This window comes from Schistocerca gregaria, chromosome 3, assembly GCF_023897955.1.
Source record: "Schistocerca gregaria isolate iqSchGreg1 chromosome 3, iqSchGreg1.2, whole genome shotgun sequence".
NCBI classification, from domain to species: Eukaryota; Metazoa; Arthropoda; class Insecta; order Orthoptera; family Acrididae; genus Schistocerca; species Schistocerca gregaria.
The window spans coordinates 341,165,068-341,442,020 of NC_064922.1; the positions used below are offsets into that span (position 1 = coordinate 341,165,068).

A 276,953-nucleotide genomic window follows, 5' to 3' on the forward strand; every position below is an offset into this window, starting at 1 on the left:
GCATGTCGAAATGCTAGTGTAAAAAACACAGTGTTTGCAGTATGTGGCCTTGCTCCATCTTGCATGAACCACTGCGTGTTGAAGGGCAAGGCAATAGGAAGAAGCTGTGGAATGAAGCTATTGCGAAGCATGCTCAAATAACGCTCGCTGTTCACAGTTTCCTCAAAGAAAAATGGTCCAATAACTCCGTGACTGGAAATTGCTGCCCACGCTGTAATCCTCGGAGCATAATGTTGTCGTTCGTGAAGCACTTGTGGGTTTTCAGTGGCCCAAAAGCGTACATTTTGTTTGTCAACCACATCATCTAAATGAAAATGCGCCTCGTCTGAAAACCAAACGTTGTTGAGAGTTTCTTCCCTATCCTCCGCCCACTAAGCAAACAGTAGTCTCTGCTGCTTGTGTTCTTCAGTGAGCTTCTGTGCAGAGGTCATCCTGTATGGGTACATATGGAGGTCACTTTTAAGAATGCGTTGAACGGAACGTCTGGATATTCCCAGTTGCACTGCTGCCTTTCTACACTATTTCCCGGGACTTCTCTGTACAGCAACTCGTACCACTTCAATATTCTCCGGCGAACAAACAGTCTTAGGCCGAGGTCGCTTCGCTTTCAATTCTGTTCCTTCGTGTACAAATTTATCGTACAACCTGTGGATGGTCTTCTTGCAAGGGACCCATCGTGTGTTAAACTGTTGTCGACAACGCCTCTGAGTCACAACAAGGCTTTTCGTTTCATGAAAAAGTAACACAATTGCTGATCGTTGCTGTGTCGTCAGCCTTCCATTGTCAGCCATTGCTGCTTACTAGTCTCCTAGCAGCAGCCACCATGTAGTTGGCGCCCAACATCAACCGCCAGAAATATTAGAAACGACGTTTCCCGGGCAACAGAGATTCATATCTCAGACCAAACAGTGCGTAGACGATTGCATCAGGGTGGTCTTCATTCCAGAAGACCAATGAGAAGTTTTGCACTGAACCAACGGAACCGACGCAATCGAAGTATCTGGGCTCGCACATCAGTATTGGACCATTGCAAAATAGAGTAACGTCCTGTTTGCTGACGAGAAAAGGATTGGTTTGCGACCAGATACTAGAAGCGTTAGGGTTTTGAGAAGCGGTATACCACATCTACAGCAATTTAACTGGCCTCCGATGCCTCCAAGAGATCCTACAAACGATTGTAAGGCCGTACAGATGTGAAGTCGGTGGCAGTTTCATCCTAGTTGATGACAATGCAAGACCGCACCGTAACCTAGCAGTGTCTCGGTATCTTCAAAGATGCATCATCAAACGAATGCATTGGCCAGCACAGTCCCCAGACATGAGTGCAATTGATTAGGCATGGGACCTGTCAACAATGGCCGTTACACAGCGGCCGAATCCATATGAAGGTCTTCAGGACTTTACAGGAACTGCCTTTGAGGAGTGAGACCTCATACCCGATGATAAAATTGTGAACTCTTCTAGAGCATGCCTCGAAGAGTGGAAGAGCTCATTAGTGTGCAGGGAGGACGTTCTCAGTACCCAGGACTGATAATGACCATCGTGAGATAAAGTTTTTCACTGTTTTTTTTGGTAAGATGTACAGTTAGGAGAGAGCCTGTTTTGTTTTGTAATGAGTTTTTGTTACTAACCAAAATCGTTCTTGTTTCCAGAAAGAATTACGTTTATTTTGTGGATAAGGTATTGTACAAACTTCAGTGGGTGTACTATAAGAAGTCATTGTAGTAAACTCTACGATAATCCAATATATTTTTGAGGTGTGTAGTTACGTTTCACACCGCCATGTTCACGCTATAGTTCGGATCCCTCTAGCGGTGGAAGGTTGCTTTGCGGGCGCGAAGCGGGAAAATCGAGTGAGTAATACACATGACATCTAACACCTTAACCGATATTGAGAACAGAATAAAAAATTCGGAGACATTACTTTTTAGCATGCCCTCGTTCATACATACCCGACAGACAACTGTAGAGCTGCATGGTAAAGGATAGTTGACATTGCTCCGCATGTTAAGATTTCTTCCTATCGGGTCCCGGAGAAATCTCTACGCGCGCTGTAATTAATCTTGTGTTCGCTGTCTCTACAGAAGCGTTACAAAATGGTTCAAATGGCTCTGAGCACTATGCGACTTCTGAGGTCATCAGTCGCCTAGAACTTAGAACTAATTAAACCTAACTAACCTAAGGACATCACACACATCCATGCCCGAGGCAGGATTCGAACCTGCGACCGTAGCGGTCTCGCGGTTCCAGACTGTAGCGCCTAGAACCGCTCGACCACTCCGGCCGGCTACGTTTTTGGGTTTTTTGAAGAACATAGTTTTACATTTCTGAACATTTGAAGCGAATCGCCAGTGTTTGCACCAATTTGAAATTTTAGTCAGTTTTGATTGGATACTTGTGAAACTTTTTTCAGACAATACCTAATTGCAGATAGCTACATCACCATAAGTCTAAGGTTACTATTAGTGTCTGCCAGGTCAATGGGCCAAACAGATGGTAGGTGCAAGATCCATGGTGTAGGGTGGATGAGAAAGAACAGTCGAATGAAGTTTTGTGAGCTTCTCACGGGTGCGTAGACTTGTGTGAGGCCTTGCGTTGCTATGGAGAGTGATGAACACGTTGAAGTTGTTTCTTCAATTTCACAGCAGTGTGCGGCCAGCCGGCACGAGGGGGATAGGACACGTTTTTTGAGACCTTATTGTGATGATGATAGATTCCTTGCCCAATGACTCACCGTGCTTTAGTGTACCGTGAGTGTCAGGAATCCGGTAAAACATCAAATCTCCGACATCTCTGCGGATGCAAAAAGATCCTGCAAGAACTGAATCAACGACGACTGAAGATAATCGTTCAGCGTGATAGAACTGCAACCCTTTCGCAAACTGCTGCACATTTCGATGCTGGACCATCAGCAAGTGTCAACATGCGAACCATTCAACGAAACATCATCGATATGGGCTTCCGGAACCGAAGGCCCACTCGTGTACCCCTGATGGCTGCACGGCACAAAACAGTACGACTCGCCTGGGCCTGTCAACATCGACATTGGACTGTTGATGACTGGAAACATGTTACCTGGTCGGACGAGTCTCATTTCAAATTGGATCGAGCAGATGAACGTGTACGGGTATGGAGACAACCTCAGGAAGCCATAGACCTTGGATGTCAGCAGGGGACTGTTCAAGCTGGTGGAGGCTCTGTAATGGTATGGCGCATGTGCAGTTAGAGTGGTAAGGGACCCCTGATGCCTCTACATACGACTCCGACAGGTGACACGTATGTATGCATCCTGTCTGATCATCTGCATCCATTCATGTCCATTGTACATTCCAACGGACTTGGTCAATTCCATAGGACAATGCGACATACCACACGTTCAAAATTGCTACAGGGTGGCTTCTTGAACACTCTTCTGAGTTTAAACACTTCCATTGGCCCCAAACTCCCCAGACGTGAAAATTACTGAGCCTATCTGGGATGCCTTGCAACGTGCTGTTCAGAAGAGTTCTCCACCCCATCATACTCTTACGTATTTTTGGACAGCCCTGCAGGATTCATGGTGTCAATTCCCTCCAGGACTACTTCAGTCGAATCCATGCCACGTCGTGTTGCAGCACTTCTGCGTGTTCGATGGGGCCCTACACGATGTTAGGCAGATGTACCAGGTTCCTTGGCCCTTCAGTGTATTATTAAACACAAGCCTTAATTTGAGGAATACATTTCTGAGAATGTGCGTCTAGAGAACAGCATTGCATGGAAGTGAATCACGGACAATGGGTAAACCGGAAGAGGGAGAATAGATGCGTTTGAAATGTGATATTACAAAAGGATGTTGAAAATTAGACGGACTGATAAAGATAAAAAACGAGGACGTTTACCGCAGGATTGACGAGAAGCGGAAAATGAAAACATTGAGAACAAGGAAATGTGTTCAGACATCTAGGAATAACTGCCACAATACTAGAGGCATTTGGTGGAGAGTAAAAACTGTAAGGGAAGAGGTTTAGCTAGTTCTACGTTCTAGGGGACTGATGACCTGAGATGTTAAGTTCTATAGTGCTCAGAGCCATTTGAACCGTTTTTTGTAAGGCAAGACAGAGATTAGAAGAATGAACGAGTAAAAGTATAGTCGCGTGGTATTGTTGGCTGGGAGAACGGTAAGGGACTACTGCTCTCTGCTCAGAGCCATTTGAACCTTTTTTTTTTTTTTGTAAGGCAAGACAGAGATTAGAAGAATAAACGAGTAAAAGTATAGTCGCTGGGAGAACGGTAAGGGACTACTGCTCTCGAATAGCATTTAGGGAAGTGACGAGCTTAAGGTCACCATTCGACGGATAGATCACCATCAACACTGTCACCTGCTCTTATTTCGTAAGAAACTATAGAGAGGTTTGGAAATTACTCCAAGACATGGGCGCTTAAGTCCGCTGATCAGAAATTTCCACAATCATCCCTCCCCTCTTTTGCTGTAAAAGCAAAGGGGAAGCAGCCAACAGCAAATGGCATACGGGGCGGTTACCGATCCAAGTACTATGCACGCCCGACGTAGCTTAATTGCGGTAATCTCACGAGATCCTGGGTATGCAACGAGGCAAGGCTGCTGGTTGTCCAATAAGTAACTGACAACATTCAATGAAAGTATTACTGTGATGCGAGGGTAATCCCAATAGTAAAGTCTCCTATTTTTTATAAGTACATAGACCTGTTTATTTCTACAATGGTTTACATCAGTTTACAGCTTGAATATTTAGCTATTTTTCGACATAATCACCATTTCTGTCGATGCATTTTTGTAGACGCTGTGGCAGTTTTTGTATGCCCATCGGAGCTGAATCGCTTTCCAGCCAAATGTACTTTTAACCTAGGGAACAGGTGATAGTCACTGGGCGCCAAGTCAGGACTATAGGGCCGGTGGGTGATTATGTTCCACTGAAACTGTTGCAGGAGAGCAACGGTTTGCCGAGCGATGCGTGGGCAAGCGTTGTCATGGAGAATGTGTACGTCCTTGCTCAACATTCCTCTTCGCCGGTTCTGAATTGCCCGTTTGCGTTTTTTCAGAGTCTCACAGTACCTGTCAGCGTTAATTGTGGTCCCAGTGATTCAGCTCCGACGACAAGTTGAAAAAAGAGGTTCATAACTTTCTGAACAGCATGGCGGCGAGCTGGTATGACATGGGCGTACAAAAACTACCACAGTGTCTACAAAAATGCATCGACAGAAATGGTGATTATGTTGAAAAATAGCTAAATGTTCAAGCTGTAAACCATTGTAAAAATAAACAGGTCTATGTACTTATACAAAAATAGTAGATCTTACTTTTGGGATTACCCTCGTATAATGAAGAGGTCGGCACTGTTCGTGGCTGTCAAACTATTGCCATCCTTCCCCACCACCACCACTACCAAAAAAAGGAATAGATTTTATTGTTTCCCAGGCACCCCTGACGTAGGTGCCTCGTATCCTCCGTAGCGCGTGCCAGGTGAGAGGGGATGGCGCTCGGCGCCGCCTGCAAACCAGTCTGTTACGTAAAGCGAGGCCGGCGGACTGCGGCGGTTCGTCGCCAGTGCGTGCGATGGCGGCCTAGCATCCGGAGACGCCGGTAGCTCGTTCCCGTACCTCAGCACACAGAAGGCGTACACACGAAAATGACACACAGCGAGAGCGAACCGCTGCTCCGCGACTCCTCGGGGGGTTCTGCGGCATCGGCGGGAAGCGCAAGCAAGAAGGCGAAGCCCGTCTCCTACAGCGCCGTTGCCGACACGTGCTACGTGAGTACACAACGCCATGCGGCCACATCTTTACTAAGATTCGTCTCGTCGTACTCTGCTTCTGTGACCGCAGCTGTCCGAAATCGGACGCTGCAAACATTCTAGCGCTTCCTCTAGCTCTCTGGAGTGTTGCAATCACTAAAGAAGGGGAATTTTCGGTTACGTAACGTATGGAAGTATACCAGCGTTTTCATCCCCACGCAATATCGGTAAATTAAGTGTGAAGAAGAAAAGTAGAGGGTAGTTGAGGAGAAATGATACTGGTAAAACACATACTGTGTGCCTCGCAACATACTCTACTTTCAAGAACGTAGAGATGTACCGGTATGAAATGAGCGTTTTTTTTTTTTTTTTGTGAAAATGAAACTCTAATTTTGAATTGGAAAGTAAAAACATTTTATTCAAAGTACTGACCATTGCTTTCTATACATTTTGACCACCTTTCTAGCACTTTGTGGACACCACGCCAATAGAAATGTTCGTCTTTTGAAGCAAACCAATCAGACACCCAATTTTCGACTTCTTCTTAGGAATCGAAGTGTTCCCCAGCCATTGCGTGTCCCATTGATGAAAACAAATGGTAGTCGGAAGGGGCGAAGTCTGGTGAATGCAACGGGTGAGTTAGCCGCTCCCAACCAAGTGTTTTGATTGTATCCTGAACCAATTTTGCTTTCAGAATGAGATTTTCACTCTGCAGCGGATTGTGCGCTGATATGAAACTTCCTGGCAGATTAAACTGTGTGCCCGACCGAGACTCGAACTCGGGAGTTCGAGTCTCGGTCCGGCACACAGTTTAATCTGCCAGGAAGTTTCATATCAGTTTTACTTTGTTCAAAAATGGTTAAAAATGGTTCAAATGGCTCTGAGCACAATGGGACTTTACAAAAAAAATATGGCTCTGAGTACTATGGGACTTAACATCTGTGGTCATCAGTCCCCTAGAACTTAGAACTACTTAACCCTAACTAACCTAAGGACATCACACACATTCATGCCCGAGGCAGCATTCGAACCTGCGACCGCAGCAGTCGTGCGGTTCCGGACTGAGCGCCTTAACCGCGAGACCACCGCGGCCAGCTGGGACTTACAGTCTGTGGTCATCAGTCACCTAGAACTTAGAACTACTTAAACCTAGCTAACCTAAGGGCACCACACACTTCCAAGCCTGAGGCAGTATTCGAACCTGCGACCGTAGCGGTCACGCGGTTCCAGACTGATGCGCCTAGAACCGCACGGCCACACCGGCCGGATTTTGCTTTGTGTGTAGGTGCACTGTCGTGTAAAAAAATTACTTTGCCCATTCTGGTCTTTTTTCGACCAATTCATAGTTAAAATTGATCATTTGTTGTCTGCAGCGATTAGTACTCAGTTTCACCGGGTTTTAGAAGCTCATAACACACCACACCTTTCTGATCCCACCAAACACAGAGCATTGTCTTCTTGACTAATTGATCTGGTTTTTCAGTCGATGTTGATGGTTGTCCCGGATTAACCCATGATTTTTCCCGTTTAGGATTCTTAAAATAAATCCATTTTTCATCGCCAGTAACAATTCGATGCAAAATTGATTTTCTTTCATGTCCTTGAAGCAAAATTTGACAAATGGTTTTTCGGTTTTCCATCTGTCTTTCATTCAATTCATGTGGCACCCATTTTCCACAAATTTGGATTTTTCCCATAGCTTTCAAACGGTCAGAAATTATTTGTTGTGCAACATTTAGCATTGCTGCCGTTTGCTTCTGACTCAGAGTATCATCTTCATCCAATATTGCTTGCAATTCGGCGTCTTCGAACTTTTTTGGTGGTCTTCCACGTTCTTCATTTCTTACATCAAAATCATTACTTCTGAACCGTTGAAACCACCTTTTGCATGTTGCTCCTGATAGAGCATTGTCACCATATGCCTCGACAAGCACTCGATGCGACTCTGCAGCACTTTTTTTTCAAATGAAAACAAAAAATTAATGCTTTCTGCAAATCATCACTTCCTGGTACAAAATTCGACATTGTTAACACGATGAAAGCATATGATGTTGTTTGTTCCATGACTTGATGTATACTAAATATCTTTGACAGATGTCATACCAAGCAAACAAAAAAATTAAGGCTCGTTCACAACAAATGTTCCCTGTCGACACATTTGTATCTTAACGCTCATTTCATACCGGTACACCGCAGTATATTCCCGAATATAAGCCGCATATTTTCCTCGTCATTCGGCCACGAAAAATTCCGGCGCGACTGATTTTCGCGTACAGGTATTTTTACGCAACGTAGAACGGGGATCTTTGTTCAAATTCCTGGCCCTAGGTGTTATTTTTCCTTGGTGTGGGGACGGAAACGGGGTCCCCTCAGCTTCATGATGGCAACTGAGGAGCTACTTGAATCATACATAGACGTTCCAAGGTCTGGAAGTCGACAGCGGCCTGAAGAGCAGTGTGCTGACTCCATAACCCTCCATACATCGTCCGCATGACGCCACAAAGTGGAGAATGACACGGATGCCGGTCGAATCCGCTTGGTCTTCGAAGACCGATCGCATAGTTAAAAATCACTGCCGCGGTGGAACTGGTACAGTAACTGTAATAAATCTTTAGAACAGAAAAAACAGCTGTCTTCGTTGTACAAGATAGGTTTATTTAACCTACACGTGTGACGCGTTTCGCTTATTCTTGGCATCATCAGACAATTGATAAAAATTTTTGCTAATCGTGACCGAGGCGTCATACGTAATTAAGAGTCCCATATAACTGGGAGATAACAGCCAGATAGCCACTGTCAATGATTCATTACATCATCCATAAAAGAATCGCCCCATGAACACAAGTATGGCTTGTTTACATCACTGTGAGCGCGCGCTGTCACGGTGGCTACTAGACTGCCGAAACGCGTCACATGTGAAGATTAAATAAATTTATCTTGTGCAACCAAGACTGTTTCTTCTGTTCTAAGGATCGCGGATTTACATTAGTTTGTTCCTGGGTAGTCGACTCTAGATAATTCAAATTTCACGGAACCGCAGAAAAAATTCGAGTAATTGAGAGTTCAATGTAATGAAAATTTGACTGATCAAGTTGGAATCAAGAAATAGTCGAAATAACGGTACTCGTAGAAAAAAAATTAGAAAAGTAATCAATGATCTTTTTTAACGACATTGCTGCTTGTTAGACATCATCAGACATCACATTTTCTCCGGAATCAGGAAGATGACCCTGCGAAAAACAAATATTTGTGCATTTTATGTTGATGACATAAACTCAATCACTTGAAAATGGCATAAAAGGCCGACCAGGGTCGTAATTAAATAAACAAAAATACTGTCAAATGGCAGTGGATTCATTTAAAAAGAAACTAACCAAATTGTTTTTATTTTTCTCCTTTCGTCGGTTACGTGTGAAAAAGAGCAAGCTATAGAGATATATTTGCGCTAGTAAGCGCCTAATCGATATCAAAAGAAATATCAACGATAAAATAATATAGCAAACACTATAAAACAACCTCGAAACTAAACGCACTGTAGCAGTCGCACCTTGGGGAGGCGCGATGTTGACTGCTATCGTGCTCACAGCTATGCTACGTTACGCGACAACACAGGCATAATTTTTCCCTAACTCAAGAGAAAAATTTGGTCTCCTTGAATGAGAGATAAGGTTCGAGAAAAATCAACAACTTCGGAATTCAACGAAGCTGCAATTCAAATTTCAAACTCGCATTATTAATTATATGAAAAACGCATTGGGAAGAGAAGACTCGAAAGATTTGGTTCAAGAAGCGCTGCGATTCCACTTCTATGAGTGGTAGCTAGGACAACGAACTTTGGGAGGAGAGTGACAGAAATACTAACACAGATAAGACACGGACCAGTAGTGAAGTCAAGTGGCATCAGTGAAGACCGTGAGGAGAAGCCTGCTAGGTGTAACAAAATAAAAATGCGGTAAGGGTGCCCAGTGTGAACAACTTTTTTTTTTTATAAACGACTAATGTGACAAATTTTTCTCTATTTTTCTACCACACCCCTCGTCCCCCCACTCCTCCCTACAAATTAAGGCCGCCTTTTATATCTGGGTGCGGCATACCTGTATGTTCATGCCAAGAGTCCGCCAAGGCCACTGCGAATGTTGATATGACAGATGTAAAAAGCTATCTGAGGTTGCGTAATCCATGCCTGCGAATCTCTCACACGTAGTTTAATTAGCATCATGTCTTCTTTGATAGCGATCGTTTTCTCGCCTAGTTGTCTTATTGACACTGCAGGCGTATCTAGCTGATGGCCGTAAATATCAGCTCGTCATGAGTCTCTACCAGCAGAGTCTGCCTCCACGTGGGTGGGTGTGTTTGTTATTACTTCACCTTGATTTAGTTTATTTCCAGGTGCACAATCAGCATTTAGATAACTGCCTGATGAAATGTTAAGCCACTAGATTCCCATCTGGGAGGCGTAATATTAAGATCCCACTCAGGTCTCATTTATGAGTGCTGTGTGTGTGTGTGTGTGTGTGTGTGTGTGTGTGTGTGTGTGTGTGTGTGTGTGTGTTCGTTTGTCTGTGTATTTAGTAATCACATAAAGGCGAATTCCGGTGTTTACATCAACAAGTCATGGCAGATTCGCCCTCCATCACTGTCCAAGCAAAGTGCATGCTGCGTCTCTAATTACCTTCATATCTACTGGGCCTTAAACGCTAATCCTTCAAACATTCTCCCACTCGTTTGATGTAGTTTCATTAGAACACTGACTTCTTTGGTAACGTTTTTTCTATTGTCCGTGTTCTCTGTCGAAAACACAAACTGATGATATGGGGAGCTTCTAAGAGTAATGATTCAGCAGGTTGGTACAATAATTAGAAAATATGGACCTGTACTCGGTAGAAATGTGGCTCGAATCTTCATTCGGCAATATTGGTTCAGCTTTCCGACTGAGCCGTACGAGAAGCAGCTGCAATGTTAGGTAGTAGTAAGTCCATGACTACAACGAAATTACGTTTTTTAAATTACATTTTTAAAACGCGCTTTGTAAAATGTAACCTTTCAAAGCCGGAACGGAAATGTCTTACTCATTTAAATATTTATCGTTGTTGTGCTGTAGTCCGGCTACCACGACGCAATAGAGCGGAATATTTATGAGTGCAGCTACAGTGGTAAACAGACAACGTAAAAATTTTAGTTTTTGTGTTTCCCTTAATGCGAAGTATGCTTATTGCAGTTTCTTTCCCCGAATGTGACAATACCGTCTTGAGAGACCTCGGTATTAACATGACGTTAAAATCCTTCCTGCCCCGTGTTTGTATACACAAGAGACTACCCCTACACAGTTTTCAAAGCTATCACGTTGACAGCGTCTTTTTTCCTTTTTTCTTCGTGAAATCTGCGCCAAGTTCTCATATTGAAACAAGTGGAAATGTAACACTGTAAGACTCCAGAATGAGATTTTCACTCTGCAGCGGAGTGTGCGCTGATACGAAATAAGTTTATTATTTCCTTATTATTATTAAGACTCAATAACGGAAGCGAATTTTTTTAGCCTGGAATTTTCATTTTTATAGGCAGCTTGCAAAGTTTTAACTTATAGTAATGATTTGGACAAACCAAAGAGAATACTATCTGTGTAGCTGTTGTTTTCATGTATAGTCAGTTACACAAGGCCATTTCGCCACATTTTCACCAAAGAATCGTCAGTAGTGCTCCACTGCAATATTTTGCACTGCAAATTTAGGTTCTTGCATTCAGAGCACTTCGTCGACATGTATTACTGTATTCCTTCTATGTTTCACTTACGAGTGCTTCTCAAGCTCCCTTAGTGTTTATCGCTCACGTAACTGACACTGTTTATTATACGAAGACAGCTTTTCCATCTGTCGTGCGGTGGTTGTCTCTCTCGCTCTCTCGTTCATCTCTTCGTGCCACAAGACGTTTAATGACCTCATTTGTATCTCGCCGGAGATCTATAGTGTTTCCAGTCGCTGGGTGGCGGTTATCTGAAGTTCTCTTAGTAGGTTGGACAGTCACCTGTTAGAGCTTTTTGCTGTTTTCTGGATATATAACATTAGTTTTCGTAAAGTTATTTCGGAAACATCAGTCAGTGCACATCGATTCCAACCACAGCAGAGCTCTCGTCTTTCCCCAGACTCAACGTCAACAATAACAACGAATCTAATCTACAAATTACAATCTCTATCTTTCGTTTGCTACAGTTCGGGAAAGTCTATTAATGATCATGCCCATCCCATTGCAGATGTCAACGTTTCCATTGCTTTGCTTACCTTTATGTCCTTCAGTTTTTGAGCGAACCACATATTGTTTATTATTTCCTTATTATTATTTTTACATGGCTATAATGAGCGGCTTAACACTGTGGAAACGCCATCCATTTGCTAATTTCTTTAACAGTAACTTGTCTCCAATAAAAGCTGCAATTTTTCACTCGATGATGAATTAATTATTCTCTTTAAGTGGCATGTTTATATTCACAGAATGTAACATATGGTAGTAAATTTTAGTCAGTTCTCTACATGGATCCAAGTGAAACACTCTGAGACCTAAAAAAAATTGCATTTTACCTTCGGTCGAGACCTGTCGCTATCTAAGATTAACACTCCTTCTCTGACTAGATCCTAAACGTACATTACTAAGTAACCGGTACAAATCATGTTGTGAGGGAGTGCCGCCCTGAGAATTTAAATGAGAAGTAGATATGATAAGGTGACGGGAATATTCTGATCATCATATTCGTCGGTAAAGTCCTGACTGAATCCCAGATCAGCTCGCAGTGTGGTAAGATATGTGGGGAGGGTAGCAACGCTGATGGTAATTCATTCGTCGGATGTGTTTGGGAAGCTAATTTGGCCACGTTGGCTCTGTTGGGATGCATATGCTGTTACGTCACCTACTAATAACTTCTTTCTTCTCTCACATCGTTATCAGCAATACAAACTCAGAACTAAAATGCATGTCTTTAACATAATCGCCTAGAGATGAAACTATTATATCTGCGACATAACGCGCACTTTGCGGTCGCGCTATAGCTGATTTTCACAAGGGAAGAAAAGTTTCTTGGTTTGCTGGCTAAAATTATCCCTTGGGGTTTTTCTAGTAAAAAACACTACGCTACTTTACTTTTCTGTTGCTAAGGAAGTGAAAAAAATTGCCATTTGCTTTTGAATTTTATCAGAATAGAGTTTACATGCTTATATAACACCTGGCTGTCACGTGGTCGTTCGACCAGGTATTGTATAACCAACTGACTGTTCCGTGCTGAGAAACTCCGAAGCAACATTTTCGTTTTACTGTTGGCAACTGTGGATTTTCGGAGGTCACTTAAACATGACCTTCATCTCGATCAGAACTTGTTTCAGCAACTAGTTCTGGCAGCGATTTTCTGTTTTCGCCGTTTTCCTCTACTCGATAGTTTTTTTTTAAATTAATTACCTTTGCTAAGTCATGAGCACTATTGATCTGATTACAAGTCAAATGATCTTAGCATATGCCGTTTTTTCGCCTGCTTCGCTGCTAATTAATCACGTCGTTGGTTGATTACCTGGAATACTCATGCTATGTCTCCAAGTGGAGTCTTTAAATACGGTTGTGTTGCCTACGACCCTGCCTACGATGCATGGCACCCTCTCGCTTGGCGGCCTGGAATACCACAGGGCAGCCGGGACGCAAGACGTTAAGGAGCAATTACTGTGACTTAACGAGGTCAATGAACTCTCTACATGCATTGGCGTTACTGAATATAACCTCTCCCAGCAAGGTCGTTAACCAACTGAGTTATTTCAAATAAAAGCCTTGCGATTTATCTTTTGCAGGATAAGCTAGAATTATTAAACGGCCAACAGAGCACAAAACAAACGAAAAGGTACCAAAAAGAAAATAGAAGTTGTAGGTGGAATATAGTACAAACGGATAATTATTGCAACATGAAAGACAGTCATAAAGCTTTATTATCACTTTGAAAAAATAAAGTTACATGATAAATGTTTTGTTTATTTGTTGGCAAATATCAAGACTGCGTACACTTACCCGCAAATAAACAGAAACTTAATCATGTGACTTTATTTTTTCAATATGACAATTAAAATTTTATGACTGTTTTCTATGCCAGGACGCTTTGTAGTTTAAATTCTCACGATAACTATGACTTTTCTAAGTAGTTTTCGTGCATAGTACCACTCTTCTCTAATGTTGATTCCTTACTGTATTTACAAATGCCAAATAAGTCACTTATTCCGACTGCTCTTAAGAAAGTTTCTTGTAATCAACTTTTTAAAGAGATTGAATCCAACATTGTACGTAAAATGATGATTAAGAAGGTGAATTTAATATCCCGTCGAGCCTGTGTGGAATAAGGATCCGGATGAAGATCAATCGTGTGCTTTACAAAGGGTCACCTCGGTATTTGCCTTACGTGGTTTAGAGTAATCACTCAACCTCCAATTCTGGAAGACTGGGCGGGGGTTTGAACCGCCGTCTTCCAGTATACGAATCCAGTGCCTTATTCACTGCCCCCACCTTGCCGCGAAAGCAGCAAGCGAGAAACCGACTCGCAGAACATGTTTCGCCGAGGTAACATTCACCCGAGACTTTTTGTTTTGTGACCTTGACATCTGTTCCTACAGCACTGCGGCGAAAATTTCAGGTATCCTAGCAGAATCTTCCTTTAATAAGAACATATTACTCAAAAGTGAATCATCATGAAGAAATACACTGATGGAAAAAAAACACAACACTAAAAAATAATTAATGTAGAAGTTTTGGGAATACATTCGTCTAGGTAATATATTTAAGTGATTAACATTACAACATCGCAGATTGATGTAAGCGGGAGATAAACCACTGAAAATGTGAAATTCTGACACATTAACAACCGGCGTAGCCGCCAAAATGTTGGATGCAAGCGTGCATGCATTATGTTGTACTGGTGCTGGGTGTCAGTCAGTTCGTGGGATGGAGTTCCATGTCTGTTGCACTTGGTCGGTCAATACAAGGACGGCTTTTGCTGTTTGCAGATGACGCTAGAGTTGCAGTCCGACGATGTGCAACATGAGACAGATCTGGTGATCGAGCAGGCCAAGGCAACATGTCGACACCCAGTAGAGCATATTGCGTTACAACAACGGTGTCTCGGTGAGCACTGTCCTGCTGGAAAACACCCCCTGGAATGCTGTTTATGAATGGCAGCACAACAAGTCGAATCACCAGACTGACTTACAAATCGGCAGTCAGATTGTTTGGTATAACCCAGGCCATAACTCGAAGTCTAGGTCCAGTGTCTCTAGCATGCAGACTGGGTGGTTGTAGGCCCTCAAATCGCCTCCTCCCAACCAACTCACGGCCATCACAGGCACCGAGACAGAACCAGCTTTCATCAGAAAACACAACAGATCTCCGCCCTGCCGTCCAATGAGCACTCGCGTAACACCACTGAAGTCGCAAATGGCGGTGGTCTGGAGTCAGTGGAATGATACTTAAGGATGTCGGGCCTGGAGCTAGCCTTGAAGTAACCGATTTGCAACAGGTCGTTATGTCAGTGTGGTGCCAAATGCTGCTCAAATTGCTGCTGCAGACGCAGTACGATGCACTAGAGCCATACGCCGAACATGATGGTCTTCTCTCTCGGTAGTGTCATGTGGTCGTTCAGAGCCCGGTTTCCTTGCGACAGGACATTATCGAGACCACCGCTGTCAGGAGTCATATACAGCAGTTACATTCCCGAGAGGTCTCCCTGCAGTATCATAGAAGGAACATCCAACATCTCGTAGCCCTATTACACGACCTCGTTCAAACTCAGTATAGTGCTGACAATGGCATGTTTGTCGCCTTGTAGGCATCCTTGATTAACATCAACTCACTATATCCAACCTCGAATGTAACAACGCTCAAGACCGTTACAGCGTGTATTTAAAGCAAACATGATCTGCATACTCATATTGGCACTGCTAGCGTCACTCTTATGCAACTGGTGGGAAATTTGAATAGACACCAACTTTCAGATGTAGAAACACGCACAACCTCTTCTTCGTGTTGCGATATTTTTTCCATTAGTGTAAATGGACAGCGCGATATTAGATTGTAATGAGACATAAGAGTCGAACAACTGAGCTACCTTGTATTTACGAAAGCAGCACTTTTTTCAAACCCTTGCGAAGGGAAGTAAGAAACTGAGTATGTCACTGGCGAACGGGAGGTCTGAACAGAGTTGGATTTATCGTCCTACTGCAAAGGGTAAATACTCTTAAACCAATAACTGTCTCAGCGACGTTTTAGAGAACGATATTATATCCCCCTCTCAGAATAATCCGAAGCAGCTATATAAACAGTTATTTAGACTAAATTTCTAGTTGCCATGATGAATGGCAGCTTGTTCTAAATGTAGAAAAATGTAAGATAATGCAGATGAGTAGGAAAAATAATCCAGTAATGTACGAATATTGCATTTGTAGTGTACTGCTTGGCACAGTCATGTCGATTAAATAATTAGGCACAACGTTACAAAGCGATATGAAACTGAAATAGCACGTAAGGACGATAGTAAGGAGGGCAAATGATCCCCGCAGGTTACAGGGATAGTTTCAGGAAAGTGTGGTTCGTCTGTAAACGAGACAGCGTGTGGAACACTATTGTGACCCATTCTTGAGTACTGCTCGAATGTTCGGGATCCCTGCAAGGTCGGATTAAAGGAAGACAGCGCAGCAATTCAGAGGCGGGTTGCTAGATTTGTTACTGGTAGGTTCGATCGAGAAGCGTTTTACGGAGGTGCTTCGGGAACTCAATGGGGGAGGCGACGTTCTTCTCGAGAAACTGAGAAAATGTAGAGAACCGACATTTCAAGCTGATTGCCGAACGATTCTACTGCCGTCAAAGTACGTACATTTCGCGTACTATGTGACAGAGATAAGATAAGAGAAATTAGGGCTCGCACGGAGGCATATAGACCGCCGTTTTCCGCTCGCTCTATTTCCGAGTGGAACAGAAACGGAAATGAGTACTGGTGGTACAAGGTACCCTCCGCCACGCAACATGAGGTGGCTTGCGAAATATGTATGGAGATGTGGATGTGAATTGATCAGAGACTTGGCCGCGCGGGATTAGCTGGGCGGTCTCAGGCGCTGCAGTTATGGACTGTGCGGCTGGTCCCGACGGAGGTTCGAGTCCTCCCTTGGATAATTTAAGTTAAGTAGTGTGTAAGCTTAGGGACTGATGACCTTAGTAGTTAAGTACCATAAGATTTCACACACATACATGCAACAAAGTCTTGAAAAGCATCTTGCTGTGAGTGTTCAAATATTGCCTTGGCGCAACAATATGCGTTTTTTATGAAGGTAACGACACGTAGTGCTCTGTATGAAAATCGCTGACTGCGCTGTGTGCAGTCTGTGGCTGGTTTGACTCATTGTTGGAGTATTCGCTAGTGTACGGTTAGGCAGTTGGATGGGAACAGCACGTAGTGTTGGGCAGTTGGATGTGAGGTAAATACATTGTTTGTTCTCTACCAAAATCTTTCATTTGCTAACTATGCTTATCAGTAGTTAGTGCCTTCAGTAGTTAGAATCTTTTATTTAGCTGGCAGTATTGGCGCTCGCTGTATTGCAGTAGTTCGAGTAACGAAGATTTTTGTGAGCTAAGTGATTCATAAAGGGTATCAGTTATTGTTAGTCAGCTCCATTCGTTTCTAGGGATTATTGAAAGTCAGACTGCGTTGCGCAAAAATATTGTGTGTCTGTTTAGAAGATCAGAATAAGTAAAGAGAAAGCTGTCTGAGTACGTTCAGTTTTACTCAGCTGCTTCTGGAGAAATTAGTGTCAAAATGAAAGATTTTGTAGAACTTTTTACGACTCATATTATTCGTTAAGAGGAATGTAAAATGATACAAGATGCCCTTAGCATACTGCACAACCCGTAGTTCTAAAATTCGTAGTTGTCCTTGCAGGCATATGTTACGAAAGTCAGATTTTATCATAATCCACGAAATATGTCACTTTGCGCTACATTAGAACAGAATATCTTGTACAAATATTTCCGTAATGTTTCCTGCAGGTCCAGACTTTTGTAACTGTGGCGTACATCGGTGTTGCTTATTCCGAGTAGTTCACAAAGGTTTCTCTCATTGTGATAGTATGGTCGCGGGTAAATATTGTTCTTAAGCTATCTACCAAACTCTTGTTTGGATACGATGACTCTGGAATCACAGCTAGAAGGTGATACGACGCAAGCGAGCTTCATCTAAGTCTCTCTCAATGAAATTGTTACTGCCAATCAGTGCGCTCAGAATATTACGATTTGGTTAACTCTTTGCACCAATGAAGATAATATTCGGTTTTGCAGCATGGTGTCGGGTTCCGTCTGATGCTCACTTACTATTTTTAAAACACTAAGAAACATGTAAGATGAGGGTTTAACTTTGTGTTTATGCGAGATCATTAGACACATCACAAATTCAGATTTGGACGAGGGTATGAAAGGACATGAAATATTTTGATATTCGCATTAAGGAAAGCGCAAAAAAAACCAAGGGCCAGTTAGGGATTCGAACCCCGTACCTACTGGATGCGAGTCGAATGCACGACTCATGATCCACTCTCACAGCTTGACTTCTGCCAGTACCCCTCTTCTATTTTCCAGACTTGACAAAACTACTATTGTGTATTTTTCTGGACAAGTAATCCTTGAAAAATGGATATTGCGGAGAAAATGGCTTAGCCACTGACTAAAGGATTGTTTCCAGGGTGAATCTTTTACACTGCAGCGAAGTGTGGCTACTTTGAAACTTCCTGGCAGATCAAAATTGTGTGCCTGACAGGGGAACGCGATTGAAACACCTTTCGCGAGCAAGCATGTTACCGACTGGACGGGCCCTGAAACGTACCTGGAGAGCTACTCGTACAGAGCGTTGTCCTCACTAGGCTTCCATGTTATGTAACAGCCCGGACAAAATATTTGTCACCCACTTAAAAGTGTACACTGGTATATTTTGGAGCGCTGTAGCACTGGTAGCAGGCGCTCTGTGACCTCCACGGTTGACGTACGTCGTGGCAGTGACATGTCGTACTCATTATGTGATGAGAAGTATCCGGACACCCCTATGTAATGCGGGCTTGACCGCTAGACGCCACGAGAGGCGGGCCCATCAACCTTAAAGAAGACGGAGAGTATTGTGTTATGAGCAGAGAAGCGGTAACGGCACCATGGCTCGGGCAGCTGAGCTGAGTGACTTAGGATATGGACTATTCACTGGACGTCACCTAACAACATTGCCCTAGTCACTGTTGGTGATACGACTGTGAAGAGGGAACGCGAACAATCACAGCTAAACTAACACCCAAACCTCCAGATGTCAGACACTCAGATCCGTACCAACTGTATCAACCAAAACTCCGGTTTAGTTCGTACTATGATCTGTCGTCCAGCATAACGGACGTAAACGTTAATTGAAAGTGAAACCTAAACTACGCGTAACTGTAACTAACTGTTACGTACACCTTTTGCGGGAAATTTTAATCAATTATAACTTATTTAGTGAACACAGTAGTGATCCCTTTTAAGTTGTTAATTTTTATTGATTAGATTACCGGTTTCGATCTTCTAAGAGCTCATCATCTGATTTACATTCCTTGATGACAGTAGGGATCGCTCGTTTGGAGCACATGCGTCCACGCTGACGTGGAGAAGACATCAGTATTTCTGTGGTGAAAGAAGTGACGCCGACAGACTGCAGTTCTGTGTTCAGTCCAGTCTATGTGATGATCCAGAATCAACCCCCAGTTCTTTACAGTAGAAGGAAAAGTTATTTGTGTGCCGTTTAGGTTTGAGGGTAGAAGACACAGTCTAAACTGCGTGTCAGTAAGTCTTCTGTGAGTGACTGAGACTGCTTGGGTTTTAGAGGGGTTACGTTTCAGACCTATGTTCTGCATCCACTCAGATAAGGCAAGTAAATCGGCATTTACTTACTGGATGGCTGTCCACAAGTCTGTGTTGATTTACACTTAGATGTAACTGAGGGTCGTCAGCGTGTAAGTCATATTTACATTCAAAGGGAATAGATGACACATCGGTAATGTATAACGAGAAAAGTAATGGGCTCAATACTGATGCTCGTAGGACGCCTGATACTAAATACCCCAATGTGACTTTCTAGTGCCGGCCGCAGTGGTCTCGCGGTTCTAGGCGCGCAGTCTGGAACTGTGCGAGTGCTACGGTCGCAGGTTCGAATCCTCCCTCGGGCATGGATGTGTGTGATGTCCTTAGGTTAGTTAGGTTTAAGTAGTTCTAAGTGCTAGGGGACTGATAACAACAGCAGTTGAGTCTCATAGTGCTCAGAGCCATTTGAACCATGTTTTGACTTTCTAGTTCCAATCAATACACACTGTTAGTAGAAGTAAGCTATGAGTTGAACCACTGTACAGGAAACGATTTGACTATTTCAGTTTAGCTACACTACTGCCCATTAAAATTGCTACACCAAGAAGAAATGCAAATGATAAACGAGTATCCGTTGGACAAATATATTATAGTAGAACTGGCATGTCATTACATTTTCATGCAATTTTGGTGCATAAATCCTGAGAAATCAGTACCCAGAACAACCACCTCTGGCCGTAATAACGGCCTTGATACGCCTGGGCATTGAGTCGAACAGAGCTTGTATTGCGTGTACTGGTACAGCTGCCCATGCAGTTTCAACACGATACCACAATTCGTCAAGAGTAGTGACTGGCGTATTGTGACGAGCCAGCTGCTCGGCCACCATTGACCAGACGTTTTCAATTGGTGAGAGATCTGGAGAATGTGCTGGCCAGGGCAGCAGTCGAACATTTTCTGTATCCAGAAAGGCCCGTACAAGACCTGCAACAAGCGGTCGTGCATTATCGTGCTGAAATCTAGGGTTTTGCAGGGATCGAATGAAGGATAGAGACACTGGTCGTAACGCATCTTAAATGTAACGTCCACGATTCAAAGAGCCGTCAGTACCAACAAGATGTGACCGAGACGTGTAACCAATGGCACCCGATACCATCACGCCGGGTAATACACGACGAATACACGCTTCCAATGTGCGTTGACCGCGATGTCGCCAAACACGGATGCGACCATCATGATGCTGTAAACAGAACCTGTAGTCATCCGAAAAAATGACGTTTTGCCATTCGTGCACCCAGGTTCGTCGTTGAGTACACCATCGCAGGCGCTCCTGTCTGTGATGCAGCGTCAAGGGTAACCGCAGCCATGGTCTCCGAGCTGATAGTCCATGCTGCTGCAAACGTCGTCGAACTGTTCGTGCAGATGGTTGTTGTCTTGCAAACGTCCCCATCTGTTGACTCAGGGATCGGGACGTGGCTGCACCATCCGTTACAGCCATGCGCATAAGATTACTGTCATCTCGACTGCTAGTGATACGAGGCCGTCGGGATCCAGCACGGCGTTCCGTATTTCCCTCCTGTATCCACCGATTCCATATTCTGCTAACAGCCGTTGGATCTCGACCAACGCGAGCAGCAATCTCGCGATTCGATAAACCGCAATCGCCATAGGCTACAATCCAACCTTTATCAAAATCGGAAACGTGATGGTACGCATTTCTCCTCGTTACACGAGGCATCACAACAACGTTTCACCAGGCAACGCCGGTCAACTGTTGTTTGTGTATGAGAAATCGGTTGGAAACTTTCCTCATGTCAGCACGTTGTAGGTGTCGTCACCTTCGCCAACCTTGTGTGAATGCTCTGAAAAGCTATTCATTTGCATATCACAGCATCTTCCTGTCGGCTAAATTTCGCGTCTGTACCATGTCATCTTCGTGGTGTAGCAATTTTAATGGTCAGTAGTGTAGTACCGTGGAATGTCAAAGCCAACAGTTGAAATATAAATAGCACATAATTGTCACCTGTTTGCCCATAGCTTGTTTCAATTGGTCACTCCCTTCTATAAGAGCGGTTGTCGTGCTGTGATTTTGCCGGAAATCAGACTGTTATTCATTTAAAAGATATCTGATGTTTAATGATTAGTAGACTGTTGGACTATGCTATCCCTTTAATGTTGTTTTTCCGCTCTTCCACTCCTCTCTCTCCTTCGTGCCCCCCCCCCCCCCCCCCCCCTTGCCCGAACGGCCGCGCCTCCCTGCTCGTTCGCAGCGGTGCAGCGTCCTCAGCTTGCCCCGGGCTTCCCCTGCACACGGCGCCGGCGCCTCTACGGCTTCTGTGTCTGCCGCCTCGCCTTATTCACGCCGCCGGCCGTGAGTTACGACCTAGCGGCGCGTAAACACTCCTAATACCGCTGCGACAAGTAAGGCAACTCCAGATCCGCTTGTCTCGCTTCACGAAAGAATTCCACTCCACGTTCTTCAGTGTCTCTCACACTTCTCGGAGAAACTGTCAGATTTGTTAAATCGGCGTCGATCTCTTCGCAACTTCTACATCGCGTGAACAATATTAAATAAATGCAGTGCGTACAGCGTACTGTGACGATAAACTGTGATGAGCCAAAACATTATGACCGGTTCCTAGAGCGAGAATGAATGAAACCTGGTGACCTTGCCCGGATAAGTACGGTACATAAACGGAGGACAGACAAATGGGAATCCATTCTATCGACGATACGGGCAAGGAATGGGGATTTATTTAGCGTATGGGTAGTATTGACATGGCAGTGATCGCACATATCTATACACGTATATACAAGGTGTTTGGGGAGGAAAGGTCAATATTGTAAACAGTGATAGTATAAGTATTTCTGAATAAAAAATGTTATACGAACATAGATCCGCAAATGCTTCATTAGGGAGGTGCACAACATGAACGTATACGCAATACAACTGGATCGTAACGTCATTTTCTTGCAAACAGAGAACGGGTACATGCCATATTTACCACGTATTATGGTCATGTGACGTACGTAGCACAATCACTTTTTGTTTGCGCACTTGTGCCGTGTAGGCAGCATTGTGTAGTGTACCGGCGACAGATAGGTTAGCTGTTCGTACAAGCGCTGCTAACAATGCCACACGTCTACAGTAACGAGGAATACGCAGATATGGTGTATGTCTATGGCTTCGGCGCTACGGTAGTGCTACCGCTGCAAGAGACGAATACCACAGGCGCTTTCCCACTCGACGATTACCTGATCGCAGGGTGTTTACTAAAGTGTTTATCACTTTGCTTGCAACAGGCTCTCTTCCAAGTTGACATTTCTCGTCCGATCATGTACTTCAACAAATTTTGGAAGAACGGAAAGGAATTATCGTAGGTGTTGAGCGAAGTCCCAGTACGAGCGTACGAAGAATGTCCCTGCGTATGAATGTCCCACAGACACGTGTGTGGGAAACATTACATACGGAAAACCTTATCCATTTCAGATACAGCGGGTCCAAAATCTCCACGTTGGCGACAGTGCCCAACGACATCAGTTCTGTCACTGGGTAACTCAGAATAGTAATTTGCTTCCTTACACACTATTCACTGACGAAGCCCAGTTTTCACTTCATGGAATGAACAACACTCGAAATAATCATCGATGTTCACGGGAAAATACACAATCTTCAGTGGATAGCCATTTCCAAGTTCGTTTTGCCATAAATGTTTGGTGCTGCATGATCGATAACCTTTTGATAGGTCCATTTATTATCAATCAGCGATTGACTAGAGAGAGGTACCTGAATTTTTTGGAAAATTCATTTGTGAAACTATTGGAAGACGTTCCTTTAGCCAAGCGAACTGCAACGTACTGCAATGTACCTTCAACATGACGGCAGCCCTCCACATGTTACCTTGGCGGTGGAAGTGGTATTAACTGGCCTCCAAGATCACGTGAACTTACACCTTTAGATTTCTGTTTATGGGGTTGGATGAAATCAGAGGTGCACAGAGTGAAGGTAAATACACGAGATGAACTGCTTCGTTGCATTATGGACGCTGCTGAATTGATTAAGAACCAACCACAGACAACTGAACAAGCAACACAGCATGTTATAGCTAGAGCGCAGAAGTGCATTGACGTTCATGGTGGAATATTCGAACCTGTTCTGTGAACTCTACAACAACTGTACGAAAGTGTTAAAGCTGTTTGTAAAAGACGTGGTACGTCTTTTTCAATGAATACATGTAACATGCATGTTGCAATGCATTATGTACTAAATGCAAAGTAAATAAACATTATGTAAAAATGTGTAACATAACTGTACTTCTCTGTAACATTGTTTTCATGAATATCACGTTACGGCCCAGTTGTATCGGTTATGCGTTCGCGATATGCACATCAGTTTTGCAGAATTAAAGTTCCTATCAGTTCCCATACCTCCCTAACGAAGCATTTGCGGACCTATGTTCATGTAACATTTTTGTTCAGAATTAATTATGCTACCACTGTATAAAATATTGACCTCTCCTGCCCAAACACCCTGTATATTTACAGATGACAACCTTATCAATATGTACGCTTGACAGCTGGATATCTAGTCCTTCAATCCAGCACACAGCATCTGAAGTTGCTGGCAGGAAGTCCTCTTCATCGGCGTGACAGGCTCGAATCTTGCAGTCACAAAATGCCGAAACAAAACATATTCAGCTGGCTAAATTTACAGTTCTTATTTTATTTAAGCAACCGGTTTCAGCAATACATTACGCCATCTTCAAGTCCCCTGACCGACGTGTAGGAAGAATCCAAGCTCTGATCACTTGCCAGTAAGTGATGACCGAAGGGATTGCTGTGTCAAAAATCTACGAACAGCAGTCACAGGATGCTGGCCCCTATTTTGACTGGATCAGAGTTGGGAGGCTTCCTACACATCGGTCAGGAGATCTGAAGATGGCGTAATGTAGCGCTGAAATTGGTTGCTCAGCAAAGTAAGAACTGTAAATTTAGAAGGCTGAAGGTGTTTTGTTTCGACATTTTATAATGAACAGCCGAGGTCATCTGTATAAAGGTGGACTTACAGAGATGCGATGAATAGTTTAGTGTGGAGCTCCACTGTTACTGTCTGGACTAGGCAGCTTTATCTACTTGTGGAGAGCATCTCTGCACAGGCCATCGCCCGTTCAGAGGCTGTTCAGAGCAGTCCAGGTCTTACGTGGCAGGTAGGATCCACTTGGAAGCCTAGTAAAGATGTTATGCAAGGACACATCTGTTACCGTTTCTCACAGACCTTTCAAGTCAACAAGGGGCTTAAAAAATCCTTGGAATCCACGTCAGTAGCATCACGCAAGATTTGGTTGCACCATTTTAGTCTTTTAAGATTCAAAAGTGGCAGATCACTCTGCACAGGTAGACTAGGATGCTTGGAGATCTTGTGGAATTCCCTCATAAGGGCAGTAGATTTGCGTAGATCAGGAAGTTATCAGTGGAAGTCAATGAGCAGGAGTATATCTGCTTGCGCTGGATATTGCTCATTGTGGCATTCAGTTTGATGTCAACATAACTTGTATGATGACTGCCCACCCAAATAGGTGCACAATCTGAAGATCGCAGAGTGGGAAATCCACTGACATAAACGACTATGGCAAAGGACAGAGCGTTGTCACGGTCCGTGCGGCTCCCCCCGTCGGAGGTTCGAGTCCTCCCTCTGGCATGTGTGTGTGTGTTGTCCAAGCGTAAGTTAGTTTAAGTTAGATTCAATAGTGTGTAGGCTTAGGGATCGATGACCTCAGCAGTTTGGTCCCATAAGACCTTACGACAGATTTCACAATTTCTGCTTGCTTGTCATCAACTGGCTCGTGGACAACACCGACCACTGATGTCCTCTGTCGCTTCCGATGACGGGAAATGGTGTCTTGGCGCTAACATAAGAAAAAGAAAGGAATGGTTGAATACACAGTAAGCAGCAACTTCGCGTACAAAGACCTGCGCGCACCCACAAAAGATAATGTTACGCATCTGGTGGAAGAGCAATGATGTGATGTTGTACAAAAGGTGTATCTTCTAAATTCATACAAGCTGGACTGTTTCATAGAGGGCATATACACATTTTAAGACTTGATGGTCCATGTGACATCCTCTCGTTCTACAAGTCTTATTTATTGTCCACAAGCTAGGCCGTAGATATTGTAAGCTATGAGTCTCGGACAAAGTTACAATCGACCTTCCTAACTTGTAAGCAATATTTCTACACTAGTGTGAAAAGAGACATCAGTTGATTCAGTCGTCAGAATTAGTGTTCAAAAAATGGTTCAAATGGCTCTGAGCACTATGGGACTTAACTGCTGTCGTCATCAGTCCCCTAGAACTTAGAACTACTTAAACCTAACTAACCTAAGGACACACGTCCATGCCCGAGGCAGGATTCGAACCTGCGACCGTAGCGGTCGTGCGGCACAAGACTGTAGCGCCTAGACCGCTCGGCCACTTCGGCCGGCAGAATTAGTGTTATCTACTCCTTCTGTCTTATTCGATCTCAAGTCTTCCAAACCTCGGTTCAGTTCTGTCTAATACTGGATCCTATACGTCTTCCATATAGACTGCCAGATATACTTCTTTCGCGTCATCAGTGAAGTTCCCCTCATGGAGGTTGAATTTGCTGATACTGGGAAGTTAGAAGGAGAGATCTGTTTTACTTGATAAAAACTAACTAAAGCCAAGATCGCATAAATATTTGTTTATTTGCAAACAATTAGTTTCGACAGACTTCGCTATGATCTTCAGGTCATCGAAAATTTATGTTATAAAATGTGTTCATTTTGAGTTGGAACACACATGACAACTTGGCATGAGGTCCATCTCAAAATAAACACGTTTTATAACATAGGTTTCCGAAGACCTGAAGATGACAGCAAAATCAGTCAAAACCGTTTGCTTGTAAATAAAGAAATATTTATGTGATTTCCTCCTATCCGCTCTCTGCGTTGAACACTGGATTTGCCTTAGCGTACGACCGTTGGTCTACGCTCGGGAGGGGCCATCTGCATGCAGCCGTGGCGCAGGCAGCGAGCGTGTGTGGCACGCGTAAAGCCGTCGGCACACGGACCGTGCTGTCGAACGTGAACGTTGAGCGTGCCGAGTTCAACGTGCTGCCGTATGCTAGGGAACGATGCGACTTGTGCATACGGAACGTGGGCCACAACGTGGTATACGCGATCGCGACGCACTTCAGCGGCAGTTGTGGGATGTTACTGTTCGTAAATCACACTGTTTACTCAACGGGTGCTCGTGAAATTCCCATGTTAGCCCTATTAAAGTGCACGTTTCTTCGATTTTCCATTTCCTAGTTGCGCTGTTCTATATGTAGTATACACAAAAACTTCAGTATCGATGTACATGTTTTAAGACAAGAAAGAAAGTACCATGTACAATCCACAAGGACATAGGCTTATAAAAGTTACATTACAAACAGTGTGACACAAATTTGCAATAGTTCTCCACATAAGATGAACGTTATTTTATCTTTCCCACACTTTGGTAAAACCCCAAGGTCATTCTTACTTGTTCACTGTTCCTACCCAGTAGCAGAATCTTTAAAAGACGTGAATTACGAAATCAAAGGAAAAAGGAACAAAATATATTTATATAAGTAGCGAAAGCTGTCCTGTAGATTAAGCCAATCGAACAAAATCACTCCTCATAAAAAGATGAACTTATGTTTACGTAGTATCAAATATGTAGTATATACTTTATTAATAAAGCCGGCCGCGGTGGCCGTGTGGTTCTGGCACTGCAGTCCGGACGCGCGGGACTGCTACGGTCGCAGGTTCGAATCCTGCCTCGGGCATGGATGTGTGTGATGTCCTTAGGTTAGTTAGGTTTAAGTAGTTCTAAGTTCTAGGGGACTTATGACCTAAGATGTTGAGTCCCATAGTGCTCAGAGCCATTTTTTTAAAATAATAAAGCATGAAAAAAATATTTTGAGACTTCGCGAGGCACGAACCATAGTTTTACAACCCAGCTGATCGTGGATCATTGACTACGCTATATTATTTATTTATTTATTGTTTAAGCGATAACAGTTAATAAACGACCAAATCTAACCCGTTACCACATGCTAAATGCTTTAATCGTAGCTATGTTACTATCTGAAATTTAATTATAACAAATTGTACCGAAAACAATGGATTTTTGGTGGATCCATGGTGTTTCGCTACCTTCAAATGACATACTCTCATAATACGCAAGCTACAATAATTCTTTTGCCACGGATATGACTTCTCATTATTTTATTGCAACGAATCATACTGTTAACAACGGGCTTTCTAGTGATTCTCAATTTACTGGTGCTCAGAAAAGGCATGTACGTACAGGCTTGAACTGAATGCCAATATAGCGCCTCACAGCTCTATGTTGGAGGGAGATGGCGTACGTGTGACGTAGGTGGCGTTGTGCCATCTGATTGGTCAACGCTCAGTCGCACGCTCAGAATATCTGATATGCTAGATATTGCTCTGCACGTTCGGAAAGACTCCCGACCGTGCTGTTCCACATTATGACGTCATAAACTCGGCACGCTCAACGCTCACTCTTCGGATACATGGTCCGTGTGCCGACGGCTTAAGGTGTGGTGAGGTGAGGTGAGTGTCGCCGCAGTGGAATCGCCCGCGAGGCCAGCGCTTGTTGCTGCTGCTGCTGCTGCCGCCTGTTTGCGATGCAAATCCCGCCGGCCCAGCCTGATCCGCTTCGGTGGAGGCCAGAGCCGAGGCTCTCGCTGCCAACTTGATCCTCCGAGCACGCTGCCGCCTGCACTTCGTAAGCACCGGTACAGCCACATGTGGTGCTCGCGTATCACTGGTTATAGCTCCAGTTGCAGGAAACTCATTTGTCAGCATAGCATGACAACACTACAGGGAGACTCAGCTGCCCCCTTTCTACAGGCATAATGCAACCCGCAGCACCTTCAAAAACCAAGCGCGGAATTTTCATTTTCTCTTGCTCGCTATGCGTATACTATAAGTCCTACAGAAAAAAACGAAAAGGAGATTTTTGTAGGAAGTTTAATATACACTACTGACCATTAAAATTGCTACACCAAGAAGAAATGCAAATGATAAACGGGTATTCATTGGACAAATATATTATACTAGAACGGACATGTGATCACATTTTCACGCAATTTGGGTGCATGGATCCTGAGAAATCAGTACCCAGAACAACCACCTCTGGCCGTAATAACGGCCTTGATACGCTTGGGCATTGAGTCGAACACAGCTCGGATGGCGTGTACAGGTACAGCTGCCCATGCAGCTTCAACAAGATACCACAGTTCATCAAGAGTAGTGACTGGCGCATTGTCACGAGCCAGCTGCTCGGCCACCATTGACCAGACGTTTTCAATCGGTGAGAGATCTGGAGAATATGCTGGCCAGGGCAGCAGTCGAACTTTTTCTGTATCCAGAAAGGCCCGTACAAGACCTGCAACATGCGGTCGTGCATTATCCTGCTGAAATGTAGGGTTTCGCAGGGATCGAATGAAGGGTAGAGCCACGGGTCTTAACACATCAGAAATGTAACGTCCACTGTTCAACGTGCCGTCAATGCGAACAAGAGGTGACAGAGACGTGTAACCAATGGCACCCCATACCATCACGCCGGGTGATACGCCACTATGGCGATGACGAATACACGCTACCAATGTGCGTTCACCGCAATGTCGCCAAACACAGATCCGACCATCATGATGCTTTAAACAGAACCCGGATTCATCCGAAAAAATGACGTTTTGCCATTCGTGCATCCAGGTTCGTTGTTGAGTACCCCATCGCAGGCGCTCCTGTCTGTGATGCAGCGTCAAGGGAAACCGAGCTGATAGTACATGCTGCTGCAAACGTCGTCAAACTGTTCGTGCAGATGGTTGTCTTGGAAACGTCCCCATCTCTTGAGCCAGGGATCTAGACGAGGCTGCACGATCCGTTACAGCCATGCGGATAAGATTACTGTCATCTCAACTGCTAGTGATACGAGGCCGTTGGGATCCAGCACGGCGTTCCGTATTTCCCTCCTGTATCCACCGATTCAATATTCTGCTAACAGTCGTTGGATATCGTCCAACGCGAGCAGCAATGTCGCGATATGGTAAACCGCTATCGCGATAGGCTACAATCCGACCTTTATCAAAGTCGGAAACGTGATTGTAAGCATTTCTCCTCCTTACACAAGGCATCACAACAATGTTTCACCAGGCAACGCCGTTCAACTGCTGTTTGTCTATGAGAAATGGGTTGGAAACTTCCCTCATGTTAGCACGTTGTAGGTGTCGCCACCGGCGCCAACCTTGTGTGAATGCTGTGAAAAGTAATCACAGTATCTTCTTTCTGTCGGTTAAATTTGGCGTCTGTAGCACGTCATCTTCGTGGCGTAGCATTTTTAATGGCCAGCAGTGTAGTTAAATTTTATACTCGGATACATTTTCGCTGGACACCACGGTTTGAAGGTCACGTTTGTACGTTTTTCTTGAATAATTCGAAAACTACAGCCTCTAGCGAAAACATATCCCAGTACAAAATTTTAGTACTCAAAATTTCCTACAAAAATGTCCAGTTCATTTTTTACTGTAAGACTCTTAGTTGGCGCGTGGCGAGCGAGAGTACATGAAAATCTTGCCCACGGTATTTGAAAGCTTTGCAGATTGCATAAATCCATAGCTAGGGAAAGCTGAATCACCCCATTTAACTCCTAGAAATCGGCTCTGTTTCAAGGAGGAAGGATCCGAGTTTTACGTGGGGTCGACAAAGACGTTATTTACGCTCTAAACAGAATCTCACATAAGGGTAACCGTGGGGAAGTAAAATATTACCGCCTCTTAAAGTCATCAGACGATAAAAACCGTCGGCCGGAGTGGCCGAGCGGTTCTAGGCGCTACAGCCTGGAACCGCGCGACCGCTACGGTCGCAGGTTCGAGTCCTGCCTCGGACTTGGACGAGTGTGATGTCCTTAGACTAATTAGGTTTAAGTAGTTCTAAGTCCTAGGGGCTGATGACCTCAGAAGTTAACTCCCATAATGCTCAGGGCCATTTGAACCATTTGATAAAAACCAACTGCACAATGACTTAGACAAGACATCTGTATGGTGCAAAAAGTGATAATTGACTCTAGACAACGAAAATCATGAAGTATCCACATAAGTACATTTGGATTGCACAATAAATCACACAAATCTAAAGGCTGTAAATTCAACTAAATACTTACAGGTATTACAATTACGATTAACTTCAATTGGAGCGATCACATAGATAATGTTGTGGGTAAAGCAAACCAAAGACTGCGATTAATTGGTAGAACACTTAGAAAATGCAACAGATAGACTAAAGGGACTGCGTCCACCACGATTATCCGGCCTCTTCCGGAGTCCTGCTGTGCGGTTTGGGATCCACATCAGATGGGAATGACGGAAAACATCGAAATAGTTCAGAGAAGACAGCTCGTTTTCTGTTATGGCGAAGTAGGGGAGAGAGTGTAATAGACATGAGGCGGCATTAAGGTGGCAGTCATTAAAATAACGCATTTTCGTTGCGTCAAAATCTTCTCGTGAAATTTCACTCACCAACTGTCTCCTCCGAATGGGAAAATATTCTCTTGGTTCCTGCCTACATAGCAAGAAATGATCATCATGATAAAATAAGAGAAGTCAGAGCTCGTTCAGAAATGTTTAAGTGATCGTTTTCCCCGCGCTGTTAGAGAGTTGAACCGGAGAGAAACAGCTTGAAGATGGTTCGGCAAACTCTCTGCTACGCACTTAAATGTGAATTGCAGAGTAATCATGTAGATGTAGATCATGGTGTTTGCCTTGAACAACTTAGATCACCCCCTTAAGGGAACGCACTGATCGCATTGCTGTGCTTTAGATAGGGCAGAACTTTTACTTGTCGTTTGACCCTCCGTTGTTTAATAAGTAATGGCAGTGAAGTGCTGCGTAGATGGGCTGGACCAAAAAAAAGGAAACACCAAAACTCAACACATTATCATGCCCAATACGGCGTAGAAAAGACGTTGGTATTCCAGTTGTCTTGTAAAACATAAAGGTCCTGTAAGGTATTCAGGGAAATCTCATACCTTCTTCCTACAAAATATTGGCAATTATATGTAAAGATGTTGGACAGCGATCACGTGTACTTTTCTCCAAAAGTAGCCATAAAGTCTCACTAATATTGAGTTCTGGTGAGTTTGGTGGCCAGGGGAAGTACGACAATTCATCTTCGTGGTCGAAAATACCAGCACTGCCCGAAGCCAGCTTTGTGAAAAGGGGTTATGTCGTCTTTGAGCACAGCATCATTGTTGGGGAAGAAATATTGTATCATGGGATGAACTTGATCAGCCAAAAGGTCATATAATCCTTGGAAGTAATGTCACCTTGAAGAATAACAATGGGGCCCATGGAAAACCACGATATGGCTGCCCAGTCATCATCGAACCTCCGCCATGTTTGACTCTTGGGTCGTAAACTCGGCCAGAAGTCGGAAACAGTGTGAAATAATACTCATCCCACCAAATGGCTTTTCTCCATTGTTTCACAGTGCTGGTTTAATGGCTTTGGCGCCTTGTTTTCCTGTTACGGCCGTTTGCATCGATGAGAAGTAGTTTTGGCATTCCAGCTTGCCTTGCAGTTCCCTGCTTCTGTAGCTCCCATCTATTATTTTGCTGCTGACGGGATTCGTGTGTGCCACATTCAGTTCTGTAGTGACTTTTTCATCTATCATCCTGTTATATTTTCGTCACAATCGTCTCCAAATATCCATCTGTCACGATCACTCAACATACCCTTTCGTCCACATTGGTGAAAACTGTTTTTCGTCTTGAAATACGAAACATTTCAGCTACACGCATAACACTGTTCTAACCGTGACTGACACTTACAGCGTACTGGGGGCATTGCATAGGTGCTTTTCGTGGTCAGATATAACAGCACAGTGTGCATACTTGGCTAGCATCTGCATTTATATTCGAGCAGGCATGTCTCGAATTGTTTCCATATTTTTGTCCGATCCCTGTACTTGGTTCTACAAATCATTAGCATTTCAGCGGAATAGCACGGATTACGTAGAAATAACACCATCTACATTCTGCTTATAAGGCAACGTTATGCAGAGCGTTTTTCATTCATAAAACATACTTGAATGATGGCTGATTGCGAGGAGATCCTTTTACTCCTCGTATAATAAAGAGAAACGGTATTAGCAGGTGTGGGAATTCGATAAAGGAAGACTCGTGTCCTATGGAGACTGGGATTCATTGTTCTGTAATATTGCTACTCGCAACGATTGGGATCGCACGACTGTCTAGAAAATATGGAGTGAATTCAGAACGGCCAGACTCAACGCCTTGCAGGATCTCAAGAGTCCTGCACGCCCCTACTAGCAGTATGATTGTCCTCTCAGGTGCTAGTCACTTGGAACTGTTGAGATCCCATGTGAGTAGCACCTGAGAGGACAATCATACTGCTAGCTCTGGTCATGGTTTCACCGTCTTTCAATCACTTGCCCGCTACGTCTCCACGAGGCCATTCAATCTCGTGGCAGGCAGTGGCCATGATCTTTTGGCTCATCACTGTGTTACCCATACAGAACAGAATACTACATATTAGGTTGGTGCATTATGTTCTTGGCGGCTTTGTTTTACATGTTGATTTCCCATTGTTACATTTTTATTTGTCGACTACAATTATTTATTTGTAATTCACTATTGCTATCTCAGTTTACGTATTGTCAGTTTGTCATTGGGAGACAAAGTGGAAAAATCGGAACATTGCCGACATATTCTTCTGTTTGAGTTAAACAGAGGGATGACAGCAGCAGCCAGAAACATCTGCGCCATGCATGAGGATAATGCTATCGGACAGAGCGCGGTAAGAAAATGATTTCCTTGTTTAATGAGGATCGTTTTGGCATTAGTGATTCTCCACGTTCAGGAAGACCTTCGGGGCATCTGGTGGAACGGCGACGGTGTGGTGTACTACGAATTGCCTCACCGAAGTGAAACCATCACTGTTGACATTTGTTGTCAGCAACTGAGACGTCTTGCAGACGCAGTCCATGAACAACGACTAGGAAGACAGCGTGATGTGATACTACTACACGGTAACGCCTACTCACATTCAGCTAGACTGACAAAAACACGGGTTGGGAATTCATTCCGTACCCACCTTATTAACCTGATCTTGCATCCTCAGATTTTCCCCTTTTCCGTTCTCTATTGAACAACCTTTTCGGATGAAAATATGCTCCGAACTTGTCTCTAGGAATTTTTCTCCTCGAAACCACGAGTTTTCTACAGTCGCGGTATCGAAAAGTTACCTTGTTGTATTGGGAGAAGAGCCAACACCGTGTTACGAGAGGAGGCCGAAATGCACGCGTTTAGCTCACGCAGGCTGGCGTGAGGAGGGAAGGACTAAACTGACGTGACGTCTGGAACATGACAAGGAATTAGAATTCAGGAAGCGGACGTAATTAGTTTGATACTTAACTTTAATCCATTAATGATGGACGTCGCTCTAGACGGTACATGATTCACAATATTATCTGTTCAGAATACATTCGTAGTAACTGAGTATGGCTCCTTGCTAGGTCGTAGCAAATGACCTAGCTGAAGGCTATGCTAAACTGTCGTCTCTGCAAATGAGAGCGTATGTAGTCAGTGAACCATGCTAGCAAAATCGGCTGTACAACTGGGGCGAGTGCTAGGGAGTCTCTCTAGACTAGACCTGCCGTGTGGCGGCGCTCGGTCTGCAATTACTGACAGTGGCGACACGCGGGTCCGATGTATACTAACGGACCGCGGCCGATTTAAAGGCTACCACCTAGCAAGTGTGGTGTCTGGCGGTGACACCACATACCCCACCGTTGGTACACTATTATAAATACTGAAGGACGACTTATGATTGCTGGCTAAAATCTCTGTTATGTGTATCTATTATATTTATTAAACTTGGGGGAAAACGCTACGAACGTATGCACGAACCAAATACTTTCCTTGCACTAATATTGATGTATTTTTGTCAAGAAATGTTTACTACAAAACACAACTGCCTTAGCGATAACCAGTTTGCTCAAGACTTGGAGTATTTACATATCCATTCTTGATAGTTAACAGATCAGTATTGTTTACAAGGCATGACCTCCCATTTTAAAATGTTTCGAAACTTTTCTGTTCAAAGAAAAGGTGGACTTCAGAACGAAATAGGTTTTAGTTTTCGCTAACAACTAGCCCCACAGATCTGATTCATAGAATTTTTGTGAGGTATAACCAGCCGTGAGATACAGACGATTTAAAAAACTCTTGCATTCATCTGACTGTATTTGGGTGTTTTTGTGCTCTCTTATCTCAATTTTGTTCTTCGATTGCTGTAGTGGTTCACTACACCCCAATAAGCGTGTGAGAAAAGAAAGAATTTAACCAACGATTATCAGTTATGTTGCTCAGTTATTTGTTATTTTTTCGTGAGTGTTTCAAATAACCGTCTTTTATCTTTCCCTTATCAAGAATTTCACTCGAAAGTCACGAAAATACTTCAAACATCTAAAGCCACACACTGACTGGAGGGCCCAATATGGTAGCAAATTTGACGTGACGCGACTTCAGCCATTTCTGAACTGCAGACGAAGACGAGCGGAGAGAAAAGGGATGACCATACTTTCCCCATATATACAAGTATCTTTAACTGTGAGGTCGCGTAAGAGCGATCAACTGGTGAATATTTTAATTATTCTGCCAATGGAATTTTGTTGTGCTTCTTCTCCGTTATTGGAAAGAAACTGCGTCCTGCTACTGACATCAACTTCTTGATAGTTGACTTTTTTCTCACTTTTTTGTCATCCAGTATGGCGACACTGTCAATGTTTATAACAGAAATCAATGAGACTATCATGTAAGTGATAACAAGAAGCACGCGATACGCCACAGCCGACTCCCCTGTGTATTCGTTCACGTGCTAACGTTGCGCTCCCCAGGATATGCGATCCAGCTGTCCCTCCCCGAAGGATATCGGATATCGGTGTTGGGTGGTTCTGTTATGTTCTTCCGCGTAGAAAACACGACACGACAACCGTTAGAAGGCAACGCTTCTTCACATTTCTGCAGTTGAAATTGAAGACTTGTTAGTAATTATGAATTCGAGATCAGTTCTTTTTGCACAGGTTCAGCCTCTGCCTCGTAAGTAACTACACTTAGTCGTCTCCTCTTTTTTTCAGGCATTCCTTCCATACCTACGCCAATATTTTACCTCTTCGTTCTAACATCTCTATTTAGATCGCCTACATGATCGTTACCATATGAGTGTATGCAGTCGTGACCATAGTAAGAAGTAATGTTCTTGGACATTTCCGCATAAGTGAATCCATCTGTTCCTCCATTTTCTGTTTTAACCACCTCCACCGTCATCATCATCATAATCGTCAGACATTTGACACATACTGTTGGATATAGGCCTCCTGTTAGACTTTTCCATGCACTGTAATCTTCAGTCCGGTATAATCATGCACGTTGCTGTTACTTGTTTCCTTGTATCAGTCGCCCATTTTCCATCATGTAGTGCATTTGCGAACTTCCTTGGTTCACGAACCACCCACTCTCCCTTGTCCCGCCCATCTCCATTTCCACGTCTTCATCTACAGTCTGTTGTCTCATCAATTTAGTGGTTTCCTTGACACATTAAGTAATTCTTACCAGCAGACACTGCTAATATACATTGAGTGTAAACTTTACTTTTCAGACACATCGTAAATTTAATTCTGAAAAACGTATTAAATTACCATAAGCTCTCCGACCAATTTCCCTCGCCTGTTCATTTCTTTAATTGCCTCTCCAGTCGCTTTCAATTTCTCTAAGTGAAAAAACCGACCAACTGCTTGTAGGATTTCATTACTAATTTGTAGATTTTTTTTTATAAGTGAAGTGTAACAGATTTTCAAATCGCCTTTCTTCTATGACCGGTTGAAATTTAGCTGTATTAAAGGCAAAAAGTACAATGTTGTCAGCAAAATCATACTTCCGATACGTTACTTTACGTTAACAAGTATGTAGCCTGATGATGTAGAAACTTTCTAGGAGACTACCGTGAATAGTTTTGATGATATTAAATCTCCTTGCCTGACTTCTTTTAGTTTCTCAACGTTTTGACGAGGTCGAATGGAATCTGAAATTCTGGCGTTCATAGCCTTCAGTTTACATAGACTGAATCAGTGCCGTGTTCCTCGAGGGCTGTCAATTGAAATTTGGTTGAAAAAGAGTCAAAAATTTCAAGTAAATCTGTTACTCTCAGAAGAATAGTGTTATCCACACTCACTGCTCCGTTCTATAATAGGAAATTATCATCATATGACAAAATTGCAGGAAATTATCTATTGTCATATCACAGCTACTCTCCCCCCACCCCGGTTGTCACAAACGCAGTCCGTTCCTATTCGTGTTTTAAAGTAGGGTTATTAAGTTTTTCGTTTCGTATCTTTTATAATGATTAGGCGCTCACTTGAGCAAAATATAAGGGGTGATCAAAAAGTTTCCGTTCGTAGGCTGTAGAGACCAGAATCGGTATGTCAATCAAGCAAAGTCGCCGTGAGCAATGAGGCAGTCATCTTATAATGAGAGGTAAATAATAACAAAAAGGGAATAAGTATTACTTTATGATTACAATAATCATTTTCATACTTTCGACCCAAGGCTTCAGCTTCTGTGCTTCGAATGCCAAACTGAATGATATTGATGTTCGTAAAGGTTTCTGGCTACAACGGCTACAAAAAAATGGTTCAAATGGCTCTGAGCACTATGAGACTTAACTTCTGAGGTCATCAGTCCCCTAGAACTTAGAACTACTTAAACCTAACTAACCTAAGGACATCACACAGATCCATGCCCGAGGCGGGATGCGAACCTCCGACCGAAGCGGTCGCGCGGTACCAGACTGTAGCCCCTAGAACCGCTCGGCCACCCCTATCGGCAAGACACTGTCGATACCGGACAATTGCCCTTTCTAGTCCTTTGCCGTGTCTGACAGAATCACTATGGCTTTGAACTTTAACTCCTTTTGCCACTTTCTCGTTCGTTTCATTTACTGCTGGATTAATACACTCCTGGAAATGGAAAAAAGAACACATTGACACCGGTGTGTCAGACCCACCATACTTGCTCCGGACACTGCGAGAGGGCTGTACAAGCAATGATCACACGCACGGCACAGCAGACACACAGGGAACCGCGGTGCTGGCCGTCGAATGGCGCTAGCTGCGCAGCATTTGTGCACCGCCGCCGTCAGTGTCAGCCAGTTTGCCGTGGCATACGGAGCTCCATCGCAGTCTTTAACACTGGTAGCATGCCGCGACAGCGTGGACGTGAACCGTATGTGCAGTTGACGGACTTTGAGCGAGGGCGTATAGTGGGCATGCGGGAGGCCGGGTGGACGTACCGCCGAATTGCTCAACACGTGGGGCGTGAGGTCTCCACAGTATATCGATGTTGTCGCCAGTGGTCGGCGGAAGGTGCACGTGCCCGTCGACCTGGGACCGGACCGCAGCGACGCACGGATGCACGCCAAGACCGTAGGATCCTACGCAGTGCTGTAGGGGACCGCACCGCCACTTCCCAGCAAATTAGGGACACTGTTGCTCCTGGGGTATCGGCGAGGACCATTCGCAACCGTCTCCATGAAGCTGGGCTACGTTCCCGCACACCGTTAGGCCGTCTTCCGCTCACGCCCCAATATCGTGCAGCCCGCCTCCAGTGGTGTCGCGACAGGCGTGAATGGAGGGACGAATGGAGACGTGTCGTCTTCAGCGATGAGAGTCGCTTCTGCCTTGGTGCCAATTATGGTCGTATGCGTGTTTGGCGCTGTGCAGGTGAGCGCCACAATCAGGACTGCATACGACCGAGGCACACAGGGCCAACACCCGGCATCATGCTGTGGGGAGCGATCTCCTACACTGGCCGTACACCTCTGGTGATCGTCGAGGGGACACTGAATAGTGCACGGTACATCGAAATCGTCATCGAACCCATCGTTCTACCATTCCTAGACCGGCAAGGGAACTTGCTGTTCCAACAGGACAATGCACGTCCGCATGTATCCCGTGCCACCCAACGTGCTCTAGAAGGTGGAATTCAACTACCTTGGCCAGCAAGATCTCCGGATCTGTCCCCCATTGAGCATGTTTGGGACTGGATGAAGCGTCGTCTCACGCGGTCTGCACGTCCAGCACGAACGCTGGTCCAACTGAGGCGCCAGGTGGAAATGGCATGGCAAGCCGTTCCACAGGAGTACATCCAGCATCTCTACGATCGTCTCCATGGGAGAATAGCAGCCTGCAATGCTGCGAAAGGTGGATATACACTGTACTAGTGCCGACATTGTGCATGCTCTGTTGCCTGTGTCTATGTGCCTGTGGTTCTGTCAGTGTGATCATGTGATGTATCTGACCCCAGGAATGTGTCAATAAAGTTTCCCCTTCCTGGGACAATGAATTCACGGTGTTCTTATTTCAATTTCCAGGAGTGTATACAGACTGAATAATATCGGTGGTAGGCTACAACCGCTTGTCACTCTTCAACTACTGCTACCCTTTCATATCCTTCACTTTTGTGACTGCACTCTGGCTTCTGCATAAGCTGCATATAACTCCTCGTTCCTCGTATTTTATCCCTGATTCTTCTCAATTTCAGTGACTGTATTTCACTCAACGTTGTCAAAAGCTTTTTCTATGTCTAGAAATGCTGTAAACATAGGATTGCCTTCCTCTAACCTATCTTCTAAGATAAGTCGTAGGGTCAGTATTGCCTCCCGTCTTCCTAAATTTATCCGAAACCCATACGGATCTTTCCTGAGGTCTGTTGTTAGCAGATTTTCCATTCTTATGCAAATAATTCGCGTCAGTATTTGTCCACCACGACTTATTAAGCCGATAGTTCGGTAACATTCACACCTGTTAGCACCTGATTTCTTTGGAATTGGAATTACATTTTTCCTGAAGTCAGAGAGGATTCTTTCCTGTCTCGTATATCTAGCATAGTAGGTGGAATAGTTTTGTCATAGTTGGCTGGTGGTCTACACGAGGGCCTTGTTTCAATGCATCGGCAAGGGATGTTAAAACAAAGGAAGAATGTGAAGCACTCTTGTCATGTGACAGTCGTGAAGAGCAGACGCAAATCTGGATGCATGTTCGTATTCGTAGAAGAGAAGAAAAATTCTTCTGTCATATTTGCCTTCATCATTCAAAGAATCTGAAGTATTCGACACGGAACTTGACGAATATTCACTCACAGTACAACAAGTGAGTTCGCTTCTAACATGTGCCGAATCAGCGTCGACTAGAGATTAAAACAGGAAAAGACAGTTTAACTACAATGTCCAAGTATTCAACCCCCTGTCAACATACGCATAGCAAAATCTTTCAAAGTAGTAATCCGTTGCATATCCAGGTCCACGGGCAACGTCGTGTTTGCTCGATCATTTCCGGTGATGCCAATAAATGCCTGATGATCCGAAGTGCTTAACAACAATAAGAGATATATAATCACATCACCTATATGACATTGTAGGAACTCCACGAGATGAGCCAGCCGCGGTGGCCGAGCGGTTCTAGGCGCTTCAGTCTGGAATCGCGCGACAGCTACGGTCGCAGGTTCGAATCCTGCCTCGGGCATGGATGTGTGTGATGTCCTTAGGTTAGTTAGGTTTAAGTTCTAGGGGACTGATGACCTCAGATGTTAAGTCCCATAGTGCTAGAGCCATTTGAACCACTTTTGCGTAACTTTATATTTTCGAAGTGGTAACTGAAATTTTGACTGCCTCTTGTAGCGCAACATGTCCTCATTAAAAGCATAATTCTTGAACCTGTAACTGTCGTTCCCAGCTGGGCACACGCGGCAAAGGCTAGAACGTTTTATTTCACTTTTGACTTGTAGCTGCTCTAAATTCCGACCATTGCTTTTTAGCAATGTAATTTTGCGATTTATCAAAATTTCATTCTGATGAAGACACCCATAGTAGGTGTCGAAACCTAGGTCACTGCACCTACCAGTTATGTGCAAACTGTTGTCTGTATAATCCTATGCTGAAACTGTACTCTTACATCAGGACTGCAAAAGAGAAACCAGGAAGACAGAACAATACGTTAGCGTTCTGGGGAATTCATTAACAGTACGGTAGAACAAAAATATACTTCGGTCAACACGTCGTGCTAATTTGCAGCGCACAAGTGGAATTTAGCCTGGCGGCAGCCACACCTGTAGCAGAAGCAGCTTGCAGGCCATCTCCCCTCGTCGTGACGTAGCCACAGCACCGGCAGTCGTCCACCTCTTTGAGCCACGCGTGGAGGATCTGCGAACAGTTGGTCACCGCTTCCGTCGGCTGCCCGTGGCGAGTCACGTCACTCATAGCACCGGCGCGGCCAGCAGGCCTTGAACACACGCATCTTGTACTTCTTATGTAAGCCGCCGCTTACCTGTTCCGCTGCTTGCTGACCCAGCCGTCCCTGTGGCCTCTCGCCGCGGTTATGGCACAAATCACAGGTCCTGCGTCCCATATGTCTTCACATATCAACTCCAAGCTATGTGATGTTAATCTCCTGTATAAAATAATATCCTCAAGAGCGAAAGATGCCACAGACGATGCCACGCGGAGTAGCCGCTCGGTTTGAGGCATCATGTCAAAAAACGGAGTGCGCGGCCCCTCCCGCCGGAGGTTCGAGTCCTCCCTCGGGCATGGGTGTGTGTGTTGTTCTCAGCATAAGTTAGTTCAAGTTACGTTAAGTAGAGTGTAAGTCTAGAGACCGATGACCTAAGCCACAGACATCTACATCTACATATACATATACAGGGTGTTACAAAAAGGTACGGCCAAACTTTCAGGAAACATTCTTCACACACAAATAAAGAAAAGATGTTATGTGGACATGTGTCCGGAAACGCTTAATTTCCATGTTAGAGCTCATTTAATTTCGTCAGTATGTACTGTACTTCCTCGATTCACCGCCAGTTGGCCCAATTGAAGGAAGGTAATGTTGACTTCGGTGCTTGTGTTGACATGCAACTCATTGCTCTACAGTACTAGCATCGAGCACATCAGTACGTAGCATCAACAGATTAGTGTTCATCACGAACGTTGTTTTGCAGTCAGTGCAATGTTTACAAATGCGGAGTTGGCAGATGCACATTTGATGTATGGATTAGCACGGGGCAATAGCCGTGGCGCGGTACATTTGTATCGAGACAGATTTCCAAAACGAAGGTGTCCCCACAGGAAGACATTCGAAGCAATTGATCGGCATCTTAGGGAGCACGGAACATTCCAGCCTATGACTCGCGACTTGGGAAGACCTAGAACGACGAGGACACCTGCAATGGACGAGGCAATTCTTCGTGCAGTTGACCACGTCACTGTATGAAGAGTGCTACGGAAGAATCAGTTGTTTCCGTACTATGTACAGCGTGTGCAGGCACTATCAGCAGCTGATTGGCCTCCACAGGTACACTTCTGCGATTGGTTCATCCTACAATGTGTCAATCCTCATTTCAGTGCAAATGTTCTCTTTACAGATGAGGCTTCATTCCAACGTGATCAAATTGTAAATTTTCACAATCAACGTGTGTGGGCTGACGAGAATCCGCACGCCATTGTGCAATCACGTCATCAACACAGATTTTCAGTGAATGTTTGGGCAGGCATTGTTGGCGATGTCTTGATTGGGCACCATGTTCTTCCACCTACGCTCAATAGAGCACGTTATCATGATTTCATACGGGATACTCCACCTGTGCTGCTAGAACATGTGCCTTTACAAGTACGACACAACATGTGGTTCATGCACGATGGAGCTCCTGCACATTTCAGTCGAAGTGTTCGTACGCTTCGTAACAACAGATTCGGTGACCGATGGATTGGTAGAGGCGGACCAATTCCATGGCCTCCACGCTCTCTTGACCTCAACCCTCTTGACTTTCATTTATGGGGGCATTTGAAATCTCTTGTCTACGCAACCCCGGTACCAAATGTAGAGACTCTTCGTACTCGTATTGTGGCCGGCTGTGATACAATACGCCATTCTCCAGGGCTGCAGCAGCGCATCAGGGATTCCATGCGACGGAGGGTGGATGCATGTATCCTCGCTAACGGAGGACATTTTGAACATTTTCTGTAACAAAGTGTTTGAAGTCACGCTGTGATTTGAAGAGAAGTAATAAAATGAGCTCTAACATGGAAAGTAAGCGTTCCCGGACACATGTCCACAAGACATATTTTCTTTCTTTGTGTGTGAGGAACCTGCTACGGTCGCAGGTTCGAAATGGTTCAAATGGCTCTGAGCACTATGGGACTTAACATCTGAGGTCATCAGTCCCCTAGAACTTAGAACTACTGAAACTTAACTAAGCTAAGGACATTACACACATCCATTCCCGAGGCAGGATTCGAACCTGCGACCGTAGCAGTCGTGCGGTTCCGTGCTGAAGCGCCACCGCGGCCGGCGTCAAATGTTCAAATGTGTGTGAAATCTCATGGGACTTAACTGGTAAGGTCATCAGTCCCTAAGCTTACACACTACTTAACCTAAATTATCCTAAGGACAAACACACACACACCCATGCCCGAGGGAGGACTCCAACCTCCGCCAGGACCAGCCGGCCGGCGTCAACAGTGTGTTCAGAAAATATTGCAGCTTTGCACCCATTTACGCGCATGTACTATGTGTAGCGTCAGCTTCCAGTCCCAGCACCCATCGTCGATCGTCTGCGGGTCTTCTTGCATTTCGCTTCAATTCCTGACTCTCTGACTTCCAAATACACATTTGCATCGTCCGCGTACAGCTCATCGTCCCTTCCGGCACTATCCATTGAGTTATCCGTACATATGTATAAGTCACGTTCCATCCCATACACTCTTCGTCTTACGCTTTAGCTTCACACATGATAATTTCTCTTCGTTGACAGCGGCGTGCAGTCTTCCTTCGCCAATCCATTTTCGTGGCACTCGATACGGAATAGCCGACTAGAATCCTGATGCTTGCCAATTTTAATCGCCTATATTCGGAAAGCAGGGGAAGTCTTATAGTGTACACTGTGTGATCATCAAACTGTACGCCAGCACTCTGAGGAAAACGAACCTTTAGCCATAATCTTGAGGAGCGAGGATAGCTGACGCAGTTGACTGTGATCAGTCCGTCGGATAATGACACTAAGACCGGCGACCCCATCGCTTCTGTTTGAGAAGAAGGAGTTATGTGCTAGTATCCAGTTTCACCATCATCTTGCAATCGATACGCATCTACAAAAACAAACAACGTTACACTCACACACACTAATCAGGGTGACTACATTAAACCACTCCGCAAAGAAGCACATTACTGACACTCCGCTAAGAAAAGTTCTCTCTGAGCACGAAGGCAAAAAACTCCACCTTTCTACTGAGGCGGCTACATCTAGTCTTCGAGTTACCCCAGTCTATAATAACGTAAGGATTCTCTCTTACCTGTCCGTGCATACTCGAAAAAAAGCACCATATCGTTTCTGTTTTAGTTTGTATCATCGTCACTGTTATGATTTGTGGGCAAGCAAAGAAGCCGACTCCACACTCCATACACTAAAAACACCAGGCGCTATCTTATTTGTTGTTTGGAATGGCGCTAATTCGTCTATAATTTCCTCTAGATGCCTGAATACTTTTATCAAATTAAGCAGCGGTACAGTATGTTGTTTCCGTTACATTCAAGGATATATCGTGGAAAGAATTACCTTCTACATGCCTCTTTGGGAAGTGTTGTTAGTTCGGTTGTATCTAGAAAAACTCCACTTGATCGATGCGTAGGAGACTTTTCACTCTAAAAGTCTATTCTCGGAATTATCTTAGCATGCTCTTCGAAAAATATGAAATGTGTTAGTTTAAAAGTTGAGACTTCTTGCTGGGCGAGATTGAACTGCAATTTAAAATCTGTCTGTCCTTTTTTTTTTTTTTACAGCTAAAGTTTAAAAAGTGCAGTCTTTCACAGTGAAGATAATGGGTAAACCACAAAAAGTGATAAACTGTAAAATAAAGACAAACTGTAAAATAAAACAGAAATTCACGAAAACATCAGAATGTGGTAAACAAGTAAGAGAATTAAAGAAAGGTCACTAGTGATGTTGTAACTTCAGTGAAAAATGTTTCGATGAAAGAAGAAAAACTAGACTTTCTCACGGCGGATTCCACCCAAAAACAAATTTATTTGTAAGAAAATACGGAAGCAAAGACCACAACTCTAGATGAATACTGTCTAACTTGATTGTGAAAGTAATCTTTAACTTCATTGTAAGCAGAAACAATATGTCACCTCTTCCTCTTGACGTCTTCATATACTCTGATCCGAGTTAGCGCTCCTTCTGTAATGATCTAACTACCAGCGTGAACTAAATAAAATTTTGTTTCCTTATTGTTGTCAAAATTCGTGTCCTCTGTGTCCAACGTATTTTACGGATTACGCGCTCTATGAAAAATGCTTTCATAAGCTGTGGAGGCATATTCCTTACACCAAAATACGAGTAGGAAAAATGCCATATTAATGAATCCGAAAAGCCTTCCACTTTTAGTTGTTAACGAAGAAAGTTTTTTACACAGTTGTCAAGACTGAAACACCATAAACATTCAATAGTCACATGTACTGACACAGTTAATCAGTGTTCGTAGATTGTCATCATGAGGTTCCATCTTTTCGTGTGCATTGCACTCTTTTTTTTATTATTATTTGGCCTTTGAGTGTGTACTCAATTTAGCCATCGGCAACACATAGTGACAATGTGCACATAATTGAAAAAACAAATACAGAAATGCATATTTACAAGAAGAAAAAGCTTAACTGTTACAGTTTTTTACATAATGTTTTGAAAATTGAATTGAATTGAATTGGAAAATAACTAAAAGTGTCTTGGCTTACAATTCACACCAATTCTGAAATATCATCATCAGCAAGACATATTTATAATTTACGTACACCATTGAAACCTACAGATTGTAACCAATACTCTTGATGAAGTTAACTGTCACTTTATATAGACGAACTTCTTTAATACGCAAAAGAGAAGAAGCTGAATGAGGAAGATGGTAACCCATACTCAGCAATGTCTTCAGAAAGACCAACTGTTCACGGTCAAATTTGGGGCACATAAATAAGATGTGGTTGACATCAGCTTCCGACTCAGGATCACACTCACATGCTGGTGAACTGTAAACGTTGATCCGATATAGATGTTGTGAGAAAGAGGCATGATTGAAGCGGAGTCTTATAATGGTAGAAATCGTGGATAGGTCCAGATGTGTCCTCATGAACCACGGCTGTGAAGGAATCCGAGGTTGGAGCACTGCGTAATAACCGCCTTTTATCTGTTGAGAAACGTTCCACATTTCCTGCCATTGTTGTCTTGCGTGATCCTTGACTTCATGTAAGTAGTCTGTATAAGGAAGGTGCAGATCCAGGACGGTGCCTAAGGTTGCCGCTTGTTTGGTTAATGCATCAACTTCATCATTATAGAGGATACCAGAGTGGGAAGGTACCCACAACGAATATATTCAGATGTCACATCCAAGATATAACTGTTGGTTGTTTTGTTCCATCAACTGTACTGAGTGTTTTTAAGAACGCTTTGCGAGTCAGATACTATCAATATCTTGGGGAAGGAAGTGCTAGAGACAAACTTAAGTGCTTCCAAAACTGCCACTGTCTCCGCCGTAAAAATAGAAGAACTCGTAGGCAGTTTGAAGGTTTTGCGGATCTGGACCTGAGGGCAGAAAAAAGCGCATCATGTACACTCTTCTTTCGGAATTTTGGAGCCATCGGTATATACACAGAGAAAACCCGGCCATTGTGCTTGAACGAGCCAACGTTGACATTAGTACTGTCCAGCCAGGTCGTACTTAAATAATGGACTGCGATCTGGGCGCAGAGCGTTTGAAGATCATATTCAAAAACAGGTAGATGCGCTAAACGCCGTATAGAATGTATGACAGGTGACCAAGTGTCAAAGCTGGCACAAACGGCTGGCACTTTATTCCTTCTGTGGGATGCAATCCACAGTTGATAAATGCAGTCTCTACTTTGATAGACAGAACTGTCCATAATGGCCATGCCTTGAATGCAGAATTTGTCCGATAACATTTGGCGCCTATATTCTCTGTGGTTGTACATTTTATTGTTGATTCTATAATGTATTTTAATACTGACATAGTGGGAGGATAGCTTTTATTGTTTGACTTCAAAGTAAAAACGTTCCCGTACAGGCTGTTGTAAATTAGTTTGTAATAGCTGAAGATGATCACATTCTGGGGGCCAGTAGTAACTAAAGAATTATTTTATCATCAGCTCTTTGTGATTTTGCAATATGAATTTTTTTTTAAATACTTACGAGCTGTGGGACACAACCAGCACAAAAAACATTACCATAATGCACAGGTGTTCCAACTGCATAATCACGTCGTCTAATTAGCACACGGGCATTCAACACATGGCGCATGACAGCACATATCTTACATGTCACGTGTTTAAATGATTGCTGCATATTACGTGACGCTGCTATTGCGCTTATAAAGACAGAACGTCTGTAGAGTTCGGCTATGTTTGCTGCAGTACCACTGGAGAATATTAGAAGGCCGAGATTGTAATTACGATTACATAAAACAGCACAAAGACGACAACATGGCGTCATTGAGAAAATCTCACAATATGCGATACTTAAATGATCTGATCTAGTCAGATTAGAATTCCCGACACATTTCCAGGCGAGAAATAAATTGCATCTGAATGCATTGAACGAAAATCTCGGAAGAGTTTAGTGAATGACTGCGGACGACTCAGGTGATTACGTAAGCGGCGAACGCGGACACCACCCGTTATATAAAAGGTCAGAGGAGAGGGGAAGGAGGAAGCAACGGCGCTTGTGGTAAGGCAATAGCGTGCCTTCTGCAGACTCCACTTCTCCCCCTCCACAGGGCCTGCCACCTTACCGGGGCCGAAGTTCTCATCCGACCAACACATCCAATTCAAAGGATGGGGATTCTATTTATAGGCCACGTAATGCAGCGAAACACCGACGCACTAAGGACTGATGGGTTCGTGCACCGTAGCATACTATAGGAAGATGTAGAAGTCTGTTGTCGCCAAACAAATTTTGCTACCCCTTCTAGAAGGTTCTGTCTCATTTCATTTCTCCTCCTGCTTCCTTATTCTGCTCAAATCCTTACTTACTTTTTTCTCTTACTCTACTAGCAGTCTTCGTCTTTTTCATTTTTGAAGTTGTATTCCACAACGAAACCGTCTTCATCCATCGAATATCACCAAGTCGCATCACAGGCAGAAACCATAAAATCCTTCGTCTCTACGTTCCCTTTACAATTTTCTCCACACTCATTCTTTTCTTCATTTCGTCGTTTTTGGTTTCCTGTAGTTAACATCAAAATACTTTTACTCACAACATTCACTTCTACCGTCGCCACACTTACTTTGTCTCATTTCGTTGTTTCCAATGCCATTGATACATAAAGTAATACACTTAGCATTAAAGATCCTCGTCTTTTCCTTTTTCATATTTGCAATAACCGCAAAAGGGAGTTAAGTTACAGAATGGGTTGTTTGGCTTCATTTGTTTCTTCTTCCTACATCTGCTTCTCTAGAATGTCCACTATTTTTTTCATTATTGATCATTTCAATCTGCTCAGAGGGGCCGGAGGGGGGGGGGGGGAGGGGGGGAGGAGAGTGGGAGGGGGGAGAGGTTTGGTGACAACCACCATATTGTTGCTATTTAGCCAAATGATGTTACAATATGTACATACAGATTGTTACAGATAAAATATTAAAATAATAGAATTAAAATATAATAAAAAGGTTCTTTTGATGATTTACTGTAAAATATGACGATCGTACATCTAGTTCCAAGAGGATGATTTATCAGGCAAGTCCTTCATGGTCAGAACACAGTAGAACCTGTGTAGGTAGGGTAAAATTAGTTACTGGATACTGCGCCCATCTTCTGAACAAACAAGGAGAGTTGTGGGATACGGAATTGCACGAAATTTCGCACTGATGGTCTTCAACGAAAAGCAAAAGAGATTTTCCCGGCTTTTAACTCAAAACTATAATTTTTGAGAAAATCAAAGAAAATATTTTATGTGTTCTAGCCTGCCTCGATATTGGCAAGAATTACTTCATTATGTGAAATGCACATTTTCAAAAAGCAATCATCACTGTAATATTATAAATACCGTTATTTGTTAGACACAGAGAAACAGTTTATTCATTCATTTGCAGCACTTGAGGCAAAAAAGCCTTGCGATCCTGGTATTCTCGCAGTTATATTCATCCAAATTCTTGGGAAATGCAAAAGATATAAGCTAAAATTAGGATTATAAACAAATAGAGGTGTATAATAATGCAGAATCACGAAGTGAAATTAACCTTAAAGTGCGATAAAATAAAAATACGAACATTATATTCAATACTTTAGGACCGGTTCGCCAAGTGAATACACTCATATAACTCAAGCGACACAAAATATTTTTATTTTGAACAAAAAATCAAAATATTGGAAGATTCCGTTTTTAATGACTAATACCTATCCCAAATTTGAACTACATCTCTGGTCAACAATTGGCTGCCTCTCCCTGTAAAATTTATTTTGTAATCAGATTGAAGAAAAAGTAGAACGTGCATCCTCGAAGTACGCGAATAACTACAGAGTAGCTCATAATACAGGAGTATATCATATGGTAGACTATCTAGAAAGAGTTCTACATTCATTTTTACTCGTGTTTCTCAACTGGATTGATGTTTCCGACGACTCTGCTATAAAAATATGACCTACATTATAAACGCATGTTTCGTGTTCCCTCAATACGTGCGAAAACAGACGTCTTAGGAAACGACTTCTCTCGGTCTCTAGCAGGGATGTTTCGCAGTGTAGTAAATCATTTCACGATGTTATTGCGTTAATCCGCCAACTCACCTCCATGAAGCAGAGGAACGACGTACAAAGAGAATGGCAGTCAAGACATACATCCTCACTGGACGGAGAACATGATTTTCAGACAGCAGTATTGCGCATCCACCTGTAAACACAGAAATCGAAGCAGTAGGGTGTTTCCGTAAGAGCGTACAACAATGTCAAAGGACATAGAGAATGCTCCACTGAACAATTTGAGATAGGGAACATGGGGACAGGGAAGCCAGCTTAAGAAGATATTGGAGCATCCCCAACTCTCTTGTGGTTCCCTTTTTAGATACTCCGCGTCGACGTCTGCTCTTAGATACGTATCGTCGGTAGGTTTTCCGGCTTTACTTCCCGAAGTGACAGCGACGACTCCCCGATGAGGTGCGGGCCTTGTGTTTTGCTATTACTGCGAGTCTTGTAAATATCGCTTTTATTTAGTAATTTGCCCGGCTAAAACTCTCCCCTTTTATGATTAAGACAGCCTGCGCCACCTTTCTGAGGGAGTGAGGACTTCAGTCACAAAAGTTCATATTAAGCAGTCCGTAAAACACGTAAACATTTACTTCAGTTAGCGGGTTAGTTAATGCCTACGCTTTCCGCTAGATGGTGCTGACTTACTGCAGAATAGCTTTGGTTCCGTAATACCTTCATTGATAAGTACTAGGTAAATGAAATAAGTATAACACTTTTGTATTTCACTTTCACTCTATATTCAAGGATTAAGATGGTGATGGATTATGGTCTAATTAAAAGGTTCCTAGCCTGGAGGAGTCTAAATAGTCCGCAAATGCCGAAATGCACGCGCTCTACGTCCAGATTCGCAACTAACGGCACACAACACTTCAAAAGTCCACACGTCAGTATCTGAATACCGGTACATCTGAATTCACTCGTATCAGCAGATAATTTGTTTCTGCCGTCAGCATGTCCGTAAAGTTCCAATCTAGCATTAAAGTCCAAAAATCCCTTAATACTCCGGTGCTACCAACAGTCAGAGATCATACACTACAACACTTTTAATCTCTGTAATATTCTAACTGTTTATCGTGAATCTTAACACGATAAAGTCCAATCTAATTATTGTCTCGCTGACTGACACGGGTTCCCCGCCCTTTAACGAAACAATCAAAGAAAAAAGACGGCAATAATGACGATCAGGCCTTTTAATAGGTTTTTCATTACAAGTGTTTAACGTCACTGCCTTCTCCATGACGGAGCTTGTGTGGCTTTGCTGTGCTTAGACGTTAAACTACTTGGTGATATACTATAATTTTGATCTACAATTACCGAACTCTGACTCTACACTATTTTCCCCTCTCAAAATTCTATTCTTAATTTTAAAATATTTGTTTTGTAGCTTTTATCACTGTAAACTGAACCGAAGTGTTACAATATGGAAGTCAACTTGTCTATCGCTTTATCTGTTGTTGTTGTTGTGGTCTTCAGTCCAGAGACTGGTTTGATGCAGCTCTCCATGCTACTCTATCCTCTGTAAGCTTCTTCATCTCCCAGTACCTACTGTAACCTACATCCTTCTGAATCTGCTTGGTCTCCCTCTAAGATTTTTACCCTCCACGCTGCCCTCCAATACTAAATTGGTGATCCCTTGATGCCTCAGAACAAGTCCTACCAACCGATCCCTTCTTCTAGTCAAGTTGTGCCACCAACTTCTCTTCTCCCCAATCCTATTCAATACTTCCACATTAGTTATGTGATCTACCCATCTAATCTTCAGCATTCTTCTGCAGCACCACATTTCGAAAGATTCTATTCTCTTCTTGTCCAAAATATTTATCGTCCATGTTTCACTTCCATACATGGCTACACTCCATACAAATACTTTCAGAAACGACTTCCTGACGCTTAAATCTATATTCGATGTTAACAAATTTCTCTTTTTCAGAAATGCTTTCCTTGCCATTGCCAGTCTACATTTTATATCCTCTCTACTTCGACCATCATCAGTTATTTTGCTCCCCAAATAGCAAAACTCCTTTACTACTTTAAGTGTCTAATTTCCTAATCTAGTTCCCTCAGCATCACCCGACATAATTTGACTACATTCCATTACCCTCGTTTTGCTTTTGTTGATGTTCATCTCATATCTTCCTTGCAAGACACTATACATTCCGTTCAACTGCTCTTTCAAGTCCTTTGCTGTCTCTGACAGAATTACAATATCATCGGCGAACCTCAAAGTTTTTATTTCTTCTCCATGGATTTTAATTCCTACTCCGAATTTTTCTTTTGTTTCCTTCACTGCTTGCTCAACATAGAGACTGAATACCATCGGGGAGAGGCTACAATCCTGTCTCACAAGGCTACAACCCTTTATCTAGTATCACTGTTTTCCAGCTTATTTAAAACTAACATGCATACAGGTTTCCTGCAAGGAAAGAAGGAGGACGATCCCAATTACCAGGAAGTCATGATGCAGGTTTCGTCCATAAGGTGGCTCTGTTGTATCGTCTTTACATTGTCTCACGGCAGAACGTGCTACGAATCAACGATAGACCCATTCATTGCTCAGTGCTATTCAGATACGTACAGTACAAGACGATGGAGCAGTGCTGGTCCAGTATTTCCCGGTTCCCGGATTGTAAGGGCAGGTCCTATTCCGTGGTCTGCGAGGTCACCTGACCTGAATCCCCTTGATAATTTCCTATGGGTATATCTAAAGTCAATAATGTTTGACACCCCAGTGGATACGGAGATGGAATCAGTTGCCAGAATTTTAGCTGCCTGTGTCGTGATTCGAAACACACCAGGGATATTTGTCAGGCAGCGTCAAAACCGTGTTCGCCGATGTCATGCTTGCATTGAGGCTGATGGCCGCCAGTTGTTATTGTTGTTGTTTTTTGGGGGGAAGAGACCAGACACTGAGGTCATCGGTGTCATCGGATTAGGGAAGGAAGTCGGCCGTGCCCTTTCAAAGGAGCCATCCCGGCATTTGCCTGGAGAAATTTAGGGAAATCGCGTAAAACCTAAATCAGGATGGCCGGACGCGGGACTGAACCGTCGTCCTCCCGAATGCGAGTCCAGTGTGCTAACCACTGCTGCACCTCGCCCGGTGATGGTCGTCAGTATCAGCACATTTCGTAAGATACAGTACAGAAGGTACCTTCTTTGTATCAGTGATGGTATTTGCAGTTAACTATAACTTATATAAATAAAAAAGTGCACAGTAATTTGATTTATTTATATTATCTCCTTAACCTGGCTTCTCCGACCCCAGCTTCCCTGCCGCAAATTGTTGTGTGGAGCATCCTCTAAGTCGTGTTAAATTTTTGCGCGCTCTTACTGAAACACCCCATATAAGGTCTCTATAAATATTGGAAACTCGCAATGAATACGCCGCGCGGGGTAGCCGAGCGGTCTGAGGCGTCTTGCACGATCCGCGCGGCTTCCCCCGTCGGTGGTTCGAATCCTCCCTCGGGCATAGGTGTGTGTGTCGTTCTTAGCGAAAGTTAGTTTATGTTAGAGCAAGTAGTGTGTAAGTCTAAGGAACGATGACCTCAGCAGTTTGGTCCTATAAGACCTTAACGCAAATTTCCAATTTTTCCTCAATGAATACGTTCGCTTGACAGATGAAGTCCTTGAAAGTTCTCTCTCCTTACTGCTCGCAGGCAAGGTTGTTTAAGGGGGTAGGACGTACAACGGGCCGACTTCGAGAAGGAGAGGCACCACAGGACATTTTAATTTCCACTGTCTGTACTTTTATAAATTAATTCATAAAAATTTGTCAGCATGACCAGAAAAGATTCAGAATTCACACGCATAGCAGTGGAAGTTCAAAAACACGAATAATAATATTTTTTAAATGTGAAATTTCATGATTTTTTTCACTTACTGTTGGGTGCATTTGTTGCTATAGGGACACTTTTCTTCTTAAGTAAGAGACACTCTTCGATGAATTTTGCTTACAAACCATACTTACATGTGTATGACCTTTAGAATATATTTACACTATGGAAAAATGAATGGGCTATTACGTTTTAAACTTCGTGTCTAGAGAAAACTCGAATTTTATAGTTAATTATCTCAATTTTTACCACAGTTTTTAACAGAATTGGGAAATTCTAGAGTATCATACACCTGGAAGTATGGTTTGTATGCTGTGCAAAATTTATCGAAGAATCTCTGTTACTTATGAAGAAAAGTGTACCTACAGCAACAAATGCAGCCAATACCAAGTGAAAAAATGATGAAATTTCGCATGTAAAAAAATTATTTTGTTGTGTTTTTCAACTTCCTCTGCTATGAGTGTGAATCCTGAATCCTTCCTGTACATGCTAACAAAGTTGTATGAATTTATTTGTAAAAGTATAGACAGTGTAAATTAAAATGTCCTGTGGTGCTTCTCCTGCTCCAGCTCGGCCCGTTTCACGACCTAGCCCCCTTAAGGAGTTCGGTTATGAACTAGTAATCTGTGTTACTTTAGCTTCACAACTGTCGCTTTGGAAAGACTATAAGTATCCAAGCCTATAAGTAAAGTTTCTGTCTCCTTAAAATATACTGGTTTATTATTTCTATGACTTTTTGGTACCCATAATACTAAGGCGGAGACAACTCAAAATCAAATCACTTCTCACTGAGAAAAATATAGAATTTAATAAGCTACAACGCGAAGAAAAAAAGAAATCTCGTCTACGAGGAGAATTAAAAAGTAAGATAGACATGTCGTCCGCATTGTCAGAAGAGAGCATATGTTCTGGGTTTCGTGCAGACGAGGTCCTGCTGCGGTACGAAGAACACGTGCCTCGCACTGTGGGAATAAACTGGCGCGGCCGCAAAGACGTGGGCGATCCTGTTCGGGAAAGGAGGCCACCGAAATCGACCACAGACTACAACGTCCGGGCAGTCGGGGAACTGAATCGAAGTAGTCGCATATTTTCCAACGATGCGGACGTTCTCATAGAGAAACTCGAATGGCTCCGAGGCCAAGCAGCAGATTTTCCTATTGTCGAGGAACTGAACTATCGTAGGGCGTGTCGACCGTTATTTACGGAGATTTGGTGACTGAGTTGAAAAACTGTGTCATGTATCTGTCACTTTGAAGTAGAGTACAGCATTCAGTAAAAGTTAGCTGGCCTACCGTAGTTATGTGTCACTTGCTTTTTTAAGGTCCTTCGTATGTTACAGTCACAATCAGCTACACCACTCAAGCATTGAAAGAGATCCTCATGATCATACACTAATGGCCATTAAAACTGCTACACCATGAAGATGACGTACTACAGACGCGAAATTTAACCGACAGGAAGAAGATGCTGTGATATGCCAATGATAAGCTTTTCAGAACATTCACACAAGGCTGGCGCCAGTGGCGACACCTACAACATGCTGACATGAGGAAAGTTTCCAACCGATTTCTCATACACAAACAGCAGTTGACCGGCGTTGCCTGGTGAAACGTTGTTGGGATGCCTCGTATAAGGAGGAGAAATGCGAACTATCACGTTTCCGACTTTGATAAAGGTCGGACTGTAGTCTATCGTGATTGCGGTTTATCGTATCGCGACATTGCTGCACGCGTTGGTCGAGATCCAGTGACTGTTAGCAGAATATGGGATCGGAGGGTTCAGGAAAGTAATACGGAACGCCGTGCTGGATCCCAACGGCCTCATATCACTAACAGCCGAGATGACAAGCATGGCTGTAATGGATCGTGCAGCCACGTCTCGATCCCTGAGTCAACAGATGGGGACGTTTTCAAGACAACAACCATCTGCACGAACAGTTCGGCGACGTTTGTAGCAGCATGGACTATCAGCTCGGAGACCATGGCTGCGATTACCCTTGACGCTGCATCACAGACAGGAGCGCCTGCGATGATATACTCAACGACGAACTTAGGTGCACGAATGGCAAAACGTCATTTTTCGGATGAATTCAGCTTCTGTTTACAGCATCATGATGGTCGCATCCATGTTTGGCGACATCGCGGTGAACGCACATTGGAAGCGTGTATTCGTCATCACCATACTGGCGTATCACCCGGCCTGATGGTTCGCATTGACGGCTCTTTAATCGACGGTACATTTCACATGTGTTACGACCCGTGGTTCTACCCTTCATTCGATCCCTGCGAAACCCTACATGTCAGCCGGATAATGCACGACCGCATGTTGCAGGTCTTGTACGGGCCTTTCTGGATACAGAAAAAGTTCGACTGCTGCCCTGGCCAGGACATTCTCCAGATCTCTCACCAATTGAAAAGTCTGGTCAATGGTGGCCGAGGAACTGGCAACTGGCAACAATACGCTAGTCACTACTCTTGATGAACTGTGATATCGTGTTGAAGTTGCATGGGCAGCTGTACCTGTACACGCCATCCAAGCTCTGTTTGACTCAAGGCCGTTATTACGGCCAGAGGTGGTTGTTCTGGGTACTGATTTCTCAGAATCTGTGCACCCAAATTGCGTAAAACTGTAATCATATGTGAGTTCTAGTATAATATACTGTATTTGTCCAATGAATACCCGTTCATTATCTGCATTTTTCTTGGTGTAGAAATTTTAATCGCCAGTAGTGTATATAGACTGAGATGACAAAAGTCATGAGATAGCAATATGCACTTACATAGATGGCAGCAGTATTGCATACACAAGGTAAATAAGGGGGCAGTGTATTGTTGGAGCTGTCATTTGTACTCACTACTCAGGTGATAACAGGCTTTGATCGGGCCTTGGCAGTTGAAGCTAGACGTTTGGGACATTCCATTTCGGAAATCACTAGAGAATTCAATGTTCCGAAATCTACAGTCTGAAGAGTACGCCAAAAATACGGAATTTCAGGCATTACCTCTCACCATGGACAAAGCTGTGGTAGACGACTTTAATAACCGAGAGCAGCGGCGTTTGCATAGAGATGTCAGTGCTAACAGACAACAACATTGCGTGAAATAAAAACATAAATCGATGTGGGACGAACGTCGAACGTAGCCGTTAGGACAGTGTGGCGAATTTTGGCGTTAATGGGCTATGGCAGCAGACGACCGACGCGAGTGTCTTTGCTAACAGCATGACGTCGCCTGCAGCGCCACTCTTGGGCTTTTGGCCCTATGGGTTGGACCCTGGACGACTGGGAAACCATGACCTGATCAGAAGACTCGCGATATCAGCTGCTAAGAGCTGGTGAGTACGCTTCGAGAGTGGCGCAGACCCCACGAAGCCGCTGATCCGAGTTGTCAAGAAGCCACTGTGCAAGCTGATGGTGGGCCGTTAATGGTGTTGGCCGTGGTTACATGGAATGGATTGGGTGCTCTGATCTAACTGAATCGTTCATTGGAAATGGTTATGTTCGTCTACCTGGAGACAGTCTGTAGCCATTCATGGACTTCATGTTCCAAAGCAACGATGGAATTTTTATGGATGACAATGCGGCATCTCTCCAGGCCATAATTGTTCGCGATTGGTTTGTCATTCTGGACAATTAGAATGAATGATTTGGCTCCCGCAGATCTCCCTACACGAGTAATAGAAAAATCAGTTTGTCCTCAAAATCCTGCACCGGCATCGCTTTCGTATGTGTATACGACTATAGAGACAACATGGCTTAATATTTCTGCAGGGGACTTCAAACGGCTTGTTGGACCCATGTCACGTGGAGTTGCTGCACAAGGAGGTTCGGCACGATATTAGGACGTATCCTATGAATTTCTTCACCTCATTGTACGTGTTAACGCTATATATAATTTGTATCTTACCACCAGAGTTGTTTGGTAAGTCACTGTGAATTATGTGTGTAAGCGCGTACCGTCGGCATTGAATGTTATTACACATAGACCCTTCGCTCTGTGGATTAGGATGGCGAAGAAAACTGTCCGTGTTCTTATTGAAGAACCACCCATAATTCACATGAAGTAGCCTAAGAGACCGCAGGAAGCCTAAATCAGGATGGCCGGACTCAGAGCTGGCTTCGGTTTGCCTCTAACGCGAATCCATTGTCTTGGCCCAATGTCCTTCAGTTGAGAATTGTGTGCTCATGTACAGCAGTACTTGCAGGCCTCTTCAGAGCTGCGCAAGGAAGTATTCTCTCAAGACGATCAGGATGCTAAAAGAAATAGCCAGACAGCTGGAGACTGACTGACGAGGCTCGTAAACATTTTGTTATGTAGTAAAGTAAGGCATTGTCGTGACTTGCCATTGTGTATTTGTGTACTGCGAATTTAAACCGGAGACCTAGAAACAACGGAGAGACTTCGTAGCCCAAAGTGGTTCACAACCCACAACAGGCCACAGTAGTCAACTCACCCCACTGTCGCCCCACACTGAACCCAGGGTTATTGTGCGGTTCGGCCCCCAGTGGACCTCCCTGCGAACGTCTTATACAAGATGAGTGTAAACACAAATGTTTGCGTGGTAGAGTAATTATTGTGTACGCATACGTGGAGACAGTGTTTTCGCAGCAATCGCCGACATAGTATAACCTCGACACTTAACGCCAGGCGGATTCGTGTCGGGGACCGGCGCTCCTTCGCGCTCGAGAATAGCTTGCCATTACTGAGGGATGTTTCATTGATTATATTCAAGTATCCAAAATAGTCTTGAAACATAGGTTATCTAATCTATGGGTGGCACGTGATCTAGTGAATGGTCCGCAGTTGTGCAGCTATTTTAAATATATTGATTAGACATCTATAAACAGGATTCAAACAATTTGTCACGCTCGATGATTGATTGATTGTACACGTTGACAAATAAATGATGCTTCTGAGACGTTTGCTTTTTATGAACATTGAAATTGATTAAAATAAAAAGTTTCCACGTTGCGTAACGTATCTTTACACGTCTCATTTTCATTCCGTGATCTAAGATATTCTATAAGACATTTCGGAAACTTGCATTTGTTAGTATGGAGTAATGAGAACTATACTGAAGGACCTTTCATATCTAGTTGGCCTGCCATCTTATTACTGTGAACTCCAACATGCTATATATCCATTTACAGAATACTATTTTCACTTCTTCGCGAAAGAGTTTACACTAGGCATAATTTTCACGATGATTTATATTTTTGAATGGTCACATGCAAATGTAACTTGAATCTCGCATTATTACTACTTTCCGAAACACGCTTGTCTAAACACGAAGTTTGTGGAATACAATCGGCTGAACCTCAGCATCAGAATTGCCGTAATGTCTTCGCAGGATATGGCATAAATAATGGGTTGGCTACATATCAACACTCCTGCAGTTCCACCTCTTCCCACTATAGAGTGAACATTATAAACCTGAATCAAATCGTGATGACTGGGTGTTGTGTGCTGTCCTTTGGTTAGTTAGGTTTAAGTAGTTCTAAGTTCTAGGGGACTGATGACCATAGATGTTAAGTTCCATAGTGCTCAGAGCCATTTGAGCCATTTTTGAGCCTGAATCAAATCTTCTGATGAGTAGCCTCCTAGATTGTAATTATGCCTGCGCAGATGACTCTTAACATATCGAAACACACATAGTCTTTTGCGAGGTTTTCCATGAAATTTCATTTAACAGTGATATCAGTAAGTTGGGTAATGGGATTATCATTTTTTTCCGTAGGCGGACAGTGACCATATCCTGTAAATTCCATTCTTTGAACAAAAAATTTTACTATAATGCAAATTGAAGGAGGAGGGGGCAGAAAAGAAAGGAAAGGCAAGGAATTATTGATATCAGCTGCATCTGGACTTTGTGCGACATCAGCGGCGACGAGTGAAAATATAAACAACACTGGAATTGGAAGCCAGGATCTCCCACTTACTAGGCAGTTGCGTTAAGCACTTCGCCACCCGAACACAGTGGTTAACGTAACTGCCCACTGAGCAGAAGATCCTGGATTCGAATCCTGGTGTGGCACAAATTTTCGCTAGTCGCCGCTGATACTGCACAAAGTCCTGATGCGGATGATATCAATAGCCCCTTCCTTTCCTTTCTCCCTCCCTCCTCCTTCAATCTGCATAATGTATTTCACAGTTGTCCGGAAGAACAGACACTACGCATTCGTATAATTTTAGTATTTTCAGGTGTCTTGGATGTCTTACACAGGGTGTCAGAAGGAGTCCTTAGGGTATTACAGGGTGTGCTGTGCAGAGAAATAATTAACTGGTAAGAAAAAATCGATACGTTACACCGTTTGTGAGATAAGTAGTATTGAAGTTAGCCAATCAGGATGTTGCGCGCAAATTCAGGCGGACCACCAGAAATTGTGTCGCCAAACGTGTCCTTCGTTTGGTGTCCTAAAACCGAACAAGAGAACGATTTGGGATGGTAGTAAGGATCGAACCTGAGCCAAAGGCGAGCAGTCTCATCTGCTATCATTCACGCTATTACAACTGACACCAGTTGTATCTAGCGGGCCGCTTGAGTTTGTGCGCCCGTTGCTTGTTTGGCTAACTTCAAAGGCCGGCCACTGTGGCCGAGCGGTTCTAGGCGCTATGGTCGCAGGTTCGAATCCTGCCTCGGGCATGGATGTGTGTGATGTCCTTAGGTTAGTTAGGTTTAAGTAGCTCTAAGTTCTAGGGGACTGATGACCTCAGAAGTTAAGTCCCATAGTGCTCAGAGAAATTTGAAACACTTTTAACTTCAAAGCTAATTAACCCGGGAACGGTGCAACGTATCGAATTGCTTTCGTAACAATTCCTTTCCAGTACAGTCTTCCTGAAACACTGTCACAATCTTTTAAGACAATTATTGACCACCCTGTATGATTTGATAGGTTATTCTCAGATGGTTACTCTCAGTCAGGCAGCAGTAGCCGACCAAGACAGACCCTCCAACACGCAAGTAACCGCATTTGTCATTTACGAGTTCCTAACCCGGAGCTAATTTTATTATATCATCTGTGTGCTTTAATAGTTCAGTATCTTGAGTTTCTGCGTGTAAATTTCATATCTAATAGCCACAGTTGTCGCGTTTTTCGTTGGCGGCGGAATGTAAGCAGATTTTGTGACATATTACAAGTTCCAAATTAGGGTCAAATTATTTAGTTTTACCTGAGTGCTTCGGTAGTTAGGTTTTTGAATACCTGCGTATTATTAGACACCGTTCGTGCGTTTTCGTCAGGTTCTACAGTAGAGCTGTGCAGCACGTGCCGATATCCGTTTATCTGCATAGTTTAGTTTTCCACGGTCTTTAGTATGGACAGGGACTGCGATTGTTGTGTGCGGATGCGAGCCGAGTTGGTGACACTTCGCTCTCAGCTTGAGGCTGTAATGGCTTCGGTAACACAATTTGAGGCTGCAGTGAATGGGCATCACTGTTGTGGGCCAGCCGTGGGGATCCATCGGACGTCCAGCACGTCCGAGTCCTCCGATCGGTCCTCACCGGTGGCCAACCCAGTTACTGCTCGCACTGAGGCTGACCCTTCACCTGTGGTATAGTGGGAGGTCGCCCTGGGGCGAAGCAGGCGGCGAAAGACTTCCCAGGCGGACGCACGGAAGGCCTCCCCGGTTTGTCTGACAAACAGGTTCCAGGTGCTGTCTGTGGCTGACACTGTCGCTCAGCTAGATGCTGTCGCCTGTCCTGTTTCAGAGGAAACCACTCAGCCTGCAAGATCCGGGCAATCGCAGAGGTTGGGATTATTGGAAGCTCCAACGTTAGGCGCGTTATGGGGCCCCTTAGGGACTTGGCTGACAAGAAGGGTAAGAAATCCAATGTGCACTCCGTGTGCATACCGGGTGGAGTCATTGCAGATGTAGAAAGGGTCCTCCCGGATGCCATGAAGAGCACAGGGTGCAGCCAACTGCAGGTGGTGGCTCACTTCGATACCAGTGATGTGTGTCACTTTGGATCAGAAGAGATTCTCTCTGGTTTCGAGCGTCCTGGTCACACAGTCAGACTACGAAAAATTATAAAAATTCTGAAAAGTCGGTTAATCCATGAGATGGAATAGCTATATAAGTAAATCATTGCAAAATATGTTGAAGATGAAACAGATTCCGAGAACTGTAGGTTCTCCAAAATAGTGGGATTGAGCAAACGAAGGCAAACGACGCACTAACTGATGGAAATTACGGAATATCGACGAAACTAACGAAGTAGAAGAAGAAATAACCTAAGATACACAAACACGCTCACATTCAGACTAGGGAACACGAATTATAATTGAAACTAAGCACAATTTGCATAGCACGCTACCACATTTCTAAGTTGTGGTTGAACAAAGTAACTACCACTAAAATAGAACACCTACAAGAAACCCTACCACTTCCCATTCTGAATTAAATATTCTGCATGACTATGAAGGTCTGAAGCTAGAAAAGAAATGGATTAAAACTTCGACTACGCTGAAACACAGACTCGGTTACGATACTCACTGCTGCAAACGAGCTGTCACGAGCAGTCTCTCTCTCTCTCTTGAAAATCCCAGAACCGAGTGTCCGGCGCTCTCACCTAATCAGGGTCCCGACATACAGGTAGCGGAAGTTGTCAGAGAACACCCTTACTGCACCTTGCCAACTTAAGCACAATAACACTTCGACTAGAAGGGAACGAAACCTCTTTGCCACTCTAGCTTACAACAAAGTTGGCTAAACTGCCACAGTAGCACACAAGACGTTTACCCGCCATCAGACACTATGAAAACTCAATATACATACGCAGTCACTCACTTTGTCGTTCTAAGATGGTTGGAATGGGAAGGAAGAATAATGGTGCAATATAAATACAGTGTAATTAATTGTGGGGAAGGCATAGGAAGCACGGATACGTAATAAATCAATACATGGGCATAAAATAGACATAGAACCAATATGAATTCCGGGGGTTAAATTTTATTTAAACATTATGAAGGAGCTAATACAGGGACCCGTCAAAATATGTAGAACTCGCTGCATTTAGAAATGCTGTACAAAATAAACCTCTATGGCTTACAGCAAGAAAACCAGTAGAAATTACTGGAAACTGCTTATGGCAGTCTCTTGCGTACGTTCCGTCATGTCATTTGAAAATCGGTCTCTAGGCTGAAACAGCGAGAAGGATAATCGTATGTTCCTAGGTACGCTATCCTGCAGGTAAAATACTGTCCCCTACGTGTACTGTTGTTTTACAGTTCATGTAACTGAAACAGTCGATTACGTGGCACTCCAACAGCAGTAGCGCCACGTGTCGATAGCAGCCTTGCGAGCAGAAGGCCGTGTTGCAGAGCTGGTGCCCTGGTCGAGAGACCAAAGCTGGCACTTGGGTGACCTTCAGCGCTGTGGCGCCTGCTACACCGCTTCCACTCCTGCTGCTAATTTGAGAGCCTTTCTGTTCAGTATTATTCAACGCAGTTACATATGAGGGTCATTCCGAAATTAACATCTCCTATTGAGGTACGAGCTAGGTTATGTTGGCGAAGTACCAATTTTTGAATCTTCCACCTATTTTCACGTCGGTGTCGTCCTACGACAGTTACCAGCGGCACGGGAGCGTTCTGAAATGGCGTGTGACATTGAGGCGCATAAAACAGAGATGTCACTGAATTTCTTACTGCTGAACGAATTGCGCCAAATGAGATCCATCGACACATGGCGCAGGTCTATGGAGACGATACAGTACACGTGAGTAATGTGAGACGGTAACTGGTGCGTTTCAGTAGAGCTGAAATGGATGTGCTTGGCAAACCATGCTCCGCCGCCATCCTTCATAATGAACAAGGTCTCGATCAAATCATCCTTGATGACTGACGGATTCTAAGCAAGGACTTGTGCGCACAATTGAATGTCGATTGTAGTGCCTTAAACAAGATGTTAGGCAACACTGGTTATCTCAGGGAAATGTGCCGCACGGATGCTTACAGAAGGCTAAAAAAGACAACAAATCGTAACTTTGGGCCAATACGAGTCTGAAGGTGACAGTTATCTAAACACCATCGTCACCGAAAATCAGACATGGTGTCACCACTAGGAGATGGAATCCCAAATACAGTTCTTGGACTGGCGACAAGCGGATTGTCCAGCAAGGAGGTAGTTCAAGATGTCGTGAATCACAGTAGAGCAGCGATTAGCAGTCTGACAACACTTTATTACATAGTCACAGAACATACAATACAACAAGTCAAAGATACATTGTCCTAAGAATAAACAAACAGTCTCTCACTTTCCCGAAGTACATCACTCTGTGACATCCTCCCCACCCTGGTCGACCTCCAAAGGTACGGCCAGCTGCACAGGACGACTAATGATGTGACCCTCTGGAGTCCTGAGTAATATCGTCCTTACTTTGCCGTCTCTTCTTGGTAGTACCTTTTCTATCCTGGCCTTCTTCCACATATGTCGCGGACGAAGATCTTCTTGGATCAGCACGATGTCGCCAGGGCGTAAGGGGATGACTCGTCCCGATGGGCGTTTAACTTCATGGTAGTTCCGGAGCTCCAATAGGTATTCTTTAATCCAACGGTTCCAAAAACTGTCACAGAGTTGTTGTCTCAGTCGGAATTCGTTTGTTAAATTCGTGTTCGCTGAAGGCTCTGGTCCCGTCGGAATAGTCGTAAGTTTTTCTCCCGTCAGAAAATGGGAAGGAGTGAGGAGCGCATCACAATTATCTCCTGGTGTGATGGGCCTGGAGTTCACCGCGGCTTCAATACTGATCAAGGTGGTGTTCAGTTGTTCCTCAGTGAGCTTTGCGAGTCCCAATACCTTCCGTAGGCAACGCTTTATAGTGCCCACCATTCTTTCCCACCAAGCAGCCCAGGAGACAATGAATTTCCAAGTAATACCGTGGTGCGCGAGGAACTGATAAGTTTTGGTGGTAGTTGATGCCTTCTGAAGTTGGGCTAGTTCCATATTCGTGGCGTTACCTGTATATATCGTGTGGGGTAGTCCGCGTCTTCTGGCGAATCGCTGAAGTGCCATAAGAAATTTGTCCGTTGACTAGCCTGTACAGAGTTCGAGGTGTACAGCTCGTGTGGTAGCACTTGTGAAAGGAGTGATATATGACTTGTGCGTTTCCTTCCCCACTTTGATGAATAGTGGGCCAGCAAAGTCTATTCCGGTTACAGCAAATGGTTTGGCAGGTGAAACTCGTTCAGGTGGCAGCGGTGTTTCGATCTGTTGCCCTCGTGGATTCTTCAAGATCTTGCATGCGAGGCATGACTATAGGATTCTTCTGATGGCCTGACGAGCTCTAAGGATCCAAAATTCGGTTCGCAGTTCGGATCGTACAGAACGAACACCAAAGTGATGAAGGCGGATGTGTGTCTCTCGAATAACCAATTGTGTGAAGTGGTGGGAACCGTCAAGGAGTACAGGATGTTTTTGTCCCATATTTAGGCTAGTGCACTGCAGTCGGCCTCCTAAACGTATCACCTCCATCTTCTAAGAAAGGATTGTATCGTGCGATTTTTGACTCTTTTGGCAATGGTAAGTTATTCTGAAGTGCATGTAATTCGCTGGGGAAGGAATCTCTCTGGCCCACTCGAATCCAATACATTTTGGCAGCTGATAATTCGGTGGCTGTAAGTTCTCCTGAAGATTTATTCTTCTGGCGAATGTTGTGTAGGAAGCGGAGAGTCCATGCTGTGATACGAATGAGCTTCCAGTGAGAGCTGAATTTAAGTAAGTCCAGAAGGCTGGTTGGCGTAGATACCGACAAGACTTGGCTCTGGGTTTTCTTCCTCTTTTCTTCGGGAGGAAGTCGTACCATCGTTGGAGTATCGTTTGGCCAGCATTCAGGAGGGCGTGTAAGCCAAGGCGGCCCATGCCACCAAATATCCAGAGAATTCATTTGGTAGCCGAGGAGTCCACGTGCGAGGTGGTCAGCAGGATTGTCTGGTCCTGGGCAGTGTTTCCATTGCGTGGGAGTCGTGTGTGTTTGTATCTCAGTTACACGATTACAAACGAAGGTCTTCCATCTGTTAGGATCACAGCGAATCCAACTTAGTGCTATTTCAGAATCCGTCCACAATATCGCATGGGAAATTTTAAAGTCTGTTGCGCGGCAAAAGTAAGACAATAGTCTGGTCCCAACTACTGCCGCTAAAAGTTCGAGTCGAGGCAATGTCACCTTCTTAATAGGAGCAAGTCGGTTCTTGCTGCAGACTAAATGGGTTACGACGTCATCATCTAAGACAGTACGAATGTACAAAGCTGCTCCATATGCCTTTTCCGAGGCGTCACAGAATACGTGCAGCTGATAGTCTCTTCCATGAGCTGTAGCTATCCATCTAGGGACACGTATATGTGACAATGAAGGTAAGCTAGATATCCAAGTGCGAATTCGTGCCCCTAAGTCCCAGGGCATAAGTTCATCCCAGCCAAGTTCTCGGCACCATGTGTCCTGGAATAGCAATTTCCCAACAAGAGAAACAGGGGAAAACAGTCTGAGTGGATCATAGAATTTAGCCGTACAATGTAAAAGAAGTCGTTTGGTGGCTGGCTCTTCTGACGACCTTCTGATGATGTCGCTAGGATCGATACAGAAGTAGTCACCTGTGGTGTTCCAGTCTACGCCTAAAACTTGAGACTGGGTGTGGAGTTCTCGCCCTTTTGCCCTCCAGATAGTGTGGAGTTGTTCACAGTTGGTAGACCATTTTAATAAGGGGAGACTGATCAATTTCATTAGGGTTACAAGTTCATAGTATAGAGCTATCACCACATAATCACCTTCTACTGAGATCACAAAGTCGTCCATGTATGCAGTCTTGTTTATAAGTGGCGCTACGGTGGGAAATGCTGTGATACACTTGTCGGCAAGTTCTCTTAGTGTTGCAGAAAGTAAAAACGGGCTGCAGATCAGGCCGAATGGGTGTCTGTTAAAACGGTATTCTGTTAGTTCGTCCGTCGTTTGAAGATTTCCTGTTTGATCCTGGCTAATTTTGAACCAGAAAAATCTGGTCAAGTCTTTGTCCTTTTCGTTCAAGGTTAATTGAAGGAAAGCTTGTGTGATGTCCGCGACGGTAGCCGTAGAGTATAGCCTGAAACGCAGTAAAACTTCCAGAATCTCTGGTAATAGGTTCGGTCCTACTTCTAATACCTCATTCAGAGAAGGTGCATTGTTTTCGGGAGCTGAAGAGTCAAAGACTACTCTCCACTTAGTGGTTCCGTATTTCTCCTTCCTCACTGCATGACGAGGGAGATAAAATAGCTCCTTCCCTGAGAGTGGGGCGGGAGCGACCTCTACTTGCCCCTTCGTAATGTAGTCTAGCATAAGATCGAAACACATTTGCTTAAAGGTCTCTTGACGTTGAAATCTTTCCCTAAGGTGCTTGAATCGTTTTTCTGCGATAGGTCTGTTACTCGAAAGTACTGCATGTTGTCTTTTGGGAAGTGTAACCACTGCTCGATGATCCTTTATAGAGAAAGATGTTCTAAACTCTTCAAGAAGTCTCGTAACCTTGTTGCTCACAGGTAGATCCTGATCGGCAGTAATCCCTATAGTTTCCAAGTCCCAAAAGCGTCTGAAATCATTGTCTGAGTGCAGAGGAGATCGGTCAGTCTGAGCAAAATTTACCACGGTTGCATGCACACAGGCTTGTGACTTGTTACCACTAAGTATCCAGCCAAACAGAGAAGGAACTAACACTAAGGTTTCAGAGATGCGTATGGGCGAATTGTGCTTCACTATCTTCCAATAAAAATCGCCTCCTACAAGAATCTCCACGGGAAGATCTTCTGTTGAATCGGTTTTCGAATCTGCTAGCGTAATCTTACGGGCATCTGGCAAACTCTTTATATATTGTGGAGCTGAAGGCTGGTGAGAAATAACGTGAGTACTTTCGAAGGCAGTAAGTGGCACTGAAGAATTCTGCCAAAGCCCCTTTATATTAAACTGAACAAGCCTGCGGTGGCGTGGGCGTGTAGGGTTTGATTCAAAGGAACAAACGGTTAGTTCTTGTCGATCTACCGTTTGCAGTTTGAGATCATCAATCAGCGATTTTGCTATGAAGCTGGACTGACTACCTGCGTCCAGTAGACATCGCGTTGTCCTGCTCAATCCTGTAGGTCCTGAGACGCATACTTGAGCTGTCTAAAGTAACGTTTGTCTGACCCGCAGGACCCCTAATATCCTTTCGTTCCTCACAAATGGACTTATGATGCAGTCTTTTACAGTTAACACACCGAGCCCTTTTCTTTCTTTTTGCAATTTGACACTTTGTGCCCACGCTGAAGACAAAGAAAACATCGGTTTGTTAGTTTCAATTTATCTATTCGATCATTAACGCGTACGATCTTCTTACAGTCTTGCGCCCAATGACCGCAAGATTCGCAAAAGACGCAGAATGGTTCCTTTACGCTGGTATCCTTCGGAGTCGATCTTCTAGATTTCGCGTGTACGTGAAGTGTGGACGCTGTGGGAAAGTTACCAGAAGTGCTGGAAAATTCACCGAGTATCTTCTGCATGGTAAGCACCCCGTCGACTTCCTCGTTCAGAAACTCCATCAGTTGCAAAATGTCCCCTTCGGATATTCCCGTACGCTTGGCGTGAATTATCCAGCGGCGGCATATGTCATCCGGAAAAGCGCGTAAAATTTTCGGGGCGAGGACTCGGCCGTATCCGTTCACGTCTTCCCCAAGTGCCCGGAGAGCTTGAATACGTCACTGACATTCAATGAATGTTGAATTAATTTCCTCTGGGGTGGACAGCTTAATTGGATTTATGGCTTCGAGATAATCTAAGTGGGATTGAATTATTCGATCCTTGTTACCATAACGCGCTTGGAGAATCCTCTTCGTTTCTGCGTACGTCTCGGCCGTCACCGCAATACCGCCACTAAATGCTTTGGTTCTCCCGAGAGATATCCACGAAGAAAGATGTGTTTATTAACTGTAATTACCGTCGGATCATTTTCAACCGACTGCTCAAACTGCTCTCAGAATCGCGCCCATGTCTCGATATCTCCTGAAAAAGGCTCAAGCTTGATCAGCGGAAGTTTAACTGAAGCTGTGGGAACACTCATTGTAAAAGATTGTACCGGCGGATTGTCGGGAATCTTTATGTCTGCTACTGATTTCGCAAGCTGCTTCTCTATTTCGTGAGACAATCGAGAAATTGTGAGCTTCGCGGTGACTATATAATTTTCGCATTTAAGAACATCTTCTTCGTATTCGTCATCGTCTAACAACACGTGAATATCTTCATCTAATTTAACAAGGCGGTATAGAACGCTTCCTAATCTGTCATTGTAATGTTTATAATCCGCGATTTCTGATGTGTCTGACAACCTTGCAACTTCCGCTACGAGTCGAGTAATGTTTGCTCTTTCTCTCATACGTTTTCTCTTTAGAGAGTGTAACTGTGCTTCTGGTTTGTGGTCTGGCATGTCCATTCCGTCCGATTACTCCAAAGTTTAAAGTACTGTCGGCTAGCGATCAGCTGGTCCTAGTAAGGCGTTATCTATGGATCGTTAGTCGAAGAAGTTCAATTGATGGTCGTTAGATGGCAGCACTAGTCATAAACAATCTACAGGCGTAGAGTAGGATCTGATAACTCGTTAAAGCGCTAATCGAGCAGCTACAATAGCAGTACACAGCGACAACAATGTAATCAGTTGGTTTTACAAATGGTACTACAAAACATGTTGCGTGGTAATTCAAGTGAACTTAGCTGTTTGCAGGCGGTCGTCGTCGAAGAGCTGGTTGCGTGGTGTGACAAATCGCTGCAGTAAGCCCCCTCGGTAGCATTGCCGCGTGACGTGCGTCCAGAATTCGTGGTTCACAACGGCAATCGTGAAAATTGTCTCCGGCAAAGTCTATCCGGGGTTTCGGCACCAAAATTCTTATGTCGTGAATCACAGTAGAGCAGCGATTAGCAGTCTGACAACACTTTATTACATAGTCACAGAACATACAATACAACAAGTAAAAAATACATTGTCCTAAGAGTAAACAAACAGTCTCTCACTTTCCCGAAGTACATCACTCTGTGACACAAGACATCTGCCGGCAAAGTGATGTGCGATCGTCAGTAGCAGGCAAGGTGCAGTTGTTTTGAATGTATTGGAGGCTAAAGCAACTGTCAATTTAGACCTCTACAAGACTAACTACTGACTAGTCCGAATAAGCACGAATTCCCAGATTCACGGCAGAGTAGAAGATAAACTTCCCCTTGCAACACGATAAGACCAGGCCCTACAGTTTTGCGACCAAGGTACTCACTGCCAAATTTGGCTGGGCTCACCTACCGCGTCCACTTTTACAATCTTAACTTAGCAGCATCATACTTCCATCTCTTGAGGCCTGTGAAGGATGGACTATGTGACTAATATTACCATGGGTGCAGCATGTAGACTATTATTCATCGCTGGTGAAAGTTCATAGCGAATGATGGTGACTCTGTAAATAATAATAATAATAATAATAATAAGAGAGAGAGAGAGAGAGAAAAGATTTGCTAAGTGCGACTAGGACTGAGAATCCGTACGAAGTTAATCATGTATATAGATAGTTCATCCAACCGGGGAATCGAGAATCTCGATGATTTTTCCCTTTTATCGATACTGGCAAGATAATGGAACTCCAAGACCGTAACAAACTATCGTTAGTAGTTCCTGAGTCTAGTCCGAACATACAAAAACAAAGATCAGAGAACTTCAGTCTATACATCTACAGAGAGAAAATATACTAACATGTTTTTACATACTTATGAAAACGTCATTACAACATGCATTTTATCTTTTCATGCAGTAATATTTTTCTGTTATGGCTCTGACAGGTGATGAAGTCGAACTAAGTTCAAATGGAAAAATTATACTTTTACGTGATATAATTACAATTTAAGAAGTTTAGCATTATTTACTCCACTTGTACTGTGGAGGAGTTACGCAGGCGCAACCTTCGATTCCTCTGACGGTAGCCGGCCGGTGTGGCCGAGCGGTTCTAGGTGCTTCAGTCTGGAACCGCGCGACCGCTACGGTCGCAGGTTCGAATCCTGCCTCGGGCATGGTTGTGTGTGATGTCCTTAGGTTAGTTAGATTTAAGTAGTTCTAAGTTATAGGGGACTGATGATCTCAGAGCCTCTGACGGTCACCCTTAGTTAAGTTTTGTTTCGTTTCCCTAAATATATTCACACGAATATTGGACTGGTTCTTCAGAAATGCAACGGTTCTTCCTTGAATTGACTGCTTTACGCTTGGGTCAACAGTCGCATTAAATTTATTACAATACGTTTTCCTCCGACAGGCTGTATTTATATAAAACAGACATTTTATTTCATTAGCGATTAGCTAATTTCCGCCGTTTGGTATTATCGGGCATGTCATGATCCAGCCAGTGATGTAGCATATGTCAACATGTAGTGGATTGTCACAGATTGACATATTTTAATACAACTACCCGTGTTTGTGCTACAACAATGAGTAGATGCGCATATGTGTAGCACTTTTTGGTTGTAGATATAGACTCTGACGTCTCTGATGTATGATATTACTCCATCACAAGGGAATACAAGCACATCATTGTATGCTGCTCTATTCCACAGTGCTATGAACATAATGACATATTGGCGCAACTGGGAGATGAAGAAGCTTCCACAGGATAGGGTAGCATGGAGAGCTGCATCAAACCAGTCTCAGGACTGAAGACCACCACCACAACAACAACAACAACGGATATAACGTTTTCGTAGGATGTTGTTGTTCAGTAATATCCAAGACGGTAGAATTAGCTGATCCCCCTAAAATAAAGTGTTTGTTTAAAACAAAATATAGCTTGGTGCTGAATATGACTTCTTTTAAGCTAGTACCTTGACGTGTCTACCTGAAATGGGCCAACCTTGTCTGCCTTGAGATGTCTAATACTCTACTGCATTTTACCTCAAAAGACAAGTCCTGAGCCGGCCGCGGTGGTCTCGCGGTTCTAGGCGCGCAGTCCGGAACAGTGCGACTGCTACGGTCGCAGGTTCGAATCCTGCCTCGGGCATGGATGTGTGTGATGTCCTTAGGTTAGTTAGGTTTAAGTAGTTCTAAGTTCTAGGTGACTAATGACCACAGCAGTTGAGTCCCATAGTGCTCAGAGCCATTTGAACCAACCAACAAGTCCTGATGTTTTGGAACTGCTATGTAGTGAAGAGCACTTTGACATTTTGGATAAGAAGATACCGCTTCGGGTAGTGCTCAAACACATGCTAAGCATAACTCTTAAAATTCTCCCGGCGGATAGAATATTCCATCGTTTTTCCGGGAGTGCATCCGGTACAACGACGGTTAGTTCGGCTGTCAACCTTATAACCACCTCCAAGGCGAGCCACGGACTCTCTATGAAGACGACTGTTACGTTGACAGCCGAAATACCGAAAGAAGAATTATTGTTGTCATTGATGTACTCCCGAAATATTGTGAAAGTACATGACCTGTACTGACAGAAAGGTATGATTTCCAGCTTAACGACTTCCCACATCACCTACTCTTTCGAACAAACGTCAGTGGCCGAGGTTCCGAATAATTTCCAACACAGGCGCACTTTCACTCGGAGCCCAGAGGAGAACGATTCTTATCCCCGTTCTGTCTCCCACATCTGTGTTTTCCACTGTTTCCCTAAATCGCTTCAGCCAAACGGTTCTGCTAAAATGGGCACAACCGATTTCCATCCACATCCATTCCCCAATCCAAGATTTTGCCTCGACCTTGATCACCTAGTTGTCGACGGAACGTTAGTTCCTAGCTTTAAACTTTTTGTTCTTACTACGACGCCTGCAGAAAAGTTCAGCAATGAACTCGGACACAGTATAGTCGCTACCACTGTGAAACTAAATAGCACTTTGTGAGACAGTCATTCAATACCCTGTGCTGTTACGTCCTGTGACTAAGTCGACAGTGAAGTACGAAGTCAGTAAACTGCTGTCCTTCCACTTGATGCGTGCTTATGAAACCGAAACCCCTACTTCTGCTTTTATTTTCCCTCAGAGGGGGTGTGCAATGTTCTGAACGGATTAAATAGATTATCGACACCTACACCTCGATTTACAAGACGATAGCGAGCCCCTAATTTTTTACAGTTTGCAAGCTGTTTCTTGGACTGTGATGAATGAACAACAACGTAATCCCCGTGAGTGTAGCAGTTAAAATCTAATTAATATTCTACCTTTATTAAATTGTATTTGTCAAATATGTGATGTATCACGAGTCTAGTTGTAAGAGTGAAGAAAAGGCTAGTTGCAAGTTTAACCTCTGTGCCAGCCCGATAGCTTACCCTTGCGTCATGCAGATTATGTACTCGTGTTTGTTTTTCTTTATTTTTTTTCCATCCCCTTTCATCTCAAATAGACAGAGGGCTATCCCATCTTCAGCCTAATAGTTTTAAAATACATACACCGCACATGAAAACCTTTTCGATACTAATTTCACTCCTGGCGTTTAAGCAACGTTACTTGTGAGCAGGTAGTGTTAAGTAGTGGACGTGTGGCCGTACTGTGCCGTAGTTGTTGCGTCACGAATCACAATGGAGCAACGTCTCTGAATCAAGTGTTCAAGACATTCTCCAGAACGTTTTGAAGAAGAAAAGTGTGTGCAAAGTTTGCCCCGTCCAGTTTGACTCCGGAACGAAACAAAGACGCGTGCACATTGCATCAAATGTATTGAAAATCAAAATATGGACAATTACTTTCCGGAAAAAATCGTCACGGGCGGCTAGACTTCTTGTTACCGATATGAACCAACCACAGAAAGGTAACGTGTAGAAAATCAGACGAAGAGTAAACGCTTTGACAACGTATAAGGGACATTTGATCCAATGTGACGCGTGAATTAACAATATTCCAAACAAGGACTTTCTGACAGCGTCACATGATTGTACGAACGGTCATTGTGGGGATAATATGTAGGACTATGTCTGAAGCATTAAAACCACCATCTTAATTTTCTGTATTTTTTATTAACCCAGTCTAGAATCCTTTTGGACTGACGAGGCAGAATAATATAGTACAATTAAGAGGATGGAATATTATTTCGCAATTACTAACTACGCGATTTTTGTTGAAGGTATCGAAAATAACCAGATGTTATTCATTTTAAAATTGATGAAACCTGCACTGAGAAAGTATGGATAGGAGAAGAGAGCTCAGAGGTTCTGCAGGATATGGGTACAAACAAAGAGTCACCGCGAGTCGTTATGTGGAGATTTTGGCCGATGAGGAAGGAGAGGGGGACGGGAGCGGAATGCATTTTAGGAGACTGAAATGGAATAGCGGACTGGAATGTGGATTGGAACATGGTAAGAAGAGGAATGGAATGGGAAAAGGTGTAGAGGGAGGTGGGATCTCTGATATGTGATAGAACCGGGAGGGAAGGCTTAAAACAAATAACAAGGATATATAACGGGAAGGACTTCGTTGCGTGGTAGAGGAGGTCAGTTGCAGTTCCGTTGAGAAAGAATGTGAAGTGCAAGCACGTGTGCGATTGCTGAGATGTGTCGGTATATGCGCGGCAGGATACCAGGCTTGGAAATTAAAGGATAAACGAGGAGGCTGTAGGAATCAAGTTTACACATGGAGCAGGATGTGCAGGGTCTCCCACGAGGAATGGTCAGCATTCAGGGATATGACACGAACGATGATTTGAAGTAAAATACTTCAAATGGACGTGTGTCCTATTCCCAATGGTTTCCGAGAGAGAACTAATTTAGCATAGATTGTTATTTATTTTCCGTATTATTCAATGCATTGTCAGGTTTACAGACAAACGAATGTACAACAGTTAGTAAACATTACAACAAGCCTTTTCGAAATATAAATTGAAAAATGCGTGTGTTTAACGTATTCACCTCTAACCATTATCTTACACGTCATAATTCAGCTGGTGTATAGTTTACAATGAATGTTTGAATATCCCACCGTCAACTTCGATGCATTTGGGCACTCTTAGGAGGAAACGTTGTGCTACTTGTGTGAGTGCCTCTGCACATTGCCTGATGAGGGCATTAGCGTCCAAGCAGTTTGTCCCGCGTATTCACATGTCTTTTGTACACCTCAAGCTTAATCAAACCACACAAACAAATAACTAGTGGCGATCTTGGTGAGCAATTAATTGTACTAAGATGATCAAACCAGCGATTAAGGTCAGTGCAGTCGAGACGTTCCCTCACACGTCTGGTAAAATGTGGATTCTCCGTCATGCAGGAAGTATATTGCAGCTCGTGTGGCCAGAAGAACGAAATATGCTAAAAATGCAAGTAACCCAAAATCAAATCTGCATTAAATGTGTTCCATCTCGGAAACCATTCGGAATAGGGACATGCGTTTGCTTCTAATGAGCGTTCCTGTCATATCGCTGAATATCTACCATCCCTTCTGGGACACTTTGTATGACCAGCACTGCGTACTGGCCCTGACGACCGACCAACCACCGTGTCATCGTCCGCCTTACGGCGTCATTCGCTCGTGGTATAGAGGCGTGTGCGGTCGCCACACCGCTTTCCCAAGCGTTGTCAATATTCTGGACCTTGGAGCCGCTTACTTCTCACTCCAGTAACTCGCCAGTTGCTATCACAAGGGGAAATATCCCTGGCAGTACCGGGAACTGAACCAAGTCCTCCGCCTTGCAGTCAGACACACTGCCTTCTTACCGACGGAGGTGGACAGTGGGAAACATCGAGGTATTCAAGGTGCGTTTTTGATCGTGCAGTGCTACTCATAAGGACATACCTCATATTTCCTACCCAGCTGATGGTCTGAGTACGAGGTTTCTGGTGAGTGGAGTACGCAAAAGAGGACAGTTTGTAGCTGTATCGTTGACCTCGAACATTTTCACGAATTCAATTTTTTTTTAAAATGGCACGGTTTACTTTAACTATTGCGTTAGTTGCATAAGTTTGTAGCGTTTTTCCAGAAGTTTAATAAAAACGTCAGAGACACATAACAGAGATTTTACTCATCAATAATATATTCTCCTTCACTATTTACAACAATTTGCCAACACTGGGGAAACTTTTCGATTCCGCGGCTGTATTTTCGAATTGAAGAACTACTCAAGCCATGTTCGACGCGTCTTTTCATTCGGAAAGAGCGGAAAAGGTGAAACTCTAGGATTAAAGATCGGGTGTATAAGGTGGGTGCGGAATGACTTCCAAACCCAACTCCTGTGTACTGTTTTTCTCGGCCCAGTAGAATGTAGGCGGGCGTTATCGCTTCACGCATCCTGATCATTTTTCTTTGATTGCGTCTGTAGGGCGGCTCAGTTGTTGACAATTCATGTCAGCAGTGATTGTTACACCTTGGGAATGCAATTCGTAGTACACCACACCATCGCTGTTTCACCAGATGCATAACATTATCTTTCGTAGACGTATGCAGGTCTTTGTACGTGGAACTGCTTTGTTTGGGCTCAACCATTATTTTCTTTTTCTTATTTTTGCATGAAACTACCATTTCTTGTCTCCAGGAACGATACGTAATTAAAATGGTCGGTATTGTTCACGAGCCAGTTGATGACGAGCAAGAAGAGATGCACATATGGCCACTCGTTGATTTTTGTGGTTTGGGCTTAGAGCATGAGGCACCCATACACGCGATTTCTGAGCCTTCCTCACTGCATGCACATGTCGCCCGATGGTGGAATGACCACGAATCATTATGTATGCCAGTCCTCGAGTATAATGACGTGGATCGTTGTGGATTAATTGATTTAAATGATCTTCATCAGACCCCGAAAGTCTTCCTGAACGCGGAGAGTTACTAATGTCAAAATGATCCTCCTTAAAACGAGTCCACTAGCGTTATCCCCGTACACTGCGCAAATGTTTCTGACTGTCTCTGCTGCTGTCACTCATTTATTGAACTACAACAGAAGAATATGTCGGAAATGTTCCGATTTCTCCGCTTGGACTCCATTTTCTAGCGTCTATAGCGTTACTCACTATCTCCAAATGACAATATGTAAACACAAATAGAAACTATGAGCTACAAATAAAAAATGACAGCCGATAAATAAACCCATAGCAACCGCAATACCAACATGCAAAACAAAAACGCTACGAACTTATGCACCAACGTAATACGTTCGAAGTCTTGTGATAGCAAGAACAAGGCCATACCGGTATAAAATGTCTCAACGTTCAGAGTGCCACTTTTGCAGTAGGAGCCAGGAAGTATGGTAGATGTAAGATCTAAGTCGTAACAGCACAAATTCACCTCCACTGCCATGTAAACAGCGGAAAGTGCATGTGCAGCGACAGTTGAAAATTTGTGCCATACCTGGACACAAACCCAGAATGTCTGCATGTCGCGAGCAGTCGCCCTGAACATTATGCTGCGTACACCTCAGGCACACTTTCATTCTCACTGATGTTTCCAAACACCATCACCAAAGGCTCTCCCACAGATCATGCGGGAAGGTCTTCACTTGGGGAACACCGTCGATAGATGACCTTGGCTTAACCTGCCACAAGGGATGTGCATGAAATGGAATAAGTACGCTGAAGTGAATTTAACGGGTCGATGGAGAAGAAATCAATAAAGGTGTAATGACATGAAATGATGTCAGTGCATCTTCATTGCAATTTCAGTGAGCGTAAACGGTTTGCAGCGTTGATTTCATCTCCATCGATACACTGAATTCATTTCACCACATTTAATTAATTTCATCGGACAATGGAGCTGAGACATAACCGATCTACAAGCCTCCAGCCTTGCATTGAGCACATTTATAGCTGTCTTCACAAGAATGTTCCACTGATAAAATTGCCATATTAAATCGCAGTAGAGCGGAACCTCGCTTATTCAGCTCTCGCTGAACTTTTTTAAAATTTCTTAGTAGAAAAAATGTATTGCATTTGCTACTCCGGAAATAATAGCGGCAGAAGTTGATTAAGAGAATCATTAAACTTAGAATCAACTAACCCTCTCATACGGATCCTGGCACGGTGTCAATTAATATTTCAACATTGAGTTGTACAGTACTTTAATAGTTCAAATGGCTGTGAGCGCTATGGGACTTAACTGCTGAGGTCATCAGTCCCCTAGAACTTAGAACTATTTAAAGCTAACTAACCTAAGGACATCACACACATCCATGCCCGAGGCAGCATGGAACCTGCGACCGCAGCGGTCTCGAGGTTCCAGACTGTAGCGCCTAGAACCGCCCGGCCGCCACGGCCGGCCTACAGTACTTCACTTGCACCCGTTCGTCGCGAGTGTGAAATGAACCCACAGACGCGAATTACACGGTCACTACCAGTATTTACACTGAAGCGCCGAAGAAACTGGTACACGCATGCCTATTCAAATACAGAAATATGTAAACAGGCAGAATATGGCGCTGCCGTCGGCATCGACTATGTAAGACAGCAAGTATCTGGTGTTGCTGTTAGATCGATGACGCGCTATACTGGGAGGGAGCTTGAGTGTGGTGTTATAATCGGTGCACGAGCGATGGGACACAGCACCTTCGAGGTAACGATGAAGTGGGGATTTTCGCGTACGAACATTTTACGAGTGTACCGTGAACACAAGAATCCGGTAGAACATCAAGTCTCCAATATCGCTGTGGTCGGAAAAAGCTCCTGCCAGAACAGGACCAACGACGACTGAAGAAAATCGTTCAATGTGACTGAAGTGCAACCCTTCCGCAAATTGCTTCAGATTTCAGTGCTGAGCCATCAACAAGCACCATCATGCGAACCATTCACCGAAACATCATAGATACCGGCTTTCGGAGCCGAAGGCTCACTCGTGTACCCTGATGACTGTAAAACACAGAGCTTTACGCCTCGCGTGGGCCCGTCAACACCGACATTGGGCTGTTGATGTATGGAAACATGTTGCCTGGTCGGACGAGTCTCGTTTTAAATTGTATCGAGCGGATGGACGTGTACGGGTATGGAGACAACATCATGAGTCCTTGGACCCTGCATGTCAGGAGGGAACTGTTCAAGCTTGTGGAGGCTCTGTAATGATGTGGAGCGTGTGCAGCTGGAGTGATATTGGACCCCTGATACTTGTAGATACGACTCTGACAGGTGACATGTACGTAAGGATTCTGTCTGATCACCTGCATCCATTCATATCCAGTGTGCATTCCGGCGGACTTGGGAAATTCCAGCAGGACAATGAGACACCCCATGCTTCCAGAATTGCTACAGAGTACCTCCAGGAACACTCTTTTGAGTTTGAACACTTCCGCTGGCCACCAAACCCCCATGACATGAACATTATTGGGCATATCTGGGATGCCTTGCAACGTGCTGTTCAGAAGAGATCTCCACCCCTCTCGTAGACTTACGGATTTATGGACAGCCCTACAGGGATTATCGTGTCAGTCCCTCCAGGACTACGTCAGACATTAGCTGAGTCCATGCTACGCCGTGTTGCGGCACTTCTGAGTGCTAGTGGTGGCCCTACACGCTATTAGGCAGGTGTATCAGTTTCTTTGGCTCTTCAGTATATCTTTACACTTATAAAAACTTGCGATTGTCACTTGTCTGTATCTCGACAACTTGAATGTCTGTGAAATACTGCAAGCATCCACGTTACGCAGGAAACCTGTTTAAGTAACCGCCCTTGTTCCTGTCGGACTGCAATTAAATACCGTATCATGCACTTTCTTTGCGGAGTGTAGAGTGTCAGTCGCCACTCGCTCCACTTAAGCAGAGGCCACTTTTTGTTTGCACGGCTGGAAGAATTGAATTTCAGCCGCAGTCTTTGGTTTCTTACGTAAGGACGGCGTAGTACGTGCAGAACGAGGCTCGGAGACAGAGTTTGTGTCTTGACGAGTTACGGGGAGGTGGGGGATGAGGAGGGGTCGACAGTCCTCTATCACTGCAGACAAGGGATACCGATGCCAGTTTAATTCCGTTTATGCATTTTCTTGTTTATTGCATCATAAATGAGATCTCTTCCTATGTCATGGAAGTAGTTTTACAATTACAGTACACTTTCTCAGTGACAAATATCGCAACGTGGTAACCATTTCCAAGACTGTCTTAAGGTACCTTTTGCCCATACATTGGTTTATTCTTAACTACGTTCAGCTCCAGTGGATTAGCGCTGTTTAGAATATGTCTAGCATATGTAAACCGTTGTGGTTCAAATGGCTCTGAGCACTATGGGACTTAACGTCTGAGGTCATCAGGCCCCTACAACTTAGAACTAGTTAAACCTAACTAACCTAATTACATCACACACATCCATGACCAAGGCAGGATTCGAACCTGCGACCGTAGCGGTTGCGCGGTTCCACACTGTAGCGCCTACAGCCGCTCGGCCACCTCAGCCGGCAAAACCGTTGTGCTATTGTGTACCATGTTTGTACAATCCAACAAACAACTGTCAGCAATATGTATACGGACATACACTGTTGCACAAGGTGCTTTACGTTTTTAAACATTTCAGCCGTGACAAACCTTTTATAATGCGCTATTTTTATCCACTTGACATCCTGCGCGTGAGGTCAGCGTAAAATAAACATGTTTTACAAAAAAAAGATTTTAAGACCTGAAAATGACAGAATAGTCTATTGAAACCTAGAATATTATTCGTGTGGGATCCATACCAGATATCGCTAACTAGAGAACAGAAACAAAGAAGGATAACACCAATGGTCACAGGTTTGTATGATCCACTTGGAGGCGTCACTGCAATGCTGAAAAACGTGGACTGGCAGACGATTACGGCCAGCGCAACTACGCCACAAAGTCCACTTACGAAATTTCAAGAAATACTATCTAGTGACGAATCCAGGAGTAAACTACAACCCTCTACTTGTCACTCCTGTGGCGGCCGCGAAGATATTAGGCGAATTACCCAGACGTTTAAACAGTCATTCATCCCACGCTCTTACGCGAATGGAACAAGAAGAAACTCTAATACGTGGTGCAGTGGGAAATACCCTCAGCCGTGCACTCCACAGTGTATGGCAGAATTTAGATGCAGTCGTTAAACGTACATGGTTACGTAAGTTAGTCATTAATGTGTGCTTGTTCTTTCAGCAATGTTAAATATGAATTTTTTCCAACCGAACAGTTTTGCGTAACAGGTTTCTTGGCAGGACGAGGAAAAGGTGTGCAGGAATGCCATTGATTGCAGTCAATCGAGAAACGAGAAAGCCTGACACCTTTCGCGATACGTCGCACCCACATTCTGCTTTGCCCCTCTCGTCCAGTTCTCACGTTTACTGCCCTTCCCCCCCCCCCCCCTCCCCCGACCTTCCTCCTTCTATCCATCCATCCCTCCTTCCTCCCCCCCCCCCCTCTCTCTCTCTCTCTCTCTCTCTCTCTCTCTCTCTCTCTCTCTCTCTGTTTCAGATGAATTAATTGTCTTGTATGCCAATCATGAACACATTCTTTCCTGTTTCACTGCTCTCTTGCTGATTTTACTTGGGTGCTTTCTTTCCTTACTTTTTTGAGAAGAGCTATTTTTAATTTTACTTCGAATGCTCATGCCGCACAACCTGCGTCCGCAGGCAGGGGCACGAGTTTGACAGGAACATGACGTGTATTAGAGATTATTCTGAGTCATCTGATATTTGTGTAACCATATGTCGAAACGATTGTCTCATTCTACACAGACGTTTCTTCTGAAAGACCGAAATGCTAAGTGGTTCTCAAATTATGTATTAAGGCTATTAATCGTATGGAGATAAAGTCAATAAAATTTTAAATCCTGTTGAAGACAATTTTTAACTACACGCAGTATTAATCCAACTAATCACCGTAATCTTCTTGTAAATTTCATATTTAACGGCATTTTTCACCGCGTTTATCACCTAGATGACGGCAACCTATCAAAACAATAAAATAAAAATATTAATAGTTTATTCACAACTGAACTTTGGTACATGAAATGAGTAGGACGCCATTGTGAAACGCTAATTGTGATGCTCTCATGAGAACTTTGCAGGTTGCTAGAGTTAAACTAGCATGTATTGTTCAACATTACAAATGACTTGAAGATTGGATCTAAGGTTCCGAGACACGTCGCCTAGATCAACAATCGTTAGAAGGGTGATATGACAAGCAAAAAGTGTGCCTAAAAGCATTTCGGCGCGCTTTGGAAATGATTGAGCCTCAATGTGATCAGTACATCTATTAGATTTTTTCTGGATTTCTTCTCACAGGAGGAAAGTATTACGCACTATATGAGGAGGAACAGTAAACATTAGGTCCACAACCTTCCTTCCCCTGTTTTTTTCTCGAAGTTCGTGGCTTTATTTTGAAAAACTTACGATTCGAACTCTTGGCTATCGCTGGCCACTACTTTGTCCTATATTTCGGGCAGTATACGAACGCCGCGCCGGAAGGACTGGGCGTCTTTTGAGGAAATCCATGAATCGATACAATTTTGCAATTGTTCATATGACCGGAAGTACCGGTCAGCTAGGCTGTACACCGTTGGTCGAAAAAAAAGTGGTAGTCAGAGGGATAGTGTCTGGAGAATACGGCGTGTGGGATGGAGAATACGACAGATGGTATAGAACTTACCATTTTAACGTTTCCAACTGTATTATGAAGGGTTTTGCGACGTGGGGTCGAGCATTGTCATGCTGCAAAATCACCTTTGTATGTCTGTCGCTGTACTGTGACCGTTTGAATTCCTCAATTGCTTTTGATAACGATCTCCTGTTTTCGTCAGTTTCAGTAGCTTCGAAAAATCTTTCCTATTCCGCCATCATGTCGGTCTTTGACTTTAAAATCGCCGTCTTTGATGCGTTTAATCCATGGTCTGCACGTTCTTTCACTAATAAATGCCTCGACTTAGGTCTTACCCAAAATTTTTAAGCCTGTTAAAGCAGAAAATGAAAGCTTCCAGCAAAAGACGAGAATTGGGCTCGAAAGTTGACTTATTCAGTCGAGAATAACTTTATGATGCAATCATACAACGACTAATATTCTGATGGCGTTACGTTTACAAATGCCTAAGCTTATTATATGACATTTACGACATACCACATTCACACCACTGCTACTGCCACTTATTGCAGAATGGGCGAAGCAGAGTTGTAGACCTAATATTTTAGGAGATGGTAGTATAGACAAAATCGGATAAAATATCCCATAAGTGTCAGTTTTTATTAGTTAAAGATATACATCTGTAGGAATGCAATCAAGAAAAATTTTGACAGAAGCTGTTTAGCAAAGGCAAATGATTAAGTCCGAACCCATTTTCGTAAATTTCGCCTCCGACTTAAATGTACTTTCCAATTGTCTCGACAGCATCACATGTTGATCTTTTAAGATCATATTGACGTTTTTTATGGGCGTGGTACTATTCATAATCTGACCGATCAATTCGTCTCTTGTGTTTAATTTTCTGTGTGGACTTTTTATTTCAACCATCACCAGAGACAAAACTCTAAGAGAGCAATATGTCCCAATGCCTCCTCAAGTTGTATAACCTTATTTCATGAGTCTTGAACCAAGTACTAGCAGTTATTAAATTGTGTGCAGGGCAGTGTTCTGCCAGACGGCTTCATCCTTCGTTTCGTTCTCCCAGCCCATGATCTCCTAATATTTTTCTTCCTCTTCCTTTTCCTACAATAGAATTCCAGTCCATCATCACAATTAAATTTCCGTCTCCCTTAAATATATGAATAATTTCTTTTATCTCATCATACATTCTTTCAGTCACTTAATCAACTACGGATATAGTAGACATAAAAACTTTTTATACTGTTATGAATGTTGGCTGCGTATCTATCTATCGTTGAATATACTGTTTATAGTAGCTTATACGTATTCCTATTTTCTTATTCATTATTACATCGACTCCCACTTTACCGCTATTTGAATTTGCGTTGAGAACTCTGTACTGCCTAATCAGATGTCCTGTTCTTCCTATCACCGCAATTCCCTAATTCCCACTATAAAAAACTTCAACCCACCCATCTCTCTTTTTTCAAATTCCCTAACCTACCAACCCATTTACGGGATCTAACGTTCCACGCTCTTACCCATAAAACATCACTTTTGTTTTTCCTGATTACATCCTCCTGTGTAGTCTCTTCCCGGAGAACCGAATGGAGGACTATTTTACCTGCAGAATATTTTATTCAACAGGATGCCATAGTCATTAAGCCATACAGTAGAGCTGCATGTCCTCGGATAATAAAAATCTGCAGTTTCCCCTTGCTTCCACCCGTTCGCAATACTATCATAGTAAGGCTATGCCGCCTAGCGTTACTGCCAATCAAACAGACTGGTGACCCTGTAACTATTAAAGAGGCTGCTGCACCTCTTCAGGAACCATATGTTTGTCTAGCCTCTTCACAATAGCCTCTTGACACGGTTGCAACTGCGGTACGGCTTTCCTACCTCGACAAGGATCATCATGAGTAGTGGGAAACACTTTCTACAGGACAAAAGTAAGTAACAACGAGGTTTGTAACAATAAGTTTATCGTTAGTGGTCGCACTAGTTCACACGCAGCAGGTATCACGTTTAAGATGTCATGACGTAGCAAGAAAACACGTTGACGTTCAGGAGACATTTCCCGAATGTTCCGTACGCAAGACAGTTTAAATAAATAAAAACCATGAATGCTAATAGCACAAGTTTTGATCTTAAAATCAAAACCATTGAGATGTACAGTTCACAAGATAATCGCAGAAGTTTTCAGAATGGCTTGTTTTAATCGAAACACGTTCTTGACCTAATTCACGAAATGTTTTGTTGCCGTTCAAATGCACATTGCGCGAGCAGAGAGGAAATGGGAAGATTGGAGTTTCCTCGGAAGGGACTTGAACGTAATTCGCTGTAACAATACGAAACCAAGCGAATGACTCCTTACATAGTTTTAGGTCTTTCATACATATCTATACATGCAAGTCCCACAAATGGCGAAGAGAAGGCTAACATGTAGCCGTCTCTGGCCGGCAGCTAGACACACACAAACAAGACCCGTTGTGCGGACCTGTTTTAGAACCAGCCAACATCCTGTCTGCATCGAAGTGGACAAAATCGTCCACTTCCGGAATCGGGTCAGAACCGCTCATTCGCTGGAATGAATTAACTCTTTTTCATGGCTCACTGCTCACCATTCACTTACTAAAATAAATCATGGAAAGGTGCTTCGTCTTTTTAATTCGAGGTCAGTGTCTTGCATTTATATCTTATTTTAACCTTAATAGTGTGGCTCCAGGTGTTCTCTTAAACTGGAGTCTGGTCTTGCACAAGCCGTATACAATCCCACGCTTCCTGTATTTTATCCCTGCTACCTCCAGTTTATTCTAGCCTACACTCTCAAAATCTTTCTCTAAGTCTACAAATGCTGTAAACGTAGAGTCGCCCTTTTTTGTCCTATGTTCTAGGGTAAGCAGAACAGTATTTCCTCACGTGTTCAGAAATTTCTCCGTAACCCAAACGGATCTTTCCCAAGGTTGCTCTCTATTAGTTTTTCATTCTTCTGTAAATAATTCTTTTCGGTATTTTGCAGCCATGACCTATTAAATTGATAGTTTGCCAATATTCACACCTGTCAGCATTTGATTTCTTTGGAATTGGAATAATTATATTCTTCATGAACTCTGAGGGTACTTACCCGTTTCATATATCTTGCACATCAGTCATAGCTGCCTTACCGAAGGAACTTAATAATTCTGGGCGAGTATCGCCTACTTCAGGGGCCTTGTCTCGACTTAGCTCTTTTAGTGCTCTGTGACATTCTTGTGGCAGTATCAAGTCTTCCATCTGATTTTCATCTACATCCACTTCCATTTCTCTATTATTGTCTGCAAGTTCATTTCCCTTCTAGAGCCCATCTATACAGGGTGTAGTGGGGATAAGTGCAGATACTTTTATATGTAGTACCTTACTGTTCACACACATCAATGTGCTGGTTGTTTTTTCTCTGTGTCGAACAGTCTTCTCACAAACACGTCACAAACTTCAGGACCTGATGTTTTCTGCAGGTCGTAACTGCACCACTAAATGGAGTACGCCTGTCAGTATAGACAACCCATTTTGCGTCCACGCGAACACATTTCAACACCTGATCTACAGCCCAATGAAAGTAAGCATTAATGGCTTGCCCCTGCCACATGATCTTCTAGATACAACCCAAACTAAAAAAATACAACTTATAATAAGTATAATTATTAGCCTGCAAATGACGAAAACACTGATTTGATGTTGTCAGTACACCGTCCTGAGTCATCAATAGAAACGTTTGCACCTATACTCGCTACACCCTGTATATATTCCTCTCGCATTTCAGCTTTCCCTTGTTCGCTTATTATTGACGTGCCTGCCAGGTTTAGGTTTTCCGCTGTTTCCCTATACCATCTGACTCAAGTGCCGGCATTTTGATATGGACGTGATCGATTTCCTTTCCTGCCCTTTCTCAATTCTATCTTGTGCTTCGTCTCTAATGACCTCTCTAATCTTCCTTGTTTCCAGCACTGAAACTGCGAATGCTTTTCTGAAAGTTTACTAGTCTACTTGTTATTACATTTTTCGAAAGTCAACGGCAATGCCTGCTCAGTTAACTGGCGGTGGTGTTTGCCCCCAATTTTAGTTACGCTGGGACGTCTGGTGAAAAGTAAAAAGATCAATGAAACTTCCTGGCAGATTAAAACTGTGTGCCGGACTGAGACTCGAACTCGGGACCTTTGCCTTTCGCGGGCAAGAGCTCTACCAACTGAGCTACCCAAGCACGAATCACGACCCGCCTCACAGCTAGAATTCTGCCAGTACCTCGTCTCCTACCTTCCAAACTTAACAGAAGCTCTTCTGCGATGTTTGGAAGGAAGGGGACGAGGTATAGGCACTATCCTGCCCACGAACGTCACTCACATGATACGACGGCAGAGCTGTGGTGACAGTACTACTCTCTCTACCCCTCTATCCGTTTCTCATTTCTCTCTCTCTCTCTGTCTCTGTTCTATTCACCAAATGAACTTATTGTTCAAAAATGGTTGAAATGGCTCTGAGCACTATGGGACTTAACACATGAAGTCATCAGTCCCCTAGAACTTAGAACTACTTAAACCTAACCAACCTCAGGACATCACAACAACCATGCTAGGTGCAGGATTCGAACCTGTGACTGTGGCATGCCGAGAACCCCTACCACTGAAAGTAGTTGCTGTTATGATGTGGCTTACTTACACGCAGCAATTGTACAGACTCTTCCTAGGCCCGAATATGATTACTAAAACTAGAGCAATACTGTAGGCAACACAGATTAGCAAAAATTTATAACAATCTAATATAAACTCTAAAAAAAAGATGCGTCACGAAGGAGCTATGCAAATTGGTCACAAATTGATATTCATATAGGCTACGACGAAAAGTGCGAAATCATAAATTTTGACTGCAGAAAATGAATGTGTGATGCTGCAACGCGCAGTAAACTGGAGCCATGTCGATACCAAGGCATAAAGTCTTTGCAAATTTCATTCCATGTACTCAGTTGGACATTAACTATGCCTCGCAAACAGGCGCATCAACAGTATACGTAGATGTCAGGATTTGAGAGAGGTCGCTGAGGTGGGCCCAAAAATACCGGTTGGAGCAACCGGCGAATCGCCAGGCGTTTGAATAGGAGCGGTACAATTATTCAATGGTGCTGGCAGGATTGGGTGAAGAATGAGCGGACACAACGTCAAAACAGAAGCGGGTAACCTAGAGAGACGACGGAACGTGAGCACCGACCTTTCGTCAGAGAGTCACTCAGAACCCCATACTCATCATTACCGTCGATTCGACGTGCAACTGCTGCTTCAGTGACCACAAGGGCCATTAACAAGCGGGTTACAGAAAGAGTGCTGAGCTCAAAATGCCTCTTCCTCCCACTAGCATTCACCTCCGCACACCAGCAAGCCCGTTCGCACTGGTGTCGGGCACATTTGGCTTGGAATATCATTGACTGGGGTAGAACTGTCTTCAGCGATGATTAGAGCTTCGAAGTGAGCTCCGATAACCACCGAAGACTTGTCTCGAGACGTCACAGACAGCGGTGGACCACCAACATGAGTGTCGCCCGCCGTACACCCCGATCACCAAGACCGATGGTCTGAGGTGCCCTTTCTTTTGGTTGTCATACGTGGCACCCCTACGGAACAGCAGTACGTCGACGATATTCTAGCTGCGTTTTGTTACCCTTCATAGAAAGCCGTCCTGGGGTTATATTTCAGCAAGATAAGGCCCGTCCGCAGGCTGCGAGAGTTTCTACTGCTTGTCTTTGTGCTTGCCAAATCCTGTCCTGGTTAGCAAGGTCGCCGGATCTCCCACCAATTGAAAAGACTGGAGCAGTATGGGGCAGGGCCGCCCAGTCACAATCTAACTAGCCATTTGGACATAGTTTGGAACGATATCCTTCACGAGCACTTCTACGAACTCCATAAATCAGTGCCAAGTCGAAAACTGCCTGCATAAGGGCCAGATGTGGACCAACGCTTTATTGAGTTGCTCAGTTTGTGAAATGAATATCTGCTCGTTGTATGCGCTCCAACGACACCCATCTGATTACGATGAAACTTTGGTGAGTTGTTGTGCGCACTCTCGTGAAGGTTTAGGTGGGGGTAAGAACCACACACCACTCATAGAGATGGGGCTGAAATGGGTGTGACGTAGAAGCTTATCTCAGGAACTGCGAGAGCAAATCAAACGAATTTTGTTTATACATGAATCATTATTTGTATAACTATTTCCATAAAAATATTGTGGAGGTAATATACCTCGGTCACCCATAATGTGGGATGGGTATGAGGGTGAGAAGTCGTTACACGTAAAACCAATTGATAACGACCAATATTAGTACCAAATCCATAGTTTTCGGGGTCGCTGCACTTCTTGGTAACAGTGCCAAAGACTTTTCACGGTTAGAGTTGGGGGCATGGCGATGCAAAGGCAGTGACATATCGCCATACTTATTTAACATTTGGCGAAGGAATTTTTGGAGAATCCGCACATGTATCACTTACTATCTCGAAAAATTACTGTGATACTGAGAAACCCCTATGAATGAGGGTCTGGTGTGAAAAGGGGTGATATAAAAACATAAATCAGGAACGCCTGGAGCAATTTCAACCACATTTCCTATGTACATTATTCACTATTTGCATAAATACTGTGGAAATGAGGTGCCTTACTACAGCTAGGGGCCGGGGTGACGAGAAAGGTTTGGATGTAGAAACGTCCGATACATATTTGCTACCTGTAAGTAGTTGACTTGGAGTAGTTCAGAAGTATGGAGAGCAATCTGTCTATTATTTGCGTTCTTCTATGCATCAATCACATCATAAGAATGGGTGCCGCGGGGAGCCAATAGTTTTATAGCGAGTTCGAAAGCTAAATAATACACTGCTCTGTACATTTTACAGCCTCTCTGGTGTCGCATGCTCTAAAACAGCGGGGAATCAGGCAGTTGTCAGAGAGAGTCCTTTTTTTCGAAACGTCAATAAGTTTCTGACAGAACTACAAGTTTCCTCAGAATCCAGATGAAACATCAGGGAGAAATTCGCTAGAGATAAGGATGAAATATATGTACAAATAAGTGTGACATATGTTAAAAGGACCTGGAAGAGCAGCTGAACGGAATGGACAGAGTGTTGAAAAGAGGATACAAGATGAACATCAACAAAAACAAAACGAGGATAATGGAATGTAGTCGAATTAAGTCATGTAATGCTGCGGAAATTAGATTAGGAAATGAGATGCTTTAAGTAATAAATGAGTTTTGCTATTTGGGGAGCAAAATAACTGATGATGGTCGAAGTAGAGAGGATATAAAATGGTAGACTGGCAATGGCAAGGAAAGCGTTTATGAAGAAGAGAAATTTGTTAACATCGAGTATAGACTTAAGTGTCAGGAAGGCATTTCTGAAAGTATTTGTATGGAGTGTAGCCATGTATGGAAGTGAAACGTGGACGATAAATAGTTTAGACAAGAAGAGAATAGAAGCTTTCGAAATGTGGTGCTACAGTAGAATGCTGAAGATTAGATAGGTAGATAACATAACTAATGAGGAGGTATTGAATAGAATTGGAGAGGAGAGGAGTTTGTGGCACAACTTGACTAGAAGAAGGGATCGGTTGGTAGGGCATATTCTGAGGCATCAAGGGATCACAAATTTATCATTGAAGGGCAGCGTGGAGGGTAAAAATCGTAGAGGGAGACCAAGAAATGAATACACTAAGCAGTTTCAAAAGGATGTAGGTTGCAATAGGTACTGGGAGATGAAGAAGCTTGCACAGGATAGAGTGGCATGGAGAGCTGCATAAGGCCAGTCACTGGACTGAAGGAAGACCACAACAACATGTTAAACTTACATGACCTTTACGTGTGTGTGAAATACGTAACGTGTGTATGCGACTGAAGCCGTGGAGAAAAAAATCTTTGTCTTTCATTTATTTTGTACATGTCAATTTGCCTGCTTTGTATATGTGTAGCTGTTTAAAAAGAAATGTTGCATTACAAAGCATGGTGGGTACTGCTAGTTTGTTTATAAACATTTACACCACTGTACGTGAGTATGAGGAGAACGAATGGCAATGTGGTATTAGTCTTTTCAGTGCCAGTTGCGGGGCTCAGCTGTTCGATACGGGATGTCAAATCAAACGCCTTTCAGCCGTCTAGTTTCCAAACTTATTTTATTTGGCGGTCGGAAGGTGATGGTTGAAGTGATCGCTATAGCAAGCAGAAATCTACTAACACTAGTATCGCTGGCCCCTGTTTTGATCAGTCCGAGCTAGAATCTTCGTACACGTCGGGTACTGGTCTGAAGGTAGCGCGGTAAATCGCTGAAACTGGTAGCCAAATAAAATAAGTTTGGAAACTAGACGGCTGAAAGGCGTTTGATTTGACAATGTACTTTAATGTTCACTTGAGCTCGTCAGTCTTTGAACGCTGGCCTAGTCCTGAATCCAGTGAATGGTGAATAATGTATGAAGGAAAATGTCCGGACGGGTTGTTCCGGGCGGAAACTGAAGGTAAGTCCAGATGCTGTCTTGATGCTCGGGATTGATACTGTCAACCTAGCTGTTGATTCACTTTTAATGGGGCCGCGTACTGATTGTATTCGCATTTAGCGGGTCCATATGCACTTTGGAACTATTTGTGATATCAGGCAGAAGCATAACGTAGGCCGTGTTGTATGCGATCTCTATGACGTCCGACCATAACTATTTGGCGCCTATCCGGAACCCGACCTCGCCGCGTGGCGCTCTCTTTGTGTACAGCTCTGACTGACATACTAGTTTTTTTTTTTTTTTTTGAAGAATACAGCACTATTAGACTGTATATTGCTGTGTGTTTCTGCTGTAAATATAGATTTCGGCCTTTACATCATTATCGAGCACTATGCTAATAATTCTTAGACCATTAACACGTCATATCTGGTAAAGACATCTCAAAGCAGGTAAACAAAACTGTACTGAAGAAAAATAAAGTAGTATACAGTCAAATGGCAGTGTATTCTTTCAAGAAATACTGTAGGACTGTGGTTCAACACCATCCAAAGCTTTTTTGACACAGCTTTCTCCCTCTGTCTCCTCCCCCCCCCCCTTTCCAGGCCCTTCCCCGTCCCTTCCGCTCCCTCTCTCCCTCCCTCTCTCCTTCTCCCCCTCCATCTCCCTCTCCCTCTAATTCTTTTGCTCATTAGTATATATTTAACTGTGTGACAGGGATATTTACATTTGGCAAACTATCTTCATCCACAGCTCCTGACTGCACGCATTCCATATTTAGTTCGCCCTAAGTAAAGCAACATGTTCAGGACAGTCTCTCGGCATATTGTCAGCCCCCCCCCCCCCTCCATGCGCCTGAGTCGATATGGAAAGAGCATATTTTTGTTTATATTGTGCAACTCTAATTATATGACAGCAGCAACGTCTCTAATATCTATGGCGCATCGAAGCAGACCAATGTTGCCGACACTCGGCTCGAGAACGCGGTTCGCAAGTCCGGTTTCTCTTGCCTGGGAGCAGTGAAGCGGCAAGGCGGCGCTGCTAACAGGTTGTGTTCGCCTTCGGGCGGCTCTGCGATGCGCATCAGTACTACATACCAGGCAGGTTCTGCACTTCACAGCAGGCGACTTTCGTTATCTTTTTGATGATTTATGCCCTAGTGCACAACACTGAAAAGTAGGTGCTTCAGTAATAGAGATTATTGTGCAGTGAAAAGGTGGTAGCCAGAATCCCATAAATGGCGATGCAATGTTATCCACTCTTCATACAGGCGATGCAACTGAAACATCTTTTTAAAATATACGTCCACCAATGGTTTTGAAATTTTAATATTAAATGAGGCAATTTATTTGAAATTTTACGATTTCGCAGTGTCGTGCTACATAACAATGGAAATGGAAGATGAAGATGGTGTGACTGCTGTGTTGTTTATTTATGTGCACGCAGCGACACTATGGATAGGGAAAGCTTGGACAGAAGAAAGGATTAGGTGAAATAATGTACAAGGAGAGGATATTTAGTATGGAGGTATGGATGTCACGGAGGATTTGATGTGGAGGGAACCTAAGGTAAGCTAAAGAATCCGAACCGATGTGTAGGGAGCGGAAGGCGAAAATAGAGAGGAGGCTGTACCTGGCACGTTGTGCATAGATGTCTGGACAGATGTCGCAACCTGGCAGTGGAACAAAGTTGATGTTTTGTGAGATTGGTACACTGCCGGAAAAAAATTCCAACACCACGAAGGAGATGTGAGTGATGGACGAAAGTTGGTAGACGTGTTTCTGCATCTGAAAGATGACGTCAAGTCAGATTTCACGCCAGTCACGTACGAGTGAAGGGTGCACATCAGATTTCCTTTAAATTCGCGCTGTAACGGTCTGAGCGCGTAAATATTTTCACAATATATATATACTAGGTATATATATATATATATATATATATATATATATATATATATATATATATATATATATACCTAGTTGATAGTGTCGGAAGTTCCATGCGGCTTTTCGCGGATGATGCTGTAGTATACAGAGAAGTTGCAGCATTAGAAAATTGTAGCGAATTGCAGGAAGATCTGCAGCGGATAGGCACTTGGTGCAGGGAGTGGCAACTGACCCTTAACATAGACAAATGTAATGTATTGCGAATACATAGAAAGAAGGATCCTTTATTGTATGATTATATGATAGCGGAACAAACATTGGTAGCAGTTACTTCTGTAAAATATCTGCGGAACGATTTGAAGTGGAATGATCATATAAAATTAATTGTTGGTAAGGCGGGTGCCAGGTTGAGATTCATTGGGAGAGTCCTTAGAAAATGTAGTCCATCAACAAAGGACGTGGCTTCCAAAACACTCGATCGACCTATACTTGTGTATTGCTCATCAGCGTGGGATCCGTATCAGGTCGGGTTGACAGAGGAGATAGAGAAGATCCAAAGAAGAGCGGCGGGCTTCGTCACAGGGCTATTTGGTAAGCGTGATAGCGTTACGGAGATGTTTAGCAAACTCAAGTCGCAGACTCTGCAAGAGAGGCGCTCTGCATCGCGGTGTAGCTTGCTGTCCTGGTTTCGAGAGGGTGCGTTTGTGGATGAGGTATCGAATATATTGCCTCCCCCTACTTATACCTCCCGAGGAAATCACGAATGTAAAATTAGAAAGATTCGAGCGCGCACGGAGGCTTTCCGGCAGTCGTTCTTCCCGTGAACCATACGCGACTGGAACAGGAAAGGGAGTTAAAGACAGTGGCACGTAAAGTGCCCTCCGCCACACAGCGTTGGGTGGCTTGCGGAGTATAAATGTAGATGTAGATGTGTACCTTTGATAGTGGCCATAGTGAGTTGATGTCAGTCATGAATGCCTCTAAGACGACGAAGGCACCGTACCGTTATCAACACCTCACTAATTTTGAACGAGATCGTGTAATAGGGATAATAGAATCTGGATGTTCATTCCGCGATATTGCAGGAAGACTTGGTATGAATGCAGCCGCTGTACATGATTGCTGGCAACGATGATCGCGGGAAGGTACGGTCGCAAGCCCGGACGGCCACGTGGTCCTACCCAGAGGAAAGACCATCGTGTTCAACTTATGGCTAAGACGCGTCGTGATGCGTCTGCAGCAGCAGTTCGAGCAGCAGTTACCACTACAGTGGCATAATGAACTGTTAAAAATCGGTTACTTCAACTGCAGCTCCGTGTCAGATGCTCTGTAACTGTAACTTCAAACTGCAGCCGTCTGCGACTTCAGTAATGTCAAACGAGAGCTCATTGGTGGGCAGAGTGGAGATCTGTTGTGTTTTCTGATGAAAGCCTGTTCTGCTTCGGTGTTGGATCGAAGGAGGCCACTTCAGCGCCTACAACCAACCTGTCTGCGGCGTAGACACACTGGACTTATAAGTCAAGTTATGGCCTGGCATGCGATATCGTATGACAGCTTGAGCACTCTCGAAGTTATCCCACGCACCCGACTGCAAATCTTTACGTCTGTCTGAGGATTAGATCAGGTGTGCTGTCATACATGAACAGCATTCCAGGCGGTGTTTTCCAACAGGATAACGTTCGTCTATATATTGCCTTTGTAACCCAATTTGCGTTGGAGTGTGTCGAAAGGTTGCCCTGGACTGCTAGGTAACTAGATCTGTCTCCAATCGATCACGTATGACGACTACTCCAGCGTCATCCACAACCAGCATTAACTATCCCAATATTGACCGACCAAGTGCAACAGGCAAGAAACTCCATCCCACAAACTGACATCCGGCACCTCTTATTGTTGTGGTCTTCAGTCCAGAGACTGGTTTGATGCAGCTCTCCATGCTACTCTATCCTGTGCAAGCTACTTCATCTCCCAGTACCTACTGCAACCTACATCCTTCTGAATCTGCTTAGTATATTCATCTCTTGGTCTCCCTCTACGATTTTTGCCCTCCACACTGCCCTCCAATACTAAATTGGTGATCCCTTGATGCCTCAGAACATGTCCTACCAACCGATCCCTTCTTCTGGTCAAGTTGTGCCACAAACTTCTCTTCTCCCCAACCCTGTTCAACACTTCCTCATTAGTTATGTGATCTACCCATCTAATATTCAGCATTCTTCTGTAGCACCACATTTCGAAAGCTTCTATTCTCTTCTTGTCCAAACTATTTATCGTCCACGTTTCACTTCCATACATGGCTACACTCCATACAAATACTTTCAGAAATGACTTCTTGACACTTAAATCTATACTCGATGTTAACAAATTTCTCTTCTTTAGAAACGCTTTCCTTGCCATTGCCAGTCTACATTTTATATCCTCTCTACTTCGACCATCATCAGTTATTTTGCTCCCCAAATAGCAAAACTCCTTTACTACTTTAAGTGTCTCATTTCCTAATGTAATTCCCTCAGCATCACCCGACTTAATTCGACTACATTCCATTATCCTCGATTTGCTTTAGTTGATGTTCATCTTATACCTTCCTTTCAAGACACTGTCCATTCCGTTCAACTGCTCTTCCAAGTCCTTTGCTGTCTCTGACAGAATTACAATTTCATCGGCGAACCACTAAGTTATTATTTCTTCTCCGTGGATTTTAATACCTACACCGAATTTTTCTTTTGTTTCCTTCACTGCTTGCTCAATATACAGATTGAATAACATCGGGGAGAGGCTACAACCCTGCCTCACTCCCTTCCCAACCACTGCTTCCCTTTCATGCTCCTCGACTCTTATAACTGCCAACTGGTTTCTGTACAAATTGTAAATAGCCTTTCACTCCCTATATTTTATCCCTGCCACCTTTAGAATTTGAAATAGAGTATTCCAGTCAACATTGTCAAAGGCTTTATCTAAGTCTACAAATACTAGAAACGTAGGTTTGCCTTTCCTTAATTTATTTTCTAAGATAAGTTGTAGCGTCAGTAATGCCTGACGTGTTCCAACATATCTACGGAATCCAAACTGATCTTCCCCGAGGTCGGGTTCTACTAGTTTTTCCATTCGTCTGTAAAGAATTCGTGTTAGTATTTTGCAGCTGTGACTTATTAAACTGATAGTTCGGTAATTTTCACATCTGTCAGCACCTACTTTCTTTGGGATTGGAATTATTATATTCTTGTTGAAGTCTGAGGGTATTTCGCCTGTCTCATACATCTTGCTCACCAGATGGTAGAGTTTTGTCAGGACTGGCTCTCCCAAGGCTGTCAGTAGTTCTAATGGAATGTTGTCTATTCCTGGGGCCTTGTTTCGACTCAGGTCTTTCAGTGCTCTGTCAAATTCTTCACGCAATATCGTATCTCCCATTTCATCTCCATCTCCATCTTCTTCCATTTCCGTAATATTGTCCTCAAGTACATCACCCTCGTATAGACCCTCTATGTACTCCTTCCACCTTTCTGCTTTCCCTTCTTTGCTTAGAACTGGGTTTCCATCTGAGCTCTTGATGTTCATACAAGTGGTTCTCTTATCTCCAAAGGTCTCTTTAATTTTCCTGTAGGCAGTATCTATCTTACCCCTAGTGAGATAAGCCTCTACATCCTTACATTTGTCCTCCAGCCATCCCTGCTTAGCCATTTTGCATTTCCTGTCGATCTCATTTTTGAGACGTTTGTATTCCTTTTTGCCTGCTACATTTACTGCTTTTTTATATTTTCTCCTTTCATCAATTAAATTCAATATTTCTTCTGTTACCCAAGGATTTCTACTAGCCCACGTCTTTTTACCTACTTGATCCTCTGCTGCCTTCACTACTTCATCCCTCAGAGCTACCCATTCTTCTTCTACTGTATTTCTTTCCCCCATTCCTGTCAATTGTTCCGTTATGCTCTCCCTGAAACTCTGTACAACCTCTGGTTCTTTCAGTTTGTCCAGGTCCCATCTCCTTAAATTCCCACCTTTTGCAGTTTCTTCAGTTTTAATCTACAGGTCATAACCAATAGATTGTGGTCAGAGTCCACATCTGCCCCTGGCAATCTCTTACAATTTAAAACCTGGTTCCTAAATCTCTGTCTTACCATTACATAATCTATCTGATACCTTTTAGTATCTCCAGGGTTCTTCCATGTATACAAGCTTCTTTCATGGTTCTTAAACCAAGTGTTAGCTATGACTAAGTTGTGCTCTGTGCAAAATTCTACGAGGCGGCTTCCTCTTTCATTTCTTAGCCCCAATCCATATTCACCTACTACGTTTCCTTCTCTCCCTTTTCGTACACTCGAATTCCAGTCGCCCATGACTATTAAAATTTCGTCTCCCTTCACTACCTGAATAATTTCTTTTATTTCATCATACATTTCTTCGTCATCTGCAGAGCTAGTTGGCATATAAACTTGTTCTACTGTAGTAGGCGTGGGCTTCGTATCTATCTTGGCCACAATAATGCATTCACTATGCTGTTTGAAGTAGCTTACCCGCATTTCTATTTCCCTATTCATTATTAAACCTACTCCTGCTTTACCCCTATTTGATTTTGTATTTATAACCCTGTATTCACCTGACCAAAAGTCTTGTTCCTCCTGCCACCGAACTTCACTAATTCCCACTATATGTAACTTTAACCTATCCATTTCCCTTTTTAAATTTTCTAACCTACCTGCCTGATTGTGCGACGCAATAGATGTACGTTTGCATGCTTGCTTTCAACATTCTGATGGTTACACCGGTTATTAATGTGCCAGCATTTCACGTGTGCAATGGCTTTTCTCGCGCTTACATTAACCTGTTATCTTGCAATGTTTGTCACTTAAATATGTTATTTGTATGAGTGTATTCCCAAAATTTTATTACTCTGTGTTAATTATTTCTTGGTTTTGGGTTTTTTTCCTTCAATGTATTTGGTAAAAAGTTAGTATACGGGTGTGGAGACATGGCGGTGTTTGTAGCGCAGCGTACCAGGATTGGAGAAGAGAGAGAGAAAAAAAGGCATAAGATGGTAGGCAACGCTGGGGTACATGTTAAATGGGCACAGCGCTTTTATTTGGGAGGCGGGAGAGGTAGGTTTGATACTTTAATAAAAGATAACTAATTCAGAAGACCGAATGTGAAAGGTTATACGGAACTCACATCATTCAAGTATTTCGGGATACTCGAAAAATTTCCTGATTGCAGATGACAATGTGATATTGAGAATGGTAAGGACAGGTTGGAGCATGGTTTCGTAGGTACAAAGCCTTTCTCAAATGACTTTAAAAGAGTAACTTGTGAATACTCAAGGTTTATGTAATGCGCAGAATTGATGATGCAGAGGTGAAGTTTCTCAGAGAACAAAAAGATTATCTCTGATGATCTATCGTGCATTTCCGACTTATTGTTCTGTTTGAGTTCAACAAAGGGATGACAGCAGCTGAGGTAGCCAGAAACATTTGCGCCGTGCATGCGGATCATGTCACTGGACAGAGCACGGCAAGAAAATGGTTTTCTCGTTTTTAACGTTAGTGACTATCCACGTTCAGTAAGACCTTCGGTATTTGATGAAGATCGTTTAAATGCATTAATCCACAATGATACACGTCATTGTAGTCGAGAACTAGAAAAAATGATGAACTGTGATCGTTCCACCATCGTGGAATGGGGAAGGTTCAAAAATCGGGTGTATGGGTACCGTATGCTCTAAGCCAAAATCAGCGGATGGTCATATGTGCATCTCTAAAGAAATGGTTCAAATGGCTCTGACCGCTATGGGACTTAACATCTATGGTCATCAGTCCCCTAGAACTTAGAACTACTTAAACCTAACTAACCTAAGGACAACACACAGCACCCAGCCATCACGAGGCAGAGAAAATCCCTTACCCCGCCGGGAATCGAACCCGGGCACGGGAAGCGAGAACGCTACCGCACGACCACGAGATGCGGGCTGTGCATCTCTGCTTGCTTGCTATAATTTTGCTCGTGAACGACACCGACTGTTTCTGTCTTGTATCGTTACTGGTGACAAGAAAGGGTGTCTTCATGCTAAAGTAAGGAAAATAAAGGAATGGTTGAGCCCAAACAAAGTAGCAACTCCATGTACAAAAACTTGCACGCGTCAGCAAAAGATAATGTTATGCATCTGGTGGAAAAATAATGGTGTGGTGTACTACCAATTGCTTCCCCAAGGTGTAACCATCACTGCTGGCATTTATTGTCAACAACTGCGACGTCTTGCAGACGCAGTCCAAGAACAACGACCAGGAGAACTGCGTGAAGTGATGCTATTCCACGCTAACGCCCGTTCGCATTCTGCTAGACTGACAAAATCACTATACAAGAGTTGGGTTGGGAAGTCATTCCGCACCTACCTTATTCACCTGATGTTGCGCAGTCAGATTTTTACCTCTTCCGTTCTCTGACGAACAACATTCAAGGAACTTCCTTTCCGAATGAGAATGCGTTCCGGATGTGGCTTGACGAGTTCTTTGCCTGATTTCTACAGTCACGGAATCTAAAAGCTACCGCAGCATTGGCAGACTGTTGTAAATAGTGAAGGAGAACATATTATTGATGACTAAATCTTCTGTTATGTGTATCTGTTCTGTTTATTAATCTCATGGGAAACGCTACGAACTTATGTTCCAAGCCAATTAGACTATGACAGATTCAGCCAACTAAAATTTGAGTATGGCAATTGGCTCCGGCATCGAGAGACGATTTCAGTGATAATGCTTAATTTTCCTAGCTTTGGTAAGAACAATACTATCTGAAAAAATTAATAATAATTACACAAGCTCAATCACAAAAACAACTATTTCCTGAAGAAGGCTTTCTTAGCTGAAAAAGCAACGTACTGCTTTGACGCGGTTGGCTTATAAATCTTTTCTTAACTCCATATTTGCTTTTATAACTGAAAAAAAACCTTTCTGCTACGCGTGAACAAATTTGTCTTTTCATAAACAGGGACTTAATGATTTTCAAGACTGCGTCGGTAAGTTGATTCAACTAACTCTTCCTGAAAGGCAACTCTGAAAGCTGAAACTCTTTCCTGGAGATGGCTTTCTCTGTTGAAGCAAAAACTCATTTGAAGACGGCTCTATAAGCAATAAGCTATCTCGTAATGCAAAGAAACTGCGGTAGACAATTCACAGTTGCGGGTATTCATTCATAAGTATGAAAATTTTCTAGTGGGGAGCGACGGAAAGACCGTATTAACGTGCTAGCAGGCCTTCAGCAACGGTGGGTTCTGCGGTTTGCCCTGGCTGGACTACACCCACTGGCGCGCTCCCGAGAACAGCCGTTACGTAACGAGCCCTACGTTACTCGTTACATAAATAGCTTCAACTAGCGGGGCAACAGATTGAAAATGTTTTAATTTTTGTACAACTTTAAGTAAAACGGTCCGTGCGAAGCGACGAACCACTTCTTAAAACAACCCGTGCACGTGGGCCATACAGTATCCGGTGTAATTACCAAGCAGCGCTACAGACGAGGTCACACTGAAGGCAGCCGCTGAGACCTTGCGTCCAGCGGACTCAGGCGCTGAGCAAAGTTCGTTGCGAAGTGAAATTAATTACAGGCTAAAACTCGATCCACTACTTTCATCTAATGCGTATTACATAAAGAAATCACCCAAAGTTACACAGTAAAATTCCTTGGATAACGCATTTATGAATACTGTTAAGTGGTATTAAAAGTAAATGAACGCTATACATATCAAAAAATTGCATAAGATCTGGAAAAGACTAAAACTAACAGTGAGACAACAAACACCTAATGTGTATTATGAGCTGCAGCTTCATACATCAGTTCACGATGTAATCGTCTTCCAAAGACGGATGGAAGTACGATAAGGTTTAACGATCCGTCAACGACGGGACTATGCCTCGAGCGTGTTAGGGAAACAACAGAAAACCTAAATCTCCAGATGTGTACGGGGAATTGAACAATATTCCTCAGGAATTAGATTTCAGTGTCTTAATACCTTTCCGTACTTTGACGTGTCTGATGCGTGATAACAATTCTGGACAAAACATCAATATCCCGAGTCAGACTCGCGGGAAAAAAAGGGGGCCAAACGGAAGCACGACGGATCACATCCGCGGGAACGAAAAGTCGACCAAATGTTGACACCGCGAGTCTAGCTCATGAGACAAACAGTTGTCAGTTTCAATCATTGCTTAGTACTTACCATTACGCCGCAAGAAGTGGTCACAATTAGTTTACGTTACAAAGCAATTGTGCTAGTGGTTTTGCACTTTCGTTTTTGACGAAAAATTTGATAAAGCCTTACAGAACATTAAGAGAGCGGCATTTACACGGACGTGGTGATGAAGAACCCAATGATATAGACGTGACTATACAAAACAGAAAGTGTGCAAAACTTTTAATTATAAATAATGATAGTGAAGAGGAAAAATCAACACCTAAATCATGTGTACCGTGATTTGCCAGGAAGCGAAAAACACACCAACCATTTGGAAATGTCCTGAGACTCGAGAGATAAAAGCGTTTGTTTCCTATCATTTAAATGATCACCCACGATTATAAGAATTGTGGATGGCTAGAGAACAAATGTAAGGATGTAGAGGCGTATATCAGTAGGAGTAAGACAGACACTGCCTACAGGAAAATTAAAGAGAGCTTTGGAGAAAAGAGAACCACTTGCATGAATATCAATAGCTCAGATGTAAACCTAGTTCTAAGCAAAGAGCAGAAAAGGTGAAGGAGTATATAGAGGTTCTATACAAGGGCGATGTTCTTGAGGACAATATTTTGGAAATAGAAGAGGATGTAGATGAAGATGAATTGGAAGATATGATACTGCGTGAAGAGTCTGACAGAGCACTGAAAGACCTGAGTCGAAACAAGGGCCCAAGAGTAGACAACATTCCATTATAACTACTCATAGCCGTGGGAGAGCCAGCCCTGACAAAACTCTACCATCTGGCGACTAAGTTGTATGAGGCAGGCGAAATACCCTCAGACTTCAAGAAGAATATAACAATTCCAATCTCAAAGAAAGCAGGTGCTGACAGATGTGAAAATTACCGAACTATCAGTTTAATAAGTCACAGCTGCAAAATACTAACACGAATTCTTTACAGACGAATGGAAAAACTAGTAGAACCCGACCTCGGGGAAGATCAGTTTGGATTCCGTAGATATGTTGGAACACGTCAGGCATTACTGATGCTACAACTTATCTTAGAAAATAAATTAAGGAAAGGCAAACCTACGTTTCTAGTATTTGTAGACTTAGATAAAGCCTTTGACAATGTTGACTGGAATACCCTCTTTCAAATTCTGAAGGTGGCAGGGGTAAAATACAGGGAGCGAAAGGCTATTTACAATTTGTACAGAAATCAGTTGGCAGTTATAAGAGTCGAGGAGCATGAAAGGGAAGCAATGGTTGGGAAGGGAGTGAGGCAGGGTTGTAGCCTCTCTCCGATGTTATTCAATCTGTATATTGAGCAAGCAGTGAAGGAAACAAAAGAAAAATTCGGTGTAGGTATTAAAATCCACGGAGAAGAAATAATAACTTAGTGGTTCGCCGATGAAATTGTAATTCTGTCATAGACAGCAAAGGACTTGGAAGAGCAGTTGAACGGAATGGACAGTGTCTTGAAAGGAAGGTATAAGATGAACATCAACAAAAGCAAAACGTGGATAATGGAATGTAGTCGAATTAAATCAGGCGATGCTGAGGGAATTAGATTAGGAAATGAGGAGGAGGAGATTAGTGTTTAACGTCCCGTCGACAACTAGGTCATTAGAGACGGAGCGCAAGCTCGGGTGAGGGAAGGATTGGGAAGGAAATCGGCCGTGCCCTTTCAAAGGAACCATCCCGGCATTTGCCTGAAGCGATTTAGGGAAATCACGGAAAACCTAAATCAGGATGGCCGGAGACGGGATTAAACCGTCGTCCTTCCGAATGCGAGTCCAGTGTGCTAACCACTGCGCCACCTCGCTCGGTTAGGAAATCAGACGCTTAAAGTAGTAAAGAAGTTTTGCTATTTGGGGAGCAAAATAACTGATGATGGTCGAAGTATAGAGGATATAAAATGAAGCCTGGCAATGGCAAGAAAAGCGTTTCTGAAGAAGAGAAATTAGTTAACATCGAATATAGATTTCAGCCGCGCGGGATTAGCCGAGCGGTTAGGGCGCTGCAATCATGGACTGTGCGGCTGATCCCGGCGGAGGTTCGAGTCCTCCCTCGGGCATGGGTGTGTGTATGTTTGTCCTTAGGATAATTTAGTTTAAGTAGTGTGTAAGCTTAGGGACTGATGACCTTAGCAGTTAAGTCCCATAAGATTTCACACACATTTGAACATTTTTGAATATAGATTGCACTGTCAGGAAGTCTTTTGTAAAAGAATTTGTATGGAGTGTAGCCATGTATGGGAGTCAAACATGGATGATAAATAGTTTGGACAAGAAGAAAATAGAAGCTTTCGAAATGTGGTGATACAGAAGAATGCTGAAGTTTAGATGGGTAGATCACATAACTAATGACGGGGTATTGAATTGAATTGGGGAGAAGAGAAATTTGTGACACAACTTGACTAGAAGAGGGGATCGCTTGGTAGGACATATTCTGAGGCATCATGGGATCACCAATTTGGTATTGGAGGTCAGTATGGAGGGTAAAAATCGTATAAGGAGACCAAGAGATGAATACACTAAGCAGATTCATAAGGATGTTGGTTGCAGTAGGGGGAGATGAAGAAGCTTGCGCAGAATAAAGTAGCATGGACAGCTGCATCAAACCAGTCTCTGGACTGAAGACTATAACAACAACAACATCTTTGATGACAAATTTTCGGAAATACTTGTTGCGAAACAAATCTCCACGTCAGGTCTGGAAAAAACAGGGGGTGGACGACACTGTGCATTTTAACGGCTCAAGTCAGAAAGCCAGATACCCAAGCGTATTGGCGTATTGGTCTAAATACCAATGGCAGAAACGCCAACATATAATGAAGAAATGGCTTTTAAAAGATTTAAACAAATTTCGAGAGTTTTACTTTTTTGCAGCAATGAAACTACTGACAGTAATGACCGGCTTCGACAGATAAGTAGTATCACCAACCTTTGGAATGAGAAATTTAAAGTAATTTACGCTCTGGATGAAAATGTCACATATTACGAAACTTAAAGATCGTTTAGCGTATAAATAATTTAATCCATTCAAAAGAGCTGGATTTGGATTAAAAATGTGCAAACTATGTAAGGCAAGTAGCGGTTTTTGTTATAGATTCGGAGTATGTACTGGCTAAGATAAAACTAATCGTAATAATGGTGCACCTGAGAATGCTGTCGTGGAATTTGTCAAAACCCATACTGAATAGGAGATTTGCTTTTTTTTTTCTTGACAACTGGCACTTTTAACCCAACATCTTATTCAAATTATACGACGAAAACACAAAAGTTATAGGAACAGTAGAAGCAATAGGCAAAATATATCAAACGATATTCGGGAACAAATTTTTAAAAAAGAAGAACGCTTATAGGGTATTTGTAATAATTTGTTGGCTCTGAGATAGAAAGTCAAGTGTGACGTGTACGTGGTATCAAGGGAACGCGAAAATGTAGAAATGGTTTAACACACAGACAAACAGTTCATAAAAACAATGAAGCCCAAATGTTCACTGCTATGTGACATGTTACCACGTGGAGCTCTAGCATCGCTGCAGCGTTGTGTCATCTGTAGGTTATATATAAACATTGCTGATAAATACAATTGGTGTGTACTGACAACTACAAAATTAATAGAGATGTATGAAGCTGATTGGGCGCTTTACAACGTGTGACACCCTGAATACAAAAATAGATTAAGAAGATTGGAAACCTGACCCTACCTAACCTAACTCTCTCCTGTAGCAAGGAATCGTAGTGTTACAGTGAGCCTATCTTCTGCAGATATAGCAGTTCTTAAGTGAGTATTGTGCTTTGTGATATGAGCATACACTTCACTGAGCACATACATATATGTATGTTCCTCCATTCTTGAGTGATTGATTTACGACTTGACGTCCTCCATTATAAACTCACGTAACAAGTTTTGTTGAATGCTTTTATCGTGTCGTCGTAAAACCCACGGCTTCACCCAAGTACTTTTCCTTTTTTTCCTCCGCTTCTCTTCCGCATGTACACACAGCACAATTCTAGTACATGCAACTGGTGCAGTTAATAAGTTGTTATTGTCAGCCATCTTGAACTTTGACGAAAAATATGATGACAGTGTCATACCCCTTTTTAGCGCCACATCATCAAAGATCCTTGTCAAATATATTTGACGAATATTTGATCACATCTTTGATCAAATCTTTGACATAAAATTTGATAGTGTAATACCGGCTTAGAAAACTGGTACAGCCGGAACAGTCTTCCGAGAAGATATGTTACCCCAATTTTTCGAATAACGTTGCAACACGCACATCTTCATAAGATGAGTGTGATAGACCCTCCCACGGGTAGTGAACACCCAGAAGAAGACGACAGAGATCTGCACCGCGATATGCGGGAAAAACGTAAATACCATTCAATGATTAGGCCACAGGCCTCCTCTTCCGACTGTCGGATGGCTGCCTTCAAGGCAGTACGAAAGCAATCATTGAACGTGGAACGCATGATTTGGCATGTCGCCAGTTCCTTCATCAGATGAATCCTGACAAAGCCACTGCTTCTTTATTCTCGGGGCTGAGATGACTCCGTTACAGGCGTTCCTGTCTCGGGAAAAATCTATACATAGAAGAAGCAATGACGGAAATAAAAGAAAGATTTAAGAGTCGGGTTCAGATTCAAGGTGAAAGGATATCAGTGATAAGATTCTCTGATCGGACACTGCTATCCTCAGTGGAAGTGAGGAGGAATTACAGGATACGATGAATGGAATGAACTGTCTAATGAGTAACAATATATGGGCCGAGAGTAAATCAAAGAAAGACGAAAGTACCGCGCGGGGTAGTCGCGCGATCTACGGCTCCCCCCGTCGGCGGTTCGAGTCCGCCCTTGGGCATGGGTGTGTGTGTCGTCCTTAGCGTAAGTTAGTTTAAGTTAGATTAAGTAGTGTGTAAGCTTAGGGACCGATGACCCCAGCGGTTTGGTCCCATAAGACCTTACCACAAATATCCAATTTTTCCGAAGACGAAAGTAATGAGAAGTAGCAGAAATGAGAACAGCGAGGAACTTCATATCAGGGTTGGTGATCACGAAGTCGACGAAGTTAATGAATTCTGCTACCTAGGCAGCAAAATAACACATGCCAGACGCAGCAAAGAGGACATCAAAATCAGGATAGCACTGGAAAAGGGCGTTCCTCGTCAAGATAAGTCTACTAGTATCAAACATAGGCCTTAATTTGAGGAAGAAATTTCGGAGAACGTTCGTTTGGAACACAGCACTGTGTGGTAGTGAAATATGGACTGTGGGAAAACCGAAATAGAAGTGAATTGAGATGTGGTGCTACAAAAGAATGCTGAAAATTAGGCGGACTGATAAGGTAAGGAAGGAATCAGGAGGTTCTCCACTGAATTGGCGAGATAATGAATACATGGGAAACACTGACAATAAGAAGCGACAGGATGGTAGGGTTTTGTTAAGACCTCGGGGAATAACTACCGTGGTACTACAGGGAGCTGTAGAGGTTAAAAACTGCAAAGAAGGACAGAGATTGGAGAACATCCAGCAAATAATTGAGGATGTCGGTTGCATGTGCGTCTCTCCGATAATAAGGCTGGCACAGGTGAGGAATTAGTGGCGGGCCGCATTAGACCACTCAGAAGACTGACGACTCAAAAAGAAAAAAAAAGGCGGAAAGGGGGGGAGGGGGTTGAGGAGCCCGAGCGCTGAGACTCGTCTGCGCTCGAGGGGTGTAGATCTTGGGTCAGGCTTGGCGGAGACTGGTTGGCGATAACTCGCTGATAACTGCTGGGCTATAATGGAAGATACTCCAAATCTGTTTCAACTGGCCCAACCAAAGAGTGCAGCAGTTTTTTTCCGCGACCGACGGAAGAATCGGTACGTAAAGAGTTGTATCAGCGTCCTCTCTGGTGGCTGGCATAGCTATTGGAGAATGGTGCGGATTATTTGTGTCGTATGGTGGAACCATCAGAAGAACCCAGTGTGCCAGCTATGTGGCGATTAGTCATAACTGTGTGTCACCAAATTGGAGACTGCCTGGCCGGCAGTGCCCTCTGTTGTTACAGCTGTTTACCGTGTGTAAAAGTGGACGCAGCAGTGGAAGTGAGCTATGTCAGGTAATTTCCTGGGAGATGAAAATTAGGTGCCAGAAAGGGGCTCTGCAAGTAGGCTGTTTAGGTTTTTATGCTGGTAACGTCTTGTAGCGCTCTGTATGAAAATCACTGACTGTGCTGTGTGTGCAGTCAGTGGCTGGTTTGCATTATTGGAATATTTGCTATTGTAGTATTGGGCAGTTGGCTGTTAACAGCGCGTAGCGTTGCACAGTTGGAGGTGAGCCACCAGATGTGGGGAGAGAGATGGCGGAGTTTTGAGAGCGGATGATCTGGACGTGTGTCCATCAGAGACAGTAAATTTATAAGACTGGATGTCGTGAACTGATATATATATTACGACTTTTGAACACTATTAAGGTAAATACATTGTTCTCTATCAAAATCTCTCATTTGCTAACTATGCCTCTCAGTAGTTAGTGCCTTCAGTAGTTAGGATCCTTTATTTAGCTGGCAGTACTGGCGCTCGCTGTATTTCAGTAGTTCAAGTAACGAAGATTTTTGTGAGGTAAGTGATTCATAAAAGGTATAAATAAATGGTTCAAATGGCTCTGAGCACTATGGGACCTAACATCTATGGTCATCAGTCCCCTAGAACTTAAAACTACTTAAATCTTACTAACCATGAAATATATAGGTTATTGTTAGTCAGGGCCATTCTTTTGTAGGGATTATTGAAAGTCAGATTGCGTTGCGCTAAAAAAAAAAAAAAAAAAAAAAAAAATAAGTAAAGAGAGAAATGTCTGAATACGTTCAGTTTTGTTCAGCTGTTTGAAAATCAAATAACGTAAGGGGTTTACCAGCACAGTAATTCACATATTTTTTCTAAGGGTTGCTACCGACTGATTTTTCCATGCACAACTCACAGCCCGCCTTTTTCTACCATTCCCTGTCACCTAATTTCGAAACTTGAAGCTGTGAGTCCTGTGAAACGTGCCTGGGTAACTCAGCCGGTAAGAATATTAGGTTCTGTGTTCGAGTCCCGATCCGGCAATCGGTTTGAATCTGCCGGGTCTTCTAAAGAGCGTGCACCGCGCTGCAGATTGAAAGTCAGTCTGGTGTTGGGTGAAATGGGGCGCAAATGGTGCGGTAAATAATATCTCGATACAGCGAATCATAGAACAGGTCGTAGCGAAAACTTGTTTCCATCACGTGACTAGGTACAACCTCGTTCTACTTCAGGGTAGCGCGTGTTGATGCCTCGCAATGCAGGCATGGAAAGTGATTGCGGAAAATGCCTCCACGGGCAGTTGCGACGGCTTGCTGTTAACCTCATGAAATACTGTATATTGATTATGAGAAACAGAACAGAAGTGATATCTGGCGTTCCTCAAGGAAGTGTTCCAGACCCTCTGCTGATGCTGAACTACATAAAATGTTTAGGAGACAATCTGAGAAACACTCTCAGAGCCTCTGCAAATGATGCTGTCGTTTAGCGTCTAGGAAAGTCATCAGCAGATCAAAACCAATTGCTAAATTATTTCGGCAAGACATCTGTATAGTGCGAAAAGTGGCAATTCACGCTAAATAATGAAAAGTGTGAGGCCATCCACATTAGTATTAAAAGGAATCTGTTAAATTTCGGTTCCACGATAAGCCACACAAATCTAACGGTTATCAGTTCAATTAAATGTCTGGGAATAACTATTACGAACAATTTAAACTGGAACGAGCACATAGATAATGTTGTGAGAAAGATGAACCAAAGACTGCGTTTTATTGACAGAACACTTAGAAGATGCAACAGGTATACTGAAGAGACTGCCTACGCTACGCTTGTCCATCATCTTCTGGAGTACTGATCCACGGTACGGGATCCTTATCAGATAGAGAATGTCAAATCAAGCACCTTTCAGCGGTATAAATTTACAAATTGTTATTTTATGGGGCTGCCAGTTTCGGTGATCTGTTACGCCACCTTCAGGCCCCTGGCCGACGTGTAGAAAGATTCCAACCTCGATTCCGATTAAAAAAAAAACAGCCAGCATTCAAAGACTGGAATCTGTGGATTTTTAAGCAAGCGATCACTTCATACATCACCTGCTGAGTCGGAAATGATGTTTGAAGTGATCACTGTCTCAAAAATCCTCAGATTCCAGTTTTTCAACGCTGGTCATATTTTGACCAGAACCGAGGATGGAATCTACATACAAGTTGGTCAGGGTGTAATATATCGCCGAAACTGGTTGTTGTTGTTGTTGTTGTTGTTGTTGTCGTTGTTGTCTTCAGTCCTGAGACTGGTTTGATGCAGCTCTCCATGCTACTCTATCCTGTGCAAGCTTCTTCATCTCCAAGTACTTACTGCAACCTACATCCTTCTGAATCTGCTTAGTGTATTCATCTCTTGGTCTCCCTCTACGATTTTTACCCTCCACGCTGCCCTTTAATGCTAAATTAGTGATCCCTTGACGCAACGTGCACGTATCATGTTAATTTGAGTAAGTCGATGTGTGCAAATTACAGCACCAGGTCTCGATAGTGAGTGGGGTAGGATTCTGTATCTACAACCAAAGTGCATATAATAAACATTCTATTGATGATACTGGATAAAGGTGTTATTAGGTATCAGTTTCTGCGATATTATGAAGAGTAAAAAGAAAAGGCAACTTTGTGAAAACTTTACGGATTTTATCGCACAGAACGGAAACGAAATGTTCTGTCTATCAGATTTGAATTGAAATAGAGAGTGAATAAACGAATCGTCATCTGCAAACGAGACAACATACACCGTCCATCAAAAAGTGTTTCGAGGCCGATTTTGCTTCTGTCGCATATACTACGGTGGTAGCTTGAACTAACAACTGTAAAGAATTAATGTGTGTTCGAACAGTCAATTGGAAGTATTCAGTGTTAAGTAGTAGACGTGCGGCCATAGTGTTCCGTTGATCTATCACAAATCGCAATGCAACAACATCTCTAAAATGTGGAAGATATTCCCCAAAGTGTTTTGAGAAACAGAAAAGTTTGTGCAAAGTATGTCCCTCTTACCTTAGTTCCCCAACAACAACAACGTCTGGACGCCGTCCGTAACTAGATTCAAACCTAATACGCGGACAGTTTTGTAAAAGATCATCGTAAGTGACGAGACTTGTGTTGTCAATATGAACCTATCACAAAACGACAAAGTGCAGAAACTCAAATGAAGGGTGACATTAGAGAACTCTAATATCCGTTCTACGTCGTGTATTTTGCTGTTGTTAAGTCGGCAATATACCGCTTTGATTACTGCAGGGACAGTTTCTGTACATGGGCTATCGCCTGTATTTGTCGCACCTACATTACGGAAGGTTTCAAAATGGACACAAGTGTGCGGAACTAGTCACCATCAAGAAATTTAAAAAAAATAGATATTTATCAATTCAGCTTGTGACGGAACTACAATCATTTCTTTCAAGAAGAACCTTGATTGAAATGGTTGCTAGGGTACGCTTCAGACGACTGCCTTGGGATTAGAGCCTTGCTGCAGTGTGGTTACCAGAAGTACTAACGCCTGACACCATTCGCTGAGCAACGCAACCGTGATGTGGCGTGGGTCACCGATACTCGAGTCTGCGAAGCGAGCCGTCGGACCTGTTCTGTTTGCTGCTGATTAGTGGCTGCGGCCTCTCCAACTGACACCGCCTTCCCGCTTGCGAAGTCACTCACCACTTTCATTCGGCGTCGTCTGTTAGTTGCGTGTTCCACATATCATTTGAACGATTTTCATATCGAAATGATGTGGAACGAGTCGGTGACCATTCATATCCGTTTTGCTGAGACAGTACTTACCTCCGTAAATAATTAGATAATTAATTAATTCTAGCGTTCGCCAGCGCTGAAACCTGAAATTGTTTCCGTGTTAAATTGGAGTGTTTTGAAAACTTTTAACTGATACTAGTTTGGCGCCAGTCACAGCTTAACGAGAATCTAAAGCGACCTTTTTTGTCAGTAAACGTAACATAATCTTGCAGTTATTTTTATACCTTCTTATTGAGGCAACCAGTTTAGACTCTTCAACAGAGTAATCTACAGGCCCTGTAGCATGAACGACAAAAAGCACCCAGTCATACATGTATATAACCTCCTTTCCGTAGAAGACTTCAGGAGCAATTTGATCTACATCGTCGAGCGTCTTTTTTTTCTCTTACAGTGTATTTCAGAACCACCAACAGCTGCTGATGATACAGTTTCGGTAAACCAATCTTCATTAGGTACCTTACATCTACATCCATACTCCGCAAGCCACCCGTCGGTGTGTGGCGGACGATACTTTTGAGTACCTCTATCGGTTCTCCCTTCTATTCCAGTCTCGTATTGTTCTTGGAAAGAAAGATTGTCGGTAAAGGTTGTCCGTATGCCTCTGTGTGGGCTCTAATCTCTGACTTTATCCTTATGGTCTCTTCGCTAGAGATACGTAGGAGGAAGCAATATACTGCTTGACAAAAGCCCTTACCGAGCTACTGAGCGTCTCTCTTGCAGACTCGTGATGACTGGGTGTTGTGTGATGTCCTTAGGTTAGTTAGGTTTAAGTAGTTCTAAGTTCTAGGAGACTGATAACAATGGATGTTAAGTCCCATAGTGCTCAGAGCCATTTGAACCATTCTTTCTTGCAGAGACTTCCACTGGAGTTTATCTATCATCTCCGTAACGTTTTCGCTATCACTGAATGATCCTGTAACGAAGCGCGCTGCTCTCCGTTGGATCTTCTCTATCTCTCCTATCAACCCTATGCGGTACGGATCCCATACCGGTGAGCAGTATTCAAGCAGTGGGCGAACAAGTCTACTGTAACCTACTTCCTTTGTTTTCGGATTGCATTTTCTTAGGATTCTTCCAGTGAATCTCAGTCTGGCATCTGCTTTACCGACCGTTAATTTTATATGGTCATTCCATTTTAAATCACTCCTAATGCCTACTCCCAGATAATTTATGGAATTAACTGCTTCCAGTTGCTGACCTGATATATTGTAGCTAAATAATAAAGATCTTTCTTTCTATGTATTCGCAGTACATTACACTTGTCTACATTGAGATTCAATTGCCATTCCCTGCACCATGCGTCAATTTGTTGCAGATCCTTCCGGCATTTCCATTGTTACAACCTCTCGATATACTACAGCATCATCCGCAAAAAGCCTCAGTGAACTTCCGATGTTATCCACAACGTCATTTATATATGTACATAAATATATATTTATATATGTACCTTAGAAGCTGTTTGCTGTGTGGCAACGTTTTCACTGTGGATACAAAAAATCAGTCACATCTCGTTACTGAAACAGCCAGCAATAATAAAATGCAAAATTGACGGCCGTTTCAGTAATCGGCTGATAAAAATAATTTTAAGGTAGCTTACGATAATATTTTGATTTAAACTGTTCGTTATTAGAGTCTTATTTCACAGCAGTCCTTTGCGGTTCTGAACTAAGACTTTTTTCAGCAGTGCAGTATGAACGTAATGATGTATTGTAGCTGACTGCAGCTGGATTCTAAATAGGATATTTTGTTCCCCCACTGGATAAAGCTGGTATTTTGTTTCCCCGTTGGAGGCTAAAAGTGGTTTTTCGTTCCCTCGCGGCATGCAACATGTTTGAAAAGACTTCTGAATCCCCGAAATATCCGAAGGACTGGTTCGGCTACGTTCCGTCTGGCACTTCAGCTAGAGGCTTCGGTCTCTGAAATGCGTGACGACCTCAAGATCGGATCGTTTGATTTAGTCACTCTATACGAATAGCTGGATACGCGACCGGGCTCGTAAACACCCGAATCATTTTCAAGAACAAATGAAACGAGGCAACACTGTGTACAACTACTTAGACTATCGGTGGTTGCGGGCTACGTGGACCAGAAACCAAAAGATGTATGCAGAAAGGCAGCACACATCGTAAACAACTTCTTCGAATCCTGCTCTCTGCCTGGTTAAATAACAGAGGGACAGCGCTACGTGCTCAACCATTGTTGATTAATATTTGTGTGGTGGCACTGGTTATTTACTGTGTGTGTTGTCTTTTTGCATACACCTGGCTGGTGTACCCACAAGCAACGAGAGTTTAAGTTGCCATGCACAATGAACTCTCGTTTCATTTGTACCTCTAGCTGTCGAAACACCGGAATTTGTCGTAGACATTATACGACTACATTCTCTAAGTTATTTAGTTTCACAACCAACTGCGTTTCATACGACATGTGCTTGCAGAAAGGTGTTGAATGAGACACTGAAAACTTAGGTAATCATTTAAAACACCAAGGTAGGAGGAAGTGAACCGCCTGTCACAGAAAAATTGATGCTGCACAAGGTAGCTGCGTCGAAATATGGTAACTGGTGTAATCGTAGGGCCAATATACACACATCAAAAAAAGTTTTGCATCACCTCGACTCCGAGAGTTCCGGAACCTGTACAGAAAATTGGAATAGAGATCAACATAAACATCATGTCCGCCCTTTTTATTACTCATGGAAACCACACATTGAATGTTGTACCACCATACAGCGAGACCTTCAGAGGTGATGTTCAGGTTTCTGTACACATCTGTACCTCTATTACCCAGTAGTACGTCCTCTTGCATTGATGCATGCCTGTATTTGTCGTGGCGTACTATCCACAAATTCATCAAGGTACTGTTGGTCCAGATTGTCCCACTTCTCAACGGCGATTCGGCGTAGATCCCTCAGAGTGGTTGGAGGGTCACGTCGTCCATAAACAGCCTGAGCGGTCCATTCGGGGCCGGCCAGTGTGGCCGTGCGGTTCTAGGCGCTTCAGTCTGGAACCGCGTGACCGCTACGGTCGCAGGTTCGAATCCTGCCTCGGGCATGGATGTGTATGATGTCCTTAGGTTAGTTAGGTTTAAGTAGTTCTAAGTTCTAGGGGACTGATGACCATAGATGTTAAGTCCCATAGTGCTCAGAGCCATTTGGTCCATTCGGCAAGTTTTTGGGCCCATCTGTACTGCGCTGTGGTTGCAAAGATGGACCTCGCCATGGACGTCGGGAGTGAAGTTGCGCATCATGCAGCCTCTTGCGCACAGTTTGAGTCGTAACACGACGTCCTGTGGCTGCACAAAAAGCATTATTCAACATGGTGACGTTGCTGTCAGGGCTCTTTCGAGCCGTAAGCCATAGGTAGCGGTCATCCTCTGCAGTTGTAGCCCTTGGCGAGGCATGTCATCCACAGTTCCTGTCTCTCTGTATCTCATCAATCTCCGAAAACATCGCTTTGGTTCACTCCGACGCGCCAGGACACTTCCCTTGCTGAGTGACCTCCCCGGTAAAAATTAACAATGAGACCGCAATCGAACCGCGGTATTGACCGTCTAAGCATGGTTTAACTACAGACAACACGAGCCGTGTGACTAGAACTGATCGGCTGTACGTCTCGTTGAGTACCATGTGTGACTGCGAATACATCACTTCCAGAGAAATAAGCCAGGTATGCACCCATAAAAACGTTAGCCCACCTTCCACGTGAATCATTGTTTCTGCTAGACAATGAAAATAGTTTTAGAAACTAATTTAAATCATTTCTTTTTGACAAAGGCTTTCTTTTCATAGATGAATTGAAGGGGCCAGCAGAGAAAATGCTAACCCACGAGAAAGTAATTTGAGTTAGTGCGATTTTTGTGAGTGGTTACGTTCAAACAGAAGACTATTAATACCGTACGATAAAATAATGTACATGGAACTGCTTGTTATCAGTATGTGATACAATCGCATGTGCACTTGTTATCACTATGTAATATGACACCGTCTGCAAGTCGTGGTATAGTGATTTAATTCCCAGCCAGGTCGGAGATTTTCTTCTCTCGGGGGCTGGGTACTTGTGTTGTTCTCAAAACATTTCATCTCCTCTTTGTCGCAAAGACGCGCCAATCGGCTAAGGGGCAGCAAATGGTTCAAATGGCTCTGAGCACTGTGGGACTTAACATCTATGGTCATCAGTCGCCTAGAACTTAGAACTGCTTAAACCTAACTAACCTAAGGACATCACACAACGCCCAGTCAATGGGCAGCAAATAGAAAGATTTGCAGCCGGCGGTCGAACAGCCACTGACTCGGTCTCCCGTCCAATAACGCGAGACGATTATTTCATTTCGTCTTTTATATCAATACTTCTCTAATCGAAACTTTTAGTCGATACTTGTAGTAATATTAGCACTTATAGCAGCTATAGTGTCTAATGGTTCTAGAAATGATTTAATACGGTTTTTTTTCTATTTATGCAACGTTTTGGTCACGTAACTCAGCTGGGACCTTTTCGACAATAACTTGCAGGCCAGTAATTGAACGAGCGATGTGCGCGTGTGTGTGTGTGTGTGTGTGTGTGTGTGTGTGTGTGTGTGTGTGTCCGATCGCGCACGCGAGGGACAGAGTGAGCGTTTCAAACATTTGCGACACTTGCAATCCTCTTGTTTTAATGATTTGACTGACTTATCTGTTTCTGTATCGTTGTTTGAAACAGTGAACGTGCGAGGATTACTGAACCAGCAAACGAAATGGCGCCTACAAAGTGAAATTTTGCTGTAGTTTAATAAACTAGATATGTACAAGAGCGAAGAGGATACTGTAAGAGTGGAAGACAAAGAATGAAGTTTCCGGAATGAAAAAGCTGTAAGGTAGGGATGTGGTCTTTCGCCCCAACTGTTCAACTTGTACATCGAAGAAACAATGGTGGAAATAAAAGAGAAGTTCAAGAGTGGAGTAAAAATTCAAGGTCAAAGGATGTTAATGATAAGATTCGCTGATGATATTGCTATACTCAGTGAACGTGAAGAAGAATTACAGGATCTGCTGAATGGAATGACCAGTGTAACGGGTTCAGATTTTGGATTGAGAATAAATCGAATGAAACGTCCCCTTAGAAAAATTTATGGATTGCTGTGCTGATAACCCCCTTACGTTATCTGATTTTCAAACAGCTGAGCAAAACGGAACGTACTCAGACATTTCTCTCTTTACTTATTCTGATCATCACTAAACTGACACACAATATTGTTAGCGCAACGCAATCTAACTTTCAATAATCTCTACAAAAGAAAGGCCCTGACTAACAATAACCTATACCTTTCATGAATCACTTACCTCACAAAAATCTTCGTTACTCGAACTACTGCAATACAGCGAGCGCCAATACTGCCAGCTAAATAAAGGAGTCTAACTACTGATAGGCATAATTAGCAAATGAGAGATTTTGATAAAGAAAAAACAATGTATTTACCTTAATAGTGTTCAAAAGTCATATATATATATATATATATATATATATATATATATATATATATATATATATATATCAGTTCATGACATCCAGTCTTATAAATTTACTGTCTCTAACGGACACACGTCCAGATCATTTGCTCTCAAAACTCCACCATCTCTCTCCCTACATCCACCACCGCTGGCGGCTCACCTGCAACTGCACAACGCTACGCGCTGTTCACATCCAACTGCCCAACACTACAATGGCGAGTATTACAATAATGCCAACCAGCCACACACAGCACAGCAGAGCGCTACGTGGCGTTACCAATATAAAAACCTAAACAGCCTACTTACAGGAAGAATGGTGAAAATAATGAGAAGTAACAGAAATGAGGACAGCGAGAAACTTAACACGAGGATTAATGATCACGAACTAGATGAAGTTAAAGAATTGTGCTGGGTATGTAACAAAATAACCTATAAGGGACGGAGCAAGAGGAACATAAAGAGCAGACTAGCACTGGAAAAACGGGCATTCCTGTCCAAGATAGGTCTACTAACGTCAAACATAGTGCTTAATTTGAGGAAACAATTTCTGAGAATGAACGTTTCTAGCACAGCACTGAGCGGTAGTGAAGCACGGACTGCCGGAAAACCGGAACAGAAGAGAATCGAAGCATATGAAATGAGGCGCTACAGAAGAATTTTGAAAATTAGATGGACTGATGAGGTAGGGTATAACGAAAAAGGAGATTCACCGCAGAATCGCCGAGTAAAGAAATATATGGAAAACACCGACAAGAAGGAAGAGGATGGTGGGACATCCGTTAGGACATCATGGAATAACGTCCACGGTGCTGGAGGCAGCGGTAGAGGAGAAGAACCGTACAGGAAGACAGAGATTGGAATACATAGAAAAATGACAGAGGACGTAGGTTGCATGTGCCACTTGAGATGAAGTGGTTGGGTATAGGAGAGATGTTCGTGGCGGGCCGCATGAGACGAGTGAGTAGACTGATGACTCAAAACACGAGATAAGGATCCGGGCCGGTTTAAGAGTCAAGCGACGCAGCCGGCCGGTGGGGCGCCAAGGTGAGAGCGGCGGCAAGCTGAATGGGCGCCAGGGACGCCCGAGTGCGACATCTGCCGTAACATAAGGATCTCGCAAATTGACATACGGCAGGTAGAGCGGTGTGCTGACCACATGCCCCTCCATATTCGCATCCAATGATCGATGTGGGCTGAGGATGACACGGCGGCCCTTGTGGCCTGTTCGAGTGGAGTTTAGTTCGTATCACAGTGAGTATCTAAAATTGACACGGCTGTAAGTATACGATAACAGAAGCAAAGGCGTTCCTGTAAACATGGTTCCGCAAAATGAGCCATTGACAGATAGTTAAAGAGTATGTGGTTACGAGCAGCCACTGACTTTTTTTAATAAAATATTGTCCTGGCTGGTTCAAAAGTATGTTAAATGTAAGCTTTTTGATAAGATCCCTGTCTAGTTAGGGCTAAAATGTCATCCAAGACTACTCCAACAGGTTCCTTTATTAACAGAGTGTTTCTCTTTCGTTTTTTTTCAAATTTCTACTGCATACTTTCAAAAATTTGAGTGTGTTTATCAATTTCTAACTACTTTCATGGCTACTTTTTTGAAATTTAACTACTTACTGCTAAGGTGTCTCATGTAAAATACAACTTGTGGTTACGAGCAGCCACTGACCTTTTTTTTATATATAAAATATTGTCCTGACTGGTTCAGAAGTATTTCAAATGTAAGCTTTTTGATAAGATCCCCATCTAGTTAGGGCTAAAATGTCATCAAAGACTACTCCAACAGGTTCCTTTATTAACAGAGTGTTTCTCTTTCGTTTTTTTTTTTTTTAATTTCTACTGCATACTTTAAAAATATGAGTGTGTTTATCAATTTCTAACTACTTTCATGGCTACTTTTTTTGAAATTTAACTACTTACTGCTAAGGTGTCACATGTAAAATACAACTTGTGGTTACGAGCAGCCACTGACCTTTTTTCTTTTATAAAATATTGTCCTGACTGGTTCATAAGTATTTCAAATGTAAGCTTTTTGATAAGATCCCCGTCTAGTTAGGGCTAAAATGTCATCCAAGACTACTCCAACAGGTTCCATTATTAACAGAGTGTTTCTCTTTCGTTTTTTTTTTAATTTCTACTGCATACTTTCAAAAATTTGAGTGTGTTTATCAATTTCTAACTACTTTCATCGCTACTTTTTTGAAATTTAACTACTTACTGCTAAGGTGTCTCATGTAAAATACAACTTAACGTAGCTATATAGTGTCTATATGTAAAACGTAAAAATAAAAGTAGATTTATGTGTCACTTTTTCCGATGGGAAGTAGAATAATTTGTAAATTACACTCCTGCCCATTAAAACTGCTACATCAAGAAGAAATGGAGATGATAAACGGGTATCTATTGGACAAATATATTATACTAGAACTCATATGTGATTACATTTTCACGCAATTTGGGTGCATAGAATGTGAGAAATCAGTACCCAGAACAACCACATCTGGCCGTAATAATGGTCTCGATACCCCTGGGCATTGAGTCGAACAAAGCGTGGATGGCTTGTACAGGTACAAGCCCATGCAGCTTCAACACGATACCACAGTTCATCAAGAGTAGTTACTAGCCTATTGTGACGAGCCAGTTGCTCGGCCACCATCGACCAGACGTTTTCAATTGGTGAGAGATCTGTAGAATGTGTTGGTCAGGGCAGCAGTCGAACTTTTTCTCTATCCAGAAAGGCCCGTACAAGACCTGCAACATGCGGTCATGCATTATCCTGCTGAAATGTAGGGTTTCGCAGGGAAGAGCCACGGGTCGTAACACATCAGAAATGTAACGTCCACTGTTCACAGTGCCGTCACTGCGAACAACAGGTGACCGAGACGTGTAACCAATGGCACCCCATACCATCACGCCGGGTGATACGCCAGTAAGGCGATGACGAATACACGCTTCCAATGTGCGTTCACCGCGATGTCGCCATACACGGATGCGACGATCATGATGCTGTAAACAGAACCTGGATTCATCCAAAAAAAATGACGTTTTGCCGTTCGTGCACCCAGGTTAGCCTTTGGGTACACCATCGCAGGCGTTCATTTCTGTGATGCAGCGTCAAGGGTAACCGCAGCCATGCTCTCCGAGCTGATGGTCCATGCTGTTGCAAACGTTGTCGATCTGTTCGTGCAGATGGTTGTTGTCTTGCAAACGGCCTCGTCTGCTGATTCAGAGATCGAGACGTGGCTGCACGATCCGTTACAGCCATGCGGATAAGATGCCTGTCATCTCGACTGCAAGTAATACGAGGCCGTTGGGATCCAGCACGGCGTTCCTTATTACCATCCTGAACCCACCGATTCCATATTCTGCTAACAGTCATTGGATCTCGACCAACGCGAGCAGCAATGTCGCGATACGATAAACCGCAATCGCGACAGGCTACAATCCGACCTTTATCAAAGTCGGAAACGTGATGGTACGCATTTCTCCTCCTTACACGAGGCATCACAACAACGTTTCACGAGGCAACGCCGGTCAACTGCTGTTTGTGTAGGAGTAATCGGTTGGAAACTTTCCTCATGTCAGCACGTTGCAGGTATTAACACCGACGCCAACCTTCTGTGAATGCTCTGAATAGCTTATCATTTGTAAATCACAGCATCGTCTTCCTGGCGGTTAAATTTCGGGTCTGTAGCACGTCATCTTCGTGGTGTGGCAATTTTAATGGCCACTAGTGTAAATTATTGTCTTGACTGGTTCAGATGTATTTGAGATGTAAGCTTTTTGATTATATCCCCGTCTAGTTGGGGCTAAAATTTCATCCAAAGACTACTTCAACAGAAAGTACAATACTACTTGAGCATCTTACATTTCGTAATACAATTTCCGTCCGCCCCCGGTAGCTGAGTGGTCTTCGGTCAGAGGGTTAGCTGCCCTCCGTAATAAAAAAAAAACTGAGTTAATCGATCAACAACGAACTTAAATGGATATCTTACGACGTCCGCCCCGAGCAGAATCAACGAACAAACGCGAAAAAAATAAGATTAAAAAAAAGTGGTCAGCGCGACAGAATGTCAACCCTAAGGTCCCGGGTTTGATTCCCGGCTGGGTCGGAGGTTTTCTCCGCTCAGGGACTGGGTGTTGTGTTGTCCTAATCATCATCATTACATCCCCATTGACGCGCAAGTCACCGAAGTGGCGTCAAATAGAAAGGTTTGCACCCGGCGAACGGTCTACACGACGGCAGGCCCTAGTCACACGACATTTCCAATACTATTTCCGATTTTTGTAACGTCCTCACGTTCCTTTATTAACAGAGTGTTTCTCTTTCGTTTTTTTTCATTTTCTGCTGCACGCTTTTAAAATTTTGAGTGTGTTTATCAATTTCCAACTACGTTGTGGCTTTTTTTTTAATTTAACTACTTTCTGCTGAGCTGTCTCACGTAAAATTCGGCTTAACGCAGTTATATAGTGTATATATGTAACACGTAAAAATAAAATTACATTTGTGTGTCACTTTTTCCCATGGGAAGTAGAATAATTTGAAAATTATGTAATAAAAAGATCCATTCTTAAACCGAAACGAATATCGGGAATTTTATATTTCCAATTTATCGACTCAGTTTAATAGGTAACATGTCTTTATTGAAGCTAGAACGAAACAATATGTGCTGTTCTCTTTGTTTTCACTAAAAATCTTTTAAAGATCTTAGGAGTTACCGAAATGGAAATTGTATCGTTTCTTAACATTTATCTGTGGAATAAGATTAAGAAATTTATTTCCATTGCACAGGATTATCTATGGGGTACTTACCATATAAAAGAAAAAAAACTACCGATTGCCAAGATCAGTAGATTGACTTGTTTTTAAGGATCTTACTAAGAGTCCAAGGAAAGGCAACTAATGACAGAAAGGGGGACGGCGCCAAATGATATGTCGCTTGTGTGGAAAAAAAGTTCTCGAAACGGCCCTGATAGTAATGAAGCATATTGTTGAAAACTGTAGTCTGTAGTGAAAATAAAAAAAATTGTTTTATTAAACGTTTGTGAAAATCTACTCTACCGGGCTATTACATGTAGACGTTAAGAAAATAAATGGAGAGATTGCAGCCGATAGAGAATATCTTATCTAATCATTTTATCGCAGATAATCATCGACACATCAAGGGATGCTATTTTTATGGGTACGATTGTATTCTTACGACACTACTCGTGAGTAAATTATCGATACCTCTAGTTCGATACCGTGACCATACCTACGTCTAGTCGTGTTAGAAATGTTACCCACTAGTCGTCTCTTTCTGTAGACGCATCTGTCATATAACATAAGGAAGGCTTCCATACGTGTGAAGTTGTGTGTCATTTTAATAGTCCCCTGCCCCTGTCTCTCACCCTTTCATTGGCACACACAAGGTTTGAGGAGGGTAAGACGGATTGGGGACTGTCAGGTTACGCACCATCCTGTTAGTTTAAGCTCATTCCATCGCCGGAGCGAAAGATCTCTGCGCTTTGTGACGCCCGCCCGATAAGAAGGTAATCCGCGGAGAGATACTAAAGCTAGACTAGAGGCAGAGACCAGACCAGCTGCAGTCAGCCGTGGGACCGATGCGCTTATGGAACTCGCTTCCCGCCGACCCGTGAGTACTTCCACGTCTGCGACAGTTTTCTGTGAATATCTAACGGACGCTGGGTACCGACCGTGCCATGCTGCGCTCAGACATCATCCTTACTTACGAGGGGCGTTTGAAATGTCCGTGCAAAGTCCGAGAGATGGCACCACCGGCGAGTATCGAGGTCATGTTTAGTTAGTAGCATCTTTGGAATGAACGCACATTAACTTTCAGCCATATTGGTCTATTTCTTTGTGTTTGACAATCGTGTGAATCATGGAAGTCGAGCTACTGTCAAAAATATGGACGAAGAAGGATTTCGTGTGGTGATTAAACATTGCTTTATGAAAGGCAAAACGCCTCAGGAGACTAAAGAGAAGCTTGATAAACATTACGGCGACTCTGCACCTTCGATTACAACAGTTCATAAGTGATTTCAAAATTTTCGAAGTGGCCATATGGGCACAATTGATGCTGAACGTTCTGGTCGCCCTGTGGTGCTTACGACTCCAGAATTCATTGATAAAATACACGGTATGGTGATGCATGACAGAAGAGTTAAGGTGCGTGAGATTGCTAGTGCTGTTGGCATCTCTAATGAACGGGTACATAATATTTCGCATAAACATTTGGACATGAGAAAGCTATCCGCAAGATGCGTTCCGCGAATTCTCACCCTTGACCAAAAACGGAATCATGTGAAGTGTTTCAACTTTGGTTTGCAGCTGTTCAGGAAGAATCCGCAGGACTTTAAGCGTCTTTTCGCCACTATGGATGAAACATGGATACATTGCTATACTCCTGAGACCAAACAACAATCTAAACAATGGGTTACCAAGGGAGAATCTGCACCAAACAAGGCGAAGACCATTCCTTCGACCACAAAGGTTATGCGACTGTCTTTTGGGATTCGCAGGGGATAATCCACATCAACTATCTGGAAAAGGGTAAAACTATTACAGGTGCATATTATTCATCGTTATCGGACCGTTTGAGAACCGAGCCGCAAGAAAAGCGCCGGTGATTGAACCGCAAAAAGTCCTTTTCCATCACGACAATGCAGCAGCACACACCTCAGCAGTTGTGGTCGCAAAATTAATGGAAATAGGATTCAGAATCATTTCACATCCTCCCTATTCTCCAGACGTGACTCCCTCGGACTACTATTCGCTCCCGAATTTGAAGAAATGGCTGGTGGAACAAAGATTTTATTCAAGCGAGGAGGTGATTACAGTAACTAATAGCTACTTTGCAGACTTGGACAATTCCTATTATTCGGAAGGGATCAACAAATTAGAACAGCGCTGGACGAAGTGTTTAAGTGTAAAAGGAGACTAAATCGAAAAATAAAAAAAAGGTTTACCCCAAACACGTTAGCAGTTTTTATTTTTGCACGGATTTTTCAAACGCCCCTCGTAGCTCTAGATGCACGAGCTGGCAGAGGGAGAGCACATCCCCGTGCGTTAGTTAAGCTTAGCGACTCCTCTACAAAAATCGAGGATTCTCCTGGAGAGTGGATCGACTGTAAAAGTTATGGAATTAGGAAAGCCTCGGGGAATTCTCAGAGACTCTAGCGGGAGCTGAACTATTCGTTAACGGAGAGAGTTGTAGAGTGGAGATGTCATACGTTGCAACGTGCGACATTTTCACAAAAAGTGTTTTCAGTGCTGTTGTCTTCTCGGTATCTGTTGCATGTCCATAGACTTGTTCCAAATGTCAAAGCATGGAACAGATCATTACTAAATGGCGCACATTCATTGCGCCATGCATTATGTCACTCTGGAGTTCTAAGTATCATGCGACAAGCTATCCTCCAGTTAGTTGGTTGACAGTTTGCTTGGTAATCAGATTGCATATAAGCTTTCTTTTGTCTTAGTAAAACATTTCTGTAATCGAAGAAGATAATTCTGGTCTGAGCAACCGTAAGAAAATCTAGAGCAGTGAGTAGACAAAACAACGTGTGTCTGGAAAATGTTATGAACAACAGTTTCTTCCTCAACAGCACAGGTAGCTCTTCAGTAAATTTCGCAGTATCTGATCCCAAGAATGGAGTCGTTTACTAATAGAAGTCTATAGTGAATGGTTTTTTGTTGAATTTAATTTTGTTATTTACTTGTAAAAGATGTAACAGACGTGAGAAATGTTCCACTCCTACTGGCTGCAACACTCGCTTGTCCGTTGCTAAATTCATGTTGTTCGGCAACAGGCGTGGAGTCAACTTCGCTGGAGGGGGTGCCTCCTCTGCTCACTTCTATGCCCTCCTCGCGGCCGTTGATTCCACAAGGGAGGTACTCACTGTTGATCTACACTTCGCTTCGTGTTGTCGTTAATTTTGATAAACAACCCCTTTTATTACCAGTCCTGTACTTCCGCTTCTAATTTCGTAATTACTACAGCCCATCTTTTGCCGGCTGTACCAATTAAATGGCCCTGGGCGCTGTCTGATTTGTGTGCGGACCTCCACATAAGCATTCCTTAGTGTGCCTGCAGGTTCTGATTCTGATCTCTCCCCCTTTCTTCTCCCCCGCCTGCTGTGCCGTTGTTGGGTCTTCCTCGATCATTTCTAGCCAGCCCCGGATCTACGATATTCCCAAACCGGGGCAAAAACTCGATAGTGACGCCTCTCCCTCTCGAGAGTTTCAGATAGGACGTGAAAAATATTTAAAAAAATCTATTTTTCAAAAATATATTCATTTTGTAGCGCACATCTTTCTGAAGAGAAAGATATATGTTTTATATATTTTTGGGGAAATGTAAGACGTGTTATTTGGTCTTTAGCGTGCCAAAGTGCAGTGCCACACCTCTTCACACACTATTCTTCTATCTCACGTAACTGTACTTCGCTCTGCGCAATTCAAACGTGTATATTTTGTAATGGAAGCCATCAAAACCATATACAGGATAGTAGAAATAAAAATGTCCTATGGTGTCTCTCCTGCTCCCAGTCAGCTGATTTGACATCTCACCCCCGTCAACGAAACTCACAGTTAATACTGGGTGGGATTATTTGTGACCAGGAAAATAAAAACTCACCAGAAAATTTTGCACTCTTTATCACCAATTTGCTAATAACTTTCTCTTTTGTGCGACATAAAATTAAATATACGAAACATAAAACCGATCTAGACAAGAGACAAGCAAGACAGTACACATTTCTTCAATCCTTAGATGTCAGCATTTTTTTTCCTCTCTAATCTTGCTACAGCTTCAACACGGCGTGCTTTCCTTTCTGTGAAAGCTCATCAAAGTTCAAACATTTTGCTACACGAAAATCAAAATGTCGCTGTCTAATATTGAAAACAACCAAAGACTGGTGTGGTTTCTCGATTTGATTACGTCTATTTTATTACTGACTGCTAGATAAAACGATATAGCTCTTTCTAATATTACAGCAATTGTAACACTCGCCAAATCAGTGAGACTGTTTCGGCACAAATGGTCATTTTTGTGTACCTCAGTTACACAAACAACACAACAGAATATGTTTCATGAAGTACCAATAACAAATACCTATACGCCTACTACAAGCAAAAGGTTTTATGCTGGGAAATAATTTCACATATCAGTCATACGCTCCACTAACTCAAGCATGTTATCGAAAAGTAGTAGTACGAAATTTTTTGTATAAATTTGGAATCGTCATATTCTTCCGTGTTATTTATGTGACTCCCCGTCTCTTCTCCCTCCTCCGTTGTAACAAACAATATTGGCATCACTCATTCTGTTAACTATCCCCGCCACCTTCAAAACTTATTCTCCAGTTAACTTCACTAACCCTGCCAGAATCACTAGTTCAGTTATACCGCGTGTATTCTCCAGTTAAGCGTCATTCCGTGTTATTCCGAGAACAGAACATAATCGGCTGCTAATCGGGTACTGTGCAACTGGCCCTCAGCAGAGTAGTGTTCTGTCAAAAACTTTTTGTCAAAATTTCATTTTCTTGCATACAATGAGAATATAATAGGTAACCTTTCTTATTCTTGTTAGTCATTTATTTCCACTCTGGTAGGTTGAATCTACGGATTTAGCTAGCAATTAAAACAACGCTTATCATTCGCATACACAATTAACCAGATAAACAAACAGCGACTGGAATTGACCTGTTCGGGATTATTCGGCTCAATTCGTATAGCCCCGTCCCCTTTTGTCTGCGGGTAAATTTTTTGTTTCTAGGCGCGACGAGGATTCCCCTGGAAGAGACATCACGTACACCATGAACGCATTCAAAATTCAACTTTTAATTCGTTCAGAAATCAGCTCGGAATGTGTTCCAAATGTTCAAAAACAAACACAGATGCGTTTCAAAATCATGTGAACAAAGACCAACGCGCACTAAATATTAAGTGCTTCGTGAAAAGGTTCTTTTCTTCAAGAATATCAATTTGGCGCTCCCTGAAATTGCTCGTGGGCAGATACTCCGGTTTGCCCCTCACCCCGTCCATAGGACCGGGCTTGTTTCTACCCCCGCCACCTCGTGGTACGTTACTGATGTTTCAAGTCGATCCAAACAAGCAGTTCAAATGCTGCTGAGGTGGTGCGTAATTACTGAATTGCGATTCTGCCCGTTGCACGTTCCTGAGAAATTATCTTTCATCAGTCCAAGGGCCTCCTCCAACTACTTATTCTACCGCCTTTCTAGTCAACTAGTATCATACATAAAAGATAGTGCCTCAGTATTAGTGACACTTGCAACAAAAACTTTGTTATTGGCACTAAGAACCAGTCAGTTTCCTGATGCGGCTCTTAAACGTTCTTAATACTTTATTTGTTTTCTTATTTGCCTCATTATTTTTTGTAATGATGGGGTGAGCAACATAATTCAATGATAAATATGTGATCTGCCGCTTTCAACGTTTGATATTTTCAGTCTTCAATGATGTGAGTCATTTTGCTACAAAATTGCCCTGAGAATCTCCTTCGGAATGAATCGGTTGTAGTGTCGCGTAAGGAAACATGGAGGGGGACAATGAATTGTAATATTTGTTACTCTTCCGCGACTACCTCTAGCGCGCTAGGCTACTTCGGTTATCTTCGTGTTTGTCCGTGGCTTCTCGGGTTTCAAGCTGTTAGGCTAGGCGCAAATTGAGACGCGTATAGCACGTGTGACATGAGACGACACTACAGCGCGACACGCACGTGCCGCACGGGTCGCGCGGGTGCAGCGCATATTGCGACGCGTACACCATACTTCTCACGCGCCGACTGGCGACACTCTGCGCTGACAGAACCGAAGCGCGCGCAACCTCTAATCTTTCTCAAACGATTTGTCAAGCCGTAGGTGAGTAAACAGTATCTGGCATGTGCCTATCATTCCGCCTGAAGGAACGCTCGTCATTGTTTTAATACTGCACAGATCAAGAGAAGGTTCAGTCAGCGCAGAGCGTCGCCTGTCGGCGCGTGCGAAGTATGGTGTACGCGTGGCAGTATATGCTCGACCCGTGCGGCACGTGCGTAACCCGCTGTAGTGTCGTGTCACGCCACACATGCTATACGCGTCTCAATTTGCGCCTAGCCTAACGTGTGACAGTGGCTCACGTAGCTGTGCATTCGTCATTATCACGCACATATTGTGTAGTTCATCACTGAATATTCAATCCTCGGTTCTTACCTGCAAAATTCAATGTAAAGTAGGCCTACTACGTTGCCGACTTTCTCACTATAAGATGCTTTAAGTTAAGAGTGCCATAGAGTGAAGGCCGTCCGGTCTGAAACATTATGCGTCGTTACTGTAACAACGACAACAATTCGAAGCGTGTTCCTACGAGTTTCTCTCGTATACTTGAGGTTACCACGCAAGGCACGGCATGACGCGGAACGGTGACGGACGTTCGTAACGCCGAATTTTAAACTGCGCGTCATTTATGTTGGCGGCCGAATTTAGGATCGTTCTGCGCATCTGACATCACAAAACACAGTCAGCCAATGAACAGAAAACGACGTTGCCAGATCTCGACTGCAGAACACAGCACCGACGAGTGTCTTCAGCTTTAGAAACTCTCAGTCATAAATAAAGTAATAGAACAAAAGCAATGTCTTGACAGCAGACTTTCTTTTATAGAAAGTTTGGAAAGAGCATTCTTTATACCAATTGCTTCATATTCTATTAATTAATTAAACCAAATAAGCAATAAGACTCCTAATTCAGGTGATAGCAAGGAAAGGTGTTTGTATCAATCTCACGAACCGCTTTTTCGCAATAAAGAAAAGCGGTAATTGTTTATTTCCTATTATGCTTCGACGAAGTGTGAGTAATTCATAGTCATACCAACAGTGTTTGTCGGTATTGTGCATGACCTGTTAAACTCGTCATGAAACTACGTAGTAGGACGAGCTAAGCGAGCGCAATTTGCGAGTTCGACCCCCACAGAAGTTATTAGCCGGCACGGTAACTCAGCGTGTTCGGTCAAGGGTTACGCGCCCTCTGTAATAAAAAAACTGAGTCAATCGATCAACAACGAACATGAATGGATGTCTTACGACGTCCGCCCCGAGCAGATGCAACGAACAAAAGCGAACAAAATGAGGTTTTTTTAGCGTAACGATTAAGGCGTTTGGTTTGTAAGTGAAAGGTTAAGAGCTCAAATATTGTGCAGTGCTTAATATTTTCTTTATTTAATAACAATATCGAAGTGTCTTACTTCACGAATTTTATTCGTTTGAATGCAATTTTTTGAAATTTTTAGTGCTTTGTCTTCATTAACCCTTTCGCTGCTGCAGAGACGTGCTCCCCGCATTCCGCGCTGTGCACGATTTTGTCATCACTGCACTGCTCGCCTTTGCAGACACATGGTGTTCCCACTGCTTTGACACACTTATCATTCGATTTCACAAAAACTATTTGGCCCAAAAATTAGATTTTTACACATCTTCTTGACTGATACCTTCCCCCCCCCCCCCCCCCCCATAAATGACTTAATTTTGTTTCGATGTTCAATGCAGTTATTATTCAGCATTAAATATAGTAAACCATTGCACGAAATTTTGAAGAGTTTGCAGAGGTAAAAGTCCATAGAGTATACTTTCCGCATGGTCGATATACCACAATGTTGAGAATGAAATGTGGGCAAGATACCTAAATTTCATATAAAATTTACTGTATAACAATATCTCATTTAATTTAAGTACCACATAGGTGTCGTATGTAATATTGAGAAACATTCCGTCTTTCGTTACAGTCGCTAAATGTAATTTTTGGGCCAAATAGTTTTTGTGGAATCGAATGATAAGAGTGTCAAAGCAGTCGGAACACCATGTGTCATTAAAGGCGAGCAGTGCAGTGACAAAAACGCGCACAGCGCGGAATGCGGGGAGCACGTCTCTGTAGCAGCGAAAGGGTTAATGTGGCCGTGGAGGCTTTACTTCATGAACTGCGAGCTCCCCCCCCCCCCCCCCCCCCTAAACGTAAGCTTGCGAACTATGCTATACTATGGCGCTGCTTCTCTTGGCGCGTGCGTCCTGTGCAACTGGCAATGCAGCAATCTTCCGCGTCTGGGGCGCCAAGATAAAAGAATTGAACTATAGCGCTGGTAATTTACAGAACTGTTGATAAAACCGTAGATCCTAGTTGAACTTGGAATAATTATTAATAAATTCTGTGGCAATTCAATAAATCGTATTTACAGTAATAAAAACCAGTAAAATGAAACTCGCTGTCGCATACAACAGACACTGGCTCAAGAAAAGTTTTTTGATTTCAACTTGAAACACTTGGAAGTCTCAGAGAAATCTTTTGGTGAAGCTAAGACGCTAACCTATGGAAGAAAGGAATCGATTATTTATCACGCCAACAAGGCAGGCACTAAAGTAGTATAAGGTGTATAAAAAAAAAAAACGGAGGCTCTAAAATGAAAGACGCTGAAGGGCTCGAATGCCATTGCCTACGGAAGTAATCGCTATAAGAGGGTTGAGGGACCAAACTCGCCTCTAGGCGGACATGGGCGAACACCCACTAGACTATAGTGTAAGTTCGTGCACCCTTCTACTGCCCACCGAACCCAGTCGTGCTCTAAACAGAGAGATCGAGGCTTCAAAAGAAGAGCAACGAGGTGTAGTGCGTTTTCTGTAGCGGAAGCAATGCAGAGAATGGAAATTCATCTAAAAATGACACAAGTGTATAGTCCGTTTCAGTTCCGACGCTCAATCCTACCTCTGGGTCATTGGCCTCCAGCGTAACTTGTCGGCCTTCAATAATGATGGCACTCACCTGTTGGGCAGTGGTATAGGTAATGCGATGTAGCGGTCCAGATCGTGCGTTCATTCGTCCTACGCCTTCACCCTTGCAACGGACATGCAGCGCTCTTCGAGCACTTGTGTCCTTTCAACAATGAATTTTCGTTCCCCCTACTACTCGCGCTGTTAGGAAATGCACTACGTCCGTTTTATTTTCTTTTGAAGCCTCAGTTTAAACGTTTTCAGCCCGACGGAGTGCAGTGGGCGGGTCGAAGGGTGCACTTGCTAGCTCTGTCCTCTCGAGGATGCGCCCAATGTCCCTTTAGCGACATCAACGCTCTTCCAGGACCACGCTTTCTGCCGTAGCCAACTGCAATACGATCCCTTCAACAGTCTGTATTTTACAGCCTCCGTTTTGTTTCTTTTTGAAGGAACCTTATTTACAGTGTGAAGGAAGCTGTTAGGGAGTCTGTCTCTGGCAGTGAAATGGAGAAGACGTGTTCCCAGTTGGTAAAACGTGCTTGCGGAAAAAAAAACTAGTAGATCTGTTTATGATACAGTCAGTGATACCAGATACTCAGCTTATATACCGGTAACACGATTCACCTCTGTAAAGACAGACAGAAAGGTTCGTTACAGTTTTGTACACCACTTCAAGCGCAGACATCTCGATAATGTCCGATTGTGTAAGTGAAACCGTATCTTTACTAAACTGATAGAGATTAAACAGTTTTTAAAAGCATTTCACTTCCCCCAGGCACACAGCACGTAACGAATCAGCGACTAGCTCCGAAGTAAACCTACAAGTGAATTGTCGTTACTGAGAGTGAGGTTTAGTAGGGAGTTTATTCATGTTTTGCCGAACAAGAAACCCCATTATTAGTATTAACTGTTTTCTTTCGTCTTACACATTCAATATTTTTAATCCAAACAACAGTATGAGTTGTACTAAGACGATCACATTATTACAAGGCACATAGCCAAAAAGATCTACCACCGACGTGTTCTCTCTGTCATCTCCGGCCTTCATAAACATTCAGTCATCAAAGTCAACTTAATTCAAGACTAAAAAATAGCATGCATAATGAGTAGGTGATACAGAATGCTGCTGGGAGCACTTTTTTATTGTGCCATATGTTTCATTCACGAATGGTACAGGGGAAGAATGATTCCTTGTACTCCTCTTTGACCTGGTATTAATACATCTTGAACATTACGGGTTCGGTAGTAGAGAGCTTAAAAATACCGATAGTTACCGCCGTAAAAAGCGACTCTTGTAACGTAGGGAGCGACCTTTTCTTCGAGCCGCTGCAACTTAATGGTAGGAATGATTTGATAATTTTGAGTGGAGTCGCTCTGGACCTCAGAGACTATTGGAAACGGCGGAGTTTCTCAAGCTCGTTGTTTACGGAATCCGTGTTGTTTTTATAAGGGGGGCATTCGCTCTCCAAATCAGTCATTTTACAATAGAATGACTCTAGCGATATAGGCCTATGGTTATGTGCGAAGGTCTGATGACGTTGAAAACAGCTATAAACTGCTCTTTTTCCCAGTTTCTTGCTACTCTCCATTACTACAGCGACCTACGAGGAAAGCGTGAGATGATGTTTGTGTCACGAAGAAAGTTAATGTATCATAACCGGACACATCAGGTGCTGTTTCTCCTGGCGTGTCCAGGGAGAACACGCCACCGGAAGCTCAAACTCGCGCCATCAGTGTGACTCGCGAAAGTAGTCTTCTGCTAGTGGTTATTTTGTCTCTTCCGTAGAATCTTGACTAAAAGTCAAGAGGACTTAGAGGTGTTCATTGACCGTGTAAAATTTGTGTAACTACACTTCCTCCATGCGTCGCATTCGGGAGGACGACTGTTCAATCCCCCGTCCGGCCATTCTGATTTAGACTGTTCGTCATTTCCATAATTCGCTCCAGGAAAATGCCGGGATGGTTCCTTTGAAAGGTCACGGCCGACTTCCTTCCCTAATCCGATGAGACCGATGACCTCGCTGTTTGGTCTCTTCCCCCAACCAATCCAGTCCAATCCAATCCTCCGTGCCGCTTTAACCACGACCCGAAGGATAGCGGGAGACAGGAGGCGGAGGCACAGCAGAGGTAATACCTGCTCGCAGCCGAGCCGGTAATTTGCGTTCCTGTTGCAGCCTCGTACCAGTCAAATATGCTCGTGGTCATTCGCGTTACCGTTTTTTGTATATGTCTGACATTCTCTTATTAGTCGTAGTTGCATCCAATATTGTCCAACATACTTGAACGATATTCTATTGCGCGCCATAAGAGTTTTTAAGCATTTTCATTCGCAGGAAAATTGTATTTTTTTTTCTCGTCGAAACCTCCCACTTGCAGTAGCTACGACTTATTTGGTTGAACCGTTGCATAGACTATTCATTATTACCCATATGTATTTGTTCATCACAGACGCTAGCTAAGATGCGTTGAGCGTTAGTGGTTCAAATGGCTCTGAGCACTATGGGACTCAACATCTATGGTCATCAGTTCCCTAGAACTTAGAACTACTTAAACCTAACTAACAAAAATGGCTCTGAGCACTATGGGACTCAATTGCTGTGGTCATTAGTCCCCTAGAACTTAGAACTACTTAAACCTAACTAACCTAAAGACATCACACACATCCATGCCCGAGGCAGGATTCGAACCTGCGACCGTAGCAGTCGCACGGTTCCGGACTGCGCGCCTAGAACCGCTAGACCACCGCGGCCGGCACGTAACTAACCTAAGGACATCACACACATCCATGCCCGAGGTGAGTGTTAGTGGAAGGCTACTAGATTTCTACGTTTCATGAAGTGTACAACATTTGTTTTCTCAACATTAAGACCTATCTGCACCAGATTGATGCCAAGGACTAACTGAGTATTCTTACAATTTTCTTCCAGTCCATCTGTGGCATGAATCAGCAAACCAGTGTTAAATAGTATTAGTCGAAAACAGTCTTGGTTGCAATTTTAGTTTTTTATTTATCAACTGCGCGTATCACCTTATTTAGGCATCTTCAGGCTTATCTTAATTTGGTATTTCTTAGGACGATCCTTTAGACAGTGTAGCTAAGGGTCATCGTCGAGTACATCAGGCCTCGTTGAGTTCAGTAAATACTTTCTAGATGGATATGACTCCTAAGAAATAGCAAATTAAGACTAACCTGAAGATGCCTAAATAAAGTGAAACACGTAGTTGTTAAATAAAAAACTAAAATTGCAACTAAGACTGTTTTCAACTAATACTCTTACATTTTTATGGGATAATATTTCCTCATAGACAATTTGCAAAATTGTAAATACCCAGCTCAGTTTATTTATTCTACCAGAATTTTTGTCTGGTTTAGCAGTTCATTACCTTAAGTGCAGAATTATAGCTCCGAAGATTCGGATTTCAATCCCGAAGCAGTCCCATGTTTCTTGAATTAATCTAATTATACTTCAGATGAAATAACATGTTCCCCCGAAATGTAGTTTCTTCATGAAGCTGTGACACAAGGTCCCCTTCACTGTTTGCAACTATTTCTGAGATTGGAGGAAGTTAAGCTTTAAGCTTTAAGGGTGTAGCAGGAGAGGTTGTGCTGCGAAACAATTGTTAACAGTTGTTAGTTTCGCCGTTTCCGAGTTAATTAGCATTGAAGTTAGCCAATCAACTCGCTGCACGCACAAATTCAATCGGCCCGCCAGAGACTGTACCGCCAAAGTGTTCGTCTGGTTTCCTAAAACGGAACAAAGGAGCGATACAAAAAATGGACGTGGGACGGTAGTAAGGATCGAACCCGAGCTAAAGGCTGAACGATTCCGTGCGCTGTCATCTACGTTATGAGAACAAATGACAATGCGTCTGGAGGGCTACTTGAATTTGCGCTCGCAACGGCCTGGTTAGCTAACTTCAATGGTGCTTGCAATGATTTATTTAGCAGTAGCTGATTCTTTTGTCCGTTGAGTTGTTGCAGAACATGTGGGGAGAGCTTTGCAAGTCTTCTTCGAAGCTCGAAATAAGACACAGTTCTGCAATTCTAATCATTCGTATGTCGTTTCGTACGTGAGCTATTATACGAAGTGCACCTCGGCAACACGTATTCTTGTTGGTGTTGCACTTTTTACAAAAGTTTGCACGTACGAAGGAGTTATCGGATGGATTTAGCGGAAATCAAAGATCGCTCTTCGACACGACGTTCTTTTTATGATGACTGTTTCATCTTTACGGTTTCTGCTCGGCCCTGTGTTTTTGTAGACTTCCCTCTCCGTACGTTTACCATAGGTGGCATTCACCATCAGTGATATGCAGCACATGAATACGAGGTCTGATTCCCTCGTATGACAATACAGAACACCAATATGCTTCCTATCCGATGGATTAGGCAGACCTAAATGGTTCGATGGCTATGCCTCCCATGTCCATACTAGCTGCAGGTAATGGCCAACAATGATGGGGACGATGTGGGATGGAGCCTTGCGGCGCAGAGGCCTGTTGCACACTCAGAGCAGGTGCATCGCTGGTTGGTCGTCTTTGAAAACTTAAGGCAAAACATACGTCATGGCGCCGGACTGAAATCTTTAATCATCGTTGCCCACATTGCCGTTGAACGCGCCCTCCCTTTTTTGCAACTGAGAAATCGCGCTATGTGCGCTTTCAGTTTTCCATGCCAGCATTCTTTGTCTGTGCGCAGCCCGTATCTACCAACGATCCAGTCATGCGTAGCGTCATGCAGAACTGATCACCATGCCACAATGCTTCCCTATGACTCAAAGAGAGTGTTACAAATAACCGAGTGGGATGTGCGGTGTTCTCGTATTTAATGAACCGAAACATTGGGTTTAACTGATAAGTGTGCAAAAATCCCGAATTCTGGAGTTAAATAACAGTATAGTTCTTACAGTTCTGGCTCGGTTGCGCCGTCCATCAAAATGGGGACTGACACAAAAATCCCTGACTGCACGCAGCGGATAGTCTTCTTTCAAAGAATAAACACCACAATCAAATAATAACTGTTCTCCTTACTACATCTGTCAAGCTTTAAATACAAAAAAAAGGACACACCACGAAGGAATTATCCGAATGGGACGGCAATCGGTAGATGTGATTTACATGTACAGATCAACAAATGATTACAATTTCAGAAAAAATGGACGAGTCATTCAAGAGAAAGAGCTTCACAAACTGAGCTAGTCAGTAACGCGTTGGTCCACCTCTGACTCTTGTGCGAGCTATTATTTGGCTTGGCACTGATTGACAGAATTATTGGATATTCTAGTGTGGGATATGGTGTCATATTCTGTACAATTGGCGCGTTAGATCGTAAAACTCGGGGAGGGATCCAGCGACATTTACGGCCAAGGTAAGGTTTACAAGCAGGAAGACTAACTATAGAAACTCTCACCATATGCGGGCGGGCATTATCTTGGTGAAATGTAAGCCCAGGATGGCGTGCCATGAATGGCAACAGAACGGGGCGTAGAATATCGTCGACGTAGGTCCTGGTATTAAATGAAATAAGACTCCAGACCATCATTCATGAGCGTCGAGTCGTATGGCGGCGACAATCAGTATCGTATTCCTCTGCTCTCTGGGGCGTCTTCAGACACTTCTTCGGCCTGGAATCTCATTGACTGGAGTAGAATTGTCTGCAGTGATGATTCCCGCTTCGAACTGAGCCCTAATGACCAGTGAAGAAGCCGGCCGGTGTAGCCAAGCGGTTCTAGGCGCTTCAGTCTGGAACCGCGCGACCGCTACGTTCGCAGGTTCGAATCCTGCCTCGGCCATGGATGTGTGTGATGTCCTTAGGTCAGACCAGTTCTAGGGAAATGATGACCTCAGCTGTTACGTCCCATAGTGCTCAGAGCCATTTGAACCATTTGACCAGTGAAGACGTGTATGGAGACTCCCCAGGCAGTGGCGGGATACCAACTTGACTGCTGCCATACCCTCCAACAACCAGGAGTGACGGTCTGACGTGCCATTTCTTTCCATAGCTGAATCCCTTTGGTAGTCAGCCGTGGCTTTCTTACGGTACGGCGGTACGTCGACGATTCTACGCCCCATTTTGTTGCCATTCAAGGTAAACCATCCTGGGCTTACATTTCAGCAAGATAATGCCCCTCACACACGGCGATAGTTGTCTTCATGCTTGCCAAACCCTAACTTGATCAGACAGGTTTCCAGATCTCTTCCCAATTGAGAACGTTTGGAGCATTATGGATAGCGTTCACCAACGATCTCGGTATTTTTGACGACCTAACTGGCCACTTGGGCATAACTGGGCGTGATATAGCTCTGGAGGACATCTAACAACTCTGGCAATCAATGCCAAGCCCAATAACTGCTCGCATAAAGGACAGAGGTGGACCAACGCCTTATTGACTTGCTCAATTTCTGCAGCTCTTTCTCTTGAATAAATTATCCAATATTTCTGAAATTTTAATCATTTCTTAGTCTGTACATGTATATCACATCTACCGATTTCCGTGCGATTCCTATAATTTCTTCATGGTGCGTCGCTTTCTTTTCTCAGAATTTATCCATATGTTGAATCGTAATATAATAAATGAAATAGTTGAACGACCATTCCGTCAGTCAGTGTTGTTATCGCTCAGAATAAAAGCAATATATCGCTGAACATTAAATTGCCATGTACATTCACAAAACATAATTACATTCAAAGCGCCTTATCAAACAGTATAGAGAGAATAATAACGGTTTCAAAATAGTGAAAGCCAACTATTGGTGCTGTATAATTAATTTCTTCTTTACTGTCGTCTACAACTTCTCCAGGTTCTGTGCTGCCCGAGTGCCTGTTAAGTTGCCGTCAGCGCTCACGCTTCCTTCGACCGCGTACTTTCCCCCCTGGCGGGCTCAAATGGTTCAAACGGCTCTGTCCACTATGGGACTTAACATCTGAGGTCATCAGTCCCCTAGAACTTAGAACTACTTACACCTAACTAACCTAAGGACATCACACACATCCATACCCGAGGCAGGATTCGAACCTGCCTTCGTAGCAGCCGCGCGTGGTTCCAGACTGAAGCGCCTAGAACCACTCGGCCACAGAGGCCGCCCCTGGTGGGTTGAAATGCTTTGTGGCAACTCGCTACTCTACACGATACAGATATTTAACAGTTAACAAAATGCTTTTCTATCGCTTGCAAACCTAATTCCATCACTCAGCCAACATCTTTACGACATTTACCTACCTTTATTATTTTAAAGCGGGAAATAGAGCATATACGGCCGATGTAGTCCGACAGTTAAAGGTGCAATGGGTAAGATTCTTGACTTGCATTTGGCAGGTCGTCATTCAAATACCCGTCCGGCCATCCAAATTTAGGTTTTCCTTGATTTACCTAAATCGCATTAGGCAAATGCCGGGATGGTTCCTTTGAAAGGACACGCCCGACTTCCTCCTCTATCCTTCCCTAATCCGATGGGAAGGATGACCTCGTAGTTTGGTTCCCTCCTCTAAACCAGCCAACCTAAATTGCTTAAGGCAAATATCCGAATATTCCCTTCGAAAAGGACATGACCGATTTCGTTTATTATTACTGTACGTATGGAGCTGATTCTCCGTCTGTGCTGATGTCGTTGTTGACGGTGCGTTAATCCTCAGTCTCCCTGTTTCCTTCCACTCCATTCAAACTCGAAACCCTGTGAATCAAGACTGCACCAGATGTATTACCTCTGAGGAGGTGCCAGCATTTTGCCAGACTGTTAACTGATAATACACGAGGTGTATTTCCTCTCGAAAAATGCTAACACTGTGCCACAATGTCTACTGATAATAAAGATAAGATGATACTGGGTATCTTTGTTGTGAATCTGCAGAGTAATGCGTCGCGCGCGCAGAGGGAACAGTGCATCCAAGAGACTCGTGCGACATGTGACTGAGTCGGTCTGAGGAACAAAAATGACTGCATGATTGCATTCCATGCTCACGCTTTAGTCAAGAATTGAATCTTATAGACATGATCGAGTAACTTACCCAAAAATACCATTGCGTTCCCATAAAACACTGGTGAGTACATTTAGAGAACCAGTGTTTGACACTGACATTAAAGTTGTTTTACTGATTCCATTATTTATATCACATAAATATCATAAGAGGAATTATGGAATTGTACAAATGTATACAGACAGGCATTTTACCATTGCTATCTTCACAGACAGAAAAAGAGACCAAGTTTCTAATAACGGCCGGCCGATGTGGCCGAGCGGTTCTAGGCGCTTCAATCTGGAACGGTCGCTGGTTCGAATCCTGCCTCGGCATGGATGTGTGTGATGTCCTTAGGTTAGTTAGGTTTAAGTAGTTCTAAGTTCTAGGGGACTGATGACCTCAGCTGTTAAGTCCCATAGTGCTCAGACCCTTTTGAACCATTTCCCTCCCTCCCGGGATGTTAAACCTGATTGTCTCTTCCTTACCGATAACGTTCAATATCTGGCTACTTGTTCGTTACTTATTGTCTTTCTGACAATGCGAGTGGCGATAAGTGATCAGGGCAACCAAGCAGCATCGACACAGCTTCACAACATTACGTATACAGAATCAATTTATGTCATGTTACCGACCCTTCCAAAGCCGATGTTAAGTTCAAGACAGAACTCCAACTAATTGACCCGAAGCGCTTGTCGTGTTAGCTAAAAAAACTGTTCATGGCGTACAGTGTATGGATGACTGCAACATGTTGTAGAACTTCGTTTCATTGCTCGTGAGGCAAGTGACAAATATACGTTGCCTTGTAACCCGAGTAACAGTTTTCTGTGTATGGGAGTAATCTGTGGACAATGTTTAAGTCGCTTTCGTTGCGTTAACGATCTTATCATGAAGTCAGTTCCTTTGTGATTAGAGAGACACTGTGTCGGTTGTTCCTGCTGCGACCGAGATTATATGAATTTCTGAAGCGTTAAAGAGGCTCACTTATCTTTTGAATGCCTGGTGATTAACAGAATGTTTTGTATGGTGCCGTTGGCCACGAATCTCGGAGACCCGTCACTCGCTTAACGCCTTCCAATTACAGTTTGTAGAAGCCACGGACATCTACAAAGCCAACCATAATTAATCACCAGAATTTCTCCAAGTTCCCCCTTTATTCGTTGTCAACTTTGACTAATCCTCTGAAGCCTTAGTGTTAACCGTGTAATAACACAGGTGACTGTAGTAGTACTTCTCTAGTCGAGAACAGATATATTTTGAGACGCTAGAGGCAAAAGGCATCTACATCTACGTCGGTACTCCAGAAGCCACCGTAAGGCGTGTGGCGGAGGGTACCCTGTACCATTAATAATCATTTCCTTTTCTGTTTCACCTGCAAACCGAGTGAGGGAAAAAAGTCTATATAACTCCGCATGATCCCTACTTTATCGAATCTCATATTCGTGGTGCTTACGCGCAATGTTTGTTGGCGGCAGTAGAATCGTTCGGCAGTCAGCTTCGTCTCTGATGAACACTCGCAGTCGAGGGCAACACTCTGGATCTCGAGCCACTCACACATTTGTGAACTTATTCCATATGCTGGTACCTACGTTAACAGCCTGCAATGGGGCACCATGTCTGTTGCCCTTCGTCCATAGATCGCAATTTATCACGTGAGAAAAGGGCGAGCTGAGTTTCGGTCGAGCGATGCTTTCTAGAACCATGCTAATGCGTGGATATAAGCTTCTCAGTCTCAAGAAAGGTTATTGAGCCGTGCACGGCTCCTGTTCGTGCCATTTATTGTTTGTCATCTTCTCTTACGGTACTGCCGCCTCGTTTTCTTATTCCACTTACTGGCATCACTAACTTCCTGGCTTACTTGCCCGTGAGAGGCAGCAGCAGCACGCATCGATAAGTGCACTGTCGTACTATCTCTGGGCGACCTACAGTATTTCCGGGTCATTGTGTGTCTGGAGGTCAGCCGGAGAAGGACCAGCAGTGCAGTTGCGACGCAACACCAGTGCAGTCGGTCAGGTAGCCCCGATGAAGTCCGCACAGCCAGTACCAGAGAGCACGACCGTTGGTTGGTCGTTCGGTCGGTCGTCTCATCGAAGACGTGTATTTAGGTCGATTCCTTGCTGTGTAGAGATGTCGATTGTGTTCCCTCAGTATGGTTGGGTCGGAGCCAGTGTCTTCGGGACGTCGTCCGTCAGAAGAAAGTCAGTGTGTGGGAGACCCACCAGCAGTCCAGTCGGTCGGTTGGCGTGGAGCAGCATTCTTGTGTAATATTGTGTGTGGACGAATTAAGTTTGTGCCCTTTTGGCAACCTAACCCGGCCTGGCCTACTAGCCCAGGCATTTCAGTTATCATTTTCGAACTGAGAATTTCTTCTGCTCATCTTCACTCGTGGCACTACTGTGGAGCTAGATGGGTACTCTGCGACCAGGCTCTGATGGCCACATGCTATTAACCGACCGCCATGCCTACCTCTGCCAATAGCGCCACTTGGATGCGGTGAGGAAGGGCGTGGGGTCATCACAGCGCTCTCACAGACGTTTTCGGCATTCAGGCCTTGAAGTCTCTACTCACTCCAGTAGCCTTCATTTGGCTTAAAGATGATGCACACAACCAGTTTTAGTCCTTCCACAAAAGGAAAATCTCTGACAGTACCGGGAACAGGCGGCTACTGCGATAACAATTGGACAACAACTGTTACGTTTATTATTCCAGTGATTTACGCACCAGGTGTTACTTAATTTGGAAGTAAAATATTAAAAGGAACTGAATACTTGAGCGTAGCATTTAATTCATAAAACAGAAGTGACAATTCTCTAATTCTCTACACATCCATTCGCAAATTTTTATTAACTCTCGTTTCAAAATATTCGTTTCACACAGCAACCATGGCGACAGGTGGACGTACTGCACATGTCGAACAACTCATCGACATTACTTCCTTACATTAATAAACATGTACTTCGACACGTTCCATGGCAGCGCTCGTCAAATTTATTTCTTCAAGAGGCAACACTGACATTGTGCGGGGCGCGTCGTGCCGCATATGCTCCGATCTTATTCTTAATTTGTAACCTGCATGAACTAGAGTGTTGTGAGCCCCCACTAGACTAGCTATAAATTGTGCAGTAGTAACAACACTATCAGCTGTGTGAACTAGTTTTATTCAATTACAACCGCTTTTGAAGATATAAATGGTTGAAATGGCTCTGACCACTATGGGACTTAACATCTGAGGTAATCAGTCCCCTAGAACTTAGAACTACCTAAACCTAACTAACCTAAGGACAACACACAACACCCACCCATCACGAGGCAGAGAAAATCCCTGACCCCGCCGGGAATCGAACCCGGGAACCCGGGCGCGGGAAGCGAGAACGCTACCGCACGACCACGAGATCAGATTTTATTCTTAATTTGTAACCTGCATGGACTAGAGTGTTATGAGCCCCCCAGGAGACTAGCTATAAATTGTGTAGTAGTAACAACACTATCAGCTGTGTGAACTAGTTTCATTCAATTGCAACCGCTTTTGAAGATGTAAATGGTTCAAATGTCTCTGACCACTATGGGACTTAACATCTGAGGTTATCAGTCCCCTAGAACTTAGAACTACTTAAACCTAACTAACCTAAGGACATCACACACATTCATGCCCGAGGCAGGATTCGAACCTGCGATCGTAGCGGTCGCGCGGTTCCAGAGTGAAGTGCCTACAACCGCTGGGCCACACCGGCCGGCTTGAAGATATAATCGACTATCTTCAAAACCCTCTGCAACACAGGGTGATGACGCTTTCAGTGGGCATCATCACCTGATCTCTAACAAAAGCAACAGAAACAAGCGGGACCCACAGAACTTTTCGTTCATGCTGCGTCTCGTTACAGTGTAAACGAAAAGTTCCGCGGATGTCGGTCATTTCTGCTCCTTTTATTAGAGATATGTTGAAGCTGCCAGCTGAAATTGTCATCACCCTATATTGTTACTGAGCTGAGAAACTACACAAGATGGTAGATTGTGTCCCATAAAGCGGTTGTAGCTAAATAAAACTAATATAGACAGCTGATAGTGTTGTTGTTGCTGCACATAAATGGAACAATAGTTGTCCCATTACCCATTAGAAGGCGGATGTACGAAAAACATCTGTAGTAACGGCGTGATAAGTTGGCCGCCTTCACTTAAGAACTGATCGTGAAAATTCTGCACTAGTCGGAACACATCGTGTCGACTGTGGTCTGTTTAAGGTCGCTACCAACATGAACGATGTCGCAGTTGTGACAGAATAGTTGCGTAGTGAAGTGTTGTCGGTTTCATTGCGTGAGCGAATGATTTTGATTTACTACAGTATTTGTACTAATACTTAAATTCACTACCTAATATTAGACTTCCACAAAAGTTTGATGAATGTTTTAAATGCCAATTTTCTTCTGCTTACAACAGCCTTAATTAATTCAATATTTCTTGCTACAGATAAGTACCACATTTGAAGATGACCGTAACGTGTGTTTACGGAGCCACGTCACCTCCGTATCAAAATTTACACCAGCGTGCATCGTCATGCTGATGCGATCAGTCATCGTCTCCAAACCGTTCCTCTACTGTACGCAGTAGACAATGCTTGAAAATGTATTCACATGCTTCCGCATTTAGACTTTTCTTAAGCACAAGACGATGATCACGCCGTAACTACGAAAAATACTCATGCCATAACACAACTTCACAGTTGCCACTACCCATGATTGCAGGCAACGTTCTCCAGGTATTCGCCAAACCCATCGGATTGGCACAGAGGATAGCGAGATAAATCATTCGTTTCCATTTTGGCGTCGCTCTTTACACAATCTCAAGCGTCTCTTAGTATTTCGCTTAGTACTGAGAACAGAAATGTGTGGCTTACGGGGTGCTAGCCCCATTGCTTGTAACATTTTGTAACAATGACAAAATTAACAGTCGATTTGGGCAACTTTAGAAGAGCTGAAATATCCCGAATGGAGTCGTTACTCAGGTGACTTGTAAGACTAGTGCACGTTCCAAGTCAATCAGCTGTCATGGCCGACTCATTCTGCTGTAACAGCTTCTCTACTGATAAAACAATGTTTCCAACCACGTTTTATGTTGATGGGTGCGACTCTCCCGACTTTCCAGTTCTGCATTTCATACGGGTGTCCGCATGCTTTTTATTGGGTAGTGTATATAGCAATCTACTCTGTAGGGATCAGCATGGGTTTCGAAAAAGACTATCATGTGAAACCCAGCTCGCGCTATTCGTCCACGAGACTCAGAGGGCCATAGACACGGGTTTCCAAGTAGATGCCGTGTTTGTTGTCTTCCGCAAGGCGTTTGATACAGTTCCCCACAGCCGTTTAATGAACAAAGTAAGAGCATATGGACTATCAGACCAACTGTGTGAATGGTTTGAAGAGCTCCTAGATAACAGAACGCAGCATGTCATTACAATGGAGGAAGTCTTCCGAAGTAAGACTGATTTCAGGTGTGCCGCAGGGGAGTGTCGGAGGACATTTCCTATTCACAATATACATAAATGACGTTGTGGATGACATCGGAAGTTCACTGAGGCTTTTTGCGGATGATTCTGTGGTATATCGAAAGGTTGTAACAGTGGAAAATTGTACTGAAATGCAGGAGGATCTGCAGCGAATTGACGCATGGTGCAGGGAATGGCAATTGAATCTCAATGTAGACAAGTGTAATGTGCTGCGAATACATGGAAAGAAAGATCCCTTATCATTTAGCTACAATACAGCAGGTCAGCAACTGGAAGCAGTTAATTCCATAAATTATCTGGGAGTAGGCATTAGGAGTGATTTAAAATGAAAGGAGTGATTTAAAATGGAATGATCAAATAAAGTTGATCGTCGGTAAAGCAGATGCCAGACTGAGATTCATTGGAAAAATCCTAAGGAAATGCAATCCGAAAACAAAGGAAGTAGGTTTCAGTACACTTGTTCGCCCACTGCTTGAATATTGCTCACCAGTGTGGGAACCGTACCACATAGGGTTGATAGAAGAGATAGTAGAGAAGATCCAACGAAGAGCAGCGCGCTTCGTTACAGGATCATTTAGTAATCGCGATAGTGTTACGGAGATGATAGATAAACTCCAGTGGAAGACTCTGCAGGAGAGTCGCTCAGTTGTTCGTACGGGCTTTTGGTGAAGTTTCGGGAACATACCTTCACCGAGGAGTCAAGCAGTATATTGACCCTCCTACGTATATCTCGCGAAGAGACCATGAGGATAAAGTCAGAGAGATTAGAGCCCTGACAGAGGCATACCGACAATCCTTCTTTCCACGGACAATACGAGACTGGAATAGAAGGGAGAACCGATAGAGGTACTCAAGGTACCCTCCGCCACACACCATCAGGTGGATTGCGGAGTATGGATGTAGATGTAGACGAAAAGTGTATTTTGCGTGACTGCCTTGATCTGTGGCTTTCAGAGTGTCAAGTGAGAAAAGCGCGGGTTGAGTTTCGCATGCTTTCAGAGTGTACGCTGATCGCCTAACCAGGGGTGAAGACTCTGTATGAGAGAGGTCATAACGTTTCAGTCTGGAACCGTTCATTATTTCTATTTAGCTTCATTTTTCACAGTTCAGTACACCTTCTTCCTATTTTCATGCTTGCTCTGTGTTTAGTTTTGACAGGCTTCCACTGGGCATATTACCATCGAATTTGAAAGGGGGGGGGGGGGGCTGCTGGGGAGTTTCCCTTAAACGAAATTGACACAGATGGATCTGGAATAAGGAAGTGAGAGTGAGAGAGTGAGTGTGGGGTGCGGGCGTGTTGCAGGTGAGCGGCGATGGGACGACGACGAGCGCGCTGAGCGGTCGCAGCGACTCGGACATGCAGATGGAGCCGGTGCAGTGGATCCGCGCGACCGCCAGGAGCGAGTCGAAGCGCGGCTCTCCCGAGGGCAGCGCGGGCAGCGGCACCAGCCTGCTGGAGCAGCAGCTGGTCACCTACACGTGGCACCGCCTCAACGTGTTCGCGCCCACCCACACCAGCCGCCACCGCCGCCGCTTCTGGGGCAGCGCCGCCGGCGGCGACCAGCCGCGCAAGCACATCCTCAAGGACGGTCAGTCGCGCTGCCCAGTAAAGCTCAACTGACGGTTGTTGTGGTCTTCGCCTGCTTTGATGCCGCTCTCCACGCTGGGCTATCTACTTCAAACCTCTTCATCCCTGTATTTTTGACTCGTCGGTCTCCTGACTGGTTTGATGCTGCCCGCCACGAATTCCTCTCCTGTGCCCAGATTTTCACCCCAGACTCTGGGGAAATTGACTTACAAGGATTAATAATGAAAATATATAATCCAGAATGAGATTTTCACTCTGTAGCGGAGTGTGCGCCGATATGAAACTTCCTGGCAGATTTAAACTTTGTGCCGGACCGAGACTCGAACTCGGGACCTTTGCCTTTCGTGGGCAAGTGCTCTACCAACTGAACTACCCAAGCACGACTCACGACCCGTCATCATAGCTTTACTTCTACCAGTACCTCGTCTCCTACCTTCCAAACTTCGAAGAAGCTCTCCTGCGAACCTTGCAGAACTAGCACTCCTGAAAGAAAGGATATTGCGGAGACATGGATTAGCCACAGCCTGGGGCATGTTTCCAGAATGAGATTTTCACTATGCAGTGGAGTGTGCGCTGATATGAAACTTCCTGGCAGACTAAAACTGTGTGCCCGACCGAGACTCGAACTCGGGACCTTTGCCCTTCGCGGGCAAGTGCTCTACCAACTGAGCAGGAGACCTTCTGTTAAGTTTGTAAGGTAGGAGACGAGGTACTGCCAGAAGTAAAGCTGCGAGGACGGGGCGTGAGTCGTGCTTGGGTAGCTCAGTTGGTAGAGTACTTGCCCACGAAAGGCAAATGTCCCGAGTTCGAGTCTCGGTCCGGCACACAGTTTTAATCTGCCAGGAAGTTTCAAAATATATAATCATTTTTCGAAATACACTGTTCGTGTAGAGTCACTAAAGAAATTTTGTGATTTTGTCGAAATAGAGTACCAACAACTTCTCAATCATAGCAAGACTCGATGGCTGTCACTATTTTCAGCCCTTCAGAGACTTACAGAGATGGCTCCCGCTCTGATATCCTTCTTTCTGTTAGAAAACAAACCTCCAAAAGTCCTAAAGACTGTTTTTATGGACCCTATCAAAGAGCTATATCTATGGCATATCCAGTCTTTAGGTGGCATTTTTCATAATTATATTAGTATCTTAGGAAAGGAAGAATGTACTGTATTCCCTTCTTGGTGTTCTTCAGCTCAGAAAAGATGAAAATTTTATATGTCTGAGTGTGAAAGAAAGATTGTTTCAAATGGAAAATGATGGTTATGCTTTGAAGGTGAAGGATTTTAAGTGCGAAGTAGGTACCCTCTATGAAGGATGTTTGGAGTACCTGAATATGTGGATGGAACCATTCTGTGAATTTTCTTGTTTTAAGAGGCTCGATTTTTCAGGTATATCGTGGTCTTACGTGGAAGAATCAATCAAATTTTTGTTGAATAAATATATTAAAATTGACGATGAAAAGTGCTTTGATCAGTTTTCCAGTTTTAAAAAAATCATAGCCGCATATAATGGAAAATCAGAGCCGGCCCATAAGAAGTGGTGCAAGTATGTTGAGTCGTGTAGCAGTGAGGAACAGTTTAGCGAGTTAATTAAAACTGCACAATTCTTATTCGCGTTGCCAGCCCAAAATGCTTGTGTGGAGAGGTTGTTCTTCTTAATAGAGGCACAGAGGACAAAGGAGAGAAATAGGCTCACTATTGACACTGTAAAGGGGATTGCAATGGTGAAATTTAATTTCAGAAATTTGAATTGCAGGAACGTTCTTAGATATTTGTGTCAAGAAAAGGAACTTTTAAAAAAGATTCAGTCAAATGAAAAATACGTAGGTGTGTGAGATGCGTGTACTGTTTTTATTTTTTTTCTTATGTGATAATTCTAAGAAATAGAAAGTGTCCTCTTTTTTCATCCTAAAATATGGAAAATGTCCTCTTTTCGGCATTCCGAAATCTGGTAACCCTACCCCAGTGTATCACTTGCAATCTACATCCCGAATTATTTGTTGGATGTACCCCAAGCTCTGTTTCCTTCTACAGTTTTCACCCTCTACAGGCTCCTTGTTGGTTGGTTAATTCGTAGGGGGGACCAAACAGCGATGTCATTGGTCCCATCGCATTAGGCAGGGACGGAGAAGGAAGTCGGCCGTGCCCTTTCGCCGGAACCATCCCGACATTTGTCTGAAGCGATTTAGGGAAGTCATAGAGAACCTAAATAGGGATGGCCGGACGCGGGTTTGAACCACCGTCCTTCCGAATGCGATGAAACTTAGTCCCTGATGTCATAACAGATATCCTATCATTCTGTCCCTTCTTCTTGTCAGTGTTCTCCATATATTCCTTTCCTCCCCGATCCTACGGAGTACCTCCTCATAGTTACCTTAACAGTCCACCTGATTTTCAACTGTCTTCTCCTGCACCATAACTCAGATGCTTCTATTCTCTTCTGTTCCGGTGTTCCCACAATCCATGTCTCACTGCCGTACAATGGCGTGCTCCAAACGTACGTTCTTAGAACATTCTTCCTCAAAATAAGTCACATTTTGATACTATTGTTGAAGTCACAAACGATGGCGGTCGAGTTTAGGCTTGTACTGCGCACCTATGTCACGTATACTCCAACAGCCAATGAGCATTCAGTATGTTCCGAGCTCTCTGCTGTGAATGCCGTAGCTAAAGCGAGCATTGAACATGATAGTCCCGGTTGTTTAGTGAATTTCGATTCCATTTGCTACGAGTTGCTATTGTTGATAGTGGTGGTAAGTGATAAATTCTGCATAAGTAAGTGAGAGACATAATTTGCAGGATATACTCTTTCTCCAAGTGGAAAGCACGCGCATGCGCATACCACTATTATCGATTGGAATCGTCAACAATGTCGTCTCCGCCCGTAACTCGACATATACGAACCGCCATCGTTCGTGGCTCGGTCTATAGTAGACTTCTCTTGGCCGTGAATAACCTTTTCGCTACGTCTAGTCTGCTTTTTATGTCCTCCTTCCTCTGTTCGTCATTGGTTACTTTGCCGCCTAGGTAGCAGAATTACGTAGATTCATCTACTTCGAATTATCCTTACTCGTGTTCTGTACTCATTATATTGTTCATTCCATTCAACACATCCTTAAGGATGTTGCGAGTTACTCTTGCCGACGTGTTTAAATCATAATGCTATATGCATAAAACTGCTTCTCGTGTTCTCCCTGCTTCAGACGTCGGATAAACTGCGTCCTATTATGACGGCTGTCCGCTTTAATTACACGAATATGCGACGTCTGATTACAGGAGACCCCATTGCTTTAGATGCTGTAGCTGAAACTTTTAATTTTGTCGGTGTTCTGAGAGTCACTTCCTTCAATCTTTACGACAGCAGAAAGCGTTTTTCTACAATATTAAAATATTTGGTACTACTCTTTCAGCCTGCTTTGGTTGTGATCTTCAGTCCAAAGACATCTCTCCAAACTATTCTGTCCTGTGTTGTTAGTTCCACCACTGTAGCTGAAACTGGAGTGCGGCAAAACGTTATTGAGATCGGTGATTCCAATGTGGAGACCTGGCCTAGTTTCACCTGAACATTCCACTAATCTACAGGGATGCAACATCCACTTCACTTTCGGAAACTGTCTAATAAGAAACAAGTCCTATTCTCCAAACATACAATTGCCTCTCTTGTTACATAAACTATTCTCATTGACCATTTATTTCAGATAGAAACTAAGGCAGTGCAAGGAAAGCGAACACACTCGTCCATCAGTTGCCCTACTCAAGGGTGTGCACCCGCTGGGTTCCTCGCCTCTCAAAAATTCATTGAGCTGTTCTTCCTCATCCACCACACAGGCCGGATTTCCCACCTTCCGATTTCCATCTCTTGGCCCAATGAAGGATGTGATCCGAGGGAAGCAGTACATGGATGAGCAGGAGCTTACTGTTGCTGCAAGATGTTGGCTTCGATGTCGACCAGCAAAGTGGTAACTTGCGGGCAGCCAGGCCCTCCCAGTAAGGTGGCGAACGGCCATCATGTTGAAAGGAGATTATGTTGAAAAAAAAAAAAAAACGATTTTGTAGCCGAAAGAATGGGGAATAATGTGGTGTACTGAAATCCTGAATAAAACTAACCCACTTACAGAAAAAATATGTGTTACATCACTTGTTGAACGCTCGACGTACAGTTTTGCCCATTAGAATTGCCACACCACGAAGATGACGTGCTACAGACGCGAAATTTAACCTACAGGAAGAAGATGCCGTGATATGCAAATGATTAGCTTTTCAGAGCATTCACACAAGGTTGGCGCCGGCGGCGACACCTACAACGTGCTGACACGAGGAAAGTTTCCAACCGATTTCTCATACACAAACACCAATTGACCGGCGTTGCCTGGTGAAACGTTATTGTGATGCATCGCGTACGGAGGAGACATGGGTACCATCACGTTTCCGACTTTGATAAAGGTCGGATTGTAGCCTACCGCGATTGCGGTTTATCGTATCGCGACATTGCTGCTCGCGTTGGTCGAGATCCAACGACTGTTAGCAGAATGTGGAATCGGTGGGTTCAGCAGGGTAATACGGAACACCGTGCTGGATCCCAACGGCCTCGTATCACTAGCAGTCCAGATGACAGGCATCTTATCCGCATGGCTCTAACGGATCGTGCAGCCACGTTTCGATCCCTGAGTCAACAGATGGGGACGTTTGCAAGACAACCACCATCTGCACGAACAGCATGGACTATCAGCTCGGAGACCGTGGCTGCGGTTACCCTTGACGCTGCATCACAGACAGGGGCGCCTGCGATAGTGTACTCAGCGACGAACGCTGGTGTACGAATGGCAAAACGCCATTTTTTCGGATGAATCCAGGTTCTGTTTACAGCATCACGATGGTCGCATCCGTGTTTGGCGACATCGCGGTGAACGCACATTGGAAGCGTGTATTCGTCATCGCCATACTGGCGTATCACCCGGCGTGATGGTATGGGATGCCATTGGTTACACGTCTCGGTCACCTCTTGTTCGCATTGACGGCACTTTGAACAGTGGACGTTACATTTCAGATGTGTTACGACCCGTGGCTCTACCCCTCATTCGATCCCTGCGAAACCCTACATTTCAGCAGGATAATGCACGACCGCATGTTGCAGGTCCTGCACGGGCCTTTCTGGATACAGAGAATTTTCGACTGCTGCCCTGGCCAGCACATTCTCCAAATCTCTCACCAATTGAAAACATCTGATCAATGGTGGCCGAGCAACTGGATCGTCACAATACGCCAGTCACTACTCTTGTTGAAATGTGGTATCGTGTTGAAGCCGCATGGGCAGGTGTACTCTACACGCGATGCAAGCTCTGTTTGACTCAACGCCCAGGCGTATTAAGGCCGTTATTACGGCGAGAGGTGGTTGTTCTGGGTACTGATTTCTCAGGATCTATGCACCCAAATTGCGTGTAAATGTAATCACATGTCAGTTCTAGTATAATATATTAGTCTAATGAATACCCGTTTATCATCTGCATTTCTTCTTGGTGTAGCAATTTTAATGGCCAGTAGTGTATATCGTCAATAATAAAATTTTCCAGTTCGCAATTGAAAGTTAAATGATCAACATACAATCGCCTCAAATCAATGACGTGTGTCTTAACTGTAGGTACACTTTACGTAAACTAGTGCAAAATATTTGATGCCTAATGATCGCTTCTCTTTCAAATGTAAATGCTTCTGATCCAAAATACGCATAACCTACACAAGAGGTTAACATGTAACAAAAATTTTTCTGAAATGAGCTAAACAAAAGCCCACTGAAGATAGTACAAGACGTGCTGAAACAGGTGTAGATACATCGAAATTATAAAATGGTGTCTTGCATTAAGCGGAATTCGTCTCCAATTATGATACGATAAAGAGTATTTTCCGCCGTATACTTCACAGAGTACAGAAGTGGATATAGAACCGCGCGTAACCGGCCTTTCGCACTTCCCAATTGAAGCGTTTTATTTCTAGCGACCGCAGACCGCCAGGAAACGTAGCTGCCTCTCCTCGCAGTGCGAAGGCGACATTCCAGCGGAGGTTACGTAAGGCGCCGACAGGCTGACGACCCTGAGGAATCAGCCACCAGCCTCTTGCCCGCCTCTGTCCTCGGTATCGGCCCCGCAAACGCTCTCCTGTGACACCTCTGTGTCTCTCCAATGATGACGCTGCCCCTTGCTCTTAGTTGCTGTACGACGTGCTAAATGGACGTAGTACTGTTCACAAACCCCTAGCCACAGTATCTCTATTTTCATTATTGGCAGGACACTTAGAAAATGTAACAGACCTACTAAGGAGATTGCCTACACTACGCTTTATCCGTCCTCTTTTAGAATACTGCTGCGCGGTGTGGGATCCTTACCAGATAGGACTGACTGAGTACATCGAAAAAGTTCAAAGAAAGGAAGCAAGTTTTGTATTAGCGCGAAATACGGGAGAGAGTGTCACAGAAATGATACAGGATTTGGGACATCATTAAAAGAAAGGCGTTTTTCGTTCCGACGGAATCTTCTCACCAAATTCCAATCACCAACTTTCTCCTCCGAATTCGAAAATATTTTTTTGACACCGACTTACATAGGGAGGAATGATCACCAAGAGAAAATAAGTAAAATTCGAGTTCTTACGGAAAGATATAGGTATTCATTCTTCCCGTGCGCTACCAGGTCTACCAGTATGAAATGAACGTTAAAATACAAATGTGTCGATAGGGAACATTTGTTGTGAACGAGCCTTAATTTTTTTTGTTTGGTTGGTATGACATCTGTCAAAGATATTTAGTATACATCAAGTCATGGAACAAACAACATCATATGTTTTCATCGTGTTAACAGTGTTGAATTTTGTACCAGAAAGTGATGATTTGCGGAAAGCATTAATTTTTCGTTTTGATTTTTTAAAAAAAGTGTCGCAGAGTCGCATAGAATGCTTGTCGAGGCATACGGTGATCATGCTCTATAAGAAGCAACATGCAAAAGATGTTTTCAATGGTTCGGAAATAATTATTCTCATGTAAGAAATGAAGAACGTGGAAGACAACCAAAAAAGTTCGAAGACGCCGAATTGCAAGCAATATTGGATGAAGATGATACTCTGAGTCAGAAGCAAATGGCAGCAATGCTAAATGTTGCACAACAAACAATTTCTAACCGTTTGAAAGCTATGTGAAAGATCCAAAAGTGTGGAAAATCGGTGAATTGAATGAAAGACAGATGAAAAACCGAAAAGCCATTGTCAAATTTTGCTTCAAAGACATGAAAGAAAATCAATTTTGCATCGAATTATTACTGGCGATGAAAAATGGATTTATTTTAAGAATCCTAATCGGGAAATATCATGGGTTAATCCGGGACAACCATCAACATCGACTGCAAAACCAGATCGATACGGCAAGAAGTCAATGCTCTGTGTTTCAGGGGATCAGAAAGGTGTGGTGTGTCTTGAGCTTCTAAAACCCGGTGAAACTGTGAATACTAATCACTACAGACAACAAATGATCAATTTGAACTATGCATTGATCGAAAAAAGACCAGAATAGGCCAGAAGACATGGCAAAGTAATTTTTTTACACATCAATGCACCTGCACACAAAGCAAAACTGGTTCAGGATACAATCAAAACACTTGGCTCGGAGCTGCTACCCCACCCGCCGTATTCACCAGACTTGGCCCCTTCCGACTACCATTTGTTTTCATCAATGGGAAACGCATTGTCTGAGAAACAGTTCGATTCCTACGAAGAAGTCGAAAATTGGGTATCTGATTGGTTTGCTTCAAAAGGCGAACATTTCCACTGGCGTCGTGTCCACAAATTGCCAGAAAGGTGGTCAAAATGTATAGAGAGCAATGGTCAGTACTTTGAATAAAATGTTTTTACTTTTCAGTTCAAAATTAGTTTCATTTTCACAACAACAACAACAAAACACTCATTTCATACCGGTACACCTGGTATACGAGATTGGAATAATAGGGAATTGTGAAGGTGGTTCGATGAACCCTCTGCCAGGCACTTACATGTGATTTGCAGAGTATCCATGCAGATGTAGATTTTTATCGCCCTCATCTCGTGGTCGTGCGGTAGCGTTCTCGCTTCCCGCGCCCGGGTTCCCGGCTTCGATTCCCGGCGGGGTCAGGGATTTTCTCTGCCTCGTGATGGCTAGGTGTAGTGTGTTGTCCTTAGGTTAGTTAGGTTTAGGTAGTTTTAAGTTCTAGGGGACTGATGACCATAGCTGTTAAGTCCCATAGTGCTCGGAGCCGTTTGAACCATTTTTAAGATTTTTATCAATATCCTTCTGAGAAGATCTCCACGTAATATTCTTGGTCTTTAAAACACAATGTTGCCCCAGTCGCAGGCTAATTGGGACCTGCCGCCTAGAAATGGCCACCCTCATAATATGGAGCAGTGGCCAAGCGACGCGTGCAATTAGCGAGAGGCTGTGCCATCTGTGGGGCTGCAGTTCCTGTTGTAGCAGCTACGTGCGAACGGATCGGTGATTCTAAATCAGTCAGTAGTGCTGTTGGGTTCGCGAGGTGGCACCATCAGTGACGGAGGAAACGACTGTACGAAGGTCAGGATGAAGCACCGCTTCCGTAGTCTGGATGCAGCTTGAGAATGCGTAACGTAACGGAATGGGACGATACATAACGAAGATAGTGATATACTTCATATCGTAATAACCGATACTAAGACCCATGTATAAGCAAACTTATATAACTAAATTAGCACACATTGTAACGATATTACTTGACTGAATCAATGAAACTGAGCCGTGCTCCGGCTCGTGTTTGTGCCGTTGAGAGGTTGGTGTCGTGTATTCGGATTGTGACCTCACGTTTCCTTAGTGCATTCACTTGCACCACTACGTTTGTTGGCTTTGTCTGTCCGTGAGTGGCAGCAGTGGCGTTATCGATAGCGAGTACTGTAGTATTTTCTTTGGAGCGACCCCAAGTATTCCCGGGTCGTCGTGTGACCGAGTTCGGAGCAGCAGTGAGGTGCGACAGCGCCAGTACTCGCCGAGGGAGCTGGCGATATATGCACTGCCCGATGGAAGGATGTGATCGTGAGAGTGCACGACCACGTCGAGGTCCGAATTCAGCGAGTTTAAGTTGAATGGGTCGTTATATTCGAGTAGTGCAACCTTCACTTGTGTGTCCGTCCGTCCGTCCGTCGAAGTGACCCCATGCCGTCAAGCTGCCAGTTGGTGGTTTAATTCTCCGACGTTTCCCTTGCCTGACTTGATTGGCAACCACCGATGATTTGTCGTTCGGTCGGTCGTCTTAGTGGACGACGTGTATCTGGTCTTTCGACAGTTTCTGTGTTCTTAGCTTTCATGTCTACGTCCATTTCGTCTTGTTGCTGTATAGTGACTGTTTTAGCATTGTCTGAGTTGTTTGTGACATTGTTTTTTTGCGATTCCATGTGCATCTAGTCAGATTTTGAGTAGACAGTTTGGTCTTAACCCTGTCTGCGTACTAGGATTTGGTGGAGCCAACTTGTGTAATTAAATATTTGTCATTTAACGATGCTAACTGTTATTCTATCGTGTTATTGGTTATCGCATCTTAGGTGAATTTTGCGAGTGTGTTGGTCGGCGTTTAAGCTGTCATTAGTTTGAGTTGCCATCCCGTTATGTGACCATAACTCTTGGCTGCCTGTCTCACCGCTTACGCATCTGTAGGGACTTTTCTCAGGTCGATCCTTGGAGCACTGTCTGTGGCTCACTCCCTTTTTATTTGGTCTGATTGTGTCAATTGTTTAAAAATAATATTTTGTTTAAATTATTCCTATTGCTTGAGGCCTTCAGCCGACAAATAATTTTAATTCATTTTAATAAGGCCTTCGGCCGTCACTGTAGCTTGTGTTACAGTCAGTTTTTTAAATTATTGTTTTAAAAATAATTTCCGTATTTTTAACGTGTAATTGTCTTCGACATTTGTAATTCAGGCCTTCAGCCGTTAATTACTCTGAAGTATTGCTCGTGGCCTTCAGCCGACAAATAATTTTGAATTCTTTCGTAATAAGGCCTTCTGCCGTCAGTGTAGCTAGTGTTCAGTCAATATTTTTAAATTGATTGTTTTTAAAAAATTATTTCCTTAAATAAAGTGTTCATGTTTACTGTGCAACAAACTGTAACTGATTAGGCCCCGTCCACACCTTTTCCTGCTTTCCCGAAGTGCCAGGTTTCAGAAACTAAGGCGTCTGAATCTAAATAACAATGAAGTAAAGTAAAATTATGAAGAAATGTAGTTTCCATTCGAAAATATCTGTAACGAAGGCTTACAAATGATAAACTAGTGTTTACAAAATCTGATTGTAATTATGGTTTGGATATATGTAGAGATCCAGGATTTATGTATTAGGTTTACAACTTTGATTTCGCCGTTTTGTCTCAGAGTTCAAGGCTGTAGTGTGAAAAACTTACAAAACATTTACAATTAAAGTATTGGTCATCACTGGCCACTACTTTCTTCCATCTTTCGGGCAGCACATAAAACCAGCGGATGTAGAACAGAGTGTCTTTTGAAGAGATCTATGAACTGATCCAATTTTGCACTTGTTCATACGAACAGAAGAGCTGTTCAGTCAGGCTATCTGCAAATGATCGAAAGAGATGATGCCAGAGGGAGCAATGTCAGGAGAATACAGCGAATGGAGTACGACTTCCCATTTAAGCGTTTCCATGTATGTTTTGACGGGTTTTGCGATACTGGGTCGAACATTGTCAAGCTACAAAACCACATTCTCATCTCTATCGCCGTATAGTGGCCGTTTATCTTTCAGCGCTCGCCTCAAACACATTAATTTCTTTCGATAACGATTTCCTGTGATTGTTTCCATCGGTTTTAGTAGCTTCGAAAACCTTATCTCTTTCACCGTCGTGTCGGTCTTAGATGTCAAAATCTGCGTTCTTAAAGCGTTGAAACCATTCTCTGTGCGTTCTTTCACTAATAGGTGCTCACCGTAGGTATTACTCATCATTTTATGAGCCTCAACCGCACATTTCTTCATGTTAAAGCACAAAGATAAAATTTCCCGCGAATGACGAGAAAACACTCAATCTAGAATAAATTTATGATGCAATCTCAAATCGGTTAATATTTTAATGGTGCTATGTTTGAAAATGCTTAAACTTGTTGCATGACACTTTCCGCTACTGCCATCTATTGCAAAATGGCGGTAGTAAAGTCGTGTACCTAACAGTATCAGAATCATACCTGTATATAAAAAGCTGTAAACATTTATATATCAAGCATTATTGTGGAAAGATACTATCGTATTCTGACACTGATAACTCTATTGTTTCGCCACGTTAATTATTCTGCAAAAATCGTAACAAATTGTAAATCCAAATTCTGTACCTTAGTTTGCAAAATCATTCCGTTTTTAATTGTAAACTTCAAAATTACTATTTAAACAATGACTGTGCTCGTATACTTCGATTATTGTGACGTACATAAGAACCTGTGGCAGTATCCCTGGCAAAGCTAGTATTGTCTCAGATTTTGTTGGGTCCGTCTTACGCCATCTTCGTGATGCGAATAAATAAGTTAGTAAGCTAATTTTTTAGTTTCGGCCACATCATTTACTAGGTTTGATCAAAGAAGCCTAGCCGGTCCTGAGGTTACAGAGAGCCTGAGACTATCTTTCAGATAAAGATAATTACAGCAAAGAAAAACACACCCCAGCTTTCAAACTTCATGATACAGCAAACTAAGCATCAGTTCTTATTGGCTACGAAAGATCAATACATTTTAAGTGGTGAGGGTGACTAGAATGGAGTGGCGGACGGCTAGCAAGATGTCCCCGAATGAATTAGATTTATTCGTGTTGGGTAGAGAGGTGTGATCGCCGCTGGAGTAGAGGCCGTTGGCCTCAGGATGATGAAGCGAGTCGCAGAAGCTAAGAGAGCCGCCGTCAGTAAGACGTCATGGGCAACGCCACCAGCTGATGTCGGCAGGAACTGGTGAATGGCAGGATGGTCAGACTGCTTGCCCACCTCCGACCGTAGAATACACCAGGACGGTACCCAGACTGTAGCCCCCAGGGTGGTCGACGTCGCAGGCGAGTGCACATTCTGGGGGTGGCCACGACGAGGTGGTCCACGAGGACCAGAGTGCAGTGACGTGGTAACCAGGCTGCTACTCGATCACAAGTCTCACCAGGGAAGAGGGTGCCCTAAGGAGGTAGTCACCCAACAGGTGAGTGACTCGGTGGTGTGGAGACATCAGGTAGCCTTGAAACAATCTTCCACTCTGGTAGATGCCTGCACCTTCTGGAGCCTAACTCCAATGTAGGTGACTGGCTGCATCTCCGTGTACTACGAACAGCCTTTGTCTCGAAAATAGTGGCTGCCGTTGGTGTCGTGGCTCAGCATAACGTACACGCTTGGATACTATCTAAAAAGATCTGAGCAGACTTAGAGAGATCATTGAGCCGTGCTGTGGCTCGCGTTGGTGCTGTTTGTAGGTTTCTGTCCTGTGTCGGAGGCCAGAGCGTATCGTTTAGTTGACATGGTAGCGGTTGTTTATCTTCTTCTCGTATTGACTGGCGCCACTTGGTTTCGCAAGCGTTGCCTGTCCGCTAGTGGCAGTAGCGGCGGTTATCGATCTTTGGGGCGACGTCATTGTGCTTCCGCGTGGTGTCAGTGGGCAGTTCGGTAGGGGACTCAGGAGGAGCCAGGTCCGCGCAGTGCCAGAACACACTGGGACCGCTGGCGGTGCTCATGGACTGCCGGATCGAAGGCCTGTGGTCACGAGGGTGCACGACCTCGCCGTAAACCGGATCCTGCAAGTTTTAAGTTGAGTGCATTTGGATTCAAATAGAGAAACCTCCATTATTGTGAGATCTTGCGATTCTCCAGTGACTTGGGTTCGTGTTGCTGCTCGTAGTGTATCCAAGGCGAAGAGCAGTGAGTGGAGTGCTTGGAGAAGGCGGATCTGATTAGCTTTCCTGGACTTCTAATTACTATTTATTGCGTTCTGTTTGTTACTATTTGTTTAGTTCAGCCGGCCGGCGTGGCCGAGCGGTTCTAGGCGCTTCAGTCTGGAACCGCGCGACCGCTAAGACGCAGGTTCGAGTCCTGCCTCGGGCATGGATGTGTGTGATGTCCTTAGGTTAGTTAGATTTAAGTAGTTCTAAGTTCTAGGGGACTGATGACCTCAGATGTTAAGTCCCATAGTGCTCAGAGCCATTTTTTTGTTTAGCTCAACCAGCGGTATTTTTCCTGCCTGGTGGCCGCTAACGCCCCAGTTACTTGCCCTGGAGGTTAGTGTATGTAATGGTAGTGTACGTTTCCTCGCCTGCCGCTGCTGTCCGGCGAGGCGAGTAGTTTTGACAGCTTTCTTGATTGTAGGTTGCTTGGCGATTCTTCTACTCTGGTGGTAGTGATTCCTTTCTTGTTCCAGGAGCTCTAAGCACAGTATTCTGCGGGCAGAGTCCAGACCGCCGGTTCCGGCTTTGGCGTATTTTTACATCTTTGCATTTGGTTTATTGGATGTCAGGTAGCCTCAGCAAGATTATCATTAGTCATTCGTTAGACTGCCGATAGTCTGAGTTACCATCTTGTGAAGTGAATGCAACTCTTGGCTGCATATCTCATCGCTCGCGAAAGTATTTTTTGCCTTCATTAATAATGTGTGATATTTTGATTTATCGCTGAGTTTGGAATTACTGTTATTAAATAAATGTGTGTAATTGCAAAAGGGAACCAACAGTAACTGATTACGGCCCCGTTCGCAATCGTAACCGAGTCCTGCCTTCCTTGACTTTCAGGTTTCAATCATCTGATTCAATGACTGTTTATGTGAGCCAGTGTTTTCCTCTCGCCAGCACTTTATCCCGGAAACTAAGACAAGTGCCGGCCGGTGTGGCCGTGCGGTTCTAGGCGCTTCAGTCTGGAACCGCGCGACCGCTAAGGTCGCAGGTTCGAGTCCTGCCTCGGGCATGGATGTGCGTGATGTCCTTAGGTTAGTTAGGTTTAAGTAGTTCTAAGATCTAGGGGACTGATGACCACAGATGTTAAGTCCCATAGTGAAAAAAAAGACAACTTGGCGCGCTCGATCGCCACAGTGAGGAAATAGTGACTGCACTTAGCCCACTTTTCTTTCCTGGGCCCCTGTTGTAGCTGAAACGCATCTCAGCTTCGCTGTTCAGAACTGAATGGCATCTCAGCTTCGCTTTTCAGAAATGGTGGCGGGCAAATTTTGCAGTACCCGCTTACTGAATGAGTACTCTCACTCTCAGATTGTCTTCTTACTTAAAAGTCACCATAAAGATGGCATCTCGTTCCATACGAGAGACTGATCTGATACTTCTGTCTGCCGGGGTGGCAGAGCAGGATGCGACTTCGTTTTGTTAAGATTTTTTTTTTTTTGCTAGTGGAAAGTAGAAGAGGGGGCGGGAGGGGGGGGGGAGCTCAGTGATATCACAGCATTTAATTCTGAATGCCCCTTTGCCTGCAAGCAGCAACGCAGCAATGTCTGAAGTAACTCTTTTCTGTTCTCTGAAGGGATTTAAAGCTGCAAAGATTATTGGCAGAATCCACCTGCAGTATAGGGATAGCTGTCTTAGTGAAAGAGAAATTTAAGACTGCAAATACTGATTAAGTGTGTATCTGTCACAACGTGACACTACACAAAACTGGCGCTAATAGCATAGGTACATAGGGAACACACACGACACAGATCTTTAAGTCCACGGTTTTGGCGATAAGTGGAGAAAACCATCCCTAAACACATGTTATACAAAACTCCACAGTTTCCTGCGCATGTACCCTGACATCAATATTGGATATGATCACCGTGCACACTTACACAGGCCGCACAACGGTCTGGCATACTCTGGATCAGGTGGTCGAGCAGCTGCTGGGGTAGAGCCTCTCATTCTTGCACTAGTGCCTGCCTGTCGGAGCTTCTGAAGAGTCCTAGGGGTTTGAAGACGTGCAACGATACGTCGACCGAGAGCATCCCAGACGTGCTCGGTGGGGTTTAGGTCTGGAGAACAGGCAAGCTACTCCATTCGCCTGATATCTTCTGTTTCAAGGTACTCCTCCTCGATGGCAGCTCGGTGGGGCCGTGTGTTATCATCCATCAGGAGGAAGGTGGGACCCACTGCACCCCTGAGAAGGCGGACATACTGGTGCAAAATGACGTCCCGATACACCTGTCCTGTTAAGTTCCTCTGTCAAAGACATGCAGGGGTATACGTGCACCAATCATAATCCCACCCCACATCATCAAACCACGACCTCCTTACAGGTCCCTTTCAAGGACATTAAGGGATTGGTATCTGGTTCCTGTTTCACGCCAGATGAAAACCCGGCGAGAATCACTGTTCAGACTCTACCTGGACTTGTCCGTGAACATAACGTGGGCCACTGTTCCAATGACCATGCACTGTGTTCTTGACACCAGGCTTTACGGGCTCTCCTGTGACCAGGGGTCAGTGAAATGCACCTTGTATGTCTCCAGGCGAATAAATCATGTCTGTTCAGTCGTCTGTAGACTGTGTGACTGGAGACAACTGTTCCACTGGCTGCGGTATGGTCCCGAGCAAGGCTACCTGCAGTACTCCGTGGCCGTCTGCGAGCACTGATGGTGAGATATCGGTCTTCTTGTGGTGTTGCACACTGTGGACGTCCCGTACTTTAGTGCCTGGACACGTTTCCTGTCTGCTGGAATCGTTGTCATAATCTTGAGATCACGCTTCCTGGCACACGGAGGGCCCGTGCTACGACCTGCTGTGTTTGACCAGCCTCCAGTTACCCTAGTATTCTACCCCTCACAACATCATCAACGTGTGTTCTTTGAGCCATTTTCAACACGCAGTCACCATTAGCACGTCTGAAATCGTCTGCACACTTACTCGCTGCACCGTACTTTGACATGCACCAACACACCTCTGCATATGTGGACTGCTGCCAGCCCCACCGTGCGACGACTCGCAGATCAAATGCACCGCATGGTCATACCCCGAGGTGATTTAAACCCCAAACCGCCCACCAGAGCGTTGTTTCATCATGTATCACCATTATCCTTAATTAATATGCATGAGTGTGTTTTGAATAGAAATTCATGTCCAGAAACGTATCGTGCAACTCGTCCATTTCTGCTTGAGGAATTGAATGAGGCGTGACGCAGTACAATTATTAGATAACATTTCGAAAGGAAACATACTGAAACATCCATTTATCACTTAAGCACATTTGTTTGTATTGACACCTACACATTACGTGTTTACATTATTCCAAAACAAAAGCGAATCCAGCATACGGAACAATAGTAATGCATTACACAACAGCGGCTCGATGTGGCGACCACCGATGTTTTTACGGACATGGTACCTGCGGCGCAGATTCTGGTACACACTCTCCATCACATCTGGTGTCTCTTCAGTTTCTAGTGCAGCAGCCAGAACTGGTGTCAGTAGATCTTCCTCCGTCACTACAGGTGTCTCGTAGCAAGGATGACGTTAAGTGAGACCAGGTGACCGTCTGACGTAGTACACGTCATCCTGTCCACCCTATTACATACCACGACGAGCAGCTCTTCTCTTTCCCTCAGCAGACGTAGACGCGATGCACACTTGAATTAAAGCCGTCGTAGGACGGAAACGGTACTATTCTGAGAAGGGGTTAGATAGAATCACATGTCTTTCATCTCGATTAAAATGTTTTAGCATCTTACAGCGCTGCAGCAAGTAAAGGTATTATTGCAGATTGCAAGAGATTTTGTTATACTCTTTTCTATTTCTTGTTATAGCGCCTGAGGATATCCAGTGTTGGACGAAAACCGTTATGGCTGTATCATAGAAATTGTGTCTGAAATACGAATAAAAGCAAGAACTGGTAGAGATCCAGAAGTAGTTGTACACTATAAAAATTATTGTAAGATACTGAGAAAAGTTGTAAGGAAATCAAGAAATATGTATGTTTGAGAAGAAATTTACAACTCTGGCTATAAAATCAAATCAAAATGGAATGTTGTTAGGAGGCAGACAGTAAAAGTAACAACTGGAGTAGGTAGTATTACTATTAAAGAGAACGAGACCATCCTAACCAACAGTACACAAGTAGCTAATGTATTTAACAAACATTTCTCAGGTGTAGGAATAAAAATTGGTGAGAACAGTTCAAAAGAAAAAGCCAGGCAATACATGGAAGAGTCTGTTTTGAAAAAAAATAGTCAGATTAACTTTCACCTAACAACCTCTTTTGAAATAAGTAAAATTATTAAATCTTTGAAAAATAAATGTTCTGTTGGAGTAGATGACATCTCTAATAAGATATTAAAACAATGTGGAGAAATTACAGCTGATGTTCTGATGATACAAGCATCGTTATTAATCCAGTAGAAGAAAATCCAATTGAAAAAGATACAAATAAGTGTTGAATTCTTCTCGGGTTACAAGCTGAGTGGTGGTGTCGTCTTGTCGCAACGTTTCAATGCATAGCCAGAAGATGATGGGTACGTTGCGACAAGACGACGCCAGCACTCGGCTTGTAACCCGAGAAGAATTCACCAGTGGAATACGCCGAGAAAGACTGAAATAAGGTGTTTGGAAAAGTCATTAACTGGTTTTCTGCAAATGGGCTTGCTCTTAACTTTGAAAAAACACAGTACATCCAATTTTCTGCTGCAAAAAGTACAGTTCCTTCAATAAATATAAGACATTAAGTGAAGTCAGTAGACAGGGTAGAGGATACTAAGTTTTTGGGTATACATATAGATGAGAATCTTAATGGGAAAATTCATATTTTGGATCTAAGCGACTAGGTTCAGCAACTTTTGCAATTAGAATAATTGCCAATTTTGAGGATATAGAAATTAGTAAGCTAAATAGAAATTAGTAAGCTAATATACTTTGCATACTTTCACTCCCTGATGTCATACGGAATAATATTTTGCGGTAATTGAACATCTGACAAAAAGTATTCACTGCTCAAAAGAAAGTCGTTGGAATAATGTGTGGGGTTCACAGTCGCACATCTTGTTGGCATCTTTTTAAAAGAATGGGAATTCTTACAACAACTTCACAGTATATTTACTCACTAATGAAATTTGTTATCAACAACACGGACCAGTTTAAAAACAACAGTGGCATTCGTGATTATAATACCAGAAAAAAGAAAGACTTACACTATCCTTTACTCAACCTACCTTTGGCATAGAAAGGGATAAAGTATGCTGCTATAAAAATTTTCGACAAATTACCATATGAAATAAAATGTCTGACAGACAGCAGTAATAGCTTCAAAAATAAATTGAAATCATATGTGCTTGACAGCTCCTTCTATACCATAGATTAATTCTTGAATAGGAATAAATAAATCTATAAATATACACTACTGGCCATTAAAATTGCTACACCACGAATAGGATGTCCTACAGACGCGAAATTTAACCAACAGGAAGAAGATGCTGTGGTATGCAAATGATTAGCTTTTCAGAGCATTCACACAAGGTTGGCGCCGGTGGGGACACCTACAACGTGCTGACATGAGAAATTTCCAACCGATTTCTCGTACACAAACAGCAGTTGACCGGCGTTGCCTAGTGAAACGTTGTTGTGATGCCTCGTGTAAGGAGGAGAAATGCGTACCATCACGTTTCCGGCTTTGATAAAGGTCGGATTGTAGCCTGTCGCGATTGCGGTTTATCGTATCGCGACATTGCTGCTCGCGTTGGTCGAGATCCAATGACTGTCGCACAATATGGAATCGGTAGGTTCAGGAGGGTAATACGGAACGCCGTGCTGGATCCCAACGGCCTCCTATCACTGGCAGACGAGATGACAGGCATCTTATCCGCATGTCTGTAACTGATCGTGCAGCCACGTCTCGATCCCTGAGTCAGCAGATGGGGACGTTTGTAAGACCACAACCATCTGCACGAACAGTTCGACGACGTTTGCATCAGCATGGACTATCAGCTCGGAGACCATGGCTGCGGTTACCCTTGACGCTGCATCACAGACAGGAGCGCCTGCGATGGTGTACCCAACGACGAAGCTGGGTGCACAAATGGCAAAACGTCATTTTTTCGGACGAATCCAGGTTCTGTTTACAGCACCATGATGGTCGCATGCGTGTTTGGCGACGTCGCGGTGAACGCACATTGGAAGCGTGTATTCGTCATCGCCATACTGACGTCTCACCCGGCGTGATGGTATGGGGTGCTATTGGTCACACGTGTCGGTCACCTCTTGTTCGCATTGACGGCACTTTGAACAGTGGACGTTACATTTCAGATGTGTTACGACCCGTGGCTCTACCCCTCATTCGATCCCTGCGAAACCCTACATTTCAGCAGGATAATGCACGACCGCATGTTGCAGGTCCTGTACGGGCCTTTCTGGACACAGAAAATGTTCGACTGCTGCCCTGGCCAGCACATTCTCCAGATCTCTCGCCAACTGAAAACGTCGAGTCAATGGTGGCCGAGGAACTGGCTCCTCACAATACCAGTCACTACTCTTGATGAACTGTGGTATTGTGTTGAAGCTGCATGGGCAGCTGTACCTGCACACGCCAATCAAGCTCTGTTTAACTCAATGCTCAGGCGTATCAAGGCCGTTATTACGGCCAGAGGTGGTTGTTCTGGGTACTGGTTTCTCAGGATCTATGCGCCCAAATTGTTTGTAAATGTAATCACATGTCAGTTCTAGTATAATATATTTGTCCAATGAATACCCGTTAATCATCTGCATTTCTTCTTGATGTATCAATTGTAATGGCCAGTAGTGTAGTATATGCATTTTGTGCCATTTAAGGGACTGGGGTAAATAATAGAAATATATAGTTTCATATGTGCATTGTTTGTGCACCTGCCACGTTCCACATCATAACGGCTACCGTACCGTGCAATTGATCCATGGAACACGCAACCAACTAATTAACTAAATTTGCAAATGTTTTGTGAGTAGTTTACCAGGGGACAGTGACGGGGATCTCAGAGGTTGGGACTAGTGAGTAATGGCACGCCGTGCGTTGTGTGTGCGCGCAGTGAGCGGCGTGGCGCGCCCGGGCGAGCTGCTGGCGATCCTGGGCGCGAGCGGCGCCGGCAAGACGACGCTGCTGAACGCGCTCACGTTCCGCGGGCCCGCCGTGCACTCGGGGCAGCGCGCGCTCTCCGGCTGGCCCGCCAACGCCGCCTCGCTCGCCGCGCTCTCCGCCTACGTCCAGCAGGACGACCTCTTCGTCGGCACCCTCACCGTGCGCGAGCACCTCGTCTTCCAGGTACGCCCTCTGCTCCCCCGTCTGCAGGCGCTAGCGATGGCCAACAAGTCACGTACAGGGTCACATTTATTAAAGTTTCACCGCTGCTAAAAAAAAAGGTTCTTCTGAAAAAATATCAAACTACCGACTAGAGATGGGCAGACTCGTTCATCCTTGGGAACTAGTTCACTGCTGATAGTTCTTTTTTGGGAACGGTTCATTTTTACTCGTTCACCGTTCATTTGTGCTCGGCATATAGTTCTTGTAAAAAACTGAAAACTAGTAGTGTAGGTGACTGAAGGATGAAGGACCCCAAGAGGGGGCACTTGCCTTCCCCCTGGAGTATAGACTTTTTATTCATTGCAGAATTCTTACACACGTTTAGAAGTAATTTATGTGATTCTGCAGAACCTCTCGTTTAGCCAACTGTAGCGTTGTGTGGCTGATCGCAGGGAAATAATATAGGGTGGCGCACGGAAAAGCGGTCCCGATTACAGACTGCTCGCCTATTACGGACGATGTGTTGCCCGTTACGAGCAGATACAACAAACAGACAAACATGTAATAATTAGGCAGTGAAGAAATAACAAGCTAATGCCAGCAACAATGGCGAAACAATTGATGACGATGTGTAGAGAGCTGGAGAAGAGGACATGAAAATCTCACGCGACACGCATCGGCTATAGCTCATGTAGTTTTGTGAACCTGTTGGTGGCTGTTTCCCAACTTAATAGACCACAAGTGTCTTGTATAAAATTCTTCGTTTCGACTTCCACTACATAGCTATAATACGTTGTAAACAATAATTGTTTACACCCTATATATACTTCACGTTGTCTCTGAGTTCGTAGGCGAAGTTGACTTTATGGAAGCATAAAATAAAATGTGGTTATCTCATCATACTTGCGTCACCCGCTTAGTTAAAATTAGGTTTCTATGTTGCATTATTAAAGTTAATGCAGCAATAATAATAATAATAATAATAATAAAGTTCGCGGTAGTAAAGTTTTTGGTTTCAAAGCTCCTTCTGAACAAATGATTTTGAGATAATAAGTAAATACGATTTTATGGCAATCTATCTCTTTTCAAATGGAGAAGCACCGATTTTGCTACTGAGCCAAAATGACCCACAACGCACTTTCTTTTTTTTCCAAAGAAACTAAACTAACAGGTAATGCAAAGTAGAAACAACAAAACTTAAAAATAATTAGAGCCTTCCTAAATGTGATGTTTTGTGTATGAAAGATACACGAAAATCGTTTTATATGAATTTTCTTACACTAGAAATTAAGCAAATTATTGAAAGTTAGTTGCTAAATCAAGTCGATGAGTAACAAAAAAAAAAAAAAAAAACCTTGCCTTCTTATGTCTTCTGCTGTTCATCGATATAATGAAGTGAGCTGATATACCCTTTTGTTACCTCAAAAGACGCACCTATTACATACAACGTGATTTTTATGTAATTTACGTAACTATAAAATACTTTTTGATTACCGGCCGTGGACGCTGAATAGCCAGACCCAAGTGAAAGAACAGTTTGGAACAATGTAAAATGGGCGAGCGCAGTGAACGAAACGAACATCTGGATACTGAACTAACTAGGAGCAGTCGGCAGTTGAACTGAGACAGGAGGTCATGCGAAGAACGACGAGTGCAGCCGAGGGAGGCCGAGACTGTGACGAGCACGCGACCGAGGCTGGAACGAGAACTGCCGAAGTGACCGCCGCGACCGAAGTGAACTAGTGAACTATGAATCGATCGTTCCTCGTTCCTGGGAACTATAAGTAGACCGCCGCGACCGAAGTGAACTACGAACCGATCGTTCCTTGAAATTCGTTTCTCGGTCATTTCGTTCATCTTGGTGAGCTGTTCCTTTTCACCCGTTGGTTCGCTAGTTACCCGTCTCTATTACCGACCCGTGTCACTGATAAGTTCCATCTAAAAAATTCTAGAAAAACTCTTCTATGAATGGCTTTTAAGTTTCATAAATAAATATGCACCTCTTACAGTACAACAACATGGTTTTAGAAAGTCTAAATCTGCACAGAGAGCAATTTTCGAATTATTAGACTGCATTTTAAAATCCCTTGATCAACATATATTAACTGCAGGTATTTTTCTAGATCTATCAAAAGCCTTCGACGTCCTGGACCATAACATTCTGCTCGAAAAATTAGAAAGACGGAGGAGTAAGAGGTGTAGCACATAGCTGGTTGTGTTCATACCTAAAAAACCGCAGGCAGAAAATATCACTTCAGTATGAATTCAACAAAATAAATAAAACAAGAAACAACTCCTTTCTTTCTAAGGAATTACCAATAAAATATGGTGTACCAAACGGCTCAATTTTAGGTCCACTACTCTTCTTGATTTATGTGGACGTCTTAGTTGCATATATGAGTCCCACAAAAACTATCCTGTTTGCCGATGACACCAGCATATTGCTCACTGGATCCAGTCCAGAAACTTTGCGGTCCACAGCAGAAAGTTCTATGAAAAGACTTTCTGAGTGGTTCACAAAAACAAACTCATTATAAATACTGAAAAAACTGTCTGTGTCCATTTTCATTTAATTCCTACAGCTAATCAAATGTCTATTCAAGTCCAATTAAAAAATGATCCCCTAGAAAATGTAAGTGTCACAAAATTCTTGGGTCTTTGGGTTCAGCAAGACTTAAAGTGGGACACACATATAAATAACTTGTGTAGAAAACTATCATCTGTGTGCTATGGCCTAAGAATTTTAAAGGCTACAACAAGCAACAACAAGCAAAACAACAGTACGGCAGGCATACTATGCACAGTTCCACTCACTAAGCCGATATGGGATCATTTTCTAGAGATACTCAACTCACAGTGTAAAGGTTTTTAGAATGCAAAGAAGAGCTTTAAGAATAATTTGTGGCCTTAAAAAGATGGAGTCCTGTAAATCCCATTTTACTGAGCTTGGTGTTCTAAATGTTCCAAGTTTATTCATTTCACTAGGGACTACCTCCTTAAAACAGGCAAACTGCTACAGAACAAAAGTGTACACAACTATAGTACCAGAAGGGAATCAAATATACATAAAAAATATCACAGAACAACAGCCCTATCAGAGGAGCATAATTACATTGGTGTGATACTACACAATAAGATACCAGAGGAAATAAAAAATACTACTCATCCAATATTTAAAGCTAAACTAAAGGCATTTATAATAAAGCACTGTTTCTATTCTGTCAGAGAATTTCTGAATAAGTAACAAAATTAATTGTAGTAGGTACCTAATTGTAATTGCTAATACTAAGTATTATTGTAACTCATCTTTGACCTGTCCAATATCAATTGTACAGTTTGTGCTATATGATAAAACTGGACCAATAAAAAAAATTATATGAAAAAAAACGTAAATTAGTTAGAAAATACGGCGTACACAGACTTGATTCAACACATGAACGTCACTACTGATATTCGGATTTAGGTCATGACATGTTCGATATGCCTGCCATCATTGGCGATGATGTGGCGCAGACGCATAGCGAAATTTTGCATGACCTGCTGAAGTGTCGGAACATGAATACTGTCGATCACCTACTGTATGGCTTTTTTCAGCTCAGCAATGGCCTTGAGGTTATTGCTATAACACCCAACAGACAAGAATTAATTGGTGAAATTGTAAACGATACTTTTCAGAAAATCATTAAGTGGTTCTCTGCAAATGGGCTCTCATTAAACTTTGACAAAACACAGTATATACAGTTCCATACAGTAAATGGAGTGACACCATTAATAAATATAGACTTCGATCAGAAATAGGTAGCTAAGGTAGAATATTCAAAATTTCTGGGTGTATGCATTGATGAGGGGTTGAACTGGAAAAAACATACTGAGGATCTGCTGAAACGTTTGAGTTCAGCTACTTATGCTATTAGGGTCATTGCAAATTTTGAAGATATACGTCTGAGTAATTTACCTTACCACGGCTATTTTCATTCTCTGTTTTCGTATGGTATCATATTCTGGGGTAACTCATTGTTGAGTAAAAGAGTATTCATTGCAAAAAAGCGTGTAATCAGAATAATTGCTGGAGCTCATCCAAGATCATCCTCCAGACACTTATTTAAAGAGCTAGAGATCTTCACTGTAGCCTCACAATATATATATATTCACTTATGAAATTTGTTATTAACAATCCGAACGAATTCAAAAGTAATAGCAGTGTACATGGCTACAACACTAGGAGAAAGGATGATCTTCACTACTCAAGGTTAAATCTGACTTTGACTCAGAATGGGGTAAATTATGCTGCCACAAAAGTCTTTGGTCACTTACCTAATAGCATCAAGAGTCTGACAGATAGCCGTATAGCATTTAAAAGGAAATTAAAAGAATTTCTTAATGGCAACTCCTTCTACTCATTAGATAAATTTTTGGATATAGTAACTCGATAATTTCCCCAACACCCACAAAAAATTAAAAATATTGAGTGTCATGTAATATTTTGTGTAACGTAATATCTTGTATAGACACCTTTTATTAACCTGACACGTTCCACATCATTACGAATTGTCGTATTTATGATCTATGGAACAAGTACTAATCTAATTTAATTGCTTGTCTTTAGTATAGCTCCACAAAAGTCCGAAAGAACAGACACCATAGATGACCTACAGCCGTCTAGAACGAAATTAGAAATTATATTAATACCTTCAGCTGCTGACGTGCGTTGATATATATCAACAGGGAGAGTTGAAAATATGTGCCCCGACCGGGACTCGAACCCGGGATCTCCTGCTTACATTGCAGACTCTCTATCCAGCTGAGCCACCAGGGCACAGAGGATAGTGCGACTGCAGGGACTATCCCGCGCACGCCTCCCGCGAGATCCACATTCTCACCTTGTCTTGGGTAGGGACACTACGAATGTAATGTGTGGCCATACAACGTGAGAAAGTGGGTCTCGCGGGAGGCGTACGGGAGATAGTCCCTGCAGTCGCACTATCCTCTGTCCCCTCGGTGGCTCAGATGGATAGAGCGTCTGCCATGTAAGCAGGAGATCCTGGCTTCGAGTCCCTGTCGGGGCACACATTTTCACCTCTTCCTGTTGATATATATCAACGCCTGTCAGCAGCTGAAGGTATTAATATAATTTCTAATTTTTTGTGACTTTGGATATTGGGGATGAAATCATCTTCCAAAACCTTCAAGTACCGTTCGTAAGTCACCGTGCCATCGGGGAATATCGCACCGATCATTCCGTGACTGGACATTGCACACCACACAGTCACCCGTTGAGGGTGAGTTGACTTTTCGTTCGCGAAATGTGTATTCTCGGTCCCCCAAATGCGCCATTTTGCTTATTGACGAACCCATCCGAATGAATGTGGGCTTCGTCGCTAAGTCAAACCATTCTACACTGAAGCGCCAAAGAAACTGGTATAAGCATGCGTTTTCAAATACCGAGATACGCAAATAAGCAGAATACAGTGCTGTGAGACAACAACTGTCTGGCGCAGTTGTTAGATCGGTTGCTGCTGCTACAATGGCAGGTTTTCAAGATTTACGTGAGTTTTTACGTGCTGTTACAGTCGGCACACGTGCGATGGGACACAGTATCTCCGAGGTAGCGAAGAGGTGGGGATCTTCCCGTACGACCCTTTCACGAGTGTACCGTGAATACCAGGTATCCTGTAAAACATCAAATCTTCGAGACTGCTGCGGCCGGAAAAATAACCTGCAAGAACGGAACCAACGAGAATCGTTCAACGTGATAGAAGTGCAACCCTTCCGCAAATTGCAGGCACATTTCAATGCTGGGCCATCAAGTGTCAGCGTGCGAACCATTCGACGAAACATCATCGATACGGGCTTTATGAGCCGAAGGTCCACTAGGGTACCCTTGATGACTGCACGACACAATGCTTTACGCCTCGCTTGGGTGCGTCAAACCCAACTTGGACTGTTGATGACTGGAAACATGTTGCCTGGTCGGACGAGTCTCGTTTCAAATTGTATCGAGCGGATGGATGTGTACGGGAATGCAGACAACCTCATGAATCCATGGACCCTGTATGTTAGCAGGGGACTGTTGAAGCCGGTGGAGGCTTTGTAATGGTGTCAGGCATGTGTAATTGGAGTGATGTGGGACCTCTGACACGTCTAGATACGACTCTGATAGGTGACACGTACGTGAGCATCCTGTATGATCACCTGCATCCATTTTTGTCCGCTGTGCATTCCGACGGACTAGGGCAGTTCCAGGAGGACAATGCGACATCCCACACGTGCAGAATTGCTCTAGAGTGGCTCCAGGAATGCTCTTCTGAGTTTAAACACTTCCGCTGGCCACCAAACTCGTCAGACATGAAAATTATGGAGCGTGTCCGGGATGCCTTGAGAAGAGATATCCGCCTCCTCTTACTCTTGTGGGTTTATGGACAGCCCTTCAGGATTCATGGTGTCAGTTCCCTCCAGCACTACTTCAGACGTTAGTCGTTTCCGTGACACCTCTTGATGCGGCACTTCTGCGTCCTCGCAAGGGCCCCACACGATATTAGGCAAGTGTACTAGTTTCTTTGGCTCTTCAGTGCAATTCCCATCATACCCCGCGGCCAACAGCGCAGTTTTAACGTTCTAACGCAAACCGTTCAGAAAGTATGACGATTGTATTTCATATAGTTTAATAATTGTCACCCTGTATCTGTTAAAAATCGCATGTATTTTTCATAATAACAAATCAGTATCTGGCTGTGGTTTCGGACAAAACCAGAAGTCACAAGTAACACCTAACAGTAGCATTATAAAATTCGTCTCAGTGTGCCATATGTTTGGCCGAAGTTCGTACTGCGATTAATTAATTAATCACCAAACAAAGCTGGAACCAAATATAAATAAGTACAAATAAGGTTTGTTTTGAAAAAAGTAATAAAATCCAAAATTATTATTTTATAGAAACATCACTCTAAGTATTACGATGGCGTACTAACCAGTCAAAAACACCTACAATAAAAAGTCGATCATCATAAACGTGATATTTATGTAATGCAACGCCGTAGTAAAACTCGCTCTCTGTGTGTTACAGAAACAAAGAGAAAGTGGAAAAAAGTTTGTTGGATAATTTCTAAGATACAATAAGATGATAATGGCAACTACTAACTAAGCAACACATAGAGGTCTACAGAAAAGTACTAAATAGTCAGAGGCAATTTAGACAGGATGGACCTATCACAGGACACATAAAAGGGACTGAAGAAAATTGATTAACTGAACTGCTCATCCAATATAACAACAACTAAAATAAGTAACTATATGAATTAATTAATGAAAATTAGAATCACTTGAATGAGGTGACAGTCTGCAAAGACACTTAAAACAGGAAACGTGTAGAGCTATAATTAGTTGCAAGAGAAGGAGAAAACCAAACGCAGAAGAATTATCATACAGAAAACAAGAAAAACTGCATAGTGAGAGGTTCATAGTTAGACAGATTAAACAAAAATACCACACACAAGGAACGATGCTGTTGTTGTTGTGGTCTTCAGTCCTGAAACTGGTTTGATGCAGCTCTCCATGCTACTCTATCCTGTGCAAGCTTCTTCATCTCCCAGTACCTACTGAAACCTACATCCTTCTGAATCTGCTTAGTGTAGTCATCTCTTGGTCTCCCTCTACGATTTTTACCCTCCACACTGCCCTCCAATACTAAATTGGTGATCCCTTGATGCCTCAGAACATGTCCTACCAACCGATCCCTTCTTCTGGTCAAGTAGTGCCACAAACTTCTCTTCTCCCCAATCCGATTCAATACTTCCTCATTAGTTATGTGATCTACCCATCTAATCTTCAGCATTCTTCTGTAGCACCACATTTCGAAAGCTTCTATTCTCTTCTTGTCCAAACTATTTATCGTCCATGATTCACTTCCATACATGGCTACACTCCATACAAATACTTTCAGAAATGACTTCCTGACACTTAAATCTATACTCGATGTTAACTAACTTCTCTTCTTCAGAAACGCTTTCCTTGCCATTGCCAGTCTACATTTTATATCCTCTCTACTTCGACCATCATCAGTTATTTTGGTCCCCAAATAGCAAAACTCCTTTACTACTTTAAGTGTCTCACTTCCTAATCTAATTCCCTCAGCATCACCCGACTTATTTCGACTACATTCCATTATCCTCGTTTTGCTTTTGTTGAGTTCATCTTATATACTCCTCTCGAGACACTGTCCATTCCATTCAACTGCTCTTCCAAGTCCTTTGCTGTCTCTGACAGAATTACGATGTCATCGGCGAACCTCAAAGTTTTTATTTCTTCTCCATGGACTTTAATACATACTCCAAATTTTTCTTTTGTTTCCTTCACTGCTTGCTCAATATACAGATTGAATAACATCGGGGAGAGGCTACAACCCTGTCTCACTCCTTTCCCAACCACTGCTTCCCTTTCATGCCCCTCGACTTTTATGACTGCCGTCTGGTTTCTGTACAAATTGTAAATAGCCTTTCGCTCCCTGTATTTTACCCCTGCCACCTTTAGAATTTGAAAAAGAGTATTCCAGTCAACATTGTCAAAAGCTTTCTCTAAGTCTACAAATGCTAGAAACGTAGGTTTGCCTTTTCTTAATCTTTCTTCTAAGATAAGTCGTAAGGTCAGTATTGCCTCACGTGTTCCAACATTTCGACGGAATCCAAACTGATCTTCCCCGAGGTCGGCTTCTACTAGTTTTTCCATTCGTCTGTAAAGAACTCGCGTTAGTATTTTGCAGCTTGTGAATTATTAAACTGATAGTTCGGTAATTTTCACATCTGTCAACACCTGCTTTCTTTGGGATTGGAATTATTATATTCTTCTTGAAGTCTGAGGGTATTTCGCCTGTCTCATACATGTTGCTCACCAGATGGTAGAGTTTTGTCAGGACTGGCTCTCCCAAGGCCGTCAGTAGTTCCAATGGAATGTTGTCTACTACAGGGGCCTTGTTTCGACACAGGTCTTTCAGTGCTCTGTCAAACTCTTCACGCAGTACCGTTTCTCCCATTTCATCTTCATCTACATCCTCTTCCATTTCCATAATATTGCCCTCAAGTACATCGCCCTTGTATAGACCCTCTATATACTCCTTCCATCTTTCTGCTTTCCCTTCTTTGGTTAGAACTGGGTTTCCATCTAAGCTCTTAATATTCATACAAGTGGTCCTCTTTTCTCCAAAGGTCTCTCTAATTTTCCTGTAGGCAGTATCTATCTTACCCCTAGTGAGATAAGCCTCTACATCCTTACATTTGTCCTCTAGCCATCCCTGCTTAGCCATTTTGCACTTCTTGTCGATGTCATTTTTGAGACGTTTGTATTCCTTTTTGCCTGCTTCATTTACTGCATTTTTATATTTTCTCCTTTCATCAATTAAATTCAATATTTCTTCTGTTACCCAAGGATTTCTACTAGCCCTCGTCTTTTTACCTACTTGATCCTCTGCTGCCTTCACTACTTCATCCCTCAAAGCTACCCATTCTTCTTCTATTGTATTTCTTTCCCCCATTCCTGTCAATTGCTCCCTTATGCTCTCCTTGAAACTCCGTACAACCTCTGGTTCTATTAGTTTATCCAGGTCCCATCTCCTTAAATTCCCACCTGTTTGCAGTTTCTTCAGTTTTAATCTACAGGTCATAACCTACAGATTGTGGTCAGAGTCCACATCTGCCCCTGGAAATGTCTTACAATTTAAAACCTGGTTCCTAAATCTCTGTCGTACCATTATATAATCTATCTGAAATCTGCCAGTATCTCCAGGCTTCTTCCATGTATACAGCCTTCTTTTATGATTCTTGAACCAAGTGTTACCTATGATTAAGTTGTGCTCTGTGCAAAATTCTACCAGGTGGCTTCCTCTTTCATTTCTTTGCCCCAGTCCATATTCACCTACTACGTTTCCTTCTCTCCCTTTTCCTACTACCGAATTCCAGTCACCCATGACTACTAAATTTTCGTCACCCTTCACTATCTGAATAATTTCTTTTATTTGATCATACATTTCTTCAATTTCTTCGTCATCTGCAGAGCTAGTTGCAATATAAACTTGTACTACTGTAGTAGGTGCGGGCTTCGTATCTATCTTGGCCACAACGATGCTAACTTGATAAAAATTTGAGAAATTGGTTACAGCAGCTCGGTAAAAGGAAGATGCGACACATATCTTCGACTTGATTACTACGAAACCGCCCTGCTTTCGCGATGGCTTCTCGAAAAACTTGCCTAAATCTGACACCGACCAAGCATCTCTTCTTTCCCAGTGTCCCTGGACTTCCAGCTTCTTTCTCTCGAATCACCGCGTGGTGATGCAATCTCCAACCGGTGGCAATATAGCCACCCGCTGAGAACGTTTAATAACACGGTTTACAACCACCAGTGTAATTCATTGCTTTCTGTTATTCCTTTTAATTTATCTCGGTTGATTAACTTGTGTCTCGGCTAAGTGAAAGAAAGAATAGAATATGTTCCCATTCTGTTAGTCGTCGTGCAACGTAAACCTTTCACTCTGCAACGAAGTGTAGGCGAAACTGAACCTCGCATGCAAATTAAAGAAGTTCCTCGCAGGGTTCCAGGTTCAAGTCCTTGTCCGACACCCAGTCGCACATTCCTACGTTGTGACTAAGCCACTGTTCTTTAAGTCCGTTCTGCCAGATGTTATACTTTTCGTAAGATGTTGGGAACAATCTCAAAGATATTCAAGAATTTTGTGGAGAGAAATAGGCAGATCATTGAGATAGCTCGTGAAAGGTCTTCGTATGTTTCTGGTGAAACATCGTTGCCCAAAATACGCAAAGATCCGTGTCCGTTTTAATCTGCCAGGAAGTGTAAATGCAAGGAACAACTCCAAATAGTGTCAGGCAACATTGTCAACTTTCGCGAAAGATTATCTCGTTATTAGAGAACAGCGAGCGTTTCGACAATATGAACTGGTTATTCCACAACCATTAATCTCTCAGAAAACATAAAAGGCAAAGCTGTCAACATCCCCGAACACCACACCACACCAAACCGACTTCAGCAGAGTAGGCGAAACAATATTCATGACAGCTGGCAGCATTGTTGCCAGCTTTCAAATGCGAAGCGCAAACGTCTGCAGACGGGAACAACAATTGTCTATAGAACTACGACAACACTGAGGCGTTGCCATAGAGACGTAAACAAAGGCACGTTAAATGAGTGGTTGAAGTAGACGCTCAAAGCACCATGCCAAGCCTACTTAGCTGTCTGGCATCTTCTTTTGCCAACTCTGCTATATATTGGCGGGGGGGGGGGCAGAAGTCATGGGATAACTCCTTTTGCCTGGCATAGTACAGCAAGTCGACGCGACATGGACTCAACAAGTCACTGGAGGTCCCCTGCAGAAATTTTGAGCAACGCTGTCCCTTTAGCCGCCCATAATTGTGAAAGTGTTTTGACCGGCCAGGTTAGCCGAGAGCGCTAATGCGCTGCTTCCTGGAATCGGGTAGGCGCGCCGGCCTCGGATCGAATCCGCCGCCGGATTAACGACGAGGACCGGTGTGCCGGCCAGCCTGGATGTGGTTTTTAGGCGATTTTCCACATCCCCCTAGGTGAATACCGGGTTAGTCGCCACTTCCCGCCTCAGTTACACGACTCACAGACATTTGAAACACATCCGCACGTTTCCATGATTTACACCGGACGCAGACCGATGGGGTACTCTGATTCCGTCTCAGGGGGGTACGGGGTGGCGGCAAGAAGGGCATCCGGCCACCCCTTCACATTAACCTGCCAAATCGAATTTAACCACGCCAACCCCGCGCAAAATGCGAGACAAAGGCGCAAGCGATAGATAGAATTGTGTTTTGTTCACGAACTGACCTCTCAGTTTCGTCCCATAAATGTTCGATGGGTGGCCATATTATTCACTCCAATTACCCAGAATGTTATTCAAACCAATCGCAAGTAGTTGTGGGCCGGAGAAGTGGCGTATTGTCATCCGTAAAAATTCCATCGTTATTTGAGAACACGAAGTCCATGAGTAGCTGCAAATGGTCTCCATTTCAAGTCAATGATCGGTTCAGTTGGACCAGAGGAGCCAGTCCATTCCATGTAAACACAGCCCTTATCATTACAAATCCACCAACAGCTTGCTCAGTGCCTTGTTGACAACTTGGCTCCATGGCTTTGTGGGGTCTGCGCCACACACGAACCCTACCATCAGGTTTTACCAACTGAAATCTGGACTTATCTGACCAGCCCACGATTTTCCAGTCGTCTAAGGTCCAACCGATATGATCACGAGCCTAGGAGAGGTGTTGAAAACGATGTTGTGCAGTTAGGAAGGGCACTCGCGTCGATCGTCTGCTGTTATAGTCCATTAACGCCAAAAACTCTACGTAAACGCCGCTGCTCTCGGTCGTTAAAAGAACACCGTCGGCCAGTGCATTGTCTTTGGGGACAGGTGATGCCTGAAGTTTGGTATTCTGGGCGCTCTCTTGAGACTGTGAATCTCGGAATATTGAATTCCCAAACTATTTCTAAAGGGAATGTCCCATGCGTCTAGCTCCAGCTACCATTCCGCGTTCATAGTCTGTTGATTTCTGTCCTGCGGCAGTAATCACTTCGGAAATCTTTTCACATGAATCACCCGTGTGCAAATGAAAGTTCCAACAACGCACTGTTGTTTTATACCTTGTGTACGTGATACTGCTGCCATCTGTATAACTGCATGCGACTTTTGTCATTTCAGTGTAGGTGTGGTTCTGTTGGTGGTGGCATGCTGTTGCCTTCCTCCGATCTTGGACCTGTGTTACCCAGCTAGTTACAGGGGGACTTGGAGTTTAACTTGGACATTTGACCACGATGCAGACACTGTCAGAAGATAAAGAAGTGATAGTGACAAATAAAAATCCTCGTACCGACTGAGGATCTAATTTACCAACCATTGAATTTGTGGTCTGGCACTGCACAACAGACCTTACGAACCACACTAACGTAAAAACAATTTAAATGTAGACATGTACAGTGCCACTAAAATTAGCAATTTTTTAAATCTGTTTCAGTAGAAAACAAATCCCCACGTGTTTAGTTTACACTTGCTTGTATTTTTCTTAATTCAGTTGTATATGTGCTCCAAATTCAATAAATTTTGCCCTGCAGCTCAGATATTGTCTTTGTTATGATCGCACATGACGGTCTCAGCGTCGCGCGGGTTTATCCGAGCGGTCCAGGGCGCTGCAGCCATGGACTGTGCGGCTGGTCCCGGCGGAGGTTCGAGTCCTCCCTCGGACATGGGTGTGTGTGTTTGTTCGTAGGATAATTTAGGTTAAGTAGTGTGCAAGCTTAGGGACTGATAACCTTAGCAGTTAAGTCCCATAAGATTTCACACACATTTGAACATTCTGAACGGTCTCAGCGGCAGCAATATGTTGCTTATTTTTGTAATCAGCATCACTGAAATCCCACAAACACCTATGTGAAGCATAGATTTCAAAAACGCAAACATTATTCTCCGTTCCCCACTTCATATTTCAGTTTGTCTGCAATCTACGAACACACACAACTACAAAAACACATGCAACTAGTGTCGCCAAAGTTGGAACACGCCGAAAGTGGTTAGTTTCACCAACGAGTTGCGCAAACACGCGGCGCGCATGCGCAGTGGGCGGTGACGCAGTTGCCTGCAACCTAGTGTCGTCGTCTAAACTAGGCATTATAGGCAAGCGAAAGATGGAAGGAAACTGTGAGTGTCTCATATATGGTTCATATGGCTCTGAGCACTATGGGACTTAACATCTGTGGCCACCAGTCCCCTATAACTTAGAACTACTTAAACCTAACTAAACTAAGGACATCACACACATCCATGCCCGAGGCAGGATTCGAACCTGCGACCGTAGCAGTCGCGCGGTTTCGAACTGAGCGCCTTAACCGCGAGACCACTGCGGCCGGCTTGTGAGTGTCTGTTTGGCTCCATACATATCAGAATTTCTTTAGTTCTACTCACGGCTATTCAGCATTACCAGTTAAACAAACAGACGATAAAAAAAAAAGTGAAGTACTCAGAAAACAAGGTCGGATGTCGGTGCAACTTCATAAACGTACACACAATTTTCTGGCACATAAATGATCATATTTGCAGTTCTCTCTGTCAGGTAGAATGGCCAATAATATGCATTAGTGTTCTTCGTGTTTAGTGTTGTTACCAAGACACAGAGGTTGTAAAAGGGACATGAACAACGTCATATGTTGAGTGATCGCTGTGAGGAATATCGACATGCCGCGCATTCGTTTGAGACAGTGTTATCAGCACCTGGCGGAGTTTAAAAGGGGCCTCGTTATGGGCCTGTATTTGGCCAGCTGGTCCAATCGTGCATTATTCAAATTTGTGAGACATTCGGATGTGACAATGTTTCAACGTTGGATTGCACGGGAACGTGAGGGCAGGCATACAGGCCGACAAGGTTCCAGACAAACATGCACTTGCCATCCGAGAACAAGTATTTAACATAATAACAGAATCTTCCGTCAGTTATTGGTAGACCAACATTATAATAAATGAAAAGCACCAGTTTGCTTTTGTTCTACAATATTACTTTTACTGTTAACCGGTTTTCGGCTTACAAGGCCATCTTCAGACATTCACTGAGTATTATTACCAAAGAAGTTACATGTTTGCAAACAACATTGGAAGAGAAGTAACACAACTAGACTGAAGTGACTCTTCCAATGTTGTTTGCAAACATTTTCATTTATTACAAGTATTTAACTTCTTGCAACATTTTGTATCATTTTCCACTATGGCCAGAGGCGAGCAACAGCCAGACTATGGAATTACCATACCAAGTGTAGGATACTACTAACACTACAACACTAACGGCTGCGTTTTATGTGATGACATTACTGGGAAGCATGGATCGGTGATTAATAGCATCACACTGTGTTCAGTGAGACATCACGGTTCCCCACTACGCCGAATAAGCATCGCCAGCGATGTGGCGGTGACATGGGGAGAGGTGACATTCTTCCAATGTTTTTGAGAGGCACACCAGAGTTACTACTGGCACCTTGGTGTGGGAGCCATCGTTTATGACTTCAGGTCACGGTCCGTACTAATCAAGGGAACTGTAACGGCACAACGTTCTCTACCTCTCATGCAACATTATCGTTTTTCAATAGGACAATGCTCTTCCACACATAGCACGAGTAACTATAAACTGCCTGCGTGATACTGAAGTTCTCCTCTGGCCAGCAAAATCCGCGTACCTGTCCCCGAGAGATCACGTGTGGAACCAGCTCGGACGCCAATTCCGTCCCAGTACTAATACCCGGGATATTAAGGACCAGTTAAAGAATTATGGGCCAGCTTGCTTCACAAGAGAATAGAACTGCTTTCTGACACCTTTCCCAGTCGCATCTGTGCCTGCAACCGGGCCATGGGGTGCAAAGTAATACTTGAATAAGTGAGAAGAAAAGGCTGGTGCAGGTATAGGTCGTTCAATATACTGTTCAGTATAGCGAATGTGCAAATGGAAGAGGATGTAGATGAAGATGAAATGGAAGATACGATACTGCGTGAAGAGTTTGACAGAGCCCTGAAAGACCTGAGTCGAAACAAGGCCCCGGGAGTAGACAACATTCCACTGGAACTACTGACGGCCTTGGGAGAGACAGTTCTGACAAAACTCTACCATCTGTGAGCAAGATGTATGAGACAGGCAAAATACCCTCAGACTTCAAGAAGAATTTAACAATTCCAATCCCAAAGAAAGCAGCTGTTGACAGATGTGAAAATTACCGAAGTATCAGTTTAATAAGTCACAGCTGAAAAACACTAACGCGAATTCTTTACAGACGAATGGAAAAACTGGTAGAAGCCGACCTCGGCGAAGATCAGTTTGGATTCCGCAGAAATGTTGTAACACGTGAGGCAGTACTGACCCTACGACTTATCTTAGAAAATAGATTAAGGAAAGGCAAACCGACATTTCTAGCGTTCCATTAAGTTTAGGGTGTGCAGCTGCAAGAAATCTCCTTCTTCTTCCAATATTTCGGCTGTATAACGTTCAGCCATCTTCAGAGTGAGCCGCAAGACTGCCGCTCCAGTGCTCGCTTCGTCCCTTTATACTGTTGTACCGCGCGATATTTCTAGCATTTGTAGACTTACAGAAAGCTTTTGAAAATGTTGACTGGAATACTCTCTTTCAAATTCTAAAGGTGGCAGGGGTAAAATACAGGTAACGAAAGGCTATTTACAATTTGTGCAGAAACCAGACGGCAGTTATAAGAGTCGAGGGGCATGAAAGGGAAGCAGTGTTTGGGAAGGGAGTGAGACAGGGTTGTAGCCTGTCCCCGATGTTATTCAATCTGTACATTGAGCAAGCAGTAAAGGAAACAAAAGCAAAATTCGGACTAGGTATTAAAGTCCATGGAGAAGAAATAAAAACGCTGAGGTTCGCCGATGACATTGTAATTCTGTCAGAGACAGCAAAGGACTTGGAAGAGCATTTGAACGGAATGGACAGTGTCTTGAAAGGAGGATATAAGATGAACATCAACAAAAGCAAAACGAGGATAATGGAATGCAGTCGAATTAAATCGGGTGATGCAGAGGGAATGAGATTAGGAAATGAGACACTTAAAGTAGTAAAGGAGTTTTGCTATTTAGGGTGAAAAATAACTGATGACGGTCGAAGTAGAGAGGATATAAAATGTAGACTGGCAATGGCGAGGGAAGCGTTTCTGAAGAAGTGAAATTTGTTAACATCGAGTATAGATTTAAGTGTCAGGAAGTCGTTTCTGAAAGTATTTGTATGGAGTGTAGCCATGTACGGAAGTGAAACATGGACGATAAATAGTTTAGACAAGAATAGAATAGAAGCTTTCGAAATGTGGTGCTACAGAAGAATGCTGAAGATTAGATGGGTAGATCACATAACTAATGAGGAGGTATTGAATAGAATTGGGGAGTAGAGGAGTTTGTGGCACAACTTGACAAGAAGAAGGGTCCGGTTGGTAGGACATGTTCTGAGGCACCAAGGGATCACAAATTTAGCATTGGAGGGCAGCGTGGAGGGTAAAAATCGTAGAGGGAGACCAAGAGATGAATACACTAAACAGATACAGAAGGATGTAGGTTGCAGTAGGTACTGGGAGATGAAGAAGCTTGCACAGGATACAGTAGCATGGAGAGCTGCATCAAACCAGTCTCAGGTCTGAAGACAACAATAACAACAACATATCATATGTACCAAGAGGAATGGTCAGCATTCTGGGACATGACAGTGATGACCTTTCGAGGGAAAAAGTCACGGACTACAAATGCATATCTTGAGAACTATAAGCACCACTTCATCTTCGATAGTGCCAAACACATTTCTTCTACTGAACAAATGCTCATAGCTCTTAAGATATGTATTTCAGGGCCCATGTTTAGTGGACTTTCTTGCTTTTAATGATCGTTCCTATCATATCCCAGAATACTGAATATTCTCCTGGCTCACCTTGTATTTATGACGGGCATTCGATAAGTGATGCAACACATATTTTTCTCGGCCAGTCTCGCTTGAAAAAAAAAAATTATTTGTTGAGGGACATCGTGGAGTATTTCCGCTAGGAGGCGCTATACGTCGCCTTCAAAGTGGCGTCTGTATCGGAGATGCGTTCCAAGCAGAGAAGTGTCATTGAGTTTCTTTTTGCGGAAAATCAGATCATCGCAGGTGTTTCTAGGCGCTTGCAGAATGACTGTGGAGACCTTGCAGTGAACAAAAGAACGGCGGATCGCTGGGCGAGGTGTTTCTCATCATCCCACAAGGTCGCGCAAACCTGTCCACTCTTCCGTGTGTCGGCCGGCCGCAGACCGCTGTGACTCGTGCAACACTCATTCTGAGGCCGACAGATAACAAACTAACACGTCGCTGTGCATATACATATTTTCGCGGCGCAAATACTGATCCATAAAATTTCGGGCGTGTGCCCACATACATTTGATTTCTTCTTCTAATATTTCGGCTGAATACCGTCCAGCCATCTTCAGAGTGAGCCTCGGATCACTCTGAAGATTGCTGAACGGTATTTATGCGGCCGCATGCCCGAAATTTTATGGATTAACAACACGTCGCTGCTCAACTGGACGTGTCTGTTGGTGGCCCTCACTGACCCGTCCACCCGCTGGGGTATTCAAAGGTATGTGCTCGTGGGTTCCTCGCCGCCTAACAGGGGGCCATAAAGAGAAACGAAGGACCACCTGTGCCGGATTGCTTGCGCGTTACGAATTTGATCGTGCAATTTTTTGTCGAACATAGTCACAGGCATTGACCGTCCCTTCGAACCGGAAACAAAGCGGCACTCCATGGAGAGGCGCAACACCAGCTCTCCTAAGAAGAAAAAATTCAAAGCCGCACCCTCGGCCAGTACAATCAAAGCGGCGATCTCCTGGCACTCTGAAAGGCTTATTCTGTTTGATGGTCTGGAGCGGCGCGACGGCTCCGGTCGCAGGTTCGAATCCTGCCTCGGGCATGGATGTGTGTGATGTCCTTAGGTTAGTTAGGTTTCAGTAGTTCTAAGTTCTAGGGGACTGATGACCTCAGCAGTTAAGTCCCATAGTGCTCAGGGCCATTTGAACCATTTTTTCTGTTTGATATACTCCCTCGTGTTGCAGCGATCAGCTCAGAAGTGTGCTGTGCTATCCCCATGAAACTGAAGAAACGACTTCAGGGTGTTCATCGCCGTAAAAATGCAAACGAACTTCTCCTTCATGACAACGCAAGGCCTCACGCACATCTGCGCTCCCGAGAGGCGCTCACAAAACTTCATTGTTCTCCTCATCCACTCTACAGCATGGATCGTGCACTATCCGACTTCCATCTGGTTGGTCCAATGAAGGATGCACTCCGCGAGATGCAATAAGTAGTTATTGGGGAGGTTATTGATGCAATAAGACGTTGGCTGCTACGTCGACCAGTAGAGTGATACCATGCGGGCATACAGATCCTCCTAGTAAGGGGGCGTAAGGTTGTCGCACTGAACGGATATCATGTTGAAAAATAGGATTGTGTAGTCAAAAGAGTGGGGAATAATATCGCGTACTGGAATCTTGAATAAAACCAACCTGCTAGCAGAAAAGAACATGTTGCATTACTTATTGAACTGCCCTCTTAGAAATGATCCAGTGCGTAGCGTCCCGAAGCTTCATGAGGCTGTTCGCGGCATATGATGCGGTTGTCTGTAAGTAAGTTTCGAAGCCAGAAGAGTGTAGCGAATTGCAGGAAGACCTACAGAATATCGACATAGACATAGCGTCTGGCAGTTGACCCTGAAACGTAAATAAACGTAACGTATTACACATAAACAGGCGAAGAAATCCACTAGTGTACTGTTACTTGAAACGGCAACTATCTAATCTATCTAGCAGTAACCATCCGTTGCAACCTAAAGTGGAATGACCACCTAAAACAATTCGTACGATAAGCAGCTGCCACGCAGAGATTCATTGCAAGAATATTAATGAAATGTAATTCTTGCACGAAAGAAAACACTTATTCGACCGATTCTTGAGTACTGTTTATCAGTCGGGGCTTTTATTACTCTGGGTTAGTAGAAGATGTAGAGAAAATCCAACAATGACCGGCGCGTTCGTCGCGGGATAGTTTAGTTGACGCACGAGTGTTAGAGAGAGGATCAACACATGTCAGTGTCAGTTGCTTCAGAAGAAGCGCTGTGCATCACGCAGAGGTCTGCTAATGAAATTTCTGGAGAGTACTCCGGGACGCTATGTGCCGTTTGCGAATGGAGCAGGGAAGGGGAAGAAGGTAGTGCTACGGTATCAAAAGTACTCTCCACCTCACACCGTAAAGTGACTTTCGGAGAACAGGTGTAGATTTAGGATCGCTAAACATTGGAAGAACAAATCTAACGCAGAAACAAACCAGTACGAATATACAATAGATATAGAACAATGTACCGTACATTTTTCTCGTCGCATCTCCAACGTTCTCAAAATTTGAAAAAATGGTTCAAATGGCTCTCGGCACTATGGGACTTAACACCTGAGGTCATCAGTCCCCTAGACTTAGAACTGCTTAAACCTAACTAACTTAAGGACATCACACACATCCATGCCCGAGGCAGGATTCAAACCTGCGAGCGTAGCAGCAGCGCGGTTCCGGACTGAAGCGCCTAGAACCGCTCGGTCACAGCGGCCGGCTTAAAATTTCATTCTGTGGGTTTTCGTATTAGATTTTTCTGACTTGGAAGCAAATTCGTTCTCCTATAATACGCCGATATATTCGTCACGACAGACTCTGAAGCAAAACAGGATACTGTTCTCTTGCCTCAAATCAGCAGCTACTAGAGGCCAGTGAACTAGGGTCAAAAGCCGTCTTCGAAACAATTTTTAGTCTCGCTGTACGAAATATGCCACTTTAACCCTCGCTATGATGTCTCTTGTCGGGGCTTGGGTTCTGTGCTCTTTAGTTGAACAATTCTATCCGTCTTGCTCTGGACCCCTCGTTAACTATGTAGTTACACAAGAGCAACGTATAAAACTCTGCAGCGCTGCATTTCTTTTTTCAGGATTCACTGACTGGATTACCACTGTTCTGACATTATTATTCCTTCCTGTTTTCAGGCTCTTGTGCGTATGGACCGGTACATCCCGTACAAGCAGAGGATGCAGCGAGTGGACGAGGTCATTCAGGAGGTAAGTACAGACACGAAAGCTTAGTAAGTTTCTAAAAGCCGCTAACACGAGGGTCATTCCAATATAAATTAGAACTTTATTCCTCTGACTTGCATAGTGACTAGACGGGCGTGGCGCGCCGAATAATCACTTGCAGAAGAAGGGTAATCTACAGTTCACAAGGCTTTGTGTAAACATGACATCATTTTGACCTAACAAGCACTTATCGAAGACCGCAGAAACTGCTATCGACTTTCGTCAACATTCGGTGCTGGGTGCTTGGCAAACACCATACTGGATTCTGTTATTTCGTACTGTAACGTGCGTGTTTTGAAAGGATGCCGTTTCCAGGCAATAAAACATTGGAGATTTATAAAAACACGTCATTCTTGGTGCCTTCACGTTTCTGCGAGGTTTTGGGATTAATTTATTACTTTAATAGAAATAAGTTCCTTAAATGCGAACTTTTTAAGTTAGGCTTTACCGTGATATCGAATGAAACAAAAAGTTTACTGTTATCAGCCACGATTTCTTTATCTCCACGAAGCGTTTCGAACGTTTAAATCTCCATCATCAGGTGGATTTACTTTTGCTAGTACGACATATGTGTATGTTGTGCTTCGATTTTGGGGGAACTTGTGCACTGTCTGCAGTATTCAACAGGTTCCTTTCACTGTCGTAACACATCACATGTAAACTGTCATATTTTGTAAACAAGAATGGGCACCAGGAAAAGATGGAGGGTACGATCAAACCAATAAAATGACTAATAAAAAAACTGAGCTAAATATTCATGACCACAAGGGCTGTTTCAATAGGTTTCCCTGTAGCCTTAGGTTTTTATGGTAGGCCGCACTTTAATGTTGCAGCAGATTAATCACGTAATTATAGAGCGAGTGTCTTCCTCCTTATAGGAGGACAACTATCTGTTATACGAGACGACTGCAGCAGGACACTCTCGTCCACAGGCTAATTAGGATGCCCCAAATGTGCCGCATAGGGGCGCGAGCACTGCTGGACGCCCCTCAGCTTGCACATGAGCTGGTGCAGCGAGGATAGGCTACCCGCCATTCAGCGTTTGCACTAACGACATGGCAACCCTAGGCCACTGCACAACTGTCCCATACGTTCCGGACCGGCTGGCCGGCCTATGTCAGATTTTTTTCCCATCTCTGCCCGCCTGTGGCCGTGGCTGCCCGACTGCCCACCGGTGGGCGCATGAAGTGGAACAGCGTAGACTACCGGATCTCTGAGATAATGATAACACATGAGATGCAGCGCTATGCGCCCTAGCAGCATTATGACACGTCACACATTGATAATGATATGAGGAATGCTGTAAAACAGACCATAACAGCAGATATTTCTTACGTCTAAAGTTTCCCCACTTCTGTGGAATACAAACTCCAGGGGAGAAAATATAGCACTCTCAAGGTCACGGTCATTTTACTGATAAGAGATGTGACAAGTAGTTCATCATTGTAACAGTGTATGACAATAAATTCAGACCAAATGAAGTACACATGTCATACACTACTGGCCATTAAAATTGCGAAACCAACAAGAAATGCAGATGATAAACGGGTATTCACTGGGCAATTTTATTATACTAGAGGTGACATGTGATTACATTTTCACGCAATTTGGGTGCATAGATTCTGAGAAATCAGTACCCAGAACAATCACCTCTGGCCGTAATAACGGCCTTGATACGCCTGGGCATTGAGTCAAACAGAGCTTGGATGGCGTGTACAGGTACAGCTGCCCATACCTCTTCAACACGATACCGCAGTTCATCAAGAGTAGTGACTGGCGTATTGTGACGAGCCAGTTCCTCGGCCATCATTGACAAGACGTTTTCAACTGGTGAGAGGTCTGGAGAATGTGCTGGCCAGGGCAGCAGTCGAATATTTTCTGTATCCAGAAGGCCCGTACAGGACCTGCAACATGCGGTCGAATGAATGGTAGAGCCACGGGTCGTAACACATCTGAAATGTAACGTCCACTGTTCAAAGTGCCGTCAATGCGAACAAGAGGTGACCGAGACGTGTAACCAATGGCACCCCCTACCATCACGCCGGGTGATACGCCAGTATGGCGATGACGAATACACGCTTCCAATGTGCGTTAACCGCGACGTCGCCAAACACGCATGCGACTCATGATGCTGTAAACAGAACCTGGATTCATCCGAAAAAATGACGTTTTGCCATTTGTGCACCCAGGTTCGTCGTTGAGTACACCATCGCAGGCGCTCCTGCCTATTTTTCAGCGTCAAGGGTAACCCCAGCCATGGTCTCCGAGCTGATAGTCCATGCTGCTGCACACGTCGTTGAACTGTTCGTGCAGATGGTTGTTGTCTTACAAACGTCCCCATCTGCTGACTCAGGGATCAAGACGTGGCTGCACGATCCGTTACAGACATGCGGATAAGATGCCTGCCATTTCGTCTGCTAGTGATAGGAGGCCGTTGGGATCCAGCACGGCGTTCCGTGTTACTCTCCTGAACCCACCGATTCCATATTGTGCGACAGTCATTGGATCTCGACCAACGCGAGCAGCAATGTCGCGATACGATAAACCGCAATCGCGATAAGCTACAATCCAACCTTTATCAAAGTCGGAAACGTGATGGTACGCATTTCTCCTCCTTACACGAGGCATCACAACAAAGTTTCTCCAGGCAACGCCGGTCAACTGCTGTTTGTGTTTGAGAAATCGGTTGGAAACTTTCCTCATGTCAGCACGTTGTAGGTGTCGCCACCGGCGCCAAACTTGTGTGAAAGCTCTGAAATGCTAATCATCTGCATATCACAGCATCTTCTTCCTGTCGGTTAAATTTCGCGTCTGTAGCATGTCATCTTCGTGGTGTAGCAATTTTAATGGCCAATAGTGTACGCACTCGTCGGTTGGGCGTTGTTCTCCCCTAGAATAAATGTTGAAACAACGCTCACCTCTAAACCCAGCACAGTTACTGGCTGCAGAGTCAAAAGAGAAGGTGCACAGACAAGCCACCCGGGCGCCATCTGATCGCCGATTACTGTGAGAAGTGAGTCCCTAACACTAAACAGGGGTGGCTGTTCAGGTGTAGTAGGTGAAGTGGCACCTCACGAATACTTTTATCTTGCCACATTTTAAAAAGTTACTGCGTATTTCCCTGATTTGTACTGCAGGGAACTGTCTTGCAGCAGCAAGCGAGCGATTGTGACCAGGCATAGTGAAGTAGGCTTCCCCTTTCTGGCAGCTCGACCACATGGGCAGAGCCACAGGCCGAGCATAGCTGCACAGTTGCTATAGCAACCGTGACGTCACCTGCTTGAGTTTGTCTGTGGAGAGGGCATACCAGGTGGGTAGATGGAAATTCTATTCCCAGTTCCAGACGACAGACTGTAAAGCAGTGGTTAATATGCCCGTTGAGCACACTTCCATTTACAGTGCGTTTAGTGCTGCATGTTTTAAATAGGCACACTGCTTATAATGTAATGTACACTTTCACGTAGTATCGAGCCTTGTATTACGAAATTTTGGACTACGTTTTCAAGGAAATGGATGAGAGATTTTGTGATTGTGAAAGAATGTATTTTGTTTGTCTCTCCAGTACCACAAAATTTAAAGAATACCATACGTGTTTTCTTCTAGTGCACCTGAAAGCTTCCAAAATATCTTTGGACCTATTTGTCCAAGACACAACGCTCAAGACACGAATTCTCTATTTTGTATGCCGTTGAGAAGAGCAGAAAGATTTCTACCGGAAAGATGTGGGAAATGTTTAATAAGGATAAGGACATTTTTTACCGATACTTATAAACTGTTCCCTCTTACTCTGTCCATCTCTTCTACTACATCATGAAGCTTTTCCTCCCTGAAGAGTATAAAAACATACCTGAAGAATGCAGTTTCAGGAGAGACACTTTCTTGTTTAGCGAACATTTCAGCGCAGGTAATAAAAACACAGCCATTCTGTGAAGACATTACCGATAAGTTTGCAACCTTAAAGCAACAAACGATTGATTTAGTGTACGAAAAATGGGCAAGTCAGTTATTAAGATAAACATGTGCAAATATAGGGTTATTTTACTTTCCGAACCACGAGCCGCCATTGAACACTATAACCACTCAGCATGTACATATTGTACCCCGGTGCCGCTGAAAACAGTTATTGAGGGTTTTCCATTTTCTTTCCGGCAGTGTAGTGCGGCACTACCAGCTTTGATGCTCTCGCATGCCGCAATGCAAAAGGGTCATTGTGTTGTGCGTTAAGCTACTTTGCGTGTTCCACGTTGAATGATGGTATTTTCTGATGTTTTCCCTTCAACTTTTGCATTATGAGTATACTAGAACTCTTCGATTAAACGCATATATTCGATATACTTGCCTCCATCAGTTTTGGATGCTGCAAACTTGAAATTCTACTAACTATTTAGCACTTCTTTAAAGTTTACATGGAACGAATTATATACATGTCGTGATGTTTGCTGCAAAGCCTGTCAGTTCATCTCTCGTGTCGAATGCATTCAAAACAGACTTTCTACAAAGAGTGGCCAAATGGCATGGGAAGCTTACGCAGTTCATTAGTCTCCGTAAAGTTCCCCTAAAAAAGGCTTCCTGACACCCCACTTTCAAATCGGCTGCAGTCTGAGTCACAGTAGACTGTGCGCCAACCCGTGTGGCACTGTGGAGGCGACGCAATTTGTGATCATCACACACCTGCGGTCGTCCTGTGCGGCTGTTTAAGCGAGTGAAAACATTGTCCTGCAAAACTGAACATCCACTCTGGACACCTCCGAAATCCAAATTCTTTTGTAATCAATTATTTACTACGACCCACGCGTTCTCCACCGACTGACATGTCACGTTCAGAGTCAGTATACTCGTGACGTGCTGCCACGTTCATTACGCACCTGCCTGTAACAGACTGACATCATGTTTACACTAGCGCCAATACGCCCCATCTAACCACAATAGTCGGTCATTCACGGCACGTCTTTAAATGAGACAGCCCTTTTCCCGAGTTTTGGCCTCTCAGTTAAGAAATTGAAGACCACTAGAAATGCGTACAATATACCACAGACCTAATCTCCATTAAGTGTGTTTTCTTTCCACAGCTCGCGCTGCTGAAGTGTCAGCATACTGTGATCGGGATTCCAGGACGCATCAAAGGCATCTCGGGTGGCGAGATGAAGCGGCTGTCCTTCGCCTCAGAGGTGAGCCTTGTTACATTAATCCACACAGGTTGTGGGTCTGTATCACAGAAATATTATCAGTAATTCCACAATACTGCAGGTTCTTGTAAACGGCCAGTCTGCTGAAGTGTTACTATTATTACAATCGTACGACATAACATATACATATATTTTATGTCGTCTCTTTGTCTCTGTAGAGCTGTACCATGGGAGCAAGGAGAGGATGTTGTTTGGTGGCTGTAGTTTCTTTCTATAACACAAACTGCAAGCAATTATTAACAGGGTTGTTTATTAACATAAACAAAGAGCTACTTAAGCTTCCACGTGCTGTGATACAAGCTCTCTGTTCTAGTCCACTTTTAGCCTCACTGCTGGTGAAGTACAAAGTCCGCTATATACAATATTATGTTCGCTATGTGGTGCCTGATTTTGTGAGCTAGAGGCTGTGACTGCGGCTCTGACTCGGTGGCAAGCTGGAACTCACTGGGTGCGACAGACTCGAACTGGCCCGCCGGTCTGCAGCGGCTATCTAAATACTGGCGGCCGAGAGGGCGTTGTCGGCGCGTTTCCAGCGAGTCTGTCGTTGGCCTTGATCGATCTTCTTGTGACCTCTATGCCATGTGGCGTGCTGGCGCCAGCTTACTCATGCGCAATGTATTTGCAGGTTAATGTTTCGAATTAACAACCATATTTCACCACTTGTTGTCACTTCATTCATATCTTACAGACCTCGTTTAAATTTACGATTGAGTTGTTCTCCACGATATGTCTTGTTGTCTGTTCCTCCACAGCATATTCACACGTTGCAATTTCACAACATACCCACATCAAGATGTGGCCACATCCCTTGTTCTGTTCGGATGCGGGCCAGTGTCGACTATTGGCGATGAGGAAGATCAAACACTGCAGCCTTCTTCGTTGATTTTTTAATTAGGTGGGTGTTGTGGGGTGGATGCTCATTCAAGAGTTCTTTGCACTTGTCTGTGACCTGAAGATCGACCCAAGACGACTTTAGGTGCATAGTTGGTGGGCTCTGGAAAACACTGTTTAGAATGGAGTTCTTGTGAGAGTTAGTATTCTTGAGAATTCGCACCTTGGCAGCTTTTCTTCTGAAGTCTGCAGGAGCTGTAGTGGACGGAACAGGAAACCACTGGATGGGAGTACATCTGATTAATGCTCTATTTCCAGGTGATGACACTGAAGTACATCATTAACAATGCTGAGAAACCCTGAGAGATCATGAGAGTAGATCAGTCAGTGCAAATAATGATCCTCATGGTATCATTCAGACGTACTTCTATCTCAATTGTACGAGGACCACTCCAAAAGAAATGCACACTATTTTTGTAAAAATACAGTTTTCATTCTGCATGTGTGAAAGTTTTACAGTTATAGATACATCCTTCCCGCTTGTTTTCAAACTTAGTTCAACCTGTTCCCGCAAGTGTCGCCGTCACAGCATGTCTTCAAGATGGCAGCTACACTTGACGTTCGTTAGAAGCAATGTGCTGTCATAGAATTCCTGTGCTGTGAAAACGAGACACTGGGAAACGTCCACAAGAGGTTGAAAAAGGTGTATGGAAATGCTGCTGTCAATCGCAGTACAGTTAGTCGGTGGGCAAGCAGGTTACGTGATGAAAGTGGGCACGGCAATATTGAGGACTGTCCTCGCAGTGGCAGGCCTCGTACTGCACACACTCCAGACAATGTGCAGAGTTTTAACGAATTGGTGACTGCCGACAGACGCATCTTAGTGAACGAATTGTCACGCTACGTTGTGATAGGAGAAGGAAGTGTTTGCAGAACACTGAAAGTGTTAGCGTTGAAAAAGGTTTGTGCCAGGTGGGTTCCCAGAATGTTGACAGTGGTTGACAAAGAAACAAGAAAAACGGTATGCAGCGAACTTTTGGAACAGTACGGAGAGAACGATATATTCATATCGACACTTGGGAAAAGGGACTGATGACCCTGTAGTTTGGCCTCTTTATCCTCAAACCAACCAACCAACACTTGGGAAGAGTGTGCTCAGGAAGCTTCCCAGTGGCCCCAGTTAGTCGGCATTGTATCCCCTTTCTGTACAGAGTGAGGACGTAACAGACCACTCGCGAAATCGTTATAAAGTCACCGGCAGCTTGACCAATCGAAAAGGTGCTAGAAAAGGTGAGAGATCGTTGCACTGGACCATGCCAATTCACCGGAAAAATTTTTGAACAGTATTCAATGGAAAATTCCACGACTTTACATGTTGGGCCTTGACCAATCGCAAGACGCTAAAAATGGCGGAATGTTAGTTGCTCAAGACATCAGCAGCCCCCCCCCTCCCCCCCCCCCCCCAGTGCGTGCTTGAAACTGGACTCAGTGGAAAATTCCCAATACTTTATGCAGAAAAGAAAGAAAACTACTCTGCTATCCACCGGTGTCCACGTAAATTTAATTACCCACAAATCCACATAGAGATTATTCATGAGATCACGGAAAAAGGGAAAAGGTGACTGAAGTGTAATACAAAAGTAATTAAGTTGGTCCCTACAGGTATTTTCTCCTAGCACAGAACAGGAGTATAACAAAGTGTCAGCAGAGAACTAGGCTGCTAGACTAACTTCATTGTACACAAATCATCATAAACGACGGTAGTATACATGTAAGAATGAGACAAAAGAGACTCGGAACCATAACTCATCAATCGTTAGCACTCATTCTTCACAAACGTAAAGAAAGAGACTGATGCAGACGCCAATCACTCCTAACATTTAACAGAAAAATGGCGAAACTGACACTTGGTCGGAAGTTCAGTTCTGATTTTGTTCTTTGTTCATGAAAGTGCTACTAAAGGCCAGTTGGAGAGATTTCTAATTGTAAAGCAAGCAGAACTAAGCTCTCTGATTAACTAAACCACGTGCTGCTGCCAGGTCATTTTTTTTTATCCGTCTGGATGCCTAGAAACTTCACACATGGAGCCCTATCCAGTATCTGCTCACTGACCTCGTTTATTGCGAGACGAAAGCCAATGTGCAGTACGTTATTTTTATGTGTTTGGAAATGCATAGTCTATGTACTCCGTATCTAATGCTTCCGATGATGGCGGGACGTTAAATTCTAACGTTTCTTCCTTACTACGATATTATGGCATTATTATGTCAGTTACAACAAAGTAATTAATTTTAATTACTTGCGTAGGAAATGAAAAGAACCGGCAAGCATTAACACTGGCCGAAGATGCCTGGTACGAGCCACAGTTATGTTGAGTGCGCCGAAGCGTTCAACAGTTCTTCTGCAATAAATGTAACGAGTCAATTTCGGGATCCTAGTTTAATAGGCTTAATTCCTCGTTGCGTAACGCAGAGGCGGTGCGTTAGGTCTATCCTACTCGCTGGAACAGCCGGCAAAACGCTTGGGTACTGCAGGCAGTCTTCGTTTCAACCCAAGAGCCAAGACACTTTCTTTTGTGAAGACCCAACGAGCCGATATTACACACTAGATTTTGGACGTAGACATTTCCACAAACACCCTTTCTAGGTTTCTTAGCACACGCGTTTGTTACTCTCTCTGTACCCATCCCGTACATTGCTTTGTAAAAATACGCCAAGAAAGAACGTTCGAGGAGGTAGAAATGAAACTGACTGCTGCCCTCGAAGATTTGGCAGAACACTATGACAATAACGACTTGAAACCTAACCTATCCAAAACATAGGCCTGGGGACAGTCACGGAAAAAAGTGAAAATAACTTGGAGGAGACAGCAACTACAACATTGGGACGCCCTCTACATACTTCTGGTTAAAGCTCGACTGCACACTTACTTTGAAAGAGCCTTGCGATAACATGAAGCTCAAAATTTTCAGCCGAAATAATGTTATACGCAAGCCTGTTTGGGGCGGGAGCTCAACCAAATGTTCTACGCACACCTGCTCTAGCTATATGTTTCTCTGCGGCAGAATATGCTGCACCAGTATGGCAGAACTCTGCACACACCAAGCACATTGACTCCGCTCTTAACGAGAGGGGCCGCATCATAACTGGTTGCCTAAAAAAACTCCAGTTGACAAAATCTACCATATTGTAGGCATAGCACCCCAGGATATCAGATAACTGCAGAGATTGAGGAAAATGATTCCAGGCATCCCATATTTGGCAGCGAAACATCAGGCGCTAGGCTAAAGTCATGAAAGAGCATTCTTCGAACAACTAAATCAATTATATCATCAGCTTCCGCTTGTCGAATAGAACTAAGGCGAAACAAGGCAACTGGAAGTAACAGCCAAAACCGGAAAAAGGAGCCCACTGCCTGTTTCCGACTACCCTACCAGACGTGGAAGACTAAATAGACTGCGAACTGGAGTCACGCGGTGCAAAAAGAAAACTTGAAGCGGTGAGGCTACATTACTAGTAGAGGTAACCTCCGAGTGTGGAGAACTTAAAGACGCTGAACCTTGCTCACTGTATTATCTGGTTTTTGCAGATGTTCCAGCAATCGAAACAGTCGGATTCTGAGCCTCAGAATCAATTTGGCATTTACAAAGTCTTATGTATATATTTGTATTTGTAATAACTGTACTGTACCGTCAATGATACAATAATAATAATAATAATAATAATAATAACAGTAATAATAAGAACTGTTACAGTACCATTGGCTTTCTGTGTACAGTTTCCGCAAAATAATAATTATAATGTGAATACGAAAATTTGTTGTTGCATAAAATTGAATCAGAGGTCGTATGACAGTGTGCTGTCAAAAAAAAAAAAAAAAAAAAAAAAAACTGTTATCACGTCAGAATCTGACTCTGCACAAATGAGACTACTTTCATTCATTCAGAGACGGAAATGAGGTAAGCGAAAGGTATAACTTCAAAACATCAAGAACATTCCAGAATGAGATATTCACTCTGCAGCGGAGTGTGTGCTGATATGAAACTTCCTGGCAGATTAAAACTGTGTGCCCGACCGAGACTCGAACACAGGACCTTTGCCTTTCGCGGGCAAGTGCTCTACCAACTGAGCTACCGAAGCACGACTCAGAGCCGGTCCTCACAGCTCTACTTCTGCCAGTACTCCGCTGCAGAGTGAAAATCTCATTCTGGAAACATCCCCCAGGCTGTGGCTAAGCCATGTCTCCGCAATATCCTTTCTTTCAGGAGTGCTAGTTCTGCAAGGTTCGCAGGAGAGCTTCTGTAAAGTTTGGAAGGTAGGAGACGAGGTACTGGCAGAAGTAAATCTGTGAGTACCGCGCGTGAGTTGTGCTTCGGTAGCTCAGATGGTAGAGCACTTGCCCGCGAAAGGCAAAGGTCCCGAGTTCGATTCTCAGTCGGGCACACAGTTTTAATCTGCCAGGAAGTTTCATCAAGAACATTCATTATATGACGAACAACTTGGACTGCAGGTTAACAACACATGGGTATCACTAATTACTATTTAATTCCTAATAGATCTATTTGAGAAAGTTATTGTAATTCTTTATAGAAACAAAATCTACATGACTGCGAATTTTAATGAGAATTACAAAAGCAGAAAGGAACGAAGATTAGGGTTTAATTTCACGACGACGAGTTCATTAGAGACGAAGAACAAGGGTGGAATGGGGAAGGAGAGAGGAGGCAATTGGCCGTGCCCTTTCGAAGGAAATATCCTGACATTCGCCTTACGCATTTTGGGGAAATGTAAATCAGAATGGCCTGATGGGAATTTATACAGCCGCTCTGCGCCAACTCACGCCATATCGATGTTCGCATGCAAAAATTATTAGGAAAATTATTAAAGATGCTGAGGAAGGTTGAGTGAGGCAACTGGTACCCGATATTTCAGTCAGAATCTTTTAAACAGGAGAATATTTGCCTTTTTGTGCTCCGATAGCATTTTTCCGCTGGTTCCCTTTTTTTCCGTGCCACAGCGGAGCATGTCACTCAAATGAAAAGAACTTATGGGTCAGAAACATTTTGATAGTTTACCTGTGTCAAATTGAAATGACGCTAAACTAATTTTACACTTCAGTCTGGACTTCACGTGCACAAAAGTACTCCAACATGGGGTTCCCCGAACCCTTCTGATGATAACGGAGACACTTAACAGCATATTCCTCCGTGCTACTCCACTTTATAAAGTACGTTTTCGCCTCACACTGGATTTTACGTGTACAGGTAGCATAACTTTGAACCTCTGTATCTCGGAGACTGATAAAAATATCAATAAAATTTCCAAGATTGTTAGAGATCGGAATCTTAGGAATATCTCGTAAGAATTTCAGCCATTTGCTGTGCGTAGGCGTCTTGGAATCCACGGCCCGGTTTTGGTATGAAAAAATGGTAAAAAAAATGTTTTTAGGATTTTCTAAGGAACCGCCCATGAACTAATGGTGCCCCCCTAAGCCCCTTAAGTCCCACCGGAGACCACACAAAATGCAAAAAGAACCAACCGATTTGCTCCACTTGCTTAGGAGAAGGAAGTGTGTTACATTCATACTTTCACCCTATACTGTAGGTTAGTGACACTAAGACAATCGTTCTGTTGGGTGTACAGATGGTCCGTAGTCCAAGGGCTATCCACAAAATCTGACTCTACATTCTTATCTGTTGCATGTGTACCGACGTATCGTTTAACGCAGGGATGGCCAAGAACTCTCCACGCATGGAGAGGACTCGACCGTGTACCGGTCTCTCCCGTGTGAGTGCACACTTCCCCCACTATCATGCCACACTGTCTGAGTAGGAAGAGCGGTAACTGTGAACGTGTCGCATTAGATGTCAACACAGTCGCTTATGGAACGCTGAATAGCTTCCATATTGCTTGGTTTCGTGCTTCTCAACAACATAAATCGCAAACAAAACTAATTTTCATTATCATTTAATTACTTTTGGTTCACTGAAGACATAATAAAGCTTCTAAGAGACGCAGACTGACAGCATACTGACAGACGCACACAGTTTCGAATATTTCCATCACTCAGGTTGGCACGTAGTGTGGCTTATTTAGTTTAATGTCCTAATCGAAAAAAAATATTTCACGTTTGCAGCATCATTGTGGTGAAGTGAGAAACTCTTTCTAAGGGAAACTTCATAGGACTCTTAGGTAGTTTTAATATTAAAGAATTTTTATTTTAAACGAAAATTACATTGCAGATCGATCAGTTCCATTTGCACATGCACCAGAGTGTTTTCAACTAAAGCAGCAAATTGTCTCGGAAACAGGCTCAAAAACGTTTGTGATATTGGGAGCGTCCTGAAAACGTTTAGAGAATTGTTCCTGAAATTATTTCAATGGCACAACGCATTTTCCCAAATTAGCATTTTTTAAACATTATAGCTTAGGGAAATGGACGATATTCTTTGTCAGACGTTGCCTCTTCCACTATGCGATTTTCTTTTTAAATGCACCAGCTTTCCTCATCAGATCAGAAATAAGCTGCATCTCACCTTGTAACGGTCCATTGACGCCGTCCAAGTGTGCAGCCAAGTACACTAAAAATGCGACTTCAGCAATCCATTCCGCGTCTTCTAATTTTGGTTCCCGCTTTCCTTTTTCCTTCAGAAATTCAGCACTAGCGGGTCTTAAATCGAAAAATCATTCCAGGCATGGCGCTCGATTTAACCAACATACTTCGCATTAATACACTATGTGATCAAAAGTATCCGGACACCTAGTTCGTGACGCCCTCCATCCATAGTGCTGGAATTCAATATTGTGTTGACCCACCCTTTCGCCTTGATGACAGCTTCCACTCTCGCAAAGCATACGTTCAATCAGGTGCTGGAAGGTTTCTTGGGGAATAGCAGCCCATTCTTCACGGAGTGCTGCACTGAGGAGAGGTATCGATGTCGCTCGGAGACGCTTGGCAAGAATTCGGCGTTCTAAAACATCTCAAAGGTGTGCTATAGGATTCAGGTGAGGACTCTGTGCAGGCCAGTCCATTGCAGGGATGTTATTGTCGTGTAACCACTCTGCCACAGGCCGTGCCTTATGAACAGGTGCTCGATCGTGTTGAAAGATGCAATCGCCATCCCCGAATTGCTCTTCAACAGTGGGAGGCAAGAAGGTGCTTAAAACATCAATGTAGACCTGTGCTGCGATAGTGCCACGCGAAACAACAAGGGGTGCAAGCCCCCTCCATAAAAAACACGACCACACTATAACACCACCGCCTCCGCTCTACACACGCTATCAGATGACGTTCACCAGCCATATGCCATACCCACAACCTGCCATCGGATCGCCACATTGCGTACCGTGATTCGTCACTCCACACAACGTTTTTCCACTGCTCAATCGTCCAATTTTTTACGCTCCTTACACCAAGCGAGGCGTCGTTTGGCATTTACCGGCGTGATGTGTGGCTTATGAGCAGCCGCTCGACCATGAAATCCAAGTTTTCCCACCTCCCGCCTAAGTGTCATAGTACTTGCTGTGGATCCCGATACAGTTTGGAATTCCTGTGTGATGGTCTGGATAGATGTCTGCTTATTACACATTATGACGTTCTTCAACTGTCGGCGGTCTGTCAGTCAACAGACGAGGTCGGCCTGTACGCTTTTGTGCTGTACGTGTCCCTTCCCGTTTCCACTTCACTACCACATCAGAAACAGAGGGCCTAAGGATGTTTAGGAGAGTGGAAATCTCGCGTACCGACGTATGACACAAGTGACACTCAATCACCTGCCCACATTCGAATTCCGTGTATTCCGCGGAAAGTCCCGTTCTGCTCTTTCACGATGTCTAATGATTACTGAGGTCGCTGATATGGAGTACCTGGCAGTAGGTGGCAGCACAATATACCTAATATGAAAAACGTATGTTTTTGTTGGTGTTCGGATACTTTTGATTACATAACGTTCAAATGGTTCAAATGGCTCTGTGCACTATGGGACTTAACATCTGAGGTCATCAGTCCCCTAGAACTTAGAAATACTTAAACGTAACTAACCTAAGGACATCACACACATCCATGCCCGAGGTAGGATTCGAACCTGCGACCATATTGTCGCGCGGTTCCAGACTGAAGCGCTTAGAACCGCTCGGCCACAAGGCCGGCGTTTGTAATGTCTCCATATTCTCTGTCTAATTACATCAAAACTGTTGACATTGATGGTGTAATAATGCGTAAACATCTGGAAAATTACTATTCGTACCGCCAGTTTCATCAAGTGTTCCGTGTGTGCAAATTTTGCTTCTTGATGTACAAAACAATGAATGCTGTACAAATCGTCTGTTAATGTTGTAATTTTTTGCCCTTTCATCGTCAACCAAATCTTTAAATTATTTGTGCATGGTTTTGTAATGCCATTCCACAACAAACTTGTACCCATCGATTATGCAATTGCGTAACGGATATTGAGAATTCTACTCTTTCTCTTTGAAGAAGTACTATGATTCCCGGTCATTCTTAAAGACTAGTAACGATAGACCGCTAGACTGCCTCTTTTTGAACAAAGGCCACTGGATCTTTGAACTTAGTTTTCACTCAAGTACCTCCTCAGCTGGTATCGTGAGGCGAGGAAAAAACTCCAGCAGTACAAGGGAATCGAACCTGAGTCCGCCGTATGGCGGTCAGCCACGCTGATCAATAAGTCTGTAGGCGGATAAAAAATCGATACAACGGAATTAAAAATACACATATTTCAGTGTCGTAACTTATAAAATAATTACTCTATCTGAGCAACAAGTTTTTTTCTACTAACCCGATAGTGTTGCACAGTTATTCGCTCTTCAAAGTGTAGGTGTAGAATTTCTCTGAAGTGGTCACAGCAAAGTGTGCTATACAGTCAACTTTCTGCACCGAAATACATGCCTTTGTTACCATCTGCTTGGCAAAAGATATCGAGGTTTTTGCAGACGCAGTGAAACCCTCTCTTTGCCAATTGATAAATGTCTATATTCGCAAAAGGAATCTTTGCTTCGACAGATTTTATAGTTCTATCCATTAGAGTAGTATGATGTGAATTTTTAACAATTTTTTAAAAACTACAAAAAATTAAAAAACTTTTTTTTAATTTCAGCATTTATAACGAGGATAGAGAACTTACGTCGGAATGTGGGATGTGGATACGTTAATTCAAGAAATATTTGTATAAAAGTAATAAGTATATTTAAGTAATATAGAAAAATTAATTATGGTAGTTGCATTTGTGTTCGATATTAAAAATGAATGTGAGGTGCACGCTGTCTTCTAGGCGGTGCAGCATTTGTCACGACGCGAAGCTTTTAACGCGACGTTATTTCGTAGTGTATCGGGCTAGAGAGAACGACGCACAGTGGTCGCATACCACATCAACGCGCCAGACATTAGCGGGATGTCAGAAAGGCGGCGCAGCGAACTTCATGGAAACTGTCCGTCGTGGACGGTGAAATGGGGTCGATGGAGAGCCCGCTCAGTTCGTGCAACAGTCTTATCAGGTTATCATGTCCCGTCCTTTTTTAAACAAATCTCCATATCTTCTACCTCTTGCCTTCAAATGTAATATCCTTAGCTGTTCTTGAACAGAGCTATTGTTACGATTCTCCTTTGTGAAATGTCCTACGGAAGTAATCTTATTACTTGGGTAGAAGTGTTCCTTATGTTATGTACTGTATGTTCTACCCGTCTCGCATACATACAGTGATAAGCCAAAACATTATGGCCATCTATTTAATGGCGTGTCGGCCCACCTTTGGCCTGCAATACAGCAGCGATTCTGCGTGGCGTGGATCCGACACTCCTCGGTAGGCTTTCGGAGTTATCGTCCACGTACAGGTCACGCAATACCCCGTAAATCACGGCCTGTGGTTTGGGGTGCGTATCTAACGCCACATAGCAACGAGACAGGTTCAATACGATTAAGATCAGACGAATTTGGTGGTCGAGTGAGTTCACTGTCACGCTCCTCAGACCGCCGTTGTACAATTCAGTCCTTGCGACAAGGACGTCATCACCGTCGGAAAAGACATCGAGCTTGAAGGGATGTCTGTGGTCTGCAGTTATGCTCACGTAGTCTGCAGCTGTCGTAGTACCTTCGATTAGTGCCACGGACCTCATGGATGCCTAAGTGAGTGTCCCCTGTAGCATATTACTGCCGCCACCAGCTTGCACCTGTGACGCAGTGCCTGTTTGGAGCAGCTGTTCTTCAGGACGACGGCGTATCCTAGACACGACCATCGACTCGGTGTAACAAGATTCGTAATTCATCTGTCCAGGCGACACACTTCCATTGAGCCACGGTCCAAACTCGTTGATCCCGTGCCCACTGAGTACGTAATTGGCAATGTCGTTGGAACAAGATGGGCACAAACCTGAAATGTCTGTTGCGGATTCTCAGTTTCAAGAAAAATTTGCCGTTTGTCGAAATCGCTTATATCAGTGCATTGCCTTGCTTACGGACCTTATCGTCACTTAAATGATTCCCAATTCGTCTTTGCTCCATTTTCCTTACCGCGAAGCAAGCCCGCAAAGCAACCAGGCAGCTTTTACACTGAACCACCAAAGAAACTGGTACAGGCATGCGTATTCAAATACAGAGATACATAAACAGGCAGAATATGGTGCTGCGGTCAGCAACGCCTATTAAATACGAGTGTATGGCGCAGTTGTTTGATCGGTTAATACTGCTACAGTAGCAGGTTATCAAGATTTAAGTGAGTCGGAACGTGGTGTTATAGTCGGTGCACGAGCGATGGGACACATCATCTCTGAGGCAGCGATGAAGTGGGGATCTTCCCGTACGACGATTTCACGAGTGTACCGTGGATACCGTTAAATCTCAGACATCACTGGGACCGGAAAAATATCTTGCAAGAACGGGACCAACGACGACTGAAGAGAATCTTTCAGCGTGACATAAGTGCAGCCCTTCCACAAACTGCTGCAGATTTCAGTGCTGGCTCATCAATAAGTGTCAGCGTAGGAACTATTCAACAAAATAACATCGATATGGACTTTCGAGCTGAAGGCCCATTCGTGTACTCTTAATGTTCGAGAGCACGAGACAAAGATCTACGCCTCACCTGGTCCCGTCAGCACCGACATTGGACTGTTCATGACTGAAAACTTGTTGCCTGGTCGGACGAGTCTCGTTTCAAAATTGTATCAAGCTGATGGACGAGTACTGATGTGGAGACAGCCTCATGAATTCATCAATCCTGCATGTAAGCAGTGGACTGTTCAAGTTGGTGGAGGCTCTGTAATGGTTTGAGGTGTGTGCAGTTGGATTGACATGGGATCCCTGATACGTCTAGATACGACTCTAACAGGTGACACGTACATAAGCATCCTATCTGATCACATGCATCCATTCATGTCCATTGTGCATTCCGACGGCCTTGGGCAATTCCAGCAGGACAATGCGACACTCCACACGTCCAGAACTGCTACAGAATGACTGTTCTGACTTTAAACCCTAGCCGGCCGGTGTGGTTGAGCGATTCTAGGCGCTTCAGTCTGGAATTGCGCGACCGCTACGGTCGCAGGTTCGAATTCTGCCTCGGGCGTGGATGTGTGCGATGTCCTTAGCTTGGTTAGGTTTAAGTAGTTCTAAGTTCTAGGGGACTGATGACCTCAGATGTTAACTCCCATACTGCTCAGAGCCATTTAATCTTTTTTTTAACCCTACCGCTGGCCACCAAACTCCCCAGACATGAATATTATTGAGCATATCTGGGATGTCTTGCAACGTGCTGTTCAGAAGAGATCTCCATCCCCTCATGCTCTTAGGGAATTATGGACTGCCCTGTAGGATTCATGGTGTCAGTTCCCTCCAGCTCTAATTCAGACATTAGTTGAGTCCATGCCACGTCGTGTTGCGGCAGTTCTGCGTGCTCGCGGCGGCCCTACACGATATTAAGCAGGTGTACCAGTTTCTTTGGCTCTTCAGTGTAGTTTCGTAGTAGACAGCGATCATAATATTTGGCTCAGAAATGTATATATTGTATTTGCTTTCTACTGTGGTTTCGGAGTTCGTGAGGTGTTATTCTTTTTCCTAATTTTGTTGTACCAGAAACTCACTATTTTGGCTTTCCAGAGTTACGAGCACAGTGGGTGAGGCTCTACGCACTTTACTTGCAGGTGCTCACCGACCCTCCGCTCATGTTCTGCGATGAGCCGACGTCGGGCCTGGATGCTTACATGGCCCTGACGACGGTGGCCGTGCTGAAGGACATGGCGCGCAAGGGCAAGGCTGTAGTGGCCACGATCCACCAACCCTCCTCGGAGCTGTTCGCACTCTTCGACAAGCTGCTGCTCATGGCCGAGGGCCGCGTCGCCTTCCTGGGCACCGCCGACGAGGCGCTCACCTTCTTCCGTGGGTGAGTCACCTGTTGCGTCTTTACATTTTAAATCTACATACGGGGTATTTCCGTAAGAGCGTACAAAAATTTAACAGGACATAGAGGATCCTCCACTGACCAACTTGAGGTAGGGAACCTGGGGTTGGAGAAGCTAGCTTAATGAGATAATACACTACTGGCCATTAAAATTGCTACACCAAGAAGAAATGCATATGATAAAAAGGTATTCATTGGCCAAATACAGTATATTATACTAGAACTGACATATGATTATATTTTTACGCAATATGGGTGCATTGATTCTGAGAAATCAGTACCGAGAAGAACCACCTCTGGCCGTAATAACGGCCTTGATACGCCTGGGCATTGAGTCAAACAGAGCTTGGATGGCGTGTACAGGTACAGCTGCCCATGCAACTTCAACACGATATCACAGTTCATCAAGAATAGTGACTGGCGTATTGTGATGAGCCAGTTGCTCGGCCACCATTGACCAGACGTTTTCAATTTGTGACTGACGTGGAGAATGTGCTGGCCAGGGCAGCAGTCGGACATTTTCTGTATCCAGAAAGGCCCGTACAGGACCTGCAACATGCGGTCGTGCATTATCCTGCTGAAATGTAGGGTTTCGCAGGGACCGAATGAAGGGTAGAGCCACGGGTCGTAACACATCTGAAATGTAACTTACACTGTTCAAAGTGCCGTCAATGCGAACAAGAGGTGGCCGAGACGTGTAACCAATGGCACCCCATATCACCACGCCGCTTGATACGCCAGTATGGCGATGACGAATACACGCTTCCAATGTGCGTTCACCGCGATGTCGCCAAACACTGATGCGACCATCATGATGCTGTAAACAGAACCTGGATTCATCCGAGAAAATGACGTTTTGCCATTCGTGCATCCAGGATCGTCGTTGAGTAAACCTTCGCATGCGCTGCTGTCTGTGATGCAGCGTCAAGGGTAATCGCAGCCATGGTCTCCCAGTTGATAGTCCATGCTGCTGCAAACGTCGTCGAACTGTTCGTGCAGATGGTTGTTGTCTTGCAAACGTACCCATCTGTTGACTCAGAGCTCGAAACGTGGCTGCACGATCCGTTACAGTCATGCGGATAAGATGCCTGTCATCTCGACTGCTAGTGATACGAGGCCGTTGGGATCCAGCACGGCGTTCCGTATTACCCTCCTGAACCTACCGATTCCATATTCTGCTAACAGTCATTGGATCTTGACCAACGCGAGCATCATTGTCGCGATACGATAAACCGCAATCGCGACAGGCTACAATCCGACCTTTATCAAAGTCGGAAACGTGATGGTACGCATTTCTCCTCCTTACACGAGGCATCACAACAACGTTTCACGAGGCAACGCCGGTCAACTGCTATTTGTGTAGGAGTAATCGGTTGGAAACTTTCCTCATGTCAGCACGTTGCAGGTGTTAACACCGGCGCCAACCTTGTGTGAATGCTCTGAAAAGCTAATCATTTGCATACCACAGCATCTTCTTCCTGTCGGTTAAATTTCGCGTCTGTACCACGTCATCTTCGTGGTGTAGCAATCTTAATGGCCAGTAGTGTATCATAAAAAAGTGCTGAAAGAGACGGCCGTCAACCTCAAAGCAAGCATGACATCGGCGAACAAGATTCTGATGCACCCTGACAAATTCCCGGTGTGTTTCGAATCACATCATAGGCAGCTACAATTCTAGCGATGAATTCCATCTCTGTATACTCTGTGCTCTCATAAACAAAGGATTTTAGATATCCCCTTAGGAAATCCTCAGGGGGCTTCCCGTCAGATGACGTCCATTGAACAGAACCTGCGCTTCCAATCCAGTGACGAGGAATTACAGCACTGAGATCGTTGCAAACATCCACACTGAAGTGAGGCGGTGCACCGCCATGTTTTGTCCATGGCCTCTCACGAGCAGGCTAGGGTAGGTTCTACAGCAATTCAGGTCGAACTGTTTGCATGATCCTCAAGTACAGGAAACCATTCAGACGACCAGGTAGAAGATATGGCCCAAGACGCTCTTATAAGGAGCTTGTTCGCCAGATTCGTGAGTATTGTTCATCTGTCTGGGATCCATGTCAGGTAGGACTGATAGAGGAGATAGAGAAGATCCAACGAAGAGCGGCGCATTTCGTCACGGGATCGTTTCGCCGGCGAGAGAGCGTTACGGAGATGCTCAACAAACTCCTCTGGCTGACGTTACAAGACAGGCGCTGTGCATCACAAGACATTTACTATTGAAATTTCGGAACAGCACTTTTCAGGAGGAGTCGGACAATATATTACTTCCCCACACATACGTCTCGCGTATTGACCACGAGGAGGAAATTAGAGCCAATACAGAGACTTATCGACAATCACTCTGGACATTATTCGCGAGTAGAACAGTGTTGGAGGGATCAGATAGTGGTACCGAAAGTACTCTCCGCCACACACCATTAGGTGACTTGCGGAGTATGTAGATGAAGGTGAGATGAGATTGTCGCCTAAAATGCCGGCCCGGATATTCACATCAAAACGTATTTGACGGTGTGACTCTACTACAGCGTGAGAGTTTTCCACATCCCACACACGGCTATTCCTGCTGCTCGAAATACCATCATTATCAAATGAGACCTCGTCAGTAAACAACACCATTTGAAGGAAATCTGGTCGATCAATCAATTGTTGGAGCAGCCACTGACACAATGTGACCCTTGCTGTAAAGTCAGTGCATGGACTCATTGTGGGTGATATGGGTGTAATTGTTGTTCGTGGAGTACTCGCCATGCTCATATGTGCAGCGCTCATTTCAAGTGCAATGCCACATAGTGGGGTCTGCTGCAACACGTTCCGACACTTGTGGATGTCAGAATGGTCTGTATCAGGCGACCTTACCAATAAACAGATCACTCCCAATAACAAAAAACTGTTACGTTCACATCCTGGCAGTGGTTCGAGTCCTCCCTCAGGCATGGGTGTGTGTGTTTGTCCTTAGGATAATTGAGGTTAAGTAGTGTGTAAGCTTAGGGACTGACGACCTTAGCCGTTAAGTCCCATAAGATTTCACACACATTTGAACATTTTTGTTACGTTCATGAAATATTAACACAGTTTACAACTGAACTAAAGTTTCAACATCTTGACATGTCAGATAATGGATCTGGAAAAAAGAAGTTATAATCAGGACATATTTAATGAAGCAATGAAGTTTGTGGAAGCCGCACAGTGATTGCTGACTGTTAGATAAGAATGAAGGAACAACAGAAAGAATCATGCATGCACCTACTGCCTGGATTGAGCACATGCTGAACCTGCATTTGCTGATAAGCGTACTTGAAATTTGAAATGTGAAATCCTAACATTAATCTGATACCTCCTGCAGTTCACTTCATGAACAATGCTGTTGTTCACCGTGCTTTGAGTTACCCATGCCCATGAGTGGCAGCTTTGGTGGCCCCAGTACTCTCTAGTTATTTCCCCACATCAAAGACTGCTCTCCTTCAGAGCCTGGAGTTGAAGTTCACCTCCTGAATGAAGTATCCCCTATTGACTCTTGGATGGACGTGACCTACAGAGTGCTCCAAGGAAGAAGTAAATTTTTCCTCATTCTTTTTACTCATCATGCCTTGTGCATGATTTTAATCACCAGTGCTGGCCAATCAGATATGTTACAATTAAGACAGCTTTCTCCTTTCCATACTAAAATTCAATACAGTCAACCAATAACAGGGATTATTAGTGCTAGAAATCATAAACAGGCAGCACCTGACTCCCACTATCTGTTTCATGTTGCAGCCAATAAGCTCTCCTCCACTTATACACAGCTGAACTCCTTTCTCCTACTCTAGAATTTATATTAACCAATGGCAGCTGCTCTTACACATTCTTAGAAAAAACCAAAACCTCCGTTAGTTTGGCATCAGGCTGACAGCTACTAGCATCATGCTCCCAAACACAAAGGTGCAGGATGGCCTCTTTTGTTTGTACCTTGTAGATCTTACCTCCAAACTGGCCCTTGATCAATATTTTCCAAAATATGGAACTCATACTTAGCCCAGTTCTTTACAGTTATGACACTCTATCACAGTTAGCTTGTACAAATAAGCTGAAATATGCCTCCAGTACTGATAGATGTGCCCCATTAAAAACAGTCTTTGATTATTCAGTAGTCCCTTGTCACTTAGGACACAAGCACTATTACCATCTAAGAAAGTGCAGACAATGTATGTCTGGTGGGCCCCCTGCTCACATAATACACAGCACCTAGCAGCATCCTCCCTGGTGTCTCACGCCACATAGCAGTGGCAGCACATGCACAGTGAAACGGACCCATAGCCCCTAGAGGGGCACTGACCCTCCAGTTTCTGCTCTGTGGGGCTCCACACGACAAGCATTCAATCCGACTCTTAACAACTCATTTAAGTAATCCTCCAGAAGAAGAAATTAATATGGAATTTCAGCAGAGTTAACTTTATCAGTATTCATACATTCATTTCTCAATGGAAATTAATTTTGATTAACTGGTTTTATCAATACAATGGAGTTTGATTATAATGCTTGGCAGATTAGATAAAAAACAGTAGTGTAACATTAGTAGCAGCTCTCTGAATTCATTCAGTGTCCACTGTAATGTACACCTCATAGGGTCTCCAACCTCTGGAACAATATTGCACTACTGGTCGCATTATCAACATGTGTAATTTCTTTTATAAATGCATTTCTCAAGAACCGGTTCCAACAGTCAAACCTTTCTTTTCACCTTCTCTTATACTGGTTTTAAGTGATCATTCCATTTTGCATCAAGTCTTAGTATTACCTCTAAAATCTAAATACTTAAACTATGTCACATGTCCCAGAAGTTTGCGATTAATATTGTAATCTGATGTTGTTGGATTCTTTCTCGTTGATTAGTGTTATCTTCGATTTATTCCTATTTAAAGAGAGTGACCACTCATTCCTCCAGGTGGAAATTTTGTCCAAGTCTCTCTGTATTTCCTTACAATTGTCCAATGACAATACTTTCGTGTGGACAAACACATTTTCAGCAAACAACATTATAATGCTGTTGATCCTACTTGTAAATTTTTTATGTATATTAAGAAAATGAGAAGTTCTATTATGCTTCCTCTATCTCTTTTTTTGTATTTAACCACATCCTTTCCTGCTCTTCTCTTGGTTCTTAATTGCAGTTTTCATTGCACTTATTACAATCTGTCTTCCTTTACTTCTCTGGCTGTTCTATTATACCTTGACTGTAGCTGGTACAGTGCTTATCAATATACTCTCTTTGACCTCCACATTCTCTGATGTTTCCCTTATATCTTTGTCTCCTCTTGTCCTCTCAACAGGTAGATCCCTCTCAACCTGACTTACCTGCTCACTCTTGCCAAACTTCCCAAACCTATACCCCTTTCCTCCACAAGAAAAGCACTAACAGTTCTGAAAGCTATAATATTTTTTTCTCTTTTGAATGTGCCTGTTGGCAGCATGGAAATTTTACTTCCTGGAGGATAAGTACTGGCCAGCCACTTCACGTAATTTTACAGACGATTATTCAGTCATTTAGTCAGGTGCTTATGTAGTAAGTTACGGAGGAGGAATATAAATAGTCACTAGTTGTTCAAAGCAGTGCATATGCATGTTACAGGATGGGGGCGTCTTGCCCGGCCAACTACAACCCAGCTGACTTTTTCGTGCAGCTGCTGGCTGTCGTGCCTGGTCGTGAAGATGCCTGTCGGCAGACTGTTGAGTTGGTCTGTGATGCTTTTGCCCGTTCTGAGATAGGACAGCGCATTGAAGCTGAATCTGAGGTGCATGGGGAACTCCAGGTATGCTCACTACTTTGTGGTTAAACCTGTATGTCATATTTCTCTAAACAGGTACTGCTGTGATGTACTCCATCTCATTTGCTTGTTTTATCCAAGCAATTAAGCATCTGTGTACTGAAAACTCTGTTAATCTTTAAGAAATTAATTTAAATGAAACAAATTACAATAATATTAATTAGCTTATGTATAAGTCAGATAGACATTTGCATGTGACAAATTGAAGCAGCTTAAAGTCAAGTAGTGTAACTACCAATGTGTTGCTGTTAATGTGTGAATTCTTGTGTTCACTTTGGTGCATCTTCCGTGGATAGATCTTGCTTAAAAATCTGACAGTGGCAGCATAGTACATTGTAACCAATAATACAACTCCGCCTTCCATCACCTGTGAGCCATAAAGCTACTTTAATGATTCTCTAGCTGTATAAACTATATAATAGGATTGAACATGATTAATAGTTGTTGTGTAATGGTCTGACTGTTAGTGCTAGAAATATCTTTCCGCTCTGCAAGTGCTGCTAAAACCAGGTAATTAAATCTCTTAGGCACTCCTCTTTAGATTTCAGGTGTAATAAACATTTAACAACAGTGCATTTTCAACTTTGTATTGTGCTTGTCTTCTGATGTTTCACTTTTATTGCATGTGGAACACACTTTGGATGCAGTATGAGCTCAATCAACCTGTCAATATTCAAAGTTTTCATACAATACCAGACTGTGTGTGTTCAGCCTTAGTGTGAACAACTATCAACAATTACATTAAAATTTATTTAATAGGCTGCTCACAAGCCTTGCAGGTAGAAAATTTCAGCATGACCTTCCACTCTTACTTTTATCCTCACTCTTTTATCCACTGTCAAATCAACTACACCCTGACACCTCCGGCTCCCTTCTTTTTGGCAGATTTTGCCATGAAGCTCTTTTCCTCCCATGACTGACATAGCATAAAACAAAACAAATTATAGATATCCACCAGACAACAGAGACAACTTATTGTCTTGTTCAGTATGTGCACTAGTCCATGCACTCCTGCAGGGCTGATTAGTAAATTTTTTTGTCAAACATTTGCTGGCAGATCATTCATTCAATGACACATTGTAGATGCAGTTTGCGTTGTGGGTACAAAAGTATTGCTGCTTGATGCGTACATGCAGATTGAAGTGAGTTCAAGATTAGGACAAATACCAAATGGGCCAATGCATGTATGGAAATTTGTATTGAAGAGGGAGGTGTGCTAGGGTTGTTCATGCAGTTGTGCAAAGCCACTGTGCCAGGCTAGTGCAGTTGTTAGCACAACTGCTTAGTGAGCACGAAACCCAGTTTCAAATCCTGGCCTTGGTACAAATTTTCATTTGTCACTTCAGTATGCATACAAACATCATAGATGATTGAGAGATGAAAAGATCTCTGGAACCATATAGTTTCGTTTGATTAAAGCAGCTATGCCTAAGTTTCAAACAGAATCTCTCTTTTTGTTGGGTGCTGAAGTGCTATTCAAATACAGTTGGAGAGCCTCTGTTGTGTTGTTCGAGTTTAGGGGCTATACCAAGTGAGGGAATACCAAGTGAGCTGAGGTGTGAATGGGAACTGAGGAGGGAGGCATGCTAGGGCAGTCTGTGCAGTTGTGCAGAGCCACTATACCAGGGTTAGTGTGTCTGCCAAGTGAGCAGGGGGCCCAGGTTTGAATCCTGGGTTTGATACAAATTTTCATTCATTGTTTCAGTCTGCACATATACTTTGTTAATTCTTGTACATGAAATGTAATCAAATCACACTTTACACCATAGCATGAGACACAAAAACTATACTGGACACAACATCAGAGACAATTGTAAGCAAACTCATTCATTGTTCTTTGTGTCAGTACTGGTGGTTGCTGTAGCTATTGGCAGTGAGATCTGCCACATATTCATACTTTTTAGTGCATTATTTTACTTTCACATAAAATGTCAATCTAATGTCTAAAAAAAATTAGTTTGCTAATTTAAGTGCTAATAAATGCTATGCACTTCAATTTAGCCAAAACACTAATACCACCTGTCACATTTGAATTGTAAAACCATTGCTTAACCAAGTGAATGGTTAAATGCCACCCGGTGTTGTGTGTCCCCTCCCAGTTAGAAACCTGTTAATCTATTGAGGTGGTTATAGAGTAACATGTCATGACCTCTAAATCTGGGAAGTGAGTTTTGTCTTGATTTGATCCCAGGTCATTCTGCTTGGTTCTGCTGGTCAGTAGCACTCATACTGATGTTGATGGGATGGATAAGTGTTTCCACTTCAATCACGCTTTGCAGAGATAGAAGTAATATGGGAAAAGACTACATTACAACACTAATACAAGGATAGTTTTAAGTGCTTCTACACCCACATGTAGATTTAACCATTACTTTTCAGAAAATAGGCACAGGTTATTTATATAAAATAAAAGTGAATATACTGGACTCTGCATCTTTGCAGTTTATGTCTGTTACAAAGTTTAGGCCTCTGGATTGGAAAAACTTCTGCAACACTCTCCATGGGACTTTCAAACACAGTAAAACATTGTGTCCACTGGTTAGGAGAGCCTGATCTACGCTGCCTGGCAGAGAAAGTTAAAAAATTAACATTACAACTTTTTGTGGGAGAGAATGAACACACTGGTATATCCAAACAGTTTAAAGCATGCATTAGAACATCACAGACATGCATTGAAAGATGGCAGACAAATGTATTGAAAAGGCATGCTGTGACTAAACTAAAACAAGTGAAAGGGATGTAAAACAAAATTTCAAAAACAGAACTACATGAACTAGATTATCACTAACCTTTATTCAAACAAACAGTTGTCATACTTTGAGAGTACTCTGGTTGTCTGATGTTCACTAACACAACTGCAACATTTCTGTTGCTGCCAAAAATGAACTACTGTGTGATACACCACTTGATCAGTGGACTGTGCTATTTTGTTTTGGCTCATCTAGTGGTGTGTATGTAGGACTGTGGCATGGGGATTTCAAAGAGTACCAGGATGCAGACGTTCGTGCAAACAAACAAAAAAATAATTACATATCTTCATTTTTATGTGATAATCAGAAATTTATGACTACCTCTCATAACATTCACCAAAGTACATGCCGTGGCACTCTCATCAAAGCCTTTTCCAGGTCAGTACAACAGCTGTGCAGGCCACACCATTGTTTAAAAACAAAGATGATGTGACTTACCAAACGAAAGCGCTGGCAGGTTGATAGATACACAAACATACACACAAAATTCAAGCTTTCGCAACCAATGGTTGCTTCATCAGTAAAGAGGGAAGAAGAGGGAAAGATGAAAGGATTTGGGTTTTAAGGGAGAGGGTAAGGAGTAATTCCAATCCTGGGAGCGGAAAGACTTACCTTAGGGGGGAAAAAAGGACAGGTATACACTTGCACACACACACACATACATATCCATCTGTACGTATATGTGCGGATGGATATGTGTGTGTGTGTGTGCGCGAGTGTATACGTGTCCTTTTTTCCCCCTAAGGTAAGTCTTTCTGCTCCCAGGATTGGAATGAGTCCTTACCCTCTCCCTTAAAACCCACATCCTTTCGTCTTCCCCTCTCCTTCCCTCTTTCCTGATGAAGCAACCGTTGGTTGCGAAAGCTTGAATTTTGTGTGTATGTTTGTGTATCTATCAACCTGCCAGCACTTTCGTTTGGTAAGTCACATCATCTTTGTTTTTAGATATATTTTTCCCACATGGAATGTTTCCCTCTATTATATCCACACCATTGTTTGATACTTTTCTTCTTAATCTGACATTGGTGGGAGCACAAACAGTGGAATGGATAAATGTACCAAAACACATTATAACCAAGGTTTCAAGTGACCAACATACTGAAATCAAGTGATAAACAGACTGAAATCATTTCTGAGCTTTTAGACAATGTCCTCCTTCACAGCTTACTAAGTAAAACACATGTGCGCGCCCGCACGCACCCCCACCCCCCCCCCCCCCCCCCCCACACTCACACACACACACCTTATCCCATCTAGCAACATTGTCCTGGCACATTGTAGACTAGATGATGTGTATGTTATGGAAATAGACTACTTGCAGTTATTGAACATAATAGCATTTCTCCTCACAAAGTGGTACAGGGCATCGAGCATCTTTTACACCAAAAATATGCCAGATCTCACTGGAGGTAAATGCATTTAAAATACCAAAGGATGGTCAATGAAATTTTATATCATTCTTTAGTAGTGACATTTTGATAGCTGCTCTGCCACGTATGTCTTATTCAAGCTGTTTTTGTTGCACTGTATTATGTGACACTGTCTTCTCTAACTATACTTTATATTCAACACTCATTTTGTGAGGCTAGTGTTCCTATTACATGTATCAATGCCTTTACTGCTATTTTACCGCTTTCAGTAAGCTGTATCTTTATCCCAGTTGTGCTAAGCAGACAAAATTTTTACTTCAATAATTTATACTGTCAAGGCATTAAAAGAAGGAAGATTAGGATTTAATGTCTCCTTGATGATAAGTTTATTAGTAACAGAGTAAAAGCTCTGTTTGGGGAAGTATGGGTAAGTAAATTTGCTGTGCTCTTTCAAAGAAACCACCTCAATTTTCTTCTTCAGTGGTTTAAGAAAATCACGGAATAGCTAAATCTGGAGTTAAATTGCTGCCGAACTGAACAGGAGTCCAGTGTCTTATCCCTGGGTCACCATATTTGGTATGAGACTTACTACATTATCTCTACACACACCTTATATTTACAGTTATTGCCATAGATGCACCACCTAAATAGGCACTCCTATTTGCCCTCATCAAATGTCTGCAAGCAAGGATGTACACCTCAATGATGCATACATTATTGTGCCTCAGAATACTTTCAACTCAAACAAAAATCTGTTTACACTAAGATGTGTATTTAATTTTTCCATTCCCCCATACAAACAAAATTTCTGCCACAAGAATACTCATATCATAGTATTCAGAAAATGACACTGAATTTTGAGTTTATAGAGCACATTCAAGAACTGATATCATGTATTACCGGATATTAAATCTCTGAGGCTTGCTCTGAATTCCTTTCATCTCTTCTTTCAACACAACTTTATGATGAACTCAATCACTTGAAACTGAGTCAGGTGACACATTTGTTATCATATTGGACTTTTGAAAGGGCACACTCCGCTGCAGAGTGAAAATCTCATTCTGGATATTGGACTTTTATTCAGAAGGATAACAGTTCAAATCCCCATCCAATCATCCAAATTTAGATTTTCCATGCTTTCCCTAAATCACACATGGTAAATGGCAAAAAGTTTCATCTGGAAAGGGCACAGGTGATTTCCTTCCTCATCCTTTGTAACCATTTCTTGCTCCATTGCCAATGACCCAACTGTTGATGGGACCATAAACTCTATTTATCGCTCCCTTCCCCTTACTTCTTCAATCACTTGACCACTGTTTTATTAGAGATACATTGCATCATTGTACATAGCTTCCTACACATATGCATTGCATTTGTCCAGAATACTTCAAATAAAAATGAAATCTTCTCTTTAACCTCACTAAACTTGATTTAATGAGTTGAGTCCACTTAATTTTCATTCACTGTATTATACCAAAATACTAGGTCTGTTCAAAAAATTCTGGAACATTCTTAATCTCATGCCAATGAAATGTTGGAGTGAAATGAGATTGGCATCCCTGCACATGCCTGTATCTAATGTGTAACTGCTGGAAGTTTCATTGTTGTGTGTTAGTTATTGTTCAGCACTGTACTAAGTAAAGTGTTGTGCCACACAGGTTGTGAATTTTACTGAGTAGAGTATTGTGTCATACAGTACGCGAATTTTGAGATGCCAGAGTTAGAGTAGCAACGTGTTTGCATTAAATTTTGTGTGAAACTCAAGAATACCTTTACATAGGCACACCAAATGATGAAGGAGCCTACAATGATAAGTATTTAAGCCATACTCAGTATTAAAAATGGTTTACAAGGTTTAAAAATGGCTGGACAGAAGTTAAAGATGACCCTCATTCAAGACACCCTTCGACATCTACCAATGATGCTCACATCAGGGGCATCAAAATGAAGTTGTGTGTGCCAGTCGAAGACTAACTATGCAAGGATTTCAGAAGAATGTAACATTTCAGTGGGCCATGTCATGCAATCCTGACACAGCGTCTTGGAATGCAAGTTCGTCCCACTGTTCATGAGTTAAGACCAGAAAGACCTCTGCCTTGCAATCTGTGAAGAGCTCTTGGATTGCACAGATGAGAACAAGATGTTCCTTAAGAGAACCATGACTGGTGATGTAATGTGGGTTGTGATCTTGACACCAAGGTTCAATCAGCACAGTGGGTCGGGAAAGGTTCTCCAAGACCAAAAAAAAGCTAGTCAAGTCAGGTCAAAAGTCAAAGCCATGCTGATGGCTTTCTTTGACTTTGAAGGATTCACGCCACAGGGACAAACTGTTAATCAATGGTACTATCATGATGTGTTGTGATGCATGCGAGAAAATGTGACAAAGAAACAGCCTGAAATGTGGCGAGACAATTCATGGCTCTTGCATCATGATAACACACCTGCACATTCATCCTTGTTGATGCATGACTATTGCACAAAAAACGAAATCACTGTGCTGCCTCATCTTCCATAATCACCATATCTGGCTCCTGCATACTTTATTTTATTTCCAGAATAGAAAACCCCATTGAAAGAACAAATATTTGCAATGATAGATGAGATAAAAGAAAATCCACAGACAGTGCTTTGCTTGATCCGGGAAGAGGTGCACCAAGACTGCTTTCAGAAGTGGGAATAGCACTGGGAGTATCAATTGTGGGGGAGAGCATTTCAAAGGAGACCATGCCCAGTAAGTAAAAGATAAGCATAGAAAAACTTTGTGGGCAGAGTTCTGGAATTTTTTGAACAGACCTCATGTTTACTTGATGTGACCAAGTCCAGAAGCATACCACTAATGAATTACTCAAATAGTGATCCAATCATCTTTCCCTTTCTCAGACAATTCATGGCTCTTGCATCATGATAACACACCTGCACATTCATCCTTGTTGATGCATGACTATTGCACAAAAAACGAAATCACTGTGCTGCCTCATCTTCCATAATCACCATATCTGGCTCCTGCATACTTTATTTTATTTCCAGAGTAGAAAACCCCATTGAAAGAACAAATATTTGCAATGATAGATGAGATAAAAGAAAATCAACAGACAGTGCTTTGCTTGATCCGGGAAGAGGTGCACCAAGACTGCTTTCAGAAGTGGGAATGGCACTGGGAGTATCAATTGTGGGGGAGAGCATTTCAAAGGAGACCATGCCCAGTAAGTAAAAGATAAGCATAGAAAAACTTTGTGGGCAGAGTTCTGGAATTTTTTGAACAGACCTCATGTTTACTTGATGTGACGGAGTCCAGAAGCATGCCACTAATGAATTACTCAAATAGTGATCCAATCATCTTTCCCTTTCTCACTGTATCATGTAAAGATTTTATCTAAGCAACTCTGAACTTCCAAGATTATCAGTGAACATCCTTCCCGTATTGTCTTACAGACAGTTCATATTTTGAGAGAATACCAGCAATGCTATCATAATTATTTGGGGTACTGCCAACTATAATGTTCTTGCATTTTTATCAGTGAGTGATGTGGTATGTTTGTGAATGTCAGAGCTTAAATCTGCCTGTTCACAGGCATCTACAATTTTGAAATCTGTTGTATGTGAAAAAAGTGATCCAGTTTTTGCAAGAGTGGTGTCCGTATGACTTGTTGGTTTTCAAAGAACTTTTCCTCTCTTTAGGAACAATGCTCCTGTTCTGAATATATATCTAGCATCTTAACCACCCTATTCTTTCACTATCAGCCACAGGAGTTAAATTTTCGTAATGGCTGATGAGCTCTTGGCCCAGAGCTCTGAGGCTTTTTATCACCTGAAATAGTTAATCACCTGAAATGGTTGTTAACCTAAGGTTTTATTGAATGTTATCATCTTGTGAGTCTGCATTCATATGTGCAGTAGCATTTTGTAAGTACATCATTTCATTCCACTCAGAAACACTGTATGGGGAAAAATAGTGTATAAATATTCCAAAACACTTAAAGAGCAGTGAAATAAAAATAGGATCTAGGTTGAAAGGGAACTGTTTAAAATTTATGAAAAATGTATCACAGAAACCATGTGGAACAGGAAGCAAACTGTAAGAAAAGTATGACAAGCTAAGCTGGAAAAATAAGGTAGTGTACCATAGTCAAGGCAGTGTAAGAAGATCCCTGACAGCTCACAGCACTGTTGCCAGTTTTCATCTGTGAAATGCTAACAACTATAGGCAAAGAACAGCAGCTGCCTACGAAGCTGTGACAACACTGAGACATCCGGTAATCAATTGAGGACAGTTTGAGATCAGCTGGACATTGAGGCATTGACACAAAGATGCTTACAAAATTGTGTTACATTACTGGTGGAGGCAGGCCAGTGAAGGTATCGTGCGCAGCCATTTTCAGCTGTCAGTGATCAACTTATGCTGACTCAACTATATATACTACCACTGTTTAAATACTGGCAGTACTCATCATTATTATTGTAATGCCTGTTATTTCATTCTATTAACAGTTTACACAAGCTTTATAAATCCATTAAATGCTTTTCATTGAGTCTGTCTACTTTTATGGTCCGTCAATATGTACGACATATAAAGATTTTTTCTTATCACATAATATTGATAGGTTTAAAATCTTACAGTTCAGATCAGCCATGTGGAAAGAGCAGCCTTGGCAAGGTTTTGACAATGTGCATTCACCTTACAAGGCCTCGTGGTGTGCACAATTCCGAGCTGTACTATGGAGATCTTGGCTCAGTGTCATCAAGGAACCAATCTTAATAAGAGTTCGACTGTTGCAAACTGTTGTAAGTATGATTTATGTTTTATAGGTTCTACAAGGATCATACAATTTCAAAACATCGAAATGAAGTAAACAGTTGATTGAACAGGCTTCTGTTTGTTTTCAGATGGTTGGCTTTCTGATCGGTCTCATATATTTTGGGCAGAAATTGGATCAAGATGGTGTTATGAACATTAATGGTGCTCTTTTTATTTTCCTTACAAACATGACATTCCAAAATGTACTGGCTGTAATAAATGTAAGTATTCAATTCTGAACAAATTCAGAAAAATTTTACAACACACAAAAATATGCACTGTACTTGTGAATCCTGACAAGTAGGGCAATTAACAACATGGCCTGTTGTGTGGTGTTATGCAGGATGTTTCAGATGACACTGAGGAACTTCAAGGTACTGCAAAGGATGTTATAACAAGATAAATCTGGCATAGGCATAATGATAACCAGTGCCTACCAGAACATTGCCTGAGCAGCACATGACACCATTTTTGCCATTGGACATGGTAGCAATCAGTTGAGAATAATGAATAACAATACAGAATTGAACAATTCAATGTGTTCATTTAGTATGAGAGAAAGGACATGCATATAAAATAAAAAGGAGCAAATTACCTACAACAATCAACAAAATACATAAAAAAAACTTGAAGTAGTAGGTACTGCTTTTCAAGCTAATTGTAAAATGAACCAAACAAAATGCCTATCTGCATTATTCAAACATGCCCAGCTTTTGTATAACATTGAATGACACAGTCACTCAGAGATACATGAAACAGAATAAACACCTTCAGAAGCTTCTATCTAAGTTCTCACACTGAAGTTCATTGTTTGTTTAGGTCAGCCACTGGTGGAGAGATACTGATCCTCATATTTTGAATTATCTGTATTGTGGTTGTATGAGGTTTCACATTATAGTTTCCCATCCTCAGTTTGTCTTCAGAAATTTGTTCCTGCAATACCTTGAAGTTTTTTTGTATCACACTTCCAATAACTGTAAGTATAAACAAACTGTCATACACATCAAATGATGTCTAAAAAGATTTGTCTTCCCTACTTTAAGTTACTGATGTGTAGTTATTTATTGAATTTCAGCAACTAGAGTAGTTCTAAAAGCAACCTTTTATAGCCAGAGCTTCTCCGATCAAGTTACATCTTTTATTTATTTATTTGCTACCCATATAACAACAGTTTTGGGACACTGTTATAGCTTTAGTTGACATATATAGATATATAGTGAGATACAAGCATGTATGAGCTGCACTTCTCTATCAGTAAAAGTAAATGCAAATGATGGTATAAAAAGTGAGGATCAAAAATTATCAGTTTTCTGTAAACTACAAACTTTACATTCTAAAAGACTTTATAAATGGATGCCAGAAACTTCTCTCTTTTATTTAATGCTTTGCTGCCCCCCCCCCCCCCCCCCCAAAAAAAAAAAAAAAAAAAACTTACAGTGGTTTCCTATACAACACTTTACTTCAATTGTGTTCTATAACCTATTACGTGAATTGCCTTCCATTCTTGATAATGGTTCCCATGGCTCATAAATCATAAATGAAGTTCCTTTTTTATGCTTCAATTATACATTTATAATTAATATTGACTGTTTTCTATGTCTGTATGTAATAAGTTTTACTCATGAGATACATACAGTTCACCTTGCCCATGAATCCTCTCCCTGTGCTCTGCAATAAAAGACATCAAATACCACCTTCTTCCCTCAAAGTGATATTTTGGTTGCCCAACCAACCAACAAAATATCAGTCCCTGTCGTCACTATGTTGCTCTTGCTTTCAGTCCACCCCACTGGTCACTCCTTTACAAATGATACCAGGTACAAGGTCTGTCCCAACCTACTCCTTCCATTACCTAACTGTAGTCAGCTCTGTATCTCACAAAAGTCGGGACCATGTGCTTCCATAACTACCGCACAATAATCCGGGCTGTGCTGCAATTACTGTGCAGTGTTCTGTCTAGGTATTACATCTAAGTATCTGACCAGTCACACAGATGGCTACCATTAAATTCTGGCTAGTCACAAACATGATCACCCAGATGTTGAACATGCTGTAATTAAAACACGAAAGGCACAACTTTTTGTTTGTATATGGTCAACTTTTGTATGTATGAGAAGTTAATAAAGATAGAAAAACTATTTATTTATTAAATCATTAAGAGCATTAGATGTGCATATTAAAGATTTTTTTGAAATTGTTACAGGTGTTTTGCTCAGAGCTACCAGTTTTCTCTAGGGAGCATTTAAATGGAATGTATCGAACAGATGTTTATTTCTTGAGCAAAACTTTGGCAGAGCTACCAATTTTTATTGCAATTCCTCTCATTTTCACATCTGTATCATACTACATGGTGGGCTTCAATCCAGATCCACAGAGATTTGCAGTTGCCACATTAATTGTTATACTTGTGGCCAATGTGGCTACTTCTTTTGGTAAGAATCATTTGAGATTTAGACACACACACACACACACACACACATTACTAAAATAAAGAAATATGTAAGAGAGATGCAATATAAAAATAAAAGATCCAAAGTAGAATTTATACATCTTCACCATTCTATGCAACCTAGTAGAACTTCACATGCTCGGGACCCAACAAATTTCCTGTGAATGTGAAAATGGTACCCAGTTTCTCTCTAAGATATTTACTTGTTTCAGAAGTACCACTAGATAAAAAGTGCCTATGAGTGTGTGTAGGGGGTGGAGTTTATAATGAGAAACAAACAAACTTTTTTCATTGCCAACAGATGTTATATGAAACAGTCCATGAGCAGAATTTGGGGTGTATGACACACAAGAGAAAACATCAAATCATTTGAGTTTGTGTTTTTTTATCGGTTTCATATTTAAGAGAACAGAAGTTAAAAAATTTATATAAATAAACTCTCCCTTAGTTATGTCTGGACCAAGGATTTCATTGCCCAAAATACTTAATAAATAAGTACAAATGAGGTAACTAACTTCACTCAGTGAACTTAGCACATTAGAATGACATTGATCAAGAGTTAAGCTGTTGGCAGCATTTTACATGTACAGTTCTTATGCAGTTTATATATGTTGCAGACACACATTAAATATTCAATGAAATTACCATTTACTGTTTAGCTGTGCAAACTAGCTGTGTTGCTAATAAATAATAAATCAAAATGTGAAATTTGTACTGAGACTATTTGTAAAAAATCAAACACTGAAGTCACATCCTTCATTAAAGAATAATGTGTCTTTTCAGGATACCTCATTTCATGCATCTCATCTAGTGTGTCAATGGCACTCTCCATAGGACCACCAGTTGTTATTCCGTTCTTGCTGTTTGGAGGATTCTTCCTTAATAGCGCGTAAGTTTTAATATAACTAAGTCACCATTTATTGGATGTTTCTCTCTCTCTCTCTCTCTCTCTCTCTCTCTCTCTCTCTCTCTCTCTCTCTCTCTCTCTCTCTCTCTCTCTCTCATCTGCAGGCACTTCCTCTCCCAAGTGAAACAAACATACACACAGTATTTGTATGATGTTACTAATTCAAATAAAAATATCACCAACATTTATCACATACTTGAAGATGAAGAAATGGTAAGGAATTATTTATTATACAAAGTGGAATTTTAACATAAAATATGTTAGTGTAGGCAAATATTTTGTGGGAAGTATGCATAATACTGACTCACTATGTGTGATAGTGAAGATATGACTATATTTATTTTAATTAAAATTCTCCATTCTTTAATAATCTAATAGAGCATTTTTATTCACATCCACTGGTAAGAAGTGCTCATGTTTGTTCTTGATTTTCACTCCTTGTACGTTTCTGCCCTAGATCTGTTCCTTCATACTTCGAGTGGCTTAGTTACTTGTCCTGGTTCAAGTATGGAAATGAAGCACTGCTGATTAATCAGTGGTCAGGAGTGGAGGAAATCAGCTGCACAAGAGCAAACAGCACATGTCCCAGCAATGGCCATGTTGTCCTCGAGACACTTAACTTTTCAGAGGTGAGAACATATATTACTTCTTCATTGACAGTTTCTCAATGTATTTATCATTTTCATTTTTCATATTTCACATATTATGAAAAAAATTAGATGTTTATCAGTATTCAGTTTGAGTAATTAACTTACTGTCTGTTTTAATGTATTTCCTTCCACTAACACAGTTTTTGAGATACACTTTCCCGTCTCCTCTCTACGGTTCTAAACCCTTTTCCTTCTTTCTCAATTTCATGCAAGATATTTGATACTTGTTACAATGGTATCCTTACCATGTTAATGCAGATTTTCTTAATTTTAACTGCAAAGAGCCAAAAGTTACTAATTATCTTTCATTTACCACCATGTAATGAAGCAAAACATTGGGACCGTTAACTTGTTTTGGTGGTTTCAAAATCTCACATAGTCTTTCGTGATTTCCCTAAAACACTTCAGATGAGCACCATATACATTCCTCAAGGATGCCGCAACTGCTTTTTTCCTTTTTCCCCACCATTACCAAATGAGCTATTGTACAGCCTCTAAAGACTTTTACAGTAGTTAGACTTTCAGTACTTACCTTTCTTTTTTTTTTACTTTTGTGGACATGGTGGAATGCTTTTATGCATAGAGACAGTTAAAAAATGTGAACAAAATGTTTATTTATAATGTAATGAACATTCTTAATATTACATATTTAAAGAATTGTCGTCCTCAGTGTCTATAAAAATGCCTAAATTTAAAAACAATATAGTTCTGATTTATGCCACCCAAGATGCATCTTTTATCTACTAACCTGTATAAGAATCACCAGTCTGTTGTTTTATATTTGCTGGCTGGTTGTCAAGGACCTAGAGATCCATTCACAACATAGTGTGATTTTAAAAAAATTCTAGAAGTTGTTTTCCATCTTTATGTCTTTCAAGTACTTTTACTTTCCAGTTTTCTTCATTTATATTTGTAATTATCCCTTTTACCCTTCCTTGACAAATTCTAAAGTGATTAAAGTATAGTGGTGTTCACTAATAATGTCCATCTGGTAATTATGACTTAGGTTTTCTGTTGTTTGCCATACCTCTACAGACAAATCCCAGATAGCTCCTTTGTATAGACCATTGTCATACAATGTAAGCTTTCATGGTACTAATTTTGCCTATGAAGATGTCTTCTGCAAACAGAGAGGAAATGTCAGGAGAAAGTTTTATATAGGGTGTTTCAAAAATGACCAGTATATTTGAAACGGCAATAAAAACTAAACGAGCAGCGATAAAAATACACCGTTTGTTGCAATATGCTTGGGACAACAGTACATTTTCAGGCGGACACACTTTCGAAATTACAGTAGTTACAATTTTCAACAACTGATGGCGCTGCAAGCGATGTGAAAGATATAGAAGACAACGCAGTCTGTGGGTGCGCCATTCTGTACGTAGTCTTTCTGCTGCAAGCGTGTGCTGTTCACAACGTGCAAGTGTGCTGTGGACAACATGGTTTATTCCTTAGAACAGAGGATTTTTCTGGTGTTGGAATTCCACCGCCTAGAACACAGTGTTGTTGCAACAAGACAAAGTTTTCAACGGAGGTTTAATGTAACCAAAGGACCAAAAAGCGATACAATAAAGGACCTGTTTGAAAAATTTCAACGGATTGGGAACGTGACGGATGAACATGCTGGAAAGGTAGGGCGACTGCGTACGGCAACCACAGAGGGCAACGCACAGCTAGTGCAGCAGGTGATCCTACAGCGGCCTTGGGTTTCCGTTCGCTGTGTTGCAGCTGCGGTCCAAATGACGCCAACGTCCACGTATCGTCTCATGCACCAGAGTTTACACCTCTATCCATACAAAATTAAAACGCGGCAACCCCTCAGCACCGCTACCATTGCTGCACGAGAGATATTCGCTAATGATATAGTGCACAGGATTGATGACGGCGATATGCATGTGGGCAGCATTTAGTTTACTGACGAAGCTTATTTTTACCTGGACGGCTTCGTCAATAAACAGAACTGGCGCATATGGGGAACCGAAAAGCCCCATGTTGCAGTCCCATTGTCCCTGCATCCTCAAAAAGTACTGGTCTGGGCCGCCATTTCTTCCAAAGGAATCATTGGCCCATTTTTCAGATCCGAAACGATTACTGCATCACGCTATCTGGACATTCTTCGTGAATTTGTGGCAGTACAAACTGCCTTAGACGACACTGCGAACACCTCGTGGTTTATGCAAGATGGTGCCCGGCCACATCGCACGGCCGACGTCTTTAATTTCCTGAATGAATATTTCGATGATCATGTGATTGCTTTGGGCTATCCGAAACATACAGGAGGCGGCGTGGATTGGCCTCCCTATTCGCCAGACATGAACCCCTGTGACTTCTTTCTGTGGGGACACTTGAAAGACCAGGTGTACCGCCAGAATCCAGAAACAATTGAACAGCTGAAGCAGTACATCTCATCTGCATGTGAAGCCATTCCGCCAGACACTTTGTCAAAGGTTTCAGGTAATTTCATTCAGAGACTACGCCATATTATTGCTACGCATGGTGGATATGTGGAAAATATCATACTATAGAGTTTCCCAGACTGCAGCACCATCTGTTGTTGACAATTGTAACTACTGTAATTTCGAAAGTTTGTCTGCCTGAAAATGTACTGTTGTCCCAAGCATATTGCAACAAACGGTGTATTTCTATCGCTGCTCGTTTAGTTTGTATTGCTGTTTCAAATATACTGGTCATTTTTGAAACACCCTTTACATTGACTACAGCCTGATAGCCTGGAAGTTTTGAGTGAGACCATTGTCAATTTCCTTCCCCATTCTTCAAATCCAGTCTTGTTCTGCTCCACTTGGAATGACCTCATTGTCAATTGGTACATTCTAAATCTCCTGTTAATTATATTCTACATTTTCTTCAACAGCCCTTCCATACATTTCATTGACTTTGCTCTCCTATTACAGTACCAGAGCTAATTCTAAAATTTCTTATTTTCTTATAAAAAGCCTCATATAACAGTTTATGGGCCTCATATAACAGTCTGTGGCCCTGAGCCATCAACAATTCTCAAATAACTTGTTATATCCTTAAAAAATCTGATTAATGGGATATTTTGTTAATTTTCAGCTGATTCTTAACACATCTGTTCAGCTACTGAAACACTAAAGTTTCAGACTGCTTTCTTGATTGATTTGTATAACTCATAACCATACAGTCAAATATTTTGTCAGGGTTTAGAAAAGTCATCAATAAATCTGTCATTTATTTTCAGTAATATTATTACATCTGCTTGAGAATTACTGTAAATTCTACTGTCCTTGTCATACCAATATTTGAAGTACTATAATTATCCTATGAAAATGCACAACATGCAGAGTAACTGCAGTATACTGATATTTTTAAATTACTGTACTTAAAAATAAAGAAACAACTTATCTCTGGTGTATGCAATTTTCTTCTTTTGTAACTATTTTTAGTATGTTACTAAATCTTGACTATCAGTCTGCCCTACTGTGTTCACAGTATGTATGTTCACTCTAAATGAACAACATATATTTCCTTATTTCATTTTCCTCATAAAATTTCCTCCCTTGTCTTCACTTATTGCAATTCCTTCACCCCATTCTTTTATCATCAACTATGATTTATAGTTTCTTCTAGTACCTGAACTTTACTTTTGCTTCCCTCTTTGCCATTCTTTATTCTAAGAATTTCTGTTCTTTCCCTCCTCCTTTTTTATTTTGAAATAGTATCTTTTTAATGCTTCACAACTTTTTGCATTGCTTTTGTTCACAAACATTGCTGTTATCTGCTTTTCCCTGGTGTAATTGCTTTATGTTTTCCCCTGTTTTTTCATCCTTGCACTTCAATATAAAAATGTGTGGTATTCAGTCCACACAACAAGCAGAGATGTTAACAAGCTAAGCTTCTGTTGTAAGATCATGTTATGCATTCTGCTAGAAGAAACACTGTTAAAGCTAATGGTGATCATTTGTCATCCAACCAAACCCTAACTATAAGATTTTTCAAGTTTCCATTACACAGTCTGAAGGCCTGTAGTGTGGTTGGAGTAGGTACTATTTTGAACAAGAACTCTTGTCTGAACTCATACTGTTTCCCTGCTACAGGTACAAACATGTAAAATAGTGTTTCCAACTCTTCCATATCTACTGTATGAGAAAGCAATATTAATGTAATGATAGTAGTTCGGTGTGTGGCTTGGCAACTTAATGACTAAGTGCTATATTACAAATCCAAATGTCTAGCATTCAGTTTACAATCATTTGTAGTAGTGTTTCTGCTAACTTCACTTGTTTGATCTTTGGCAATGATTTGTATTATGAACAATGTGAAGCTGAACCACAATTCAGAGACCATTTTAAAATTTTAAATCACCCTCTAATTAGCTGGGTAAGCCATTTAATAAGTCAGAGGAAGGCAAGAGCCTACCACTTCCAACATGACTGTGTCTAGTAAAGCAGTGGGTTGATGACAGGATACCTTCCTTGGTAATTAACATATTTGTAACCACTATTTTAGCAGTGATACACAGTGTGACATGTTTCTGGTACAAATCAGATGACTTATTAATGTAAATATTAGAAGGAGTAAAGGTAAAGAACTCATTGTATATTGAGTGGTTGATTGGCACAAACCAGACTGAAAACATCTTCAGAGATAAAAGAAATTGTGCAGCTCAACTGGGAGTGAGAGACTGTGTTGGTAGGAGTTGGTCGAGAGAGGGAGGGCAATAGACAGATAGATAGATAGACAGGCAGAGAAACAGACATACAGACAGACAGACAGCAAGTGATATAGGAATCTACATCTACATCCATACTCTGCAAGCCACCTGACGATGTTTGGTGGAGGGTAATGTGTTATGTGCCACCAGTGAGCTTGCCCTGGAGCAACAATGGGGAATTACAGCACACACAATGAAGTGGTGGAAAGTGAAGGAATGGGAGGAGGGGAGATGTAACAGAGGGAGAGTGAAGTTGTGGTTCACAGATGGTTCAAATGGCTCTGAGCACTATGGGACTTAACATCTGAGGTCATCAGTCCGCTAGACTTAGAACTACTTAAACCTAACTAACCTAAGGACATCACACACATCCATGCTCGAGGTAGGATTTGAACCTGCGACCATAGCAGCCGCTCGGTTCCAAACTGAAGCGCTTAGAACCGCTCGGCTACCACGGCTGGCAGTGAAGTTGTGGGATAAGACTGTGGTTGCAGTATGTTTTGTCACTGGTGTGTAAAGTCTGCCCTTGGCCATACTTTAGGCATGGACATTCATAGAGGGAGACAGCTAGCTGGTAGTTGTGCTCACATAAAAAGATGTACAGTAGTTACACCAGAGCTTTTATATGATAAGACTTCTTTAACAGCTGCCCCTATGGTAAGACTTCTTTCACAGTAGCCCCTGCTTCTGGTAGGGCAGGATATGTTGGCGATGAAGTTGGAATAAGATGAGCTGGTTGGGTGTCTGGGACAGACATTGCACCTGTGTTGCACACAGATTTAAGCCATGTGGAAAGGGCTATGGAGCAGGTATGACAACACGATGGACCAAGATATTTTGTGTATTGGGTAGCAGAGGAATACGTGTTTCAGGGGAGTGGGAAAGAGATCAGGTAGGATGTTTTTCAAGCATGATAACGGACTGCTGAATCACTGTAATACTGGGAAATCAGGGGTAGCTCCTTTGCTACTGGGTAATTGGGTGTGTTTGGAGGATTTGGGGGAGGGGGGGGGGGGGGGTACCTATGGCATGGGAGATGTGCTTTTCAGACTAGGTATGGAAGGTAATAATTGTCTTTTAAGACCTTTGTAAGATCTTCTGCATACTGGCACTCCCTGCAGATGCACACTACATAGAGGCAGCTGGGCTCTATAGGAGAGACATTTTAGTATAGAAGGGATGGCAGCTCTTAAAATGCAGATGCTATTGATGGTTAGTGTGTCTGATACAGAAATATTTTTGTGGAGCTGTATTATTAGCTGTGGTAGATTAAAAATCTCTTCTACCTTATTCAGTATAATGGCTAACTACTTGTAGTATATTACTGTTTCTCTTTAATAACGATGAATGTTCTAATCATCATTAGACTCCCCTTCCCTTTGTCTCTAAGTACACATGATTTTCAGAACCTTATCATTTCATTTTATGTTTCACATGCTTTCCCTAACTTTTCCCTTTTCTCATGATTCTCTTTATTTGAATATAAATGAACCTGTGGTTCAAAAATCTTGATATTCAGTACACATTTTCTGTTATAGTTATTGGTCTACAAATATGCTCTTATGATCAAATAAAAACAGGTAGAGGAAGTAAACATAAAATAGTTAGAAATTATTGGGCTTTTGGGATGTTCTGTCATTTTCTAAAACAGGAAAAGAGTGACTTTCCTGCTTAATCTGAAGTCTTGCTTCATCTATCAGTTGTCTGCTTCTTTCACAAAATGAGGAGTCAAAGGTTTTAACTGTTCCCTGTTTGCTGCTTTCTGATACATAACTATGTTTTCTATATTTATTTTACTGATTGCATTTTCATTTTTGCTACTTCAGCAATAGGTGCTCAGAGAGAGAGAGAGAGAGAGAGAGAGAGAGAGAGAGAGAGAGAGAGAGAGAGAGAGAGAGAGAGAGAGAAGAGAGGAGAGTTAGTGTTAGTGTTAGAGTTCTTGAGTGAGTGACTGTGTTTGTGTTTTAATTTTTAAATTCACATATTAATAAAAAATTGTATTTTTCATTGCAGGATGATTTTTCCATGGACATTATCAGCCTATTTGGACTGATTGTGGTCTTCAGGTTACTGGCATTCTTAGCTCTGTTAGCACGGGCATCACACACACATTGACAAAATAATACCTAATGAGCTACTCATGAGCTCAAGCTGTACAGGATACCAGCAGTAGCAAAGGCAGCGGCAATGCAGGACATTATATGCTTGGAAGCTTGTGCTGAAAATAATAGTGGAGTGTGATATACAACATAGATCATTATGTGATGTATCTAGAATGAGCAGTTTTGTAAAATTAATGTGCAATTTTATGAAACAGCTGTGTGAATTATTATATAGTCTGTGTTGGAAAGTGTCGGGTATAGCTACATGCTGGATTTATAGTTCTCTATGAAGGCTCTGCGTTATGGATTTCCAGGATACCTCCAATACAAACACAAAAGAGAATATAATTTTTCCTCAAATATGAGGCTGTGACAAAATATATTTTAAGCATGAAAACTGACTTTTAGGTTTCTGTTTCAATTAGAGAAAATAAATTGCTACCCTCACCATCAGTCATCAATACTAATTGTATTTCATGAGTGGCAATAGATGTTTTCCACTGAAGTTCCATGAGAGTTGGATTATTTCTTTATATAATAATGCTGAAGTGATACAGAGTTTAAAAACTCTCAGAGTTTGTGTAGATGGTCCTCTATCTGTTTCCTTGTTCCCTCAAAAATAATGGTTCTTCAAGGGCTTTCCATCCTCATCAATAATTAACTTTTTTCATTGATCTCTCATCATTGCCTCTTAGTTCAGTATCACATGCTCTATGCAGCCTTTCTCTAAAACTCATTCCAAATATCACTATTGCACGCACTGTCAGCTTTCCTTGTTACATCACTCTTCAAACTGGGATGACTTTCTTTTCAATTTTTATCTTGTTTCCTTTCCCTCTTCACCTATAATTTAACAGAATTCACTATCTGGGTATTATAAGAAAGATATAGACAAATACTTTTGTCAGTTTCAAAGATAATAGTACCAGTTCATTACTTCCTTCAAGAAAATAATGTGCAGAAATAAGTTGATGATTTCATCCTGTGGTAGATCATCTGATGACAAGGAGAAAGACCTGCATATATTAACCATACTTCATGAAAATAAATATTTTTCATAGTCACTGTAATTTGTGAATGTATGATCAAAAATTTTTATCACATCATCTGACAGTTTGTGATTTAACTACAGATGTACATTCAAGAGATGAGGGGCAACTGTTAGCAATACTACAATTGCCAGTTGTACAGAACATAAAGTACAATTTAATTTCCTATACTCAAATGCTATTTTATGTACAATATTACAGAATTCTGTGTCACATAAAGATTAAATACAAAGCCAAAAGTTTCTAAATTTGAACTCTTTTATCTCACATAAAAGAGACAGACTTATCAATAGTCATAGCACCTCTAACATCTAATTATAAATTATTTTTGTAGAGGTTTCTGGATTTGGAATTGTATTTATTTTCAATAATCTGTTGCTTGTTACAACTTAGTTTCTCTATAAGAGAACATCACATATCTTACTGCTGATTTCTGAAAGCAAACAGTAAACTTGTTTTAAAAAATATAAAATAATCACTTGACATCAAGCAGGTTCTTTACAACAGCATGAATGGAAAACTGCTACAGTTTATATATCATTGGTATAAATGGTACACCCATGTCTAGTATGTTGTCAGAGAGGTGCATTTTCTCGTTAGTGATGCAAGAAATTTTTTGTAGCATATTATTTAAAAATGAACTATATTTTGTTTTAATAAAGCTTTTTTTTTCATTTTTAACATATTGATTTTTCACACTGAGTCTATAAGAGTTTGTTTAAATAAAAGATACTTTAATACAAAAGAAAGTCTTTCCTCTACATTTAACTTCCAGAATCCAATTATAAATGAACAGAAAAGCATAAAAACCTTTTAATCCCAACTCATATAAGATTTCAATACTTATGGTAAGGTTCATAAAAACACATCCAGCTACAGGAGATAAGAAATGAAATTTACATATTTTCTTTGATTTCTGTTAAGTGTCTAAAACTTAACATTTTGCTATCACTAGTTTGAAAACAGTTCAGACTATTTTTCTTCTTCTGTAATTTTGTTTTTTCTTATCACTTCATCCATTGATGTCCACCACACATCCTTTCATTTTTTTTTCATGATATTTCTGTGCTATTATGACTTTTGAGATGTTGATTCTTGTTACACAATCTCATCTTATTACTATTGCTTGCAACATCCTATATTTTGCTAATAATAAAGTGAAGTATTATTAGCAAAATATAATAAAGTGAAGTCCCCCCATGAACCATGGACCTTGCCATTGGTGGGGAGGTTTGCGTGCCTCAGCGATACAGGTAGCCGTACCGTAGGTTCAACCACAACGGAGGGGTATCTGTTGAGAGGCCAGACAAACATGTGGTTCCTGAAGAGGGGCAGCAGCCTTTTCAGTAGTTGCAGGGGCAACAGTCTGGATGATTGACTGATCTGGCCTTGTAACAATAACCAAAACGGCCTTGCTGTGTTGGTACTGCGAACGGCTAAAAGCAAGGAGAAACTACAGCCGTAATTTTTCCTGAGGGTATGCAGTTTTACTGTATGATTAAATGATGATGGCGTCCTCTTGGGTAAAATATTCCGGAGGTAAAATAGTCCCCCATTCGGATCTCCGGGCGGGGACTACTCAAGAGGATGTCGTTATCAGGAGAAAGAAAACTGGCATTCTATGGATCAGAGCGTGGAATGTCAGATCCCTTAATCGGGCAGGTAGGTTAGAAAATTTAAAAAGGGAAATGGATAGGTTAAAGTTAGATATAGTGGGAATTAGTGAAGTTTGGTGGCAGGAGGAACAAGACTTTTGGTCGGGTGACTACAGGGTTATAAACACAAAATCAAATAGGGGTAATGCAGGAGTAGGTTTAATAATGAATAGGAAAATAGGAATGTGGGTAAGCTACTACAAACAGCATAGTGAACGCATTATTGTGGCCAAGATAGATACGAAGCCCACACCTACTACTGTAGTACAAGTTTATATGCCAACTAGCTCTGCAGATGATGAAGAAATTGATGAAATGCATGATCAAATCAAAGAAATTATTCAGATAGTGAAGGGAGACGAAAATTTAATAGTCATGGGTGACTGGAATTCGGTAGTAGGAAAAGGGAGAGAAGGAAACATAGTAGGTGAATATGGACTGGGGCAAAGAAATGAAAGAGGAAGCCGCCTGGTAGAATTTTGCACAGAGCACAACTTAATCATAGGTAACACTTGGTTCAAGAATCATAAAAGAAGGCTGTATACATGGAAGAAGCCTGGAGATACTGACAGGTTTCAGATAGATTATATAATGGTAAGACAGAGATTTAGGAACCAGGTTTTAAATTGTAAGACATTTCCAGGGGCAGATGTGGACTCTGACCACAATCTATTGGCTATGACCTGTAGATTAAAACTGAAGAAACTGCAAAAAGGTGAGAATTAAAGGAGATGGGACCTGGATAAACTGACTAAACCAGAGGTTGCACAGAGTTTCAGGGAGAGCATAAGGGAACAATTGACAGGAATGGGGGAAAGAAATACAGTAGAAGAATGGGTAACTTTGACGGATGAAGTAGTGAAGGCACCAGAGGATCAAGTAGGTAAAAAGACGAGGGCTAGTAGAAATCCTTGGGTAACAGAAGAAATATTGAATTTAACTGATGAAAAGAGAAAATATAAAAATGCAGTAAATGAAGCAGGCAAAAAGGACTACAGACGTCTCAAAAATGAGATCGACAGGAAGTGCAAAATGGCTAAGCAGGGATGGCTAGAGGACAAATGTAAGGATGTAGAGGATTATCTCACTAGGGGGTAAGATAGATACTGCCTACAGGAAAATTAAAGAGACCTTTGGGGATAAGAGAACCACTTGCATGAACATCAAGAGCCAAGATGGAAACCCAGTTGTAAGCAAAGAAGGGAAAGCAGAAAGGCGGAAGGAGTATATAGAGCGTCTATACAAGGGGGATGTACTTGAGGACAATATTATGGAAATGGAAGAGGATGTAGATGAAGATGAAATGGGAGATACTGCATGAAGAGTTTGACAGAGCACTAAAAGACCTGAGTCGAAACAAGGCCCCCGGAGTAGACAACATTCCATTGGAACTACTGACGCCTTGGGAGAGCCAGTCCTGACAAAACTCTACCATCTGGTGAGCAAGATGTATGAGACAGGTGAAATACCCTCAGACTTCAAGAAGAATATAATAATTCCAATCCCAAAGAAACCAGGTGTTGACAGATGTGAAACTTACCGAACTATCAGTTTAATAAGTCATACCTGCAAAATACTAACGCGAATTCTTTACAGACAGATGGAGAAACTAGTAGAATCCGACCTCGGGGAAGATCAGTTTGGATTCCGTAGAAATGTTGGAACACGTGAGGCAATACTGACCCTACGATTTATCTTAGAAGCTAGATTAAGGAAGGGCAAACCTATGTTTCTAGCATTTGTAGATTTAGAGAAAGCTTTTCACAATGTTGACTGGAATACTCTCTTTCAAATTCTGAAGGTGGCAGGGGTAAAATACAGGGAGAGAAAGGCTATTTACAATTTGTACAGAAACCAGTTGGCAGTTATAAGAGTCGAGGGACATGAAAGGGAAGCAGTGGTCGGGAAGGGAGTGAGACAGGGTTGTAGCCTCTCCCCGATGTTATTCAATCTGTATATTGAGCAAGCAGTGAAGGAAACAAAAGAAAAGTTCGGAGTAGGTATTAAAATCCATGGAGAAGAAATAAAAACTTTGAGATTCGCCAATAACATTGTAATTCTGTCAGAGACAGCAAAGGACTAGGAAGAGCAGTTGAACGGAACGGATAGTGTCTTGAAAGGAGGATATAAGATGAACATCAACAAAAGCAAAACGAGGATAATGGAATGTAGTTGAATTAAGTCGCGTGATGTTGAGGGTATTAGATTAGGAAATGAGATGCTTAAAGTAGTAAAGGAGTTTTGCTATTTGGGGAGCAAAATAACTGATGATGGTCGAAGTAGAGGGGATATAAAATGTAGACTGGCAATGGCAAGGAAAGCGTTTCTGAAGAAGTGAAATAGGTTAACATCGAGTATAGATTTAAGTGTCAGGAAGTCGTTTCTGAAAGTATTTGTATGGAGTGTAGCCATGTACGGAAGTGAAAATGGACGATAAATAGTTTAGACAAGAAGAGAATAGAAGCTTTCGAAATGTGGTGCTACAGAAGAATGCTGAAGATTAGATGGTTAGATCACATAACTAATGAGAAAGTATTGAATAGGATTGGGGAGAAGAGAAGTTTGTGGCACAACTTGACCAGAAGAAGGGATCGGTTGGTAGGACATGTTCTGAGGCATCAAGGGATCACCAATTTAGTATTGGAGGGTTGCGTGGAGGGTAAAAATCGTAGAGGGAGACCAAGAGATGACTACACTACGCGGATTCAGAAGGATGTAAATTGCAGTGGGTACTGGGAGATGAAGAGGCTTGCACAGGATAGAGTAGCATGGAGAGCTGCATCAAACCAGTATCAGGACTGAAGACCACAACAACAACAACTACCACAAAGTGAAGTACTAAAGTAAAGGGAATTACTAAAACTAAACAACAATTATTTTAAATCACAGACATATACAGGGTGGGTGAGAATTAACTCTCTATTAAAAATTGTTTATAACTTTTTTTAATATTTAACCAACAAAAACATTTTGTTCCTTACAATGGTAGAACTGTTATGCATTGCTAAAATTCAACATAAGCACCACCATTATCTACCAGTTTCTGCAAACAGTGGTGGATGTTAGTAACAGACTTCTGCAGATAATAGAGCAGTACATTTCCAAGAACTTGGCAAATTTCCTTCTCCAGTTCATCAAGAGTTTTTGGTTTTGTGTGATAAGCTTGTTCTTTCACCTGCCCCTGAGTGAAGAAATCACAGGACATTGGGTCAGGACTTGTTGATGGCCAATCAAGGGAGCCATGACATCAGAACCAGCATCCTGGAAAATAGATGTTGGGCCACACATGGACAGGATATCCAAAGTGAGGCAGGGCCCCATCTTGCTTCAAGATTAGGTCATTGTAGTTGTTCCATGTGGATACAATACCATTATCATAATTTTCCAACATATCAAGGCGTTTTTCTGCATTTATTGTGCCTCGAATCATATAGAAATCCACAATTTTTCATGAATGTCATAACACACCACACTGTGATCTTTGGGCAATACTGGCTTTGTTCAACAACTACCCTCAGATCTTCTGCTGCTCAATAATAACAATTGTACCTGTTAAACTACCCAACATGAAACGGCTTCATTTGATCACAGTATATTACTTAAAATATCAGACCAGTCTTCGCACCAAGCAAGCATCACCTCCCTGTAATCCAACCAATAATCAGTATTCTGGCAATAATTCCTTTGATTTCCTTGGACGAAAATTCAACCCTTTCTTCACAACAGTTGGGATCAGGTTGACCCACTGTTGCAAGATGCCTGGCTCTGTGGTTTCTGAAGACTTCAAGTAAACATTTCCTGAACTTCTTGCACATTTTCCTTCATCCTTCATGCTGAGGGCGGACAAATGCCCATAACATCTCATACAGAATCTGTGTCAGTTAGCTTTAAGTAGAAATTCCTTAGGTTCTTTGCATATACTGACACATGAGGTCCTTTCACACTTTGCACCATCTCTGTACTTGTACCACAGTTTGCCATACTTCGTACTGGGATTTTTTTGTTTTTGGTCTTAGGTCGCAACACTGCTATGGTGATTAGCGCCCGGTCTGTGACTTAGGAAAAGCTAAAAAACGAAAATGGAAACCAACAGCAATGGGAACAAAACTGAAAAAATGGGAGAAACTAAAAGTAGAAGGAAAGCTTAAAAAACCACTACAGAAAGGGGGTTGATTGTCCCCAAAAAGAGCTTCAAATGACTGACGTCATCTCACTGGCACTAATAAACTCGAGAACGGGATCGGCTGAGCAAGTGTCATCTGCTAAAATGGACGATATTTCAGGCGACAGCTGTAGACGGGCGCGTAACGGAGTAAAATAGGGGCACTCAAGTAAAAGGTGTCTTCTGTCCACAGCTGAGAGCAGTGGGGACAGAGTGGGGGAGGATCGCCACTTAAAGATGTCGATGGCTATAAAGACAGTGCCCTATCCGGAGTCTAGTTAAAATTACCTCCTCCCGTTGACGCGTTCGGGAGGAAGAGGTCCAAGCACACGGAAGAGCTTTCATATCCCGCAATTTATTATGGGGAAGTGTTGACCAATGTACGTGCCATAAAAGAACAACACGACGACATAAAACACTACTTAGATCGGCGAAGGGAATCGTCGAATAGCTGGCCGAAGAAGAGAGACTGCAGCCTTGGCCGCTGTATCAGCCGCCTCATTTCCACAGATACCAATGTGTCCTGGGATCCGGAAGAACGCCACCGAGATGCCCCCCAAATGGAGCAAGTGTAGGCAGTCCTGGATCTGGTGGACCAGAGGGTGGACAGGATAGAGGGCTTGGAGACTGAGGAGAGAGCTGAGAGAATCTGAACAGATAACATACTGTATCCACTGATGGCGACGGATGTATTGAACAGCCTGGAGAACAGTGTAAAGCTCCGCAGTATAAATCGAACACTGGTCGGGAAGCCGAAATCGATTTGGGGTGTCGCCAACAATATAGGCACTCCCTACACCAAACGATGTTTATGAGCCATCAGTGTAAATAAATGTGGCTTCCTTCATTTGTGCACATAGAGCAGAAAATTCCCGATGATAAACAAGTGAAGGGAAAGTGGAAGGAAAGAGAATGGAGCAGTTGACGGAAGCGGAATCCCGGTGGTAGTAGGGAGGAAGGGCGGCCTGCATACCCTAAATCCAAGGAGGCGTTGAAAAAAATGTCATAGGCCAGATTAGCAGGCATGGAAGACAGATGGTTAGCATAATGACTCAGAAGGACAGCTCGCTGATTGGACAGTGCAGGTTCAGCAGTCTCAGCATAAAGGCATTCCACAGGGCTGGTGTAAAAAGCTCCAAACACTAAACGTAATCCACGGTGGTAGATAGAGTCGAGATGCCGAAGAATAGATGGCCGAGCAGAGGAGTAAACTATGCTTCCATAGTACAATTTCGAGTGCACTAAGGCGCGATAGAGGCGGAGAAGGACCACTCGGTCCGCTGCCCAGGAGGTACCATTCAGGACACAGAGGGTGTTGAGGGATCGCAGATAGCAAGCCGAAAGATAGGAAATGTGGGCGGACCAGCACAGTTTTCTGTCAAACATAAGACCCAAGAATTTAGCAATGTCCAAAAACAGAAGGTTGACAGGTCCTAGATGTAAGGATGGTGGAAGAAACTCTGTATGATGCCAAAAATTAACACAAGTGGTCCTACTGGGAGAAAAGCGGAAGCCTGTTTCGATGCTCCAAGAGTGGAGGCGACCGAGACAGCCTTAAAGACGTTGTTCAAGAAGGCTGGTCCGTTGAGAGCTGTAGTAGATCGCAAAATTGTCCACAAAGAGGGATCCCGAGACATCAGGAAGGAGACAATCCATAATTGGATTTATGGCAATGGCAAACAGTACAACACTTAACACGGAGTCCTGGGGTACCCCGTTTTCTTGGGAGAAAGTACAGGAGAGAGTAGTGTTCACCCGCACATTAAATGTGCTCTCTGCCATAAATTCAGGAAGAAAAAGGGGCAACCGACCGCGAAAGCCCCAAGAGAACAGTGTGCGGAGGATGCCTATCCTCCAACAGGTATCATACGCTCTCTCCAGATCAAAAAATATTGCTACTGTTTGGCGTTTCCGGAGAAAATTGTTCATGATATAAGTGGAGAGAGCAAAAAGATGGTCAACTGCAGAACAATGCTTCCGGAAACCGCATTGGGCAGGTGTTAAAAGACTGCGGGACTCCAACCACCAAGCTAAATGGCAATTCACCATATGCTCCAAAACCTTACACACACTACTCGTGAGAGAAATGGGGTGATAGCTAGGGGGGAGATGTTTGTCCTTTGCAGGTTTCGGAACAGGAACGACGATAGCTTCCCGCCATCGTCTGGAAAAAGTACTGTCAGTCCAAATTCGATTATAAAGGCGAAGGAGGTAACACAGACTATGGTATGATAAATGCAACAACATTTGGATGTGGATACCATCTGGTCCTGGGGTGGAGGAGCGAGAAGAAGAGGGTCCATGTTGGAGTTCCTGCATGGAGAAAACAGTATTGTCGCTTTTGCAATTTTGAGAGGAAAAAGCAAGAGGTCGCACTTCTGCTGCACGTTTCTTTGGGAGAAACGATGGCGGGTAATTTGAAGAGCTCAAAATCTCAGCAAAGTGTTGACCCAATGAGTTAGAAATTGCAACGGAGTCCACTAATGTATCATGCGCGACAGTGAGCCCAGAGACCGGGGAGAAACTAGGTGCGCCTGATAACCGTCGAATCTGATTCCAAACTTCCGCGGAGGGAGTGAAGATGTTAAATGAGCTAGTAAAGAAGTCCCAGCTTGCCTTCTTGCTATCATGGATGATGCGACGGCACCGCACACGGAGCTGCTTATAGCAGATGCAGTTGGCCAAAAGTAGGATGGTGTCTGAAAATATGAAGAGCACGTCGCCGCTCACGTCCATGCGGCATTCCTCGTTCCACCAAGGAACTGGGGGGCGCTGGGGCAATTCAGAGGTGCGAGGTATTGAACATTCTGCAGCTGTAAGAATAACGTCTGTAATATGAGTGACCTCATCGTCGATCCTAGGAAAGTGACGGTCATCGAATATTTCTAGAGACGAAAAAAATGTCCAATCGGCTTGGGCAAACTTCCAGCATCTCGGGCGCATATATGGCAGTTGTGGCTGCAATCAAAGGACACATGGAAAGTGGTTATTCGAGTGTGTATCAGCAAGGGCAAACCATTCGAAGTGCTGAGCTAGCGGAACAGTACCGACAGAAAGGTCCAAATGAGAAAAATTTGACGTGGAGGCAGGCAAAAATGTAGTCCCCGGTGTTGAGGTAAACCAGATCTGCTTGGTGGAAGATGTCTAGCAATAGTGAGCCACACAGACAAGGACGTGGAGATCCCCAAAGCGGGTGGTGGGCATTGAAGTCCCCAACCAGCAAATAGGGGGTTGGAAGCTGACCTAGAAGATGAATGAGATCAGCTCATGTCATTGGTGTCGACGATGGAATGTATACAGTACAAAGAGAGAAGGTGTATACAGAAAGGGAAAGATGGACAGTGACTGCTTGGAAGTAAGTGTTTAAGGGGATTGGGTGATAATGGAGAGTATCATGGAGAAAAATCATGAGTCCTCCATGTGCTGGAGTGCCTTCAACAGACAGGAGACCTAATGGGACTGACTGAAAATGGGGGAAAACAAAGCGGTCGTGGGGACGCACCTTTGTTTCCTGAAGACAGAAGATGACCTGCAAGTAGGATCATAAGAGGATCGTCAATTCATCCCGATAGGCTTGAATGCTGTGGATATTCCAACGGATAATGGACATAGGGTGGACAGAAAATGGAAGAATGTGACCAAGGTTGCCGTCAACTCAACGACTGCTCAGAGCTTGCGACTGACAGTGTGGAACGGCACTCAGCCGAAGGCAGAAGATCCTGATCCATAGGTTGTTCACGAGCAGCTCCTGCCACCAGCGATCGGCCGGTTGATCGGCTGCCAGCAGTGTGCCTCGGCAACACAGAAGACGGCCGAGGGTGGTTACCGCCAGGTGGTGCTGTAGATGAGACACGCTTTGGCGGAGAAGGAAAGGAACTGGGTTTCTTATTAGCCTTCTTGGAAACATGATGTTTAGATGAAGGAGGAACCAATGGTTGTGAAGTTGGGGTATGTAAAAAATCTTCACGAGTATGCTCTTTTTTGGAAGTCCAGGTGTCTGACTTTTGGGATCAAGTTTTATCAGAACCCGATGAAGGGTGAGCCATAGAGTGAGCAGGTGAAATTGGGGAGGTGGAACGGGCGATCTTTGCACTGGCCGATGTGACAACCGTGTCACTAAAGGTGAGATCACAAGTCTGCATGGCCCCCTCCTTTGTTGGGTGAGGAGAGGCAAGGACAGTGCTGTATTTTCCTGTGTGAGGCACAGTGGGATTTCGACTGGCGAATAATTTTCGAGCAGCAAAGGTCAACACCTTTTCCTTCACTCTGATTTCCTGAATGAGCTTTTCGTCTTTAAAAATGGGGCACTCTCTAGAGGAAGCAGCGTGGTCACCCATACAGTTGATGCAACGAGGGGATGGAGGTGGACAAGCACCCTCATGGGCGTCCTTGGCACACGTAACTCATTTGGCCGGGTTGGAACAGGACTGGCTGGTATGATTGAACCGCTGACACCGATAGCAACGCGTAGGGTTTGGGACAAACGGAAATTATCTCATAGCCTGCTTTTATGTTCGATGGGAGTTGAACTCTGTCAAATGTAAAGAAGACAGTACGGGTTGGAACGATGTTCATGACTCTATGAACAGCCGTTATGCCCTGGTCAGACAGGTAGTGTTGAATTTCCTCATCAGACAATCTGTCGAGGGAGCGTGTATAAACGACTCCATGTGAGGAATTTAAAGTGCGGTGCGCTTCCACCCGGACAGGGAAGGTGTGGAGCAGTGAAGTACGCAGCAATTTTTGTGCCTGGAGGGCACTGACTGTTTCTAACAAGGTGCCATTCCTTAATCTGGAACAAGACTTTACAGAACCTGCAATTGCGTCGACACCTTTCTGAATAATGAAAGGGTTGACCGTGGAGAAGTCATGACCTTTGTCAGACTGAGAAACAACAAGGAACTGGGGCCACGATGGAAGAGCTGTCTGTGGCTGAGACTCAGTGAACTTACGCTTGTGAGCAAACATAGTTAAAAATCAGGAAACCATTGCAAAAGAATCCCCCATGATTACCAGCGTCTCCGATGGCACACTCCTCCCTTGTGGAGGCCCTCTCTGAGGGCACTTCCACCTTAGGTGATTGTTCACACTTCTGGTCACACCTCCCGAGAAACGGACGGAGGGACCAATCGACACTTTCGGAAGGTATCAGCTCGGGTAATCACCCCTCCCTGGGCCTGGCCGTTACCAGGGGGTACGTACATGTCCTACTTGTCTACCCGGGGCGGGGAATTACGCGTTGCCCAGTCACCGGCTACGCATGAAAATGCGTGGGTCACCTTTCAGACACGCACATGGAGGAAAAAAGAGAAAGGAAAAAACAAAGAAAGGGAAAGGAATGAAGAGAGGTCTCAAACACCGCAGCAGAGAAAAGGGTAAATGGAAGAGGTAAGGAAAAGAGAAGGACAAAGGAAGGATGAAGACGTGCAAGCAGAGAAAGCGAAGAATGTGTTACATTATTCGAGCATCCGTCTCTGGACGTAGGCACAAAACATACTCCCAGAGGGGTAGAAAGGGAAGGAAAGAGCCAGAGGTGACGGGAAGGGGGGGGGGGGGGGGGGGGACAGATGGGGGATAGGGAAGGATGCGGAAAAGGAAGGTATGCAGCCCAGAAAGGAAGGAGGGCCACATTAGCTCAGGGTCCTGTGTTCGCTACACATGTATCCCCAAAAGAGTTGTGGACCCCCTGGGGGGGTTGTACTGGGATGCCAGCTGAGCCTACTCATGCAAGGTTAGACTTGTGCCATGGTATACCACTGACATTTGCAATGACATAAATGAGATATAATAAGTTCTACCATTGTATGGAACAAAATGTTTCATTTCATGAAAATTAGTTAAGTATTTAAAAACTTATAAACAGTTTTCAGTAGGAAATTAATCCTCACCCATCGTGTATTTTCAAAGAACTATCATGGTCATTCTATAAAACTCTGCTTTTGTGTATAATCAGTGTGAACGTTAATGAATCTCAGGACTACATAAGACTAAATCCTTGAAGAAACAGTATCAGCTAATGGATGATGTTGACCAGTAAGTTCACAAGAGTCATAATTGACAAATTACTTGGTAAAAAGCTAACATTTTCTAGAAAAATTATATGTTAACATATGTAGTAGGCTACTTCCAGCGTAATATTTCCCAAAACAGAAGTTGTTGTATGTGCTTTCATTATCCAACAACAAAGCACAAATTTGGAGTTATGGTGAAATAATTAAAATACAGCTAAATGGGGCAGCTTGTGGCAAAGGTCTGGATAATGTGATCACTGGGGCTTTTGATAATGAACTACTTCAGTGTAAAGCATCAAAAATGATTTAGCATGTCAATATGTAACACTTAGTAGATGTGCATACTGCATTGCCTTTTTCTGTTTCATGCACATTGTAATCCAACCCATCCTTTCTAGTTGCAGCTATTGTTCGCATTAGTCTTTTATGAAGATTTGAGAGGAGTGAAGATTACAATAAACCTCCTAGTTTACTTATATTTCCATGTAGAGTTGGCTCCAGTTCTTCTTGTCTATGGGCCTGATTCTTGAAGCTGAAATTATCACATTATAAGTCCTCATGGTTGACCTGATGTAAATAATTTTAAGACTGTTGTTGCAGAATTTTTGTTGTTATTTTAATATAATTTGTCACATTTTAGTATATTTTCACACAGTCTTTTGATTTTTCACATTAACAAAGCCAAAATTACATTGTTCACACAAAATATGGTTCACCTCAGAGGCATGCTTACTACTGCCCTCACTCAGTGGAAATAACAATATTCCAAAGAGTTTACAATTTTTCTTGAGAAATAAACTTCTGTTAGTTTAGATTATTTCATAAATGAATACAGAAATAAACATAGTAAACAGTACTAGATTGCATAATTAAAAATAGAAATTTTAAGTGTGTCACAAATAACTCGTAATTTCAAATGTTTCTAAAGAAAAAAAAAATATTAACTGTGCATTCAGAGCTAGTACTTATTGATTATAATATCCAAAATAAAATAATTCTTTTTCATGAATTTGAGCTTGGAATATAACATACTGTGTATAAAACTGCATGAAAGTTTTCAGAAAAGCAGCTAAGATAGTACTGACCTGTCCAAAATTTGAAAAATAGTACTGTTATCAAGAACTAACGTTGAGGAAAAGTAATGCTAGAGGAGGATGTCCCATTACAATATCCCCCTCACATAATATGGAAACAATCTGTTAACAATATGTTGCATCCTACTTATGTGGTTTGCCATATCGTGTGCAAAATGATGCCAAAAGATAGAATACAGATGTATAGAAGTATCTGGTACGTAACATATTACAGAAAACATAAGAAAAATATCTACTATGAAAGTCATAATCTATATATATATATATGAGGACATGTTATTCAGATTTTTGGATCTGTGGAACATTCAGTCTCAAGACAAATGGTACAAAGTAAAAACTACAATATTACAACACTAAACTATAGAGGTAAGTGCAGAGGTAATGTAAATTACAAAAATTACAAATTGAAAATTTGCATCTATAAATTCACTCCTTCAAAATCATCATCAAAATTCAGATCCTAAGTGTACAACGAGTGAGCCAACAAAAAACTCACGATGACGGGTACTGACTAGAAGAATATACTCAATCACAAGTAGGAGCATACAACAGAATCAATCAGTGACATAAACCACAATTATCTCATGAAAGGAGAAAATTATGAAAAAAATATTAGGGCCTATGCTTCCAATGTGGGGAACGACCCATGAATCCAAACCACACTGGGTACACACCAGCAGCAATGTTTCGACACAACAAAATTAATAAAGTTCATAATCATATATCAATAAGTTTAATCATGTGTAAAGAATAATTAGAGGAAGCATCTAGCCTCAATCAGTAGTTGTACACACACACACAGTCATGTTGATGAGGGGTACCAAAACAGAGTTAAATCATGAATCTGCACACAACTCAGGTGCCAATGAGATACAATAATGCACTACTCAAAATAAATACAGGTAATCAGAGACATAAATAGTACTGAATAATGACATAATCAAGTAGCTAGAGGACCAAAATCAGTCTGTGAAATCAGAAATGGGTACATCTAGTTATATAATGTAGTTTATACATAATTCATGATCACACACTATGATCTTCCACACTATTTGCTAATTGTTCTTACAAACTAACCTACATACATATAAAACAATTACTAACAAAGAGATAGAGGGGCTGGCCAGTACTTACCTCAGCTCAGTACAGCCGATAGAAACACAAAAAACAACCGAAAATTTAAGTTCCTAGCTTTCAGAATAAATGTTCCTTCATCAAGGAGGAGAGAGGGGAAAGAAAGGGAAGAAGGGAAAGTGGATTTAGTTACTCACAACCCAGGTTATGAAGCAACAGGGGTTGTGAGTAACTAAATCCACTTTCCCTTCTTCCCTTTCTTTCCCCTCTCTCCTCCCTGATGAAGGAACATTTATTCCGAAAGCTAGGAACTTAAATTTTCGGTTGTTTTTTGTGTTTCTATCGGCTGTACTGAGCTGAGGTAAGTACTGGCCAGCCCCTCTATCTCTTTGTTAGTAATTGTTTCACATCTTTATATGAGATTTTCCATTAATTAGTTACATACATATAAACTTAGAAAATTCATTTACAATTGATAAAAACAATACATACTGAGCGATGAGATAAGAAAGTTCATTGAAATGAATGATTACTAACCTAACAGTGCCTAATTTTATCAGATTCTGATATTTACAACATGATTCATAGAATATACTCCTGAACTTTTTAAAGTTTTCACTTTCCTGTGCTGAACATAACAAATGATTAGTCATAGAACATCAACCTCCCACAGCATTAAATTCAAGTCAAACAAGATTTAAAGTTACATAATGTGTTGTTAATCCCTCTACCTGGAAAAAACATACATTTATGTGGAATAACAATGTCCATAGCAGTGACTACTTTTCTAAACAAATAGTTCCTTGAAATTTATATAAACACAAGAATTTTGCATACAGGACAACTTCTTGGCTAACAATTTGCAAATTTCAGTCACAAGACTGATGTGGTTGACAGAATACCTAGCACCTGTGATCTCTTGAAAGTTGACTGGTTCAACAAGGGTGCAGCCATACAGGAATGTGGGAGTGGATCCAACCATACCTTTCAGCTTCCTCCCTAGATTTCTTATCACCCACTCCAATGGATAGGTAATTTCCTATCTGGCTTTCACATCAAATCCTGAAATATCATTTTATATACTAAGTATGCTGTTCAATACCTCCCTCACATCACACAGCATATGTTTTGCCTATCTATATTGAAAAAAATAAGTATCCAAGGTTCTTGTCAGAATGGATTAAAAAGAATAAAGATGGTACATTACTAAACAGAGCTAAATGCAATGAAAACATGAACTAGCAAGGTAATATACACATATATACTAAAAATATCTCAAAAGTAACATTTACTTGGCAATTAGCAGATTAAACAAAATTATGTACACAAGCAAGACAAATTGGACTTCACTGATGCAGCATCCAACAAATGACTACAAAATAAGTATGGACCATAGTCCATGATGTGCTGACATAAGAATTCTGTGTTTAGCTTACACATGTGTTTGATTTGCACACATGTAATTTCAAGATACTATTTCTAGTATTTACAGTATACATGAATAAAATGAGTCTTCAATCAATTTACCACAACACTTATGACATTACCCACAAGAGTTCATGACTGTTAAATTTAATCACTTTCTGCAGAGTACACAGGAATAATAATAATAATAATATTTAACACTAATAGCATTCTAAAATAATAAATTTATACTAGATATTTAATGGCATTGTCCCATTTCAAAACTGTAAAAGGATCTACCCATTTAGTCACATGGCATATATGTGTCAAAATCTACATCATAAATCTATCACATAACAAAATTATATAGTTGTATGAACCTGTAAATATAGTGTATATTTTCTTCCAGACTAGGGATCACTGGTATAGGAACTAGGCCTACGCACAATGAGAAACTCAGACAGGAGAGTACTGCAAATGTTAGAAGGAAAGGTTCTCATAAAAGTATAATTAAAAATAATGTAAGTACACTCCTGGAAATTGAAATAAGAACACCGTGAATTCGTTGTCCCAGGAAGGGGAAACTTTATTGACACATTCCTGGGGTCAGATACATCACATGATCACACTGACAGAACCACAGGCACATAGACACAGGCAACAGAGCATGCACAATGTCGGCACTAGTACAGTGTATATCCACCTTTCGCAGCAATGCAGGCTGCTATTCTCCCATGGACACGATCGTAGAGATGCTGGATGTAGTCCTGTGGAACGGCTTGCCATGCCATTTCCACCTGGAGCCTCAGTTGGACCAGCGTTCGTGCTGGACGTGCAGACCGCGTGAGACAACGCTTCATCCAGTCCCAAACATGCTCAATGGGGGACAGATCCGGAGATCTTGCTGGCCAGGGTAGTTGACTTACACCTTCTAGAGCACGTTGGGTGACAGGGGATACATGCGGACGGACATGCATTGTCCTGTTGGAACAGCAAGTTCCCTTGCCGGTCTAGGAATGGTAGAACGATGGGTTCGATGACGGTTTGGATGTACCATGCACTATTCAGTGAGCCCTCGACGATCACCAGAGGTGTACGGCCAGTGTAGGAGATCGCTCCCCACACCATGATGCCGGGTGTTGGCCCTGTGTGCCTCGGTCGTATGCAGTCCTGATTGTGGCGCTCACCTGCACGGCGCCAAACATGCATACGACCATCATTGGCACCAAGGCAGAAGCCACTCTCATCGCTGAAGACGACACGTCTCCATTCATCGCTCCATTCACGCCTGTCGCGACACCACTGGAGGCGGGCTGCACGATGTTGGGGCGTGAGCGGAAGACGGCCTAACGGTGTGCGGGACCGTAGCCCAGCTTCATGGAGACGGTTGCGAATGGTCCTCGCCGATACCCCAGGAGCAACAGTGTCCCTAATTTGCTGGGAAGTGGCGGTGCGGTCCCCTACGGCACTGCATAGGATCCTACGGTCTTGGCGTGCATCCGTGCATCGCTGCGGTCCGGTCCCAGGTCGACGGGCACATGCACCTTCCGCCGACCACTGGCGACAACATCGATGTACTGTGGAGACCTCACGCCCCACGTGTTGAGCAATTCGGCGGTACGTCCACCCGGCCTCCCGCGTGCCCACTATACGCCCTCGCTCAAAGTCCGTTAACTGCACATACGGTTCACGTCCCATGCTGTCGCGGCATGCTACCAGTGTTAAAGACTGCGATGGAGTTCCGTATGCCACGGCAAACTGGCTGACACTGACGGCGGCGGTGCACAATGCTGCGCAGCTAGCGCCATTCGACGGCCAACACCGTGGTTCCTGGTGTGTCCGCTGTGCCATGCTTGTGATCATTGCTTGTACAGCCCTCTCGCAGTGTCCGGAGCAAGTATGGTGGGTCTGACACACCGGTGTCAATGTGTTCTTTTTTCCATTTCCAGGAGTGTATATTTCATCAAAATATTGAGAGTTTAATGAATAAAATAAATGAGCTTCTGTTTTGTTTAGAAGATTTAGAAGCTGAGAATGAAACAGATATACTATGCCTGCCTGAGCATCACATTGTTACTGATATGTATAAGCTAAATGTAAGTGGATATAAGCTCTCTGCACATGTAATTAGAGAAAATATGGAGAAAGGAGGAGTTGCCATATATGTCAAAAGTTATCATTGTGCAAAAAGTATAGAAAGAAAAAAGTTTTGTGTAGAGAAACATATAGAAGCATGGCCTGTGAGCTTAAATTAAATAAAGGCATATTTATAATTGTAACTGTATATAGGTCCCCATCGTGAAATTTTCATCTATTTCTGAAAAATTTTGACTCCTTGTTGTGCTATCTGTCAGACAGGGGGAAGCAAATTATTATTTGTGGGGACTTCAATGTAGATTCTCTGAAAGAGTGTAATAGGAAAAATGACCTTGAAGTATTACTCGGTTCTTTCAATTTCACACCCGTTATTGATTTTCCTACTAGGGTAGTTAAGGATAGCAGCTCACTGATAGATAAATTCTTTATAGACCAAGATAAGTTTAACCAGATAAATGCTCAGCCTGTTGAGAATGGTCTTTCTGATCATGGTGCACAGCTAGTTACAATATATGACATAGCTCCTTTCAGCAGCACTAAACAGTCCTCCAAAGTAGTACATTCAGTCAACGATTTAACAATTGCAAATTTCAGGGAAAGCCTACAGCAGTTAGACTGGGATGAGGTGTACTGTGAACCTGATGCCAATTTAAAATATAATTTAATTCATGACACTTTTGTAGAAGCATTTGAAAACTGCTTCTCCCAGAAAATAGTTAAATATATTCGTAAGAAAACATGTAACAAACCATAGCTTACTAAGGGTATAAAAATATCTTGTAACTGGAAAAGGGAAATGTATCTGACAGCAAGAAAGAGTAGTGACCCAGAAACTACCAAACATTATAAAAACTACTGTGCTATATTAAGAAAAGTTATTAAAAATCCATAAGTATGTGTATCATGTCTGAAATCAGCAACTCTGATAATAGAATTAAAACAATTTGAAATGTTATTAAAAGAGAAACAGGTCAACCAAGAGCACAGGAAGACAGTATTACCATCAAATTGAATGAAAAGTTTACGAACAAAATGTCAGAAGTTGAAAATATTTTTAATAATCATTTTCTAAATGTTGTGGATATACTAGGCTCCAGGTGTTCATTAGAAGATGCAAGGCTGTTAATGGAAGAGGCCATACCTTCGCAATTTGATACAATTGAAATCTCACCTACTCTCCCTCTGAAATGAGGAAAATAATAAACTTGCCTAAAAGCAAAAACTCACATGGAATTGATGGCATTTCCAGCAAAATACTAAAAGCTTGTTCTCAACAGATAAGTAAGATTCTCAGCCACCTGTGTAATAGCTCTCTGGAACAGGGCATTTTCCCTGATAGACTGAAATATGCTATTGTTATACCTTTGCATAAAAAAGGGGATAGATCTTATGTCAACAATTACTGTCCAATCTCCCTTCTAACAGCTTTATGCAAAAAATTTTGAGAAAGTAATGTATTCAAGAGTAGCTTCACATATCTGTAAAAATGAAGTACTAACAAAATGTCAGTTTAGTTTCCAGATAGGTTATTCAACAGAAAATGCCATATATGCTTTCACCAATCAAATTTTGAATGATCTGAATAACCAAACGCCATCCCTTGGGAGTTTTTGTGATCTCTCAAATGCTTTTGATTGTGTAAATCATGAAATTCTGCTAGAAAAGCTCAAGTATTGTGGCAAGAGTGGGACAGTGCACAAATGGTTTAATTCGTACCTAACTGGAAGAGTGCAGAAAGTTGAAATAAGCAATTCTCATAATATGCAAAGATCAGCACATTCCTTAAACTGGGGAACTATCAAGAATGGGGTTCCACAAGGGTCGGTCTTGGGTCCTTTGTTGTTCTTAATATATATTAATGACTTGCCATTCTGTATTCATGAAGAGGCAAAGTTAGTTGTCTTTGGTGATGATACAAGTATAATAATCACACCTGACAAACAAGAATTAACTGATGAAATTGTCCATAATGCCTTTCAGAAAATTACTAAGTGGTTCCTTGTAAACGGACTCTCACTGAATTTTGATAAGACACAGTACATACAGTTCCATACAGTAAATGGTATGATGCCATTAATAAATATAGACCTTAATCAGGAGCATATAGCTAAGGTAGAATATTAAAAATTTTTAGGTGTGTCCATTGATGAGAGATTAAATTGGAAGAAACACATTGATGATCTGCTGAAACGTTTGAGTTCAGCTACTTATGCAATAAGGACCATTGCAAATTTTGGTGATAAACATCTTAGTAAATTAGCTTACTACACCTATTTTCACTCATTGCTTGCATATGGCATCATATTTGGGGTAATTCATCACTGAGGAATAAAGTATTTATTGCACAAAAGTGTGTAATCAGAATAATAGCTGGAGTCCACCCAAGATCATCCTGCAGACATTTATTTAAGGATCTAGGGATGTTCACAGTAGCTTCTCAGTATATATACTCTCTTATGAAATTTATTATTAACAACCAAATGCGATTCAAAAGTAATAGCAGTGTGCATAACTACAATACTAGGAGAAAGGACGATCTTCACTATTCAAGATTAAATCTAACCTTGGCATAGAAATGGCCTTGCTGTGTTGGTACTGCAAACGACTGAAAGCAAGGGGAAACTACAGCAGTAATTTTTCACGAGGACATAAAGCTTTACTGTATGATTAAATGATGATGGCGTCCTCTTGGGTAAAATATTCCGGGGGTAAAATAGTCCCCCATTCAGATCTCCAGGCCAGGCCTACTCAGGAGGACGTCGTTATCAGTAGAAAGAAAACTGGAGTTCTACAGATCGGAGCATGGAATATCAAATCCCTTAATCGAGCAGGTAGGTTAGAAAATTTAAAAAGGGAAATGGATAGATTAAAATTAGATATAGTGGGAATTAGTGAAGTTTGGTGGCAGGAGGAACAAGACTTTTGGTCAGGTGAATACAGTGTTAAAAACACAAAATCAAATAGAGGTTATGCAGGAGTAGGTTTAATAATGAATAAAAAAAAAAAAAGGAATGCAGGTAAGCTACTACAAACAGCATAGTGAATGCATTATTGTGGCCAAGATAGACACGAAGCCCATGCCTACTATAGTAGAACGAGTTTATATGCTAACTAGCTCTACAGATGATGAACAAATTGATGAAATGTACACTCCTGGAAATGGAAAAAAGAACACATTGACATCGGTGTGTCAGACCCACCATACTTGCTCTGGACACTGCGAGAGGGCTGTACAAGCAATGATCACACGCACGGCACAGCGGACACACCAGGAACCGCGGTGTTGGCCGTCGAATGGCGCTAGCTGCGCAGCATTTGTGCACCACCGTCGTCAGTGTCAGCCAGTTTGCCGTGGCATAGGGAGCTCCATCGCAGTCTTTAACACTGGTAGCATGCCGCGACAGCGTAGACGTGAACCGTATGTGCAGTTGACGGACTTTGAGCGAGGGCGTATAGTGGGCATGCGGGAGGCCGGGTGGACGTACTGCCGAATTGCTCAACACGTGGGGCGTGAGGTCTCCACAGTACATCGATGTTGTCGACAGTGGATGCACGCCAAGACCGAAGGATCCTATGCAGTGCCGTAGGGGACCGCACCGCCACTTCCCAGCAAATTAGGGACACTGTTGCTCCTGGGGTATCGGCGAGGACCATTCGCAACCGTCTCCATGAAGCTGGGCTACGGTCCCGCACACCGTTAGGCCGTCTTCCGCCCACGCCCCAACATAGTGCAGCCCGCCTCCAGTGGCGTCGCGACAGGCGTGAATGGAGGGACGAATGGAGACGTGTCATCTTCAGCGATGAGAGTCGCTTTTGCCTTGGTGCCAATGATGGTCGTATGCGTGTTTGGCGCCGTGCAGGTGAGCGCCACAATCAGGACTGCATATGACCGAGGCACACAGGGCCAACACCCGGCATCATGGTGTGGGGAGCGATTTCCTACACTGGCCGTACACCTCTGGTGATCGTCGAGGGGACACTGAATAGTGCACGGTACATCCAAACCGTCATCGAACCCATCGTTCTACCATTCCTAGACCGGCAAGGGAACTTGCTGTTCCAACAGGACAATGCACGTCTGCATGTATCCCGTGCCACCCAACGTGCTCTAGAAGGTGTACGTCAACTACCCTGGCCAGCAAGATCTCCGGATCTGTCCCCCATTGAGCATGTTTGGGACTGGATGAAGCGTCGTCTCATGCGGTCTGCACGTCCAGCATGAATGCTGGTACAACTGAGGCGCCAGGTGGAAATGGCATGGCAATCCGTTCCACAGGACTACATCCAGCATCTCGACGATCGTCTCCATGGGAGAATAGCAGCCTGCGTAGCTGCGAAAGGTGGATATACACTGTACTAGTGCCGACATTGTGCATGCTCTGTTGCCTGTGTCTATGTGCCTGTGGTTCTGTCAGTGTGATCATGTGATGTATCTGACCCCAGGAATGTCTCAATAAAATTTACTCTTCCTGGGACAATGAATTCACGGTGTTCTTATTTCAATTTCCAGGAGTGTATGATGAGATAAAAGAAATTATCCAGGTAGTGAAGAGAGACAAAAATTTAATAGTCATGAGTGACTGGAATTTGACAGTAGGAAAAGGGAGAGAAGGAAACATAGTAGGTGAGTATGGATTGGGGCTAAGAAATTAAAGAGGAAGCTGCCTGGTAGAATTTTGCACAGAGCATAACTTAATCATAGCTGACACTTGGTTCAAGAATCATAAAAGAAGGTGGTATACATGGAAGAATCTTGGAGATACTAGAAGGTATCAGATTGATTATATAATGGTAAGACAGAGATTTAGAAACCAGGTTTTAAATTGTAAGACATTTCCAGGGGCAGATGTGGACTCTGACCACAATCTATTGGTTATGAACTGTAGATTAAAACTGAAGAAACTGCAAAAAGGTGGGAATTTAAGGAGATGGGACCTGGATAAACTGACTAAACCAGAGGTTGCACAGGGTTTCAAGGAGAGCATAAGGGAACAATTGACAGGAATGGGGGAAAGAAATCAGTAGAAGAAGAATGGGTAGCTTAGAGGGATGAAATAGTGAAGGCAGCAGAGGATCAAGTAGGTAAAAAGACGAGGGCTAGTAGAAATCCTTGGGTAACAGAATAAATATTGAATTTAATTGATGAAAGGAGAAAATATAAAAATGCAGTAAATGAAGCTGGCAAAAAGGAATACAAACGTCTCAAAAATGAGATCAACAGGAAGTGCAAAATGACTAAGCATGGATGGCTAGAGGACAAATGTAAGGATGTTGAGGCTTATCTCACTAGTGGTAAGATAGATACTGCCTACAGGAAAATTAAAGAGACCTTTGGAGAAAAGAGATCCATTTGCATGAATATCAAGAGCTCAGATGGAAACCAAGTTCTAATCAAAGAAGGAAAAGCAGAAAGTTGGAAGGAGTTTATAGAGGGTCTATACAAGGGCGATGTACTTGAGGACAACTTTATGGAAATGGAAGAGTATGTAGATGAAGATGAAATGGGAGATATGATACTGTGTGAAGAGTTTGACAGAGCACTGAAAGATCTGAGTCGAAACAAGGCTCCAGGAGTAGACAACATTCATAACTACTGACAGCCTTGGGAGAGCCAGTCCTGACAAAACTCTACCACCTGGTGAGCAAGATATATGAGACGGGCAAAATATCATCAGACTTCAAGAAGAATGTAATAATTCCAATCCCAAAGAAAGCTGGTGTTGGCAGATGTGAAAATTACTGAACTATCAGTTTAATAAGCCACGGTTTAATGCAAATTCTTTGCAGACAAATGCGGAAACTGGTAGAAGCCGACCTCGAGGAAGATCAGTTTGGATTCCATAGAAACATTGGAACACGTGAGGCAATACTGTCCCTGTGACTTATCTTAGAAGCTAGATTAAGAAAACGCAAACCAACATTTCTAGCATTTGTAGACTTAGAGAAAGATTTGACAATGTTGACTGGAATACTGTCTTTCAAATTCTAAAGTTGGCAGGGGTAAAACACAGGGAGCAAAAGGCTATTTACAATTTGTACAGAAACCAGATGGCAGTTATAAGAGGAGGGGCATGAAAGGGAAGCAGTGGTTGGGAAGGAAGTGAGACAGGGTTGTAGCCTCTCCCCGATGTTATTCAATCTGTATATTGAGCAAGCAGTAAAAGAAACAAAAGAAAAATTTGGAGTAGGTATTAAAATCCATGGTGAAGAAATAAAAACTTTGAGGTTCACTGATGACATTGTAATTCTGTCAGAGACACCAAAGGACTTGGAAGAGCAGTTGAATGGAATGGACAGTGTCTTGAAAGGAGAATATAAGACAAGCATCAACAAAAGCAAAACGAGGATAATGGAATGTAGTCGAATTAAGTCACGTGATGTTGAGGGTATTAGATTAGGAAATGAGCCACTTAAAGTAGTAAAGGAGTTTTGCTATTTGGGGAGAAAAATAACTGATGATGGTTGAAGTAGAGAGGATATAAAATTTAGACTGGCAATGGCAAGGAAAGCATTTCTGAAGAAGAGAAATTTGTTAATATGGAGTATAGATTTAAGTGTCAGGATGTTGTTTCTGAAAGTATTTGTATGGAGTGCAATGTATGGAAGTGAAACATGGATGATAAATAGTTTGGACCATAAGAGAATAGAAGCTTTCGAAATGTGGTGCTACAGAAGAATGCTGAAGATTAGATGGGTCGATCACATAACTAATGAGGAGGTGTTGAATAGAATTGGGGAGAAGAGGAGTTTGTGGCACTACTTGACCAGAAGAAGGGATCGGTTGGTAGGACATGTTCTGAGGCATCAAGGGATCACCAATTTAGTATTGGAGGGCAGCGTGGAGGGTAAAAATCGTAGAGGGAGACCAAGAGATGAATACAGATTCAGAAGGATGTAGGTTGCAGTAGTTACTCAGAGATGAAGAAGCTTGTACAGGATAGAGTTGCATGGAGAGCTGCATCAAACCAATCTCAGGACGGGAGACTGAAGAGAGAGAGACTTGGTATTGTCTCTAAATTGTTCAGATACACCACAAATTGGGCTATCTGTATTAACCAAACAGTTACCTTCCCATTAATCAGTCTTAATTTTTAATGTAAGGACACCCAAAATCTGCATCATCCTCTTTGTTGTCAGGCACTTCATGCAAGAGATCACTTTCAATTTTGTCAAATGCTTCATCCACACAGTCAGATTTACAGGTCTCATAACATTACTTTGATTACTCATGTTGTAAGGTAAAGATTGAACACAATGAACAGATTCCATGGCACAATTAACATCACTTGATACAGAAGGAACACAAAACACATTACTGTCAAAATTTCCTCTTCCTGCTTAGATGTTCTTTCACTTCATTCCACCAACTGGGATGCAAATTCTGTACATCCACATCTAACTTATTCCAGAATGCACCTTTATCTATGTTATCATCAATCTGATCCCAAACAAACTTCAAAAAGTTTTTTCTCCAGGCTCACAGTTACCTCACCTTTACTGTTTGGATCATTACTCTGCATGACATTAATGAAAAACTGTTTTGACTGGACTGGTATACCATGACCCTCATGTACAACATCACATACCCCACTTACCTAAATGTCAATGTCATTTACAAAAAACTCTGAAACTTCATTATTCTTAAACTCCACAAATACCTGATACTCATCAGCGCCATATTCCTCCAAAATTACTTCGTCAACAACATCACTGGCAACACAAGCCTCATCTCCATCAAAGTCATTTACCTCACCTATGTTCACATACAGTAAGCCACCAGTCTCAAGACTTACCAACATCAGTTACTTCACAGCTGTCGTTCACATCTACATCAAAAATACCACCTAGTTCAGATCCAATACAGTCATCACCTGTTTTCCACCCAAGATGTAAGTGCTATATCACCATAATTAAACATAGTGTCCCAAAACTTTTGATCAAAACATAAATGAGATATCTGATATTCCTTCTGCTCAATTTCAGATAAATGTGAAATATCATTAACATTGTTATTATTGTCTAATTGCAAGTGTAACTTGGGAGTCATGTGCTTGTGTGATTTCCATCATTCCTGTTATTATGGTACACACTTCTTTCTACTGTCCTATCCAGCCTGTCAGCATATCATAAAAATTGTTCTAGACTGTGTACTTTCTGGTAATCTCCTTTTAAGTGCATCAATCAAGGCAATTTCATCAAATGGTTTGTCAAGATGTGCTGATTTTTTAAGTTTTTTCTCAGAAAACTCTTTAAAAGTGCTGTCCCTATTCATATAATTAAGACCAATAAAAATTCACTTCTGATTCTCCCCTATTCTGCTTCTGACCAAAATTTATTTAAAAATATTTTCTCAAAGTTCTGATATGTTTCCCATTGTCTTAAATTTAAATTTACCCACGACAGAGTTTCACTACCAAGAAATCTTTTAACAAATTCAATTTTTTTGATTGTCATTCATGCCTGACACAAAACTATCTCTTCAGTAGTGCAGAAAATCCACTGGATGTAAATTATCTGATGGAAAACTTTTGATAGGAGTGTTGGACCATGTAGTACCATTGTTTGCAGACCAATTTTAGTTAATATAAATTTCCTGAACTGCTGAAATTTTTGATCTAAAACAGTTATGTTAATTTGCATATTGTTTTCTACATTTAAAAATTTTTGGCTTAAACTGGCAACATTTTGTTAGTTTTTTCCTTCTATGCCCTTGTGTTCAACGCTGATGTCATCAACATGCTTTGATTGTTTCATTGACTCAGCAACAAACTCATTTTCTAAAATAATAAATTTATTTTCTGAAACATCAACTTTTTCATTCATACTTTTTAACCCCTCTGATAATCCATTTCTTAATTTTGATTACTAAGTTGATCTATCTGATCTTGTACTATGTCCATTTTGCTATTGTTTTCAGTTCTTATATCAGTTAACTGATCATTAACTGCACTAAATTTGCTATTGTTATCTGTCTTCATTTCCTCTAGTTTTGCCAAAATTAACTGTAAAACATCAGTCATTACTGTTTCTTCACTGACTATGATTTCACTCAACTCAAACATGTCCTGACAGGACCGTGCAGCTTTCATTTCTACTTCACTTTTGCTTTTTTCCCTATTCATTTTTGTTAACAAGCACACCAATCCACACACAAATTAACTTCAAAAATCATTTGTACTTATCTTTCCTTTTTATGTCCATGGTTGTAAACGCAAAGTCTTCTTCACTTTCATTTGATCTGGTCCATCATTATTGGCAGTACATCATCACTGTTGATATAAAAATCCTTTGTTGAGCAACCTTCAGTTTTTTGCTCCGTGTGGTCAAAAATTTATTCATACATAAATTTCAAAAATCAACAAAATAAAGCAATTTCTGCAACAGACAAAACTTCATTATTAGTCAATTAGTCATGAATGATGCCCACATTTGTAATCTACCCCCTCCTTCTTAGTTGCAGCTATTGTTCACATTAGTCTTTTATGAAGATTCAAGAGGAGCAAAGATTACAATAAACTTTCTAATTTACTTATCTTTTCATGTAGAGTTGGCTCCAGTTCTTCTTGTCTAGGGGTTTATTCTTGAAGCTGAAATTCTCACATTTGAGGTCCTCATGGTTGAATTGATCTAAATAGACTTGAAGATTGTTGTTGCAGAATTTTTGTTGTTATGTTAAAATATTTTCTCACATTTTAGTATATCATACAGTCTTTTGATTTTTCACAGCCAAAATTACACTGTTCACACAAAATATGTCTGATCACCTCAGACGCATGATTACTACTGCCCTCACTCAGTGGAAATAACAATACGAGGGTGGTCCCATAAGTATCCTACCCAATAAAGGAAACACAAAACTTTTGGAAAAAATTGATTTATTTTTCAGCGCAATCTCGTTTCAGCTCTATACACTTTTCCCTGCAATGTTCAATAAGTTCTATACCCTTTTTATAATGAGAACTGTGTAACTCCTCAAAATAGCCATTAACTGCCAACATCATGTCTTCATTTGTTGAAATTCTTCAACCACCGAGCCATTTTTTCAAGTTTGGCCGATGAGGTGTTGTAAGCTGAAATTAATGCCAACGAGTCCGGTAACTGAAGAGTACATCACACGGCAGCCAAAGAAGGACAGCTCACCAAGATATGGGCCACTGTCAGCCAGGCACCGCACTGACACTGAGGTGCGTCATCACGGCACAGGAAGTAGCTGTGTGTCACCCAAGCGTGGCCAATGCAGAGCCGACAGAGAACCACAGAGTACCTGTGAGAGGCCTGTGTGGAGGTCTTCCACATATTTGTAGTCTCCTTAATAGCATGCACTTTGTTGTGCATACTGAAGTTATGTCATTGTGTCTCCAAAATCTGCAAAACCTTGCAGCATAGTGCTGAACGCAAGTCAGTTGCAGAGAAGCCGAGCTCCATAAGCAGCTTCTGCATAGCCTGTTTGACCAGCCTGTCGGAAAGTTCATTGCCTGGGATTCCAATGTGACCTGGGGTCCAGAAAAACACCACTGAACAACTGGACAATTCCAGGGCATAGACGCACTCCTGGATGGTCGCTACCAAAGGATGACAAGGTTAGCACTGGTCAATAGCTTGTAGGTTGCTCAAGCAGTTAGTACACAGAAAAAACAACTCCCTAGTGCATGAACAGATGTGCTCAAGAGCACAAGATATAGCCACCTGCTTGGCAGTGAATACACTGCAGCCATCAGGCAAGGAATGCTGTTCAATATGTCCTCCATGGACAGAAGCAAAGCTGACATGATCATCATCCATCGAGCCATCGGTGTAAACCACTTCATGGCCTTCGTACATTTCGAGAATCAAGAGGAAGTAGCAGTGGAGAGCCGCGGGGTTAATGAGTCCTTATGGCCAAGTATAGGTGATAAAGACAATGACTCCAGTTCAGAAAGAAGAGATCGGACACATACTACAATTGGAAGCCCTGTCCTGGGCCGCCAATGTGGGAGATGAACCACCGTGGGTGGGAAAAGCAGATGGTAATTCAGATGCACGGGAGAACTATGAACATGTGCAACAGAACTGGCCAGCAATTGTGCATGCCTAACCTGCAATGGAGGGACTCTGGCCTTCACTCTTCCTAAAAGCTCTTGTCACTAGGCAAATGCCACAGTGGGTTGAGAAAACACCCTGCTGAGGGTGCTGCTGAACCATAAACCAGACTCCCATACTCAAGGCGAAATTGAATTAGGGCTCTGTAGAGCTGCAGCAGCGTAGAGCGATCTATACCCCAGTTAGTGTTGCTCAGGCAGTGGAGGGCATTGAGGTGCTGCCAGCACTTCTGCTTAAACTGATAAAGGTGAGGAAGCAAAGTCAATTGGGCATCAAAAACCAGTCCTAAGAATCTATATGTCTCCACTGCAGTGAGTGGATCATCATGAAAAAGTTCTGGTTCCAGATGAACGGTACGATGCTGACAGAAGTGCATAACACATAACTTAGCAGCCAAAAACTGGAAACCGTGGGCTAGAGCCATGACCTTGCCTTGTGGATGGCTACCTGTAGGTGCTTCTCAGCAACATCAGTACTGGTGGAGTAGTACGAAATGCAGAAGTTGTCTGCATACAGAGAAGGTGAGACAGACGGCCCTACAGTTGCTGTTAGACCATTTATGGTCACTAAAAATAGAGATACATTCAATACAGAGCCCTGCGGGACCCCATTCTCCTGGGTATGGGGGGTACTGTAGGAGGCATCAACTTGGACATGGAAAGTACAAAGTGACAAGAAATTTTGGATAAAAATTGGGAGCTGGCCTCGGAGACCCCACTTGTATAATGTGGCAAGGATATGACGATGCCAAGTCATGTCATATGCTTTTTGTAAATCAAAAAGATGGCAACCAGGTATTGGCTTCTGGAAAAGGCTGTTCAGATGGCAGACTTGAGGGACACAAGATTATTAGTGGTAGAGCGACTCTGATGGAAGACGCCCTGACATGGAGCTAGTAGGCTACATGGCTGAATGCCCAACCCAACGGCTGACACACCATACATTCCAGCAGATTACAAAGAATGTTGGTGGGACTAATGGATTAAAGCTTACAAAGAACATTGGTGAGGGTGATGGATTAAAGGCAGATCCAAAGAAAGTGGAAGTAGTACAGCAATATTCACAACAAAAGACTCCAACACAATTGAAGGCATTCCTGGGTTTAAGTGGATATTATCATCGATTTTTAAGTAATTGTTGTAAAATGACCAAGCCATTATATGACATCTTGAAAAAGGGAGCTGTCTATACATGGAGAACAAAACAAGAAGAGGCGTTTCAACAACTGAAGGAAAAGTTGTTGAAACCTTCAATACTGAATTATTCTGATTTTAATAAAGACTTTACAGTGACAACTGATGTGAGTCTGTGCTGTATAGGAGCCATTTTAAGTTGGGGCATACTTGGTAATGAGAGAAATTACAGTACTATATAGAGGGAAATGTTGGGCATATGTTGGGTAGTCAAACTTTTCCAACCTTATTTGTTCAGGCACAAGTTTACAATTTGTACGAATCTTAAGCCACAAATGTGAATCAGCAGTATCTCAGATCCATCATCCCAACTGTTGAAATTCTGGCTGAGATTGGAGAAGCAGGATTACCAAATTATCTATAAAGGCAGTAAAAGGAATTTGGTTGCAGATGCCCTCTCAAGAATATGGAACATCAGGGCAACCGAAATAATGATACAAAAGATCCTGCAAGGAATGTTATTGAGCAAGAATCAAGTGATAACACAGAGTCAAACATGACCATGAATGACCAAGAGACCATGAAAGATGTTCCCAAAGGATGACATGACAGCAATTCAGCATAAGGATAGTTTACGTCAGAAAGACAAATTGAAAATTCTTAAACAGTATCATGTCTCCCCCGTTGGTGGACACCAAGGCATAGACAGACCTATAAGAACAAGTCAAAAAGTATTTTACGTGGTGCAAAAGCTGATATCAAGCAGCATATTTGCAAATGCGAAAGCTGTCAAAGGAATAAGATAATGCAAAATAGAATAAAGATGCCTATGATCATAAACCCCAGAACACATGTTAGAACATTGTGATGTGTATATTGTAGACACCCACTCACTCAAGCAGATCTAGGTAATAAATATATACTTATCTTTCAAGATGCCTTAACCAAATTTTTAGTAGCAAAACTGATCAACAGCAAGATGCAGAAACAATCACTAGAGTACTGGTAGAGAAGAAGTACAGTATATTGCCGATATTACTCAGCGACATGGATAGTAATTTTATGAGTGAAACAATGCATCAGGTATGCAGATTACTATACAAAGACAAAATCAATACTACCAGTTATCACCCACAAGCCAAGGGAGCATTAGAACGAAACCCTTGTACCAGAATATGTTGACAGAGATCAACTAAATTGGGATACTTGGGTTCCATATGCAATGTTTGTATTTAATACCACGCCTCATAGTACAACAATCTATACTCCACAGAATTGTCCTTTAGAAGAGTATGTAATGTGCTGGGAGTATTAAAGAAAAAGCTGGCAGAGGCCATCTACAATCACAATAATTATGTAATTAAGTTGAAGGAAAAGCTGAGAATAATGCATCAAAATGCAAGAGAAGTAATGGTCCAAATGAAAATAAAAACAAATAATATTATGATAAGACACAGAATCCAAAAACGATCTGACAAGATGCAAGATGATAAGGTTTTTCTGTTTGATGAAAGCATGCGACGTGGTCGCTCTACAAAGTTAGTCAGTGGTGCAGTCCAAACACTGTTATTGAAGTTAAAGGACCCAATGTAGTCATTCAGTTAAGACAAAATAAATGTCTAAAAGTGTGTGATAACAGATTAAGACTTCTTTTAATTTACAGGGTTATGGTAATGCACTCAAGAGTGGGATTGGCCATCCTAGTTTTAGGCATTACATCAATAGTGCAACAGCAAGACCTGCTAGTGACAAAATTTCAGTCACCCTCAGGCTTATATTATAATGACAAAAGTACAGCCAGTCTGTACAGTGTCACCCTGAAGAAATGTAAGTTATTTTAATCTATCAGTTTTAAGTAGAAATTTGAATCAACCAAAAATTTAGTATCAAGAGATGTCGATTTTTGCATAAGAAATTGTTACAACTTAATAAGAGTACCTTCAAATTTACTAGTGCAAAACAGGCTTTATGTTGGGATGTACACAAGGTATAAAATTCACACGAGCACAAGATTCAAAAGTGCAGAATTCTAAATTTTGCTGGATATATAAGCAAGTTACCGTTTGGGACTTTGGATGAAAATTAAGCTGCCTATTTTAGGGACAACATCAACAATCTGGGTGATTTGGGGGGAGGGAACCAAACACTGAGGTCATCGGACCCATCAGATTAGGGAAGGATGGGGAAGGAAGTCAGCTGTGCCCTTTTAAAGGAACCATCCTGGGTTTTGCCAGAAGCAATTTAGGGAAATCGCAGAAAATGTAAATCAGGATGGCTGGATGCAGGTTTGAACCATTCTTTAAGGAAACAAAAAGAATTATTACAATTATCAAAATAACAGGTAATGATCATCAAGGCCACTTTACATAGTTTTAATCATGCTGTCAGATCAATTGCAAGAAATGAGAAGACTATTACAGAAGGAATGCTGAAGCTAAAGCAATGTGTTGAACAGTATGAAAATACCACTGATCAGTGGCTGCAAAAAATTACTATTTCTGTTACTCTAAATGAGCACCTTATACAGTTAATATCTATCTTTAATGAAGTGGAACAAGAGTATGATTTGTTAACCACAGCAATAGTAAATGCACAGCAGCATATCTTGGAACTGCATTTAATTAATCCCATATGGGTAGTTACATATTTGGAACTAATTAAAGATGAGATTAAAGACAAGCAATTTCCTTTAGCACTTATTAAAGAAATAAAGGTAATTGACTCAGATGTATTTGTTGCTGGAAATACCGGGTGATCAAAAAGTCAGTATAAACTTGAAAACTGAATAAATCACAAAATAATGTAGATAGAGAGGTACAAATTGACACACATGTTTGGAATTACATGGAGTTTTATTAGAACCAAAGAAATACAAACTTTCAGAAAATATCTGACAGATGGCACTGCATCTAATCAGAATAGCAATAATTAGCATAACAAAGTAAGACAAAGCAAAGATGATGTTCTTTACAGGAAATGCTTAATATGTCCACCACCATCACTCCTCAACAATAGCTGTAGTCGAGGAATAATGTTGTGAACAGCACTGTAAAGCATGTCCGGAGTTACGGTGAGGCATTGGCATCGGATGTTGTCTTTCAGCATCCCTAGAGATGTCGGTCGATCATGATACACTTGCGACTTCAGGTAACCCCAAAGCCAATAATCACACGGACTGAGGTCTGGGGACCTGGGAGGCCAAGCATGATGAAAGTGGCAGCTGAGCACATGATCATCACCAAACAATGCGCGCAAGAGATCATTCACACATCTAGCAATATGTGGTGGAGCGCCATCCTGCATAAACATCGTACATTCCAGCAGGTGTTTATCATCCAGGCTGGGGATAATGCGATTCTGTAACATATCAGCATACCTCTCACCCATCATGGATCCAGTTTTGCTGTCCAGCGCCATCTGTTGGACATTTTGTGAACTATGTTTTTTTTTTTGTTCTAATAACACCCCATGTCATTCCAAGCATGTGTGTCAATTTTTACCTCTCTATCTACATTATTCCATGGTTCATTAAGTTTTCAAATTTATACTGACTTTTTGATCACCTGGTATATTGAGTTATGTGTTAAATATCCTATTAGTTGACACCAGCATACTTCATGTTTATAAGCTGTGGTCATTACCACTCGAAATAGGTAGCACTAAAAGAATGTACATGTATTAGTTCTGGAAAAGATAATTCTATTAATGGACAATGTTAAGAGACAATATGAAAAATGAAGTAATGAGCAAATATTATGTAATAAGACTGAACCAAACCTCAGTATCTGTAAACAAACCTTTGTCATGTTATCTACCTATGACCAAGAAGTGTGTGAAGCAAGACTACTTCAACCTGTTACTAAGATTCCTGACAATTGTATACAAAAATACATTGTGTTAAATGAGAGTGTATAGATGCAGATTAGAGGTAATGAATGGCTATTTGTAGAACCTAAAGATGAAGGATTTACAATTTTGTGTAACAATCAAAAACCATCCAACACAGCTATTAGCAGAACAGGTAAATTGAAGTTCACGAGTAAATGTAAAGGGTATGGAACTCAGATGTTAATAGAGTCTGAACATATCACTAAACTGAATGTCACAATTAATGATATTGGTACCTAACTACAACATGGATACTGATTGTTGTCTTGTAAACTAAGGAAAACAAAATTACCTTTGTACTTACCTATTGCACTGGTAGTAAGAAACCAGATGATCTGACGCCTGCAGGTCATAAACAAGATGAGGTAGAAAGTGAAGTTTCATATCAATGAAGAACTGTACTTAATTTGTTCACAGTTGATAATATATCCACTTGGGATTATGTGGGGTCAAGTATAGTCATATTAATCATGATGTTATGTATTTGTAGATATTGCAAATGTTGTTGAGATTATTTTAAATTCTTCTGTAGAATATGGGAGATGACTGCTGTAGCAGAATCTGAGTGAGAAATACAATTGTGAGATGGTGCAATATATATATAAAATAGAAAGAAACTTCCACATGGGAAAAATATGTTAAAAACAAAGATTCCAAGACTTACCAAGAGGGAAAGCGCCGGCAGACAGGCACAATGAACTAAACACACAAAACAAACACACACACAGAATCACTAACTTTCGCAACCGATGGTTGCTTCTTCAGGAAAGCAGGAAGGAGAGGGAAAGACGAAAGGATGTGGGTTTTAAGGGAGAGGGTAAGGAGTCATTCCAATCCCAGGAGTGGAAAGACTTCCCTTAGGGGGGAAAAAGGACAGGTGTACACTCGCACACACACACATATCCATCCGCACATACACAGACACAAGCAGACATATTTAAAGGCAAAGAGTAAGGGCAGATTTTTCAGTCGAGGCGGAAGTACAGAAGCAAAGAAGTTGTTGAAAGACAAGTGAGGTATGAGTGGCGGCAACTTGAAATTAGTGGAGGTTGAGGCCTGGCGGATATCGAGAAGAGAGGATATACTGAAGGGCGAGTTCCTATCTCTGGAGTTCGGATAGGTTGGTGTTGGTGGGAAGTATCCAGATAACTCGGACGGTGTAACACTGTGCCAAGATGTGCTGGCCGTGCACCAAGGCATGTTTAGCCACAGTGTGATCCTCATTACCAACAAACACTGTCTGCCTGTGTCCATTCATGCGAATGGACAGTTTGTTGCTGGTCATTCCCACATAGAAAGCGTCACAGTGTAGGCAGATCAGTTGGTAAATCACATGGGTGCTTTCACACGTGGCTCTCCCTTTGATCGTGTACACCTTCCGGGTTACAGGACTAGAGTAGGTGGTGGTGGGAGGGTGCATAGGACAGGTTTTACACCGGGGGCGGTTGCAAGGGTGGGAGCCAGAGGGTAGGGAAGGTGGTTTGGGGATTTCATAGGGATGAACCAAGAGGTTACGAAGGTTAGGTGGACGGCGGAAAGACACTCTTGGTGGAATGGGGAGGATTTCATGAAGGATGGATCTCATTTCGGGGCAGGATTTTAGGAAGTCGTATCCCTGCTGGAGAGCCACATTCAGAGTCTGATCCAGTCCCGGGAAGTATCCTGTCACAAGTGGGGCACTTTTGGGGTTCTTCTGTGAGAGGTTCTGGGTTTGAGGGGATGAGGAAGTGGCTCTGGTTATCTGCTTCTGTACCAGGTCGGGAGGGTAGTTGCGGGATGCGAAAGCTGTTTTCAGGTTGTTGGTGTAATGGTTCAGGGATTCCAGACTGGAGCAGATTCGTTTGCCACGAAGACCTAGTCTGTAAGGAAGGGTCCATTTGATGTGGAATGGGTGGCAGCTGTCATAATGGAGATACTGTTGCTTGTTGGTGGGTTTGATGTGGACAGACGTGTGAAGCTGCCCATTGGACAGATGGAGGTCAACGTCAAGGAAAGTGGCATGGGATTTGGAGTAGGACCAGGTGAATCTGATGGAACCAAAGGAGTTGAGGTTGGAGAGGAAATTCTGGAGTTCTTCTTCACTGTGAGTCCAGATCATGAAGATGTCATCAATAAATCTGTACCAAACTTTGGGTTGGCAGGCTTGGGTAACCAAAAAGGCTTCCTCTAAGCGACCCATGAATAGGTTGGCATATGAGGGAGCCATCCTGGTACCCATGGCTGTTCCCTTTAATTGTTGGTATGTCTGGCCTTCGAAAGTGAAGTAGTTGTGGGTCAGGATGTAGCTGGCTAAGGTAATGAGCTAGAGGGATTCCGTCTTAGACTCTGTCTTCAATGGAGTCTCTGAGCTACTCTTCTAGGGGCAGGACTTATATTTTTGCAGTATCTAGTTGCACAGGAAAAAGAAAGATGGCGTTCTATGGAGCGGAGTGTGGAATATCAGATCCCTTAATCGGGCAGGTAGGATAGAAAATTTAAAAAGGGAAATGGATAGGTTAAAATTAGTTATAGTGGGAATTAGTGAAGTTCAGTGCGAGGAGGAGCAAGACTTCTGGTCAGGTGAATACAGAGCTAAAAATACACAATCAAACAGGGGTAAAGCAGGAGAAGGTTTAATAATGAATGGGAAAACAGGAATGTGGGTAAGCTACTACAAACAGCATATTGTGGCCAAGATAGATATGAAGCCCACGCCTACCACAGTAGTACAAGTTCATATGCCAACTAGCTCTGCAGATGATGAACAAATTGATGAAATGTATGATGAGATAAAATAAATATTCAGATAGTGAAGCGAGACAAAAATTTAAGTCATGGGTGAATGGAATTCAATAGTAAGAAAAGGGAGAGAAGGAAACATAGGTGAATATGGATTGGGGGTAAGAAATGAAAGAGGAAGCCGCATGGTAGAGTTTTGCACAGAGCATAACTTAATCATAACTAACACTTGGTTCAAGAATCATAAACGAAGGTTGTATACATGGAAGAATCCTGGAGATACTAAAAGGTATCAGATAGATTATATAATGGTAAGACAGAGATTTAGAAACCAGGTTTTAAATTGTAAGACATTTCCAGGGGCAGATGTGGACTCTGACCACAATCTATTGGTTATGAACTGTAGATTAAAACCGAAGAAACTGCAAAAAGGTGGGAATTTGAGGAGATGGGACCTGGATAAACTGACTAAACCAGAGATTGCACAGAGTTTCAGGGAGAGCATAAGATAGATACTGCCTACAGGAAAATTAAAGAGACCTTTGGAGATAAGAGAACCACTTGTATGAACATCAAGAGCTCAGATGGAAACCCAGTTGTAAGCAAAGAAGGGAAAGCAGAAAGGTGGAAGGAGTATATAGAGAGAGTATACAAGGGCGATGTACTTGAGGACAATATTATGGAAATGGAAGAGGATGTAGATGAAGATGAAATGGGAGATATGGTACTGTGTGAAGAGTTTGACAGAGCACTGAAAGACCCAAGTCGAAACAAGGCCCCGGAAGTAGACAACATTCCATTAGAACTAATGATAGCTTTAGGAGAGCAAGCCCTGACAAAACTCTACCATCTGGTGAGTAAGATGTATGAAACAGGCAAAATACCCTCAGACTTCAAGAAGAATGGAATAATTCCAAACCCAAACAAAGGAGATGTTGACAGATGTGAACATTACCGAACTATCGGTTTAATAAGTCACGGCTGCAAAATACTAATGCAAATTCTTTACAGACAGATGGAAAAACTGGTAAAAGCCAACCTTGGGGTAGATCAGTTTGGATTCCGTAGAAATATTGAAACACGTGAGGCAATGCTGTCCCTATGACTTATCTTAGAAGATAGATTAAGGAAAGGCAAACCAACATTTCTAGCATTTGTAGACTTAGAGAAAGCTTTTGAAAATGTTGACTGGAATACTCTCTTTCAAATTCTGAAGGTGGCAGGGGTAAAATATAGGGAGTGAAAGGCTATTTGCAATTTGTACAGAAACCAGACGGCAGTTATAAGAGTCAAGGAACATCAAAGGGAAGCAGTGGTTGGGAAGGGAGTGAGACAGGGTTGTAGCCTCTCCCCAATGTTATTCAATCTGCGTATTGAGCAAGCAGTAAAAGAAACAAAAGAAAAATTTGGAGTAGGTATTAAAATCCATGGAGAAGAAATAAATACTTTGAGGTTTGCCAATGACATTGTAATTAAGTCAGAGACAGCAAAGGACTTGCAAGAGTAGTTGAACAGAATGGACAGTGTCTTGAAAGGAGGGTATAACATGAACATCAACAAAAGGAAAACGAGGGAAATGGAATGTAGTAAAATTAAGGCAGGTGATGCTGAGGGAATTAGATTAGGAAATGAGACAATTAAAGTAGTAAAGGAGTTTTGCTATTTGGGGAGAAAAATAACTGATGATGGTTGAAGTAGAGAAGATATAAAATGTAGACTGGCAATGGCAAGGAAAGCGTTTCTGAAGAAGAGAAATTTGTTAACATCGAGTATAGATTTAAGTGTCAAGAAGTCGTTTCTGAAAGTATTTGTATGGAAGTGAAACTTTGACAATAAATAGTTTGAACAAGAGGAGAATAGAGGCTTTCGAAATGTGGTGTTACAGGAGAATGCTGAAGATTAGATGGGATGAACACATAAGTAATGAGGCAGTATTGAATAGAATCATGGAGAAGAGGAGTTTGTTGCACAACTTGACTAGAAGAAGGGATCGGTTGGCAGGACATGTTCTAAGGCATCAAGGAATCACCAATATAGTACTGGAGGGCAGTGTGGAGGGTAAAAATCGTAGAGGGAGACCAAGAGATGAATACACTAAGCAGATTCAGAAGGATGTGGTTGCAGTAGGTACTGGGAGATGATGAAGCTGGCAAGGATAGAGTAGCATGGAGAGCTGCATCAAATCAGTCTCAGGACTAAAGACCACAACAACAACAATTGCACTGGGTAACGATACCTCTCTGTTTTCTCAGTGTCTCCGTTAAATTCACAGTACCTCACAAGCTGGCAGTACATCATAAACTTTACTTTGTACTTCCTTTTTAGAAAAATATTTCCTCTGTATACCAAGTTCCCTTGTCTGAAACCTTTTCAACTTGCAGCTCTAACTCCAGAGAACTACGAGTTGGAAGAGTCCACTTTACCTCTGGAAACATAACATCAAGCTACCTCATTCATGATCCACCCACAGGAATTCATAGATGTTACAATTTATCCTCTAGTCATTCCTGCTTAGCCATTTTGCACTTTACCAATCCTATTTTTTCACCCTCTTAATTTTTAAATTTTCTCCTTTCAACAGCTAGATTCAATATCTCTTGTGTAATCCAACGATTCCTACTAGGCCTTGTCTTTTTACCTATTTGATTCTCTGCTGCCTTCACTATTTTATCTCTTAAAGCTACCCATTCATCTTCTATTGAATTACTTCCCCCGTTCTAGTCAACTGTTGTATATTGCTCCCTCTGAAGCTATCAACACTCTCTGGTTCTTTCAACTTATCAAAGTTCCATCTATTTAATTTCCTATCATTTTCCAGTTTCTTCAATTTAAATCTACAGCTCATAGCCACTAAATTCTACATCTACATCCATACTCCGCAAGCCACCTGACAGTGTGTGGTGGAGGGTGTTTTGTGGTCAAAATCAACACCTTTTCCTGGAAATGGCTTATAATTTAAAATTTGGTTCCTAAATCTCTGTCTAACCATTGTACAATCAATCTCAGGACTTCCAGTATCTCCAGGTCTCTTTCATGTATACATCTTTCTTTCATGATTCTTACACCAAGTGTTGGCAATGATTAAATTATGCTCTCTGCAAAATTCTACCAGGCGGCTTCCTCTTTCATTCCTTTTCCCCAATCCATATTCGTCTTGTGGAGCTAGTTAGCATGCAACTTGTACTATTGTGGTAGGTGTGGGCTTCATGTCTACCTTGGCTGCAACAAAGCATTCACTATGCCGTTTGTAGTAGCTTACTAGCTTACCTGCATTCCCATTTTCTTAATCATTATTAAACCTATTCGTGCATTACCCCTATTTGATTTTGTCTTTATAATTGCATATTCACCTGCAACCAAACTTCATCAATTCCCATTATCGTATTTAGTCGAAACTAGGCCGTTCTTTTTTCCCGGTTTTTGTATTCCAAAATACCACTTGCGGTCTAGAATCGAGTGCAAAGTAAGCGGAAGTTCTGAAAAATGTTGGTAGGTGCTGCCACAATTAATTTCTGCCACTCGAATATGTAGCGCTACATGGGCATGTTTTGCAAGCACAAAGATAAATACTTGCTCCAAAACCTCTGCATCAGTAAATAAATAAATAAAAAAAAAGAGTAGAAGACGAGCTTTTTTTTCTCCGCCCCGAGTTTCGGCCCCTGCATTTTTATACATTTCCAACTAAGTAATTAGAAATTCCATATTGTTCATCTTCAAATGTAGCAGCCTTTCAAATATTCGTAGCAACAAAAATAAATTTCTTTACACAAAATTCCAATAATGCACAAGGCTTTAGGATTGATTGTTGCAGGAGTTGATACACTGGGGCTCATTAAGATTTGATGTAGTGGCACCTTTTGCTTCGTGGAATTTTGTTACGAAGAAAAACTTGTGGAATTTCAGCGCTACATAATTAGGCGGCACACAGAAAAGCAATACCTTCTTGGTCAGACAGCAAATGCTGACCAAACTCCCGTATATTTTGATATGCCGTCAAATTACATGGTTGATGCCGCAGGGAAGAAAGACAGAAGTGTTCTTACGCCAGGGATTGAAAAACAGCAGATGTCTATCATCCTTGCTTGCACAGCAGATGGACATAAATTACCCTCATTCATAGTTTTAAAGCGAAAGACTTCACCGAAATTTGAAGTGTTTCCAAAAACTGTAATTGTACGAGCAAACGAAACTGTGTGGTTTTCGGAGGACATGGTGCTGGAGTGGATTAGACGTGTGTGGAATCTTCGTCCTGGCGCAATGCTCGGTTTACACAGTCTGTTGGTATTAAAACACCTGCAGTAAAATGAAAACTAGCGGAAAGCAAAACTGACTTGGCAGTAATTCCAGGTGGGATGACGTCAATTCTGCAACAACTCGACGTCTGTTTGAAAAAAACATTTAACAACAAGCTTAAATGCATTTACACAGACTGGCTTTCAAAAAGCGACAAACAACTGACACCAACAGGACGTGTAGAATGCCCAAATTTGTCGCAAGCGTGACAATGGATTTATGATGCATGGAAGTGTGTTCCAAATCAGACTGTGAATACAACAAGCATTTAAAAAATGTTCGATATCCAGTGCACTAGATGGTACGGAGGATGATGATGCTCTCTATGAAGCAATGAGCAACAAATAATTGAGTGATAGTGATTCAGAATAGTGACTGATATTTTAAACATTTGTATAACATGTATTACAAACCTAATAAAATTTTGTTTTAAATTTCAGCATTTAATTTCTAAGTTATTTTCATTCTTATTTTATAAGTGTTGCTACTCAGCATTGCACAGGATAGAAAAGCGTGAAGAACTGCATCAAACCAGTCTAATGACCAAAGACAACGGCGACACACTCTGCATTTGAAGTCATCACTAAAATTCTACTATAAAAATCTACTACTGGCAAGACTGTTTGGGATGTATGTCAATAAGGCCACTCTACATTCTGAATTTTTTCCTACCTGTGACAAGAGATGGTTGCTAATAGCAACTTTTATGAATCGTGAATCACATGCAGTATTCTCTTCACCGTAAGAATAATATGAATGCAAACATTATCCCATGTAATCCTTTGTGTTTGCTGCTATCTCATTTAGATCCTGTCTGCCTAATAAACTACAAAACTGGAGTGAGACAACAGCAAATACGGAAGAATATACATATCATGTCATGATAATATTCGTATTATTCTTATGCTGAATAGTGATACAGTCATAAATGAAGCACAGCAACTGACTAGATTTTTAAATCCAAGATGACTCTAATTTCTGTGCAGAATGTAATAAACTAAAGAGGCGTCTGCAAAGATTTCCAAAAAGAGAAAAATCTTCGCTAAACTCTCGTTCAGAACATCTTCTATCATACACAGTCTATTAGTTGGTTCTTGTTGATCATTGTCAAAGAAAGCAGCAGTGTAAGTAACAATGAATAGCAGTCTCTTGCCATTGCTAATGAGACAATTCCTCTTTTTTTATTGGAAGCGGTGACAGCGCGCATAAAAGCAAGCCATGCCGTGATCGGCGACAGGTCATAAACACTCATTATCAGAATGCGACAAACAATGCATGACACAGTACAACAATGCATTTTCAGCTTAGAGTGATGTAAACATCTATAACAAAGAGAATGGCACTTATCAGATAAAAGCATAATAAGCATTCAATTCAAACCAGACGAAGCACATGAAAAAGGAAGGGTATCCATATAAATATGGATGGAGCGCCTGATGCATAGCAATGGCTACCTGGTAAAGCTTAACTGCTAAGCTTACGCCTCAAACCAAACTACTGTAGCTGTATCTTCATCCATTAGACCTAAATTGTGTCTCATGTTACAATGGACCAACTTTGGAGGTGTGGTCTAAAACTTCTCTCTCCCTTTGAATTTCGAGACGCAAATTTCAGGTGCAGCTTAGATTCGAGTAAATACGGTTTATGTGGCTTCAACCTATCCATTTCCCTTTTTAAATTTTCTAAGTCACCTGCCCAATTGAGGGATCTAACATTCCACACTCCAATCCATATAATGCGTTTTGTTTCTCCTGATGATGACACCCTTCTTTGCAGTCCCCACCTGGAGATTCGAATGGGGAACTATTTTACCTCCGTAATATTCTCTCGTGCCCCAAATACAAGGGGGAGTACAGATTCAATCGCATGTATTGCCACCTGTTCCCAACAGATCTACCTCATCCTTGCATCAGAGATGCAACTAATTTTACTGCACACACATGGGTGTGATAAACAGTTTTTTGAGTTTTGGAGTTACCACCTCTTGCATCATACCATTCAATTATAGCCACTACACTATGAATGGACCAGTTGGTATTATCATCTGTATAATGTATCAAGGGGTACCTTCTAATATTGTGTTGGACCTCCTTTCGCTTGGCGTAGTGCAGCAACTGAATGTTGCATAGACTCAACAATTCATTGGAAATTTCATGGAGAAATATTGAGCAATGCTGGCTCCACAGCTGTCCATAATTGTGAAAGTGTTGCAGAAATATTGAGCCATGTTGGCTGTGTAGCTGTTCATAACTGCGAAAGTAGTGTCAGTGCAGGATGTGCTCCAATTGACCTCTCAATTATGTCCCATAAATGTTCAATGGGATTGATTTCAAGCGATCTGGGTGGCCAAATAATTCATGAACAATTTTGGTCAAGTGACGTGATGCACTACCATCCATAAAAATTTTATCATTGTTTGGAAACAAGGACCCAGGCACAACCATTTCCAATCAATGATCATTTCAGGTGGACAAGAGGACCCAGTCCACTCCATGTAAACACAGCTCACACCATTACAGAGCCCCCCCTTGTCAGAACTTGGTTCCAGGGCTTCCTGGGCCCTGCGGCACACTTGAACCCTACTATCAGTTCTTACCAACTGAAATTGGGAATCATCTGCACAGTCCACAGTGTCCCAAACATTTAGGGTACAATTGATATGGTCTTGAGCCCAGAAGAGATGCTGCAGGTGATGTGGTGTTGTTAGCAGACACTCATGTAGGTCATCTGTTGCAATAGCCCATTAACGCCCTATTTCACTGCACTGTTCTAATGGATATGTTCTTCAATCCTGCATTGATTTTTGCAGTTATTTCACACAGTGTTGCTTGTCTGTTAACACTGACAACTCTAGACCGCTGACAGCTTTATGCAAATTTCACTGGGATCAGCCATTAAGTAGAGGCCTTCAGCCACTGCATTGTCCATGATAATGCCTGAAATTTGGTATTCTCGGTACTCTCTTGACACTGTGGATCTCACAATACTGAATTCCCCACTGATTTCTAAAATGGAATGTCCCATGTGTCTTAGCTCCAACTACCATTCAGCATTCAAAGTTGTCCAAAATCTTTTCACATAAAGCACCCTAGTGCAAATGATGGCTTCACCAATGCAGTGTCCTTTTATACCTTGTCTCTGCAACACTAAAACAATTTGTATATCCCATGACTTTTGTCATCTCACTGTAAAAATGGATTGTTCCATATGGGTCATGACCAGTCATCCAGCTGTGATGAAACTTTGGTCAGTTATTGCGCACATGCCTGTAGAGGTATTTGAATTAATACAACCATTTTATAATAGATAAGTAGCACAAAAGTAGCAATGGCCAAAAGTTTTATTTTATGCCATTGGGTCAAATAATATGCATAGTCTTACAATTCTCTCTTGGTAGCTCCCTCCCAGAGATCTGAATGGGGGACTAACCAGAATCTTTTGCCAATGGAGAGATCAACACAATAGTTTTCCAAATACAGGTCACATGTCCTATGGAGACACACTGTGTTTGTTTAATTCATTTGTTTCCATTGCCTTCTGCATTCTCGTGCCATTGATAATTGCTGGTTCTTCCTCCTTTTAGTGGTAGTTTCCTGCCTCAAGAGTAAGATATTTCCTTAAACTCTATCAGCTCTTCCACCCTCTTTGACAAAGTTGTTGGCAGAATGAAGATGACTTCTTATACTGGTGCTGATGATTTATTCAGAATTTAAGCAGGAGCTGGGATTGAGCATGGAAAGTTTTTGATTACCAGTCCACATTGTTATTCCTAGACCACAGGTGGAATTGGCAGATTTGTAGCTACAGTTAAAAACTTACCACTGGGCTCTACAGCTACTGAATCTATCACTACAACAGCACAAAGGTTTTGTGAGTGCTTTGTTTCGACTTAGGTCTTCACACAGTAACATATCTCCCAACTCATCTTCTTCTATGTTCTATTCATTTCCTATAAGATTGTTTTTTTATGTTTGTTTCCCTTGTACAGCCTTTCTGTAGATTCTCTATGCCTTTTATTGTTTAGTACTGGCTTGCTATCTGAGCTCTCACTATTCATACAGCCGCTTCTCTTTTCTCCAAACAGTTTCCTAATTTTCCTGTAGATGGCATCTATCTATCCCACAGTTATACATGCTTTGTTTCTTCTCCTTTTGTCTTTTGCTCTTCTAGTCTCTAATGTTGTATGCATTGTATCCCCTTTTGCCTCATTTGCCTTCTGTGTGTTATTTTCTCCTTTCATGAATTAAATTCAATTGCATGTAAGTCAATTATTTCCACTGGGCTTTGTCTTTTTGCCAAATTAATCCTCTGCTGCCTTCATTATTTCATCTCTTGAAGCTACCCATTCATCACCTACTAAACAATGGAAAATCCAGGATGGAATAATGACAATATCATGAAAAGGACAGACTGCTACTCAAAATATTGTGGAGATGCTGAGTCACAGAGAGGCACAACAGAAAGAATTCTAAACAGATAAGCTTTCAGATAAAAGGCCGCCTTCGGGAACAGCACACACACACACACACACACACACACACACACACACACACACACACACCGCGAAAGTCAGTCTGGCCTCGGCAGCCCGAGACTATGCTTACATATGTGTTTGTGTTTTCCTCTCCAGAAGGACGCCTTTTGGCCAAATGCTCATCTGTTTAGCAGTATTTTTGTTGTGCCTGTCTGCAACCCACATCTCCACTATACAGCGAGTAGTATCCATCTTTTATGGTATTCCCTTCCCCAATTTCAGTCAATTGTTGCTTAATTTTGCCCTCTGGTTGATTCAATTTACTATGTTCCACATCCTTTATTTCCTACCTTTTTGTAATTTTTCAGTTTGAGCCTGACGTTCACTACTAACAAATGTTAGTCAAAGTCCACATCTGTCCCTGGAAATGCTGTGCTATTTACTCTGGTTTCTAAATCTGCCTTAGCATTATAAATAAGCTATCTGAAATCTTCTGCTGTCTCCAGGTCTCTTCCATGTGCACAAGAGTTTTTTGTAATTCTTTAGTTAAATTATAGCTCTGTAAAAACTGCCATGCAATTTCCCCTTTCGTTCCTTTTACCCCCACTCCACCTACTATTTTTCTCTCTCTTCCTTTTTCCTACATGTGAGTTCCAGTCCCTAACTGCAGTTAAATTTTATGTATGTTAACAGTCAGGGCAAGCAAACTGGAACAACTGTTGTGGATGTTGGTTTTGAGTCAATCCTGGCTATTATCATATATTTAAAGTAACTTATTTTCTTATTCGTTATCATCATTACACTTCAATGAGCCCCACTACATCCAACATCAATCCATCCATGTCTTTTTAAATTCGGTAACCTATGAACATGAGAGATGGCTCCAGCACTCCACATTTTAACCCGCAGAAAATCAGTTTTGTTGTTTCTGAAGACACCATCCTCCTGCACAATCACCACCCAGATATCCAAATAGGGGACAATTTTACCACCAGACTATTTAACCCAAGAGGATGACATTATCAGTAATCCATATGATAGAGATGTTTTCACATAATATACTGGCTGTAGTTCCAGCTGCTCAGAGTCAAAACATTCCAAGGTCCTGTTGGCTAATGTCACTTCATGTCATATGGTTTCAGTATTTTTCATCCATTTCTAGGAGATCCAGCATGGTTACAAATGCCCTTTTCTACTTATCCCCTTCTGTTTTTTCTGTTTCCTCCTCTCCTTGTGCACATGCCAGTTCATCATATTTATATCATAACCATTGTTTACCACCACCTACATTGTATTTTTGGGGATGTAAACAGATGATAATCTGATTCTTTAAATTTGTAACTGTAGTTGTAGCATTAGCCACCAACACAACCTTCATATGTCTTAATGTTGTTTTATTGTTTCTAATGCTAAATACAAATACTGATTTGTAACCACTACCACCAGAATAAGATGC

The 276,953-nt window shown here is 42.6% G+C and overlaps 1 protein-coding gene across 1 annotated transcript; it reads left to right on the plus strand.

Annotated features, from left to right (window-relative positions):
* Positions 1-5,515: 5,515 nt before the first annotated feature.
* LOC126356039 (protein white-like) lies at positions 5,516-231,096 on the plus strand. Its single transcript, XM_050006715.1, has 13 exons — positions 5,516-5,768; positions 144,218-144,503; positions 164,519-164,751; positions 185,333-185,404; positions 190,489-190,587; positions 203,587-203,825; positions 209,455-209,635; positions 218,388-218,552; positions 218,655-218,786; positions 220,769-220,997; positions 221,798-221,903; positions 222,379-222,550; positions 229,278-231,096. The coding sequence occupies exons 1-13, from the start codon at positions 5,646-5,648 to the stop codon at positions 229,377-229,379; spliced, it is 2,139 nt and encodes a 712-aa protein (XP_049862672.1). The 5' UTR covers positions 5,516-5,645; the 3' UTR covers positions 229,380-231,096.
* Positions 231,097-276,953: the final 45,857 nt, after the last annotated feature.

Excerpts from the sequence above, each read along its gene's own strand:
- LOC126356039 (XM_050006715.1), top strand. The coding sequence starts at position 5,646 with ATGACACACAGCGAGAGCGAACCGCTGCTCCGCGACTCCTCGGGGGGT. Across the intron at positions 164,752-185,332 it reads GCGAGCACCTCGTCTTCCAG|GCTCTTGTGCGTATGGACCG; the intron begins GTACGCCCTCTG and ends TCCTGTTTTCAG. Across the intron at positions 185,405-190,488 it reads TGGACGAGGTCATTCAGGAG|CTCGCGCTGCTGAAGTGTCA; the intron begins GTAAGTACAGAC and ends TTCTTTCCACAG.